The 267,243-nt window shown below is 41.2% G+C and overlaps 1 protein-coding gene, 2 non-coding genes and 1 pseudogene across 3 annotated transcripts; 2 read left to right on the forward strand and 2 right to left on the reverse strand.

Moving 5' to 3' along the window:
• Nucleotides 1–46,378: 46,378 nt before the first annotated feature.
• BMPR2 (bone morphogenetic protein receptor type 2) lies at nucleotides 46,379–220,685 on the reverse strand. Its single transcript, XM_066346290.1, has 14 exons — nucleotides 219,492–220,685; nucleotides 219,310–219,387; nucleotides 128,923–129,090; nucleotides 126,569–126,739; nucleotides 92,568–92,678; nucleotides 90,590–90,681; nucleotides 87,174–87,404; nucleotides 85,081–85,195; nucleotides 79,827–79,987; nucleotides 78,378–78,525; nucleotides 67,936–68,072; nucleotides 59,776–59,948; nucleotides 55,452–56,731; nucleotides 46,379–53,707 (listed from the first exon to the last, which is right to left on the reverse strand). Exons 2-14 carry the CDS (start codon nucleotides 219,383–219,385, stop codon nucleotides 53,457–53,459), a joined length of 3,114 nt encoding a protein of 1,037 aa, XP_066202387.1. The 5' UTR covers nucleotides 219,386–219,387; nucleotides 219,492–220,685; the 3' UTR covers nucleotides 46,379–53,456.
• On the forward strand, nucleotides 59,378–59,527 carry LOC136379163 (U12 minor spliceosomal RNA). The gene has a single exon (XR_010746676.1). It is a non-coding gene; the product is annotated as a U12 minor spliceosomal RNA (small nuclear RNA).
• On the forward strand, nucleotides 207,079–207,548 carry LOC136378694 (large ribosomal subunit protein eL8 pseudogene; annotated as a pseudogene).
• An 8,794-nt stretch (nucleotides 220,686–229,479) lies between the features above and the next one.
• LOC136379237 (U6 spliceosomal RNA) lies at nucleotides 229,480–229,583 on the reverse strand. Its single transcript, XR_010746723.1, has one exon. It is a non-coding gene; the product is annotated as a U6 spliceosomal RNA (small nuclear RNA).
• Between the last annotated feature and the right edge of the window lie 37,660 nt (nucleotides 229,584–267,243).

Genomic DNA, 267,243 nt, shown 5'->3' on the forward strand with positions numbered 1-267,243 from the left:
GCTGGGGATGGCTCCTCGGCCTCTGCCCCAGGCGCTAGAGTGGCTCTGGTCGCAACAGAGCGACGCCCTGGAGGGGCAGAGCATCGCCCCCTGGTGGCAGTGCGTTGCCCCCTGGTGGGTGTGCCGGGTGGATCCCGGTCAGGCGCATGCGGGAGTCTGACTGTCTCTCCCCGTTTCCGGCTTCAGAAAAATACAGAAGAAAAAAAAAAATCTTAATGGAGCGTTCTTTTCTTCGGCTGTGTTTTTTTTTTTTCTTTTTTTTGTATTTTTCCGAAGTTGGAAACAGAGAGGCAGGCAGACAGACTCCCGCATGCACCCGACTGGGATTCATCCGGCATGCCCACCAGGGGGCAATGCTCTGCCCATGGCGGGGGGGGGGGGGGGGGGGGCGGTGTCACTCTGTTGCGACCAGAGCCATTCTAGCGCCTGAGGCAGAGGCCAGTGCCCGGGCCACCCTTGCTCCAATGGAGCCTTGGCTGCGGGAGGGGAAGAGAGAGACAGAGAGGAAGGAGAGGAGGAAGGGTGGAGAAGCAGATGGGCGCCTCTCCTGTGTGCCCTGGCTGGGAATCAAACCCGGGACTTCCGCACGCCAGGCCGATGCTCTACCACTGAGCCAACTGGCCAGGGCCCTTTGGCTGTGTTTAAACTAGGTATGTTCTAGGACTTCTGCATAGCTGTCAACTTGGGATTTTCCTTTACTTCTTGGATGTACATATATCATGTTTCCTCTACCACCTGGTCTTTACATTTTTGTTTATTTTCTTGTTTATTCCTTTGTTTTGTAATAGTTTCCTACAGGTGTGTAGAAAGTAATTTTTTAAAAAACTTTTAGAGGAGAGGAAGGGAGAGAGACAGAAAGAGGGAAAGGGAGAAAAAGAGAAACATCAACTCTTTATTATACCTAGTTGTTCCATTTAGTTGTGTACTCATTGATTGCTTTTCGTAGGTGCCCCGACTGGGGATTGAATCAGAGACTTTGACATAATGCTCTAGCCACCTAACCACCTGGCTAAGGCCAAAAGGTAGATTTTTTAAGACATTGCATGTTTGAAAATGTCTTTATCCCATCCTTACATTTGATTGATGATTTGGCTTAGAATGTTTCTCAAGAAGTTGAAGACACTACTGTACTCCATTGTCATGTAGTATTCATTGTTGCTGTTGACCAATCCAATGCCTTTGTGATTTCTCATCTTTTATGCACGACCAGTTTTTCTTCCAGAATCTTCTCTTTATCAATGGTGTTCTGAAAATTCATTATGCTGGGGTTTAAAATAATTCCCTGAGATGGACACCAGATGTTTTTCAGATGGAAAAATGTTATTGTATTATTTTTCAATAATTATTTTCCTTCATTTACACACCCTGCCCTTACCTGAGAGAATGACCCCTAATAAACTGTATCAGCTAGTTTCTGGTTAGGGTTGGCCAATGTGAGATCAAACTGCAGGAAGAGAAAGAATTCACAGGATTTCTTTCCTGCTGTATCCCTGATGTTGAGCCATATCTCTCAGGCAATAGCTGTATCTCCCACTGGGAGGCCCTGCCTCCTGGATTCCAGTTCTCACTGGGCTGCATTAACACCTTTTCCAACCTTGCCTTTTTGGTCCTGGGAGGAGAACAGCTTCTCATTGTTGCTATCTGGACACTATACCATCCTTGTTTGTTCCCTTAATCCTTTCTGCTCACATTTATGTAAGAGTCACTTTGTAAAAAACTCTTTATCTAAACCAGGGGTAGTCAACCTTTTTTACCTACCGCCCACTTTTGTATCTCTGATAGTAGTAAAAATTTCTAACTGCTCACCGGTTCCACAGTATTTATAAAATAGGGAAGTAACTTTACTTTATAAATTTATAAGGCAAGAGTTACAGCAAGTTAAAGCATATAATAATAATTACTTACCAAGTACTTTATGTCTGATTTTCGCTAAGTTTGGCAGAATAAATCTTTATAAAACAACTTACTATAGTTAAATCTATCTTTTTATTTATACTTTGGTTGCTCCACTACCACCTACCATGAAAGCTGGAACACCCACTAGTGGGTGGTAGGGACCAGGTTGACTACCACTGAAGCTATTCCAGAATACAGAGTGAATCAAAGGGCAGAGTGTGGCCTGACCTGTGGTGGTGCAGTGGATAAAGCATCGACCTGGAAATGCTGAGGTCGCTGGTTTGAAACCCTGGGCTTGCCTGGTCAAGGCACATATGGGAGTTGATGCTTCCAGTTCCTCCCCCTATTCTCTCTCTCTGTCTCTCCTCTCTCTCTCTCTCTCTGTCTCTCCCTCTCCTCTCTAAAAAAATGAATAAATTAAAAAAAAAAAAGGGCAGAGTGCAAAATCACTACTTGCTGTTATACACAATAGGAAGTGGCTTAGCCCCCAAACCTAGTGTCTCTAGTCAGTTGGGATAATTACCAGTCATGATACCCTGTGAGATGACTTTGGCAGCTAACATGTGTATAAACATAATCACTTATCTCTCCCTTAGAGTGAAAGCATAGGCCTGCCTAGACTTGGTATCCAGAAAACTAAGACTCCTTGTTTGACTCAGCTCCTAAGTAGTCATTTACACATTGGAGCACAAAGACCTCTTCTTAGGGATGTCTAAGGGAGCAAAGGACTTCAGAGGACTAGCAGTTCTTTGACCTATGAACGATGACAATCACCTATCATTTTATTCTTTTTAAAATATTTTTTAAAGCCTGACCAGGCGGTAGTGCAGTGGATAGAGCATCGGACTGGGATGCGAAGGACCCAGGTTCGAGACCCCAAGGTCGCCAGCTTGAGCGCGGGCTCATCTGGTTTGAGCGGAGCTCACCAGCTTGGACCCAAGGTCGCTGGCTCCAGCAAGGGGTTACTCGGTCTGCTGAGGGCCCACCGTCAAGGCACATATGAGAAATCAATCAATGAACAACTAAGGTGTCACAATGAAAAACTGATGATTGATGCTTCTCATTTCTTTCTGTTCCTGTTGGTCTGTCCCTCTCTCTGTCTCTGTAATAAAAAAAAAAAAAAAGTCTGAGGATCCTTATGAAAGTTTCTGAATAAAAGGTAATTTTTAAAAACATTTTTTAAAGCAATGTCCTTTTAAAATCTTCTCTACTAACTGCATTTTAAGTACATGAAGTTCTGAGGGAGAATTGCAGCACAGATTACTTCTCAATATGTGCATAGTCTATTAATAGTAAGGATGAAAAAGAGGAAATCAAAAGGGAAGTTAAATTCATGCTCAATATGTAAGTTAATAAAATAGCAACTCCACTCCTCCTTGCCCACAACCCAAGATACTCCACACTAACCAAAGTTTTAGCTTCCCTCCCTTTCCCTCACTTCTGGCATGATTTTTCTTCAATGCTCTGCAAGACTGGTGTTTTCAGATAATTGTGTTCAGAACTTCCCCTAGTTTCTTATCACTTCCCTCAGTGTGATTCTACTGAACCCTATAGCTTCTATAACCCAAGAGCAAGGGACTTGTTAGTGGTAAATAACCTTAAACTAAATTCCCCCTTTTTCTAATTCTGGCACTTATAGAACTATTCTTCCAGGATTCCAGATTCTAGATTCTAAGACATAGGATGATAAAAACAAGTTTATTGATAGTTAACATTTATATCATTAACATAATAGTGATAGTTAACATTATTTTACTCACTATGTGTCAGGCACTGGTCCATGTACTGTACACTATAACAGATTCATACTTTATAACAACTCTCTATATAAGTACTATTATCCCCATATTTATGGGCAAAGAAAAGGAGGGGTAGAATTTTAAGTAGATCATCCAGGAGTGTATATCTAACCAGTGCCACAGGCAGGATGAAATTCCAGGAAGTCCAAATCTAGAGGTCATACTCTCAACCACTGTGCTAAAGTAATTTTCTTCCTAGCTTTTTTTTTACTTTAGAGACACAGTCTAGCATAGCAGAAAAGTAGCTTTAGAACCAGAGTACTTGGGTTCAAATTCCAGTTTCATACTTATAGTTGCATGATCTGAAGCAAGTTATTTCCTTTCTTCTCATACAGTTCTGTTGAGGTTTAAACTCATTCATCAGCCCTGTGACTGGCACATAGAAAGTAGTCAGTGAATGTTGACTCTTATTATTGTCCAGGCCTTGGTCAAGCCCTGCTAACTGATTCCATCTCACCCCCCAAATCATCTCCACTTCATTTTCACAGCTGCAGCTTTAAATGGGCCCTGCAACTAACTTTTCCATATTAGTTTATATATAGCAGAAAGATTAATCTTCTTCAGATATTTTCATAAGTCATTTCCATGCTTAAGAACTCCCAGTGGCAGGCGGTGTAGCACAGTGGATAGAGCGTTGGACTGGGATGCCGAGGACCCAAGTTCGAGACCCCGAGATTGCCAGCTTTAGCACGGGCTCATCTGGCTTGAGCAAAATAAAAAATGCTCACCAGCTTGGACCCAAGGTCTCTGACTCAAGCAAGGGGTCATTTGGTCTGCTGAAGGCCCGTGGTCAAGGCACGTATGAGAGCAATCAATGAACTAAGGAGCCGCAACGAAAAACTGATGATTGATGCTTCTCATCTCTCTCCGTTCCTGTCTGTCTGTCCCTATCTATCCCTCTCTCTGACTCTCTCTCTCTCTCTCTCTCTGTCCCTGTAAAGAAAAAATAAAATAAAAAAAAAAATTAAAAAAAAAAAAAGAACTCCCAGTGGCTCCCTATCTCAAATTTTATCAGATCCAAACATCTCAACTTGGCCTTCAGGTGTATTTCTACAAATTCCCTTATTTAGCTTCTTCATTCTTTCTCTACTCAAGCCCTTTTCACACAGTTTACCATGTGATTTCTTACTTTACATCTTTTGTGTCCTCTGGAATATGACTTAGTGAGTCTTTAATCATTTAAACCCCTTGTAACTAGGTAAGTATGCTAATATAGTCAATTAAATTTGCAGGGACTAGGAGTCTCTGATTAACTCCATCCAAACTTGATCATACCAATTAACTCCTAACCGTGTCTGGAAATATTCTGCATTATGTTAATTTGTACTTGTTTGTGTGGTCTTTAGTGTTTTAATGCATTGTCAAGTCTTCTCTCAGCAATTTTTTAGTACTCAAGGAGAGCATGGCTTTTCTTCCTTTTCATCCTTTCCTTCCTGCTTGAGGCAAGTGATTCATAATTGCTGTTGAATGATTGATGGCATAAAACAGTTGATGCAAAAGAGGAAGGTCTGTTAGAGGCAAGCAAAGTAACGCGAAACTGGGGCTTATGTTCCTTTAAGTGCAGGTAACAAAAAATTGTGTTCTGGAGCTTTGCACATCAAGGTAATTTTCAGAAAAAGGGAGGCCACTTGCTTTTGATAAATAGGGCATCCTTTTTAACAATAGCCAGAAAGCTAATCTCTTGAGTCTACATTCCTGCGTGTGCAGGCATGTAAGCAGAAGAAGGCAAAGGATATAGGCTGCCCTGACATGTCTAGAGGACTTTGATGTGATAACACAAACCAGCAACCCCACAGAGCGGTGAGGAGTCAGGTTGCAACTCACTCCATGTCACCTGCCTACAGTAGAGTTAGCAACCTGGCATCTTTTTCTTCCTCTACTTGGAGATAATGTTCATCCTTCCAGGCACCTCTCGGGATTCCTGATCCTGAGGAGACTCTCGCCTTCTCTCCCAGTACCACAAGAAGCAGAAGATAGTATTTACGGATAATGTAAAGCCACCGTCACAGCCGCATAGCCTGTTCAGGTTCGAATTTGATTCGGACAGACGGTAATGAAACAACGGAGCCAAGAACTGGTGGGCCATCGTCTTTATTTATTTATCTATTTATTTATTTATTTATTTTCTGAAGCTGGAAACGGGAAGAGACAGTCAGACAGACTCCCGCATGCGCCCGACTGGGATCCACCCGGCACGCCCACCAGGGGGCGATGCTCTGCCCCTCCGGGGTGTCGCTCTGCCTCGACCAGAGCCACTCTAGCGCCTGGGGCAGAGGCCAAGGAGCCATCCCCAGTGCCCGGGCCATCTTTGCTCCAATGGAGCCTTGGCTGCGGGAGGGGAAGAGAGAGACAGAGAGAAGGAGGGGTGGGGGTGGAGAAGCAAATGGGCGCTTCTCCTATGTGCCCTGGCCGGGAATCGAACCCGGGTCCCCTGCACGCCAGGCCAACACTCTACCGCTGAGCCAACCGGCCAGGGCCGGGCCATCGTCTTTAATCTGAGCTTGCACCCAGCGGGCAAGAAATACACACAATGGGCCTGACCAGGCGGTGGTGCAGTGGATAGAGCGTTGGACTGGGATACAGAGAACCCAGGTTCAAGACCCCGAGGTAGCCAGCTTGAGCACGGGCTCATCTGGTTTGAGCAAAAGCTCACCAGCTTCAACCCAAGGTTGCTGGCTCGAGCAAGGGGTTACTCAATCTGCTGAAGAGCTGCAGTCAAGGCACATATGAGAAAGCAATCAATGAACAACTAAGGTGTTGCAAAGAGCAACGAAAAACTAATGATTGATGCTTCTCATCTCTCCGTTTCTGTCTGTCTGTCCCTATCTATCCCTCTCTCTGACTCACTCTCTGTCTCTGTAAAAAAAAAAAAAAAGAAAAAAGAAATACACACAATGGGAAAACACTTTCCTTTCTATTCAGGGCTCCCAAAGCCACTGACTTATCCGAGTTTCCTAGAATCAAAGGTTTCTAGCTCACCAGCCCTAATCACCTCTGTTCCCCATGTCCTTCTCTCTGCACAAACTGGCTTCTCCTTCAGCACTCCACCATCTTGGCTGCTGCTTCTCTCCTACACGTGGCCTTTCTCTGCTCTCCTCTCTAATGCTATCTCAGGAACCGAGAGAAAGAGCAAGCTCCCGGTCTGTCCCATTTTATAGTGTAAAAATCAAAACCTTTAATCCAATATACAAACAAGGAAGTCTCTGATACAAAGTCACTTATCTGAGGCATAATGGGATTCCTCATAAGAGTGCACCACCCCCTATCATGCCACAGTCAAGGGTGTGAGGAAAAGTTTAGTCTTTTTTTTTTTTTTTTCCCCGAAGCTGGAAACGGAGAGGCAGTCAGACAGACTCCTGCATGCGCCCGACTGGGATCCACCTGGCACGCCCACCAGGGGGCGATGCTCTGCCTATCAGGGGCGCTCTGCCACAATCAAAGCCATTCTAGCGCCTGATGCAGAGGCCACAGAGCCATCCTCAGCGCCCGGGCAAACTTTGCTCCAGTGGAGCCCTGGCTGTGGGAGGGGAAGAGAGAGACAGAGAGGAAGGAGAGGGGGAGGGGTGGAGAAGCAGATGGGCGCTTCTCCTGTGTGCCCTGGCTGGGCATCGAACCTGGGACTCCTGCACGCCAGGCCAATGCTCTACCACTGAGCAAACCGGCCAGGGCCGAAAAGTTTAGTCTTAAAACTAAGCCTCAGGCTATAACGACCCGGCCTGCTTACAGCCTGTCCCCCCCCACACACACACAATGCAAACTATAGGCGAGCAAACATATATATCATATTTACAAACTAATTTGACCAACAACGGACACCATCAACACCAGATGAGTGACAGAGAAGAGGAGGTCTAGAGATTTTCAAAGTAACACTTGAAATGAGACCCAGAGGAACTGAGTCATAGATCATAGATCACCTTTAACCATTGTGCCAATTATGTCTTTGATAGAATGACAAAAAAACAAAACAAAACTATTGAAATGAAAACTAAATTTTTCCAGGTACACAAAACAGAACAGAAAAGGACTGTCAACATTCACACAAAAATATAAAGCTAATCAAACTCCATGGGGTTTAAGTGTGGCTTTTAAGTTAAAGGTGGAAGGTTTTTTTTTTTTCTTCTTTTCCAAGTGAGAGGAGACAAGATAGGCAGATGTAAGGCCAGTGGCCACTGCCGCCGTGGCCATGCAGGTTCTCATTGGATTCAGGCTGACATTAAAGAAACAGTGGAGAGCCTGACCAGGTGGTGGCACAGTGGATAGAGCGTTGGACTGGTGCAGAGGACCCAGGTTCGAGACCCCGAGGTCACCAAGCTTGAGCACGGGCTCATCTGGTTTGAGCAAAGTTCACCGGCTTGAACCCAAGGTCACTAGCTAAATCAAGGGGTTACTCAGTCTGCTGAAGGCCTGTGGTCAAGGCACATATGAGAAAAGCAATCAATGAACAACTAAGGTGTTGCAACGCGCAATGAAAAACTAATGATTGATACTTCTCATCTCTCTCTATTCCTGTCTGTCTGTCCCTATCTATCCCTCTCTCTGACTCACTCTCTGTAAAAAATAAATAAATAAATAAATAAAATTTAAAGAAAAAAAAAACAGTGGAGACAAAAGATGGTGGGTGTTAGTCAAATAAGTTTTTAAATATGATATATGTTTGCTTGCTTATAGTTTGCATTGTGTGTGGGGGACAGGCTGTAAGCAGGCTGGGTCGTTACAGCCTGAAGATTAGTTTTAAAACTAAGGCCTGACCTGTGGTGGCGTAGTGGATAAAGTGTTGACCTGGAATGCTGAGGTTGCCGGTTTGAAACCCTGGGCTTGCCCAGTCAAGGCACATATGGGAGTTGATGCTTCTTGTTCCTCCCCTTTCTTTCTCCCCCCCTCCCCCTTATCTAAAATGAATAAATAAAATCTTTTTTAAATAAATAAATAAAGCTAAGCTTTTCCCCACACCCTTGACTGATTGCATGATGTGGGGTGGTGCATTCTTATGAGGAATCCCATTATGCCTCAGATAAGTGTCTTTGTATCAGAGACTTCCTTGTTTGTATAGTGGATTAAAGGTTTTGGTTTCTACACTATAAAGTGGGACAGACCGGGAGCTTGCTCTCTCAGTTCCTGAGATTAGCATTAGAGAGGAGAGCAGAGAAAGGCCACGTGGAGGAGGCCAGGAGAAGCAGACAGGGGAGTGCTGAGGGAAAAGCCAGTTTGTGCAGAGTTTGTGCAGAGTTTGTGCAGAGAAGGAGATGGGGAACAGAGGTGAATAAGGCTGGTGAGGTAGAAACCTTTGATCCTAGGAAAACTTGGATAAGTCAGTAGCTTTGTGAGCACTGAATGAATGGGTTTTGGAGCCCAGTGTATGTTTTTACTTGCCCGCCAGGTGCAAGCTAGGATTAAAGATGATGGCCCACCAGTTCTTGGCTCCATTGTTTCATTACCATCTGTCTGAATCAGATGCAAACCTGCATGGCCAGGCGGCTCTGATAGTGGCCGGTGGATACTGGCTTTACAGTGGGCCATTCCGTTTATTAAAGTCTCGTACCCGGTGGACAAGCAAACAGGCAGGTAAAACCACTTTCCTCTCATTCAGAGCTCCCAAATCCCTGACGCACCCTCCAGTTCCATAACCAGAAAGTCCTCCAGTTCCTCCTAGAAGCAAACCACCAGCCTCAGGGGAGCTCCCAAAGTCCCTCAGCTCCAGTTCCACTTTTGCACTCCTTCTGACCTCCCTGCAAAGCAGGCTGGGGAAAACATCCCTTCTTCAGCAAACATTAGCAATACAATGGCCCCTCCCAAGCAGGAAGGTAATCCACAATTTGCAATCTGCCACCCTGAGGACAAGCACCACAGCTTCTCACAGACTACATACACATGGCACTGCCCAGGCCAATGCAAAATATAAGCGAGCAAACCTTAAAAACACATTTTACAAATTTATTTGCCCAACAACAGACTCCCACATGCACCCCAACTAGGATCCACCCGGCAACCCCCATCTGGGGTCAACATTCTTCCCATCTGGGGCCATGCTCTCAACCAAACTATTTTTAGCACCTCAGGCGGAAGCTCCACAGAGCCATCCTCAGTGCCTGGGCCAACGTGCTGCAATCAATCAAGCCGTGGTTGCTGGAGAGGGAGAGAGAGAAAAAGAGAGAGAAAGAGAATGGGGGGAGGGGTGGAGAAGCAGATGGTCTCTTCTCCTGTGTGCCCTCACTGGGAATTAAACCCAGGACAATACATACACCAAGCCAATGCTCTACCACTGAGCCAACCAGCCAGAGCCTAAAGGTGGAATTTTTTTTTTAATTCTTCATAATTCAGAATAGAAATGGGTAGAATCAGGATTTCAGAGCTCATGTAGTCCAAGTTCTATGTTTTCTAAAGAGGAACTAAGCTCCAGAGAGGAAAATTAACTTTTGCAGAGCCATAGGAGTAGTGACAGAGGCAAGAGGCAAGATGAGAGCTCAGGTTTCCTCAAACTATAGTGCAAGGTATAGTCACTGAGCAGGAAAGATGCTTGTTCTTGGGCAAGGCTATCACATTCAACTAAAGCCCAGAGAACATAAATAAATATAATATCTTAACAGAAAGATCAAGTTCCACCTCTACCATGCTTGGTCACAAAATAGCACAGTTTTGCTAAAAATTTCCAAGTTCTCTGATTTGCATGTTGAGCTCATGTTCAAGTGGTAGTGGTGGTGGTGGGAGGGGCAATGTTTAAAGAAACTGAAAGAAGAAAAAAAAAGTAGAATCTAAAGCAGAAGCAGTCTTCTTAGTGGTATAGGGGTATTTAGTAGCAAACTAGGAGCCAGGAGGACCTGGTTCTATTTCTGACACTGTAAAGCCAGTAGCCACGGCCATCATCACAGCAGCCTGGCCTGTGCAGGTTCAAGTTTCATTCGGACAGATGGTAATGAAACAACAGAGTCAAGAACTGGTGTGTCATTAGCTTTAATCCTAGCTTGCACCCGGTGGGCAAGAAATACACACAGTGGGAAAACACTTCCCTTTCCATTCAGGGCTCCCAAAGCCACTGACTTACCCGAGTTTCCTAGAATCAAAAGTTTTGCCTGACCAGGTGGTGGTGCAGTAGATAGAGCGTCGGACTGGGATGCGGAGGACCCAGGTTCGAGACCCCGAGGTCGCCAGCTTGAGCACGGGCTCATCTGGTTTGAGCAAAAGCTCACCAGCTTGGACCCAAGGTCACTGGCTCGAGCAAGGGGTTAGTCTGCTGAAGGCCCGTGGTCAAGGCACATATGAGAAAGCAATCAATGAACAATTAAGGTGTCACAATGAAAAACTGATGATTGATGCTTCTCATCTCTCTCCATTCCTGTCTGTCTGTCCCTATCTATCCCTCTCTCTGACTCTCTCTCTGTCTCTGTAAAAAATAAAAATAAAATAAAATTTAAAAAATAATAGCCTGATGTAAAGCCAGAAGCCAGGGCCACTACTACTATCACAGCAGCTCGGCCCATGAAGGTTCGCATTGGATTCGGACAGTCGGTAAAAAAACAACAGAGCCAAAAACTGGTGGGCCATTGTCTTTAATTCTAGCTTGCACCCAGCGGGCAAGTAAAAACACACACTGAGCTCCAAAACCCACTCACATTCAGTGCTCACAAAGCTACTGACTTATCCGAGTTTCCTAGAATCAAAGGTTTCTAGCTCACCAGATTTATTCACCTCTGTTCCCCATCTCCTTCCTTCTCCCTGCACAAACTCTGCACAAACTGGCTTCTCACTCAACACTCTGCCATCTTGGCTGCTTCTCCTGGCCTCCTCCACGTGGCCTTTCTCTGCTCTCTGCTGTGCTCTCTCTGCTCTCATGCTAATCTCTGGAACCAATAGAGCAAGCTCCCCGCTCTGCCTCTATTTTATAGTGTAGAAATCCAAACCTTTAATCCAATATACAAATTAGGGAAGTCTCTAATACAAAGTCACTTATCTGGGCATGATGGAATTGTACCACCCCACAGCAAAAAGGGTGGGAAAGGCTTAATCCCAAAACCAAGCCCCAGGCTACAAGGATTCGCCTGCTCACAGAGACACACATTAATATCACCTGGGCAACGGCCTCCATGTGAGCAGCGCCATCTTTAACAAAGTGAGCATAATATATTTTATCTGCCCAACACCTGACCAGGCGGTGGCACAGTGGATGGAGCGTCGGACTGGGATGCAGAAGGACCCAGGTTCGAGACCCTGAGGTTGCCAGCTTGAGCGCGGGCTCATCTGGCTTGAGCAAGGAGCTCACCAGCTTGGACCCAAGGTCGCTGGCTCCAGCAAGAAGTTACTTGGTCTGCTGAAGGCCCCCAGTCAGGGCACATATGAGGGGGCAATCAATGAACAGCTAAGGTGTCGCAGCGAAAAACTGATGATTGGTGCTTCTCATCTCTCTCCATTCCTGTCTGTCTGTCCCTATCTATCCCTCTCTCTGACTCTCTGTCCCTGTAAAAAATATATATATAAATATAATAAAAAATTTTTTAAAAAAGAAAAGGTTTCTAGCTCACCAGCCTTATTCACCTCTGTTCCCCATCTCTAGCCAAACTTTGCACAAACTGGGCTCTCCTTCAACACCCTCCCATCTTGGCTGCTTCTCCTCTCCTTCACATAGCTTTTCTCTGCTCTCCTCTCTAATGCTAATCTCAGGAACCGAGAGAGAGCAAGCTCTCTATCTGTCCCATTTTATATTGTAGAAATCAAACCTTTAATCCAATATACAAACAAAGAAGTCTCTGATACAAAGTCACTTATCTGAGGCATAATGGAATTTCTCATAAGAGTGCACCACCCCACATCATGCAATCAGTCAAAGGTTTGGGGAAAAACATATATCATATATCATATTAACAAACTTATTTGACCAACAGACACTAACTAGCTTTAACAAGTCATTCAATCTCTCTGGACCGATGTTTCCTGTCTGCAAAATTAAGGCATTCTACCTGTAAGGCCAGGAGCTGCCATCGTGGCCATTCACATGCAGGTTCCCATTGGATTCGGGCAGACGATAAAGAAATGGCAGAGTCAGAGGACGGGGGGCCATCCTATTTATTGGTGTCTCACCAAGACAGGCAAACCACAAAAGAAGACAAGGGAAAAGCAGAAAACCAGCTCTTCCCATGAAGGGCAAAGGATCAGGGAAGCCCCTGCAATTGTGATAGCAGGAACTGTGTGTCCAAGCTCCTGGTCTGTCTCACTTTATAGTGTAGAAAACCAAAATCCCTTAATCCAATATACAAACAAGGAAGTCTCTGATACAAAGTCACTTATCCAAGGCATAATTGGATTCCTCATGAGAGTGCACCACCCAGATCATACAATCAGTCAAGGGTGTGGGGAAAAGCTTAGTCCCAAAACCAAACCTTAGGCTACAACGACCTGGCCTGCTTATAGCCTGTCCCCCACACCCAATATAAGTCACAAGCGAGCAAACATATATATCATATTTACAAACTTATTTGACCAACATTCCACCCCTTTTGCTCGCTTTACAATCTAAACCACAGGCATCTTCCATGATGGTCACTGTGCAAGGAGTAGGATACATTGCATAAACAGAAATATTACCAACTACAGCAATAGGATTAACAGATCAAAAACCATGGGCGAAATGAGAGAGCTGTCAGTGGCACCAAGAGAGGCAAATCTTTTCCTTCTGGCAGAATACAGGCCAGAGTTTTGTCTGCAGACAGCACCGTAGCTGGCACCAGAGGCCGCCCTGAGCGGGCATACCAAACCTTATTGGCCAATACACCAGCATCTGCTGGTTCTATGTGTAGTAAAATAGGGGAACTCATTATTGGCCATAAAGAAATTACAAAGGTGCCCTTCAAAATGCTGTCCCCTTGAGCACTCAAGGGATAATACACTTCTACCTTAGGTGGCCAGGTGCTGGTTGCCCAAGGAGTTAACTGGAGGTCCACCTCTAACCCCTTTCCCCATGGTGCCAACAAGGCCACCCATCTCAGATGGGGGGCCTGTACAGTCCAGGGCCAAGTCCATTGAAGCCGTTGTCCTTTAAGAAGGGCTGTTGGAGCAGGCAAGAGCACGTTGCCCTGCTGTCCGAAACCTAGCTTGAGTAAAATGTCCTTGGTGCGTATCTGCAACTGAATAGGGGCAGCTGTCCGATGCAGGAGGGCCTCTACTGGAGCTGGGCTTCCCCGTCGAGGTCGCTCATTCAAAATCTGAAGTACTGTCCATAAGCGGCGTGTCCATCCAGTAAGAGAGCCGGTGCCCTCCTCCTGTCGCAGTCCCTGCTTTAAGAGTCCATTATAACGCTCAATGATACCAGCAGCCTGGGGGTGGTAGGGAACATGGTACTTCCAGTCCACCCCCAGCTTTTGAGCCCATTGCCTCACCGTTGAACCAGTGAAGTGGGTACCATTGTCACTTTCAAGGACCAGTGGTCACCCGTATGCAGCACTCAGGCGGTCCAGAGCCTGTATGACTGCCCTCTGGTCAGGGTTACGAGCGGGGTAAGCAGCAAGCAGCCCGGTGGCAGTATCTACACAAGTGACTGCATACTGGTACCCTTCTGACTTTGGTAAGGGTCCAATGATGTCTATCTGCCATCGTGTCAGTGGGACATGACCCCTCTGGATCTGTCCAGGTGACACCAGTGGTCTCCGAGGTTGTTCCTTGGAACATACTGCACATTGCTCACAGGCTGCAAGTACCTCTGCATAGGACACAGGCAAGTTCCAAGCCTTAACCGTAGCCCACATAGTTTTCGGTCCTGCATGGAGCAGGCGCCGGTGGAGCCACTGTGCCACATCACCTGCAGGTGCAGTCTCCAACCATCGCACCCTTGCCAACGTATCTGCCTCATCATTCCCAGGATGGGCTAGAGGGGCATGCCCTGTGACATGATATACTGTCACCTGCTTCTGGTGTCCTATTTCCCATAAGTCCTGCCACATGGCCTGACCCCATAATGGACGGTGCATTACCATCCACTGGTTAATATGCCAAGTAGAAATCCAAAGGGTCAGTCCACGATAGACAGCCCAACTGTCAGTACAGATCACTAGAGGTGAAGGTTCATTATGGGCAACTAGCCAAACAGCTCTTAATTCTGCCCATTGGCTGCTTTGGCCTGTACCCGTGTCCATCCAAATAGTCTCAGTGGCTGGATGGAAGGCGATAGCCGTCCATTTGGCAGGTTGGCCCCTGCTGGGACCATCAGTATACCAGGCATCTTCGGGGATGGGCACCCGCCCCTCCTGGTAGGGACTGACCTCAGGTTCTGCCTCCTGAGCCCCAGTTGCACCTGACTCTAAAGTTGCATAGGTGACTGGACCCAAGACTTCCTGCAGTTCTGCCCTCAATGGGCTGGTGCTAAGAGCACAGCGTTGTTGCAGATAGGCACCCCACTTGGCCAGGGTAGACATTTGGGCCATACCACTACGTGGTTTAGTTGCCCAATCTCTCACCCATCCAGCTATAGGGTATGTTGCTTTGACTGTAACTGGTGTTGTGGTTGTAATACTCTCAGTTGCCAGGAGGGCAGCATACACAGCTGCCAGCTGCTTCTCTACTAATGAGTAACGAACTTCAGCACCTTTCCACAATTGGGACCAAAATCCAATAGGTTGCCGTAGGCGCTCTGTCCGCTGCCACAAGCCCCATCCAAACCCCTCCGAGGTTACATGAACATCCAGCTCACAGGGCCTGGCAGGATCAAACACATTCAAGGCCTGTGCCACCTTGACAGCTCTCTTAGCAGCTGCAAATGAACCTTGCGCCTGCTCTGTCCAATCCCAGCGAACCCCCTTTCGAATAAGGTTGTACAAGGGGCGTAGTAACTGAGCCAAATGCGGTATAAATGCTCGCCAATACCCCAACAAACCTAAGAATTCCTGTAACTGTTTTACCGTAGTGGGCACGGGGTATGCTTGAATCTTATCTATAACTGCGTCAGGGATAACTTTTGTCTTACTCGACCAGACAACTCCCAAGAATTTAACAGATAACCCAGGTCCTTGTAATTTGTTCTCGTTAACTGCCCAGCCACATGCTTTCAAATGGGATAGCAGGGTAGGGACTGCTTGCTCCAATTCTGAAAGAGAATCACTAGTTAGCATAATATCATCAATATAATGGTACATGCGGACTACCTCTGGCTGTTTCCATTTAGCCAGGTCAGCAGCCACCAGCCCATGGCACAAGGTGGGGCTATGCAAATAGCCCTGGGGTAACACTGTAAAGGTCCATTGTCTCCCTTCCCAACTGAAGGCAAATTGGTCTTGACTCTCTGCGGCTATATCAATAGAGAAAAAAGCATTGGCCAAGTCTGCCACAAAGTGGAATGTCCCCAACTCATGGCTTAGCCGATCCATCATGTTAGCTATCTAAGGAACAGCAGCGTGCAAAGGGGGAACAACTTTATTAAGTTCCCTGTAATCTACTGTCATTCTCCAGGTTCCATCTGCTTTGCGCACAGGCCATACTGGGGAGTTGTAAGGACTGTGTGCTGGCTGGATGATCCCCACCTTTTCTAGTTCAAGGATTGTCCCTGTGACTTCATCATAACCACCTGGCAGGCGGTACTGCTTGGTGTTAGTCACACGCCGAGGGACGGGTAATTGCAAAGGGGAATGTGTGATGCATGTCCCCGCAATACTGCCTTCACAACCCTGATCCGCAGCCGGAACTCCCCAGCTGTAGTTTCCAACCACAGTCCTTGCAAGACATCTACCCCCAAAATATATTCAGGAATAGGAGATACATACACCTTATATGGCTTAGGAGGCAGTCTCCCTATCCCCAATGGGATAGTTATTGATTTCACTTGAACAGTTTGGCCCCCATAACCGTCAATGGCCACTGGGGTCCCAGCAAACCGCTCTGGGTTTCCATAGAGAAGGGAACATTCTGCACCTGTATCCACCAAGGCCAACACCTGTTGTACATTGGAAGGGGACCAGTGGATAGCCAGTTCCACATGTGGCCTCCGGTCCCCGCCCATCCCCGTTAGACGGGTCCCTCGGCCTTTTTCCTATTCAAACTGGTACAGTGGGTCTTGGGAGTTCCCCTCTCCCTCGGCCGTCTCTATCATATAATCTTGTAACCGAGCTGTGCGCGCACCAAACGTTTTATTGGTAGCTGCTGGGGCCTTTTGTCTCAGTGGCTGGAACTTCTGTTCTGGTTTAAGCTGCCGCCAAAGCTCCAAAAGAATTTTATTAGACTGGCCATCCAATTTCCCCTTATCTGCTCCAGCCGCAATCAAGTCTACCCACATCTGCGTTCGGGTAACCTTTACAGGCCCGTTTCCCTTGTTAGTTGGGGGGGAAACATAGGCAGCAGCCCTCACTGCTTTATGATCCCGAGCAGCCTCCAGCTCTCCCAAATCTGCTACCATCTGTGTAACTGCATTGATGGGCTGCCCCACATAGGGGCCCAAGATAGCCACAAGTGACCCAAAAAGGGCTGACGGGCGCTAGCAAGGACAAATTCCCTCATTTTGGCTGTAAACACTTCCTCGTCTGGCCCACGAGACCCAGGGTTGAAAACAGCATTCTTCATACCTAGTTCTCGAAGGACCTTTACTAACTCACTGTAGCACTGCCACCGACTCATTGCCCCCGGCAGTTCTCCAGCATTCTGCCAAACCATACGAATGGCAGCCATCACCCATTCTAATAGGGTATGGTCTCCTGGGTTGCCATGGCAATTCTGAAGACGCTGCCTCAAGGAAGAGTGTGTGGTAATGGCGGCCAATTTCTCCATCTCTGTTCCGGAGAGCATGATGCCATCCACCCCTATATCCCATAATCGTAGTAACCAGGCTACCAGGGATTCAGTAGGTTTCTGCCTAAATTGTGCCCCCAACTCCATCAGCTCTGCCTGGGTATAGGGCCGGACCACAGAGTGTTCCATTACCCGGGCTGGAGGCTGTGGCTGCCCCTGAGGGACTCTTTGTTGCTGGGTTTTTACCTTCTTGGCGACAACTGGTCGGGCTCTCAGTGTGCGTATGGCAGCTTCAGCCTGAGCCTTCTCATCCTCAGAAGAGGAGTCGCAAGCGCCTGCTCCCGCTGACTCAAAGCCAATCCACCGGCACGGATGCTGCTGCTCCTTTGGTGACCGTTTAGGCTCCTGTGGCTGCTGGCTTTTGGCCAGAAGCTGAGACTCGAGCTCTTGAATCCGCAGTTGTTTCTCCAACAACTGCCGGTGAACACGTTCAACTTCCAGGGTAAACTGCAACTCGCGAACCCGTAATTCCTTCTCCAGTGCTCGCTCCAATTCCAGCCTTTTCTGCCGTTCTATTTTCAATTCATACTGAAGCTTTTGACCTCGGGCAGTTTCCTCTTGAGTAAAAAACATGTAGCCCATGGCCCCTAAAAGGACAGCCATGGGGAGCCAGAGCAGCAACCAGTACTCTATCCCACCCATCAAGGGTGGTGGCTCCATACCAATCTCTGAATCCTGCCGGAAACTACGCCAGTTGTAAGGCCAGGAGCCGCCATCGTGGCCATTCACATGCAGGTTCCCATTGGATTCGGGCAGACGATAAAGAAATGGCGGAGTCAGAGGACGGGGGGCCATCCTATTTATTGGTGTCTCACCAAGACAGGCAAACCACAAAAGAAGACAAGGGAAAAGCAGAAAACCAGCTCTTCCCATGAAGGGCAAGGGATCAGGGAAGCCCCTGCAATTGTGAAAGCAGGAACTGTGTGTCCAAGCTCCTGGTCTGTCCCACTTTATAGTGTAGAAAACCAAAATCCCTTAATCCAATATACAAACAAGGAAGTCTCTGATACAAAGTCACTTATCCAAGGCATAATTGGATTCCTCATGAGAGTGCACCACCCAGATCATACAATCAGTCAAGGGTGTGGGGAAAAGCTTAGTCCCAAAACCAAACCTTAGGCTACAACGACCTGGCCTGCTTATAGCCTGTCCCCCACACCCAATATAAGTCACAAGCGAGCAAACATATATATCATATTTACAAACTTATTTGACCAACACTACCCTAAATTATTTCTAAGGTCTCTTTCATCTCCATATTTTAGAATAAATATTGGAATAGTATAAGACCCTGGCCGGTTGGCTCAGTGGTAGAGCGTCGGCCTGGCATGCAGGAGTCCCGGGTTCGATTCCTGGCCAGGGCACACAGGAGAAGCGCCAATCTGCTTCTCCACTGTAAAGCAAGTAGTCACGGCCAGGGCCACTATCACAGCCGCCTCCTTCTCCAGGGCCACCATCAGAGCAGCCCAGCCCATGCAGGTTCGCATTGGATTCGGACACTCGGTAAAGGAAAAATGGAGCCACAAACTGGTGGGCCATAGTCTTTAATCCTAGCTTGCACCCGGCGGGCAAGTAAAACACACACTGGGCTCCAAAACCCACTCACATTCAGTGCTCACAAAGCCACTGACTTATCCGAGTTTCCTAGAATCAAAGGTTTCTAGCTCACCAGCCTTATTCTCCTCAGTTCCCCATCTCCTTCCTTCTCCAGCGTCAAACTACACAAACTGGCCTCTCACTCAATACTCCGTGTAGAGCCAGAAGTCATGGCCAGGGATACCATCACAGCCGCCCGGCTCATGCAGGTTCGCATTGGATTCGGACAGTCGGTAAAGAAACAATGGAGCCAAAAACTGGTGGGCCATAGTCTTTAATCCTAGCTTGCACCCGGCGGGCAAGTAAAAATACACACTAGGCTCCAAAACCCAGTCACATTCAGTGCTCACAAAGCCACTGACTTATCTGAGTTTCCTAGAATCAAAGGTTTCTAGCTCACCAGACTTATTCACCTCAGTTCCCCATCTCCTTCCTTATCCCAAATACAAACTCTACACAAACTGGCATCTCACTCAGCACTCCGCCATCTTGGCTGCTTCTCCTGGCCTCCTCCACGTGGCCTTTCTCTGCTCTCTCTGCTCTCTCTTCTAATGATAATCTCAGGAACCAAGAGCCCAAGCCCCCGTTCTACCCCCATTTTATAGTGTAGATTCAAAACCCTTAATCCAATATACAAAACAGGGAAGTCTCTAATACAAAGTCACCCTCTGAGGCATGATAGGATTGTACCGCCCTACATCAAAAAGGGTGGGAAAGGCTTAATCCCAAAACCAAGCCCCAGGCTACAAGGATTCTCAACACACATTAATATCACCTGGGCGATGACCTCACGTGAGCAGCGTAATCTTTAACAAAGTGAGCATAATACATTTTATCTGCCCAACACTCCGCCATCTTGGCTGCTTCTCCTGGCCTACTCCATGTGGCCTCCTTCTGCTGCTCTCTGCTCATCATCCCAGGAACCAAGAGGGCAAACTCTCGTTCTGCCCCCATTTTATATTGTAGCTTCACAATCTCTAATCCAATATACAAAATAGGGAAGTCTCTAATACAAAGTCACTTCTCTGAGGCATGATTGGATTGTACCACCCCACATCAAAAAGGGTGGGAAAGGCTTAATCCCAAAACCAAGCCCCAGGCTACAAGGATTCTCAACACACATTAATATCACCTGGGCAACGGCCTCACGTGGGCAGTACCATCTTTAACAAAGTGAGCATAATACATTTTATCTGCCCAACATCCACCCTTCCCCCTCTCCTTCCTCTCTGTCTCTCTCTTCCCCTCCCACAGCCAGGGCTCCATTGGAGCAAGGTTTGCCCAGGTGCTGAGGATGGCTCTGTGGCCTCTGCCTCAGGCGCTGAAATGGCTCTGATTGAGGCAGAGCTATGCCCCAAGATGGGCAGAGCATCGCTCCCTGGTGGGCATGCCGGGTGGATCCCGGTCGGGCGCATGCGGGAGTCTGTCTGAATGCCTCCCTGTTTCCAACTTCGGAAAAATACAAAAAAAAAATAGTATTGAAGCCTCATTACACTAATATAATTTGTTGTAAAGTACTGTACCTTAATCCACGGGTTACATAGAGACACCAAGTCTAAATGAATTTTTGAGAAGAGTTATTAATAAGCCAGCTGCATATGACGTATACGGGGTATAGCTGACCCAAATCATGCAGTGCCGAATATAACTCTGAGGTTGGTTATATATCCTTGACCACATACATGTTGGGGGCAGCATGACACAATCATTAAGCTTATAACATTTGTCTAGATCAGTGGTAGTCAACCTGGTCCCTACCGCCCACTAGTTGGGCATTCCAGCTTTCATGGTGGACGGTAGCAGAGCAACCAAAGTATAAATAAAAAGATAGATTTAACTATAGTAAGTTGTTTTATAAAGATTTATTCTGCCAAACTCAGCGAAAATCCAACATAAAGTACTTGGTAAGTGTTGGGCAGATAAAATGTATTATGCTCACTTTGTTAAAGATTACGCTGCCCACGAGGAGGCCGTCGCCCAGGTGATATTAATGTGTGTTGAGAATCCTTGTAGCCTGGGGCTTGGTTTTGGGATTAAGCCTTTCCCACCCTTTTTTGATGTGGGGCGGTACAATCCAATCATGCCTCAGAGAAGTGACTTTGTATTAGAGACTTCCCTGTTTTGTATATTGGATTAGAGGTTGTGAATCTACACTATAAAATGGGGGTAGAACGGGGGCTTGGGCTCTTGGTTCCTGAGATTATCATTAGAAGAGAGAGCAGAAGAGAGCAGAGAAAGGCCACGTGGAGGAGGCCAGGAGAAGCAGCCAAGATGGTGGAGTGCTGAGTGAGATGCCAGTTTGCGTAGAGTTTGTATTTGGGATAAGGAAGGAGATGGGGAACTGAGGTGAATAAGTCTGGTGAGCTAGAAACCTTTGATTCTAGGAAACTCGGATAAGTCAGTGGCTTTGTGAGCACTGAATGTGACTGGGTTTTGGAGCCCAGTGTGTATTTTTACTTGCCCGCCGGGTGCAAGCTAGAATTAAAGACTATGGCCCACCAGTTTTTGGCTCTGCTGTTTCTTTACCGACTGTCCGAATCCAATGCGAACCTGCATGGGCTGGGCTGCTGTGATTCTGGCCCTGGCCCTGGCTGCTGGCTTTACAGTAAGTAATTATTATTATATGCTTTAACTTGCTGTAACTCTGCTTTATAAATTTTATAAAGTAAAGTTACTTCCCTACTTTATAAATCACCATTTCTGTGGAACTGGTGGGCAGTTAGAAAATTTTACTACTAACAGAGATACAAAAGTGGGCGGTAGGTATAAAAAGGTTGACTACCCCTGGTCTAGAGGATCTATAAAAGACATTAAAATTTTCAAGGTAACATAATAGTGATGTTGTTTTACATATCAAAGACATTCACAAATATTTTAGTGTCTATGTCCCCTCCCTTTGCCTAGAGGTATATGTTACTCTCAGGATTCCAGGAAGGGAGGGAGAGTTAAAATCAGTGCAGGGCCTGCAAACATTGTCTCCTATTGAAAGGGAAAGGGAATTCTTCAGATAACCTTTATCTTTTCAGAGAACTATAGTTAAACTAAATGACCCAGTGGTCCTTGTAAGCCAGAAAGTTTCTGCATTCTTCTCCCTCCATTCTCTAAAGAAAGAACGGGGCAAGAAGCCTGACTTTTCCTCCTAAAATATTAATATTAATTTTTGCAATTCTTTGGTACCTTAACACAATTTTACCACATCCAAGATTAGTAACAGAGAAATATATATAAAATGAGTGTTGTTCACAAGTAGATGGCTAATTGTGAATTCAATTAAACAGATATTTATTATGTGCCTAGGCCTAGGACTCTTTTCTTTTTTTTGTATTTTTCTGAAGCTGGAAATGGGGAGAGACAGTCAGAGAGACTCCCGCATGCGCCCAACCGGGATCCACCCGGCACGCCCACGAGGGGCGACACTCTGCCCCTCCGGGGCGTCGCTCTGCCGTGGCCAGAGCCACTCTAGTGCCTGGGGCAGAGGCCAAGGAGCCATCCCCAGTGCCCGGGCCATCTTTGCTCCAATGGAGCCTTGGCTGTGGGAGGGGAAGAGAGAGACAGAGAGGAAGGAGGAGGAGGGTGGAGAAGCAAATGGGCGCTTCTCCTATGTGCCCTGGCCGGGAATCGAACCCGGGTCCCCTGCACACCAGGCCGACGCTCTACCGCTGAGCCAACCGGCCAGGGCCGGCCTAGGACTCTTAAGACAAAGAAGTCATGGCCCTTGCCCCTGAGAAGCTAGCTGTAAAACTAGAAGAAAGACCGTAAGACTCAGTATTCACAGATAATCTCTTATCTAAGTACTATCTGTGAGATCAGTTGGCAATGGGAGAAGGTCATGTGAGTAACCAGACCCAGGAACTTTGGCTGGAACAACCCACACCCATGCACACCAAAAGAAACTTCCCAGGAATCCTTTGGAAAAGACCTACCATCTCTCAGCCAATGAAATTTTGCCACGTCATATCAACTTGCCTTCACCCTACCAACCCTATAAATTACCCCTTGCAGATTCCCCTGTGCTACTTCTCTGGCCCTGTTGGGCAGATAAAATGTATTATGCTCACTTTGTTAAAGATGGTACTGCCCACGTGAGGCCGTTGCCCAGGTGATATTAATGTGTGTTGAGAATCCTTGTAGCCTGGGGCTTGGTTTTGGGATTAAGCCTTTCCCACCCTTTTTGATGTAGGGTGGTACATTCCAATCATGCCTCAGAGAAGTGACTTTGTATTAGAGACTTCCCTATTTTGTATATTGGATTAGAGATTGTGAAGCTACACTATAAAATGGGGGCAGAACGAGAGTTTGCCCTCTTGGTTCCTGGGATGATTAGAAGAGAGATCACAGCAGAGAGCAGAGAAAGGCCACGTGGAGGAGGCCAGGAGAAGCAGCCAAGATGGCGGAGTGCTGAGTGAGATGCCAGTTTGTGCAGTTTGACGCTGGAGAAGGAAGGAGATGGGGAACTGAGGAGAACAAGGCTGGTGAGCTAGAAACCTTTGATTCTAGGAAACTCGGATAAGTCAGTAGCTTTGTGAGCATTGAATGTGAGTGGGTTTTAGAGCCCAGTGTGTGTTTTTACTTGCCCACCGGGTGCAAGCTAGAATTAAAGACTATGGCCCACCAGTTTGTGGCTCCGTTGTTTCTTTACCGACTGTCTGAATCCAATGCGAACCTGCATGGGCCAGGTGGCTGCTGTGATAGTGGCTCTGGCCCTGACTACTGGCTTTACATTTGGCGTAGTCGGCAGGATTCGATACAGATCGGCAGGGAGCTTTTGAGTAGTGGAGTAGAGGACTGGCTAGCGTTAGGGTTCCCCATGGCTGTCCTTTTGGGGATTGTAGGCTGGCTGACTTTTACAGCCATGCGTGAGGAATCTGAGAGCTCTGTGGAAGAGGCTGCCCGGGACCTGCAAACCAAGCAGTGGAAGGAGCTGGAGCAAACGCAGGAGAAACCGATTCTGACCCTGGAGCTGGAGGAAGCGCTGGAGGAGGAGGCCGACCAGGTTTGCGAGATTCGCCTGGAAATGGAGCAAACGCTGGAGGAGGATTCAGAGGTTCGTGAGTTGCAGCTTGCCCTAGATGTTGCAGACAGCCAGCAGCGGCAGGAGGCCAGGGCTGAGGCTGAGGCTGAGGCTGAAGCTGAGACCGGGTCCGGAGCTACAAGGTCTGCAGAGCAGAAGGTGGCAGCAGACGGAGGCTCGAGCCCGGCAGCCGGAGCTGGTGTTTTCAGTTCCTCTTTGGAGGATGAGGAGAATTGGACTGGAGTTGTGATTTGCAGTCTCCAGAAGATGGAAGTCCAGCTGGAAGGAGCACCTACTGCAGCCCTGGTAGGTCTGCAATTTTGGGACATAGGGCTGGACGCCATGTGCCCCTCTTTGGGACAGTGTAAGACCTGCCAGGATGGCAGGAATGAGGGGGGTGGCTGACGCCCCATGTGCTTGGACTGATTTCCTGGACTACGACCAGAGTGGGCACTGACTCCTTTGTTGGATGGACTTTCGGCTGGAGCAAACGCGGGAGAAACAGATGCTGACCCTGGAGCTGGAGGAAGTGCTGGAGGAAGTGCTGGAGGAGGAGGCCGACCAGGTTTGCGACATTCGCCTGGAAGTGGAGCAGCTGCTGGAGGAGGATTCACAAGTTCGTGAGTTGCAGCTTGCCCTGGATGTTGTGGAGAGCCAGCAGCGGCAGGAGGCCGGGGCTGAGGCTGAGGCTGAAGCTGAAACTGAGGCCAGGTCTGGAGCTGCAGGGTCTGCGGAGCAGAGGGCCTCAGCGGCCCGGGGCTCTAGCCCGGCAGCTGGAGCTGGTGTTTTCAGTTCCTCTTTGGAAGATGAGGAGAATCAGGCTGGAGTTGCAATCCGCAGTCTCCATAAGATGAGAGCGCAGCTGGAAGGAGCACCTACTACGGCCCCGGTAGGTCTGCGATTTTGGGACACAGGGCTGGACACGCTCTCTGGAGCAGAGATGGAAATGCTGACTGCCATTGCCATGTGCCCCTCTTTGGGACAGTGTAAGACCTGCCAGGACGGCAGGGATGAGGGGGGTGGCTGATGCCCCATATTCGTGGACTGATTTCCTGGACTATGACCGGAGTGGGCATTGGCTCCTTTGTTGGATGGACTTACGGATTATGGATCTTGGACAATGTGAAATACCCTGATGGGGGTGGGGGGTGGCTTTGCTGGAAGCACTGCCCTGCCCTGGGAAGCTTTTCCCATGGCTAGAAAGAAGGCTGAGGACATTTTGCACTTTTGGCAAAGTGCTCAGAGACTGGTGAAGTGTACCTTTGTGATTGTTGAAACTGTATGATTTGTCATGTTGTAATTTGTATAATGTGTCTAATTTCCTTGTACAGAGATGCAGGTGATATAGATTGTGGGTAGTAAAGTGAGCATAGGGGTGGATTGTTGGGCAGATAAAATGTATTATGCTCACTTTGTTAAAGATGGTACTGCCCACGTGAGGCCGTTGCCCAGGTGATATTAATGTGTGTTGAGAATCCTTGTAGCCTGGGGCTTGGTTTTGGGATTAAGCCTTTCCCACCCTTTTTGATGTGGGGCGGTACAATCCAATCATGCCTCAGAGAAGTGACTTTGTATTAGAGACTTCCCTATTGTGTATATTGGATTAGAGATTGTAAAGCTACAATATAAAATGGGGGCAGAACGAGAGTTTGCCCTCTTGGTTCCTGGGATGATTAGAAGAGAGATCACAGCAGAGAGCAGAGAAAGGCCACGTGGAGGAGGCCAGGAGAAGCAGCCAAGATGGCGGAGTGCTGAGTGAGATGCCAGTTTGTGCAGTTTGACGCTGGAGAAGGAAGGAGATGGGGAACTGAGGAGAATAAGGCTGGTGAGCTAGAAACCTTTGATTCTAGGAAACTCGGATAAGTCAGTAGCTTTGTGAGCACTGAATGTGAGTGGGTTTTAGAGCCCAGTGTGTGTTTTTACTTGCCCACCGGGTGCAAGCTAGAATTAAAGACTATGGCCCACCAGTTTGTGGCTCCGTTGTTTCTTTACCGACTGTCTGAATCCAATGCGAACCTGCATGGGCCAGGTGGCTGCTGTGATAGTGGCTCTGGCCCTGCCTACTGGCTTTACGGGCCCCCTGTCTCGTGGACCAGAGAACATTGTCTGGGAAGCTTTGTACTAAATAAAGCTTTTGCTATTCCATACTTCGTGGCTATGCCCTTCCTTCTTCCTCGGTGGGAAATAAATATCTTACATTTGATGCTGAAACCCGGGAGGAGTTTGAAGCCTGCTGGGGCCACTCCTCTACCCTTCCCTTCCGAGGAAGAACCAGGACTTCCGACTTTCCACCCACTTCGGCACACAGTACGGTAAGTCCCCTGCCTCCAGCCTCCCCTTAGTTCTTTATTTATTTACTTATTTTTGTATCTTTCTGAAGTTGGAAACAGGGAGGCAGTCAGACAGACTCCCGCATGCACCAACCGGGATCCACCCGGCATGCCCACCAGGGGGCGATGCTCTGCCCATCTGGGACACTGCTCTGCCACGACCAGAGCCATTCTAGCGCCTGAAGTAGAGGCCATGGAGCCATCCTCAGCGCCCAGGCCAACTTTGCTCCAGTGGAGCCTCAGCTGTGGGAGGGAAAGAGAGAGACAGAGAGGAAGGAGAGGGGGAGGGGTGGAGAAGCAGATGGGAGCTTCTCCTGTGTGCCCTGGCTGGGAATCGAACCCGGGACTCCTGCACGCCAGGCTGACGCTCTACCACTGAGCCAACCGGCCAGGGCCAATCCCCTCAGTTCTTTTTTTTTTGTATTTTTCTGAAGTTGGAAACGGGGAGGCAGTTAGACAGAGTCCTGCATGCGCCCGGCCAGGATCCACCCGGCACGTCCACCAGGTGGCGATGCTCTACCCATCTGGGGCCTCACTCTGCTGCAATCAGAGCCATTCTAGCGCCTGAGGCAGAGGCCACAGAGCCATCCTCAGCGCCCGGGCAAACTTTGCTCCAATGGAGCCTTGGCTGCGGGAGGGGAAGAGAGAGACAGAGAGGAAGGAGAAGGGGAGTGGTGGAGAAGCAGATGGGCGCTTCTCTTGTGTGCCTTGGCCAGGAATCGAACCCGGGACTCCCGCACACCAGGCCGACGCTCTACCACTGAACCAACTGGCCAGGGCCCCCCTCAGTTCTTTCTGCCAAGACTCCCTGTCCGTAATCGCATCTGTGTCAGGGTCCTCTTATCTGTTCCGAGTGCGTGTGTGCCCGTGGAGACGTCCCGGACACATCCACTCTACCTAACCATCCGGTGGCCAGAGCTTGAGTTGCAGGATGCCAATTCTCATCTCTGATCACTCCGAGCACTGAGGGTGGCCATGGCAGGCACAGGAATCTAAACCTGACTCAAAAACACTCCTGGAGTGTCTTATCCGAAATCTCTCCCTCCCTAAAGAAGAAGAAACTGTTCTTCTTCACTGTGGCCAGGCCACAGAACCCACTGGATAACCAGACCAGGTGGCCTCCTGAAGGGACTTTCGGTTTTAACACCCTCACCAATTTATTGCTAAAGAATGGGGAAATGGTTGGAGATCCCTTATATTCAGGGCTTCTAGTATTTGCACTCCCGTCTTAATCTCTGTGCCACCTGCTCTACAGCGCAGGCCCTTTTTGGCCAGAGAAACCTCAGCTAAACCCTCCACTCCAGATCTTTCCTCCTTTGCCGACCCCCAACTCTCTTCCCCTCCTGCATAGCTCCCTCTATCCTATTGGGCTCCTCTCCTCTCCCTTCGCAGGATCCTATTTCTCATTCACCTGCAAATACCAGTCTGTCTTTCTCCTCCCCTGCTGGCCAGGGGCCCCTCCCTCCCTTCTCCACTGTGTTCTTAAGCCCCTCCTCCATCAGGCCCTCCACTGGCCATTGATCCTCATATGGATTTGCAGGGCTCCTGACCCCATGGTCCAACCCTGGTCTTCTTGCAGGAAGGCCTGGCCCTGTCCTGCCTCTGGCTCTGGCATTTCCGGCTGGATCTGGGTGCCGGACTCCCCAGGAGCCCCCCTCCTCTTATTCTCAAGTCCCAAACCCCTATCCGAGACCTGTGAACATGGCATTTAAGGGTTTTTTTTGGGGGGAGGGGAAGGGGAGGGTCAGGAAGCATCAACTCCCACATGTGCCCTGACCAGGCAAGCCCAGGGTTTCAAACCGACAACCTCAGTGTTCCAGTTGGATGCTTTATTCCTCTGTGCCACCACAGGTCAGGCGCATTTAAGATTTTTAATGGTTGGGAGAAACAGGCCGAGGCTGTTCACCAGGCCCACATGCAGCAGAAGGTAACACTCCAAACCCAGGCTCTTCTAGCAGCCCTGAGGCCGGCAGAGCAACAGGGGCAAGGCATAGGAAGTGCCTGACCCAAGTCCAGGTCGCAAAGAGGAATCCCACTGGGAGCTTGTTTTAAATGTGGCAAGGAAGGTCACTGGGCCTGACAGTGCCCCTGCCCGAGGCCACCCACTAAACCCTGCCCTGACTGCAAGCAGCCCGGTCACTGGCGGAGCGATTGCCCCTTTTGGGCAACAGGCTTTTCCTCACACCTCTACGAGGAGGACAAGCCAGCCAGGTGGGCCCACCACTCAAACTCCTAGGCTTCAAGGATGACTGACACAGCCTGGACTTGAAGACCCCCATCACCCTCGCCGAGCCCAGGGTAATGTTACAGGTAGCGGGTAAGTCCATCTCATTTCTTGTGGACACGGGCTACCTTCTCTGTTTTGCCATCGCACTCTGGACCTCTAGTTCCCTCACAGGTCTTGGTTATGGGAGTGGATGGGACCCCTTCGCACACCACCCCTGACATGCAGTTTGGATGGAATCCCCTTTTTGCACTACTTCTTAGTTATGCCCTCATGCCCTGCACCCCTCCTGAGTCGGGACATTCTACAAAGTCTTGAAGCCACTATCCAGCTGACAATATCTTCCTCACTACCAAGGGCTCCCCCATAATCAATATTACCCTCATTTCTAACCATGTTTTTTGCCTCAAGCTTGCTCTCCCTGCAGGACCACTGGCAGTTGGAACTACTGGGCCCTACCAGTCTCCCTCTTACCAAAAGGTGGGGCCCTGCAGATCACCCTGTTGCTCCTGTCCCTCCCACTGGGAACCTGCCACCAGAGTGAGTTAAAGCAGGGAGCAATGCTGTTCAATGAGACTGGCCCGATGGAAGAAAGCATCGGGGTCCTCCACTGTCTGCAAGAGAAACTGCACAAGAATCTCTCCTTCTACAACCCGCTTAACTCCTGATGGCAGCCACCCATCCTCACCTGGACTGCCCCCATCCTAGGTCCTCTTCTAATTAGCAGCATATTACTCATATTTGCTCCTCAGAGGACCGCATCCGCGAAGTTTCTCGAGTCACAATCAAACAGATGCTCCTACACCCATATACGTGACTCCCCTCAAAGCCACCACCTTCCAGCCTCCTCTCCCCACAGTGCCCCTAACCAGCAGGAAGTAGCCAGATGAATAGCAGTGCCCCTATCTAACATAAAAGGTTGGAATGTGAGGTCGTTGGCAATGGGGGAAGGTCACGTGAGGAACCAAACCCGGGAACTTTGGCTGGAACCACCCACACCCATGCACGCCAAAAGAAACTTCCCAGAAGCCCTTTGGAAAAGACCTACTGTCTGTCAGCCAATGAAATTTTGCCACGTCATATCAACTCGCCTTCACCTTGCCAACCCTATAAATTACCCCCCACGCGGATTCCCCTGCATGACTTCTCTGGCCCCTGTCTGGCGGACCAGAGAACATCATCTGGGAAGCGCTGTACAGCTAGTGCTCGACTTACGACTATGATTGGTTCCGACAGACTGGTTGTAACACAATTTGGTCATAAGTTGAGTAGGCTATATGTACAGTACTGTGAAATGATGTTATAAAAATCTTTAAGTAGTTTTATCATAATTTTCTTTCATTATTGTTATATATCATAATTTTCTTTGTTCATTTTATGCCATTTGCATCATCTCTACACCATTTTGTTTCTTATTTTTACATTCGTCAGGTTTAAGTAAAACACTGCATTACCAGTACAACTGGTTTAATATTTGCAAAACATACAAAATTACAAAATACAGGTGCATACAAAAATACAAAATACAGCCTGACCAGGCGGTGACGCAGTGGATAGAGCATCGGACTGGTATGCAGAGGACCCAGGTTCGAGACCCCGAGGTCGCCAGCTTGAGCGTGGGCTCATCTGGTTTGAGCAAAATTCCACCAGCTTGAGCCCAAGGTCGCTGGCTCCAGCAAGGGGTTACTCGGTCTGCTGAAGGCCCGCAATCAAGGCACATATGAGAAAGCAATCAATGAACAACTAAGGTGTTGCAACGTGCAATGAAAAACTAATGATTGATGCTTCTCAACTCTTTCCATTCCTGTCTGTCTGTCCCTGTCTATCCTTCTCTCTGACTCACACTGTGTCTCTGTAAAAAAATAAAATTTTTAAAAAAAGTTAAAAAAAATACAAAATACAAGTGTAAAAAATACCATAGGAAACATTTTCCCAATTGCAAAACACATCAAAATATATAAAGATGTACGAAACATTTTATTGGCCAGCACTGTCATATGCCCAGCTGGGCAATGCTTGCACTGCCAGATGCGGAGCAGTCGTGGCTAGCGATTGTGGTTGTAAAATCAAATGGTCGTAAGTTGCATAGGTCATAAGTCGATCAATACCTGTACTAAATAAAGCTTTTGCTATTCTACACTTCGTGCCCTTCCTTCTTCCTCGATGGGGAAAAATACCTTACACTATCAAGTCTGACCAATGATCAAACAAGAAGTGTTTTGCCAGAGGCACCTTGGGAGGCAACTTCCCAGTTTATTTTCCCCTCTTACATCTCCACGAACTCCCAAGTATCACAGGTAGTAAGGGCTAACTGGTCACTATAAGAATCCACCTGAACAGCATTCCTAATTCATGTTTTCTAGCCAGAAGCATGGTAGGTCAGGCACTGTAATATCAAAGTTGTTCACTGAGACTACTGTAAATAACAGATGTAAATAGTCATTAACTCAAATTTTATCCTGGATCAAAGTAAAATGCTAAGAATCTGGAGTGTCTGCCCATTGCTCCGCTCTGAAAATGGACAAATTAATGTATCTCATTTGAGAAATTGAGGGCAAGGAATGGTCTATTAAATATGTGCCTCATTCTGGCTGGATAGCTTGGTTGGTTGGTGTGTCATCCCCAAGTGCAGAGGTTGCTGGTTTAATCCTGGGTCAGGGCACATGCAGGAACAGATGGATTTTCCTGTCTCTCTCCTGTTCTCTCTCTATAAAATCAATAAATAAAATCTTTAAAAAAATTAATTAATTTTTATTTTTTAATTTTTCTTAAGTGAGGAGTGGGGAGGCAGAGAGACAGACTCCTGCATGTGCCCCAACCAGGATCTACCTGGCAAATCCTATGGGACAATGCTCTGCTCATCTGGGGCTATTGCTTCATTGCTCAGCAACCAAGCTATTTTAGCTACTGAGGTGAAGCCATGGAGCCATCCTCAGAGCCAGGGCCAACTTACTCCACCCAAGCCATGGCTGCGGAAGGGAAAGAGAAAGATAGAGAGAAGGGGAGGGGTGGAAAAGCAGGTGGTCGCCTCTTCTGTGTGCCCTAATCAGGACTCGAACCTGGGACATCCACACACTAGGCCAATGCTCTACCACTGAGCCAACAGGCCAGGGCCAATAAATAAAATCTTTTTAAAAAAATGTGCCTCTGTAGAGGATTCTCAGTTCTAGAAGTACAGTGTGTCCATAAAGTCATGGTGCACTTTTGACTGGTCACAGGAAAGCAACAAAAGATGATAGAAATGTGAAATCTGTACCAAATAAAAGAAAAACCCTTCCAGTTTCATACCTATTCAGTGCAGTTTGATGTGGGCTCATGCACAAATTTTTTAGGGCTCCTTAGGTAGCTATCCCGTATAGCCTCTACAGACCCATCACTGACTGATGGCCTACCAGAACGGGTTTTCTCCACCACACTGCCGGTTTCCTTCAACTGCTTATCCCACCGAGTAATGTTATTCCTCTGTGGTGGCGCTTCGTTATAAACGCACGATATTCACGTTGCACTTTGGTCACAGATTCAAATTTAGTGAGCCATAGAACACACTGAACTTTACTCTGTACCGTCCACATCTCAACTGGCATGGCCGTGGGCTGCTCCACTGTATACACGGTGTTACGTCATCATCTGTGCATGCGCACATGCTGCCACATCCTCCTACAGAAACTGGGAGGGTTTTCCTTTTATTTGGTGCAGATTTCACATTTCTATCGTCTTTTGTTGCTTTCCTGTGACCGGTCAAAAGTGCACCATGACTTTAAGGACACACTATATTGTCAAAACTTGTCAGAAGTGTAAGCAAGATGCTTAATACAAGATACCCTCTATATTATAAGACTAAATTTACAAGTTCTGGTATTGTTGCCTGCTCCCTACTCATACAGGTATAAAGACACTGAATCTGCCACAACTCCATATAACAACCAGGGGCGTATCTGCCTTTCAGTTCACCAAACAGCAATTTTAATGGTCACATAAGGTAGATTACGCAAAGTGTACACAGATAACCTCAAATTACTTTGTTATGGCTTAACTTAGGTGTTGTCCCTTTATTCAAACAGTACATATTTCATACATAAATTACCCAAGCTACAGAAATGAAGGAAAGGGGAAGAGAAGCAGGCCTAGAAGAAAATAATTGTAGTGGTAGGTCTAGCCTCTGAAGAAATAACAGACTTCAGAAGAAAACAGTCACTTCTCCCATGAATGAGAGGGTGCCATGAAGAGGTACCCTCTGCCTCCTAAGCTAGAAACCATGAAGATTAGGACTCCAAACACATTCACCCTCCTCTCCTTTTTGGGAACTCACCCTATTAATTTTTTCCCCCTAAAGTTTGAGTAGAGTTCAGAGCTTGTTTGATCATAAGCCCTAAACCAATATGAGTCATTCAGTCACAAAATCACTGGCTTCAGCAATGTCTTCTGATGAAGAAAAACATTTTCAAACAGCCTCCAAAAAAGAATAAAAGTACACTGCACACTTCATTGCACATTAAATGAGCAGGTTATTACTATAGAGGGCAAATAGAAACAGTACAGAGCATTGAATAAACTTGCATATTTCACTGAAACTCACTTTAGCAGCAGGAAAGCAGAAATGGCTACAGGAAAACTGTATGACTAAAGAACTGTTCTCTATAACAGTGATGTATGAAGATTACAGAGTCTAGAATCATTGGGTCTATAATCTTCATACAACATCAGGGTGGTTAACTCTTTTGCAGGCTGGCATGAAATTTCTGGCAGACCAACAGTTGAAAAACACTACATACACTAAAGCATGTTTAGACTGACCAGTGATAGTCAGTGGATAAAGTATTGACCTGAAGTGCTGAGGTCACCAGCAAAAGCCCAGGGTTGCCAGCTTGATCCCAAGGTCACCAGTTTGATCCCCCCTGGTCAAGACACGTATGAGAAGCAATCAATGGATGCACAACTATGTGGAACAATGAGTTAATACTTCTCTCTCTCCCCTCCCTTTCTTTACATAAAAATAATAATAATATATAAATAAATAAGTAAAATATGCTTTAGACATAGGGTAGATTCCCTCCCTTTCTTGGGGGGGGGAGTGTTTTTGTCATCAGTGTTCTTTTAAAATATTACATAAACTTATTGTGCAAAAAATTTGGCTCTGGCTGGTTGGCTCAGTGGTAGAACATCAGCCTAGTGTGTGGAAGTCCTGGGTTCAATTCCTGGTCAGGACACAAAGGAAAAGCGACCATCTGCTTTTCTACCCCTTCCACTTCTTTCTATCTCCCTCTCTCTCTCCTCCTTCTATAGCCATGGCTGATCTGAGAAACTATGCTATTGCAGCACCTGAGGCAAGGCCATGGTGCCATCAGGTGCTGAGGATGGCACTATGGCCTTGCCTCAGGTGCTGCAATAGTATAGTTGCTGAGCAACAAAGCAATGGACCCAGATGGGCAGAGCATCGCCCCCTAGTGGAACTGCCCGGTGGATCTGCGCGGTGGATCCCAATCAGGGGTGCATTCCGGAGTCTGTCTCTGCCTCCCCTCCTCTCACTGAATTAAAAAAAAAAAAAAAGATTAAAACGTACAGTTAAGCAATAAATAAATAGAAAGAAAAGGAAAATCATCCATATCATCCCCCACATATAATTGCCATTAACTTTTTTAGCCATTTTTCTGTACATTTGTACATGTAATTCACATATTATTTTGTAGCCTGTTCAACATACATCATGAAATTATTTCATAAATACATATTTCTAGGTCTATTTTTAATTGCAGTAGTAAAAATGTGTACATGAACTAGAACAGGCATGGACAACATATGGCCTGCAGGCTGGAACTGGCCTGCGTAATGAGTTTATGCAGCCCGCGATTAATTTTTTTTTTTTTTTTTTTTTTTTTTTACAGAGACAGAGAGTCAGAGAGAGGGATAGATAGACAGGAACAGGGAGAGATGGGAAGCATCAATCATCAGTTTTTCGTTGCGACACCTTAGTTGTTCATTGATTGCTTTCTCATATGTGCCTTGACCGTGGGCCTTCAGCAGACTGAGTAACCCCTTGCTCAAGCCAGCAACCTTGGATTAAAGCTGGCGAGCTTTGCTCAAACCAGATGAGCCCGCACTCAAGCTGGCAATGCTGGTAACCTCGGTCCCCCGCATCCCAGTCCGACACTTTATCCACTGCGCCACCGCCCAGTCAGGCCTGCGATTAAATTTTTAATATTCTCTGCTACTTTAAAATCTCAGCTACTCAGAAGCGGAAGCGTCTTTGATTATTGGAAATCGAGATATTTAAGAAGATAGTGATACACGGAAAAGAATTCCGTGTGTGACTAATCTAAGGTTAACTTCCAATAATTGGTTGCATGGATTCGTGATACTTCTTTATTTTTTAAAAAAATTCCATTATAAAGATTTACAACTTTTGTACTCATCTGTACTTGATATGAACTGTTTGATGTTTAGCAGCGATGTGAAACTCATATTCTTTTAGGCGGAGTTTGCCAGTGCGTACCCAAGGTCAAACAATTCGTTATTTTTGTGGTCAAGTGGCATTGTAGCATAGACAATAGCTGCAGTTGATAACTGAAAACATGTTCAGGCTTGTTTGTAAAACGAAATAATTGTTTTATTTGCGATATAACCCCTTCAAGCTCATTCTATTAATTAAATATTGTTTCAATTGATTGTGATACAGTTTGAATATTTATACAGTATGTAATTATATTTTTATTAAAATAATATTGTATATTAAAATTTTTTCAGACTTATATTTATTCATAAACAAATTACATAATAAAATTTTGTTTACTTAAATTATTTTTGTATTTAACAGTTTTTAATTTTAATATTTCATTTGGCCCATGAAAAAAGTTTTCTTTCTAATCTGGCCTGGGGGCAAAAACTGTTGGCCACGCCTGAACTAGAATGTATGGATGTACCATTGTGTAAATACATCATAATTTATTTAATTAATTACACATTCTCAGATGAAGTTCTATTATGGGTTGTATCATGTCTTTCTAAATTTTATATGTTGAAGTCCTAACCTGTTGGAATTTGGAATATGACTGTACTTATTTATTTATTTGATTGATTTTAAAGAGACAGAGAGAGGAAGCGAGGGAGAGAGAGTGAGAGAAACATTCATTTGTTATTCCACATAGTTGTGCATTCGTTGGTTGCTTCCCGTATGTGCCCTGATCGGGGACTGAACCCACAACTTTAGTGTTTTGGAATGACGCTTTGACATAGCTAACTGGCCAAGGCAGAATGTGACCGTATTTAAAGAACAAGTTATGCCTGACCTGCGATGGTGCAGTGGATAAAGCATTGACCTGGAATGCTGAGGTCACTGGTTCGAAACCCTGGGCTTGCCTGGTCAAGCCATATATGACAAATATTCAATGAACAGCTAAAGTGAAGCAACTCTGAGTTGATACTTCTTGTTCTCCCTCCCTCTCTCTCACATCTCTCTGTAAAATCAATAAATAAAATCTAAAAAGCAAAACAAAGAATGAGTTTTAAAAGGGTAATTATGTTACAATTAGGTCATTAGTGTGGGCCTTAGTCCACTCTGACCAGTGTCCTTATAAGAAGAGGAAAGCTGGACACAGACATACATGAAGGGAACACTGAAAATACAGCGTGAAGATGTCCATCTACAAGTCAAGGAGAGACACCTCAGAAGAAACTAATCCTGCTGATGCTTTAATCTTGAATTTCTAGACTACAGAATTATGAGAAATAAATTTCTGTTGTGTAAGCCACCCAGTCTGTGGTGGTTTGTTACGGCAGCCCTAGCAAACTAATTTGGTTGTTTCCAATTTTTTCTAATCTGGAATATCCTTGTATTTAACTCTCTGGGCACATGTCCAGTTATTTTCTTAGAGGACACTTTTAAACAAGGATTGTTGCTCAGAGGGTGAGTATCTTTTTACACTTCTGACATGTATTGTCAAATTGCCTGGGGCAAGGGTGTGATTTCCAGATACCGCCAAGGCCACTAGTCTTCCAGGTGCCAGAGTTTTTCCTCTTTTTTCTAATTTTGTGTTTTTTCAAATTTTCCATTAGGAACACATACTGCTTTTGTAATAGTAAAATATGTTCATTTTTAAAAATGGAAAAGAGAGCAATAAACAATAAAAAAGATTTCCAGCCCTGGCCGGTTGGCTCAGTGGTAGAGCGTTGGCCTGGCATGCAGGAGTCTTGGGTTCTATTCCCAGCCAGGGCACACAGGAGAAGCGCCCATCTGCTTCTCCACCCCTCCCTCTCTCCTTCCTCTCTGTCTCTCTCTTCCCCTCCCACAGCCAGGGCTCCATTGGAGCAAAGTTGGCCCGGTCGCTGAGGATGGCTCCATAGCCTCTGGCTCAGGCGCTAGAATGGCTCTGGTTGCAACAGAGCGACACCCCAGATGGGCAGAGTATCGCCCCTGGTGGGCATGCCGGGTGGATCCCGGTCAGGCGCATGCGGAAGTCTGTCTAACTGCCTGCAACAGGGAGAAAAACGCAAAAGCTTACAAAGATTAGGAAGGTAATATAAATGGGTAAATCTTTTTTTTTCTTTTTTTTCTTTATTCATTTTTAGAGAGGAAAGAGAGAGGGAGAGAGAGAGACAGAGAGAGAGAAGGGGGGAGGAGCTGGAAGCATCAACTCCCATATGTGCCTTGACCAGGCAAGCCCAGGGTTTCAAACCGGTGACCTCAGCATTTCCAGGTCGACGCGTTATCCACTGCGCCACCACAGGTCGGCTGGGTAAATCTTGTTGGGTAGAAGACAGGAACTGCTGAATTTGGGGAGAATCCAGGTCCCACCTAAAAGGCATTAAAATATAAACAAATTTTAAATATTTGCAGGCCAAACATAACAGAGCTGGCTGGCTAAGTTCAGCTCTGAGCTAATCATGGTTTTATTCCTTTCCTAGAGAATAGGGATTAAAGTATTCTCCTTTCAAATGTAGAAAAACTAATTAAGAGGGCTGGCCTGTGGTGGTGCAGTGGATAGTGTGCCAAATTGGAACACCGAGGTCACTGGTTCAAAACCCAGGGCTTGACCGGTCAAGGCACATTCAACAAGTAACCCGTGAACACCTAGAGTGAAGCAACTACTTCTCGTCCCCACCACCCCATCTCTCTGTAAAATCAATAAGTAAATTAAAAAAAAAATTAAGAGGAAAATCTAGATAGAGCGTGATTTATGGAGAGTCTACATACCTTAGGAGACACTATTTCCAGAATTTTAGTCAAACTGAATTAAAGCAATTGTGGTTCTAATTCCCTTTTTTTTAATTTTTAAAAAAGATTTTATTTATTCAGTTTAGAAAGGAGAGAAATAGAGAGAAGGGAGAGAGAGGGGGGAGGAGCAGGAAGCATCAACTCCCATATGTGCCTTGACCAGGCAAGCCCAAGGTTTCGAACCGGCAACCTCAGCATTCCAGGTTGAGGCCTTATCCGCTGCGCCACCACAGGCAGGCGGTTCTAATTTCTTACTTTCATTTTTCAAATCAGACAGGGAATATAAAATATTTTTTTGTAAAGCTCTTTAAAAGAATGAAGCCTAGGCCCTGGCCGGTTGGCTCAGCGGTAGAGCGTCGGCCTGGCATGCGGGGGACCCGGGTTCGATTCCCAGCCAGGGCACATAGGAGAAGCGCCCATTTGCTTCTCCACCCCACCCCCTCCTTCCTCTCTGTCTCTCTCTTCCCCTCCCGCAGCGAGGCTCCATTGGAGCAAAGATGGCCCGGGCGCTGGGGATGGCTCCTTGGCCTCTGCCCCAGGCGCTAGGGTGGCTCTGGTCGCGGCAGAGCATCGCCCCCTGGTGGGCGTGCCGGGTGGATCCCGGTCGGGCGCATGCGGGAGTCTGTCTGACTGTCTCTCCCCGTTTCCAGCTTCAGAGAATTTAAAAAAAAAGAAAAAAAAAAGAATGAAGCCTAACCCCTCCTAATAGGTCAAAAGTAAATTACAGCCCTTTTTGGTTCTTGCATACACAGTCTGTATGAGGATATAATTTCTGATGTTGCTACAATTTTAATGTTGAAAGATGTCCTATTTTAAAACATATGCAAGTCCTGAATTTATGTGTTATAGTAGAAATAGTCTTCAAATCCAAAAGGATTACTGTTTGGAAGATGGAAAAAATAATTTCTCTTTTGAGAATATGAGAAAATAATGGTTCAGATTTAGGTAAGAAAATAAAATAATATTGAAAGTTATGCAATTTCTAAGATAGGTAACCTGAAGTCACACTTGAGTCAGATATGATCTATGATAGCTTGATACACTCCTGATCATCTGGGGGTATTTAGCTTATCTGGATAAATGTAGTAATGTCTCATTCCTTCTTCATTATTTTATTTTCATCTTTCATAACAGAAATGTCAGTAGCTGCATTTACCATCTAAAATTTCAAGTAAGTTCTTATAATTGGGGACTGTCAGTTTATACATCTGAAGGCATCTTAATGGAAACTTAGAGAATATAAAAGCTTTAAAGAGAAAAATGGTACCTGTTTTTCCTTCTTAATATATAAAGTGATAGTAAAGGCTGTTCAACAATTTTGAATATTGATAAGAATGCAATTTTAAGGTAGAAAATAATCAAAGAAGAGAAAAATCAGAAATAGTTTCCTCAAAAATAAAATATCAAGAAAGGCCTGACCTGTGGTGGTACAGTGGATAAAGCGTCAACCTGGAAATGCTGAGGTTGCCGGTTCGAAACCCTGGGCTTGCCTGGTCAAGGCACATATGGGAGTTGATGCTTCCAGCTCCTCCCCCCTTCTCTCTCTCTGTCTCTCCTCTCTCTCTGTCTCTCTCTCTCTGTTTCTCCCTCTCCTCTCTAAAATGAATAAATAAAAAAAATTAATAAAAAAAAATAAAATAAAATATCAAGAAAGCCCAAAGTCAATAATAATTTTAAAAATCTAACACCTGGTCTGACCTGTGATGGCACAGAGAAAATGTTGATCTGGAAATGCTGAGGTCGCCGGTTTGAAACCCTGGGCTTGCCAGATCAAGGCACATGTGGGAATTGATGCTTCCTGTTCCTCCACCCTTCTGTCTCTCTCTCTCTTCTTCTCCCTCTAAAAATGAATTTAAAAAATCTAAAACCTAAGTTTGTTTATGAAATGCCTTCATAAAACTGCTAAACTTAGATAGAATCCTGGCAGATGCTAGTATTCCATGAAAATGTTTGAACAACTCTGATTAAACACATTTTTCAGTGTTTCAGGAATTGTAAATAATGTTTCATTGCAAGACTAAAGTAAAGTCATAACACAATCATATTTGTTAAGTTCTGGCTTTGGTGTTTGTGTTGTTCTGGAGAGAAGGGGTAATCTATAGATCTTCTGTTTTATTGACCAAAGCTGCTCAGCCAACAAAAAGCACTGGACTCTTCTAATGTAAATAGTGTTCACAGAGCCTTCCAACTTATTATTCATAGTCAATAGTATGAACCAATTTGACAAGAGACATCTAGACATTGAAAAGAAATGAGAGGCCTTCAGTTCTTAGAACATGAAAGAAGAGAGAGCCGCCTGGTGGTCAAAGTGGTGCACAGACTTGTTGCTGGGCATGGGAGGAATAGTGATTTTTTGTTTTATTACCAGGTCTGAAAAAGTAACAAGTAAAATCACTACAGTAAAAAAACAAAATGAGGCCCTGGCCAGTTGGCTCAGTGGTAGAGCGTCGGCCTGGCGTGCAGAGGTCCCGGGTTCGATTCCCGGCCAGGGCACACAGGAGAAGCGCCCATCTGCTTCTCCACCCCTCCCCCTCTCCTTCCTCTCTGTCTCTCTCTTCCCCTCCCACAGCCGAGGCTCCATTGGAGCAAAGATGGCCCGGGCGCTGGGGATGGCTCCTTGGCCTCTGCCCCAGGCACTAGAGTGGCTCTGGTCGCCACAGAGCGATGCCCCGGAGGGGCAGAGCATCGCCCCCTGGTGGGCAGAGTGTCGTGCCGGGTGGATCCCGGTTGGGCGCATGTGGGAGTCTGTCTGACCATCTCTCCCCGTTTCCAGCTTCAGAAAAATACAAAAACAAAACCAAAACCAAAAAAAACCCCAAAATGATAAAAGCATTTAAGTTAAGGACCTATTTTCCAAACCCACTTACTCTAATTCACTTTTTATTAAAACCATGTCTGTTGAATGTAGTTTATGGATAATACCAGTACTCACTTTACTCAAATTTATATATGTGTGTGTGTGTGTGTGTGTGTAAATCCACACATTCTCAGTGCTTCCATTTTGGTCACTTTTAACTTTAAAAATGTGCCACAAATCTCACAGAATAGGCCCTGGCCGGTTGACTCAGTGGTAGAGTGTCGGCCTGGCGTGCGGAAGTCCCGGGTTCGATTCCCGGCTAGGGCACACAGGAGAAGGGCCCATCTGCTTCTCCACCCCTCCCCTCTCCTTCCTCTGTCTCTCTCTTCCCCTCCCGCAGCCGAGGCTCCATTGGAGCAAAAGATGGCCCAGGTGCTGGGGATGGCTCCTTGGCCTCTGCCCCAGGCACTAGAGTGGCTCTGGTCGTGACAGAGCTAAGCCCCAGATGGGCAGAGCATCGCCCCCTGATGGGCATGCCGGGTGGATCCTGGTCGGGCGCATGCGGGAGTCTGACTGCCTCCCCGTTTCCAGCTTCAGAAAAATACAAAAAAAAAAAAAAAAAAAAAATCAACTAAATAAAAATTTTACTTTTAAAATACCCAAGAAATTCTAATGTTCTTAAAGAATAATTTGTTTCCTTAAATCTATTTTCCTTAGGAACTTAAAACATATTTTCTATGACCTCTTAAATAAAATATTGATGGGTTTAGTTTATAAAAAAGTTGTTAAGCAAAGGAAAATTTCCCTTTGTAAAAATTAATAAACAGAAACCTCATTTAAAATGAGGTAGGGAGGCCCATGTGATCACAAAGCCCAGGAGAGGAATCTCTCTCTTTTTTTAATTATATATTTTTATTTTTATTTTCTTACAGAGACAGAGAGAGAGTCAGAGAGAGGGATAGATAGGGACAGACAGGAACAGAGAGAGATGAGAAGCATCAATCACTAGTTTTTTGTTGTGGCACTTTAGTTGTTCATTGATTGCTTTCTCATATATGCCTTGACTGGGGGGTCGGGTGGGCACAGCAGACCAAGTAACCCCTTCCTCAAGCCAGCAACGTTGGGTCCAAGCTGGTGAGCTTTTTGCTCAAGCCAGATGAGCCAATGCTCAAGCTGATGACCTCGGGGTCTCGAACCTGGGTCCTCAGCATCCCAGTCCGACGCTCTATCCACTGCGCCAACCGCCTGGTCAGGCCAGAGGAATCTCTTTATATGTAACAGCAATCCTAATTTCCTTTTTCCCCCTAAAAAAAGAGCTTCCTCTCCTTTGCGGTGTACTGCATGTTCCAGATACAATTCTCTGTTGAGCCAATTTTTATAAAAGCTCCACTGATTACAGTGTAGTTCCCAAGCACAGAGGTTGCTAGTTCCATCTTACTAAAATCAATAAATAAAAATAAAATTTCTTAAGCTGGCTGAATTTTTGTTTACAGTCAACACATTTTATCCGTTCCATTTATCACAATTACCAAGAAAACAAACAGATACACACTTGGGATGCTTGTTTCCTTGAATAGGAAATAGTTTCTGGGCTTTTCTACCTTCCTAATTAGGTAGAGAGGGAAGGAAGAGCTTCATGTCTACCGTCAACACCACCTCTTCACTACCTTTCCATCACCCACCATTTTAGGATAACTTTTTGTTGCTGTTGTTCCCTGTAAGGCTGTTCTTGAAAATGTCCAAGTACAATTCTATAACAAATTGGTCTAATAAGGCACAAACTCAACAAGAACAAATTGAACTTCTGTGTGATTTACCTAAGGAAGGCTCTGTTCTTAAAGCATTTCTATGGATAATAGGTAGAAGGCACACACATATATTTTTGGAACCCATTTGATCACATTATGTCAAAACCGTTCTATTTTCAAAACCTATAAAGGCAGTCTCCTCTATTAGCCACACACTCTTGCGATTTTTACTTTCTCTAAGGGATGATCAGTACATTGCCAAATAAGACTTTGAAGTTATGATATTTATCTCTCCAGTGCTCATTTTAGTGGTCTGTTTTCCTTTAACCTTGATCTAATCTACTTCCTCTTCTTTACCATCACTGACTCAACCTTGATTCAGACTCTCATTACCTTTCTTCCGTACCATACTAGACTTCATGTTTCTATATTCAATTCACTTTCAATCCGTTCCTTGTATACTGCCTGTTGAGCTATATAATTTGAAACTCCATGTTTAATTCTTCCATTAACTTCCAGGGTCAATCTGAACTCTCAGGATATCATGTAAGCCATTCTGTGATATCGCCCTACCCAAATCGTCTAGGTTCTACTGGGTCATCTCTTTCCATACTGTCATTTAGACTCATTGAAACCCTACTCTTTTTATTTTTTACTTTTTTTTTATTTTTTATTCATTTTAGAAAGGAGAGAGAGAGGAGAGAGAGGAGAGAGAGAGAGAGAAGGGGGGAGGAGCAGGAAGCATCAACTCCCATATGTGCCTTGACCAGGCAAGCCCAGGGTTTCGAACCTGCGACCTCAGCATTTCCAGGTCGACGCTTTATCCACTGCGCCACCACAGGTCAGGCCTGAAACCCTACTCTTATCTAACATCCTCCCATCCCCTTTAAAAAGCTCCCTACTCTCAGGCCTCTAGGGCTTTTTCGGTGTTGCAACTTCTGTTTAGAGGGCTATTGCTCATCTTTTAACTAATTCCTACTCATATTTTAAGACAGGAAAGTTATTTCAAAAGGAGAAATTGCTTCTGACTCATAGGATTGGATTAGGTATCCTTGCCATGTACTTCCTACCCTGGGTTTTTCACTCTGTCACTATACTTAATCTGTACTGTAATTTTCTCCAAATCTACTGAGAGCAACTTGAGGGTGGGACTGTGTCTTTGATCTCCTACTACAGGGCTTGCTACACATTAAGTGTTCTAAGAAGTTTTTTGATGCTCCTCTGAAAGATGGAACTTATTGATTACCATGGAAATTGCATTTTATTTGCAGTTTCTCTTGTGACCCCATCTAATCACTTTTCTAATCTATCATGAACAGCTGTCAATCTAAACTTCTACAAATAACCTCTGTCAAAGTCCTTCCTTCCTAAGAAACCTTTGTCTCTCTCCCTGTGGTCTATGACTGCAAGTCCAGACACCCATATCTTGCTTTCAAAAGTCTTAAAATGTTTGGATCTACTTGTTCTACTTTATTTCCAGTTCCCATTCTCCTTTAACTCTGGTCACTACAAATATTGTGCCTTTACTTTTCCAATTGACATCCTACCTGTCCTCTCAAGACTCTGCTCAATGATGATTTCCTCACTGAAATCTTCTTTGACTTTTCAAACACATATTGAACATACAGCTTACCACTTATTTGGGCACTTGCATGTCATCTTGTTGGGATGTAACCATTTCCTGGGTAAGCCTTCTCTCCTCCACAAGATGTTTTAAGTTCCTGGGGGACAGGAATCATATCACACTTTTTGGTATCAATACAGCAATAATGATTCAGCTTCAAAAAAGTGAATAAAAATACATTATACCAATCAAAGGGAAGCTGCCCAAATATAGAATTTGGCCTTTAATTTGAGAAACACTAGAAAGTAGAGAGGAAATTAACCACTAGCTTAAGTTAGTCCTTTGCAGAGAATGATGTAAGCTTGGAAGATGGTTCAGATAGGTGTAAGTACAAATGGGAATAATTTTACTTGTGGTTATTAAAATCAGCAGGTCATTGTTACACATATTTCCCCGCTCATCATATTTTCTCTAAGGATATTTGGTTACTATCTTGAATATTATGTAGTGGATTCTGCAGAGAATTGCAATGGCAACCTGTAATATACTATATTAAGATCTGGCATGTGAATAAAAAGGACAAATGTACTCCAAATCTATCATCTCTAAAGTATTATTTAAGGTGACAACAGAGTCTACGAAAGTAGGTATGCTTCTTCTCAAGCAAAAATTCCCTTGGAATCTGGGTAAGAGCGATCTTTTCTTTTAACTCATGGTTGTCCTATGGATTGGCACAGGATTCTTCTACTCCAGGACACTTAGTTAATAAACTGAATTCAAGACTCAAAAACAATGTGTCTTTACAAACTCATATTCTATTTTAACAAGTCCTCTTAAAAATGAAAAGCTCTAACTAAAAAGATTATGTGATGATGTAAAACACAAACAGAATGTTAGGCCAGTAGAGACAGTTGTTTTTGTACTTGGTAGCTTTTCAGTAACCTCAAGTTGCTTTATGTTCTTGGATACTATCACCGAGTCATTTTCATTTCTAAGTTTCCCATGCCATAATCAGAGATTTAAAACTGTAGTTCAAAGCAAAATGGAAGATACATTAGAACAGGGGTCCCCAAACTTTTTACACAGGGGGCCAGTTCACTGTCCCTCAGACCGTTGGAGGATCAGACTATAAAAAAAACTATGAACGGCCCTGGCCGGTTGGCTCAGCGGTAGAGCGTCGGCCTGGCGTGCAAGGGGTCCCGGGTTCGATTCCCGGCCAGGGCACATAGAAGCGCCCATTTGCTTCTCCACCCCCCCCCTCCTTCCTCTCTGTCTCTCTCTTCCCCTCCCGCAGCCAAGGCTCCATTGGAGCAAAGATGGCCCGGGCGCTGGGGATGGCTCCTTGGCCTCTGCCCCAGGCGCTAGAGTGGCTCTGGTTGCAGCAGAGCGACGCCCCGGAGGGGCAGAGCGTCGCCCCTGGTGGGCGTGCCGGGTGGATCCCGGTCGGGTGCATGCGGGAGTCTGTCTGACTGTCTCTCCCTGTTTCCAGCTTCAGAAAAATACAAAAACAAACAAACAAAAAACTATGAACAATTCCCTATGCACACTGCACATATCTTAAAGTAAAAAAACCAAAATGGAACAAATACAATATTTAAAATAAAGAACAAGTAAATTTAAATCAACAAACTGACCAGTATTTCAATGGGAACTATACTCCTCTCACTGAACACCAATGAAAGAGGTGCCCCTTCCGGAAGTGCGGTGGAGGCTGCATGTGGCCCGCAGGCCGTAGTTTGGGGACCCCTGCATTAGAATCTCATCTTTACCAGATCTGCGGCTTTTGGTAAGGTATTTAACTTTGCTGAGCCACAGTTTTTTAATTTATAAAATGGGGACAGTAATAGGTGTTTTGTAGGATTACTGTGAGAATTAACAACACATATTAAATAACTAACACAACATCTGGAATATAGCAGGTATTCTCCTATTACTGTAACATTAATTGATTTTTAAAAATGTATCATATGAAAAAAAAAAAGTATCATACTGAACAATGAAAAGTTATGTTAGAATATTTAATATCCTAGGGAGCCTGACCAGGTGGTGCAGTGGCGCAGTGGATAAGAGCGTCGAACTGGGATGCGGAGGACCCAGGTTCGAGACCCTGACATCGCCAGCTTGAACGCGGGCTCATCAGGTTTGAGCAAGGCTCACCAGCTTGAGCCCAAGGTTGCTGGCTCGAGCAAGGGGTCATTCAGTCTGCTGTAGTCCCCCACTCCCCTGGTCAAGCCACATATGAGAAATCAATCAATGAACAACTAAGGAACCGCAACGAAGAATTAATGTTTCTCATCTCTCTCCCTTCCTGTCTGTCTGTCCCTATCTGTCCCTCTCTCTGCCACAAAAAAAAAAAAAAAAAAAAAAAAAATCCTAGGGAGAAATTCCTAAAATACCACACTAACAATAATTTCTGATAACATCATAAAATCAAAAGATACAATTTCTTTTGTCATTAATATGATCTTTAATAAACGGAATAATGCACCATTTACAGCAAGCCTTTTTCATAAGTTTGAGAACTGTCTTAAAATCTCCTCCAATGCCTCTGTATCAATAGTTTTTTATTTAGGTTTATATATATCAAAGCATTTACTTACAATTATTCATAGAAAACTCTTTAGTGGCTTAATGTCAGCTTTCATAGTGGCATCCATAGATAATACAAAAGAAAAGTGATTTGCTTTATTTATTTCATACACTGACCCATCAAACACAACTTATACAGCATAGCAAGGTCTCAGATAGCTTATACAAAAGAAAAATAACTGAAATTATTCATAAATTCATTTATGATATTCTATGTTATGTAAGAGCAAACCACACCAACAAAAGATACCCGTTAACAAGAAAGAGGGTTCTGAGGAATTGACAATATTTTCCAACCTTTCTTATTCCAGAAAGGCATTCTCAGAAATGAATACTCTGTAGCTTATGTTTCTCCTCTCTAGTCAGAAAAAGCATGGCAGCTACACATCTCCATGTTTCAGCTACAACACCCTAAGTTAGTGTATTTTACAACTATCCACTTATCTTCATTTGAAAAATTATCAACAGAAAATTAAGAATGATTCCAGCTTATACACTTATATAATATAATCTCTATGACAACAAGGCATTCAAAAACTGTTTAAATAAATAAATGTGACCAGAAAAAAAGCCACAAAAGCCAAGCAATTCAATGTTAAACCAGGACCTATTTTTGAATTGTATCTTTTAGTAATTTAGTTTTCTTATGGTTAAACTTCTTTCCCTACCATATTTATAAGAATTGGTAATAAGGTGGAGAGCCTGAGACAAGAGACTGGTTAAAAAATAGCTTCATTGCTAGGATTTTAAGTATACACCATACCCATTTGGAGCTTGAACATATTTGAAGGAAAATTTTATTTGGATCTAACAATGTGACAAATAGGTTATCTTCTTGAAATGTCCCAAGCTATTACTGAAGCTATAAACTCATTAGTTCGCTTTCAGAAGACAGTTTTATAATGTTAAATTACCTCCTGAGAAAATTTTATCGCAGAGAAACTACTAAGTTCTCCCATTAAAAAGAAAAAAATAAAGTGAAATATTTTATCCCATCATAACTATTTGACCAAAGATTATAAGTGGTTTGAAGATGGTGCTTCAACTCTAAAACCTAAATATGATGAAACATTTAATGAAATGTGTGTGCAATAAGCACTTGAAATATTTGACTGGTTCTAATTACTTGTTTACTACCAATTGAAGTTTTGAAATGTGCAAAGGGATGAAAAGCGGCCCTGAGTTTTCAAGTAATATGTCTAAAAGTACAAATAAAATGAAAATCACCCACATTATCTTTTAAAACAAAAACCAGCTGTAGCTTAAAAATTGTTTTAATATTCAATCATAAATTGGAACCCTCATGATGTGATTAACGTCTAAAGATTTCTCCTATCTTACCCAGATTTTAAAATCTAGGTTTCAAATTAAGTTTAAAAAATGACTATCATGCCTGACCAGGTGGTGGCGCAGTGGATGAAGCGTCAGACTGGGATGCAGAGGACCCAGGTTTGAGACCCGAGGTCGCCAGCTTGAGCGTGGGCTCATCTGGTTTGAGCAAACCTCACCAGCTTGGACCCAAGGTCACTGGCTGGAGCAAGGAGTTACTCGGTCTGCTGAAGGCCCGTGATCAAGACACATATGAGAAAGCAATCAATGAACAACTAAGGTGTCACAACGAAAAACTGATGATTGATGCTTCTCATCTCTCTCCGTTCCTGTCTATCCCTATCTATCCCTCTCTCTGACTCTCTGTCTCTGTAAAAAAAAAAAAAAAAAAAAAAAAAAGTCACATGTTTAACCGTAATACTACAAAAATCACAGCAATAACAATTAGAATTTTCAAGATATGATAATTTATTTGGGGCATAATTTTAATACACAGCACGAATCTTTGTAAGTATTTACTTTCAAATGTATCAACCATGAGATAAAATCCTAAATTTTTCTTTATATGCACACTTATCTTTAACCAGCCACTTAAATGAAAGTCACTTAAATGAAAGAAGGTTAAATGAAAGTTGTTACTGTCTAGTCTATGTTGCAAAAACAATAAGTATTTCAAAAGTGGTCTGCAAAAATGTTCATAGATAATACCTGATTACTGTAGGGTTTGCTTTTGAAAGTTAATGTTGCACTTTGTGTTTAATATTTGATACAAAGAAATATGTAAAACATACATACATTTTATGTGGCTCAAACATAATTCTAAGCTTGCTGCAATATGTTAAAAATTTTAATGGCAAAATGATATACAATGCTGTATGCATGGCTTTTTAGTTATAACTAACAGAATATAAAATCATGAACCTCAACAGTTTAATAGAAAATGTTAGATGATACAAACCTTAAGTGATTTGCTGACAATTTGATGGCTGGATCCACTGTCAAATGGTAACATCTTAATTCTCAATTCTATCCTATTAACTGAATAAACTTGAATATAACATAAAATATAATCTTAGGTGTTCTTAAATATAAATAGTTTTTAAAATTGGACTGAGGATAAAATGCTAAAGGAACTAAAGCAATCTTGTCTGAGGATCTGAGACTTAGGTGTTGGATAAAAAGCCTGAAGCATACTGAAGAACAATGTTGAAGAGGATAACCAACTGCTCTTTTTACTACTGGATAAGAGAAATGAATATAAAACGAAAATAGGCGAGAAGCAGGATATGAAACAAACTTCCCTGACACAGAAGATTGCAAGTCAGATAACCCAGGGATAGGGTTAAATCAGACATAAAGTAAGAGGTGCTGGAAGGACAGTTCTGTTTAGGTACAAGAGAACACCCTGGGGCTTTCTTTCTTGTCTGTTAGTTTAACCCAGAGCTTTTTTTTTTTTTTTTTTGATAGTAACTCTTGTGCAACTAGCTCAAACTGAAATTTGCCAGATTTACTCAATCAAGGAGTATATTTAGGTGCTGGTCATGCAAGGTAGTTTTGGCTAAAGTTTGCATAGTTCTGAATCTAAAAATTAAAATGCAATTTTATTTGCTGAAGAGAAACTGACAGTAAAAGGTATGAATATTTAGAAACATCCTAGTCTGAAAAAGACTCTTGGGGTGTACATGGGGATGATATGTAATCTCTAGAGTAACTTATCTGGACAATCAACTAATATTTACTGTAACTTTTAAGAAGTTAGCTTGGAATAGAAAGTTATATATAAAGAAATCTATGACTAGTTATGCAATAACCTCAATTCAACATAAATTTATAAAAGACTATATAGAAATATAGGTAATCTCAAGTCCTAGGAACCAACTACCTCCAATGAAATATTCATTTCCATAAATATGAAAAAAAGAAATAAAAAGTTTATTGAAATATTTTTCCATTTTAAACGACTTTAAAGAAAGAGGATTACACATAATGAACAATTTAGTAAACAGCTGCAGCTTACCAGATATTCCATTGACTGTAAAAGCCAAATTTGAAAATATTTGAAATAAAAACACACACCCAATTGTGGGATAATTCCCACTAAAACACATACTCGAGTGTTTCTACCTTTCTTTAATTGTTTTCACATTAAGAACCAATGTACATTTTCTGGAACATGCGGATACATGTAATGACACTAGACAAATTACTTTATTAAAACATTATCGTTATATCCTTCCTACATCCTCCTCAATTCATTTTCTGGATTAGTAAAATTTTCTAAAGTCACTAAAAGCAGAAATTCTCAAGATGGAGTCAAAGGATTGATGAGACTAAAAGTCCATGTTAAATTAATTCCTCCAAATTAAGAATGTAATCAATTTATGAAAAAGCCTCTATTTCCATAAGCCACCTTCACTTTACCCTTAAAATTTACTTAACGTTATTTCTTCAATATAAGAATGTTTAGGATTTAAGAGAAGTAAAGTGATTTTAAGATTCATAATGGCAAGAAGTGAGACTGAATTTTGTCTTGAATTAGTAATTACTTCTCAAGCAACAATCAGCATAGATATATCTACATGCCTTCTCATGGTTGCCTAACTTTTAAAGTTATTAAGTGTCTGGGTTTGGCTTATATACAAGGCACAATTGTGCTGGAGTATAATGACTAAATTTCCTATGAAATGTCAGTACATGATATATCCTGTCATACAGTGTGTAAGCAATATGGTATAAATGAGAGATGTGGAGAAAAGCAAATGTAGGTTAAAATCCATCTCTATTACTTGATGTGGACCTTGGGCAAATTACTTAGATTCTCCTAGCTTTAGTTTACTCATCTGTAAAGGAGATATATTAACTATAATCTTTATATGGTTATTATATAAGGATTAAAAGAGGACTAAAAGAGATGGTGTGTCTCTATATATCCCAACATTCAATATACAACAAATGGTCAATTAGTATTTCACTCTTGCACCTTTCCAAAACTTTTTACACTGATAACAAAATTTCCCCCAGTTATGCACTTAGAAAGGGGGAACACTTTAAGAAACATTTATTATTAGATGGATAAAATTTGCAAATAAGTATTTTAAGTAATTTTGCTTGCTTGTATATTATAAACAGATTCTAGAAGTAAATCAGTCTGGTGTACAATTTAATCTAAAAATTTATTAAAATGAACTACACTTTCTACTATTACTTTTTCAAAACTCTACTAAAATACTGGGGAAGGGAAATTATGGTATTTCTTTTAAACACGCTTGCATGAAATGAGAAACTATAAGGAGTTATTTTAATTTGATATATTAACTTTTAGAAGTATTTTATTAAATATCAAAAAATGTTGGAAAAGTTTCTATCACCTGGGCCAAACACAAAGTATCGTAGAATTTAAGATAAAGTCTCCCTCTGTCAGGAAAAGATTAATTAAACCTCAAATGGTCATTATCCTCAATGCTTCCAATTGGAGAAGGACTTTATTTTTTTCTCAGATATGTCCTACAAATATCTGAAAATAATATCCTGAAATACTGTTGAAAGACATGTAAAGGCAAGAGAACTAAGTGAAAATTTACTGGGAAAGATATAATTTATTACACAATAAAAGAATAACTAAATGGAAAACATTTTATGCCAGAAGATTAAAGAATATATTAAGGGTCTGAAAAAAGATAAGGGCCAATAAAACAGGTGAAAATCCTGTGTGTTAGTAAAAGAAATCTAAATTCTAAGAATTCAAAACTGTGTTCAGCAATCTAGCAGAATAAATGGTAAGTGCTATAACATCTAACTCAAGATCATAGCAGATGGCAAACGAGAAGGCTTATATATGTCATAAGTAATTTGGAGAGCTAATTGGGAAATTTAGGCTGTTTTTAGCTAAATGAAGAAGACAGAGGAATATTATTGAGAAAATATTGTTCTGGGTTTTTTTTATTTCCTCTTAGCTTTTTATCTCCCAGAGAAATCATAGAACTTAATTAGATAATTAGTACTAAGTACTGTGAGAATTTGTAAAAAATGAGAGCATCACTGTTTGCAAATCAATAGAAAATAGCTTGTGCTTATAAAAAAAAGTCCCTTATTTGACATAAAGTGCTTTATTTAAAAAACATGCAGAGGTTCTTGTTTCAGAGACAATTATGAGTAATGAAGAAGCAAAAAAAGCTTAAAAAATATAATCTGAAAGATACATGTTATCACTAAAAGGTGTATTTGAATATAACAAATAATAAATGTTGGTCACATATCAAAAATCATGTGAAAAATTGGCAAAAAGAGAAATTAAGAAAATAGGATTAGTGAAAAAACACAGTTTTGAAAAGAGAGGTAAGTTTCAATCTGCTCAAAGATGATAGGTTCGGCAGCAATCCTTCCACAGGGATTTGGCATGCCAATTGATATTTCCACACAGTGTTTTAGGTCATAGGAAGAGATGAGGGATCCTTTTCAGACAGTTACCAGGCTTTGCTTGGGAAGAGGATAAAAAGATACTACAGGTTCAAAACTATGAATTACTTTTGAAGTTATTTTAAACAGGAAATGTAATTTTATTTGAGTGAAAGATGGCTTATTCAAAGAATAAAGGATATACACCATATAGTCTTAGCCATCTACCTACTTAAAAATTCCAATATAAGTATAGTTCTATAAGTTTTCTGATAAAAATGTGCTTCTTAAATAAGTGAAAATGGAACAAAACATACATATAAAAATAAAATAAAATGAAAAAAAAAAAAGGCTAATATTTCACTTCTTCAACTTTGTTCTATGCTCTTTCATGAACTTCCAAAACCAGAACCAAATATGTTTATTAAAATGCCTGGAAGGAAACATTTAGAATTTGGAAGGTTAAAAGAAACAGCATTTCAAATTAGGTTTTGGTAGTTCCTTCTTTAGAGCCCTTTGAGACAATGTTTCTGCATTTTCTAAAAGGAGAAAGCAAAACGTCAGGTAGCTGCTTTCTCTTATAAAATTCACTGTCATGGAACAGACCTGACCAAAGTATGGGGGAGAAAAATGTTCATATTATGGAAGAATGTGTGCTCTGTTAGGAAGAGAGCTTATAAAAAAGCTTATTTGTGGCCTAAAGACTATTGCACATTCAAACAAAACACAAGAGAAAAGAATGTCTAACAGATAAAATGTTAGGGACATATCAACATATAAAATAAACAAGCTTGTGCCCAGAAATAAAACATGGATACCAGATACCACTGAAGTCAAACCTGTCTTAATTTACTTCTGTTTTAATGATATTTAGAAACTGTTTCAAACTGATTATCAGTAAAACATTGTTTTTGCTTTTTTTCTTAAAAAAATATTTTGAGACCACTTTTGATACACACACATATAATTCTGTGGTCATAACAAATATAACTTTAGCAAGACTAAACAAAAGTGCAAAACTTAAAAAAACAAAATTAAAAAATATGGAAGCATAAGCTAAATTTTCTGCATAGCTGAAATCTATTTAAAGCAAGTCCTTGTTGCAGGGGTGGGAGGGGGTACTGACAGGAGGATAAAGCAGTTTTTAAAAAATGTCTTCTGCATGTTTAAATGATGCAAAAAATAATTTCACTCCATAGGCTTGAAAACATTTCACAGACAGTTCATTCCTATATCTTTAGACACCATGGTTGTGGCAGTGCCTCCTTCTGCAAGGTAAACAGCGGTGCTAGATTTGGAATGAACTGCCCTGTCACTGCCATTGTTGTTGACCTCACAGTCCAGTTGTTCAGTGGAGATAACCCAGGTTGAAGGGCGCCACCGCTTAAGAGAATAGGGAGTTTTCACACGTTTCTTGATCTTTTCACCAGATCCTGATTTGCCATCTTGCATTGACTCACCTACTGAAAATAAAAATACAGAAAAATGAACTATATATATAAAGAAACTATTAAAAAGTAAAAAGTTAGGGTTCCAACTCAAGAACAGATCAACTAATGTCTGCAGGAGGTGTTAATGGACATTTCTTTTTTTTTTTTTTGTATTTTTCTGAAGCTGGAAATGGGGAGAGACAGTCAGACAGACTCCCGCATGCGCCTTACCGGGATCCACCCGGTACGCCCACCAGGGGCGATGCTCTGCCCACCAGGGAGCGATGCTCTGCCCATCCTGGGCGTCGCTATGTTGCGACGAGAGCCACTCTAGCGCCTAAGGCAGAGGCCACAGAGCCATCCCCAGCGCCTGGGCCATCCTTGCTCCAATGGAGCCTTAGCTGCAGGAGGGGAAGAGAGAGACAGAGAGGAAGGAGAGGGGGAGGGATGGAGAAGCAGATGGGCGCCTCTCCTGTGTGCCCTGGCTGGGAATTGAACCCGGGACTTCTGCATGCCAGGCCGATGCTCTACCACTGAGCCAACTGGCCAGGGCCTGGACATTTCTTAAAATTGATGATGCCAGGCAATATTTTTCTAGACAAAACAACATATTTTTAGGAGTCTTTAAGGCCAATGTTTTTATAACTGGTTGAATTATTCTACAGGGCAAGATATTTAAAATATTTAAAAACCACAAAAAGAAACAACAGAAGAGAAAATTCAGAGTTCTTACCTGTAGTCTCAAATCCTTTCATTATTGGTCACAATCCTAACTTGGCAAAAATGCATTTAATCATTTTACTTAATGCTCAAAGCAAATAAAATTATAAAGGCACTTGGCATATAATATTTTACAGAACAAAGACATAAATACTAGAATGAAAATTTTCTAGTAATTCCCCTTTCCCATACCTGACAGGACATTTTACTGATACGGAGCCCTGCAATAGGTCAAGTGGTTTATAATCCAAACCACTCAAGTAAGGGGTTATATTCTACTGATCAAGTTTTGAGAGCTAAATCCCTTGTAGACCATTTTGTAGCCTTTGATGACAACCATAAAACATAATTTTGTCTTTCTTCATAAGTGCTGTTTAAAAGAGAAATTAATTTTGTGTAATGATAAGTGTTAAAGATTTTGGTGAGCTCTCCTGTTTTATGTTATAATCTCTTTAGGGCCAATAACCAAGTATCAAGTTATTGAAGTTATTTGTTTAAGTTGTTAAGAGGCCCATAGCACAATGCAATAGGCACTTGGGAGACTCAACACATAACTCTTGAAAAACATGACACTAAAAAAGCTAACAGCAACTTTATAGTAACTTTTTTGATTTTCTCTAAACTTTAAAGATTTTATTATGTATGATAAAATCAAAATGTGTGTGTGTGTGCGCGTGTGTGTATAATAGATGTTAATATACTCAACAAACTGTTTCAAAAGTTATACCGGCATTTTTTTGGAGGTTTTAAACTGGTATTTATTTAATCTTAACCATTCACAGAAAATGTTATGTTATAAACCAGTAGCTACATAAGACATATATTAAATTTGTAATTATTCTATTGTAAAACTGACTTTTTAATTATCAACAAAAAAATTACTTTTTTCTTTTTAACAGTCTAATTATTTTTGAGGTCCAGCCAAATGGCTTATTTTATTTCTAAAAGTGGTAAAAATAAGTAATTGCTGGTTGATACACTATCTGATTCTACCTAAGTAGTTATTTAAATGGTCCAAAAAGACAAGCAGGAGAGATTACATGACACCTCCACTTACATTGCAATCCGCTGTCATCAAGGACATTTGTTGCTGAAAGATCCAAAGAATTAGGCCTCTGTGCTCTTCTGGGTTTTGATGGTCCAGGGTCTGCTACTGTGCTTGGAACACCCTGTGTAAGAACATCTTGCTCTGAACATGGATTACTGTTGTTGTTATTAGAATTAGTTCGGCCACCTTCCAGTGGCCGTTCCCTCCTGTCCACAAGACGATCCAGAACACCTTCATCATGGCCAACCTGTTGCTCTCGCCTCAATAAAGGTTCATGTTCATCGGGACTGGAATTAATATTCAGCCTGGTGTCTTCACCAATGAATTGATTCTGCAGCATTTCTTGGGCCCGATGTGCCACTATGTTGGCTGTCTGGCCAGACGGTATTGCCCCATTGGCATATTGAGTAGTGGCAGCATGGGAGTTAACATTGTGGTTTCTACCTGCCACACCATTCATCGTGACTGTAACCACATGAGGTTCTACAGCATTAATTGTATTCATTTTGGCAACTCCAGTTTCTACTTGTTTCAAGTTTGATTTGTGCTTGCTGCCAAATTTCAGCCGGGGCTCCTTTGTTGAATTTTTGGTGTTTAAAGGCAAACTAGTCGGTCTCTTAGGAAGGTTCTGCTGCTTGGGGAGAGGATAGAGCTGAGCAGGTGGAACATCAGGGATTAAACATGCTTGGCCATTGGCAGTCTGTGTGAAGTCCTGCTGTCCAGTCACTTCTACTGCAAGCTTTATTAGCGGGTAAAGCAAGCTAGAACTGGTACTGCTCAGTGGGTCTGGTCCACTGAACTGTTTAAGAGAATGCTCCATGAGATTTTCATCTGAACTTTCCTTGAGGTTCTTATCAACTTCTTTTGGGTCTAGCTTGTTGGTCTCCAAATCTTCTTCTGTCAGCTGTAAGCAGACAGGTGTTGGCCCAATTGTCTGTGAAACATTTGTGGCATGAAGATTTGTTTCATCTGAGTATGGCATCTCAGATATAGTGGTCATGCCAGTGCTTGGAGTGAGGCCAGTGGTGTTTGTGGTGGTTGTGTTAGTGGACAGGCTGGTGATGCTTGTTTCAGGGCTGGGAATTCGAGCTTGTGCTTGCTGTCGTTCATAGTTAATTGAGTTTCGGTTCTTTTCTCCTGTTGTCAAAGGTGTGCTGGACATCGAATGCTCAGAGGAAATATTCTTCACAATGCTGTCAGTATGATGGATAGAGTCTTCGATGTATGAGGAAGAAGAATAATCTGGGTAAGGGCCAATCTTTGGCACACGCCTATTGTGTGACAGGTTGCTTAAATAAAGAAAAAAAGTACTACATTGAGAATGTACATTTATGACAAACTGACTCTCCAAGTTCAACACCTCTGATTTTAAAGTAGAAATTACTTTTTACTTTATTCCTAACCCATATCATTCTAGAAGTTATTAAAAATTCTAATCAAATAATCAAATGTCACTTAATAACTTACTAAAAGCTAGTTTTATATGATTTAAGCCTACTGAAAAACCTATGTGGATCTAGATATGATTTATTTTTTATTTTATAGGTTTTATTTATTCATTTTTAGAGAGAGAGAGAGACAGAGAGAGAAAGAGAGAAGGGGGAAGGAGCAGGAAGCATCAATTCCCATATGTGCCTTGACCAGGCAAAGTCTGGGGTTTTGAACCAGCGACCTCAGCATTCCAGGTCGGCGTTTTATCCACTGCACCACCACAGGTCAGACCTAGATATGATTTTTATACATGTTCATTATTTTGTTTTATAAGCTAACTAAAAATCTCTCTTATAGTTGTATAACATTATCAAATATATCTTTATGAATTATATACTTGTTCAACCAGATATTAAGTTTCATGAGAGGAGGGACCATTGAACGTTTCTTTTCTTTTCCTTTTTACAGAGACAGTGACAGAGAGAGAGTCAGAGAGAGGGATAGATAGGGACAGACAGACAGGAAGGGAGAGAGATGAGAAGCATCAATCATCAGTTTTTTGTTGTGGCACTTTAGTTGTTTATTGATTGCTTTCTCATATGTGCCTTGACTGTGGGGCTACAGCAGAGTGAGTAACCCTTGCTCGAGCCAGCGACCTTGGATCCAAGCTGATGAGTCTTGCTCAAACCAGACGAGCCCGCGCTCAAGCTGGTGACCTCGGGGTCTCGAACCTGGGTCCTCCGCATCCCAGCCTGATGCTCTATCCACTGCGCCACTGCCTGGTCAGGCGGAACGTTTTTTTTTGTATTCTTATAATACTAGATACATAGTGGCTACTCAACAAATATGCTACCAATTAAGTTCCAACAGCCACATGGTAATGACTAATAGGTTGTTCCATAATGCTTCCATGAAGAGGACTAGTCTAGCAATGAAATGTAATTTCCTGGGGTAGACTAAGCCATATCAATGAAAAGTCCTAGAGCCTACACTATAATACAGAATGTTACATTCAGATAAGGATCCAAGATTCAGAAAAGTCCTCCTGTTATTAAGGTTTCTTCATAATTACCATCACACTTTGAGGGTGATGGTTTCTTGAGCATTACACTTTAATATATTTATGTTATTTAAAATAAAAGCCCAGGGATAGCTTTACAATCAAAGTATAAACACTAGGAACATTAATAATAGTTGTGAGTGTTATAGGGAAAAGCAGCAGCTGAAGGAGAGGAAGTGCTATGAAGAAAGACTGATGAGGTTATGAGCGGAATGACAGGGAGAGGAAGAAGTAAAAAGTTATACTGTATAAGAGAAAGTTTAGGAGTATGGAGAGGAAGAATCAATAAAATCAAACAAAGAGTAGAAGGATTATGGCATAAACTATGATTTAGGGAAAACTACTTAGAAGAGAGAGCATGGGAAGAGGCATGTAAGGGGTAGAGTTTAATGATACAAAAGGCAAAAAATGGCTAAAGCAAGGGGGAGCATCAAAGGTTTCCTCTTACTATTCAAGAAGAGTTCAAAAACACTTCAAAGTAGCTGATTCTTGAGAGGGGTACAAGAACATACAAGAGCACAGAGAATACAAAGATAAGGTGAGAAGAAAGAAGACTACCCTTAGGTAGGTGCAAAGGGAGAAAATTTATATTTAGAGGTGCTAGTCTCTACTTCCCTTGACTTAAAGCATAAGAGTTTATATGTTGAAGTTAATTTAACCTAAACATAAGTAGTGTAAACTCAATTTTGGGCCTCTAGTTCATAACACAGATTGCTCTTAGAAATAGAATAGAAAATAACACAAAAAATGATTCAAGAGTCAAGTCTATTTTTCCTCTCAATTTTCTCTGGTTACCTTTTCCTTGATGTCTTTCTGAAAATTTGTAACAGGTATTAGACAAAATGACAATTTTGTGGGTACACTTCTTCCCTAAACATGAAAGAAACACAGGCGACACAATCTGAAAGTTCCAAGTTTTAGAAATTTCTTAGAAAGCTCCTTTATTTAGGACCATAAATATAGCTCTAACAACAACAAAAAAGTCTCACAGAATAATGTTCATGAAGGGATGGAAAGATTTGTGAACTGCTCTCATGTAAAAGTAGCAGTATATTCTACAAGGAAGAGCACTGGGTAAGAAGCCTGGAAACAACAGCCTCCAGTGAGACAAGTCGGATACATAGGCAAGATCATAGTTCCAGTTCCTTTAAAAAACAAACAAACACATAAACAAAAAGTAGAGGAAGGAAGAATAACAACAAAAGATAAATATGACAATAGTTGTTGAAGTGCTTATGAACTTTTGGAACTACAAAGAATGTTTTACCTTTATTACTGTAGGGAGATTGAAGCTTTAGTAGAGAAAAACTAACCTCTTTTATTATATCTGTAGATATTTTTTAAAGCCCAGATTCCATTTTGCATTTAAATAAAATAAAAATCAGTAAAAGAATGGGAATATGGAAAGAAAAACTACAACTTAAAAATATTTTTATTGCTTTTAATGCCTTAAACTTATGAGTAAGAAAAATAACGATTTGGGGTGACGCCCGAATCCTCACTGCTAATGTGAGACAAATTTTTGAGCGGGTAAAGGTTGCCCCTAAGGTGACCTGCCTACTTTGCGGGATGCCTGGGAGTCGCGATCTGCCCATCCCTTTTATCTCTAAAAAGTAGATTTGCCTGAAGGTTAAGAATAAAGGATTAAAAAGGTAAAAAAAATATGTATTTTTATTGGTTTTAGAGAGACAGGGGAAGGGAGACAAAAAAAAATTACAACTTTAGACTGAATGAGTTAATCACTGCACTACTAGACTGGTGTGAAGAATATTTATTTCTTGGTCTCTGTTTGGCTTCAGTTTTGAATACTGACTGATGGATGCCAACCCCTTTGGGTCTTACCGCTCATTCTGCATAGCAGTAGACATTGGATTGACTGTTGGGCTCACGGATTTGTTTCTCTCCCATATCATCATAAGTTCAGCCATCCTCTCCTCAGCACACTGTGCAGTAAGCCGAGCCTCTGCATCCTGGTCCCAACAGTCTTCGATTGTCTCCTTGAGTGACCTCACTGCCTGTAATAAAGCACATGTCAAATAGTGTATTTCAAACAAAAAAAGTATTGAGTTTTTTACTGAAGTGAGATAGAAAAAAATCAATTTTCTTATTTATTTATTTTTTGTGACAGAGACAGAGATACAGAGAGAGGAACAGATAGGGACAGACAGAAAGGGAGAGAGATGAGGAGCATCAACTCTTCATTGTGGCACTTTAGTGGTTCACTGATTGCTTTCTCATATGTCTCTCAACCAGGGGGCTCCAGCAGAGCGAGTAACACTTTGCTCAAGCCAGTGACCTTGGGTTCAGGATCAGGATAAAAACATATGGTATAATGCAGTGGTCCCCAACCTTTTTTGGGCCATGGACCGGTTTAATGTCTGAAAATATTTTCACAGACCGGCCTATAGGGTGGGACGGATAAATGTGTCATGTGACCGAGACAAGCGTCAAGAGTGAGTCTTAGATGGATGTAACAGAGGGAATCTGGTCATTTTTAAAAAATAAACCATCGTTCAGACTTAAATATAAATAAAATGAAAATAAGTAAGTTATTTATTCTTTCTCTGCAGACCAGTACCAAATGGCCCATGGACCGGTACCGGTCCGTGGCCCAGGGGTTGGGGATCACTGGTATAATGGATACTACGCAGCATCAAAAGAACTAGGAAGATATATATGCTCCCAATTGCTAAATAAAAATAGTAGAGGCTAAGTGGGTAAAGTAATTCCCATTTGTATGTTAGAAAAAATATAAACAAATATTGTAAGGTCGGTGGATAATGGAGGATGGTCACGTGGGGAACCCAGACCTGCAAACTTTGGCTAGGACCGCCCACAACCAAGTGCACCAAAAGAGGCTTCACAGGAACCCTTTGGAAAAAATGACCATCTGCCAGCCGGTGAGATTTCACCACGTCATATTAGCCCAACTTCCCTAGAGGACCCCTTTAAATATCTCCCACGCGGTTCACTCCTTGCGACTTCCCTGGCCTCCACCTTTCCTCGGGGCCAGGAAACCTTGCCGGGCAGGATGTGCTGTACTCAATAAAGCCTTTTGTTATTTCACACTTGGTGGCTCTGGCCCCTTCATTCCTTCTCGGCGGGGATAAATACCTTAAATTTTGGTGCCGGAAACCTGGGAGGAGTTGAAGTCTGCAAGGACCGCTCCTCTTCCTCATCCCCTCCGAGAAAGAACCAGGATCTCCAACCTTCCACCCACTTCGGCGCAGACTCCCTGTCTGAAACCGTAGCTACGTCAGGGAAGTCTTTTCCGTTCCGAGTGAGTGTGCTTGCGGAGACGTCCTAAGCATATCCACTTTACCTTTTCTGTCCGTGGTCATACCTTGAGTTTTAGAACGCTAATATTCAAATCTGACCACTCCGAGGACTGAGGGCGGCTGTGGGGGCACAGGAATCTTCCTCCTTAAAGAAGAAGAAACTGTCCTTCTCCGCTTTGGCCAGGCCACAGAACCCACTGAATTAGCCTCCTGAAGGGACTTTTGGTTTTAACACCCTCACCAATTTAACTATCACCAAAAAAGCTGGGAACTGATTGGAGAGCTCTTACATTCATGGCTTCTAATTATTTGTGTGCCTGTCCTTAATCTCTGTGCCACCTACCTGTTCCACTGCACAGGACTTTTTCTGGCCAGAGAAACCTCACCTAAAACCTCCACTCCTGATCTTTCCTTCTCCGCAGACTCCCAACTCTCTTTTTCTCCTGCCTGACCCCCAGGGTCGCCCCCCCCCCCCTCGGGACTTTTCTATGGTCCCTCTGCGACCTCTTTTGTGCTCGGGTCTCTTCCCTTTGAGAGCCCCTTCCCCTCCCTTCGCAAAAACCTGTTTCTTATTCACCATTACCATCTCTCTTTGTCCTCCCCTGGTGGCCAGGGGCCCTTCCCTTCTCCACTGTGTTCTTAAACCCCTCCTCCGTCAGGCCATTCTCAGCCTGGCATTGGCTCTGACACCGGTTTTCAGGACATCCAACCCCAATTTTCTTGCAGGAAGTTCCTGCCTTGTCCTGCCTTTGGCTCCAGCGTTTCCTGCAGGTTCTGGGTGCCGGGCTCAGCATGAGCCCTCTTCCTTTTCTTCTCAACCCCCAAACCTCTATCCGGAACCTGTGAACACGGTATTTAAAATTTTTAACGGTCCCAATTAGTAGAAACAGGCCAAGGCTGTTCACCAGGCCCGCATGCAGCAGAAGGTAACGCTTCACACCCCGGCTCTTGTGGCAACCCTGAGGCCAATAGAACAACAGAGGCAAGGCACAGGAAGTGCCCGACCCAAGTTCAAGCCACAAAGAGAAACCACAACAGCAGCTTGCTTTAAGTGTGGCAAGCAGGACCACTGGTCCCGGCAGGGCCCCTGCTGGCGGCTGCCCACTGAGCCTTGCCCTGACTTCAAACAGCCCAGTCACTGGCGGAGCGATTGCCCCTTTGGGCAACAGGTTTTTCCTCAGCGCCTCTACGTGGAGGACAAGCCGCCCGAATGGGAAGGCCAATCCAGCCAGGTGGGTGCATTGCTCAAACTCCTAGGACACGGCCTGGACCCGGAGAACCCAGGGTATGCTGCAACAAGTGGGTTAAGTCCATCTCATTTCTTGTGGACACGGGGGCTACCTTCTCTGTTTTGCCATCACACTCTGGACCTCTAATTCCCTCACGGGTCTCGGTTATAGGAATGGATGGGACCCCTTCCTTTCCCGTTTTTACGCCACTCCTGACATGCAGTTTTGCCTCAAGCTTCCCTCCTTACAGGACCACTGGCAATCGGAACCACTGGACTCCATCCATCTCCAGCTCACCAAAGGCTGGACCTTACAAATCCCCCTATTACTCCTCGATTTTTAAAATCCTTACAGGACCACATCCGTGAAGTTTCTCCAGTCACAGCCACACAGATGTTCCTCCTGACACCCCTCAAAACCACCACCTTCCGATCTCCCCCTCCCCACGACACCCCTAATCAGCAGGAAGTAGCCAGACAAATAAACAGCACCCCTTTTCTATTTAACATAAAAGGTCAGAATGTAAGGTCAGTGAATAATGGGGGATGGTCACGTGGGGAACCCAGACTCGCGAACTTTGGCTAGGACCGCCCACAACCAAGCGTGCCAACAGAGGCTTCACAGGAACCCTTTGGAAAAAAGTGACTGTCTGCCAGCCAGTGAGATTTCACCACGTCATATTAGCCTGACTTCCCTAGAGGACCCCTTTAAATATCTCCCACGTGGTTTAATTCTTACGACTTCCCTGGCCTCCATCTTTCTTCGGGGCCAGGGAACCTCGCCGGGCGGGATGTGTGCTCTGTACTCAATCAAGCCTTTTACTATTCCACACTTCGTGGCTCCGGCCTCTTCCTTTGTTCTCGGCAGGGAAAAATACCTTACACATATACCCCTGTAATGCACAGAAATTTCTGGAAGTCTACAAAAGGAACTTAATAGCAGTTGTTTCTTTATAGGGGCTTTTGAATGTCTAAGGCAGGGATCCCCAAACTACGGCCTGCGGGCCACATGCGGCCCCCTGAGGCCATTTATCCGGCCCTCGCAGCACTTCCGGAAGGGGCACCTCTTTCATTGGTGGTCAGTGAGAGGAGCATAGTTCCCATTGAAATACTGGTCAGTTTGTTGATTTAAATTTACTTGTTCTTTATTTTAAATATTGTATTTGTTCCCGTTTTGTTTTTTACTTTAAAATAAGATATGTGCAGTGTGCATAGGGATTTGTTCATAGTTTTTTTTTATAGTCCGGCCCTCCAACGGTCTGAGGGACAGTGAACTGGCCCCTGTGTAAAAAGTTTGGGGACCCCTGGTCTAAGGTGAGTAGTAGAATTTTCACTGTATATATTTTGTATTGCTAAAGAATGATTCTTTATTGTTTAAACTCTTTGTTTGAATTTTACTACATGCATGAAAATATTTTAATTTAACTAAATAACTGCTGAATAGACGTATGTAGGTTCACTATATTCAAAAGGTTAAAAAGGGAATTCAATCTCCCTCTCATCCTTAACCACCAACCACCCATTTTCCCTCTAGAAGCAAAACACATATATGCTATGTAACACACACGAGTCCAAAAATATATATAAAGAACTCATGAAACTCAACAACAAACAAGAAAACAATCCAATAAAAAAATGGGAAGAGGACATGAACAGACACTTCTCCCAAGAAGAAATATAAATGTCCAACAGATATATGAAAAAATGTTCATCATCACTAGCTATTAGAGAAATGCAGATCAAAACCACAATGAGATACCACCTCACACCTGTTAGATTAGCTATTATCAACAAAATAGGTAACAACAAGTGTTGGAAAGGCTGTGGAGAAAAAGAAACCCTCATTCACTGTTGGTGGGAATGTAAAGTAGTACAACTGTTATGGAAGAAAGTATGGTGGTTCTTCAAAAAATTAAGAATAGAAGGCCCTGGCCAGTTGGCTCAGTGGTAGAGCGTTGGCCTGGCGTGCAGGAGTCTTGAGTTCGATTCCCGGCCAGGGCACACAGGAGAAGCGCCCATATGCTTCTCCACCTCTCCCCCTCTCCTTCCTCTCTGTCTCTCTCTTCCCCTCACGCAGCCAAGGTTCCATTGGAGCAAAGTTGGCCCCGGCTCTGAGGATGGCTCTGTGGCCTCTGCCTCAGGTGCTAGAATGGCTCTGGTTGCAGCAGAGTGATGCCCCAGATGGGCAGAGCATCGCCCCCTGGTGGGCATGATGGGTGGATCCCGGTCGGGCGCATGAGGGAGTCTGTCTGACTGCCTCCCCGTTTCCAACTTCAGAAAAATACAAAAAATAAAATAAATAAAAATAGAACTATCATATGACCCAACTATCCCTCTACTAGGTATATACCCCCAAAACTCAAAATCATTGGTACATAAAGACACATTCACCCTGTGTTCATCTCAGCATTGTTCACGGTGGCCAAGACATGGAAACAACCAAAAAGCCCTTCAATAGAAGATTGGATAAAGAAAATGTGGTACATATATACTATGGAATACTACTCAGCAATAAGAAATGATGACATGGGATCATTTACAACAACGTGGATGGAGCCTGATAACATTATAATGAGTGAAATAAGTAAATCAGAAAAAAATTAAGATCTGTATGATTCCATACATAGGTAGGACACAAAATTGAGACTCATGGACATAGATAAGAGTGCAGTGGCTACCAGGGGGAGGTGAAGAGTAAAGAAGAAGGGTGTGGTGGGAGGGGAGGGGCATAAAGAAAATCAAATGAAGGATGAAGGATGATGATTTGACTTTGGGTGATGGATATACAACATAATCGAATGTCAAAAGGCTCTGGAGATGTTTTCTCTAAATCTATGTGCTCTAGTTGACCAATATCATCCCGTTAAAATTGTCTAAATAAAATTTTTTATTTTATTTTTTTTTTGTATTTTTCTGAAGCTGGAAACGGGGAGACAGTCTAGACAGACTCCCGCATGCGCCCGACCGGGATCCACCCAGCACGCCCACCAGGGGCGACGCTCTGCCCACCAGGGGGCGATGGTCTGCCCCTCCGGGGCGTCGCTCTGCCGCGACCAGAGCCACTCTAGCGCCTGGGGCAGAGGCCAAGGAGCCATCCCCAGCACCTGGGCCATCTTTGCTCCAATGGAGCCTTGGCTGCGGGAGGGGAAGAGAGAGACAGAGAAGAAGGGGGGGGGGTGGAGAAGCAAATGGGCGCTTCTCCTATGTGCCCTGGCCAGGAATCGAACTCGGGTCCCCCGCACGCCAGGCTGACGCTCTACCGCTGAGCCAACTGGCCAGGGCTAAATAAAATTATTTTTAAAAAACACACAAAAAAAACAAAGAAAACTAAGACCTATAATTTGTTTTTCTAATTTAAAATATTTTAATATACAAAAGCCTTAAACTGTGTGTGTTACTGTTACAATAGTATACTTTTACTATAAATTCTAAAACTAGGCCCTGGCCGGTTGGCTCTGTGGTAGAGCGTCGGCCTGGCGTGCGGGAGTTCCGGGTTCGATTCCCGACCAGGGCACACAGGAGAAGCATCCATCTGCTTCTCCACCCCTCCCCCTCTCCTTCCTTTCTGTCTCTCTCTTTCCCTACCGCAGCCAGGGCTCCATTGGAGCAAAGTTGGCCCTGGGCACTGGGGATAGATCTATGGCCTCTGCCTCAGGCGCTAGAATGGCTCTGGTTGCAACAGAGCGACACCCCAGATGGGCGGATATGCTGGGTGGATCCTGGTCAGGAGCATGTGGGAGTCTGACTGCCTCCCCGTTTCCATCTTCAGAAAAATACAAAAAAAAATAAATTAAAAATTCTAAAACTATAGAAAGAAATGTTATTCATAAACCTAATATTGAGAGGTAACTATGGTTAATACTTTCATACAGTTTTCTCAGATAGTAGTTTCTATACTTTCATTTCCATCAGAAAAGGATTCTTCCCCTCTTTACTGACTGATCTATGTTTGGATCCCTGGCAGTTTTTAAAACTAGTTTTTACATTCATTAATATTTTTAAGTCTGACCAGGTGGTGGTGCAGTGGAAAGAGCATCGGAGTGGGATATGAAAGACCCAGGTTCTTCGTTGCGGTACTTTAGTTGTTCGTTGATTGCTTTCTCATATGAGCCTTGACCAAGGGGCTCTAGCTGAGCCAGTGACCCCTTGCTCAAGCCAGTGACCTTGGGCTCAAGCCAGCAATCTTAAGCTTCCAGCCAATGAACATAGGGTCATGTCTATGATCCCATGCTCAAGTCAGCAAGCAATGCTACGCTCAAGCTGATGAGTCCAGTTCTAGCTGGCGACCTAGGGATTTCGAACCTGGGTCCTCGGCCTCCCAGGCCGATGCTCTATCCACTACATCACCAACTGGTAAGGCTAACTTTTAATTTTTTTAAAAACTGTTTAAAACAGGAAAAACAAGGTACTGTTGTCAATAATGGGTAATTGTATCATACAATGGAATACTGACAAAATGGAGAGACAGAAGCATCTAATGTGAACTGACATGAAACTGTCCATAATTTAAAAAATAAAATAAAATAAAGCTTCAGAAATGATTGTGGCTAATGAGATAATCCTACTTATGTAACAAATAATTATATGAGATATGACGTGGGTATGTGTATGCATGTAAATATTTGTAAGATGATTTTAGGACTGTAGCAACAATTAACTGAAATGACAGGAGTCTTTTTAATACCCAGAATTTATAGGCTGTACCATGGTTTCTTTTTGGTATATCTTAAATTTCTATTAGCCATTGAACATATAAGTCTGCACTAATGAACACTTTTGGTACCATTCTCAAGAAAGTAAGATGCAATTTCAATAATGTTTAAAATATTAACTTGTTAATTATTCCATTTACCCAATCTGACAAACTTCACACAACAGTCTTTTTAAATAGTATTTTATACTTGGAAAAAATGGAAACTTAACCAAAAAGAAGAGCTTTTATACACTGAAAATTTTTTAAATGTATAACAACAAATATCAAGTAGGTTGGATTCCTGGCATTAGACAATTAAAAAAATTAACATTATTAACAGTCTATTTTTGCTTCAAACAACATTAAAACAATCATAAATTATCTTTTTTTTGTGTGTGTGTGTGTATATTTTTCTGAAGTTGGAAACGGGGAGGCAGTCAGACAGACTCCCGCATGTGCCCGACTGGGATCCACCCGGCATGCCCACCAGGGGGCGATGCTCTGCCCATCTGGGGCATTGCTCTGTTGTGACCAGAGCCATTCTAGCACCTGAGGCAGAGGCCATAGAGCCATCCTCAGTGCCTGGGCCAACTTTGCTCCAATGGAACCTTGGCTGCGGGAGGGGAAGAGAGAGACGGAGAGAAAGGAGAGGGGGAGGGGTGGAGAAGCAGATGGGCGCTTCACCTGTGTGCCCTGGCCAGAAATCGAACCCGGGACTCCTGCATGCCAGACCGACGCTCTACCACTGAGCCAACTGGTCAGGGCCCATAAATTATCTTTTGAATAATTCAGTTTTTTCTTACCAGGCTATTTTCTTTCCAAGCTTCTGGGAACTTGGGTCTTTGTTTTTCCCGAGATACGAGAACCTGCATATCTTCAAAAGTGGGATGGTTTCCAACTTCTGTCTGAAAAGCCATCTGGTATTCTGGTACAGATTCACCTGTGAATTAAAAAAAAAATACAGTAAAATTTCCAATTATCATAAAATGATAAAATAACAGGAGTTTCTTTTTTTTTTTTTTACTTTTTCTGAAGTTGGAAACGGGGAGGTAGTCAGACAGACTCTAGCATGCGCCCCACCAGGGTCCACCCAACATGCCCACCAGGGGGCGATGCTCTGCTCATCTGGGGCGTTGCTCCGCTGCAACCAGAGCCGTTCTAGCACCTGAGGCAGAGGCCACAGAGCCATCCTCAGCGCCCGGGCCAACTTTGCTCCAATGGAGCCTTGGGTGTGGGAGGGGAAGAGAGAGACAGAGAGGAAGGAGAGGGGGAGGGGTGGAGAAGCAGATGGGCGCTTCTCCTGTGTGCCCTGGCCGGGAATCGAACCCGGGACTCCTGCACGCCAGGCCGACGCTCTACCGCTGAGCCAACCGGCCAGGGCTGGAGTTTCTAATACTAAGCAAGCAAAGAAACTCTCACAATGGTTCTTTTTAACCCTTTCAGCATATTTGGAAATCCTAAATAGACTCTTTTGTGGGCTGAATGTATTATGAATAAAATGCTTTACTTAGAATAGTCTTCGTATGATAAATGGTTTTTGATAAGTTAAATAGTAGTTTCTTTTTTTAAAAAATTAATTAATTTATTTGTTACAGAGAGAGGGATAGATAGGGACAGACAGACAGGAATGGAGAGAGATGAGAAGCATCAATTATCAGTTTTTTGTTGGGACTCCTTAGTTGTTCATCGATTGCTTTCTCATATGTGCCTTGACAACGGGCCTTCAGCAGACCGAGTAACCCCTTGCTCAAGCCAGAGACCTTGGGTCCAAGCTGGTGAGCTTTTTTTTTTTTTTTTGCTCAAGCCAGATGAGCCCGCGCTCAAGCTGGCGACCTCTGGGTCCTTCCGCATCCCAGTCTGACGCTCTATCCACTGTGCCACCACCTGGTCAGGCTAAATAGTAGTTTCAATGATAAAAGCTATCTTTGAAAATATTAAAAAAATTTTTATTTTATTGATTTTAGAGAGAGAGGAAAGAAGAGGGAGAGAGAGAGAGACAGGAACATGAATCTGTTTCTGTATGTGCCCTGACTGGGGTTCAAACTGGTAACCTCTATGCTGCTTTGGGATGGTGCTTTTAACTAAATGAGCTATCTGGCCAGGGTTAACAGCTATTTTTAAACGGTTTCTAGCATTACTAAATTGAGGGGGGGATTACAAATATTTAGTACTGGAAAATATACTGTACCTGAATTCTTATCCCATAGAGGGATCGAGGGTAGTGAATAAGAGGAGATACTCAGGATCTAGTACAACAAACATGTCTGTAGAACCAAATATAACTACCAGGATCTAGATAAAAGATTTTTAAGTATTATTATTCTCCTGCTACTTTATAACCCTATTTATAACTAATAAGCACAATTAGGGGCTTGTAATAAGAGGCTTATTTTTACAAAATGTAATCAAATTAAACTTAATAAACATATTGAGCCACAGAAAAAACCTCTGGGACCAACACTTAGAAAACCAATGGTCTCCTCAAGATCTTGGCTAAGACCTTAGGAAAAATAGAGATCTTTCAGTCTCCTTGTCCCTCTGGCCAACCTAATTATAATGACAGGATAAATTAGAAAGAAGATCACCATGATAAGGTACTTTGGTTCTAATCTTGGAAAAGTCATTTTTAACTATTCTGTTTCAGTTTTCTCTTCCTCAAAATGCAATGTCTGCCCTTCCTTATCTCACTCATATGGAGATAAAAGTTATAATGACTGAGATAAAAAGTGCATTATAAAACATGTAATTAAGTTTTATGTTTCAATTTGAATATTCAAAAGAACCTATAAATACTTATCTTCCACTGATATTAAAAAAGGTTTGCAGCCCTGGCCGGTTGGCTCAGTGGTAGAGTATCGGCCTGGCATGAGGGAGTCCCGGGTTTGATTCCCGGCCAGGGCACACAGGAGAAGTGCCCATCTGCTTTTCCTTCCTCTCCATCTCTCTCTTCTCCTCCCGCAGCCGAGGCTCCATTGGAGCAAAGATGGCCCGGGCGCTGAGGATGGCTCTTTGGCCTCTGCCTCAGGCACTAGAATGGCTCTGGATGCAATAGAGCGATGCCCCAGAGGGGCAGAGCATCACCCCCTGGTGGGCATGCCGGGTGGATCCCGGTCGGGCACATGCGGGAGTCTGTCTGACTGCCTCCCCATTTCCAGCTTCAGAAAAGTACAAAAAAAAAAAAAAAGGATTTGCAAAGATTAATTCTCAAATCTATGCAGCATAGCCCATTTTCTTAAATATTGCATTAACTATAAATACAAGTGATACTTTCACATATTCTAAACATTTAAGCAGGTTTTTTGATCAATAACCGTCAACACTGAACTGGAATGACAAAACTAAAAACTTTAATGTTGCCAGATACTATATCACTTTCATGAAACCTCATATGATAAAACCTCAACCCATACCATCTGTGAACTGTATGATATTTACTAGTATACCTTACCTGTCTCTTTGACACATATACATAACCCACATAATTCCTTCCAAGTGTTATTTAACTTGTTTTTCTTCAAATACTAGAATAAGTAAAATTTCACAATTTTAATTGTTTTAATCAGGTCTAATTACAATGAGAAAACCTGATAAATAAAATAGATGCATAAACCTGCTTTATGATTTGAATAATATGAGGAATTACTAAATTTCCATGTTTCTAAATCTAGTCCCATAGATACTTTTTAAAAATACTTTTATTTATTTATTTATTTATTTATTTATTTATTTATTTATTATTATTATTTTGTATTTTCCTGAAGTTGGAAACAGGGAGGCAAACAGACTCCTGCATGCACCTGACCAGGATCCACCCAGCATGACCACCAGGGGGCGATGCTCTGCCCATCTGGGGCATTGCTCTGCTGCAACCAGAGCCATTCTAGTGCCTGAGGCAGAGGCCATAGAGCCATCCCCAGCGCCCGGGCCAACTTTGCTCCAATGGAGCCTCGGTTCCAGGAGGGGAAGAGAGAGATGGAGAGGAAGGAGAGAGGGAGGGGTGGAGAAGCAGATGGGCGCTTGCCCTGGCCGGGAATTGAACCCAGGACTCCTGCACGCCGATGCTCTACCACTGAGCCAACTGGCCAGGGCCTTAAATATTTTTTTTTAAATGACTGATTTTAAGGAGACAAAGAGAGGAAGAGGGAGGTGGGAGAGGGGCATTCATTTGTTGTTCCATTTAGTTGTGCATTCATTGGTCACATCCCGTATTTGCCCACAACCTTGATATTTTTGGCCAATGCTCTAAAGCAGTGGTCACTGGGCTGCGGACCGGTAACAGTCCGTGGACCATTTGGTACTGGTCTGCAGAGAAAAAATAAATAATTTACATTATTTCCGTTTTATTTATATTTAAGCCTGAGTGATGTTTTATTTTTAAAAAGTGACCAGATTCCCTCTGTTACATCCGTCTAAGACTCACTCTTGATGCTTGTCTCGGTCACGTGATACATTTATCCGTCCCACCCTAAAGGCTGGTCAGTGAAAATATTTTCTGACATTAAACCGGTCCGTGGCCCCAAAAAGGTTGGGGACCACGGCTCTAAAGAACTGAGCTAACCGGCCAGGGCCCAAAGATATATATTTAGAGCTAACTTTGTATTAGGCACTGAAAATACAAAGATGAATGTTAATGACAACATTATCATGGAAGATATTATTAGTCTTACCAGATTTCCTTAAAACTTTATAATCACTGAATTGCTCAAGAGAGGTTTATAATCCCATCTTCTTTCAAACTGGCCAAAACTAAGACTATCAGATGCCATTCCTTGCTTCTCACATCATTTGCTACTTGTTAATTATGCCTCTAGACAGGAATTTTTAGAACCTTTCTTAAATTACACTAGTTCTCTTTCTTCAGTTTTCTTTCTCTTGCCTCCTTTTGTTTCGTCCTTCTCCCTCTATATAAAATTTGCAGCATTTCATTCTCCTTTATAACAGAGATACCTAATTCATTTATTTTGCTATTTTACAGAGAGTCAGCCAACATAGTGTTTCTATTTATTAAAAAAAAAGGACTGCATTTGGAGGTATATCATATTAGTTTTTATTTATTTATTTACTCATCTGGGGGGGGGGGGCGGAGAGAGAGAGAGAAAGGGAGGGAGGAGCAGGAAGCATCAACTCGAATATATTCCTTGACCAGGCAAGCCCAGGGTTTCAAACAGGCAACCTCAGCATTCCAGGTCGATGCTTTATCAACTGAGCCACACAGATCAGGCCATCATTTTAGTGTGTTTTTTTTTCATCATATTAGTTTTAAAAAATGTTTTACACGAATTTTATTATTATATCCTATTCTTTAGGTTTATTAATATGTTTATGGAATTCGTTTCTTTTCAACTTCCACCCCATTTCATTGTTACAATTTTTGAGTGCCCCGTGTCTCTACCTGTACTTACTTATCTGTAATATTTGTCTTCTCTATTCCACAGAAACTCCTCTGAGAATACTAGTGACTGCTTATTCAAATTCAAAGATCATTTGTCAGTTCTAATGCCTTTTGACCTTTTTTTTTTTTTTTCACAGAGACAGAGAGAGAGTCAGAGAGAGGGATAGAGAGGGATAGACAGACAGAAACGGAGAGAGATAAGCATCAATCATCAGTTTTTCCTTGGGACACCTTAGTTGTTCATTGATTGCTTTCTCATATGTGCCCTGACCGTGGGCCTTCAGCAGACCGAGTAACTCCTTGCTCGAGCCAGTGACCTTGGATCCAAGCTGGTGAGCTTTGCTCAAACCAGATGAGCCCACGCTCAAGCTGGCAACCTCGGGGTCTCGAATCTGGGTCTTCCGTATCCCAGTCTGACACTCTATCCACTGCGCCACCACCTGGTCAGGCTTGACCAGGCGATTACGTATCAGTCTTGGTTCTTAATACTTCTAACACTGACTTTCCACATACTATGATTTTTTAATCTTTTCACTGTTTCTTAGACCATCAGTCTTTGTAACTAACTTATTTGGGAGGGGTCCCCCAATATTCAGTCTTTTAATTCTTTATTCAACAATTTTCCCTCTCCTCATGGATTCTCTTAGGGGGGGTATATCTGCTCATAAGTTCTCAATTACCATGTCTGTGACAATTCCCAAATAAATTTTAATCTTAGTTCTGTTAACATTTTTATTTTCTTTTATAAAAATTTTTCTTCAGTTATCCTATCAATACCCCATTCAAAAGTCTCCATAATTACTCTTATTTCCAGTGTAAACCAGTACTTTTTCCTAAGTTCCTGGCTGCCACCTTCATTATTTCTCAGATCACTGACTATTTCTCAATTCCTTAAACTTTCTTCGAATAATTGTTAAAGCCGCCGGACGAGATGGTGGCACAGTGGATAGAGCTTCAACCTGGGATGCTGAGAACACAGGTTCGAAACCCTGAGGTTGTGGCTTGAACACAGGCTTATCAGCTTGAGTGCGGGGTTGCAGGCTTCAGCATGGAATCATAGACATGACCCTATGGTCACTGGCTTGAACCCATAAAGGTAACTGGCTTGAAACCCAAGGTCGTTGGCTTGAGTAAGGGGTCACTGGCTTGGCTGGAGCCCCTTGGTCAAGGCACATATGAGAAAGTAATCAATGAATAACTAAAGTGCCACAACTACGAGTTGATGCTTCTCATCTCTCTCCTTTCCTCTTTTTTTTTTTTTAATATATATTTGAGCACATTTTTTAAAAAGATTTTATTTATTCATTATAGAGAGGGGAGAGAGAGAGAGAAGGGGGGAGGAGCAGGAAGCATCAACTCCCATATGTGCCTTGACCAGGCAAGCCCAGAGTTTTGAACCGGCAACCTCAGCGTTTCCAGGTTGACGCTTTATCCACTGCGCCACCACAGGTCAGGCTCTCTCCCTTCCTCTTTGTCCCTTGCTGTCTTTCTCTCTCTCTCAAAAAAAAAAAACAAACAAAAAAACCACACATTCCTTCTCTACATTTCTTTCACATGTGCATTCTTACTTACTTCCACACCCAAGAATATACGGTATTTTAATGCAATTCCCTCCATCCTTCCCTCCGTCCCTCCCTCCCTCCTTTCTTCTTTCCTTCCTTCATTTATTTTTTTGTACTTTTTCTGCAGTGAGAAGTGGAGAGGCAGAGACAGACTCCTGCATGCGCTCTACCGGGATCCACCGGCATGCCCATTAGGGGGGACTATTCTGTCCATTCTGGGGTGTTGCTCCATTGCAAATGGAACCATTCTAGTCCTGAGGTGGAGGCTATGGAGCCATCCTCAGTGCCCAGGCCAATTTTGCTCCAATGGAGCCTTGGCTGCAGGAGGGGAAGAGAGAGAGAGAGAGAAAGGAAAGGGGGAAGGGTGGAGAAGCAGATGGCGCTTCTCCTGTGGGTCCTGACCAGGAATCGAACCTGGGACTTCCATACACTAGGCTGATTCTCTACCACTGAGCAAACTGGCCAGGGCCTCTTTCCTTTATTTTTAATTTTAATTGTGGTTAAATATACATAATATAAAATTTATCATTTTAACCATTTTTAAGTTGTATGGCACTAAGAATATTCACAATATTGTGTAACTATCACCACCACCATTACTCTCTAGAACAGTGGTTCTCAACCTGTGGCTGTTCTCAACCTGTGGGTCGCGACCCCGGCGGGGTCAAACGACCAAAACACAGGGGTCGCCTAAAGCCGTTCCTGTCTGTCTGTCCCTATCTATCCCTCTCTCTGACTCTGTGTCTCTGTAAAATAAATAAATAAATAAATAAATAAACAAACAAACAAACAAACAAACTAATGGTTGATGCTTCTCATCTCTCCGTTCCTGTCTGTCTGTCCCTGTCTACCCTCTCTCTGGCTCTCTCTCTGTTTCTGTAAAAAGAAAAAAAAGGAAAAAAAAAACTCCTTCTAGTTCTATTATAACTCATCCTAGATTTAATTTCCTTTCCTTTTTCAAACATCTAATATTGCTCTTTATTATTTATCAGATCAAAAACATAGTTACTCTTTGAATGCAGTAGTTGTTAAAAAAATGTTGCCGATGGCAACGTAATAATGCTGATACTAGAAGAATCATTTTGGTCAGACATATAAATAGAAAGTTCTGAAGTTCCAATAATACTGTGATTCTATTATAATTTCTGCTGTTGGCAGAAAAACACCTCAACTGAGTACTTTGTATTCCTAATTAACTGAAACATATACATCTAAATAAGAACTGACAAACCTATAGTAACTCTAAATAATTCATTTTATTACATTTTAGAAATATAAAGTATTGTCCTATGCTTACTATTTTTAAAGCAAAAAATTCAACCCCACTACTCATCTCTGTTTTTCTTTCTTCTTTTTTTTTTCTTTCCTTTTTATTTACTTATTTTGAGAGAAGCCAGGAGAGACAGGAACATCGAGCTGTTCCTGTATGTGCCCTTACCAGGAAATTGAACTGGCAACCTCCATGCTCCTGGAGGATGCTCCAACCAACTGAGCTATCCGGACAGAGCTTATTTTTTATTTTTAGAGACAGAGAAAGGAATGGAGGGTGAGGGGAGTGGGAAGGGAAGCATTCATTTGTTGTTCCACTCAGCTGTACATTCATTTGTTGCTTCCCATGTGTGCCCTGACTGGGGATCAAACCTGTAACCTTGTCATTGCAGGTTGACACTATTAATTGACTGAGCTAACTGACTAGAGCCATCTCTGTTTCTCTTAAATAGTTCTATTTCATAAATTTGTCCATTGCTGGTTCAATTAACTGTTTTTTTCCTGTGTTTTTAATGGTGTTATTCCTATAAAATAGAGACCATATACATGAAATCATTTTGTACACCATCTAGAACAGTGGTAGTCAACCTGGTCCCTACCGCCCACTAATGGGTGTTCCAGCTTTCATGGTGGGCGGTAGTGGAGCAACCAAAGTATAAATAAAAAGATAGATTTAACTATAGTAAGTTGGGTTTTCTTTGTTTTTTCTACAGAGACAGAGAGAGAGAGTCAGAGAGAGGGATACTTAGGACAGACAGGAACGGAGAGAGATGAAAAGCATCAATCATCAGTTTTTCATTGTGGCATCTTAGTTGTTCATTGATTGTTTTCTTATATATGCCTTGACCATGGGGCTGCAGCAGACTAAGTAACCCCTTGCTCAAGCCAGCGACCTTGGGTCCAAGCTGGTGAGCTTTGCTCAAACCAGATGAGCCCGTGCTCAAGCTGACGACCTTAGGGTCTCGAACTTGGGTCCTCCGCATCCCAGTCCGACGCTCTACCCACTGTGCAACCGCCTGGTCAGGCGTATAGTAAGTTGTTTTACAAAGATGTATTCTGCCAAACTTAGCAAAAATCCGGCATAAAGTACTTGGTAAGTAATTATTATTATATACTTTAACTTGCTGTAACTCTGCTTTATAAACTTTATAAAGTCAAGTTACTTCCATACTTTATAAATCACCATTACTGTGGAACCGGTGGGTGGTTAGAAAATTTTACTACTAACAGAGATACAAAAGTGGGCGGTAGGTTTAAAAAGGTTGACTACCCCTGCTCTAGAAGAATGCAATGCACATATTAGTAAAGTTTCTTTCTTCTTTTTTTTTTTTGTATTTTTCTGAAGCTGGAAACGGGGAGAGACAGTCAGACAGACTCCCGCATGCGCCCGACCGGGATCCACCCGGCACGCCCACCAGGGGCGATGCTCTGCCCCTCTGGGGCGTCGCTCTGCCGCGACCAGAGCCACTCCAGCGCCTGGGGCAGAGGCCAAGGAGCCATCCCCAGCGCCCGGGCCATCTTTGCTCCAATGGAGCCTTGGCTGCGGGAGGGGAAGAGAGAGACAGAGAGGAAAGGGGGGGGGGTGGAGAAGCAAATGGGCGCTTCTCCTATGTGCCCTGGCCGGGAATCGAACCCGGGTCCCCTGCATGCCAGGCGGACGCTCTACCGCTGAGCCAACCGGCCAGGGCCAGGGCAGTAAAGTTTCTTTATGACAATTATGACAGTGATGTAAAAATCCTAACAAAAGGGGAAAATTATAAACTTGTTTGGTTATTTCAAGGAAGCCTCAAACAAGCATTTACATTAAATGAATGTTCTTTCATTGAAAGAAATGGAAGGCAGGCAGGAAAGCAAGAAGAGAGAATAAAAAGGAAAGGAAAAAAATGTTTCAATGGAAAATTCATTGTTTCTAATTCCTTATTGGCTCAATTAGGACACAATGTAAGTGTGGCTTATCAAATGCTCAGATGGTGCATAAGAAAATTGATGACTGCTAAAGCAATCAAAGACCAAACCAAATACAGTTAGATAAGCTATTATGAGCAATTAATTAAACTGCACTCAGATGCAAACATGGAAGTCCTTTTAAAAAGTATTTCCTTCTAGCATTACTGGTGGTGACTCAGTGGATTGAGTGTAGGCTCAATGGTGGATGCTGAGGGCCATGGTTTGAAACCCTGAGGTCACCAACTTGACTGCGGGCTTACCAGCTTGAGTCCAGAGTCATCTGTTTGATCCCAAAGCTCACTGGTTTGAGCCCAAGGTCACTAGCTTGAGTCCAATGTTGCTGGCTTGAGCTACAGGTTACTGGCTTGGCTTGAGGCCCCCAGTCAAGGCACATATGAGAAGCAATCAATAAAAACAACTAAAGTGAAGCAACCACAATTTGGTGCTTCTCATCTCTCTCCCCCACTTCCCTTCCTGTCTCTCTTAAAAAAACAACAACAACAACAAAAAACCATTAAAAAGTTTTACCGCCCTGGCCTGTTGGCTCAGTGGTAGAGCGTCGGCCTGGCATGCAGAAGTCCTGGGTTCGATTCCCGGCCAGGGCACACAGGAGAAGCGCCCATCTGCTTCTCCACCCCTCCCCCTCTCCCTCCTCTCTGTCTCTTTCTTCCCCTCCTGCAGCCGAGGCTCCATTGGAGCAAAGATGGCCCGGGCGCTGGGGATGGCTCCTTGGCCTCTGCCCCAGGCGCTAGAGTGGCTCTGGTCGCAACAGAGCGACGCCCCGAAGGGGCAGAGCATCGCCCCCTGGTGGGCATGCCGGGTGGATCCTGGTCGGGCACATGCGGGAGTCTGTCTGACTGTCTCTCCCCGTTTCCAGCTTCAGAAAAATACAAAAAAAAAAAAAAAAGTTTTACCTTCTGGCAAATAATGTTTCTGACCACTAGATGGCAATAAACTAAAAGTTTAAATGAAAGTAAAAACATACATAAAAGTTGACTTATTTAATATAGGTAGAAAAAGAAGACATAACTGCTTCACTTCAAATTTATATATCAACTTTTGATAGATTTCTTACCTGGGAAGAGGTCTGTACATCTCATAAATATCTCCCAATAGATTAGTCCAAGAGCATACATGTCTACTTGTTTCAAAGCTGATTCACAGTCCCTCAGGTTCACAGCTCCTTCTAGAACTTCTGGTGCCATATATCTGATTGTGCCAACCTGATAAATTGGTGGTAATTTTCAGAAACAGAATGAAAGGCATAGATTACACAGAAGTTATACATAAATTTCATATCAAGAGGATGTCCCCTAACCATGCCATTGAAACTGTCTGCCTTTCCATCTATAAAATGCCCTTCTTGAATAATTAAACTGTGGTAAATACATCCGACTGAACAGAATCAGTCAAAAAGAATGGGCTAGATCTTCCTATGCATATCAGTGTAAAATAAAAAACTGTAAGACACAGTGAGAAAACAGCAAAACAATATGTATACCATTTACGTACTACTTCACCAAAAAATGCAAATATTTGTATAAACCTGTGTATCTGAATACAGAAAAAAAGGTCAGGAAGAATATATTCCACATTGTAATAGTGATTATTAGGTGACTGTCCTATTTTACCTTGATAATTTTACTATTGCTGAAGAAATCAGCTCCTACAAACTTCCTCCTAATGCTTATCAAAAATGAGGTGGAAGGCCTGACCTGTGGTGGCGCAGTGGATAAAGCGTCGACCTGGAAATGCTGAGGTCGCCGGTTCGAAACCCTGGGCTTGCCTGGTCAAGGCACATATGGGAGTTGATGCTTCCAGCTCCTCCCCACCTTCTCTCTCTGTTTCTCTCTCCTCTCTCTCTCCCTCTCTGTCTCTCTCTCTCCCTTTCTCTCCTCTCTAAAATGAATAAATAAAAACAAAAACAAACAAACAAAAAAAATGAGGTGGAACGGGCCCTGGCCAGTTGGCTCAGTGGTAGAGTGTCAGCCTGGCGTGCAGGAGTCCCGGGTTCGATTCCCGGCCAGGGCACACAGGAGAAGCACCCATCTGCTTCTCCCCCCCTCCCCCCCTCCTTCCTCTCTGTCTCTCTCTTCCCCTCCTGCAGCCAAAGCTCCACTGGAGCAAAGTTTGCCCGGGCGCTGAGGATGGCTCTGTAGCCTCTGCCTCAGGCGCTAGAATGGCTCTGGTTGCGGCAGAGCGATGCCCCAAGATAGGCAGAGCATCGCCCCCTGGTGGGCATGCCAGGTCGATCCCGATTGGGCACATGCGGGAGTCTGTCTGACTGCCTCCCCGTTTCCAGCTTCGGAAAAATACAAAAAAAAAAATGAGGTGGAACGGCAGTGACTTCCACATGAATTGATGAATGTTACACAGTGTCTTTGGTATTTCTTAAATTTGCAATTCCTAATATGCTATAATTGATAGCATGTAGGATAACTATCCTGAGTAGTTAGTAGATTCTTCAATTCAATTCATTACATTTTCAAAGGATGCCCATGTGCTACCTTTTGTATACACTCACCTCACTTATGGCTGCATTATCTTCTTCCCCCGGGCGCACCAGTCTATTTCCAGTCAGCCTCATGGACAACCCAAAGTCACTAATAACACAGGTTCCATCGTTTTTCACCAGGACATTTCTGCTATTTAAATCTCGATGGGAAATTGCAGGTTTGTAATGATCTGTATAGATAATTTCAAATATTTATTAATACTTAAATATATAGCATTATTGGACATGAAATCAGCATGCAAGTAATAGGGATTAATACATAAATATAAAAGATAGTGTTAGTTTTCTACCTATTAATTTTATAATAAAAAAAGACATAAGAAAATCAAAATTTCAACTCATAATCATCACTATTTTCACTATATATTTTACAACTTAACTCCTGTTGTAAGTATAATTAATTAAACTTTAAATGTCAGCTGCAACTAACTGCCAACATGCTGTTGCTTCTAATTTTAATATACTTGTTCTTTTCTCTTCATTTTAGGGTAGCAAAAAGAGGTAATAAAGGGATATTTGGTATAAACAACAAAAAGTCAATGCATCTAAAACAAGTTTCAATAAAAAACTGACATGCCTCCAAAATTTGTAATATGTACCTCACACTTTTCTCTTATGGCTTAACAGATCAAACCTGTGACAGACATCCCAGTTCTGCCCTGAGGTTCAGTCATGTCTCTAAGCCCACCTCAGTTCTTCAGATCAAACTAGAAACAGTTTTACAGGCAGACTGGGAGAAAAAGTGGTGGAGATGGTATTCTCGGCAAGACATGAAAACCTGTTTTCTGACTTTACCAAGAAGCAAAGCACTACTATGCTTATTTCTATTACTTGTTTATCACTGTACTTCATGTCCCATGAAAGGCAGAAAGTACATGTTTTTCCTAAATTCAAAGGCTTGACAGGGAAGTGTTTGCTGACTGAAAGAATGTATCTAACCTAAGCCCCTCATCAAAAATACTACTTATTTTTTTTCCCCTCTCTGTCAAGAAATGTTATATAAATCTTACATTAGGACCATAGCTCTTGAAATGAAAAAATTCTATAGCACAATTTCTAAAATTTTAAATAACTCACTAGGTATGCAAAGAAATACAGCAATCCAAAAGAAGTCAATGATGTTTATTGAGTATTCATTTTGAGACACAAGTAGACTCAGTATTTATATTTATTATTCTCATTAAAGAGTATTAGACTGCAATTTCACCAAAAATGAAACTAAAGACAGAGGATAATAACCATTCCTCTGATATTTAAAATAAAAGGGCGGGGGGAACATGCCTGACCAGGCGGTGGCACAATGGATAGAGCATCGGTCTGGGACACAGAGGACCCAGGTTCAAAATCCTGAGGTTGCTGGCTTGAGAAGGGGTCACTGGCTTAGCTGCAGCCCCCAGTCAAGGCACATATGAGAAAGCAATTAATGAACAACTAAGGTGCCACAATGAAGAATTGATGCTTCTCATCTCTCTTCCCTTCCTGCCTGTCCCTCTCTCTCTGTCTCTTTTGCTAAAAAAAAAAAAAAAAAGGCAATAGCACAACTAGAAGAAAAATAATAATTACCAAGTTTCTTTATCTAAGAATTGATTTCTTTCTCATTTTTTTTTTAATTTTTTTTTAATTTTTTTGTATTTTTCTGAGGCTGGAAACGGGGAGAGACAGTCAGACTCCCGCATGCGCCCGACCGGGATCCACCCGGCACGGGCAGGGGCGAAGCTCTGCCCACCAGGGGGTGATGCTCTGCCCCTCGGGGCATCGCTCTGCCGACCAGAGCCACTCTAGCGCCTGGGGCAGAGGCCAAGGAGCCATCCCCTGCGCCCGGGCCATCTTTTGCTCCAATAGAGCCTTGGCTGCGGGAGGGGAAGAGAGAGACAGAGAGGAAGGGGGAGGGTGGAGAAGCAAATGGGTGTTTCTCCTATGTGCCCTGGCCAGGAATCGAACCCGGGTCTCCCGCACGCCAGGCCGACTCTTTACCGCTGAGCCAACTGGCCAGGGCCTCTTTCTCATTTCTTATTCTGGATAAAACAAAAACATAAGTATATGTGGTATAATCTCAAGGTGATATTTATATAAGAAAATTTACAGAAACATTAGAGAATGTTTGTATGCTAATACCAAATCAATAAACTAAAAGATCTCACACATTACGGAAACCAGGTTAATAATGAGAATAGCCTAACTAGGTGGTGATGCAGTGTATACAGCGCCAACCTGGGATGCTGAAGACCCACGTTCAAAACACTGAGGTCGCCAGCCTGAATGAGGACGCCTCTGGCTTGAGCGTGGGCTCACCGGCTTGAGTGAGGGATCACAGACATGACCCATGGTTGCTGGCTTGAGCCCAAAGGTTGCTGGCTTGAATCTAAAGGTCACTGGTTTGGCTGGAGCCCCCTGGTCAAGGCACATATGAGAAAACAATGAACAACTAAAGTGCTGCAACTACGAGTTCAGGATTCTCATCTCTCTCCCTTCCTGCTTCCGTCTGTCTTGCTCTTGCTAAAATACTACTACTACTACTACTACTACTAATAATAATAATGAGAAAAAGAAGAATGAGCAATGACTCAGTGAGACAGCCAGAGGGAAAAACTGGGTAGTACTTTCTGCTACAATTAAAAAGAAATTAAAAAAGAAAACAAAAGGAGAAAGGGGAAACAGGAAAAAGAAGAGAAAATAAGACAAGATAGGATTTATTTCCAACGCAAAAGGTAAAACTGTAGACTGTCCCTTTTGAGATTTTTGGCCTTTAAAGACCCTCTCAACACAGATAATACTGTAATGACTGCGAGGGAGAGGGTGGGTGGGGAAGTGGAGGGGGACATGGGGGGATACATGGTGATGACCGGAGACTTGGCTGGGGGTGGTGACACACAATACAGTACAGAAGACGTGTTGTACAATTTAGCACCTGAAACCTATGTAATTTTGTTAACCATTCAATAAAAAGAAAAATAAAATCCCTTCATATTTACTTTAATCATTTTTATTGTGGGAGTGAGGGGGAAGAGTTACATAACATAAAATAATTTTATGCTGGGCAGTAGCACTGTACCAGGCAAATGATGCAAAGGAAAGTGGGGACATAATATTAATTACGATTTTAAAAAAGCCTGAATGAAAAATCATCTCTCTGTGGATATTTATATGAACAAAGAGAAAGAGAGAAAGAGAGAGAGAGAGAGAGAGAGAACGTAAGAACACAAGGACATGGAAGAATATACATAAACTAGGTAATAGTAATTTTTTGGTCAGGTTTGAGTGATCTATGTATGTTTGTTCTTAGATATTTTGTATTGTAGTAAGTTACATTTGATATTAGCATCAGGGAAAATATTCATAGGGAGAATCAATTACAAAAAAATAAGTTCTCTTATTCTGAAGGAAAAAAACAGCTGAATATATAATAATAGTATTATTTCCTTTTTTTTTGTATTTTTCTGAAGCTGGAAACGGGGAGAGACAGTCAGACAGACTCCCGCATGCGCCCGACCAGAATCCACCCGGCACGCCCACCAGGGGCCACGCTCTGCCCACCAGGGGGCGATGCTCTGCCCCTCTGGGGTGTCGCTTTGTTGCGACCAGAGCCACTCTAGCGCCTGGGGCAGAGGCTAAGGAGCCATCCCCAGCGCCCGAGCCATCTTTGCTCCAATGGAGCCTTGGCCGCGGGAGAGGAAGGAGAGGGGGAGGGGTGGAGAAGCAGATGGGCGCTTCTCCTGTGTGCCCTGGCCGGGAATCAAACCCGGGACTTCTGCACGCCAGGTCGACGCTCTACCACTAAGCCAACCGGCCAGGGCAATAGTATTATTTCTTATTACAAAATTTCTAATCTAAACAGCAAAATTTTATCATAAGATACTGGGAAAAATAGAGTTCTCTGAAAAAAAGTAAAATGACCTTTTAAATATTTTGAAATAGTATATAGTTGCACTATTTTTTAAATAATATGTAAAACCAAAAAATATAATAATATGTAAAACCATAAGTTCAATAGCTACTATATTTACTTTTTTTGTGTTTTTTTTGTGACAGAGAGAGGGACAGATAGAGACAGACAGAAAGGAAAAAAGATGAGAAGCATCAACTCCTCGTTGTAGCTCCTTTAGTTGTTCATTGACTGCTTTCTCATTTGTGCCTTCACCGGGGGCTACAGCAGACCAACTGACCCCTTGCCCAAGCCTAACTGGCAGTCAATGACCTTGGGTTCAAGCTGGTGAACTGTGCCCAAACCAGTGAGCCCGTGTTCAAGCCGGTGACCTCAGGTTTTGGAACCTGGGTCCTTTGCATCCCAGTCCGACGCTCTATTCACTGCATCACAGCCTGGTCAAGGCTATACTTATGTATTTTTGCAGTAGCATCTATCTATCTATCTATCTATCTACTCATTGGTGAACTAGTGAAAATATGAAGTAATGTATAAGAGTAAGATCTGTATTTAAATAAAACTCTGGTTTGATGGCAATCTTTCTTTTCAGCCAGTGAGTGACTTGAAATCTTGCTGAATTAGGCAAGCCTTGATAAGGGGGATTAGTATGGTATTTTAAGTTCTTTGCTAAGCTAGCACTTTAAAGGAGTTATAATAATATTTAAGAGTAAGGAAACACAGTCCAAATGGTTAATGTGCTAAAGCATTAAAGTGAGTGAAGTGCATCAAGTTGCTGACATAGGTAATACATTGGTCAATTCTATATTCAGGAAAAGCAAGATGTCAAGATAAAAGAACTGATAAATTATTCAGAAGAAATTATTTATATAGGAAGCAGCAGCTAGAAAAGATGATCCATGCTATTATACAATGGAACAAAGATCTAAGAAACTGATACATTAAGGATTCTCTTCTCTACAGAGGCCAGAGAAACTGGAAAAAAAAGAAAAAAACAACAATGTTCTGGGCTATAGTATGACAGGAAAATGCCATAAGGGATGAAAGCTTGAGAAAGTACAGACAGATTTTTGTAGTAAAGTTAATTTAGAGGTGCCTGTGATATGAGATATATTTTGAAACAAAGTAAGAAAGCAACTGTATTAAAAAGATGCTTTGAACAATTAGCAAAAATGTAAGTAAAAGCTGAAGAAAACTAGTTATGGCAAGGAATATAACCACACAGTTCTGAAACATTGATTTGCTGTTCTACTTATCCATCATTGGTTGAGTCTTGTTATATGCCCTGCCTGGGGATCAAACCTGCAACCTTGGTGTATGAAGACGATGCTCTGACCAACTGAGCTACCAGCCATGGCCTCATTCATCTCTTCATTGTCTTACCTCCTCGTGGTAATTCTGTATGAAGATAAGCCAGTCCTCTAGTCACAGAATGAGCCAGACGGCAAGAGCTTACCCAGTCACTCATGTGGAGACTAAGATACTTGCACAGAGATCCCTATAGAGAGAAAAAAAATACAAAATAATAGAAAAGTATAATTAATTTATTTGAATATGAGAAGATAAGTTAGCCTTACAAAGAATTTGCACATGGATATCTAATAAATTATGACATTTCAGCATCTCAAAGGAGTTATTAAGATATTTCAATGGGTAGAAAGGAAGGGAAAAAAATAAATAAAAATTGTAACATTTTCAATTTTTACTTTTCCAATATTAAAAATTATAAATGGGCTTGACCAGGTGGTGACACAGTGGAAAGAGTGTCGAACTGGGATGTGGAAGACCCAGGTTCGAGACCCCGAGGTCGCCAGTTTGAGCAAAGCTCACCAGTTTGGACCCAAGGTTGCTGGCTTGAGCAAGGGGTTACTCGGTCTGCTGAAGGCCCATGGTCAAGGCACATACGAGAAAGCAATCAATGAACAATAAGATGTTGCAATGAAAAACTGATGATTGATGCTTCTCATCTCTCTCTGTTCCTGTCTGTCTGTCCCTATCTCTGACTCTCTGTCTCTATAAGTAAATAAATAAACAAAATTATAAATGGTTATTTCATTTTAAAGTTCTTCTTTGGCCTAAGAGGTGGCACAGTGGATAAAGCATTGGCTTGGGGTGCTGAGGACCCAGGTTCAAAACCCCAAGGTCGCCGACTTGAATGTGGGCTCATCTGGCTTGATCATGGGCTTACGAGCTTGAGCACGGGATCATAGACATGACCCCAAAGGTCATGCCTTGAGCCCAAAGGTTGCTGGCTTGAGCAAGGGGTCACTTGCTCTGCTGGAGCCCCCTGATCAAGGCACATATGAGCAAGTAAGATACCTCAATGAAGAACTGATGCTTCTCATCTCTCTCCCTTTCAGTCTGTCTGTTCCTGTCTGTCCTCCCTCTCTCTCTCTTGCTAAAAAAATAAATACTTCTTTAATTTCAAATTAAGATAGAAAATAAAACTTTTTTTTTTTTTTTACAGAGACAGAGAGAGAGTCAGAGAGAGGGACAGACAGGAACGGAGAGAGATGAGAAGCATCAATCATTAGTTTTTCGTTGCGTATTGCGACACCTTAGTTGGTCATTGACTGCTTTCTCATATGTGCCTTGACCACGGGCCTTCAGCAGACCGAGTAACCCCTTGCTCGAGCCAGTGGCCTTGGGTCCAAGCTGGTGAGCTTTTTGCTCAAACCAGATGAGCCCGTGCTCAAGCTGGTGACCTCGGGATCTCGAACCTGGGTCCTCAGCATCCCAGTCTGACGCTCTATCCACTGCGCCACCTCCTGGTCAGGCAAACTTTTTTTTTTTTTAATGTGAGAGGAGGAAAGATAATGAGGCCGAGTCCCACATGAGCCCTGACTGGGACCACCCAGCAACCCCATCTAGGGAAGATACTCAAGTACTGAGCTATTTTTAGCACCTGAGGCTGACATGCTCCAGTGAAGCCTCCTCAGTGCCCTGGGCCACGCTTGAACCAATCGACCCACTGGCTACAGGAGGAGAAGAGGGAGAGAAAGGGGAGATGGAGTGGGGGAGAAGCAAATGGTCACCTCTCCTGTGTGCCCTGACTGGGAATTGAACCCAGCCGTCTATATGCCAGGCCGATGCTCTATCCACTGAACCACCAGCCTGGGGAAAAATAAGTCTTTTAGACTCTTTCTTTATATTGTAGCTCTCACCAATACAAATAGAAATTATCTTGTTATGTTTTACAAGTACAAAACAGGAGACTTTTGTAAATATATATGTGTCAGTGCTACTTAAGAAGCCTACACCAGATTGAATATCAATCAAAATACGCTTCCGTCATCAAGAAAGTCTTGTGGAGTGGGGGGTAAGGATGGAAGATACTAACCAGTTAACTAGTGACTTAGTTAATTCACATTCTGGTGTGAGATCCTTATTTCATTGCAGACACTTTGCTAACCAGCAATGCTTTACTAAATATCTGACTGACTGCTCATATAAATGTCAGTTTAAGAAGAACTTACATTGGGATAATACTCCATCACAAGCAAGTACTCCATGCGTCCATCTGCAGTGACTCTCTCATCTCCTACTATAAAGCGAGCAATGTTGTCATGTTCCATCAAAGGCACTCTGTAAATGTTCTTCTCATTGATAAAATTCTGACGGTTTGCAAAGGAAAACACTTTTACAGCAACTGGACGCTCATCTAAGGAACCTTTATATACTGCTCCATATCGACCCCGGCCAATCAGCTATAAATTTGTTTTAAAAAAAAGCAAGGTATTAATTCACATCACAATGGAACAATCAAATTTACTAAATAAAGTGTAAGTCTATATATGTGTATCACAGATCTCTATTACTGAATGGTTAAACTACTCCATTATCAAGGTACTAATATAGTTCACATTTTATATGGCTCAGGAAGCTCCTACTAGACTTATCATTCCCAAAGACAGCACTATAAACTCTGAAGAAAATTGTAAAATGAAACTAAAAGTGCTGGAGAGTTAACAAAAGGAGTTAGATTGTGAGGGGAGTCAATACAAAGAAGAGAGGAAAGGCACAGGATAAGTTACTCATTTTTATAGCTTTTAGCCTGAGAGCAGGCTGCAATTATCTCTGCACAGTGGGGCTAAAAATACAATTGAAAAGCCCTGGCCAGCTGGCTCAGTGGTAGAGCGTCGGCCCAGCATGTGGAAATCTTGGGTTCGATTCCTGGCCAGGGCACACAGGAGAGGCACCCATCTGCTTCTCCACCCTTCCCCCTTTCCTTTCTCTCTATCTCTCTCTTCTCCTCCCGCAGCCAAGGCTCTACTGGAGCAAAAGCTGGCCCCGGTGTTGATGATGGCTCCATGGCCTCTTCCTAAGGCGCTAGAATAGCTCCGGCTGCAACGGAGCAATGTCCCAGATGGGCAGAGCATCGTCCCCTAGTGGGAATGCCGGGTGGATCCCGGTTGGGTGCATGCGGGTGTTTGTCTCTCTGCCTCCCTGCTTCTGACTTTAATTAATAAATTAAAAAGAAAAAAAAATACAATTGAAAATCTACAATCTTTCTGGCCCCAGGAACCAGAGGACAGAATCTGGGGTAACCACAGCTGCTAGAAAGTGAGGGGAGAATTCCAGAAAGGAGAATCATGAGAGGGGGGAACTGAGTGAATGTATGGGACAAACTCCAGCTAGAGACAAAATAATTGAACTGAGATTGGAGCCTCCACCTGAGACATATTTGCAGTATGTCCAACCAAGATAAATGCCTACGAAAACAAACACTGAAAGTAAACACACTTCAGAAGAATCTAAAGAACACATGGTCTGCACAACACAACATTCACAATATCCAGGATATAACTAAAAGTTACTTACTACACAAAGAACCAGCAAAATGCAACCTTTTCTCTTCATTTTGGGCTTCTGCGATTTCTCTCACTTTTTACTGAAATAGGTTAGGGATTTACCGTCATCTATTTAAGGATATTTGTTATATTTCATTCACTGTTTCTAAGTTAAAATATAACCAACAGATAGACTGTCCTTCAGGTTGTATCAATACATGGTTAAATCAGCAATGTTTGGAAGTGTTTCTTCTATTATTCAATCCAGAATAAAATCCTATGGTTTTAAAAAGTATTTCTTTAAATTTAGTAAATTGGACATCTAAATATCATATGTTCATTAGCTATACTTACTTCTTCTGTGAATTGGCAGGTCATCTCTTTTGTCCATTTTTTATGAATTATTTCTTTCATATTGACTTATATTAGCTCTGTATCAATTCTTTGTTTCTGTGTTGAAATATTTTATTTTTGCACCTGGCTTTTAAATTTATTTTATTTTTCTCTCAAATGGAAGGTTTAAATGTTTTATATTATCAAATCTACCACACCTATTTAACAGTTTCTGATTTGGGGGTCATAGTTTATTTATCCTAATAAAGAATAAAATATTCATCACAAAGAAGCTTTTAACATTGGTTTTGAGATATTGCCAAATAAAAATTAAATTCTAAGGAATATATATTAGTCCTGTGTGCCTATAAAATATATAATATATACACAGACAAGGAATAACTTATTTGGCATCCACTATGGATTCCTAACTTGGCACATTCTTATCAGAATTTCATGTCTTTATTCCCATACTCTGTTCAAGTCTGTACTAAATCATTTCCTTTCTATTGATTTTAGAGAGAGAGAGAGATAAAAGGATAGAGAGTGAGAAACAGAGAGAGAGAGAGAAAGATATCAATTTGCTGTTCCACTTATTCCACTTATTTATTCATTTATTGGTTGATTCTTTTTTTGTGTGGCAGAGACAGAGAGAGTCAGAGAAAGGGACAAATAGGGACAGACAGACAGGAAGGGAGAGAGATGAGAAACATCAATTCTTCGTTGTGGCTTCTTAGTTGCTCATTGATTGCTTTCTCATATATGCCTTGACTGGGGGGCTACAGCAGACCGAGTGACCTTTTGCTCGAGCCAGCAACCTTGGGCTCAAGCTGGCGAGCTTTGCTCAAACCAGATTAGCCTGTGCTCAAGCTGGCGACCTCAGGGTCTCAAACCTGGGTCCTCCACATCCCAGTCCGACGCTCTATCCACTGCGCCACTGCCTGGTCAGACTATTGGTTGATTCTTGTATGTGCCCTGACAGGGGGATAAAACCTATAACCCTGGAGTAACCAATTAAGCTTCCCAGCCAGGTCACTCCTTTTCTTTCTTTTTCCTTTTTTTAATCAGTGAGAGGAGGGGAGACAGACACAAACTCTCTCATTCACCCTGACAGAGATCCACCAGGCAAGTCCACTAGGGGGCAATGCCCATCTGGGCGTTGCTCTGTTGCTCAGCAACCGAGCTCTTCTTAGTGCCTGAGACAGAGGCCATGGAGCCATCCTCAGCACCTAGTGCCAACTCACTACAATCGAGCCATGGCTGCAGGAGGGGAAGAGAGAGAGAGAGAGAGAGAGAGAGAGAGAGAGAGAGAGAGAAAGTGAGAGGGAGAGGGGTGGAAAAGCAGATGGGTGCTTCTCCTGTGTGCCCCGTCTGGGAATCAAACCCATGACATCCACATGCTGGGCCAATGCTCTACCACTGAGCCAACTAGCCAGGGCCAGATGACTCCTTTCTAAATATACTTTCTTCAATAGTCTCCTTTCTACAACTTTCTTATCTCCCTATGTTTATTCTCCTGAGCACTTACTATTACTTGAAATAATATACATTTGTTTGTAAACTCTCTCCCATTAGAGTATAAGCCTCAAGAGAGATATCTGTATTGTTCAATTACATTCTCAGTGCTTAGAATAGGCTGCAGCATTAAACTGATAATTAATAAATGCTTGTTGAATAAATAAACGAATGATTTAGTGAATGAATGAAGTCCCTGTCTCAGATATGGGAACAGAATGAATGGTTGGTTTATAATCTAAGAGCAATCTTACCTCTAACAGCTTCAGATTATCTAAGTCAAGAGAGGGCTCTGATGCTGCTGCCTCCATCATGTTCATACTGTGAAGACCTTGTTTACGGTCTCCTATAGAAATACACAAAAGAAGTTACTTTGTGCCTCTCTAAAAATGAAGTCTTCATTATTCTTTTTATTATATTACCATTAAAAAGAAGAACTGCAGAAGGATAGGCAGCAAAACTTATGCCAAATGTCAACAGGAGTAAAACTACCTACAAAACTAGGAATCATCTATAAATGAAGATAAACAACAAATAACATGAAAGCTGAATTCTAGAAGATGATTCCAGCAACAGACCTAGTTTTAAACCATAAGAAATACTGCCAAGACATTACAGATAGTCTTATTAAAGTTATTCAAATCAATGAAAGAATGATGCTTTCTTAAAAAGCTCATCAAACCTAAAGTTTATTATAACCAACTGAACATTTGATGATACTGAGAAACTATTGTTATTTTTTGATTGATTTTAGAAAGAAAGAAAGGGGAGGGAGAGATCAATTTTTCCCCCAATTTATTTATGCATTCCTAGGTTGATTCTTGTATGTACCCTGACTGGGGATCAAACCTATAACTTCAATGTGTCAGGAGGACACTCTAACCAACCAAGCACCTGGCCAGGGTCTGTTATTTTTTTTAAGATGTGAAAACAGTACTGTGGCTACTTGTATAAGGTCTACTGAAAAGTTCTGTCCGTTTTTGGAATAAAACAAAATACAAATTTTTCTTACCGTCAATAAACTTTATTAAATAATATAATTGCCATTATTTTTAATGATTTCTTGCAGCGTGAGGGCAATTTGTATATCCCATTTTTGAAAATGTTTTATCTTTTGATGCAAAAAATTGAACCAGTGCTTGTTTGATATCCTCTTCATTTTTGAATTTTTTGCCCTTCAAAAAATTTTGTAAGGACAAAACAAGTGATAGTCAGAGGGTGCTAAGTCCGGGGAATATGGTGGATACGACAGAATTTCCCAGCCTAGTTCTGCAATTTTTTGACAAGTCCCCAAAGCAGCATGTGGCCTAGCATTATCATGATGCAGTATGATGTTCTTTCTATTGAACATCACCGGCCTCTTTTCTTGTACTGCTGTCTTTAAATTACCCAGTTGCTGACAACACTTCTCTGAATTGAGCTTTTTGTTCGGTTTTAAAAGCTCATAATGTATTGGTCCTCGAATATCCCACCATATACACAACATTCTCTTATTCAGAGTCAAATTTGGTTTAGAGGTGGAAGGGCTAGGTTTTCCAGGTACACAATATGCCCTTTTCCTTACAATGTTTTGAACCATCTTCTGCATGTCCTATCAGAAACTGTACCTTCACCAAACACTTTCAATAAATTTCTACATGCTCTGTAGCATTTCTTCCTTGTTGAAATTCATAAAAATTACAGTGGCGTAAATGAACTTTATCAGTAGCCATGGGTACACTATCGCTTCACACATAAGACTAACGTGAATCAACTTTGTTTTAGTTAATTTGCTACGTCAGTATGTATACATTAAGTGATAAAAATAGAGAGGCACACATGCGCCAAATAAACATATGCTTACGTGTCGAAACTTGTTGTGATAGAAATGGACAGAACTTTCCGGTAGACCTTTATATTTTAAGTCCTTCTAAAACAGCAATAATACTATAGTATTTATAAATAAATGGTATCTGTGATTTCTTTGAAATAATCCAGTGGGCACAGCAGGGTGTAGTGAGTGGGGCTATGGATGACATATAGATGTGATAATCACTAAAGCTAAGTGATAGGTATTTTGTATATATTTAAAACTTTTCATAAACAATAAAGGAAAACATTTGTTAAGAGAGAAAGATGGGAGCCACTGTAGCATATAAATGTTTTTGGGGATGAAAAATTTTAAAATGAGGAAGTAAATTTCATTTAAATGGCATGTTTAATAAACAACAGAATAAAAAGTGGTATTTTTACCTGTCAGCATCCTATATCCGAAGCATAAGGCAACTATCAAAACAGCTAACACAGAGACTGATGCTAAAGCAATGATTATTGTCTCATCTCGGTTAAATGAATGAGGTGGACCTAAAAGAAAAGAAATATTAAAATACATTTATCATTAAAGAAGATGTGGTTCATACTGTATTTCCCCATGTATAAGATGCTCCCATGTATAAGACACACCTTAATTTTGGGGACTGAAATTTGAAAAAAAAAATTACATCAAGTAATTGAACTCAAGTTTTATTCATCATAAAATTCATACATCTCCTCATCACTGTTTTTATATATCGCCTCATCCTCAGAGTTCCATCTATGGCATTTTTTTTTTTAATTTTACTTATTCATTTTTAGAGAGGACAGAGACAGGGAGAGAGAGAGACAGAGATGGAGAGAGGGGGGAGGAGCTGGAAGCATCAACTCCCATATGTGCCTTGACCAGGCAAGCCCAGGGTTTCGAACCGGCGACCTCAGCATTTCCAGGTCGACGCTTTATCCACTGCGCCACCACAGGTCAGGCCCATCTATGGCATTTGAAATACCACACTTCTTTAAAAAATCTACAACCATCGCTGTGTAAGAAGCACCCAGTTTTTAGACCCCAAATTTTTCAAAACAGGGTGAGTCTTATACATGGGGAAATATGATATATATACTGGAATATTACTCAGTCATAAAAAAATAAAATCTAACCATTTGTGGTAACATGGGTAGAAGATATTATGCTAAGGGAAATAAGTCAGAGAGAGAAAAACAAATACCATATGATTTCACTTACACGTGGAATTTAAAAAAAAAACAAAATAAATGAACAAACAGAACAGAAACAAACTCAAATACAGAGAACAAACTGATGGTTACCAGATGGAAGGGGGGTTGCGGGACAGGGCGAAAGGTGAAAGAATTAAGAAGTACAAATTGGAAGTTATAAATAATCACAAGGATATAAAGTACAGCATAAGGAATATAGTAAATAATAAAATAATTAAGTAGGGTTTCAAGTAGGTACTAGACTTATTGGGGGATCACTCTGTAAGTTATAGAAATATCTAACTACTATGTTATATACCTACAACTAATATAATATTGAATGTAAACCATAAATAAAAATTTTTAAATGCAAAAATATAGTTATCTTTTTTAGTATTTTGTTAAATACTGACAGAAAAGTATCAATATATAGTCAAATCAGCAATGTTTCTGCATCAAAGGAAATAAAAAAATAAATTTATAACTGAAAATTATATAATTTCATCATATAAATTATTCTGTAGAGATTATATAGATTTAGAACACTGAAATATCTATTAGTTAGGCTCCTAATTATTAAAATATTAACTATATCATGAACAGCATAGACAGAACAGTATAATATTTAAGAGACCAGCCTTTGGAATCACATTTAGCTTTAAATCTTGACTCTATACCACTCCCTCAGTGGCCTCTAGCAAGTTATTTGACTCTTCTGTTCTTCATTTCTCTCATTTGTAAAAATAACTCTCTACTTCAAGTCTTCTATGAGGCTTAGATGGAAATCTAAGTACTTAGTATATTACCTATGCAATGAATGATAGTTATGTTTATCAATATTAATATTATGATTATTGACTAAAAGCATGGCTTTGCAGGCAGTTAAATCTGAACTGGTCTTGAGACTCCAGTTCTTCCACTTGTATAACCTTCAGAAAATTTCTTTACCTGTTTAAGCCTGAGTTTATTCACTTGCAGAAAGAGAACACACATATCTAAATCACAGGGGCTATTATGAGCATGCAAACCATTTTATATGTTAGTTCCTTCTAATGATCAGATCATGTCCAGAGAAACACCCTTTAGGATGGGAGCTCACAAACTAGAGTACATCCAGAGACAAGAAGGTATGAGAACTCTGAAATGTGATGGGTAGAAAAAACTGAAAGTGTCTGGTACAGAAAAAGAGAAAATTTGAGACCATATGCTTGCTGTCTTCATGTGGAAAAACAGATTTGGAAGCTATAAAAAATAACAAGATCCAACTCGTGCATGTTCAAGGACAGATACCACTTTGCAAATAGTTTTTGATCCATGGTTGGTAGAATCTGCAGATGCAAAACCTGGGAATATGAACGACCAACTGTGTAACCATGGAACCAGCTCAAACTGGCCCTACCTGTTTCTAACAAGATGCTGAGTTGCTCTGCAGAGACAACAAACCAAAACTTTAAGTCATGCCGTCAAAGCATAAGAGAGAACTTTGGCCTCCAGTTGCACCTGGCACTAAAGTTGCCTGGAACCCAAGGACCAAGACATGACCAGAACTTGAACACTAGACTCCCTTTAGAAGCAAAAGGTTTGATGTTCAGTAACAACCAGTGCTGAAGCCCCTTACCACATCTTACCATAAATGGTCAAGGTCCAAAGCTCTGCAATCAGAACCCATCCCACCAATGCTTCCACATACATACCCAGCCTATTTCCCCAACCCCTTAAAACTCACCCCAAACTCTGGATCAAGGAGACAGATTTGAGGCTTGCCTCCTGTCTCCTTGTCAGTCAACTTAACAATAAAAGCTTTTCCTTCTCTCTAAAGCCAGTGCCTATGGCTCCAATGCACATCAGGCAATAGGCCCTTGCTGTGTAATACCTGTATATTTACTGAAAAAAATCCATGTATAAATGGATCTGTGTAGTTCAAACCTGTGTTGTTCTGGGGTCAACTGTAGTGTGTGTTATGGACTGAACTGTATTCCCTCAAAATTCATATATTGAAATCTTAAACCTAATGTGAAGACTTTTAAAGAAGGGTTCTTTGGAAGATAATTAGATTTAGGTGAGGCCATAAGAGTAGGGCTCTCATGCAGGGATTTGTGCCCTTACAAGAAGAGATGAGAGGGGTTACTCTCTCTCTTTCTACCTCTACCATGCGAAGAAACATCAAGAAGGGGGTCATCTGCAAAAGAACTCAACCATGTTGGCACCCTAATCTCTGACTTCTAGCCTCCAGGTCTATGAGAAAATAAATTTCTGTTGTTAAAGCCACTTAGTTTATGGTATATTGTTACAGTGTCAGGTATGTGGTATATAACTGTATAATAAGCAAAAGTAAAAAGTACACAGGCCCCTCAAATACCCAACATCGTATTTTAGTAACCATCAACATTTTGCCATCCAATAGAGAGGGTTCAAATAATAGAACTCATATGACTTCCTCAAATGGTCTGCTGACAGAAGCACTGAGTAGATGCTGTTGGGTGGACATTCTACCACAGTATTAACCAAATTCACATGTGTGCAGGTGATGAGTACCATACTTAATCAATTTTAATATGCACAGTGATCAAATAAAAAAATCTATTAAATTGAAAAGCATCATGCAACTGATGGCATTTTATCGCTATTTCATAGTGTCTTTCCTTATTAGTGGTAGGAAGTCTTTCAATTGATGTTTTACATAAGAGGAAATATCACATTAGATATGTTAAAATGTGAAAAAGATTACTTCAAATTCTACTTAGGGTATAAAAAGACACATGAAAATTTTGGTTCCACCGTAATAACAAGCCAAGAGACCCTAACAATAAACCAGAAAACCTACAAAACCACAGCCTTTCCATTAAAGCTCATTAAGACTTAAATATACAAACATCCAATTAATTACAAACTAGAATGTGACAAATCCTTTCTAAGAGATAAGAGAAAGACCCAAGAACACCTTTATCCTTAGTTACACAGTAAGTGAAAGAGGACCCTACTATAGATGTGAGTAGGCAGAAACAGCTTCCTACTCATACCTACATTTAAAAAATTCTATAAGAATGACAGTTCTTAATTCTGGACAGTTAAGAATATCTAGAGGCCAAAGACACAAAGAGAGTTTGCAGTTACCTACCAACTCTTTTCTATAAGCCTTCACCAAGAACTTGTAAGTTTGAATAGAGACAGGACTAGAGCACCAAGAGATCCTCTGAGACAGTAGGTACCTCTCAGTAGGTACACAGGGCCTGCTGAAGTCTGAGGATAGCAAGGAAGCTGAGACAAACATTTTGGGCACTCTAGGACCCCACTGATTATAAGACAAGTCCACCTCTGCTGGGCAATAGGCAAAAGAGTCGAGAGCTCTTTACTAATGAGTCAAAGTATAGTAGTTACCAAAGGCTGAAGTCAAAAAAGAAAAACTAAGAGAAATCCCACAACAGTATATCCTAAACCCTACTAAAGTAAAGGTTAATCCTACCCTCAAATCATTTGAAACCTATAATGAACTACATCAAACAAGCCCAGATACAGCTGAGCTACAGACTATATTCACTTAGCCCCCGATGCTAATGCTTGGCAAAACAGAGTGTATCCTTTCCTAAACATAAATATCATTTTTTTATTATTATTATTTTTTTGTATTTTTCCGAAGCTGGAAACGGGGAGGCAGTCAGTCAGACAGACTCCCGCATGCGCCCGACCAGGATCCACCCGGCATACCCACCAGGAGGCGATGCTCCGCCCATCTGGGGCGTTGCTCTGCTGCAACCAGAGCCATTCTAGCGCCTGAGGCAGAGGCCACAGAGCCATCCTCAGCGCCAGGGCAAACTTTGCTACAATGGAGCTCAGCTGCAGGAGGGGAAGAAAGAGACAGAGAGGAAGGAGAGGAAGGAGAGGAGGAGGGGTGGAGAAGCAGATGGGCACCTCTCCTGTGTGCCCTGGCCAGGAATTGAACCCGGGACTCCTGCATGCCAGGCCAATGCTCTACCACTGAGCAAATATCATTTATTTTAGACTCTACTTTTCTTTTAACTGCAATGTGCATTATTCAACCAAAAATCAAAAGACACATGAAGAAGCAAGAAAATATGGTTCAATGTAAAGTCAGAAAAAGTCATCAACAGAAATAACACAGATGATAAAAATATCAGACAGACTTTCAAATACCTGTGATAAATGTGTTTAAGAATATAGTAAAAACTGTGGTGCCTGACCAGGTGGTGGCGCAGTGGATAGAGCATCGGACTGGGATGCCGAGGACCCAGGTTCGAGACCCCGAGGTTGCTAGCTTGAGCATGGGCTCATCTGATTTGAGCAAAAGCTCACCAGCTTGGACCCAAGGTCGCTGGCTCCAGCAAGGAGTTACTCGGTCTGCTGAAGGCCCGCGGTCGAGGCACATATGAGAAAGCAATCAATGAACAACTAAGGTGTCACAATGTGCAACGAAAAACTAATGATTGATGCTTCTCATCTCTCCGTTCCTGTCTGTCTGTCCCTGTCTATCCCTCTCTCTGACTATTTCTGTAAAAAACAAAAAAAACCCAAAAAACAAACAAACAAAAAAACTGTGGACACATGAGTGAGCAGATGCAAAATGTTAAATAAGGTAGAGAAATTACTAGAAAAGAGTCAAATGGCCCTGGCCAGTTCGCTCAGCAGTGAGTGTCGGTCCAGTGTGTTGAAGTCCCAGGTTCAATTCCCAGTCAGGGCACACAGGAGAAGCAACCACCTGCTTCTCTACCCCTCCCCCTCCTTTTCTCTCTGTCCTTCTCTCTTCCCCTCCCTCAGCCATGACTAGAATGGTTTGAGCAAGTTGGCTGTGGGCACTGAGGATGGCTCCATGGCCTTGCCTCAGGTTCTAAAATAGCTAGGTTGCTGAGCAACAGAGCAGTGGCCTCAGATGGGCAGAGCATTGCCTGCAGGGGGCTTTCCGAGTGAATCCCAGTCAGGGCACATGCAGGAGTCTGTCTCTCTGCTTCCCTGCCTCTCACTTAAATAATAATAACAATAATAATAATAATATTAATAATAATGAGTCAAATGGAAATGTTAGAAATTAATGTATGGGAGCAAACCTGAAATATTCTTTTTATGTGATTATCATCAGAAAGGGCACAATTGACAAAAGAATCAGTAAAGTTAAATACATACCAGCAGAAATTATCCAAACTATATCACAAACATAAAAATAAAGAGGGAAAATAATAACAAAGAATTCAATATCTATGATTCAATATCAAACGGCCTGATATATATAGATGTAATTGGAACCATATTAGGAAAGATAAAATGGTGAAGAAATATTGAAATAGATAATGTACAAATACTTTTCCAAAACTGATGAAAGACATCAATATACAGATTTAATCAGCAAACTCCAAGGATAACTGCAAAGATAATCTTACTGATATACATGCCAGTCAAACTGTGAAAAGTCAAAGATCAAGTGTTTTTTCCAGCCTGACCAGGCCATGGTGCAGTGGATAGAGCACTGACCCGGGATGCTGAGGACTCAGGTTTAAAGCCCTGAGGTCACCAGCTAGAGAACAGGCTCATCTGGCTTGAGCATGGGCTCACAGACATGACTCCATAATTGCTGGCTTGAGCCCAAAGGTCACTGGCTTGAAGCCCAAGGTCACTGGCTTGAGCAAGGGGTCACTGGTACAGCTGGAGCCCCCCTTCTCCATCAAAGCACATATGAGAGAGCAATCAATGGACAACTAAAGGTGCCACGATGAGTTGATGCTTCTTATTTCTCCCCCTTCCTGTTTGTCTATCTGTCTCTCTCACTAAGTAAAAATAAATAGATAAATAAATATTTTTAAAAAGTGTTTTCCAATCCACATATGGCATTTTAAACAAGACTGGAATACTATATCCAACTTTGTTCTGCTCCTTTTCAATTAGTGCTGTCCTACATCGTTAAGAATCTGTTAAAACAGCAATTTAAGTTATTTATACAGGGTGTCCTTGGGTTACAAAACAGTTCCTTTCCTACAACAGTGACATAACCTGAATTTTAGTGTTAAGTCAAAACACAACCTAGCCTAAGCCACTTACCTATCCTAACAGTTATAAAACCATAATCTAGAATATAAAAACACAACTAAGACAAAATGGCATAGGTAAGTGTACTGGAGGACACCAACTCTCTCATTCATATGCTGCACTACTGTGTATTCTTCCACTGCACGCAAACTACAATAGTTTGCCCACATAGTCTGTAAGTACAACACTAACAGCATAAGCCAAAACACTCATATAACAATTTTTTAAAGTTTTATGGGAGTGAGTTTCATAAACTCAAAACACCATATGTCAAGACCAGGGGTCCCCAAACTTTTTACACAGGGGGCCAGTTCACTGTCCCTCAGACCCTTGGAGGGCCGGAGTATAAAAAAAACTATGAACAAATCCCTATGCATACTGCACATACCTTATTTTAAAGTAAAAAAACAAAATGGGAATAAATACAATATTTAAAATAAAGAACAAGTAAATTTAAATCAACAAACTGACCAGTATTTCAATGGGAACTATGCTCCTCTCACTGACCACCAATGAAAGAGGTGCCCCTTCCAGAAGTGTGGCGGGGGTCGGATAAATGGCCTCAGGGGGCCGTATGTGGCCCGCAGGCCGTAGTTTGGGGACCCCAGGTCAACACTGTCATAACTCAAGGACATCCTGTACTTCATTGCCTTTAAAAGAAGAAGCTTGTAAACAAGTTTTTGTCTCTTCCATTATTTCAAATCTTCTGCTTATCGAATTTTTTGACTACTTATCAACTTCTAGAAAGTAATGTTAAAATTATTCATTATAATTAAGAATTTGTTTCTTCTTTAGTTGTATCCATTTTTTTGGTTTGTATATTTTAAGGCTGTATTATTAGATGTATACAAATTTTAAGTTTTTCTATCTTTCTATTAAATTGGACATTTGTACTATGAAGTAACCTTCTTTGTCTAGAACAGGCACATACTAAAAATCAAACACTGGGCTATCTATGTCTTAGAAGAATCATCAATATAGGATCATCAAGTGATTTCTTTAGAGTGAACAACAGAAGTAAATAAGGGGAAGGAAACAAAACCATTTAAAAGATATTAAGTACAGTTAAACTTTTTGCATAGTTGTGGGCTGCTGAAAAACCACTGTGACAGACAGATCAGCCTGATATGAAACCAAAAGATTTGTGATGCTGTTTATGAGAAGAAACTTGGGGCTTCCGAGATCAGACGAGATCGGGTGCGTTCAAGGTGATATGGACATAGACAATTTGGGGCTAATAATGAAATCAACAAGGATACTGCAAACAGTAGATTGTGTAAGAAATAAGAGCAATTTTTAAATCAAAGAATATTCTGTTCATATGTGTATGTCTGTTCAAACAGCACCCTTTTCAGCATTATCTGTGTATAAATGGCTTTGTTAATGACATCTCCAGATTACAAAGCAATGACTAGCATCAGAACTTTATAATCAGGTAGTTTTCTTCTGCAAAAGATTCATTTTATTCAGCAAAATTATCAAACATCACACTATATTTAAAATAAATAATGAGATCAAACTCTATGGATGGCACTCACTTAAAAACAACAAAGGCCAACAATGTAAACAAAAAGGCCAGTTATTCTGCAGTGTAATTCAATAGATTTTTTGCAGTAAATATGCTCTTCTACTACCAAAAGGAAATTTGAAATAGCTGAGAAGATGAGAAGAGCTATAGTCAGTCTTAAAAATGGTAATTAAGCCATAAAACAAAGGTTGTAGGGGGTATGGTTTAAACATGCTTCATAAGAATACAAGTTTTGGTTTTGCTTGGAATAAATGGCAAGACAGCCTTGAATGATGTTTTTCTATGCATGTCAGATGTAGACAATCAAGAGAAAAACCTACTGGGTTAGAAATGTGTGGTACTAATTATACATGTGGCCTAATTTAAGACATTTTTAAGTAGGGGAGTAGTGGCAGAGTCAAATATTGATCATCTAAAAATCAATGGTGAAGAGCTGGAACTTAAAAGCTTTGAATAGCCTGACCAGTTGGTGGAGCAGTGGATAGAGCATTGGACTGGGATGTGGAGGACCCAGGTTCGAGACCCCAAGATCACCAGCTTGAGAGCAGGCTCATCTGGTTTGAGCAAAGCTCACCAGCTTGGACCCAAGCTCGCTGGCTCGAGCAAGGGGTTACTCAGTCTGCTAAAGGCCCACGGTCAAGGCATATATGAGAAAGCAATCAATGAACAACTAAGGTGTCGCAACTAAAAACTGATGATTATGCTTCTCATCTCTCTCCGTTTCTGTCTGTTTATCCCTCTCTCTGACTCTCTCTGTCTGAAACAAACAAATAAAAACAAACAAAAAACCTTTGAATAATCTTTTCTAAAAAGATTTTATTTATTCATTTTAGAGAGAGGAGGGAGAGAGAAAAAGAGAAGGGGGGGTGGGAAGAGTAGGAAGCATCAACCTGTAGTTGCTTCCTGTATGTGTCTTGACTAGGCAAGCCTGGGGTTGTGAAACAACAACCTCAGAGTTCCAGATGGATACTTCATCCACTGTGCCACCAAAGGTCAGCCCTTTGAATAATTTTTGTGCTGACACTCAAACCAGTCCTGCCACTGGTTGTGGGAGGAGAAGAGAGAGAAGGGGGAGAGGGGTGGAGAAGCAGATGACTGCTTCTCTTTTCTGCCCTGATTGGGACATCCATACGCTGGGCCGACTCTCTATCCACTGAGCCAGTAGGCCAGGGCCTGAATAATCTTTATAATGAAAGATAGGGAAAGAGATCTCTGCCCCCAAACTGACTCAACAGGTTAGCTGAGTAGGAAGAAATATGTGTGTTAGAAAAATCTCTTTGATATGGAAATACAGCAGCTAGACTGATTTCTGAAATATGTGGATGGCATAATTGCATTAATCAATTCATGTACAGAGTTTCTTTAACAAAGATACCTTATGTTTTCCATTGAATAGTTTAAATATCTAAACAACACACTGAAAACTAAATGCCTTATCTCCACCCATCCCAAAAAAGGGGATAATTTCCTTTGTCTATTAGTGCCACTGAAAAATGATTAATATAGCAGAGAAAACGTCTAAAAAAGAGGCAATGAGTATCTACAATTAAATGTGTGTTTTTTTTAAATTTGAGCCCTAATGCATAAAATGCTCTTAAAAACACAGCATTCTTAGCCCTGGCAGGTTGGCTCAGTGGTAGAGCATTGGCCCAGCATGTGGATGTCCCGAGTTCGATTCCTGGTTAGGGCACATAGGAGAAATGCCCATCTGCTTCTCCACCCCTCCCCTTCTCGCTTCTCTCTCTCTCTCTCTCTCTCTCTCTCTCTCCCTCTCTTCCCTCCTGAACCCATGGCTCAATTGGAGCAAGTTGGCCCCGGGCTCTGAGGATAGCTCCATGGCCTCTGCCTCAGGCACTAAGACAAGCTTGCTTGCTGAGCAACAGAGTAGTGCCCCAGATGGACAGAGCATCACCCCCTAGTGGGCTTGCTGGGTAGATCCCAGTCAGGGTGCATGAGGGAGTCTGTCTCTGCCTCCCCTCCTCTCACCAAAATAAAAAACAAAACACAGTATTCTTTTCTCCTGCCTTCGTAAATTAAACATATTGGAGCAATTTTTTTCTACATGATTGGGTACATAAGTTTGAATATCAATGAGTCTATGAAGATATTCTCGGCCTATTAGGAATTCTCAGATCATTATGTTTTTATAAATTATTGCATCTGATTTTCAAATTTTCCATTTCATCCTTTGTCTGCTCTTTGTGATGTTGTTAATGTGGCTGCCTTAATGTTTTTTATAATCTAATTTGGGCTTTAATAACAGAATGCCCAACTTGTTATAAATAAATGTAAAGAAAACAGACTAGAAAGATTAAAGGACGTTTCTAAATAATTAAGAGTTTTAATATAAAAATTCTGTCCTGGCCTCATGGCTCAGTTGGTTAGAGCATTGTCCCAAAGCACAGAGGTTGTGGGTTCAATCCCCAGTCAGGACATATACAAGAACAGATTAGTATTCCTGTCTCTCTCTCTCAGTCAGGGCATATACAGGAACAGATCAATGTTTCTGTCTCTCTCTCTCTCTCTCTCTCCATTCCTCTCACTAAAATCAATAAAATACTTAAAAATGTATACAAATTTTTTTAGTATCTATTCTGGCTCTTACAGTGAAGAAATCTCATAGCTACAGGCTTGTCTAGTTTTGTGGCAGTCCATAAAACTAGACATTATTAAAATCTACTGAAATTCTGATTCCCAACCAAAACTTTCAGCATTTGGTGTGAGAAATTGCTCAGGACATCAATCAGACATGCACTTCCACAATGCAGCTATTAGTGCTTTAAAACAGGGGGTGGAAGGGACAGGGGCTCAAGTGAGGCTTATCTGGTTGGCCTTTTTTGAGGTCACAAACTTGTGTGCTATCCATGCCAAATGTGCAACAGAAAAAGGTTTCAATGAACAAGTTTCAGAGTTAAACTTTATAACAAATAAGTAAATAAACCTGTTAAAGTCCTCTAGAGAGTGGCAGCAATTAAATTTTTTAAAACAAAAATGCTCTTAATGACAGCAACTACCAGTAGGTAGAATTTTTATCATACAGTAGATTCTGTCCATTCGCTACACGTGTTTTTTTTTTTGTTTTTTTTTTCGCTACACGTTTTTAATGTTTGTCTTCTGTGCTGTTCCTATAACTTTGCTATTAAAATATATTAAACTACTTTTAAAAAAATTGGTTATACTAGGTGACTTTTAAGGTCCTTCTAATCCCAAAATTCTGTATGACTCTTCTAATGTTTCTTTCTTTTTGTGTGTGTGTGTGTGTCAGAGACAGAGAGGGACAGATAGGGACAGACAGACATGAAGGGAGAGAGATGAGAAACATCAATTCTTCGTTGTGGTTTCTTAGTTGTTTTTTTTTGTTTTTGTTTTTTTTAAAAAATATTTTATTTATTGATTTTTTAGAGAGGAGTAAGAGAGAGAGACAGAGAGAGAGAGAAGGGGGAGGAGCAGGAAGCATCAACTCCCATATGTGCCTTGACCAGGCAAACCCAAGGTTTTGAACTGGCGACCTCAGTGTTCCAGGTCGACGCTTTATCCCACTGCGCCACCACAGGTCAGGCCTTCTTAGTTGTTTATTGATTGATTTCTCATATGTGCCTTGACTGGGAGGTTAACGCAGACCGAGTGACGCCCTGCTCAAACCAGATGAGCCCGCGCTCAAGCTGGAGACCTCAGGGTCTTGAACTCAGATCCTCAGCATCCCAGTCCAATGCTCTATCCACTGTGCCACCGCCTGGTCAGGCTTCTATTGTTTCTTGAAGCCTCAGCATTCTCTTTGCTTTTATTCCCAAATTTACAAAGAAAATATAATATAACTTTTACATAAAAAATATTCATTAACCCAAAATATGAAAAAGAAAATACTAAATCATATATCAGGAGGGTGAAAGTGTTAAGTAGATTTTTAAACAGGTTTAAAAACTATGCTAGTGGTTAAATATTTCAAATGAAAAACTTTCCAAGATATGTCACATGGTCTGAAAACATGAGATCCCTGAAAAACTGCCAAAAAAAATATTTCAGTATGTGTATTCACATATGTGTGCAACAAGACACCTTTAACCAGAAAACTAACTTTTGTTAATTTTTTAAGTTTCTTTTTTATTTATATGCTATACATATATGCTAGACTTGAAATTGTCCCCTCGCTCTTCTAAATCTTCTTCTTCCTATTAGCTTTCTTAAATACTCAGCCAAATGTAAACATTGCTATGTATGCCTGCGTGCAATGGCTTGGGTTGTACAAGCAAGCACTTCCTGAACGCAGAACAGACAAGGAACTGCTGTCTGCCTTACTGGAGCCTGGGATGTTTCTGTTTACAAATCCTGGAGCCAGCCAGGGGCCACTACTGTAGGCATGCTGTTTACTTCCTTGCTACACTCAGCCTTTGTCTTGGCCTGTGTCAAAGAAAGAATAACATTGTTGCATGTGCAGCCAGCAACAAAGGAAATCTTAATATTAACACACTGGTGGTTATGTTGGCTACTCTATCGTTTAAAACTCTGTATGAGAAGTCAAATTTGGGATTAGGTTTAAAAAAATTTTTTTAAAGTAATGTATTTTCATAAAAACAGAGAAAAACATTTAAAATCAAAACAATGTAATCAGAGTTAAATGAATTCCTAAGTAAAATAATTGAGATCGCTAAACACTGTTTCTGTAGTGATGATATATTATACAGCTCAATGTTTTGAACAAATATTTCTATAAGGAATTAACAATTTTTACTTATTTTAATTAATATGTTTAGAATGGCAATTATACATTAATAATAATCAGATTAATGTTTGTACTTAAATACATTGAGAGGAGGCAGATTTTTTTGTTTTTTTTCAAGTTGGTATTTAATACTATTTAAAACTTTTAAATTTAACTTGCCTAAATCATTGTGAATAGATGTATAAAAAACAAACATAACAACAACAATAAACAAAACCAGCCTGTACTCTGCTGAATGTAAGTACTTTATGGCTAAATTATAAAAAACTACTGAAAAACTAAGGGAGAGAAAGAGAAAGAGAGACCATCTGAATTAAACATCAACAATAACAAAGGTTTAAAAAGAAAATAGGAAAGACATTCAATGACTAGCTCTCTTATTAATTTATAGGTTTGTAAGATTTATAATTTTAATTTCTTTAAAATAGGTGTTTTGTGATTAGAAGAGACTGGATTTCAGCACTGTTTTCTTTTATTAAAAAACAGAATAGCCTGACCAGGCAGTGGCGCAGTGGATAGAGCGTCGGACTGGGATGCTGAGGACCCAGATTCGAGACCCCGAGGTCGCCAGCTTGAGCGCGGGCTCATCTGGTTTGAGCGAAGCTCACCATTTTGGACTCAAGGTCGCTGGCTCAAGCAAGGGGTTACTCGGTCTGCTGAAGGCCCAGTCAAGGTACATGAGAAAGCAATCAATGAACAACTAAGGTGTTGCAATGCGCAATGAAAAACTAATGATTGATGCTTCTCATCTCTACATTCCTGTCTGTCCCTATTTATCCCTCTCTCTCTCTCTCTCTCTCTCTTTTTTTTGTATTTTTCTGAAGTTGGAAACGGGGAGGCAGTCAGACAGACTCCTGCATGCGCCAGACCGGGATCCACCCGGCATGCCCACCAGGGGGCGATGCTTTGCCCATCTGGGCTGTTGCTCTGTTGCAAACAGAGCCATTCCAGCGCCTGAGGCAGAGGCCATAGAGCCATCCTCAGCACCAGGGCCAACTTTGCTCCAATGGAGCCTTGGCTGTGGGAGGGGAAGAGAGAGACAGAGAGGAAGGAGGGGGGGAGGGATAAAGAAGCAGATGGGCGCTTCTCTTGTGTGCCCTGGCCAGGAATCGAACCTGGGACTACTGAACACCAGGCCAATGCTGTACCACTGAGCAAACCGGCCAGGGTAAAGTATCCAATTTTGTTGGCAAAGAAAAATATTAAACAAAGCAAACGAAAAGGCTGCATATCCTCTTGCTGTTCTAATTTCTGAGCAACAGAGGCAGTAAGTAGCTAGCAATCAAGAAAGCCAGAGTTAATAAAGATGCACTCTAGGGTAGGAACAGAGCAGAAATAAAACCTTTTTTATTTTTTTAAATTTTTATTTATTTACTTATTTTTTACAGAGACAGTGAGTGAGTCAGAGAGAAGGATAGACAGGGACAGACAGACAGGAACGGAGAGAGATGAGAAGCATCAATCATTAGTTTTTCATTGTGCGGTGCAACACCTTAGTTGTTCATTGATTGCCTTCTCATATGTGCCTTGACCGCGGGCCTTCAGCAGACCGAGTAACCCCTTGCTGGAGCCAGCGACCTTGGGTTCAAGCTGGTGGGCTTTCCCTCAAACCAGATGAGCCCGTACTCAAGCTGGCGACCTCGGGGTCTCGAACCCGGGACATCTGCATCCCAGTCCGACGCTCTATCCACTGCGCCACCGTCTGGTCAGGCAGAAATAAAACCTTTTTCAAAGTTCACTTTCCACCATTCTACTAAGATCCACATTAATACCTGTTTTCATTAATCAAATGAAATCTGAAGAGGATTTTCACTTTTATGGAATAAAGCAAACAAGTGACTATAGCGTTTAGTGTTTGTTTTGCAGAGAGCTGTAAAAGAGGCAGTGTGGAACCTGAGCAGAGAGTGGCACTGCCACCTCTTCCACAGAAACTACACTCAGCAGCTCAGCATCAAGCTACCATAGCTTTGAACTACGTCTCTAAACATCAGTGCCTTATCTTGATTAATTTTGTATACCCATTAACAGCAAGATATGTCCTCAGGTAATTGCTTCTTTGCTTTACACCGTTTTGGCTTACAAAGTAGTTCATAGGAACACTTTCAGATAGTGGAAGAAACCTGTATCTGAAACCACTGGAATCCTTGAAATTCATCTCTTCCATAGTTCCCAGATTGTTCCCTTAACCCCAACCCTCAAAAGCACATACTGTATCTTACTTGACAATTCTTTAAATGTGACCTTCTAAACATATACATCTGATCATCCATGAAAGGATAGTAAAAGGAATTGTGTCCTCATCAGATCATCACTGATTAATCTCACCTACACTGTCCTTAAATATTTGCTTAGTTCCTAGGAATCCTACCTCTTATATGTATAGTGAGAGTAGAGAATTAAAGTGACAGAAAACCTGGGGTAACGATGAGGCCAATGGAGTTTAAAATAATTGTTGCTAGTACGGATTCATTCTCCAACACAGGTACTTCTTTCCCCCATCTCCTTAGCTCTTCTTTAACCCAACCTCTCTCTCTTTTAACTTTCCTTATTTTTTATGTTCCCTTCTTTCTCCCTGTATATATTCCTGTCTGAAAACTTGTTCTAGAGGTCCCTACATATCCTGCTTAGAAGCAATGATGGCATTCTGGGCAACGGAAGAAGTTCTATTTTTAATCTAACTCCTTCATGGTTTTCAAACAAAAACACAAAACATCTTAATTTACAAGCAATTTAAATTAAAAAAAATTTTTAGTATTGTATCAAATTGCAAAACAAACCACCTTAGTCTTTTTAAATGAGTGATTGTTCAACAGCTCTAATTTTTCATAGTTCCTACACTTTCAAAAAATCATAAACTAAAAACACTCACCTAACAAAAAGAGAAAAATTACTGATCCTTACAATAACTGACAGTCTATTTTTTTCTGACAGCCATATTAAACAATGTAGAGCCTGATCAGGCGGTTGCACAGTGGACAGAGCATTGTACTGGGATGCTGAGGACCCAGGTTCGAAGCTCTGAGGTCGCTGGCTTGAGTGCGGGCTCGCCTGGCTTGAGCATGGGCTCACAGACATGACCCAATGGTCACTGGCTTGAGCCCAAAGGTCGCTGACTTGAGCCCAAGTTCCCTGGCTCTGCTGGAGCCCCTGGTCAAGGCACATAGGAGAAAGCAATCAATGAACAACTAAGATGCTACAATGAGGACTTGATACTTCTCATCTCTCTCCCTTCCAGCCTGTCTGTCCCTGTCTGTCTCTCTCTTGCTTAAAAAAATGTAGAAAATTACATAACTAAAACATTTGTATTAAAAGCTAACAGAATGGGAAATCATTTTGATTTATACCATTTTTTAGTACATTTTTGGTTATCCATTCTTATATACAAGTTTTTTTTCTATTAAAAAAATCTGTTAAAACTGCTTTTAAAACCTCACATAAAAATTAGTAGGAAAAATTCTATTTCATGGTAATTAAAAAAACAGGCAGAAAATAACTCTATAAACTCTGAAACAGAATTTAAAGAATGTTATCTCTTTGCTCCATCTTAAAATACTTCAAAATAAATCAACATGAGTTTCTCTTCTTAACATATATATATAACTGTTCAAATGTTGCTATATCGTAACACTAAACCAGTAAATCACATTGAGGAAGACATTTTCACTTAGCCTGGTCTAGCTACATCTTTCTTCCTAACAATCAATCATTCATTCATTCATTCATTCATTAACTTAACAAATTATTGAACACTCTGCAAATGCAGAGGACTAAATAGAAAACATAGGGATATATAATAAAATGAGACCTATCGAATGATCCTAGGATTAAAAGGTAATCAAACTAATTAGCAAGAGTATGAGAAAATAATTTTTAAAATTAGTTAAGATTTTATTATACTTAGTAAATGGTTGAGGGAAAAAAAAAAGAAAGTGAAATTGTCAACCAAAAAAAAATTGTCAAAGGATATACAGAGTTGGGAGACTTCATCCTTCATAATGTAACTTCTTCATGCTACTTTAAAAGCTGTCCTAGTTGACTTGAGGATATAAATGGAATTGGGAGTAATGCTGTAAAATTGGCAAAGAGTATCTGGAAAGGACTTCTCTCTTCCACCTTTTGTTTTACTTCCTACATTCATATATTAACTCCAAAGCTCCCAATTTTCTCCTCCTACCAGCATTCCCCAATTCTGATCAAGTTAGCAAAGAATCAACGGAACAAAAAAAACAAAACAAGAAAAAGAAAATAATTTGTGCCCTTATATGCCATTTTGAATTTCAGAAACTATCACATATCAAACTATAAAGATGATGAAACTAATCAAGGGATCATAGTTAAAATAGGGGATCATACTTTTCTTTCAAGCACTAGAAAATTTCAAACTTCTAGTTTTACTATGTGCAACTAAATCTTCCTAGTCCAAATGCCATTCTCTGTACAACATTATTTATCCAGAAAGTCAGGTCTTCATTTGTTCTGTATTAATGTCATTTCTGAAATTTAAATATCTTTTCTATTTTAAAATTTTTTGAACAGGTAATAATACACTGACATGACTATCTCTATATTCACTGAGAAGTTTTCTTCATGCCCCTTGCCCCCGTTGACCCACGCTCCCGCATACAAATACACTCATACATATTCAAGTATCTAATATTTAAACTTTCTTGTATATCCTTTCAGAATTTCTTTATGTGTGTAGAAGCAGATTTGAATATATGATACTATCCACCACAACCCCGCTTGCAATCCTTAACAATATCCCAAGAACAGCTTTCTAAATTAGTCCAGAGAAAGCTTTTAATTTAAAAAAAATATTTTTATTTATTGATTTTAGAGAGAGAGGAAGGGAGAGGCAGAGCAAGGAAGTGGGGGTGGAAATAGAAACAATGATTTGTTGTTCCACTTACTTATGCATTCATTGGTTGATTCTTATATGTGCCCCAATCCAGGATCAACCCACAAACTTGGTGTATTGGGACGACTATCTAACCAGTTGAGCTACTGTGCCAGGGCATTTAATTCCTTTTTAAAAGCTTCATCCTATTCCATTATACTGCTGTACCAGAATCTTTTTATTTTTGTAACAGCTTTATTGAGATATAATGAACATACGATAGAATTCATTCATTTTTTTATTATTATGTTTTGAAAGATTTTATGTATCGATTTTATGGCGGCGGGGACACCTGAGAAGCATCAATTCATAGTTGTTTCACTTCAGCTCACTGATTGCTTGTCATATGTGCCTCGACCCAGAAAGGCCAGGGTTTCAACGACCTCAGCATTCCAGGTTGACTCTCCAGCCACTGTGCCACCACAGGCCAGGCTCAAGTTCCTTCATTTAAAGTGTACAATTCAGTGGCTTTTTGTACATTCAAAGAGTTATGGCCTGACCTGTGGTGGCGCAGTGGATAAAGCGTCAACCTGGAAATGCTGAGGTCGCCGGTTCAAAACCCTGGGCTTGCCTGGTCAAGGCACATATGGGAGTTGATGCTTCCAGCTCCTCTCCCCTTCTCTCTCTCTGTCTCTCTCTCTCTCCTCTCTAAAAATGAATAAATAAAATTTAAAAAATTAAAAAAAAAAAAAAGGGTTATGCAGTCCTCATCACAGTAAATTTTAGAACATTTTTGTCAACCTAAAAAGTAACCCTGTGCTCTTTGTATCAGAATCTTTTAACCTGTTCTTTATTAATGCACATTTAGTTATTTCTACTATTTTACTATAACAAACAATGCTACAATAAATGACTTTGTTTACAATCATTTCAAAAATATATGTAGGACAAATCTGTAAAATAAATTCTCAAAAATGTAACTAGTGAGTTCCAAACAGAGAGAGAGAGAGAGAGAGAGAGACACACACACACACACACACACACACACACAAAAGACTTCTGCTAGAACTCTGGCCAGATAGCTCTGTTGGTTAGAACATCATCCCAAAGTGCAGAGGTTGCTGGTTTGATCCCCAGTCAGGGCACATACAGGAACAGATTGATGCTCCATATCTGTCTTTCTCTTTCCCCTGTCCTCTCTTTCTAAAATAAAAAATAAAATAGGCCCTGGCTGGTTGGCTCAGTGGTAGAGCATCGGCCTGGCGTGTAGGAGTCCCGGGTTCGATTCCTGGCCAGGGCACACAGGAAAAGCGCCCATCTGCTTCTCCATCCCTCCCCCTCTCCTTCCTCTCTGTCTCTCTCTTCCCCTCCTGCAGCCAAGGCTCCATTAGAGCAAAGTTTGCCTGGGCGCTAAGGATGGCTCTGTGGCCTCTGCCTCAGGCGCTAGAATGGCTCTGGTTGCAACAGAGCGATGCCCCAGATGGGCAGAGCATCGCCCCCTGGTGGGCATGCCAGGTGGATCCCGGTCGGGCACATGCGGGAGTCTGTCTGACTGCCTCCCCGTTTCCAACTTCAGAAAAATACAAAAAATAATAAAATAAAATAAAAATAAAAAGATTTTGAATAGGAGTAAAAACACCCTCTACTATTCATTCCCCCCCCCCCGCTCCCTTTACTGCTTCTGCTTCTCTGTGAATCCCTTCTCTCAGAAAACTACATTGTATAGCCATAAAATATATAATGTTATAGATACTGTGCTATCTATTGTGATACTGAAATAATAATAATTATAATGTGGCAAATAAGTAGATAGAGACAATCTTAATATCCACTCTCCATTCTAGTGTGCCTTCCTGAAATGCAAAGGCTAAAAAAAAAGCAAAAAGTGTACATTGCCTGACCTGTGGTGGCGCAGTGGGTAAACCGTCAACCTGGAATGCTGAGGTCACTGGTTCGAAACCCCAGGTTTGCCTGGTCAAGGCATATATGGGAGTTGATGCTTTCTGCTCTTCTCCCTCTTCTCTTTCTCTCTCTGTCTCCTCTCTCTAAAATGAATAAACTAAAAAAAAAAAGTGTACAGTTCCTAGACTTTTCTGCAGCTAGTAATTCAGATCTAAAGTAATGTCAGTCAAGTAAATGCATTTACAAAAGATTTGGAAGGCAGCAGTGAGATGGATCCATTCTTCCGCTATTTTTAAAAGCAAAAATAACTAGTGGAAACCTAATTTTTCTGTGGCTGTGTATTAGTTTCCTGTGGCTGCTATAACAAATTTATCACGATGTTGGGTAAAATATAACAACAAAAATGTATTCTCTCATGGTTCTGGAACTCAAAAGTCTGAAATCAGTTTCCCTGGGTTGAATCAAGGTATTGGCAGGGTTGTACGCCCTCAGAGGCTGTAGGCTTTTCCATCTCTGGAGGATGCTGGCATTTCTTGGCTTGTGGTCACATCACTACAATCTCTGCCTCAATGGTCACACTGTTTTCCACTCTGTGTATGTAAAATTTTCCTCTGCCTTTCTAAGGACACTTCTGATGGGGATCACACAGAAAATCCAAGCTAATCTTTCCATCACAAAATACTTAATTTAATCAATCACATCTGCAAAGATATTTTTTCCAAATGAAGATCTTTTTACAGGTTCCACAGATTACAACATGATATCTTTGGGGAATCATATTTTAACCTACCATATGCTGTATCACAGACATATGTGTCCAGTCACCCAATTCATGGATATAAAAAAGAAGCAAATATGTATTCTGCCAGTATAAGGTGTGGCACGTATTGTAATATTCTGGAGACAGCAACAGTAGTGGTCTCCAAAATGTGGTGGCTTCCCAATCATGTGAGTGGCAACATGGTTCTAGAGCAGTCAGCAGTATGGCTTTGGGAGTCATCATTCCTGAAAGCTCAAGCTAGATTCTGTTTTTAAATTAGAGACACTTTGAGAAGTGTTTAATGTTTTTTTGAAGTTATCAATGCATTCCTAGATAATGCTGTGTCTGCTCAACTATTAAATTTTATTTACCAAACAGACAAGAAATAAAAAGGATGTGCAGAAAAGGAAGGCTGTGTACTGCTGGTAAAATGTAAACTGGTTCTGTCTCTATGGAGGTGTCTCAAAAAATTAAAAACAGCCTGACCAGGTGGTGGCACAGTAAATAAAGCATAGGACTGGGACGTGGAGGACCCAGGTTTGAAACCCTAAGGTTGCCAGCTTGACCATGGGATCATCTGGCTTGAGTGCTGGCTCACCAGCTTCAGTGCGGGATCGTTGGCTTGAGCATGGGATAACAGACGTGACCCCATGGTTGCTGGCTTAAGCCCAAGTTCACTGGCTTGAGCAAGGGGTCACTTGCTCTACTGTAGCCCCTTCAAGGCACATATGAGAAAGCAATCTATGAACAACTAAGGAGCTGGAATGAAGAATTGATGCTTCTCATCTCTCTCCCTTCCTGTCTGTCCCTATCTGTACTTCTCTCTCTCTGTTTCAAAAAAAAAAGATTACTAAGCAAATACATTTTAGCCATTGTTATGAGCAATTTTCTGTTTATTCAATCACTTTAATACAATCACAGAAGCAGTAAAAAGAAAAATTCACTATAAATTCACAATAGCTAAAAATCTATCTGTGGCTCTATTCCACCATCAGTTTCTTTGAATGTAGGCTTTCCTTTCTAGCTTGGTATGAGGTAAAGACATGGGCTATCAGACACTGAGATTAGAATTTCTAATCTTAACAGCACAGCATAAATTAGAATGTGTTTTGTTAAACCCAACTTGAGATGCAATTCAATCTTTTCTCATCAACTTGATCCAACCATCAACTTAATGAATAATGTAAATAAAAGAAAATAAAAGTATATTTTTATACTACAGTCATCCAAGAACTTTCAATACTAAATACAATGAATTGAGTTTATTTAAAATCTTTTTGGAAAAAAAGACAAATATTTGCCTCTTCTTTACTTAGTGATTTTGCTTACTTTATAGTATGGGAGATTAATTATACCAATTCTATAAATCTTGTTAAGAAATTGTTACAGCCTGACCAGGCGGTGGTGTAGTGGATAAAGCACTGGACTGGGATGTGGAAGGACCCAGGTTTGAGACCCCGAGGTCACCAGCTTGAGCACGGGCTCAACTGGTTTGAGCAAAGCTCACTAGCTCGGACCCAAGGCTCCAGCAAGGAGTTATTCTGTCTTCTGAAGGCCCGTGGTCAAGGCACATATGAGAAAGCAGTCAGTGAACAACTAAGGTGTCCCAACGAAAAATTGATGATTGATGCTTCTCATCTCTCTCCGTTCCTGTCTGTCTGTCCCTATCTATCCCTCTCTCTGACTCTCTCTCTAGCTCTGAAATAAATAAATAAATAAGAAATTGTTACATAAGTGTCTAAATCTTGCAATAATTATATACTTCTTTCAAACTCTGCATATTTAGATAATTAGGATGAATTAAGTGTATAAAAAGGTATAAGAATACTATAGATATAAATTCATTTACCATATTCCCACATGTATAAGACATTACCATGTATAAGACACACCTTAATTTTGGGACCCAAAATTTGAAGAAGAAAAAAGTATTACATAAAGTTATTGAGCTCAAGTTTTATTCATCATAAAATTCATACAACTCCTCATCACTGTCAAAACTCCCATCCATTAGCTTGTCCTCATCTGTGTCTGATGACAAATCACTGTCTTCATATATTGCCTTGTCCTCAGTTCCATCTATGGCATTTGAAATGCCATACTTCTTAAAAAATCTACAACCAACTGTATAAGACATACCCAGTTTTTACACCCCAAAGTTTTCACAAAAGGGTGCGTCTTATACATGGAAAATATGGTATTTAAAGACTGATTTTCTTTTTAAACAGAATAGGTACTACAAAGTCTCTCATGGTTGGAAGAGACTGAATAATATAGTTCACTTTCCTGAAATGTCACACTTCTGGTTTTAGGTAGTATGTGGGCATGTTCTAGTAAAAGTTTTCTTTCTTTTGTCTGCTTACTAAAGAAAAAAATCTCAACTTGCTAATAGTGTATCTCTATTACCTCTCAAACATTTGCTATTCTCTTTTAACAGAGAAAGCAAGCTTTAAGTATCAGACAATTCGGCAAGATTGAAAATATCTAGTTAGTTAATAATAAGGTTTTGTTTTCACCTTATTTATTTTTCTTATTATTTTTTTACAGAGACAGAGAGTGAGTCAGAGAGAGGGATAGATAGGGACAGACAGGAACGGAGACAGATAAGAAGCATCAATCATTAGATTTTCATTGTAATACTTGAGTTGTTCATTGATTGCTTTCTCATATGTGCCTTGACCGTGGGCCTTCAGCAGACCGAGTAACCCCTTGCTCAAGCCAGCGACCTTGGGTCCAAGCTGGTAAGCTTTGCTCAAACCAGATGGGCCGTGCGCTAGCTGGCGACCTCAGGGTCTCGAACCTGGGTCCTCCGCATCCCAGTCCGATGCTCTATCCACTGTGCCACCACCTGGTCAGGCTCACCTTATTTATTTTTAAATAAATGATTTTTAAAGTTATCCTCTACTTATCTGGCTTTACATTTATAGCAGTGATGAAAAGTTTTCCTTTAAAATATATGCTTTTAACAAAATGATCTGAAAAAATATTGTGTCATGTAAATATAGAAATCATTTCTAATACATTCTTTTTTTTTTTTTTTCATTTTTCTGAAGCTGGAAACAGGGAGAGACAGTCAGACAGACAGACTCCCGCATGCGCCCAACCGGGATCCACCCGGCACGCCCACCAGGGGCCACGCTCTGCCCACCAGGGGGCGATGCTCTGCCCATCCTGGGCGTCGCCATGTTGCGACCAGAGCACTCCAGCGCCTGGGGCAGAGGCCAAGGAGCCATCCCCAGCGCCCGGGCCATCTTTGCTCCAATGGAGCCTTGGCTGCGGGAGGGGAAGAGAGAGACAGAGAGGAAAGCGCGGCGGAGGGGTGGAGAAGCAAATGGGCGCTTCTCCTGTGTGCCCTGGCCGAGAATCGAACCCGGGTCCTCCGCACGCTAGGCCGACGCTCTACCGCTGAGCCAACCGGCCAGGGCTCTAATACATTCTTAGTAGTACACAGATGTTGTAAAAACAATCATGACAGGGTCCTTGAATTTAAACAAACACATTCAAGTATTTTCAAAAAAATCTTTTTTCTTCTCTTCCCAACACTTGCACTGTAAAATCAATAAAATCTTTAAAAAAAAAAGAATTAAAATAAAAATTCAGATTTCCTCTCAAAAAAATAATAATAATTTAGCACTGGAGGGAAGTACAGTAATCTTTCTCTAATCCCCTACCTGTATAACAAAGTAATCCTTAAATGATTAGCATGTGAAATGCTGTGGCTCAGCAAAATATAATTACATATGGTCATGAGGTTAGTTTATCATATTTTCCCTGACAACTCCCCCAACATTATTCTTAAAGACCCACTGGTGTCTGACCAGGCAGTGGCGCAGTGGATAGAGCATCGGATTGGGATGTGGAGGACCCAGGTTCGAGACCCTGAGGTCGCCAGCTTGAGCGTGGACTCATCTGGTTTGAGCAAAGCTCACCAGCTTGGACCCAAGGTCGCTGGCTCAAGCAATTGGTTATTCAGTCTGCTGAAGGCCTGTGGTCAAGGCACATATGAGAGAGCAATCAATGAACAACTAAGGTGTTGCAACGCGCAATGAAAAACTAATGATTGATGTTTCTCATCTCTCCATTCCTGTCTGTCTATCCCTCTCTGTCTCTGTAAAAAAAAAAAAAAAAGACCCTCTGCTATCACCTTATGCTTTCGTTTATATTACACGTACCTCATTGTCTTTACAAGCAAATGACATTTGAGAAAAAAACATTTTTCTAAGGAAAAAGAGCTATATCTTGTTATTCTTAGTCATCTATCCATTTCTTCCTTGCTAGGTCTAACCCTACTCAATGTACAAATTATCATGGTAAAAAGGCAAGGAAATGTGGTGGTAGATATTCTGTAAAGGCATACTTGATAAGAAAGATATAATTCTAGTAATGCAATGAATTACTTAATTTCAGTAAGTAAACTGTTCATCTGAAAACAATCTAAAGAGACAGGAGTAAAATCAATAGAGAACATTAGGTATCCTCTGTTGTTCCCTGGAGCTGCTATTTTCAACCTTTTTCATCTCATGGCACAAATAAACTAATCACTAAAATTCTGCAGCACACCAAAAAATATATTTTTGCTGATCTGACAAAAAATAGGTATAATTTTGATTCATTCTCACTGGACAGCCAATTGACAGGTATTGAATGATTTAAAAATTCTTGCAGAACACTACACATCAGTTAAAAATTGCTGCATAACCTCAATATGTGGCCTTTAAAAAAAGCAATAACCTACTTGCTCATCATTTTCCTTAACAGTAAGAAATAATGCTACAATCATACTTTTGGAGTAAACCTCTTTGAAATTGAGATTGTGTAATAACATCTACTGAGAAAAGTTTTCTATATATTCCCATATTACTTTAAAAATTAAAATCTGATGCTTCATTTTTGGGGAAATGAAAGAACGAAAATATTTATGGTTTTTTTGTACTTTTGCTATAATGATCCTAAAATAAGGGAGTTAACAATATTTTTATTTTAGTCTGCACTTGCTATCCCATGAAATGTTTTGTTGCATTTGTGCTTTTAACTGATAGAGGAGAACCCAGCATCCAATAAGCATCTTGTATATTAATGAATGAACCCACTAAATTCATTTTTTGCCAGATGTAAAAAAAAAGTATTCCTTTCAAGCATTTGACAATACAGTCAAGTGCTGCACAATGCTTTAGTCAACAATGAACCAAATATACAATGGTGGTCCCATAAGATTATAATGGAGCTGAAAAATTTCTATTGCCTAATGACATCTTAGTTGTCAAAAGGTCTTAGCATGGCCCTTGATGGTTAGCTCAGTGGTAGAGTATTGGCCTAGCATGTGGATGTCCCTAGTTTGATTCCCAGTCAGGGCACACAGGAAAAGCGCCCATCTGCTTCTCCACCCCTCCCCGTTTTGCTTCTCTCTCTCTCCACCTTCTGCAGCCACAGCTCAATTGGAACAAGTTGGCCCCAGGCCCTAAGGATGCCTCCATGGCTTCAGCCTCATGTGCTAAGAAGAGCTCGGTTGCTAAGCAATGGAGCCGAGCCCCAGATGGGCAGAGCATCACCCCCCAGTGGGCTTGCTGGGTGGATCCGGATTGGGGCATATGTGGGAGGTCTTTCTCTGCCTCCCCCTCTCACTGAATAAAAACAAACAAACAAATAAAAACAAAACAAAATAAAGTTATAGCACAACAAATTATGTGTTTGTGGTGTGCTGGTATAAATAAATCTACTGCATTGCCAGTCATATAACACAGACCAGTATGCACAAAACATAATTCATGATAATGATAATAAACAACTGTTTTACTGCTTATGTATTATTATATTATTATTATTATTTTTTTTTTTTTTCATTTTTCTGAAGCTGGAAACAGGGAGAGACAGTCAGACAGACTCCCGCATGCGCCCGACCGGGATCCACCCAGCACGCCCACCATGGGGCGACGCTCTGCCCACCAGGGGGCGATGCTCTGCCCATCCTGGGCGTCGCCATGTTGAGACCAGAGCCACTCTAGTGCCTGGGGCAGAGGCCAAGGAGCCATCCCCAGCGCCCGGGCCATCTTTGCTCCAATGGAGCCTCGCTGCAGGAGGGGAAGAGAGAGACAGAGAGGAAGGAGAGGGGGAGGGGTGGAGAAGCAGATGGGCGCTTCTCCTGTGTGCCCTGGCCGGGAATCGAACCTGGGACTTCTGCATGCCAGGCCGACGCTCTACCACTGAGCCAACCAGCCAGGGCTTTATGCCATGTTTTAATTGTAGCTTTTCTATGGTTAGATATGCAAATACCACTGTGACAATGGTTTACCATATTCAGTACAGTAACAGGCTATACAGCTTTCGTACAACAAGCCATATCATACAGTCTAAGTGTATAGTAGGCTAAGCTATCTAGGTTTGTGTAAGTACACTCGATGATGTCCACATGATAAAATCACCTAATGATGCATCTCAGAACGTATCTCCATCATTAGGCAACTGATAACTATATTTCAGAAGTTATACATAAGCATATGTCCTTTTGTTTATTAAATTATTTACTCAACATTTAGTGTACTTCCACTATGTGCCTGACACTGCACTGACACTGAAGACAAAGTTAAAGGAAGACCTACCTAAAGTATGTAGGTCAAATCTTCTAGAGAAAAACAACCACTTAAGTGATCATTCCTCCTGAGTAGTATGGTTACTTATTAGAACAGAAGGGCTCATTTTTGACTAAACTACCTAATATTAAGGAGACATCTTCAAAGAGTTTATAGATGTGACAGCACTTTAAAGGTATATAACACTATGCAAATGCAAAGCTTTAACAGCCATCATAAAAACATTATGTGGCATATGGAAATAATGTTATAGTGAACACCAGTCTCAGAGAATGGATAATATTCCATTTTGACACCTTTATTAGGGTATAATTTACACCAGGATAAAATGAACACTGGACTTTTACTAAAGGATATTAATGGTTTCTCCTTAGGAAGAGCCAAGGTTCAAACAAATTTTTTTAATCATACAGGACATAGTAAAGTATTACCATATTTCCCCACGTATAAAACAATTCCATGTATAAGACACACCTTAATTTGGGGGCCCGAAATTTGAAAAAACTATATTACATAAAGTTATTGAACTCAAGTTTTATTCATCATAAAATTCTTAAAACTCATCACTGTCAAAACTCCCATCCATTAGTTTGTCCTCATCTCTAATGATGAATCAGTCGCCTGACCAGGCAGTGGCGCAGTGGATAGAGCATCAGACTGGGATGCGGAAGACCCAGGTTCGAGACCCCGAGGTCGCCAGCTTGAGCGCGGGCTCGTCTGGTTTGAACAAAGCTCGCCAGCTTGGACCCAAGGTCACTGACTCGAGCAAGGGGTTACTCGGCCTGCTGAAGGCCTGTGGTCAAGGCACATATGAGAAAGCAATCAATGAACAACTAAGGTGTCACAATGCTCAACGAAAAAAAAACACTAATGATTGATGTTTCCCATCTCTCCGTTCCTGTCTGTCCCTGTCTATCCCTCACTATGACTCTCTCTCTGTCTCTGTAAAAAATAAAATAAAAAAATTTAAAAAATTAAAAAAAAAATTAATGATGAATCAGTCTTCATATATTGCCTCATCCTCAGTTCCATCTATGAGAAATTGCAACTAAAAAAATCAACCACCACTGTATAAGATGCACCCAGTTTTTAGACCCCAAATTCTTTGGAAAAGGTTGCGTCTTACACATGGGGATTATATGGTATTTAAAAAAATTTTTTAGTGCGTGACAGAGACAGAGACAGACAGGAGAAGACAGAGATGAGAAGCATCAAATCATAGTTATTCAATGATTGCTTTCTCTTATGTGCCTTGACCTGGGGGCTGCAGCTGAGCCAGTGACTCCGGGCTTCAAACCAGCAACCTTTGGGCTCAACCCAGTGATCATAGAGTGATGTCTATATTCCCATGCTCAAGCCAGTGACCCCACCCGCAAGCTGATGAGCCTGCGCTGAAGCTGGTGACCTTGGGCTTTGAACTTCTGTTCTCAGTGTCCCAAATCGATGCTTTATCTACTGTACCACCACCTGGTAAGGCTTAAATTACTATTTAAGATGTAGCTCCTGTCATCCCTATCAATACAAACTGTTATTAATGACAGAAACTGACAAAGAAGGGATGAAAAGGCTAGATTTCAGACTATTTTAAAAATCATTTTTCTTAAAGCTAGTCAGCTGCATTATTGAAAAATATTAAAAATGGACAATATAAGAAAATTCAAAATAGAAAAGAATCAAAGTGTGAACTTCATTAATAAAAACAAATCATTTTTCAAAATGATCTCAGCAAAGTTTTATTTTAATAATACCAGTGCTGATAAAGACGATAAAATATGTACTGTAGTACATTATTGATGGAAATGTGAACTGTTAATTACTTAAAAAAATTTTTTTTATTCAGTGAGAGGAGGGGAGACAGAGACAGACTCCCACATGCACCCTGACCAGGATCCACCCCACAAGCCCACTAGGGGCAATGCTCTGCCCATCTGGTGCAATGGCAGAGGCCATTGAGCCATCCTAAGCGATGGGGGCCAAGTCACTCCAATTGAGTCATGGCTGCAGGAGGGGAAGAGAGAAAGAGAGAGAGAGAGAAGCTAGAGGGGGAGGGGAAGAGAAGCTGATGGGTGCTTCTCCTGTGTGCCCTGACTGGGAATTGAATGTGGAACATCCACACATCAGGCCAACGTTCTACCACTGAGCCAACTGGCTAAGGCAAATGTGAACTGTTTTAACCAAAAGCTATTTGATAATGTATAAGAAACTTTGTAATTCTTACTTCTGGGAAATGTAATTTAATTTAATATAATGATATATATATATATTCACTGCAATAAAAAAAGTAGAAACAGGCCTGACCTGTGGTGGCGCAGTGGATAAAGGGTCAATCTGGAATGCTGAGGTCACCAGTTCAAAACCCTGCACTTGTCTGGTCAAGGCACATATGGGAGTTGATGCTTCCTTATCCTCCCCCCTTTCTCTCTCTCTCTCTCTCCCCTCTCTAAAATGAATTTTAAAAAAATTAAGAAAAAAACCCCCCAAAACCTAGAAACAGCCTAAATGTCCAAAACCAGGGAAATAAATAAGGAAAATACCTGGTTGGTAAAATATTATACAACCTTTAAAAATGATGACTATAAAACACATGCAATAACCTAGTAAATACTAAGTAGGATCTAAAATGCATTTATAGCACTCATACCACTATACAAAAATTAAAGAGAAAAGACTAGAAACATTCAAAATGCTAACAATGGTTATATACAGGTATGAAAATGATCAAATATTATTTTTCTCCTTTCCACTTATCTCATACAATATACAAAAATATTCTTTAGTGTATTATGTAACCTCCTTCATAAATAGTTACCCCACACCATCCCCCTTCTCTATCTTTGCAGTTTGTGCCATGTTTTCAGTAATTTTTAAACATATGTAAATTTTTATTTGATAAATATTTAACATATATTTTTATAATAAAAAATTTAAAGGAGAAAAAATTACCATCACCAAACTTCTATTGATATATTATTATATGACCAGAAACAAAAAGTTTTGCTTAATTTAATACTTTAATTCATTACTTTAAACTTCAAGGCTTAAAATTATCTTTATTTTAGTCAAGCACCTAGCATTTATAGACTAAATGTTTGACATTCTATATAATAGTGGTTCTTTTTCTTGAGATTAATGCAGAAACTAATATTCACTTTGTTTGCTAACTTCGAATTTACCTAATTTTGTTTCGTTTTAAACACAAAATACATAAGTTGTATTAATGCTCCCAAATTAGAGCATTTCACTTAAAATAGTTTCCCCTTTTATCAGAATAACGTGACTGATTCCTAGTCAGAAATAGTTCTGCTTTTGGTTCAAAAGATTACAGGAGACCATGGCCCTGGCTCAGTGGTAGAGCAGTAGCCCGACATGTGGATGTCTTGGGTTCAATTCCCAATAAGGGCACACAAGAGAGACGATCATGCATTTCTCTACCCCTCCCTCTCCCCCTTCTCTTTTTCTCTCTCTCTCTCTTTCTCTCTCTCCCCTCCCACCACCTCCTGCAGCAATAGCTCGATTGGTTTGATCTCAGGAGCTGAGGATGGCTCCATGGAGCCTCCACCTCAGGTGCTAAAAATAGCTCAGTTGTGAGCTGGCAGAGCACTGGCCACAGACAAGGGTTGCCAGTAGATCCCCATTGAGGTGCATGCAGAAGTCTATCTCCCCTCCTCACTTGGAAAAAGAAGAAGAAGAAAAAAAGATTACAGTAGACCAAGATCAAGGTAATAATCTGAAATGCAGCTGTGATCTGTGAGAACTTATGTGTAAATTCAGTTCTCCCCCTTCATCTAGTTAAATGTACAAGTGAAAATTACAGATCTTGTTATGTTTGCTTGTTTGTGGCAAACAAATACAGCCAATTCTGCATATTTCCCAATAAAAGCTAATGACCATAAGTAGGGAGAAGCTACATGAAAGCTTAGTGTTTCATCAACAAAACAAAGGAAATAATGCAAAACTTAAGATCTTAAAGCAGCGGTTCTCAACCTGTGGGTAGCAACCCCGGCGGGGGTCGTTCGACCGGCTTTAGGCGACCCCTGTGTTTTGGTCGCTCGACCCCACCCCTGCCGGGGTCGCGACCCACAGGTTGAGAACCGCTGTCTTAAAAGTATGGACTGATAAAACCAGTTGACAAAGAATTCTTTAAGAAGTGCTACATTTTGAAATATATATATAATATATAATATATAATAATATATAAATATAAAAATTTTCAAACTTTTTATTTGGAAATAATTTAAAACTTACAAAACAGTACAAAAATAAAAAAAAATACAAAGAATACCCAATACCTTTATTCATATTCACTTATTGTTACCATTTTACTCCATTTGTTTTATCATTCTCTTTCTATGCATGTGCACACAAACACACAGAGTCCCTTTTTCTTATATGACATTGATATTTTTAAAGAATAAAATTCTCTTTTTGTAATAGAACATTCCTAATTTATAGTTTGTCTAATGTTCTCTCATAATATTAGATTCAGAGTATGTATTCTTGGCTGAAATACAGTAATTAGTGATACTGGTCCTTCTCAGGATATCATGGATGTCCACCTGCCCTTCATTAATAATGTTAATCTTAACCACCTGGTCATGGCATTATCCAATTTCCTCATTTTATTTTCTTTATAAATTGAGGTCAGAGCTGCCTTACTTTATAATTACTAATTTTTCCCTTAATATGTGGAAGATACTTTAGAACAATGCAAATATCCTGGGGGCTCCTTATGAAACTCCCCCTAAATTTGGGATTTTTGATGATTCTTGCCTAATCCAATCCTTACAATGATGTTTGCAGAATGATAATTTTCCAACTCCTGCACTCCTATATTGGTACTTGGCATTCTACCATAAACAAGTGCTCTCTCTTTTTCCTTCTCTGCTACCAGCATAGACTCATTAATTCATTTTCCTTCCAATGGTATCCAATTTATTACTGTACTTTTTTAGCATTCAAATTGTCCCTAATTTAGCTTATGGGAGTTTCTTCAAGCTGCCTTCTGTGTCCTTGTGACAAGTCTCCATCTACTTTGGGGTATTTCTTTCCTTATCCAATATTACAAGATGTTTCAGGCTGATACCTATCCTGCTCCAGTCCTAGAGTAAGTTATTTCTCCAAGGAGTCCAATTTTCTTTGAGTGGAGAGTGGTATTAAAACTATATATATTCATAAATCTGGGTATCACTGGAGTGCTTTTGCTTCTTGTCCTTTTCAACAAATAGAGCTAAGAAATATATGTGGACATATCAAATGTGTTTATGTATACGTACATACACACGTTTATGAGTATACATACATATAAATATGTATTTACACATATACATAGGCACATATACATGCATGCAGTACATAAATATACATATTTTTAAAGTACTAAGTCCATACTAATACCTGAATTACAATCTACTCTAAAATTCTCTTGCCTTCCCCATAAATAATTGAGTTCCTCTTCTTCAGTAATAACACTAGTTTGCCAAGAACTTGAACACATACATTCATTTTCTTAATCCTATAATACAGTACATACAGCTACAATGTTTTAGATTTGCTTTGTCCAACTACTAAAAAACAAACCTTGCAACAGTTCATTATTTGTTTGCAATTCTTACTTCATCTCTTAAGTCCCATCTCACCCCAAAAAATATATATAGCCAAAACTAACTTTGTAAAATCATTAGATTAGTTCTTTCTTTTTCCCTTAAGTGTGATTATGATACTATTGGGCTCATGTGTTTTAGTTTGCGGTTCCCCCCTTCCCATTCTTATTCTTTTAATTTTACTTTTATGCATATGTATAATAGTGACATGATTCCATATCCTTTCTATTCCATTCTCTCTCCATTCCTGCCATTTCTTGTAAGGAACCAACTTCATTATTTTCTGGCTTATCCTTTCTTTGCTTCTTGTTTTTTTTTTTTTTTGGTGTTTTTTTTTTGTGGAAGAGACAGAGAGAGTTAGAGAGAGGGACAGATAGGGACAGACAGACAGGATGAGGAGAGATGAGAAACATCAGTTCTTCGTTGCAGTTCCTTAGTTGTTCATTGATTGATTTCTCATATGTGCCTTGACCATGGGGCTACAGCAGACCAGGTGACCCCTTGCTTGAGCTAGCGACCTTGGGCTCAAGCTGGTGAGCCTTGCTCAAACCAGATGAGCCTGCACTCAAGCTGGCGACCTCAGGGTCTCGAACCTGGTCCTCCACATCCCAATCCGACACTCTATCCACTGTGCCACCGCCTGGTCAGGCTTTGATTCTTTTTGTAAAGATAAGTTTTGTCTTACACAAAAGACAACATATAATATAAGCCTTTTATTCACCAACCATTAGCTCTAGGAATCACTCCATATCAGTTCACAGAGATCTTACTCACTTTTTTCTTGCAAGTGTCTAGTCAATAATCCATTACTTGTATGTACCATTGTGTATTTCAAGTAATCTCTTATTCTTGGACATTTGGGTAGTTTCCAATATTATGTAGTTACAAATAATATTGCAATGGATAACTCTATACCTATGTATTTCTGTACTGCTGGAGTTACACCTTCAAGATAAATTCCTACAAATGGGAGTGCTGGATAAAAGAGTAAGTACACATGCTGATTTCTTAATATTGCCAAATCCTCCCTCCCACAGGGGCTGGAAAAGTGCTATATGCGATTCACTTGGTAATATACCGATACCTTGGAGATGCTGGTGCACTGCTTTGGATTTCAGACCTTAGCTAGATAGAGTTTCATGATGCTGGAAGTCTCCCTCTCACTCCTGCCAAACCTGAATGTTTGCATGTGTTTTTAATATGCAAATCTCTGGATAAAAAAATTACAAGTGGAAGTAAATTACTTTGACTACTTACTGAGTGGTGTTGTATCTGGTGGTGGAAAATTCTCAGTAAAGTTGACATTACACAAGTCTGTGCTACAGCAGCAGAAACGGTATGTTCCATTCTGAATTGAGGGAGGGGTGGTAGTTACTATGCATTCTTCATAGTGACACTCCTGGGGATCTCCTATGTGAGACCAACATCCTACAAATTGATATTAATGTAAACATGTTAAGAGTAACACGATAAAAAAAACCAAATAAAAACAACAAACTAAGAAATAACTGCAATCTATGTGACAGAGTGAGTATATCTCAGTTATAAAAGACTCTTGCAAATCAATAGGAGACATATATTTTAAATAACAGGAAAATGGCAAAGTATAAACAGGCATTTCATGGGAAGAAAAAGTCAACAACAAAATGTTTAACTTCATCATTATAATAAAAATTATTCAAGCAACAATAATTATATAAGAATTATTTATGATTTCATTTTTGTCTACATTAAATTGGTCCAGGTTTAAAAATGAATAAAATGCAATAGTAATAGGGATTCAGTAACACTCTCATACATTGCTAAAGGAAATGTAAATGTATATAGAGCATTTCTAGAGAGCTACATGGCAATTTTTATAAACAGCCATTAAAATATTTGTGTTTTATAATCTAATAATTCTACTTCAAGGAATCTATTCCAAAGAAATAATCAGATAAAATCAAAGATTTATGTTCAAAGGTCACTGAAGTACTATGTATTACAGTGAATACCAGAAAACAACGTAATAACCAAAAAACAAAGTAATGTGTAAGTAAACTTCAATATGTGTATACAATGAAATATTGTGCAGAGATTAAATATCTTTTTAAAATATGTTGATTCTTCCAATTCATGAACATGGACTATTTTTCCATTTCATTGTGTCTTTTTCAATTTCTTTCAGTAGTGTTTTGTAGTTTTCAGTATGTAGCTTCTTCACATCCTTTGTTAAGTTTATTCCTAGGTATTCTTGTTGTTGCAATTGTAAAAGAAATTTTTTTTTTAGTTCATTTTTCAAAGTTTCATCACTGGCATATAGGAAAACAATAGACTTTTGTGCACTAATTTTGTATCCTGTCACTTTACTGTATTGGTTTATTGTTTCTAAAAGTTTTTTGGTGGAGTCTTTGGGGTTTTCTATATGCAGGATCATGTCATCCGCAAAAAGTGGTATCTTGACATCTTCTTTTGTGATATGGATGCCTGGCCTTTTATTTCTGTCTCTTGGCTGATCACTCTGGCTAAAACTTCCAGAACTATGTTGAATTAGAATGGAGAGAGTGGGTAGCCTTGTCTTGTTCCTAATTTTAAAGGAAAAGGCTATTTTTTTAACATTTAGTATGATTTTAGCTGATGGTTTGTTATATATGACCTTTATTATGTTGAGGTATTTTCCTTCTATGCACCCTCAGGTTCATCACAGCATTATTCTTGGTGGCCAAGACATAGAAACAACCAAAGTGTCCCTCGACAAAGTACTGGATAAAAAAGATGTGGTACATATATACAATGGAATACTACTACACAACTATAAGAAATGATGACATATTGCCATTTACAACAACATGGATGGACCTTGAGAACATTATACTGAATGAAATAAGTAAATCAGTAAAAAAGCTAAGAACGATATAATTTCACACATAGGTGGGATATAAAACGAGACTCATGGAAATAGATAAATGTGAAGTGGTTACCAGGGAAAGGGGGGTGGAGGGAAGGGTGTAAAGAGGGACAAATATACAATGACAAAAAATGATTTGACTTTGGGTGATGGGTATGCAACATAATCAACAGTTCAAATGCTATAGAAAGGTTTATCTGAAACCTATATACTCTTACTGATCAATGTCACCCTGTTAAATTTAATTTTCTAAATAAAATTTAAAAATAAAATAAAATATACATATGAAGCCATGTGGAAATATTCATGATATAACTCAAGGTAGAGAAAATTGGGTAAGAAATTTTTTACATATACTATTATAATTTTGAAAAAAAAGAAGTACACACATATATAAACATAGAGGAACACAGAAAATTACCTAATAGAATAAACTGATAGAATAAAAGAATTCTTAAGAGTACAGGATTGTAGACGTTTTTCTTAATTTCCTAAACTTCATACAATAAAGATATATTAACAACATTATAATAAGATGTTATTAAAATAAGCTAAAAACAAATTTCCATTTATAAATTTGGGGTTTGTGGGTGAATATATACATGAAAATATACTTCTAAATTACTGTTTACCAGGAGAGGGTTTTATCTACCTCTGTGCTTTTCAGATAAACTTCAACTGTATGAAATACAAAGTTATTTCAGGTTAGAGGCATAATACTTGCCTTGTTTTACAAGATTTATGTCCCCTTTTGATTTCTCCCAGAGGCCATAGCAGGTGCTACCTTTTGAGCATAATATGGTTCCATTTTCATGAGAGATTCGACTCTCTCCTATTCCAAGGTCTTGATAAGGATCTTTAAATGCACATAGACGTTCTTGATTCTGAGATGCTAAAGAAAATCAAAGAATAACAAAATAATTTTATGATAAAATTTGTAAAATATTATTTAAAATCTTAATGAGTTTTTTAAAAAGGTATTATAAATTTCCCCACTAAATCGTTAACAAGGGTCAAATAAATCTGTAATTTTATATACCATATTTTACTAAATATTTTAACACACAATTTGGTTCAGATATTTTTTTTCTTATTTTCCTCCTTAAAACCCTAGGTGTGTCTTATAGTCAGTTGCATCTTATGGAGCGAAAAATACAGTATATACAATAACCTCTCTGTTCCTTAATTTGTGACCTCCAAACGAAGCAAATTTGAAAATTCATTCCTAAAAGCAATTCCTCTCTTACACAAATTTTTCTCACAACTTTCTCAATTCCCAGACAGGGCACACAGGAGAAGCAACCACCTGCTTTTCCATTTCTCCCCCTCCCCCTTTTCTCTCTCTCTCTCTCTCTCTCTCTCTCTCTCTCTCTCTCTCTTTTCCTTTCTCCCACAGCCATGGCTTATTCGAGCAAGTTGGCCCTAGGTACTGAGGTTGGCACCATGGACTAACCTCAGGCGCTAAATAATAGCTAGGTTGACTGACCAGGCGGTGGCGCAGTGGATAGAGCATTGGACTGGGATGCAGAAAGACCCAGGTTCAAGACACCGAGGTCACCAGCTTGAACGCGGGCTCATCTGGCTTGAGCAAAGGCTCATCAGCTTAGACCCAAGATCGCTGGCTCGAGCAAGGGGTTACTCAGACTGCTGAAGGCCAACGGTCAAGGCACATATGAGAAAGCAATCAATGAACAACTAAGGTGTCACAACGAAAAACTGATGATTAATGCTTCTCATCTCTCTCTGTTCCTGTCTGTCCCTATCTATCCCTCTCTCTGACTCTCTCTCTGTCCCTCTTAAAAAAAAAATAGCTAAGTTGCCAAGCAATGTAGCAACAGCCCCAGATGGGCAGAGCACTGCCCAATAGGAGGCTTGCCAGGTGGATCTCAGTTGGGGCATGCAGGAGTCTGTCTCTCTGCCTCCCCAGCTCTCACTTAAGAAAGAAAGAAAACAAAGGGAGAGGGGAAGGGAGGGAGAGAGGGGGAGGGAGGGAGGGAGGGAGGAAGGGAGGGAGGGGAGGAGGGGAGGAGGGAGGCAGGAAGGGAGGGAGGGAGGGAGGAAATTCTTATGAAAAAATAGATGCAAATTATTGCTCTTCCTGGATCTCCTTTACAACTGAAAAGCAGCTCAAGGTTTAGTGACATAATTAAATAATTTTAAGACTGAAACCTAAAATTCTCCTTATAGAGAAAGACAAATAACAGGCCTATGAGAAGCAACCAATGAGTGTACAACTAAATGGAACTAGGTGGAACAATGAGTTGATGCTACTTTCTATCTCTCCCTCCCCTTTTCTCTCTCTCTCTCTAAGCAATGGGAAAAAAAATTATAAAAAACAAATCCAACCTCTCCTGTGTTCCCCTCTCCCCTGCCTTATTCCCAATTAAGCTGAATTGATTATAAAAGAAATAAAGGAACAACTGGAGGGCACTGAATTATATCTTTACTATCTATCAGTTTTCACTAAATAATTTTTACTTAAAATAACTTCCACTTATTTTTCAGGAATTATAATTTTCTATTTTAAGAGTAACTTTCAAGTTATGATTCAGTAAATTCTTATACAATATAAAGGTATTCTAGCATGATTTCTAGTTAAACTGCCCTGGTCTTGATTTGATGTTGTAGTTACTGTATGGCAAGTTCACACTGAAGAAAGATACACTGGACTCCACTTTATTTAATTTCAACTACCTATGAATCTATAGTTATTTCAATATGAAAAAATATATTTAATGTAAAAAGAAATAATTCACAATAAACACTTTTGTTTTTGAAATATATATAATATCTTTATTATATGTGGCTTAAGTGTCTGTCGCCGATAGCTTATTGGTTGCTTGCGTAACTGTACTAGCCAATGGGGTGAAGTTGCCACGGCATTCAAATATTCCCGCCTTCTGGCATGCCACCTCACAAATTGAGGTTAAAGATTGGAGCAATTATTATGCTGTTAAGAAATCTTTTTTTTTTTTTTTTTTTTTTTCCCTGAAGCTGGAAATGGGGAGAGACAGTCAGACAGACTCCGGCATGCGCCCGACCGGGATCCACCCAGCACGCCCACCAGGGGCCACGCTCTGCCCACCAGGGGACGATGCTCTGCCCCTCCAGGGCGTCGCTCTGCGGTGACCAGAGCCACTCTAGCGCCTGGGGCAGAGGCCAAGGAGCCATCCCCAGTGCCCGGGCCATCTTTGCTCCAATGGAGCCTTGGCTGCGGGAGGGGAAGAGAGAGACAGAGAGGAAGGAGGGGGCGGGGGTGGAGAAGCAAATGGGCGCTTCTCCTGTGTGCCCTGGCCGGGAATCGAACCCGGGTCCCCCGCACGCCAGGCCGATGCTCTACTGCTGAGCCAACCGGCCAGGGCCGCTGTTAAGAAATCTTAACACCAGAAGGGGTCTTTGCAATGGTACAAGACTAGAGGTTCTCCAATTGAAAAATAATGTCATAATAGCTAAGTCTTTGACTGGCTCCTCTAAAAGTGAAATATTTGTCATTCCAAGAATTGATTTGGCTCCATCTCAAACAGGGTTGCCGTTTCAATTGAGACGTAGACAATTTCCTGTAAAACTTGCCTTTGCTATGACCATCAATAAGTCTCAGGGCCAAACGCTTAAGCGTGTTGGCATTTTTTTACCTGAGCCTGCATTTGGACACGGTCAACTTTATGTTGCCTGTTCAAGAGTTCGTGAAAGAACGGACGTAAAATTAAAAATAATTGATGGTCCTCTGCAAGGCGAGCTTAAAAATGATAGAAAGATCTACACAAGAAATGTTGTGTACAAAGAGATCTTTGACATGTGAATTAACATTTTATTATTTAAATCACCTTTATCTACTGAGCTAGCGGTGGCTCTTAAGAAATGTACCGCCAGTGGTTTCCTTCATTGCACTCTACTTTAAGCAATTAAGCAAGTAGAAGGGGGAAACCCCGTGGGGCAGTAAGCAAAGGGGCATCCTAGCCGCCTGCCCTGGGTAATTCAGTTTGAATTAGCAGACACCTTTGCACAAATCATTTTAATTACAATTTATAATATCTAGAACAGCGGTCATTTCATATGACCGCTGGGCTTTCTAGTATGAATATATGGTTCATGAAAATTCAAATAATGTAAGTGTATTTGGTAAAAAGGGAAAAGGGCAAATAGTTTACATTTTCAAAATAGCCATTTTTTTATTTTCTCCTCTCAAAAAAGCAAATAAGTAGTATTTTTCCTTGTAAGCATAATACTTATTATAGACATGTGTCTATAAATGACACTTAACTGACATAAGCATGGTCAAACTATGCTGTACCATTACACCTTACTTTCTTGGTAGTGCTATAGCATGGAGTAGGAAATGCAAGACAGCTGAGTATTCCAGACACCTCGCATCTATGCCTGGGAATTAAATGTTGCATATGATTAGCAAACAATGATTCAGGAAGCATATGTATACAAAAAATGATAATTTTATTCTCAATAATTTGGCTAGATATGTGAGGGTAAATAATATAAATTTGCCTTATAAGTAAGCATCTTTTCATATATCTGTTGGCCATCTGTACGTCTGCTTAGAGAAAGTGTTCATGTCTTCTGTCCATTTTAAAATTGGATTGTTTTTTATTGTTGTTGATTACATAAGTTCTTTATCTATTTTAGATATTAATTAGCCTCTTATTGGAGATTTCATTTGGAAATATCTTCTCCCATTTGGTTGGCTGCCTTTTTGTCTTGATCATTTCTTTTGCTGTGCAGAACTCACATGTAGGATATAAAATAAAAAGCACATCACCAACAAAACAGAGAATAAGTGCTGACGAGGATGTGGAAAAAAGGGAACCCTCCTGCACTGCTGGTGGGAATGCAGACTGGTGCAGCCACTGTGGAAAACAGTATGGAGATTCCTCAAGAAATTAAAAAATCAGACTGCCTTTTGACCCAGCTATACCACTTTTAGGAATATACCCCAAGTATACCATAGCACTGTTTGAAACGAAGAAATGCACCCCCATGTTTATGGCAGCATTGTTCACAATAGCGAAGATCTGGAAACAGCCCAAGTGTCCGTGAGTGGACAAGTGGATTAAAAAGCTTTGGTACATATTATATATACTATGGAATACTACTCAGCCATAAGAAATGATGACATCGGATCCTTTACAACAACATGGATGGACCTTGATAACATTATACTGAGCGAAATAAGTAAATCAGAAAAAACTAAGAACTATATGATTCTATACATAGGTGGGACATAAAAATGAGACTCAGAGACATGGACAAGAGGGTGGGGGTTACAGGGAGGGGGGAGGAGAGGGAGGGGGTTGGGCGAGGGGAGGGGCACAAAGAAAACCAGTTAGATGGTGACAGAAGAAAATTGGACTTTGGGTGATGGAAATGTAGCATAATCAAATGTCAAAATAATCTAGAGATGTTTTCTCTGAACATATGTACCCTGATTTATCAATGTCACCCCATTAAATTAAAAAAAAAAGAATGTAAGGTTGGTGGGCAATGGAGGAAGGTCATGTGGGTTCCCTAGCTGGGAACTTTGCCTAGGACCGCCCACAACCAAGCACACCAAAAGAAACTTCCCAGGAGTCCTTTGGAAAAAAGCGACCGTCTTCCAGCCAGTGAGATTTCACCACATCATATTAGCTCGACCACCCTAGGGACCCTTTAAATATCTCTCACACAGGTCACACCTTGCGACTCCCCTAGCCTCTGTCCCCAGGGCTAAGGAAACTTGTCAGGCGGGAAGCACTCTGTACTCAATAAAGCCTTTTATTATTTCACAAAAAAATAAAAATTAAAAAAATAAAAAGCACAAACAAACTCATAGACACAGACAATTTGGTAATTACCAGAGAAAAAGAGGCCTGGGGCAAGGGTAGGAATAAGAGGGTAAAATGTGTCAAATATATGGTGACAGAAAAAGACTAAATTTGGGGTGGTAGCACACGATGGAACATACAGATGTTGCATTATAAGGCTGTATACCTGAAACTTACATAATGTTATTAACCAGTTACCCCAATAAATTTAATTTTTTAAAAAAGCTATCTGGAAAATCCCAAATATTTGGTGATTAAATAACACACAACAACAAAATCTGAGATGAAAGATTCAAGTTTGGGGATTTTTTTCTTGTTATATAAACAAAGACTATTCCTCTGTAACAATATGAAACAGGAAAAATGTACCCTCTTTCCTTATGATGCCCAGACACCCAGGGCCCTTTAAAATGGAAAGCTCTGCTGACCAGCTTGTCCTAGAACCATGCCAAGAACAAATTAGTACAACTACCTTTACCTCTTATTTCCTTTCCCTACAATAAAAGTAAACAGGCATTTGGCAAATAAATTTTCACATGAAAAATGTTAATTGCACATTAGAAAATACAAATTAAAACCATAATGGATATTAATACATACCTATTAGAATGACTAAAATTTAAAACCAAACCAAAAAACTTTACAATACCAAGTACTGACAAGGATACTGACACTGATGGGAATACGATTGCTGATGAAAATGCAAAATGATACTGTCACTTGTAGAAAAGAGTTTGGCAGTCTGTTTTCCTTTTTTTTGTATTTTTCTGAAGCTGGAAATGGGGAGGCAGTCAGACAGACTCTCGCATGCACCCAACTGGGATCCACCCGGCACACCCACCAGGGGGCAATGCTCTGCCCATCCAGGGCGTCGCTGTGTTGCGACCAGAGCCATTCTAGCGCCTGAGGCAGAGGCCAAGGAGCCATCCTCAGCGCCCCGGCCATCTTTGCTCCAATGGAGCCTTGGCTGTGGGAGGGGAAGAGAGAGACAGAGAGGAAGGAGAGGGGGAGGGGTGGAGAAGCAGATGGGTGCTTCTCCTGTGTGCCCTGGCCGGGAATCTAACCCGGGACTTCCGCACGCCAGGCCGATGCTCTACCACTGAGCCAACCAACCAGGGCCCAGTCTGTTTTCTTTTTAAGCATGAGAGACAGAGACAGAAAGGAAGACAGAGAGAATGATAGATAGGGACAGATAGACCGGAAGGGAGAGAGATGAGAAGCATCAATTCTTCATTGCAGCACCTTAGTTATTCATTGATTGCTTTCTCATATGTGTCTTAACTGGGGAGGGGGAGGCACTCCAGCAGAGCAAGTGACCCCTTGCTCAAGCAAGTGACTTGTACTCAAGTCAGACACCATGGGATATTTATAGTCCCTCCCCATGCTCAAGCCAGAGACCCTGCACTCAAGCTGGTGAGCCCATGCTCAAGCCGGAGGAACCCACGCTCAACTCAGTGACCTCGGGGTTTCGAACCTGGGTCCTCTGTGTCCCGGGCCGATGCTCTATCCACTGTGCCACCACCTGGTCAGGTGAGTTTAGTAATTTCTTATAATTTAAACATACACATACACTTACCACTTAACCTAGTAATCTCACTCCTAGGTATTGACCTAAATAAAACAAAAATCTATGTTTACATAAAAACCTTTATGTGAATGCTTGTAGTGGCTTTATTCATAGTTATCCAAAACTATTTATAACTCAAATGTCCCTCAAATTAAGAATGAATAAACATATATCACTCAGCAATAAAAAGGAATGAACTACTGACATAAGAAACAGTACAAATAAACTTCAAATACTTTATGCTAAAAGAAAGAAGCCAGGCTTAAAAAGCTATATACCAGGTCCTCGCTGGTTGGCTCAGTGGCAGAGCATTGGCCCAGCGTGTGGAAGTCCTGGGTTTGATTCCCAGCCAGGGCACACAGGAGAAGCACCCATCTGCTTCATCTGCTTCTCCATCCTCCACCTTCTCCTTTCTCTCTCTCTCTTCCCCCTCCCACAGCCAGGACTCCATTGGAGCAAAGTTGGACAGGGCACTGAGGATGGCTCCATGGCCTCTGCCTCAGGTGGCTCCAGTTGCAATGGAGCAATGTCCCAGACGGGTAGAGCACCATCTCTTAGTGGGTATGCCAGATGGATCCCAGTCGGACATATGCGGGAATCTGTCTTGCTGCCTCCCCACTTCTCACTTCAGAAAAATACAAAAAAATAAAATAAAAAGCTATATACTATATGATTCATGATATGACATTCTGGAAAGGTATCTATCAATGGGTACTAGAGATTTGGTGAGGGTGAGAAGGAGAAGTTGATTATAAAGTAGTATATCACAAGGGAATTTCTGGGATAGGGTGGGGTGGAACTATTCTGTATCTTGTTTGGTATGGTAATTAAATGACTAAACATTTGTCAAAACTCATAGAACTGTACACCAAAAAGAGTACATTTTACTTATGTAATAAATTTAAAACTGAATTTAAGCCTGACCAGGCGGTGGCGCAGTGGATAGAGCGTCGGACTGGGATGTGGAGGATCCCGGTTCAAGACCCCGAGGTCGCCAGCTTGAGTGCAGGCTCAACTGGTTTGAGCAAGGCTCACCAGCTTGAGCCCAAGGTCACTGGCTGGAGCAAGGGGTCACTCAGTCTGCTGTAGCCCCACGGTCAAGGCACATATGAGAAATCAATCAATGAACAACTAAGGATCAGCAACAAAGAATGGATGTTTCTCATCTCTCTCCCTTCCTATCTGTCTGTCCCTCACTCTAACTCTCTCTCTCTCTCTCTGTCTCTGCCACAAAAATAAAATAAATTAAAATTTAAAACTGAATTTAAAAAATAACTTGGTGCAGGCAATTATTGAATTATGTACTAATGAATTAGCAATTTCATATATATATATATATATATATATTTTTTTTTAACAGAGACAGAGAGTCAGAGAGAGGGACAGATATAGGAACAGACAGACAGGAACGGAGACAGATGAGAAGCATCAATCATCAGTTTTTTGTTGCGACATCTTAGTTGTTCATTGATTGCTTTCTCATATGTGTCTTGACCGTGGGCCTTCAACAAACCAAGTAACCCCTTGCTCAAGCCAGTGACCTTGGGTCCAAGCTGGTGAGCTTTGTTCAAACCAGATGAGCCCGCCTTCAAGCTGGCGACCTCGGTGTCTCGAACCCGAGTCCTCCACATACCAGTCTCTCATGAAACATAAATGCAAAAACCTTAATCAAAATATCAGCAAATCAAGTACAGCAATGTATAAAAAGAATTACATAACACAACCAAGACGAATATATCTCATGTACTGAAGGCTGGTTTAACATTCAGAAATCAATTAATGTTAATTCTTCACATCAATAGACTTCTAAAAAAAATTATATCAATAGATTCAGAAAAAGTAATCAAAATACAACACCATTCATGATAATAATTCAGTGAACTAGAAACAGAGGAGTTCTTCCACTTGATAAAGCATATCTACAAAAAAAAAACCAGACTACAGCTAACAATATACTTAATGGTAAGAAAAATCAAAGCTTTCCCACTAAGATCAGGAACAAGGCAAGGATGCCCCCTCTCACTACTTTTCCATGTAACATTGCAAGTCATAGCCAATGCAATAAGATAAAACAAAGGCAATAACAAGTATACAGACTAAGAAGATATAAAACTGTCTTGTTTGGAATATGAGAGGAAAAAAAAAAGAACTTCAAGCCATAAAAAGAAATGGAGGAAACTTGAAGGCATATCACTAAGTAAAAGAAGCCAATCTGAGGCCCTGGCCGGTTGGCTCAGTGGTAGAGCGTCGGCCTGCCATGCAGGAGTCCCAGGTTCAATTCCCGGCCAGGGCACACAGGAGAAGCGTCCATCTGCTTCTCCACCCCTCCCCCTCTCCTTCCTCTCTTTCTCTCTCTTCCCCTCCCACAGCCAGGGCTCCATTGGAGCAAAGTTGGCCCAGGCACTTAGGATGGCTCCATGGCCTCTGCCTCAGGCGCTAGAATGGCTCTGGTTGCAACAGAGCGATGCCCCAGATGGGCGGAGCATCATCCCCTGGTGGGCATGCTGGGTGGATCCCGGTCCAGCGCATGCGGGAGTCTGTCTGACTGCCTCCTCGTTTCCAACTTCAGGAAAAAAAAAAGAAAGAAAAAAGAAGCCAATCTGAAAAAAACTACATATTGTAAGACTCCAACCATATGACATTCTGGAAAAAGCAAAACTATAAAGACAGTAAAATGATCAGTGGTTTCCAGGAGTTTGGGGTAGGGGGCGATGAATGGACTGAGCACAGATTTTTAGGGCAGTTCAACTATTATATATTTAAAACTTATGAATCATTTACTTCTGGAATTTTCCTTAATATTTTAAAATTCCAGTTGGTTGCAAGAAACTGAAATCACAGAAAGCAAAACCACAGATAAGAGGGGAACACTGTAATCAACAGAATTAAAGATGGCAAGTGGAACTTCTAGAAATGAAGAGACTATGAAGAATCTATTAAAAAAAACTGACCACAGTATCAACTAGTCTGAGGTCCACAATTTGACCATGTCACATCCTTGTTTAATTTTCACACCTTAAATCCATAAGATTGTATATAAAGACCTTCATAATCTAGCGACTGTAAATCCTCCTGGCTTCGTCCAGATAGCAGCCACAGAGTAATCATTCTCTTTCTTACCTCAGAGCCTTCATGCATTCTCTTCCCTTTATCTAGAATGCTTTACTTACTTAACTCCTATTTACCTTAATATTTCTTCTTCAAAGAATGTTTTCCTAATCAACCCAGGCAAGTAAGAATGGAACACCTACCACATACTCCACAGCATTCTATACTTCACACAATTCACACATTTCTTAGTACTTATAATATGCCTGGCTTATTCACCAAATTATAAACTCTATGAGAGAAGGATGTGAGTTCTTGTTCAGCACTGTGTCTTCAGCACATGGCATTATAACTGGCATTGAATATATGTTTATTAAGTAAGTGAATAACTGATGTGTTAACTTCCCCTTTTTCGCCAAGGAGAAAAAGTATTATTAGAACCAATATTCTTGCCTGACCAGGCGGTAGCACAGTGGATAGAGCGTCGGACTGGGATGTGGAGGACCCAGGTTTGAGACCCCGAGGTTGCTAGCTTGATTGCAGGCTCATCTGGTTTGAGCAAAAAGCTCACCAGCTTGGACCCAAGGTCGCTGGCTTGAGCAAGGGGTTACTCGTTCTGCTGTAGCCCCACGGTCGAGGCATATATGAGAAAGCAATCAATGAACAACGAAAGTGCCACAACAAAAAACTGATGACTGATGCTTCTCATCTCTCTCCATTCCTATCTGTCTGTCCCTATCTATCCCTCTCTCTGATTCTCTGTCTCTGAAAAAAAAAAGAAAAGAACCAATATTCTTTTTTGAGAGAAAAGGAGAGATAGGAAGGAAGGGTGAAAAGCATCGATTCATAGTTGCTTTCACTTGAGCTGTGAATTGACTGCTTCTCATATGTGCCTTGACTGGGGCCAACCCAGTCTCCCTTTTCTCAAGCCAGCAACTTTGGGCTTTTCATGCCAACAACCTTTGGGCTCAAGCTGGTGAGTTTTGGGATTGTCTGGATGATTCCCCCCACTCAAGCCCACTAGTAACCCCACAATGATAAGCCCACGCTCGGGGTTTTGAACCAGCGACCTCAGTGTTACCAGTTGACACTGTATCCATTGTGCCATCACTGGTCAGGCCCAATATTTTTATAAAAAAAGGTAGGGCACACCAGTAAAATGACATCCTATGTCCATTCAATAACTAGTATAAATAGTAGCTTTATTTACAACAGCCCCAAAATGGAAACAATTCAAGTGCCCATAAACTGGTGACTGGATCACCAATATTTAATATATCCATATAGTACTACTGAGCAGTGAAAGGAATAAACCTCTGATATATGGATAAATCTCAATATCATTGTGCTGAGCGCAAGACACTACACATGAGAATATATCATATGATTCAATTTATATAAAATCCTAGAACATACAAAGTAATCTAAAACACATCAGTGGTTGACTGGTTCTAGGGGCTGGGGGAAAACAGACTACAAAATGTACAAGGAATCTTTGGAGGATGATGAAAATGTTTTGTATACTGACTGTGGTGGGGGTTTTCACAAGTACTATAAATTATAAAAATTCATCAAATTGTACAGCTTAAATATATGCAGTTCATACTTCAACTATGTCCATTTTTAAAAGGCAGGAACACAATAGAAAGCTGAACAACAACAGGACAACATAGTTCAGGTGAACTTTTCATGCATGTTGTAAACAAATGATATATAGAGATAGTTTACCAAGTTATGGAATCTTGTGCCTAATCTATAATCCTATTAAAAACAGTTTTTATGGATGAAAGTAAAATTTCCCTTGAGTTTTATTGGCAAGAATTTTTTAAGACCTTCACTGTATGTCTATCTAAACAATCCAGGAGTCACATAACACCCATTTTTTAGTAGCTGCAATATATTTATCTGTACTGGAAAAGTCTAAATGCCTTATCTTTTCCAGAACAAAGTTCAGGGACTAATTCTAGATATGCTTATGTGTTTGGCTTCTGTTTATCTAAGTGTCAAAATGAACTATCTAAAATACACAACACAGGAACCTTGCAGTAATGGGGCAAATAACTGAATAGCTGAAGCAACAGTATCCTTTTCGTAGAACACAAATTTCTCAGGACAAACATAATTGAGATTTCAAAGTATTACTACAATTCTATTATGAAAATTACAAAGGAGAGAGCATCTTAACCTAATAGACATGTCCCTATAAAATTTGGTGTATATTCAAATTTCTAAATTCAATTATAATATATCAAGTAAGGAAGTCCCTTATTTTTCAATGCTTTCAAAAGCAAAATATCCCTTATTTTATATACTTCTACATCCAGAGTACAACAGGTTAAATGGTCATTCTACTGAGCATTCCCTTATCAAAGAGATAGCAGAGTGGAAAGATTACAATCTTCCTAAAATGCCTCTTTAGGATATTTCTAAATTTGATGCAATGTCAGGAATCACTGAACTCCCCCCCCCCCCCCAGAGTTGGTGATTTATTTACTGGGAGAACTCACAGAACTCAGCACATCACTGTGCTCCAGCTATGATTGATTACAGCAAAATAATACAAACCTAAATCAGCAAAAAGAAAAGCCATATGAGGCTACGTGTCCAGAGGAAACCAAGTACAAGCTTCCAAGAGTCTTTTCTCCAAGGAGTCATACAGGATGCACTAATTCCTCCAGTACTAAATTGTGACTCAATATCACAAGTTTTTACTGGGGGGCTGGTCATGTAAACATTTTCTGCCTAGCTCATACCAAAATTCCAGACTCTCAGAAGAAAAGGAGGTATTCAACATAAACCATACTGTTTGTACAAATAGTTTAGGCACAATTAACAACCCTTATCGGTTATAAAATAGGAACATTTCCAAAACCCAATTTCTCAGATGCCAGCCAACGGCCAATTTTGTAAGCAGATCTTTCTAAGGATAGCAAGCCTGCTATGTTAACTCTATCCGCACATATACCTAAACAGAAAGGCAACCAAAGCTTTTTTCTTTTTTTTTCTGAAGTTGGAAATGGGGAGGCAGTCAGAGACTCCCGCATGCGCCTGACCAGGATCCACCCGGCACGCCCACCAGGGGACGATGCTCTGCCCATCTGGGGCGTTGCTCTGTTGTAACCAGAGCCATTCTAGCGCCTGAGGCAGAGGCCACAGAGCCATCCTCAGCGCCCGGGCCAACTTTGCTCCAATGGAGCCTTGGCTGAGGGAGGGGAAGAGAGAGACAGAGAGGAAGGAAAGGGGGAGGGGTGGAGAAGCAGATGGGCGCTTCTCCTGTGTGCCCTGGCTGGGAATCGAACCCGGGACTCCTGCCCACCAGGCCGACGCTCTATCACTGAGCCAACTGGCCAGGTCTAACCAAAGCTTTTTAAAACACACACAATCCCATATACCTAACAACTCCAAGCTGACAAAATATGTCAGGTAATCCAAGCTCTCCCAAACAGCAATGAGATACATTGCTCTCCCCTAATTCAGAGCAATAGTAAACCATGGAAGAGCAGATAAGCCAGGCCCAAGTCTCCAAGAGGCTTATATATCCTGAGGCCTGCTATAATCAGTCATAAAAGAATCAGTCAAATATTTATTAAGTACCTGTTATATTCTAGGGACTATTCTAAATCTGAAGATACAATAATATATAATATATTATTAATATATTATTAATTATAATATATTATATTCTAGGGACTATTCTAAATCTGAAGATACAATAATATAATAATATATAATAATACACAGTTCCCCTAGCCTCAAAATTCTTATATTCTAGTAATAGAAAGAGACACATTATAAAACTGTGTAGGATTCAAAAGCGAGTCTCTCACAGTACCACATAGCATGCAGATTATTTTGGTCAAAAACAATTAAAGCCAAACAAACTCAGGAAGTTTTTTTTTAATCTCCCTTTTTTCTTCTTAAAGAGATTCAGATAGAAAAACCTACTTCAAGAAAGAAACCTTAGCATAATCACAATAGCATATTCAGTTTAGCACATATGAATTAAGTATGATAGGAAGGTTCCATGCAAACATCTGTTCACTAGATTTCCCTCTATCTCATTGTTTGAGTTGACAAGTAAGAATTTGTTTGCTGGCCTGACCTGTGGTGGAGCAATAGATAAAGCGTCGACCTGGAAATGCTGAGGTCGCCGGTTCGAAACCCTGGGCTTGCCTGGTCAAGGCACATATGGGAGTTGATGCTTCCAGCTCCTCCCCACCTTCTCTCTCTGTCTCTCTCTCCTCTCTGTCTCTCTCTCCTCTCTCTCTCTCTCTCTCTCCCCCTTTCTCCTTTCTAAAATGAATAAAAAAAAAGATTTATAAAAAAAAAAAGAATTTGTTTGCTACTTTCTCATCTACCTGTGAATCATCTACTTCCCTTGGTAATCCCAGAACCTTTCTTTACTTTTCCCTTGTTTCCTATATAACTATAATAGCCTATATACCTGACTCTGCCTCACTGTCTTTGGAGTTGTCATGCTTATGTGAATGCCCCGTGTGCATATATTAAAATTTTATTTTCTCCTGTTAATTTGCTGCATGTTATTTAAATTATTTGATCAGTCAGAAGAACTAAGGGATAAGGGGCAAATTTCCCTGGCCCCAACAATGGTAAACAAATAAATACATATGAATTTTATAGGAAGGCTTTGGATGACTCAGTTTTTTCCCTCATGTTGCAATCAGTGGTCATTCTCAGTAGCTACTCTTACAAAAAAAGCAAATTTTAGAATATTCTAAAAATATTCTTTATTCACTAATTAGCCACAGCTTTCCTGAAGAGCAACTTGGTGTTTTATATTAAAAAAATGTTTAGCCTGACCAGGGAATGGCACAGTGGATAGAGCATCAAATTGGAATGCAGAGGACCCAGTTAGAAACCTCGAGGTCACCAGCTTGAGCGCAAGCTCATCTGGTTTGAGCCCAGCTCACCAGCTTGAGCCCAAGGTCGCTGGCTTGAGTAAAGGGTCACTAGCTCTGCTGGAGTCCCCCAGTCAAGGCACATACGAGAAAGCAATCAATGAACAACTAAGGTGTCCCAACGAAGAACTGATGCTTCTCATCTCCCTTCCTGTTTGTCCCTCTCTCTGTTTTTGTCACCAAAAAAAAAAAAAGAAAAGGATTCTCTTAAGCCCCCAAATTGCCTCTCAAGTTTTTATACTAAGGAAATAAAAGATATGTTAATATGTATAAGTACTTAATGAAGCATCATTTATAATAGTAAAAATTGAAAATAATCAGTTCATTACCAATAAACATGAAATTATCAAAATCATGGTATATCTAAAAATAAAATACTATGCAGTCATGAAAACTGTTTAAATTTGATTTGCTGACATTAGAAAAACTAACAATATTATTTTTTTTAATGGAAAACACTTTATTCAACATTGGCATAATTCTGCCTCACCAGGCGGTGGCGCAGTAGATAGAGCGTTGAACTGGGATGCAGAGGACTCAGGCTCGAGACTCCAAGGTCGCCAGCTTGAGCACGAGCTCATCTGGTTTGAGCAAAAGCCTACCAGCTTGAACCCAAGGTCGCTGGGTCCAACAAGGGGTTACTCGGTCTGCTGAAGGCCCGCAGTCAAGGCACATATGAGAAAGCAATCAATGAACAACTAAGGTGTTGCATTGCGCAATGAAAAACTAATGATTGATGCTTCTCATCTCTCTCCATTCCTGTCTGTCTGTCCCTGTCTATCCCTCTCTCTGACTCACTCTCTGTCTCTGTAATAAATAAATAAATAAATAAATAAATAAAAATTTTAAAAATTGACATAATTCCATTTTTCCAAGAGCGAGAGAGATAGAGAAAAAGAGATCTAGAAGGATATATTCCAAAATGTGATGGGATTATGAGTTGGTAGTAGTTACATACTCCTGTAAACAATAACATAAATGGCGCCAGAGCTGCCATGAAACAGTACAACCACTTTGGAAAGGTTGGCATTTTCTTATAAAAGTAAACATACTGCTACTTTACAATTTTCCTAGGTACTCCATGAAATGAAAAACATGTTCACATAAAGACCAGTATACAAGATATTCATTTATAGCAGTATTATTCACAATAGCCTAAAGAATACTACTCAGCAATAAAAATGAATAAACTACAGATATAGGCAACATAGATAAATCAAAAATACATATGCTAATGAAATAAGTCAGACACAAAAAACTATACACTGTATGATTCTACATTTATGTACATAAACAATAAAACATGGTGTAATGCAAAAAATGCTGAATTGAGAATCAAAGTAACAGATCTTTCTAATGATATTTGAAAGCCTATAATTTTTATCTTAAAGGAGAAAATCTGCAGGCATGGCAGATACTGTAAAAAGACCTGATGATCATTTCTTCGTCATCTAGCAAAGCTGTCTGTTGTCCAGCAACTACATCTTTTCCTGAAGGAAAACACTATGGTTTTATTCCAGTCAAAACCACTGCAACTTTCCCAAAGAATATTTATTAGGTAGAGCTTATAATATCAACAAAATTCAATAAAACACACACACACACACACACGAAGCATCCACTCATTCTACAGAAAGTTAACCTAAAAGATAAAAATATTATTCATGATCCAGACTATTACCAGGAGATAGGCAATTTGTATGACTTATAATGAATGCCACAGTTACTGAAAAGACCTGTTTCTCTCTTGTCAGGAATTCAGGTGAACCCAGAGACATTACTGAATTTCAGCAAGACTGTCAGGCAACTTTGTTCAAAAGACTACATTTTTTAATAATTGAGTTACCTTCAATCCTATCGAATTTCCTCATCATCATTAAAGATAACAATGAGGTCAATAATATCGTAACTATGTATAATGCCAGGTTGGTATTAAAAATATCTAGGGGGAACACTTGTAAAGTATATGATTGTCTGACCTGTGGTGGTGCAGTAGATCAAGTGTCATTGACCTGGAATGCTGACATTGAGGGTTCGAAACCCTGGGCTTGCCTGGACAAGGCATATATGACAGATGACGATTCCTGCTCCTCCTCCCTTCTCTTTCTCTTTACCCCTCTCTAAAATGAATTTTTAAAAGTATATGACTGCCTAAATACTATGCTGTACACCTAAAACTAATACAAAATACTGAATTTGAAAAAAAAGAACCTAAGTGCTGGCTCAGTGGATAGAGCAACGACCTGAGATGCTGAGGTCCCAGGTTTGAAACCCTGAGGTTGCTGGCCTGAGCATGGGCTCACCAGCTTGAGCACAGGGTAGCCACCTTGAATGTAGGATCATAGATATGACCCCATGGTAGCTGGCTTGAGCCCAAAGGTTGCTGGCTTGAAGCCCAAGGTTGCTCGCTTGAGCCCAAGGCTACTGGTTTGAGCAAGGGGGAAGGGTCACTGGCTTAGCTGGAGCCCCTGGTCAATGCACAAATAAGAAAGCAATCGATGAACAACTAAAAATGCCACAATTATAAGTTGATGCTTTTCATCTCTCTTCCTTCCTGTCTGTCTATCCTTGTCTACAGCTCCCTCTATCTCTCTCCTGCTAAAAAAAAAAATTTAATTTAAAAAATTAAAAAAATTGCCTGACCAGGCGATGGCACAGTGGATAGGGCGTAGGACTGGGATGCGGAGGACCCAGGTTCGAGACTCCGAGGTCGCCAGCTTGAGCGCGGGCTCATCTGGTTTGAGCAAAGCTCACCAGCTTGGACCCAAGGTTGCTGACTTGAGCAAGGGGTTGCTCGGTCTGCTGAAGGCCCACGGTCAAGGCACATATGAGAAAGCAATCAATGAACAACAAAGGTGTCACAACGAAAAACTGATTGATGCTTCTCGTCTCTCTCTGTTCTTGTCTGTCTGTCTGTCTGTCCCTATCTATCCCTCTCTCTGACTCTCACTCTGTCTCTGTAAAAAAATAAAATAAAAGTGCCCAAAATATGTAAAATAAATAATTAATTAATTAAAAATTTTAAAAGGCCCTGACTGGTTGACTCAGTGGATAGAGCATCAGCCTGACATGCAGATTCCCAGGTGTGATCCCCAGTCAGGGCACACATGAGAATCAATCATCTGCTTCTCTTCACCTCTCTCTCCCCTTTCTTTCTTCCCCTCTCACAGTCAGTGGCTCTGTTGGTTCGAGCATCAGCCCAGGTGCACTGAGGATAGCTTTGCTGGTCTGAGCACTGGCCTCAGGTACTGAGGATAGCTCGGTTGATCGGAGCATTGGCCTCAGGTGGGGCTGCCAAGTGGATCCTGGTCAAGGTGCAGGCGAAGTCTATCTATCTCCCCTCCTCTCACTTAAAAAAGTTTTAAAAATTTAAAAAATATGATGTGCCTGTCCTGCTCACTCATGGGGGTTTCCAGACCTGGTCCCCACTAGGGCCTGTATCTTAAGGAGTCCTTTGTACTCTTCATGTTGTGCCCCCACCTCCAAAAAGGAATTAATGTGGATGACTGTATTAGTTTCCTAGGGCTAGTGTAACAAATTACTATGAACTGAATGACATAAAATGATGACTTTATTGTCTCCTAATTCTGGAGGCTAGAAGTACAAAATGAAGGTGTTGGCAGGGCCATACACCCTCTGAAACCTGTAAGGAAGAATGTTGCCTTGGCTTCTCTAACTTCTAGCCAGCAATCTTCAGGTGTTCTTTGGTGTGTGGATGGCATCACTCTAATCTCTGCCTCTGTCATCACACTGCATTTCCCCTGTGTCTCTATCTTTACCTTTTCTTATAAGGACACCAGTCACATTGGATTAGGGCTCACCCTAATTCAGTATGACCTCATCTTAACTTGATTACCTCAGCAAAGACCCTAGATCCATACCAAGGTCACATTCACAGGCACTGGGGGTTGGGACTTCAAGATACCTATTTTTTTTCCCCAACAGTGACAGAGAGACAGAGAGAGGAACAGATAGGGACAGACAGACAGGAAGGGAGAGAGATGAGAAGCATCAATTTTTCCTTGTGGCACCTTAGTTGTTCACTGATTGCTTTCTCATACGTGCTTTGACTGGAGGGCTAGAGCAGAGCAAGTAACCCCTTGCTCAAGCCAGCCACCTTGGGCTCAAGCCAGCGATCATAGTGTCATGTCTATGATCCCACGCTCAAGCCAAATGAGCCTGTGCTCAAGCCGATGACCTCAGGGTTTCGAACCTGGGTCCACTGCATCACAGTCCGATGCTCTATCCACTGCGCCACCTCCTGGTCAGGCTAATGCAGGGTTTTTCAATCTCACCATTTCTGGTCTTTTGAGCCAGATAATTATTTATTGTGAGGGTTGTCCTGTACCTCGTAGAAAGTATGGCAGCATCCCTGGCTTATATCCAGTAAATGTCAGTAGCATCCCCTAATTGTTACAACCAAAAAATGTCTCCAAATATTGCCAAATGTTCCGGACACAAATATCACCCTTGGTTTAGTACCAACCACTGTGCTAATGAAATGAAACACGGTTACAGGTCAAATAACTGACAAGAAGTAAGTCATTACCTAATAGTAAGAATTACTTTCTACTTATATGTGAATATGCAGAAACTTTATGGTCTGAAAATTAACAGCTTTTAAAAAATAAAAACAAGCCCTAAGGGAATTTTCTGACTGTGTGAGCCCTTAAAAATCCATCTCTTCCTAAAAAGAAGGAAGAGGAAACAAACATTTGTGATAGAAAATCTACTATATACTGTACTGTATCATGCTAGTTATTTTATTTAATTTATCTTTAATGATAAAAACCCTACAGTGATAAAAATATATATATAATAATACTTATATAGAAATAGGCCACTTCTGAAAGGCTGTAGGAAACTGGTAACAATAATTGCCTTTAAATATGAAGACAAAGAATAAGATCTGGCCTGACCAGGCGGTGGCGCAGTGGATAGAGCATCAGACTGGGATGCAGAGAACTCGGGTTCGAGACCCTGAGGTCGCCAGCTTGAGTGCAAGCTCATCTGGTTTGAGGAAAAGCCCACCAGCTTGAACCCAAGGTCGCTGGCTTCAGCAAGGGGTTACTCGGTCCGCTGAAGGCCCGCGGTCAAGGCACATATGAGAAAGCAATCAATGAACAACTAAGGTGTTGCAACGCGCAATGAAAAACTAATGATTGATGCTTCTCATCTCTCTCCATTCCTGTCTGTCTGTCCCTGTCTATCCCTCTCTCTGACTCACTCTCTGTAAAAAAAAAAAGAAAAAAGAATAAGATCTGGAATAGAAAAGAGTCAATCAATATTAGTAGTCCAGAAGTCCTTCTTAGGTACCTACCTGACTTAAAATAACACATTATCAATATCATTCTATAATGCAAGTAACAGTTCATCCAATAACTCTTGGACACCATATTATTAAAAGTCCAAGGAATACAAAAAGAGGAAATGTATAAGTGAACAGCAAAGACAATTCTGTAACAGTGAATCATAAAATAAAAACAATTATTTCAACAAATATTGAACACTATGGATTAAGGCAGGGGTCCCCAAACTTTTTACACAGGGGGCCAGTTCACTGTCCCTCATACCGTTGGAGGGCCGGACTATAAAAAAAACTATGAACAAATCCCTATGCACATTGCACATATCTTATTTTAAAGTAAAAAAACAAAACGGGAACAAATACAATATTTAAAATAAAGATCAAGTAAATTTAAATCAACAAACTGACCAGTATTTCAATGGGAACTATGGGTTTGCTTTTGGCTAATGAGATGGTCAATGTGCTCCTCTCAATGACCACCAATGAAAGAGGTGCTTCTTCCAGAAGTGCAGCGGGGGCCGGATAAATGGCCTCAGGGGGCCGCATGCGGCCCGCAGGCCATAGTTTGGGGACCCCTGGATTAAGGTTAATCCCTCAGAAATTCAGTGTATTTCCCCTAATTTAGTATAACCTCCACTGTGACTGTATTTGGAGATAGGGCTTTTTGGAGGTAAAGTTATATAAATAAGATCATAGGAGTAGGTTACTGAATAGCATTTTGGTCTTAAAAGAAGAGGAAGAGAGAGATTTCTCTCTTTCTACATGCACACACCAGGGAAAGGCTAGGGGGTACAGTGAGAAGGCAGCAGCATGAAAGTTAGGAAGAGAGTCCTCACCAGAACCTGATCAGCTGGTATCCTGTCTCGAACTTTGTCCAGAACTATGAAAAATTAAGTTTAGTTGTTTAAGTCACCCAGTTTATGGTATTTTGTTATGTAAATTTATATTAAGCAGATTAATATACTGTGCCAGAAATGACTCTAGGGACTAGAGTTAAAAGATACTCATCCTGAGTTCAAGAAAAAAATTCTTCTTCAAGGATTCTACTCTCTAATAGGTAAAAATACAATGTGATAAATGCTCTACTAGGGGGGGAAAAAAAAGAGGATTTAGATAAGCCAAACACTGCCTCATCCCTCTAGGCAATATCAAAAATATTTTTAAATGTTCACTAAATTGTAATAGATAAGGAAGAATTCACAAGGCAGACCAGGAGAGAAGGAAATTCCAAGCAAGTTCCAGTAACCATAAACAGTTCAGTGAAGCTGGAATGTAGATCAGGGAAGGAAGAGTAGTAGGAAATGATGCTGAAAATGTAAGCAGGAACCAAATGATGGATGTGCCACGATAAGAAGTCTGAACTTCATTTTGTGGGCCACATGGAACCACTGAAGAATTTTAAGCAGGGGAATAAAATGAACTGATTTGTATTTTAGAAAAGTACTCTGGCAGAGTATAAAAAAGAGACTGTGGGAGGGAGGGAAGAGAGGCATTGTACCAGTTAGAAAGCTATTACTGCAATAACCCAGAGAGAAAAATGGTGAAGACAGGAACAGAGAGAGATAAGGAGAAGGAAAGGATTAGAGAAATATTTATGGGGTCAAATGAAACTAGCACTGGCCTTGAAGTCACACAAAAAATTTAACATTTAACCTTACTAAGCCTCTGTGAATTTTAGTTCCCTTACCTGTATAATGGGAATTTTTAAAAATCCCAAGGGTCATTGCAAGAGTTAAGAAAATAATCGCTATATCCTACATATACTATCTACATATACTATGTTGTTTCTAGATGTTAATTTCCTTAGAAATGATAGGATTACGTTGGTGTCTTGTTGCATGTTCTGGTGAAAATAGGCATGGAAGTTAAGAGAATAATCAAGAACCAAAGATCACCCCTGTTTTGGTGGCCTAGGCAATAGGGTAAATAGTAGTGTCAATAACTTAGCCAGGAAGTAAAGGAAGAATAATTTTGGAAGGAAAAGTGCTATGACAAAAGTAAATACTGTAAAATGCTATAGGCACATGCAAAAACTTCTAGCTAAAGGTATGAGAAAAAATGGAGGATTTGTGATGGAACCCAAAAATAACCAAGTTAGATATCAAGAGGTACAAAGGTATTCAAGAACATTATGAAAAGAAAACCACCAGAATAGGCACTATAAATTAAGTTCTGATGAACGATAGAGAGTATGAGAAGGTGTGTGAGTGTGTGTGTTAGGGGAAAATAACAGGAAAAGGTAAGATTAGTTTAGTAGAATGTTATACTCTATCCTCTAAACTGGTCTACAAATAAGAGGCTGCTAGTTTTTGGAGCATGTAAAAAGTGACACTGCAATTACACCTGGGTAAGATTAGACTGCTCAAAATATGGAAGAACTATAGTAGAAATAAATAGTTGGTGGCTGAAACAATAAAACATATGTTGTATAATGATGCAGTGGAGCCACAGTAAAATTCTTAACTGGAGAAGTGCTATGAGAATTGAAATAAAGGTACGAGTGAAGTGAAAAAATCAAACTACATCAGAGAAATGGTAACATAAGAATGAAAGAGTTTTAAGGGTCAGCATATCATGAAACCTTGTTACAGACTTCTAGCTACAAGTTCTTTTTCTTTTCTTTTCTTTTTACTTAATTTTGGGCTTACAAAAGTATTGTAGGCTCACTATAAGACTTCCATTACAGAAATATCTAACATCCAAAATATCTCTAGATATATAATATGTATCTCCAATGCACCATCCTAGTTTTGGCTGTCATCTCTTGCCTGAAGAACAACTTTGATAGCCTCCTTTACTAGTTTCTCCACATCCTTTCATAATTGAGTCTCTACATGGCAACCACAGTAAATGTACTTTTTAAAATAGGTAATACAATCCTGGCTAGGTAACTCAGTTGGTTAAAATGTCATCCCAACATGCCAGAGTTGCAGGATCAATCTCCAATCAGGGCACATACAAGAATCCTCCAAGGAATGCATAAATAAGTGGAATGACAAATTGATGTTTCTCTCTCTCCAATTAATTTTAAAATATTAAAATAGGTAATATAGCCTGACCAGGTCGTGGCGCAGTAGATAGAGCGTCGGACTGGGATGCGGAAGGACCCAGGTTCGAGACCCCGAGGTCGCCAGCTTGAGCGCTGGCTCATCTGGTTTGAGCAAAGCTCACCAGCTTGGACCCAAGGTCGCTGGCTCCAGCAAGGGGTTATTCGGTCTGCTGAAGGCCCGTGGTCAAGGCACATATGAGAAAGCAATCAATGAACAACTAAGAAGTCACAATGAAAAACTAATGATTGATGCTTCTCATCTCTCTCCATTCCTGTCTGTCTGTCCCTGTCTATCTCTGCCTCTGTAAAAATAAATAAATAAATAAATAAAATAGGTAATATAGGCCCAGAGTAATTTAAAGGTATACCAGGCCATATACTTTTTTTTTTATTCAGTGAAAGGAGAGGCAGAGACAGACTCCCACATGTGCCCCAACCAGGATCCACCCAACAAGCCCACTAGGGGGCAATGCACTCTACCCATCTGGGGTGTTGCTCTGTTTGCTCAGCAACCAAGCTCTCTCTTAACGCCTGAGAGGGCAGCCATGGAGCCATCTGCAGCACCAGGGGCCAACTCGCTCCAAAAGAGTCATGGCTGTAGGAGAGGAAGAAAGAGAGAGAGAGAAGTGAGAGGGGGCAAGGGTAGAGAGGCAGATCGGCACTTCTCCTGTATGCCCTGACTGGAAATCAAACCCAAGACATCCACATGCCGCTGACACTACCACTAAGCCAACTGGCCAGGGCCCCAGGACATACACTTAAAAGTCTCTCCTCATACTAGTCCCTAAGCCAATTACTTCCTTTATATCAGTCAAAATAAAATAGACTATGTATCGTAACAATCCCAAAATCTTAGTGGTTTTAAACAATAAGTTATTTCTTGCTCCCGCTCCATGTCCTACTGGTCAATAGGCAAACTCTAATCATCCTGGTAACTCAGAGCCTAAACGATATGTCACTTCCAGCCACAGCATTTAAATGTTAATGTCAGATCTTCCAGAATTGTTTTTAACCTCTTTCTGGAATTTCTTAATTAATAATGCACCCTTTCAGATGTTTATTAACCATCCAGGTTTCCTATTTTGTGACTTAATTATTCAAATACTTTCTTATATTCTCTTTGAATTGATTTTTTTAAAGGTGTTTTTCATATTTTTGATAATAAACCTTAATTGATGTTACAAATATATTTCTCAATCTGTAGCTCTCTATTTTTTAACTTTGTAGTATCTTCTGTTATACAGAATATTTTTAATTTAATGTAATAAAATTAATTAATTTTCTTTTATTATTTCTGGGTGTTTGTACCTTCTTAAAGAAATCCGTTCTTAAGCCCTGGCCAGTTGGCTCAGCGGTAGAGCGTCGGCCTAGCGTGCGGAGGACCCGGGTTCGATTCCCGGCCAGGGCACATAGGAGAAGCGTCCATTTGCTTCTCCACCCCTCCGCCGCGCCTTCCTCTCTGTCTCTCTCTTCCCCTCCCGCAGCCAAGGCTCCATTGGAGCAAAGATGGCCCGGGTGCTGGGGATGGCTCTGCGGCCTCTGCCCCAGGCGCTAGAGTGGCTCTGGTCGCAACATGGCGACGCCCAGGATGGGCAGAGCATCGCCCCCTGGTGGGCAGAGCGTCGCCCCATGGTGGGCGTGCCGGGTGGATCCCGGTCGGGCGCATGCGGGAGTCTGTCTGACTGTCTCTCCCTGTTTTCAGCTTCAGAAAAATGAAAAAAATAAAAAAATAAAAAAAAAAAAAGAAATCCGTTCTTAGACCAAGGCTATATATAAATATGTTTTTCATTTTTCTTTTCAAGTTTTTCACAAACTATTTTTTTCCACATGTAAGTATAGGGTACCACTTTTGGATCATTTTCAATGACCTTCCTAAGTATTATATTATTTTTCATGTTTTGAAATTTGAATGTACAAGCTGAGATTTCTTGTCTGTTCTCTCCCTGACTCCTACTACTCACTACCTCCTCTGCAGATGATTTTTAGGCATCATATTTCCCCATGTATAAGATGCACCCTTTCTGGAAAAATTTGGGGTCTAAAAACTGGGTGCTTCTTACACAGTGGTGGTTGTAGATTTTTTAAGAAGTGTGGCATTTCAAATGCCATAGATGGAACTGAGGACAAGGCAATATATACAGTGATTCGTCATCAGACACAGATGAGGACAAGCTGATGGATGGGGAGCTTCAACAGTGATGAGGAGTTGTATGAATTTTAGATGAATAAAATTTGAGTTCAATAACTTTATGTAATACATTTTTTTTTCAAATTTTGGGCCCCTAAATTAAGGTGCGTCTTATACATGGAAGCATCTTACACATGGGGAAATATGGTATTTCCATCTGATATCTATCTATCTCCTGTCTTAAGTCCTATAATGGCTTTTTTTTTAAAATTTTTTTTTAATTTATTCATTTTAGAGAGGAGAGAGAAAGGGAGAGAGAGAGACAGAAAGGGAGAGAGAGAGGAGAAAGAGACAGAGAGAGAAGGTGGGGAGGAGCTGGAAGCATCAACTCCCATACATGCCTTGACCAGGCAAGCCCAGGGTTTCGAACCGGCAACCTCAGCATTTCCAGGTCGACGCTTTATCCACTGCGCCACCACAGGTCAGGCCTATAATGGCATTTTGAAACTCTAATTCTGCAAACATATTAGGGATATTAATGATCCTGTCACAGATCATGTGACCTTGGCTAAGTTCCCATGAGTGTCTTCATTCACATATTCCTTAGGTCCACAATTTAAGAAAAAATTCTGTCTCAAGAAGCAAGAAGCTGTTCTTTTTTGGCCATCCTTCAAGGAAAGAGTATCCCTGGCTTTCAGCAGAGAACCTGGTTCTGATCTCATGTGGTCACTTTTGGACCCTGTTAACCCTACAGGAACCTAGTTCATGTTAATCATTACCAATTTCAGGACCAAAGAATTTGGTTATGCAGAACAATTTGCTTTTCTATTCAAAGGAGATGTTAAACTTCTTTCTGAGCTTGGGCATGTTATCTTTTAATATCACACCTGTCAATACTGTTTTTGGAATAGAAGTCACAAATCAAATCATGAAATTCGAAATACCTTTACTAACAATCTTGAGGCATTATCTGGTACTCATATTTTTGTACTTATTTTCTTGCTAGTATCTAGCTCCTTATATTTATTATACTGCTCACAAAAATTAGAGGATCAGGGAATGTGCAGATACTCCAGTACTTTCAGCCTTTTGTATAGTGCCTTTCACCAATGAAATAAAAGTTGGTTTTGAATCTCATTTGCATAATTGAACAAAATTCTTTGACTTGTCATTTGCTTTTCTGGTATTCTTTTTTTTTCTTCACGCTTTATTGATAAATATATAATTAACATTCTGATATTCTTATTTAATAAAAAAACTCAAATGCTGCCTGACCGGGCAGTGGCGCAGCACATAGAGCGTTGGACTGGGATGCGGAAGACCCAGGTTCAAGACCCCGAGGTCGCCAGCTTGAGCGACCACTCATTTGGTTTGAGCAAAAGCTCACCAGCTTGAGCCCAAGGTCGCTGGCTTGAGCAAGGGGTTACTCAGTCTGCTGAAGGCCCACGGTCAAGGTATGTATGAGAAAGCAATCAATGAACAATTAACGTGTTGCAATGCGCAAAGAAAAACTAATGATTGATGCTTCTCATCTCTCCATTCCTGTCTGTCTGTCCCTGTCTATCCCTCTCTCTGACTCTCTCTCTGTCTCTGTTAAAAAAAAAAAAAAAAAAACTCAAATGCTTTTTATTGTGACAGAGATAGAGACAGAGAGATGAACAGATAGGGACAGACAGACAGACAGGAAAGGAGAGAGATGAGAAGAATCAATTCTTCATTGTAGCACCTCAGTTGTTCATTGATTGCTTTCTCATATGTGCCCTGACCCGGGGGCCACAGTAAACCGAGTGACCCCTTGCTAGAGCCAGCGACCTTGGGCTCAAGCTGGTGACCTCAGAGTTTCAAATGTGGGTCCTCTGTGTCTCAGCCCGACGCTCTATCCACTGCACCACTGCCTGGTCAGGCCAAATGCTGCTTCTTTTTTTTTTTTTTTTAACAGAGACAGAGAGAGAGTCAGAGAGAGGGATAGATAGGGACAGATAGGAACGAAGAGAGATGACAAGAATTAGTCATCAGTTTTTTTCGTTGTGAAAACCGTAGTTGTTCATTGATTACTTTCTCATATGTGCCTTGACCGTGGGGCTATACAGCAGACCAAGTAAACCCTTGCTTGAGCCAGTGACCTTGGGTCCAACCTGGTGAGCTTTTGCGCAAACCAGATGAACCCTCGCTCAGGCTGGCGACCTTGGGGTCTCGAACCTGGGTCCTCCGCATCCTAGTCCGACGCTCTGTCCACTGTACCACTGCCTGGTCAGGCTGCTTCTTTTTTTTATCACTTTCATATTCATTTTGAAATACCCCTAATTTTTGTGAGCAGTATATTTTTTAACAGTATACAAATTCACTGAAAATTAGATACTGGGAATGGCATCTTGAAGAACTCTGCAGTGAGTATCAAATTAGCTACAGGATAAGATAAATAGCAGCTATCACTTACAAGTTTCTTTGAAAGTGTTCCTGTTTTGTTTTTAATCTTAGCAAGAGAGGAAGGCAGAAAGTGAAAGAGATAGGAACATTAATCTGTTCCTGTACTTGCCTCTGACCAGGGATCAAACTGGTAATCTCTGCACTTTAAAACAACTCCCTAGCCAATCAACCCATCCAGGGCAGAAAGTGTTTCCGGCTTTTGAAATGAAGAAAAGCACCAAATGAACTTTAAAATTACAGTGCAGTTGCATGTTATTTACCAGATCCCATTTATAACTGTGTGCTGAAAACACCATCCTAAGCCCAGGAGGCAGCCAGGGGAAAGGGAACCTCTCTAACCCTAGCAGGTAGAATGGGTGGCATTCCCCATTCTAAAGCAGTTTTGGAGAGTGGAATTCAGGCTGTTCAAGTCCCAGTTTCCAGGTATTTTTCTTTCCTCCAACTTCAGCTTTGGGGGACGTGTTAACAGTATTATCTCAAATTTCAGTCTCCAACTTTTGTCCTGAGCTGTTTCTATTGCAGGGGCCTGCCCCACGCTGGCCTTCTTTCTTCTACTTTGCCTCCCTCTCAAATTGAATTGCTTTCCTTCAATAGGACAAAGGAGGGGTAAAGGGTGAAGAGAGTGATCAACCTTGGTCTCCAAGCCTCCATAAAGGCCCTCCCCATCTCCACCTTTTCTTACCCAAAAAAGAGTATCTATCAGCCATGGCCAGAAAGCTCAGTTGGTTAGAACATCATCCTGAGAAGCAAAGGTTGCAGGTTTGATCCTGGCAAGGGCACATACAGAAACAGATTAATGTTTCTTTCTCTCTCTCCCTTCCTTTCTCTCTCTAAAATCAATCAATATTTTTTAAAAAGAAAATAAATATTTTTAAAAATATCAGTCCCATATGTGTATGAGAAGTTATGTATTGCCACCTAAACGTTGTCGTCATTCACCAGAGGTGAGGGCACAGAACATCCTCTGTCTTTTTGCAATATTTCACTTCTTCTTTTATTATTGCCTCCCCCGACTCTTGATTTTGTCTTATCCTACACTTCAAATGTCTGTTTTGTGTTGAACTTGCTTTTTTATCATATTGAGAAAATGGCAATGCTCCAAGAGCCAAAAATAATAGAAAAAAAAAATTTACCCTTCTACAGATATGTGGACAAGTGTGTGTGTGTGTGTGTGTGTGTGTGTGTGTTTTAGAGAGACAAACAGATAGACAGACCAACCGACGGAAGGGAAAGAGATGGGAAGCATCAATTCATCTTCATCTTTGCGGCACCTTGGTTGTTCCTTGATTGCTTTCTCATATGTGCCTTTACTGGGGGATCCAGCCAAGCCAGTGAACCCTTGCTCAAGACAGTGAGCTTGGGCTTCAAGCCAGTGACTTTTGGGCTCAAACCAGTGACCATGGGGTCATGCCTACAATCCCACGCTCAAGCCAGCGACGCTATGCTCAAGGCCAGCAACCCTGAGTTAGAACCTGGGCCCTCAGCATCCCAGGCCGACACTCTTATCTACTATGCCACTGCCTGGCCAGGCCAGATGATTCCACATTCAAGGCAGGCTGTTCAAGTTACAAATGCAAATTCAGAAATGCTAGCAGGCCTCATCCTCCAATATAAACTCAGAAGACTTAATTCAAAGCAATGTTTGAAAATGTACATATGTAAGACAAGGCAATAAAATTCACTGAGTTGCTGTGTATAAATTAATTCCATTGACTGGGCTACCTTATTTATTGAAGATATTTGTTTAAACTTGATTCTGCAATTGCTCAATATTTATCTGAATATATGGATTTTAAATAGATGTCAGACTTTATTATTATTGTCAATGGTTAGTCATTTTTGTTTTCTTAGAATCTTATTTTTGTTTTTTGCTAGATACATCCTATATTCTTTTTTTTTTTTTTTTTTTTGTAAGCAACAAGCAGCATTAGGCAATTAATTACATAATTCTACCTCTAGGAGAAAATGGAATAAGAGTTGTTATGGGAAATCTCCTGATTTTGGAGCAAATGCATATCACCTAGTTCCTTTTATTTAAATAAAGGCTTTTTTCAATTTTTCATCATGCTTTTTCGAAAACATAGTGAATAACTTAAGAATCAACAGAAAACTGGTTTCTTCTGCAGATATTAGACATGAAGGACATATGAGATCTAAAGGAAACTAAAACTCTGTTGTTTCAGATTTCCCAGTAAAGACTGTACATAAAACCCAAAAGAGAAATAAAAACACTATCTAGAAAAACTTATCCTAATTAGTACATGTGAGTTTAAATAAATCAATCATTGAAGAAAAAAAGTATTTAAATTGTTAAAGCAATAAATTGTTAAAACAAAAAAATATACAATGTTAAATTTTACTTTAAATTATTTATTTATTTATTTATTTATTTATTTATTTATTTATTTATTTTCAGAGACAGAGCGAGAGTCAGAGAGAGGGATAGATAGGAACAGACAGACAGGAAAGAAGAGAGATGAGAAGCATCAAACATCAGTTTTTTTTCTTGCGACACCTTGGTTGTTCATTGATTGCCTTCTCATATGTGCCTTGACCATGGGCCTTCAGCAGACCGAGTAACCCCTTGCTCAAGCCAGCGACCTTGGATCCAAGCTGGTGAGCTTTTTGCTCACACCACATGAGCCCGCTCTCAAGCTGGTGACCTCGGGGTCTCGAACCTAGGTCTTCCGCATCCCTGTCCCACACTCTATCCACTGCACCACCGCCTGGTCAGGCAAATTTTACTTTAAAATGAAGGCAATTTAATTTTCAAATAGAAAACTTATGAAGGGGAAAACTTACTATTCCTGCCCAACTGAATGCCAATATACATTTACATGTGCTTTTATATTACATTTCTTGGGCAAAGCAGATAATATAATCTAAAGAAGAGTATGGACACTGGAGCCAAACCTTGAGTTTGGGTATGATATTAGACAAATCATTTAAATTGTGCCTATCCTCATTCCCCTCATATAACACATATATAATTCATAATATATGATATATGTAATATTGTTAATAATATATAATATTTAATATAATTGCAATATGGATGTAATATGCATAAATAATACATAAACCTACAGTCAATTCTTGTACAGTCTATCAAATCACTATAAACAATGAATTAGCAAATACTGGACACTTGGGAGAAATACATGGTTAGGTTTCTATAGTCTCTGGTCACAACATTTTCATCAACCAATCAATATATAAAACATTGCCTTATGTATGCCTATGTTTAAAGATACCTTATTTAATATATATTATTGAGCCCTGTTTGGATGGCTCGGTTGGTTAAAGCATCCTCTCAAAGTGCAGAGGTTGCCGTTGGATCCCGAGTCAGAGAACATATGAGAACAGCTCAATGTTCCTATCTCTCTCTCTTTCTCTCTCTCTTCCTCCTTCTTTTGCTAAAATAAATAAATTAAATATACATATTTTTATTAATTCATTAACATTGAATTCATGGCCAACATCCCTGTAACTTATGCCTAAATAAAGCTTGTCTAACATAGGTATTTTCTTCATAAGGAGAGAAGCCTTCTTGCATTTAGGAAGGCCAGAAAACACTTCAACACTACATTTGTGGGCCTTTTTTTTTTTCTGGTATTTTTCTGAAGCTGGAAATGGGGAGGCAGTCAGACAGACTCCCGCATGCGCCCCACCGGGATCCACTCGGCACGCCCACCAGGGGGCGATGCTCTGCCCATCTGGGGCTTCGCTCTGTTGCGACCAGAGTCACTCTAACGCCTGAGGCAGAGGCCATGGAGCCATCCCCAGTGCCCGGGCCATCTTTGCTCCAATGGAGCCTTGGCTGCGGGAGGGGACGAGAGAGACAGAGAGGAAGGAGAAGGGGAGGGGTGGAGAAGCAGATGGGTGCCTCTCCTGTGTGCCCTGGCCAGGAATCGAACCCGGGACTTCAGCACGCCAGGCCAACACTCTACCACTGAGCCAACCGGCCAGGGCCTTGTGGGCCATTTTTAAGTGAAATTAGCATCAAAAAACACAAAAGTGAGAAAAGTATTTGTTTACACTATGAGAACTGAAACAAGAAGGCAGAGCACCACCTTGTTAGACCTCACTGGGAAATGCATATCAGATGACTCAATTTTTCCTCAGCTCTGCACATATTCACAGATGTTCCCCAAGTATTGATTATAGGGTTACAAATTCTACTGACCAAGAAAATTCACAAATATGGAATCAACAAATAATGAGGATCTCAGCTGAGTGTTATGTGTCCGTGTGTGTGCACACATATATATGTAAGCACAACAATATTTTCCCCTTCCTGCTTCAATTATATATGAGAACTACCAATAAACTAGTAATTATTAAAGACACTGGATTCATTATAAGTATAAACATAGGAAAATAAATGTACACAAAAACATTTAAAATAGTGTAGTTAATGATTATATAAACTCTAGTTTGAAGATTTATTATCTTCTGATTACAAAATTTACAAAACTATTCTTGCTTGTATTTTTATTGAGAATTATAGGAGCCAAATAGATATGTTTTATCTTTTTTTTTTTTTTGTATTTTTTTATGAAGCTGGAAACGGGGAGGCAGTCAGACAGACAGACTCCCGCATGCACCCAACCGGGATCCACCCGGCACGCCCACCAGGGGGCGATGCTCTGCCCATCCGGGGCATCGCTCTGTTGCGACCATAGCCACTCTAGTGCCTGGGGCAGAGGCCATGGAGCCATCCCCAGCGCCCGGGCCATCTTTTGCTCCAATGGAGCCTCAGCTGCAGGAGGGGAAGAGAGAGACAGAGAGGAAGGAAAGGGGGAGGGGTGGAGAAGCAGATGGGCGCTTATCCTGTGTGCCCTGGCCGGAAATCGAACCCGGGACTCCCGCACGCCAGGCCGACGCTCTACCGCTGAGCCAACCGACCAGGGCCATATGTTTTATCTTAAAAATATGACAAAGCATAATTTAATAATAAGTGATCATTAATTGGGCTACTATTCCCACCACAGAAAAAATACTGATATAACCTCTAGCAAATGAGAAACTACAAGTGAGAACACTTGGAGTAGTATGAAATAGTACTAAAATGCCACATGGTGATCTTTAATCTTGGCAAAGTTCCCCGGGATATAATAGATATTTTCTTTATGTAACTTCAAATAAAATAATAGAAACTCAAGACATACATCTAAGCTAAAGGGAAGAAAATTCATCCCATTTGACCTAAAGCCAACAGGACAGTAAGCAGCATTATTACAAATTAGCCATTTCACAATTAGGTTAGTAGACAGTGGGGAAGCCTGAAATAGGCAGTAGCCCATTTTCACAGACATTTAAATAACACTATAGCAAGTAGATTTTGGCTCGCTCTAGAACATATTCAGAAAACAACATTTGCATACCTACGCAGGCTCCAACAAAATTCAACTCTTTAAAGCTAGAGCCAAAGGTATTAGAAAGGGCAATTTTAATTAAATAGGGCAATTTTAGTGCATATTAACACTAAATTAGTAATACATAAATTATGGAATAATAATTATAATCAAATGACCTATCTGTAGACCTACAGTCTAATGTGAAGAGAAGAGTCCTAAGTTACTGACCATAAACAGTATTTGTCACCTATGATATTGATGGGGTTCAGGACATGCTACTCCAAAATATGGCACCTTGGCATATTGAATATTGTAAGCTGACGAAATTTGAGAAATGGCAGGTGCAAAAAAGAGATCTCTGACTTGCCCTTTTTCTCCCTTTAAGCAGGTCATACATGAGACTCTCATGTGATAGGTACCCTATCCCCTACCTTTAGTAAAAGAGCATCCTCATATCCAAAGGCATAGGGACAGCAAGAGGAAGCCAAACAAACAGGCTTTTGCTATGTCCCCAAAGTTATTACACTTATATCTTTCCTTTTGTCCTATCACATTTTTTAAACAAATTTCTCCTCTTCATCAAACCTAGTATAAAAATGCTCATGCTTAGCCACTTCATTAGGTCTTCCATTTCCTTACGAAGGATCAAGTGTCATGTTAAAATAAGTCTGTATGTTTTCCCTTTACCTGTCTTTTGTTACAGAGCCCGAGCAGAGAACTTAGAAAAATAGAAGGAAAATACTTTTCCTTCCCTACAATATCATTCTATGTAACATGTGACAGTCAGAATCTCGATCTAAGATTTCAAGTTGAGCTGAAAAAAAGCCTATGTAAAAATAACAGAAAATGAAGTAAACTGAGAATTCAATATCTATAAAGAATCCTGCATCAAACTGTTCAACACTGGTAACTCAGTAACAGTTGGAAACACTAAGATTTATGTGAATTAGCACACAAAAAAGAAGTCTTTTAAAATCTTAACTATATCATATATCAGGAAGACAATTCTCATGCTGTGCATAGATACCATACCATAGCACGATTTTTTCAGAGGCTTTTTATCTTCACAGACACAGCACAAAAGCATTTGTAAATGTATACAAGTATAAGGGAAGCCATTATACAGCATGACATGTTCAGCCAGGTAGAGTTTTAATATGTCTAATTTACACGTTTAATTCTTTTTTGTTTGTTTTCTTTTCAGGTTAAACTTTAGAGCTTAAAAAAGATTTTACAATTTACATAGAACAAAGTCTATTCAAGCTCAAAATCAAAACTTGCATTTCAAAATTTTCTGACAGACAATTCTCCTAGAAATTTCTCGTCCAGCCTTCATTTCTAAGATTTTTTTCAGGTCGGGGGTTCCTTGGATTAGATTCAAAGACTTTATTTCCTAATTCTTACAGAGCAGAAATTGTTAAAATTATGATTATATGAACAAAATACTTCACTAGTGAAAAAGACACCTTTTGTGACAATTCTGAAGTAAAATTTATCAAGGATGAATAAATCTACCTAATGAATTAATTGAAATTTAGTCATAAGTTTTGGTGGCTTTGTCATTTTATTACCTCAAGAATTTCTACTACACTGAATGTTTTTAGATTTATAAGGGACACATATCTGTCTTTTCGATGTTTTATATTGAAACTATTTTATACTTACAGAAAGTCTACAAAAATAGTACAGTTGTGGTATAACATGAACCAAGCTCCCTGTTAGCATCTTACACAACCACAGCTCAATTATGGAAACCAGAAAATTAACACTGATAGAACTAATAACCTACAGACTCTATTCATATTCCATCAATTTTTCCACCACTGTCCTCTTTTTGGTTCAGGAATTAAATCCAGAATCCCATAAACTATTATTCTTCCTTAGTCTCCTCCAATATATAATAGTTTCTCGGGTTTTTGTTTGTTTGTTTTTCATGACATTAAGACTTTTTTTTTTTTTTTGGTATTTTTCTGAATTGAGAAGCGGAGAGACAGACAGACAGACTCCCATATGCGCCCCACCAGGATCCACCCAGCACGCCGCCCATCTGGGGCGTTGCTCTGCTGTGGCCAGAAACCATTCTAGCGCCTGAGGCAGAGGTCATGGAGCTGTCTTCAGTGCCTGGGCCAACTTTGCCCCTGTGAAGCCTTGGCTGCAGGAGAGGAAGAGAGAGAGAGAGAGAAAGAAGAGATTGAAGGATGGAGAAACAGATGGTTGCTTCTCCTGTGTGCCCTGGCCAGGAATCAAATCCCGGACTTCCTCCACTGGGCCAAAGCTCTACCACTGAGCCAGCCAGCCAGGGAAGACGTTTTTTGGGGTGTTTTTTTTTTTGTATTTTTCCAAAGTTAGAAGCGGGGAGGCAGTCAGACAGACCCCCACAAGCCCAACTGGGATCCACCCAGTATGCCCACCAGGAAGCAATGCTCTGCCTATCTGGGGTGTTGCTCCGTTGTGGCTGCAGCCATTCCAGTGCCAGAGGCAGAGGCCATGGAGCCGTCCTCAGTGCCTGGGTCAACTTTGCTCCACTGGAGCCTTGGCTGTGTGAGGGTAAGAGAGAGACAGAGAGAAAGGAGAGGAGGAAGGGTGGAGAAGTAGACTGGCGCTTTTCCTGTGTGTCCTGACCAGAAATTGAACCCTGGAGTTCCACATACCAGGCCAACACTCTACCACTGAGCCAACTGGCCAGGGCTGGGAGACTCTTTTTAATGGTTGTTATTTTATAGAATGTTCCTCAATTTGGGATTCAGTTTTTGTATGATTAAACTGAGATTAAGCTTTTTTTGGCAAGAATACCAGAGGTGATGCCTTGTCCTGCTCTGTGCATCGTATCAAGAAGCATGTAACATTTTATTTCACTAAAGATTTTATTTATTGATATTAGAGAGGAGAAAGAGGGAGGAGGGGAGAGCAGGAAGCATTAATTCATAGTAGTTGCTTCTTGTATGTGCCCTTGACCAGGCAAGTCCAGGGTTTTGAACCAGCAACCTCAGCATTCCAGGTCGATGCTTTCTTTATCCACTGTGCCACCACAGGCCAGGTAAGAAGCATATAACTTTTTTTTTATAAGTGAAAGGAGGGGAGATAGAGAGACAATCTTCCGCATGCCCCCTGACCAGGATCTACCCGGCAACCATATGGGGCCAATACCCGAATCAGCCAAGCTATCCACAGTGCCTGAGGCTGATGCTCAGACCAACCGCACTATACTTAGTGCCCAGGGCTAACACTCAAACCAATGGAGCCACTTGCTGCAAGAGGGGAAGAGAAAGAGAAGAGGGTGAGGGAGGGGAAGAGAAGCAGATGGTTGCTTCTCATGTGTGCTCTGACTGGGGGTCGAACCTAGGAAGTCTGCAGGCCCGGTCAACACTCCATCCACAGAGTCAACCAGCCAGGACTGCATGTAATATCTTAATGTCACTTGGTTAGAGTGGTGTCTCTAGTTTTCTCCACTGTAATTAAGGTTTATCTTTGAAATTAAAAATATCTTGCCTGGCCTGTGGTGGTGCAGTGGATGAAGCACTGACCTGGAATGCTGAGGTTGCTTGTTCGAATCCCTGGGCTTGCCTGGTCAAGGCACACACAAGAAGCAACTACTATGAGGTGATGTTTCCTGCTCCTCCCCACTTCTCACTATTCTCTCTCTAAAATCAATAAATAAAATCTTTTAAAAATATATATCTTGTGCAGAAGATACCTTGAGACTATGCAAATATCCCGTGTCTGACTTCACATTCATCCACTAATTTTGGCATTTACTGATTGATTCTTGCCTACAAGAAATTGTGCAGTGTGTACCCAAAGATGTTATTTTTATTTCCATTGTTCATTCTCCATTATTGGTTGGAATTCTATTTAAACAGAGCTATCCCTTAACGTTGCTGGGAACCTAAAACTGCTCTAAAATATAAGGTTTATTAATTTAAAAAAATAAAAAGAACTGCTCCCTCTCCATTGTTTGTTTGATAGTACAGACTCATATTTTATTCAATGGATTCTGATCCAATGCTATCATTACATATTTTGTCCCAGCTTTTGCCAATGCAAGTGCCTTCAATCTGGCTGTATCCTTCCAACATACCCTTATCATTTTTTTTAACACTTTCTTTCTTTCTGGCACCATTAAATGTTCCAGGTTCATCTTTATTTCCTTGCCCCAGACCTAGGACCAATAATTTCTCTAGGGTTCCTTTTATTGGAGAATTTTATGTAGAAATGAAAATCAAGGCAGCAGTGTGTTCACTGATACTGTAATATCATTACTTCCAGATCCTCTCAGTGGAGAGATTTAAAAACCTAACTCTCATTGTGCACAGTATTTTTATTTGTTCAATACAAATATATATTAATGTAAAATTACTAATAATTCAGAAATGCTAACTCATGCCTCTATGATAAAGAAACTTATTTACTAGAGTACAATAATTGCATATAATATTTTGTATTTAGCTTTATGATTTCTCAAAGTAACTTAGGCTTATTCTTTTCTTCTTGACCCCCTTCAATGTTATTATATCACTCATTTATAAGATAACTGGGTTCATTTGTTATTATTATTATATTTATGTATGTTTTTGAGTTTTTTCCACATCCTGTTTGATCTGAATGATTTATTTTTGGAATCACATACCTATTTTAATGAACATTTAAGAAGAGCACTCTGTTTCTTTGACTAATAAATGGGCATGGGAAGAAAACTCATTATCTCCTTAACAAAAAAAACACACTGTTCCTGATAGTAATGAATCACTTCAAGACATTCCAGACATGTCTAGACATAGGACACTCCATTCCCAAGTATCCTAAAATAAAAATATAATACAAAGTAGATAAAAAGATAGATAAAAAGAAAGCAAAAAACTTATACAACCATTGTTTGATGTTCAAGTGGAATGTGAAATAAAAACATGGGTAGCCTTCCTGTCTCCTTGTAGGTCCTACGCCCTATTTCCTGTTTCTTTCAAATCTCAAAGATACAAGACTGATTAGTGCCTGAAAATCCCTAACATAATTAATACTGATGCCTACACAAATTTAATTTTTTGTTTATTTTAAAAACACTTGTTGCATGCATCTGCTGTCCCAGGCATAATAATAAGTACTTTACGTACATTTATCTAATTAAGTGAGAGCTTTTGAGAAGACCTATTAATTTTGCTATGGTTCGCATTAATTAGTTTCCTTCTTAAATTTTATACGCTGTTGTGACAGTACAATCATATCTAGTGATTTGCTAACAGCAAAGATTTGTCAAGGCCAGTACTTTATGAGAAGCAATTTAACCTACTGGTGCAGACATGTGAATATTTGATAGTTAGAGCTAAGAAGAAATGATATGTATATATGCTTTCTGTGAGAAAATGAGCATATAAAATTATTTTGTCACCTAAAACTGCAAAGCTTTTATAAAAAACACTTCATAGAAGCTATTTTATATGACAATCCACAAACTTCTTGACCTCAAAACTCAGCCATTAGATCTTTTAGCATTTTACTCATCATCCCTGGTATAATTACAAATATTGATAGACTGAAGACCTATGCAACTTACGACCATTCGACTTTAAGACCACAATCGCTAGCCACAACTGCTCCACGTCTGGCAGCGCAAGTGTTGCCCAGCTGGGCCTACGACAGTGTGGACCAGCTTCCGGCAGCACTACCATCTCCGCGTGCACCATTTCAACTGTTATACCAGACTCGGTACAGCAATTTGTGTTTTGTGTCTTGGATATTTTTCATCAAACCCCTCCCAAGATGTCTACCAAGAGGAAATTGTCTTTGCAAATATTAAACCAGTTGTACTGGTAATGCAGTGTTTTACTTAAACCTGACAAATGTAAAAATAAGAAACAAAATGGTGAAGAGATGATACAAATGGCATAAAATGAACAAAGAAAATTATGATATATAACAATAATGAAAAAAATTATGATAAAATATGACTTAAAGATTTTTATAACATCATTTCACAGTACTGTACATATAGCCTACTCAACTTACGACCAAATCGTGTTACGACCATTCCGTGGTCCTAAGTCGAGCATTAGCTGTATAGTTAAGTTATATTTTAATTTTATATAATAAATTTTTCTCAATCAATCCTCTATGTTTTCCTTATGAAATCTTGAGTTAAAAGAACTTCTTCAAAAAAAACACTTGTTGTGCAACTCCAGTGTTTAATAATATCTATGCAGAATACAATGTAAAAACAGTATTATTAAGAAGTACCTGAACTAGATTGATCACACCAGTAATTACTTACAATAACCAACAAGAGTCCCAAATGCAAAGAACAAATATATATAGCAGGGGTAGTCAACCCTTTTTTTTTTTGTATTTTTCCAAGTTGGAAACGGGGAGGCAGACAGACTCCCGCATGCGCCCGACCGGGATCCACCCGGCATGCCCACCAGGGGACGATGCTCTGCCCATCCGGGGCGTCGCTCTATTGTGACCAGAGCCACTCTAGCGCCTGAGGCAGAGGCCACAGAGCCATCCTCAGCACCCGGGCAAACTTTGCTCTAATGGAGCCTTGGCTGCGGGAGGGGAAGAGAGACAGAGAGGAAGGAGAGGGGGAGGGGTGGAGAAGCAGATGGGCGCTTCTCCTGTGTGCCCTGGCTGGGAATTGAACCCGGGACTCCCGCACGCCAGGCTGACGCTCTACCACTGAGCCAACCGGCCAGGGCCTAGTCAACCTTTTTATACCTACTGCCCACTTTTGTATTTCTGCTAGTAGTAAAAAAATCTTTTTTTTTTTTTTTACAGAGACAGAGAGAGAGTCAGAGAGAGGGATAGACAGGGACAGACAGGAACGGAGATGAGAAGCATCAATCATTAGTTTTTCATTGCGCATTGTGACACCTTAGTTGTTCATTGATTGCTTTCTCATATGTGCCTTGACCGCGGGCCTTTAGCAGACCAAGTAACCCCTTGCTCGAGCCAGGGTCCAAGCTGGTAAGCTTTGCTCAAACCAGATCAGCCCGCGCTCAAGCTGGCAACCTCGGTATCTCAAACCTGGGTCCTCCACATTCCAGTCCGAGGTTCTATCCACTGCGCCACGGCCTGGTCAGGCAAGTGGTAAAATTTTCTAACCACCCACCAGTTCCACAGTAGTGATGATTTATAAAGCAGGAAAGTAACTTTACTTTATAAAATTTATAAAGCAGAGTTACAGCAAGTTAAAGCATATAATAATTATTTACCAAGTACTTTATGTTGGATTTTCACTAAGTTTGGCAGAATAAATCTTTATAAAACAACTTACTATAGTTAAATCTATCTTTTTATTTATACTTTGGTTGCTTCACTACCACCCACCATGAAAGCTGGAATGCCCACCAGTGGGCGGTAGGGACCAGGTTGACTACCACTGATATATAGCATGGAAAAATATGTCTGAACAGAACTGCTCAGGCCTGAACAGAACTGCTCAGGTATACTAACCCAGACCTCAGCCACTACTAATATCAATTACAGCATCACCACACCACCATACCTTTAAGTTTATTTTTATTAGACCATTCTTGCCATCCCTGCATAGCAGTCAGGGCACAGTAAATGATAAAGTGCAACACTTGAATTACCAAGTCACCACCTCTAACGTTGCTTAACTCCAAGTTGGAATGACACCACGACCCAAAAAGTCTGCCAATCTCCAGCACAAAGGTTTGTTTATTCATTGATGCTTTGTATGGTTTCCCCTAAAAACCAAAGTCAAACCATAATGGATTAGTTAGCTGTAGCTACAATACAATTTTAACTTGCTAAAAATATTCCACTCATGAAATTACGTTCATGTCCCAGAAAATAGAACAGTAACATTCCTATTCTGGACTGGTTTTAAATTCCTATTAAACAATTTAATTCTGGCCTGACCAGGCGGTGGCGCAGTGGATAGAGCATTGGACTGGGATGCAGAGGACCCAGGTTCGAGACCCCAAGGTCGCCAGCTTGAGCGCGGACTCATCTGGTTTGAACAAAAGCCCACCAGCTTGAACCCAAGGTCACTGGCTCCAGCAAAAGGTTACTCGGTCTGCTGAAGGCCCGCAGTCAAGGCACATATGAGAAAGCAATCAATGAACAACTAAGATGTTGCAACACCCAACAAAAAAACGAATGATTGATGCTTCTCATCTCTCTCCGTTCCTGTCTCTCTGTCCCTGTCTATCCCTCTCTCTGACTCACTGTCTCTGTGAAATATAAATAAATAAATAAAGTTAAAAAAAAAAAAACAATTTAATTCTGTGTAAATAATTAATAGTATATAATCAATTTCCTTAATTCATTGCTTACAACATGGGGTCCTTCTGATGATGACTTAGAAAAGGACTAGCAAGGATCCTTAGAAAAAGCCAGTCTCTTCCCCAGCCACAAAGTACAAAGAAAATTCTATTAATTCACATCGGTGGAGGAGGGTACTCACAACCCCAAGAGGCCACAGTTTACTTGGAATACAGAACGCAATGGTATTCTAAGGAACATGAACAACCAAGGAACCCTATCATATCCTGTTATACCAATTACTTGCAGGCTTCCTTCGGTTCATCTTGTCTGGGACTCTCTGTGCTTCCTGGACTTATACATCTATTTTCTTCAATAGGTTAGCGAAGTTTTCAGTCATTATTTACTCAGTTAGGTGGTTTTTTTTTTCTTTTTCCAAGTGAGAGGATGGGAGATAAACAGACTCCCATGTGTCCTGACCAAGATCTACTTGGCAACCCATGTCTGGGGCCAATGCCCTGCCCATCTGGAGCCATGCTCCCAACAGAGCACTATTTTTAGCACCTAAGGCAAAGGCTCCACAGAGCCATCCTCAGCACCAGGGCCAATGTGCTCAAACCAATCGAGCCATGCCTATGGGAGGGGGGAGAGAGAGAGAAAGAGAGAGAGAGAGAGAGATAAGGGGAGGGGTGGAGAAGCAGATAATCACTTCTCCTGTGTGCCCAGACTGGGAATCGAATCTGAGACATCCACAAGCTGGGCTGACACTCTACCACTGAGCCAACCAAAACCAACCAGGGCTCAGTTAGAGGTTTTCAATTCCCTGCTTTCTCTCTTCTACCGTCTAGTACCATGATGAAGTGAATGTTGATATGCTTGATGTTGTCGCAAAGGTCCCTTAAAATAGCATTTTTTTTTTAAATTCTATTTTCTCTTTGCTATTCAGATTGGGTGTTTTCTGCTACCTTGTCTTCCAGATTGCTGATTTGATCCTCTGCTTCATCTATCAGCTATTGACTCCTCTAATGTATTCATTTTAATTACTGGATTCTTCATTTCTGACTGGTTCTTTTTAATGTATTCTCTTTGTTGAACTTCTCAATGAGTTCATCTATTCTTCCCCTTACTGAGTTCATTGAGCATCCTTATAACCAGTGTTTCAAACTCTGTATCTAGTAAATTACTTGTCTTCATTTCATTTAGTTCTTTTTCTGGAGTTTTGTCTGGCTCTTTCATTTGGGACATGTTTCTTTGTCTCATTACGGTTGATTCCCTATGTTTATTTCTATGAATTAGGTAGTTCTGGTCTTGACAGAGTGGCCTTATATAGAAGGTCTCCTGTGGGGTCCAGTGGCACAATCTACTTGGTCACCTGAGCTGAAACCTCCCAGGTTATACCCTGTGTGGGTTATGTCCCTCCCCCCTTCTGTTGTAGTTAGGCCTCAATTGTTGTTGCCAGGTCAGTGGATGAGCTTGACCCTCCAGCTGGATGGCTGTTCAGGCTGGCTGCAATTACAGTGGATAAGTTGTTGTGTGGGGGCTGACCTCACAGAGGAGGATCTGCTTTAGTTGGGCTCTGGTAACAGCCAAGTCCACCCTTTGGGTGTGTCATTTGTGGAGCCAGCTGGGTGGTGCTCTAGTGTGGACTGAGCAGGCCCCTGGGTGTGTTGGGTCTGGGGCCACCTGGGAGGGGCTCTAGTGGAAGTCAAAACAAGCAGCCACTTATGTAGGTGGCTTGGGATTGCTTGGTAGGAGCTACAGAGTGATATAAAATTGGTTGCCAGTTATGCTGAACTCAGAGATGTTTGGGAGAGATTACTCTTTGAACTAAGACCGGCTTCCACTTATGCTGGGCTTGAGAGACAATTTGGAGAGCACCATGATGTGAGATGAGGCCAGCCAATACTTGTGCTGGGTTTGTGGAGACTTAGTTAAAACCATGGCTCCAGGCTAAGACTGACTGCCACGTATGTCAGGCTGGGGCAAACTTAATGGGAGGTACAATGCAAATTGAAATGAGTCATTGCATGTGCTGGGCTTGGGACCACTTAGCAAGAGCTATAAGGCACACTGAAGCAGGCCACTGCTTGTTTGGTGTTTGTCGACCTTTGAGAGATTTAGAGGAAGTCCATACAGTGAGACAAGGCATGCACACTTGTGTGGAGGAGCCACTAAGAGGCTCTAGTGAGGCAAGTAGGTTGAATGCAGCAGGGTCTCAGGGAATCACCAGGGTGGGATGAATGGTATTAGCCAGGTTAATGGAAAGCACAGATTTGGGGCCTACCTGCACCTGGCTGGCTGGGATGAGGGCTCCACAAAGTATCAATGGCCCCTCCAGCCCTCACGCTGAAGCTAGTCAATTTAGTTCATCCCCTATATCACTTTAGTATGTCCCCAGCACTTTTTGAGCTGCTGCTTCTGCACTAGAGCATAAGGCAAGTCAGTCTGTGAGCAAGTATGTCTGTCCAAGATTCCTTTAAGATCAGAAGCTTGGTCTCCAATATCCCTTAGCCCTTCTCAGATGCAATGCCAACTGGTTTGCATAACCAGATATTATGGGGACTCCTTTTCATAGCACTGATGCCCTGGTATGGGGAGACCTGTGTAAGGCTGGGATCCCTTGCTCTTCCAGAAGAACTTCCACAGCAGGTTTAAGACCTACCCATTCTATATCTGCCCCTCCTACCAGTCTCAATGTGGCTTCTTCTTTACATCCTTTGTTATAAGAATCCTGTTCAGCTAGTCTTCAGATGGTTCTTAATGATGGTTATTTTATAATTTAGTTGTAGTTTATATGTGGTCATGAGATGAGGTTCTGAACACAGAGTTTACCTACTCTGCCATCTTGACTGGAAGTCTCTAAAAAAAAAGGTCTTTAAACCTCTCATCATCAGCCTCCTGATGAGAGATACAGGTTTTCCAAAACTCTAATTTTTCACTTTGAAAGCTCAAATTTTATTTCTGGCAATAAATTCTACCAGCTGAATCCCTTGAAATCACAAGATCACTTAATTAAAATTTAAGAAAATGTCTGCCAAAATCTGAATAACTGTAGTTTGTCTCTTAGTTGTTCTTTTGAAGTTAAAATGATGCTTCATAGAAAAAGAGCTGGTTCTACTCCCAATTCAATCACACAAGTGCTTCTCTGACAACCATCACACTCTGGTATACAGCAGAAATACTTATACTTCTCTATTTGCTACACAAAGTATTAAAAATACAATGACTCAAACGACTCGATTTAATAAAATTTATTATTTTCATTGCTTCAACTAAGAATGTTCCTAAGTGAAACAGGCCTCTTTTTTTTCAAACTGCAACTTCAAGTAAAGATCATAATGAAAAATAGTATAGTTTGGTGCCACAGACTTGAGGTGCTGCATTCAACAAGTAGGTTGAATTGAGCCAGAATTTTTACACACTAGTGCTTTTGTATCATCAGTACAAATAGCAACACAGTGAAAAAAGCAAATTACATCTTAGAACTATTATAAAAATGTATTTGCCTTAGAACTATTATAAAAATCTCTCTGCCCTGGCCGGTTGGCTCAGCGGTAGAGCGTCGGCCTAGCGTGCGGAGGACCCGGGTTCGATTCCCGGCCAGGGCACACAGGAGAAGCGCCCATTTGCTTCTCCACCCCTCCGCCGCGCTTTCCTCTCTCTCTCTCGTGCCCTCCCGCAGCTAAGGCTCCATTGGAGCAAAGATGGCCCGGGCGCTGGGGATGGCTCTGTGGCCTCTGCCCCAGGCGCTAGAGTGGCTCTGGTCGCAACATGGCGACGCCCAGGATGGGCAGAGCATCGCCCCCTGGTGGGCAGAGCGTCGCCCCATGGTGGGCGTGCCGGGTGGATCCCGGTGGGGCGCATGCGGGAGTCTGTCTGACTGTCTCTCCCTGTTTCCAGCTTCAGAAAAATGAAAAGAAAAAAAAAAAAAAAAATCTCTCTCCTCTCTCTAAAATCAATAAATAAAATCTTTAAATATATATATATGTTTGACCTCACAGGTCCTCTGCAAGAGACTAAGAGACTCCTGAGGGATCTGTAAACCTTATTTAGAGAGCCACTGAATTGATGTATTACTCAGAACCTCTAATGTAGCTATCACTATATGAAATCTCTCCATCACATCAAGTGCTCATCTACACACACATACAGGCCCGCACGTGAGGTTTTTTTCTGGTCCACTGAAGAAATATTAGTGAAGTAAATGTATTGTATATATAATATGTATATATAATATGAATATGTTTTCTTTTTTGCAATCTCTACACTCAAATTATTCAAACCTACTTTTAAAGATGTTAAAATCAAAAGTTCAGGCCCTGGTTGGTTGGCTCAGTGGTAAGAGTGTTGGCCCGGTGTGGAAGGTCCGGGTTCAATTCCCAGTCGGGGCACACAGGAGAAGCACCCATCTGCTTCTCCACCCCTTCCCCTCTTGCTTCTCTCTCTTTCTCCCTCTCTCTCTCTTTCTCTTTCCCCTCCTCCTCCTCTTCCTTCTCTTCCTCCTCCTCCTCCCCTCCTCCTGTAACCATGGCTTGATTAGAGCAAGTTGGCCCCAGGTACTGAGGATGGCTCCATGGCCTCCACCTCAGGCACTAAAAAATGGCTCCGATTGCAATGAAGCAAGGGCCCCAGATGGGCAGAGCATAGCCCCCTAGTGGGCTTGCCAGGTAGATGCCAGTTGGGGTACATGCAGGAGTCTGACTCTGCCTCTCCTCTTCTCACTAAAATAAATAAAAATCATTAAAAAATAATAAAATATTTTTTAATTAAAACATTCAAGTGCTTTCTAACACATACGTTTAGGTAAAATACTCCTACATTTTCTTTAAAATATTTTTCAAAAAACAGAATCTCTGATACTCAACTCTAAATGTTTATCTAATTTACCACTGTATCATTATTATCTGGTATTCATTAATTATTCATTTGTTAAATAAATACTTGTTATTTCTACTAGATACTCATTTATAAATCCATTTATCTCCAGAATGACAATATTTTAGCTCTAAAATGATTTTAAATAAGTCATTTTACTAGGTTTTAAATTTGTATTTCTAAGTACAATAAAGACCTACAAATTTAGCAAAAAAACCCTCAAGTACCACAGAAATGTAAAAAATAGAATGTAAAGGCCCTTAATAGCTCACTCTTAAGTGAGTGTGCATCCTCATAAATATAAAATAACTAAAATGAGCAGTGGGCTCAAAACATATTTTAAATCAAAAATGTAAAATCTAAGGAATCGAAACAAGATTTCCTTGTTATATCCTTACTTTCTTAAAATAAGTAAAAATTTAACTTCTGATTATCATTATCAGAATTCTAAATTAAACTGAAAAATAAATATTGCTTTGTTCAATACTATACCAGAAAAAAATGCAAATCTATCAATATTGTTTCTCATTAATTGAAAAAATGTAAAGGTCAAGAGTACAATGCTAAATTTATAAGTTTCTGTGTAAAAAAGCCTATTCTATCTCCTTCTCCCTTCCCACCTGCTCCACTTGGGTCTCAGAGAAGGCTGGGGTCTTGACCAACTGAATGTTTGGCTGCAATCCAACATTAGCTTAATGAAGTCCTAGTAAATGTTAGGCATTACAGCCTTATTCTAAAAGAGAAGAACCACGGGCAAAACTGTGCTAACAACACAAAGCTCTTTATAAAAAGCACATTTGAATCCTTTTTGCTGCAGGTTCATTTAAAATAACCATTGTGCTTTCCAACATTTTATTGCATCATAATTATATAATAATCCGAAAAGGAAAATGTAGATAGTCTTGAATAAAAATTAAATTTTATTTATTTGTGCCTGACCAGGCGGTTGCACAGTAGATAGAGCATCAGACTGGGACTCAGAAGACCCAGGTTCGAGACCCTGAGGTCACCGGCTTGAGCGTGGGCTCACCAGCTTGAGTGTGGGCTCATCAGCTTGAGTGCGGGGTCGCTGGCTTGAGCGTGCGATCATAGACATGACCCCACAGTCACTGGCCTGAGCAAGGAGGCACTCGCTCTTCTGGAGCCCCCCCACCCCGTCAAGGCACGTATGAGAATGCAATCAATAAACAACTAAGGAGCCGCAATGAAGAATTGATATTTCTCATCTTTCACCCTTCCTGCCTGTCTGTCCCTAACTGTCCCTCTCTCTGTCTCTCTGTCTCTGTCACACAGACACATAAAAAAGAATTACTTATTTGTTAAGAAGCTGGGTTAAAATGTTGAGACTCCTTGACTCACTGCCACATGAGCCCTTAATCTGATACTTCAAATTTTTGAAAACTATGTGTTACATATTGTTAAAAGATTAATATTTTGGTTCACTTTATTGCTTTAAAAATAAAACTCTAAAAATACTGCTCGTTTATATCAACTTAAAATGTTACATAATAAAAAGCTATCATCTTATTGACTTACATCAAAGAAAACACTAAATATATATATATTAAAAATTAACAACCTATATAGAAGATGAAGCCATTCTAATTGGCATGCAAAACTTGAAATAAATGTGGCCTTACTGAAAAATATCTCCAAAATTCATTAACAAAATAAAATCACTGGTAACTATTCTCATTTCGTAATACCTTTCCCTTGAAATGCTTCAGAAACATTCTTAGTACACTGTAATTGTTTTATCACCTACCAGAAAAATTTCTGCTCTGTAGTAAAAAAAAAAAATCTACAACTGGTTCAAACAAAAACAACAAACTTTAATTCACTTTTAGAACCATGTTCCTTTTAGGTTTTGCCACCATACGCCATCCAACTTTATGATTACACAAAAAGGAGAGATGAGATGTGAGGTACTGCTGGCATCTTCAGCAGTTCCCCTCACTCACTATAACTGAGCTGGGTGGCAAGCAAACAAAAGACATTTGCATACTGGATACTGATTTACACCAATAAAAGAACACAAAAAAATTAATCAAAAATAACTTTCACAAGTAGCAGCTAAATTAAAAATCAAGAGAATTTCTAGTGATAAAGTTAAAGATTTTAAAACTATGTACTATATCGCTAACTTATTTTGAGACCTGGGCATAAGTATCATTTGTTATGAAAATCACCATGTAGGAATAAAAACAAAATTTAAATTTCTCCTTAGATTTATAATAGTATAACCATTATATTCATTAACCACGAAAAGACAGCAATGTGTACTATTATTATTATAGTCAACTAAAATGTAAGACCACTTCCTCTGTTAGGACTTAAAAAAAACTTACATTTCAATCTAGGCATAGTTAAAATCTGTCTTTGGATCATTCATTTTGAATCTAATTCTGCAGTCAAACAATACTGCATTAAACATTAGCTAAAGCCACTGTGCAAAGGCAGGATATTCTATATTCCATAGCTGCATTAAACTATCCTTTCAATCTGCTTAAGTGGGTAGAAAGTAGGCACTACACGTTAGGAAGAGCAGCAGGATCCACAGAAACTGAGTAAAGAAAAAAAATCACAAGGAATTTGATCTCTCTAAATTGTACTTAAAACAGCACAAGAAAGTACCTGATGGCAAGGAAAGTGCTAGGGTTTTTCCTTTTTTGCTCTTTAAGCAAATGCTGATAAAACTCTTCTTAATTGTGTGATAGTTGTGGTTAATAATATTATAATAACTATTAGTGTCAATTTTACCAATTACATAGTGATCATAGGTAATTTCAAAATATACTCATAAATAAATAGGACCTGTATAGTACTATAGGTCTTCAAGCTTTTATTAAAACTAAATGTGGTTTTTTGCACATAACTAAATCTGATTTCACAGATTTTAGAAGTATCATATGCATATGACATGTTTTACACAATATTCCCAGCAAAGTCTGGGAAAGCACCCGGTAATTAAATAGTATTATTATTTCTTTAGCAAAAAGTATGAATATTCATACTTAGATAAAAACTGTAAATAACTTTATATCAGGCTATCTAAAATCGGTTTTGCTACCAAATGAGTATGCTTCAAGCTAACAAAATATTTAATACTGTTTTAAATTTCTAAATTTCTGTTTTAAATTTCTAAATTTTATAAGAGATTATAATACCAACATTTGACTAGCATTTTCACATCTTTAATTGCATTTAATCATCATAACACCTTAGAAACTGGGGGCTTAACAGAGTTAAGTGAACATCACACACATTTAATAAGAACCTAAAAAGCAGATCTCCTCCCTTACTTAAGAAATGCATTAACTAAATCCACTGAATAAATTAAAAACCCACCTGTCCACACTGACATGAACAAATAAATGAATAAAACAAATAGGGAGAAAGCAAAGTTCTTCCTTATGATAGAATGACAATTAATAAATGTAGAAGAAATATTAGGTTCAGAAAAAAATTACCATTTGGCAAGTATCAACAATGAATGCTGAAATTAGTGTGATGAGAAACAGGATATTCACACAGTCTCAAATATCTCTTCACAAGTTGCTTTTTAATTACAAAGGGAAAAATAGTAACTTTATCTGGCAGATATCGCCTTAACCAAGTGATAAAAGTTAACATCAACAGTAATGAGGCAAACTGACATCAAGAGTTCAGTATGATGTATTGAGAAAGAACCCAAAATTACTTCTGCGATATTTCTGCTTAAAATACATTACCTGACTATAAGCATAATGAAACATCAGATAAATTCAAATTGAGAGACAGTTGAAAAAATAATTGACCTGTATTCTTTAAATATGTCAAGGTCACACAACTCAAATTAAAGAACTATATAAATAAGACATAACTATGCCCTGGCCAGATAGCTCAGTTGGTTAGAGCATCATCCCAAAGTGTGTTGGTTAGATCCCCGTTCAGGGCACATACAGGAATAGATTAGTATTCCTGTCTCAGATCTCTATCTTCCTCTCTAAAATAATCAAAATTTAAATTAAAAAAAAAAAAACTAAATGTAACACATGATCCTAGAGTGGTCTCCTGGACAAGCTCAGGTTTGCCAGCTTGAGCAAGGATCATCAACATGATCCAAACGCTGCTGGCTTGAGCCCAAAGGTCACTGGCTTTAAGCCCAAGATCACTACCTTGAGCCCAAGCTCACTGGCTTGAGCAAGGGGCCACTGGCTTGGCTTGAGTCCCCCAGTCAAGGCAAGTATGAGAAGCAATCAAGAATAACTAAAGAGATGCAGCTACAAGTCTATGCTTCTCAATTCTCTCCCCCTTCCTGGCTCTCTCTCACTAAACAAAAAGAAAGAAAGGAAAGAAAGGAAGGAAAGGAAGGAAAGGAAGGGAAGAAAGGGAAGAAGAAAGGGAAGAAAGGGAAGAAGAAAGGGAAGAAAGGGAAGAAAGGGAAGAAAGGAAGAAAGAAAGAAAGAAGAAAGAAAGAAAGAAAGAAAGAAAGAAAGAAAGAAAGAAAGAAAGAAAGAAAGAAAGAAAAGAAAAGAAAGAAAAGAAAGAAAAGAAAGAAAAGAAAGAAAAGAAGGAAGGAAGGAAGGAAGGAAGGAAGGAAGGAAGGAAGGAAGGAAGGAAGGAAGGAAGGAAGGAAGGAAGGAAGGAAGGAAGGAAGGGGAGAAAGAGAGAGAGAGAGAGAAAGAAAGAAAAGAAAAGAAAAGAAAAAAGAAAAGAAAAGAAAAGAAAAGAAAAGAAAAGAAAAGAAAGGAAAGAAGTTACAGCAGAGATGTGTTTCACTGAGTTATTTCATATATGTATTTTATGAAGTCACAACCAAACTGGCTTGGCAGTTTGGATACCATCTTTTAATTTTCATATTATCCTGGACATCATTAATATATTTTAAAAGAATTCTTTTTTTACATGACCTGGCTCTTCTTTTGAAAACAGACCAAACTCATTTATTTCCTTTCATTCTAAGATTCTATAATGGAAGAAAAAAGAAATTATTATTCTTGGGTCTTAAGCATAAAACAATACTATTGAGCCATCAAAACTAAGTATTTGTTCCTTTCAACTTAAGACCCTTAGACCCTTGAAAAGAACTAAAGAATCAAGAAAAGCTACATACTGTCAATAAAAAGATGAGCTCAGAAATCACAGTACTTGCATTCAAATCTCAGCACTATCACTAGCTAAATTAGCATGGAGTAAACTTAATTTTTCTAAGCCCATGGTTTCTTTTTAAAATAAATAAATATTTATGGTTAAAGTAGTCTGTATTTCATAAAGGTAAAGGTTGGAAAAATTAAAGATGATGATACTGGCACAATGCCTCACACATGTTAAATACTCAAAAACTGATAACTACCTAATACATTGTTAATTTTTAGCATCTAAGCTTTAACACTAATTTATTTATTTTAACCTTTTTTTTTTTTTTAAAGATTTTATTCATTTTAGAGAAGAGAGTGAGAAAGAGAGAAACAGGGTAGGGACAGGAAGCATCAACTCCCATATGTGCCTTGATCAGGCAAGCCCAGGGTTTCAAGCCCACAACCTCAGTGTTCCAGGTCGATGCTTTATCCACTGCACCACTACAGGCCAGGCTAACACTAATTTATAATGTATGTAGAGAAAAGGAGCTTTTCCCCTTTGAATAGGTTAACTTTTTTTAAAAATTTTTTTATGTGTGCGTGTGTGGCAGAGACAGGGTCAGAGACAAAGAGTCAGAGAAAGGGACAGACAGACAGAAAAGGAGATGAGAAACATCAATTCTTCGTTGTGTTTCCTTAGTAGTTAATTTCTCATATATGCCTTGACCAGGGGGCTACATCAGACCGAGTGACCCCTTGCTCGAGCCAGTGACCTTGGGCTCAAGCTGGTAAGCCTTGCTCAAACCAGATGAGCCCGCCCTCAAGCTGGCGACCTCGGGGTCTCGAACCTGGGTCCTCCACATCCCAGTCCAATGCTCTATCCACTGCGCCACCGCTTGGTCAGGCTGAATAGGTTAACTTTAATTAAAATATCTATAGACTCTCACTTGACCATTGGTAGTGCAGTTGATAAAGGTGTCAACCTGGGATGCTGAGGTCCCAGGTTAGAAACCCAGGGTCGCTGGCTTGAGCATGGGCTCATCGAGCTGGAGCACAGGGTCACCAGCTTGAGCAAGGTGTCACAGGCTAGGTTTGAGACCTCTGGTCAAGGCACATATGAGAAGCAATCAATGAACAACTAAAATGCCACAACTACAAGTTGATGCTTCTTATCTTTCTCTGTCTCTAACTGTCCACCCTCCTCTAAAAATTAACTAAACTCTTCTAATTAAATTAAAAATGTCCAAGATTAACACTGATAGACTTCCATCTTAGTTGGAACATACTTTTGCAGAGGATTCTAATTAAATCCACCTTTTAACGTAAATACTAATACTGTAATACAAATGGATTCAGAAAAGAGAAAGGTTCAAAAGAAACTGGGCAAAGACTATTGAATTTTGTAACTTCTGGAAATGCTGTCTTAATAAAATTATAGGGATAACTGCAAAGGGTTAAGAAATCTAGCAGTGAAAATTATATAATTATAAAACAGGGCAACAAGGTCATTGTGTGTGTGTATCTGTTGTTTGTCTATTTTGCTTCTTTGCTTTTCGTTTTTAAGGATGAGAGAGCTGGTTATGATTCTTTTGTTAAGGAAGATAACAGGGGGAAGGAGATAGAAGGATACAGTGATTTAAGATAATCAGTGGTTTTCTACCTTTTTACACTTGGGGACCGGTGAAAATGGGAGAATTATTTTGGGGATTGTCAAGACAGAAATCACCCTGAGCCTAAGCGAATTCAACTAAGATCATTGGGTCTATAATCTTCCCACATCAGGGTGGTTAACTCTTTCACAGACAGGCACGAAATTTCTGATGGACTGGTCCGTGGACCTGTGGTTGAAAAATACTGATATACGGAACAAGCAGTGGAAAAGAGTATGTATCAAAGTGAAAGTGTTTATGAAAAAAATGAGATTAATGTACCAACTACTCTTTTTCTTTTTTTTTCTTTTTTTTCCTGTATTTTTCTGAAACCGGAAACGGGGAGAGACAGTCAGACAGACTCCCGCATGCGCCCGCCCGGGATCCACCGGCACGCCCACCAGGGGGCAACGCTCTGCCCACCAGGGGGGTGATGCTCTGCCCCTCCGGGGCGTCGCTCTGTTGCGACCAGAGCCACTCTAGCGCCTGGGGCAGAGGCCGAGGAGCCATTCCCAGCGCCCGGGCCATCTTTGCTCCAGTGGAGCCTCGGCTGCGGGAGGGGAAGAGAGAGACAGAGAGGAAGGAGAGGGGGAAGGGTGGAGAAGCAGATGGGCGCTTCTCCTGTGTGCCCTGGCCGGGAATCGAACCGGGGACTTCTGCACGCCAGGCCGACGCTCTACCACTGAGCCAACCAGGGATCCAACTACTCTTTAAAGATTTTATTTATATCATGGAAACGTCTTGGTCTGACACAGTATGATAGTAATTCCACATCTCTTGCTGATATAGAAAAATAATAATTTATAGGAAATTCTCTCAACCTGAAAAATATTTCAGTCCTTTAAAAAATATTTCAGGCTTTTGCTAACTTATTATATAAACCAACTTGCATATAAAATTTACCAAATACATTTCTCAGAGAACTGTCAAACACATTATATGGCTTCTTCAGTAATTCCACTTCAGTGAACCATACTTAACTGAAATCCTAAGGTTGTTTGGTGAGCATTATAGATATTGAGTGACTTTAATGGGCTTCGCAAACCATGATGAAATGTCATTTTGAGATTGGAAATAATTACCGCACCTCGGAGCCTGAGGTTGTTTTAAAACTGAGGATTACGAAAAACTTATCTGACAAAGGAAAAATGCATCAACAGAAAATATAAGCGGAAGGAAAATATAAGCTTCACATACTGGCAAAATTGACATATTTTTACACCTGCTAGAACACATGAAAATGTTGCCACTGTTAAAATAACAATGGCCTATGTGTATGTTTACTTCACTCCTACTCTTTCATGTCCCTCTAAAGTCTCCCAAACGTGGATTTCTACGAATATTGAAGGTATAAGAAATTTAACAAGACTTTGTTTCCTCTATCCACTTGGTTATATCTGATATTACCTACTAACCTTCAGGTTTTATTTTATACCTTCATAAACATCAAATAGTAGATTCTGCCCATTTACATTTCTGCTTTTGCTTTTGTTTTGTTTTTTCTTTAGTAAAACCTCAGTACAGCCTGACCAGGTGCTGGCGCAGTGAATAGAGCGTTGGACTGGGATATGGAGGACCCAGGTTCAAGACCCCGACATCGCCAGCTTGAGTGCGGACTCATCTGGTTTGAGCAAGGCTCATCAGCTTGAGCCCAAGGTCACTGGCTCGAGCAAGGGGTCACTCGGTCTGCTGTAACCCCCAGTCAAGGCACATATGAGAAATCAATGAACAACTAAGGAGCCGCAACGAAGAACTGATGTTTCTCATCTCTCTCCCTTTCTGTCTGTCTGTCCCTCTCTCTGACTCTCTCTGTCTCTGTCAAAAAACAAAAACAAAAGACCTCAGTACAATCTCAATTCATGTCCCTAATCTCTGGAGGAGAACTAAATGATATGTCCATTCTTTAAGTAGGCACAATAATAACTGCAGTAATTATAGGACTAATAGAAAAATAAAGGAAGTTATCAGGAAAAGAAAGGTTGGATAACTAGTCAGAATTATCCTAAAATTAAGGGGGGAAAGTTAAGTAATTGCTTTTCCCTATGAAGACAAATTCATATAGAATTTTAAATTAGTAAAAAACCTACAAAGTAATACTTCAATAAGTAATTCAGTACAATGAATATTAAACCTAAGAATTAACATCCAGCCTATACTCAATCCTAATCTATGATATTACAAGGGAGGATGGTAACCCCCTCCAGAAAGGCACAATAGGGCTTCTGGAGTTCTGTTAATGTATAAGGTACTGGTCATATTTGTTTTTAATCTGTGAAAATTACTTTGTAAAAATTCATCATGCTATATACTTGGGATTTATGGACTTGCCATACACCATAAAAAGTCAAATATGGACAGAACTGGGCTCTTAAAAAGCTAATTTCCGGCCCTGGCTGGTTGGCTCAGCGGTAGAGCGTCGGCCTGGCGTGCAGGAGTCCCGGGTTCGATTCCCGGCCAGGGCACACAGGAGAAGCGTCCATTTGCTTCTCCACCCCTCCCCCTCTCCTTCCTCTATGTCTCTCTCTTCCCCTCCCGCAGCCGAGGCTCCATTGGAGCAAAGATGGCCCGGGCGCTGGGGATGGCTCTGTGGCCTCTGCCTCAGGCGCTAGAATGGCTCTGGATGCAACAGAGTGACGCCCCAGAGGGGCAGAACATCGCCCCCTGGTGGGCATACCGGGTGGATCCCGGTCAGGCGCATGCGGGAGTCTGTCTGACTGCCTCCCTGTTTCCAACTTCAGAAAAATGAAAAAGAAAAAAAAATTAAAAAAAAAAAAAAGCTAATTTCCAATTTGGACTTAACTGTTCTTTGTGAGTCTGTAACATGTAAAATAACCTCTGTTTTTCAAAATTAAAGGTCTGGGAAATGAATAATAATACTCCCCCCCCCCCCCCACAAAAAAGGTAGTCATTATAAATCTCTTAATTCAAGATAGTTGTTTTTTTAAAAAGAAAAAATCGAGAGTGACAGGCAGGCAAGAAGAGAAGGGAGAGAGGTGAAAGGCATCAACTCACAACTGCATCACTTTAGGTGTTCATTGATTGCTTCTCATACGTGCCTTGACCAGAGGGCTCAAGCCAAGCCAGTGATCCCTTGCTCAAGCCAATGACCTTTGGGCTCAAGCCAGTGACCATGGGATCATGTCAGTGATCCCAAGCTCATGCCAGGAACCCCACGTTCAAGTGGTGACCCTGTGCTCAAGCTCCCTAAGCCCGCACTCAAACCAGCAACCCCAGGTTTCAAACCTAAGACCTCAACATCCCAGGTCGACGCTCTATCCACTTCACCACCAATGGTCAAGCATCAGATAGTATTTTTTGTTTTTCCTTTTTGTGTTTCTTTCTTAAAACAAGATAGTATTTTTTGTTTATCCTTTTTGTTTTTCTTTTTTTAAAACAACAATTTTATTTTATTTATTTTTTTTTTTTTTTTTTACAAGGACAGAGAGACAGTCAGAGAGAGGGATAGACAGGGATAGACAGACAGGAACGGAGAGAGATGAGAAGCATCAATCATCAGTTTTTCCTTGAGACACCTTAGTTGTTCATTGATTGCTTTCCCATATGTGCCTTGACTGCAGGCCTTCAGTAGACCAAGTAACCTCTTGCTCGAGCCAGCAAACTTGGGTCCAAGGTGGTGAGCTTTTTTTTTGCTCAAGCCAGATAAGCCTGCACTCAAGCTGGCGACCTCAGAGTCTCGAACCTGGGTCCTCCACATCCCAGTCCAATGAAGATGCTATGAAAATTTAATGTAGAGAAAACAATTAAGAACTTTAATATACTTGGATATTACAGTCTAGAAAAGCTTCTTCTTCTCTTTAATTGAGGTAAGGAGGCAAAGACAGACAGGAAAACTTCTGGAAAACCAGTACATCTACTGTGCTTTTTAAATAACAGAAGAAAACAAAGCCACTAAAGTTACATCTCTTGTGAATGTTTAGAAATCTACAATTAAAATTGCAAACTTTTGCTACTGAGGTATCAGAAAACAGACTGCTAGCTAAGTCAGATCTTCTAGTACTTATCCATAAAACTTTCATTTAAATTTCACCTTAATTCTTGCCCCCATTATTCTGATGACTTATAGTTTTCATTTACTATAAAAGACCTTTACTGGTCAAACTCTGTTATTGCTCAAAATGTAAAGTCTAGTTAGAAGAACTTTTTTTTTAAGTGAGAAGAGGGGAGATAGTGAGACAAACTCCCACATGCACCCTGACTGGAATCCACCTGGAAACCCCATGGGGCCAATGTTCAAATCAACTGAGCTATCCTCAGCGCCTGAGGCTGACGCTCAGACCAACCGAGCAATCCTCAGCACCCGGGGCTGACACTCAGACCAACAGAGCAATCCTCAGCACCTGGGGCTGATGCTCAAATGAGTCAAGCCACTATCTGTGAGAGAAGAAGAGAGAAAGAGAAGGGGGAAAGGGAGGGGAAGAGAAGCAGATGGTCACTTCTCCTGTGTGCTCCGACCAGGGATTGAACCCAGGACATCCACATGCCAAGCTGATGATCTATGCACTGAGCAAACCAGCCAGGGTCAGAAGAATTTTTTTGGATGAGGCATTCGAGACTGCAGTCATGTCAACTTTACTCTAGAGTCCAAGTATGTGAAAAGTAGCACTCTCCAATATTATTTAAAAGTAACAAAGGATGAGAAAAAGTTGCACTGAAGAAACACTACTAGGGATATATGAATGAGCACTTACTTGTGAAATGGGAGGAAAAGACTATCAACAAAAAACAACAAAAAATTTCAACGTGATCAAATGAATACGTGCTTAATGGGAAAAACATTGCATGTGTTTTAAATGAGAATACATATGAGATATGACCTAAGTCTTCAACCATTGCAATCATAAGCCTTTTAAGAACAGGACAAACAGGAAAGTCCTCATCTACAAAGGGCTGTATGACTAGAAATTATTCTTGTAGTCTCTATTCTCTGTATCATAAAGCGAGTCCAGGGGGATGGACTCTACCCCTATACTTTAAATTATTCCTTGAGGCAAAATATTTTCCATGTTTAAAAAAAACAGATAACACTAATACATATTAGTAGTGCTTACTAAAAATTTTAAATAACATAGATCTCTAAAATAAACACTGAGAAAAATATATTTTCATAACTGATTCAATTATACATCCTTAATCCAGAAATAATCCTTCCTATTTAAAACACAGTGTATCACAGAGGTAGGTGAATAATGATACCAAAATGTTACTTGACAGTGCTAGGGAAAAAACTCCAACCTGCCACCATCCTTGACCATCTTGACTACTATGCACCTACTAGGTAGGTACAACTGCCTACTGGTCGGTCTTCCTGTTTCTCCTATAGCTCCTCTCCAATTCGTTTCTATCTATAAGCCAAATCTATCTTTTAAAAAATAAAATTTCAGCCTTACACTGTATTTATTATATTACTGTTCTGCTTTGGAGTTATAGAGGCCTGAGCCCTAATTCCAGGTTTCCCTTTTACTCAGTTTACTCATCTGTAAAATAAGGAAAAATAATGGAACCAATCAGTCTGTTCAGAGTTAATGAGATAACTTAGTAAATATTTAAAGCACTTATACAGGGTGTGTAAATAAGAGAAAAAAAATGTTCATGTGTCTCTTCCCTTATTCTTCTATATATAGATTTATTTACTACTTGTCTATCAATTATTTAGAATAAAGTATCTTAAATCTAGCCTGACCGGGCGGTTGCGCAGTGGACAGAGCGTCGGACTGGGATGCAGAGGACCCAGGTTCGAGACCCGAGGTCGCCAGCTTGAGTGCGGGCTCATCTGGTTTGAGCAAAGCTCACCAGCTTGGACCCAAGGTCGCTGGCTCAAGCAAGGGGTTACTCGGTCTGCTGAAGGCCCGCGGTCAAGGCACATATGAGAAAGCAATTAATGAATAACTAAGGTGTCGCAACGAAAAACTGATGATTGATGCTTCTCATCTCATCCCCGTTCCTCTCTGACTGTCCCTGTCTATCCCTCTCTCTGATTCTCTCTTTGTCACTGTAAATAAATAAATAAAATCATGAAATTGCCTTGCTTAAAATCTTTCAACAGCATTTCCCATTTTCTCAAAATGAAGTTCAAATTCTTCATCTTTCTACTGTGATCTAAAAATGATTTGGCTCCTGTCTGCCTAATCCCCTTGTCATGTCCCTCTCTTCACTCTACCCACACCAGTCTCCTTTCTGAACCTGTAAAATACCAAGGTCTTTACTACCTTCCGACCCCTTTGTACTTTTTATTCCTCTACCTGAAATTCTCTTCCTGCAATTATTCACATATTTGGCTCATTTTAATTATTTAGATGTCCCCTTGGGAGGAAGGCTCCTTGACTACCTTACCTAAAGTGGTTTTCCCCAGTTACCTTCTAATATAGCCCTATGGCATTTATCATAATATCTATTACCTTGTGTGTTTATGTATATAGTAGTTATTTATGATCTGTCTTCTCAACAAGTATATAAGTGCCATTGAAGCAAAGTATCCAGATACTTTGTTCATGGCTACAGTATACTGTGATAATCTCTTAACCTTCATAAATACAACATGTGAAAGCTAGTGTACAGAATGTAAGGGTTTCTACCTGTTTTTGCTCAGTATCTACTTATAAGACTACTAAACAGTGCTCAAAAGCCAGAAGACATGGGAAAACCACAAGAATATTTAAAAATCAGGTATTTTATCTTACTTCATTTCAGGAGTGTTACAAACTTGCCTTCTCCTTACACTTATGAAGCCTCCAAACTTATTTTAACTGCTTCTCTACAGAAAAGCAGTGAGCTGAGCTGCCTCCCTGCAGAGAAGCACAGGGCTGAGCCGCCTGCCTGGACAGCTGAGCTGCCTCCGGCAACCTTCATTAAGTGCAGCGGAGCATATCATTTGCTTCGTGCACAGACCTTATTTTATAGCCAGTTTTGTTCACATGTAATTTAAAAAGAGCTGAGTGAGAAATTTCCTCCAAAACACTGCATAAGATATTCTCTAAAGATGACAACATGAAGAAGCATTTTTAATTTAAATTATCTATATTTTTCTCTGTAGAAATGTAGTCATAAAGAAACCAGAGAGTCATTTTCTCTTATTATTGTGATCTGCTTAAATGAGATAACAGATCAAACATTTTCAGATTTACTGAAACATAGTATTTTTTAGGGAAAAAGTTTCTTACTAACGCACCCTGAACCTTACTATACTCAAGATTTAAGACATCGGCCCTGGCCGGTTGGCTCAGTGGTAGAGCGTCGGCATGGCGTGCAGGAGTCCCGGGTTCAATTCCCGGCCAGGGCACACAGGTAAAGTGCCCATCTGCTTCTCCACCCCTCCCCCTCTCCTTCCTTTCTATCTCTCTCTTCCCCTCCCGCAGCCAAGGCTCCATTGGAGCAAAGTTGGCCCGGGTGCTGAGGATGGCTCAGTGGCCTCTGCCTCAGGCTCTAGAGTGGCTCTGGTTGCAACAGAGCAACGCCCCAGAGGGGCAGAGCATCGCCCCCTGGTGGGCATGCCGGGTGGATCCCGGTCAGGCGCATGCAGGAGTCAGTCTGACTGCCTCCCCGTTTCAAACTTCAGAAAAATACAAAAAAAAAAAAAAAAAAAAAAAGATTTAAGACATCAATAAAACTTTCGTGCTCAAGAAAACTGTAAGACACTCACCTAAAGGAAATATACTGTTGCTGCATCTATAATACCCCAAAAATTCAAGCATACAATATCTCTGATGAATCATTAAATATATATCATAAAACACATTACCTAATAATTAAAATGGACCTTCTTTTCCTATATATTTTTATATCCTCTGGCTTTTATTATTGCTTTTCATTTCAAGTGTTTCCTCTTACCTGATTTACAGTCTATGGTCAAAGTAGATGTGGCAAGATATACCAAAAACTCCCACTATCCAGAATAAAAGTAGTGAGAGGAACATGGCTAGTAATTACAACCCTAAATAGTATCAGCAAGCTCTTACATGCATACACCTCTGTTCTTGAACTGCAACTTTTATTGTTACCTCCTTAACCATCTATACTCCCCTCACAATCCTTATCCCATAGAAGGAAATACACACTGGCCAGATTTAAGTCTTCAGAACCGAGTACAGCAATTGAGCCCATCTTGAATAAGACAGAATATAAACACATCAAATACCTTCAGCCTTCATCATTACTCTCAGTTCATCCAGGGGCTCAGTAGGAAGACAAGAGGATTTACTCAGGTTGCTGAATTTTCCCCTCCTCATTTTTTGTACAGTCAGTCCCACTTCAGTATGCCTCTCAGGCTCTATTCCTACTCCTAAGGGTCAGCTTACACCGATGTTTACTACACATTAGGTCACCATGCATTGGCCACATGATGGCTCTTCTAAAGAATGTCTCCATTGCCTGACCAGGCTGTGGCACAGTGGATAGTGTTGGACCAGGTTGCGGAGGACCCAGATTCAAAACCCCAAGGTTGCCAGTTTGAGTGAGGGCTCATCTGCATTGAGCAAGGGGTCACTCAGTCTGATGTAGCCCCCAGGTCAAGGCACATATGAGAAAGCAATCAATGAACAACTATAAGGTGTCACAACAAAGAATTGATGCTTCTCATCTCTCTCCCTTCCAGTCTGTCTTTCCCTCTCTCTGTCTCTGTCTCACACACACACACACACACACACACACACACACACACACACACACACACAGAATGTCTCCATTATCAGGCCAGTTCCCATAGTCCAACCTCAAGCGAACTGTGAGTTCTATTACATGTCTGTTCATTGCCCAAATTATTACTATCTTATCTTGTTGTTATTATTGCCTATATGGATTCTGTATATCTTATTTCAAATTTGGATTTTTTACCCAGTCAGCAGTTTAGCATACACCACTGTATTTATGGTCTTGTCCTATAATAGGATTTGTCAAATACTGGCAATATGATTCATACTTCTTTGAAACCCTAACAGAGTTGGGGTATTCATACTCATTGTATATCACCTGAAAACAGAAGAAATAAAATAGTAGTTTCTTTCTATTAATGAATCAAATATTTTTGTCATATGTGCCTGTACTCGGCAAGCCCAGGGTTTTGAACCAGCGACCTTAGCATTCCAGGTCGACACTCAGGCCAGGAATCAAATTTCTTATTACATATGCCCTGGTCAGATGGCTAAATTAGTGGGGGTATTGTCCTGATATACAGAGATTGCTGGTTGGATCCCTGGTTAGAATATACACAGAAGTAGATTGATGTTTCTGTCTCTCTGTCTCACTCTTTGTCTCTCTAAAATCAATAAATTAAAAAATATTTTTTAATTTTTATTTATTTATTTATTTATTTATTTTTACAGAGACAGAGAGAGAGTCAGAGAGAGGGATAGACAGGGACAGACAGACAGGAACGGAGAGATGAGAAGCATCAATCATTAGTTTTTCGTTGCACATTGTGACACCTTAGTTGTTCATTGATTGCTTTCTCATATGTGCCTTGACCACGGGCCTACAGCAGACTGAATAACTCCTTGCTGAAGCCAGAGACCTTGGGTCCAAGCTGGTGAGCTTTTGCTCAAACCAGATGAGCCCATGCTCAAGCTGGCAACCTCGGGGTCTCGAACCTGGGTCCTCGACATCCCAGTCCGACGCTCTATCCACTGCGCCACCGCCTGGTCAGGCAAATCAATAAATTTAAAAAACAATTCTTATTACACAACTGATATGTAGATATTAGCTTATCCTAACTTTATTACTTTAGAGAGAACAATTCACAGAATTTCAAAGTTGAAAGGCATCTCAATGTAATTGATTCTCTCTTATTACACAAAAAAAGTTTTAAGAGAAAATATGGTTAAGAGTACTGGCTTGAATTCCAGTTCTGCCACTTTCCAATTATATGGCTTTGCATAATTTATTTAATTTCTGTGTACCTTAGCTTCCTCATCAATGAAAAAATATCTATTTCAGCAAAGCTGATGTGAGGATCACCTCAAATAAAGTAAAAAACTTAGCACAGCCTGAGCAGGCGGTGGCACAGTGGATAGAGCCTCGGACTGGGATGCGGAGGACCCAGGTTCGAGACCCCGAGGTCGCCAGCTTGAGCACGGGCTCATCTGGTTTGAGCAAAGCTCACCAGTTTGGACCCAAGGTCGCTGGCTCGAGCAAGGGGTTACTCGGTCTGCTGAAGGCCCACGGTCAAGGCACATATGAAAAAGCAATCAATGAACAACTAAGGTGTTGCAATGTGCAACGAAAAACTAATGATTGATGCTTCTCATCTCTCTCCGTTCCTGTCTGTCTATCCCTGTCTATCCCTCTCTCTGACTCTCTCTCTGTCTCTGTGAAAAAAAAAAAAAAAACAACTTAGCACAATGCCTGTCACAAGGATGTATTCATTAAATAGTTCAATAAGTAATTTTTAGAAGTATATATACCATTAGACAAAGTACTTAGTCTGTTAGTCTGTTTTCCTAATTCATAAATAGGAAAAATACCTACCTTTCAGCTATTTTGATTAGAAAAAATATATATTCTTCATTACAATTGACACACAGGGATTCATAAAAAAGAGATGTTACTGTTATTAACCAATAGCCATTTCACTTTGTTATATGTAATAGCATCTAATATAGTCCTCTGTATTCAAGTATTACTTTACTAATGTCAAATATTTTTGGTAAATTTTTTATACAATAGATTCCATCAAATGTTAATGAAATATTCATTAGCTGCAGGAATTCACTGCTTCTCCAACATAATTCTTGAGATAATTACTGAAGACATGACACAGCTGAATCTCACAAGAATCTCTCCAAACTCCTTAACTAGATGCCATCTTCTAAACAACAAATTATCTAATTAATGACCTAAATAAGTAAAATGAGCTGAAAATATTTCAGGAATTAGCTCACCTAAGTGACAGGATGAAAAATGCAACCAACTGTAATTTTAGTACTACCAACTCTATAAACTACTTTCTGATATTATCATTCAATTGTTCAGAGTTCTCTTTTCAAATATAATTCTTTGCTTTAAGTAATAGCCCCATAACTTTCCAATGTCAAAGCTACTATTTAAAAATACCCAAATTCACAAGCCTACAAGAGCTTACACAAAGAATGATATACTTCTTTGAACTTACACCAGTACAGAGATCAAAGGAAAGGGCAACAAGGCCAGACCAAGCTGGGACAGTTTGCGTGGAGAGCAACAGACAATATAAAAGGAAATTAACTAAATTACATTTTTCCCTCTTTCCTCAGACTTCCCCAACTCTGTCCCTTTACCTTTTGCTACCATTATTCTTTCCTACATTTGTACCACATCGTGTGAAAGATAAACTCTAGACTGGACAGCTAGAATGACAAAAGTATTCCAGTTAATGCTATGTATTCCCATAAACTAAATAGGTTCTAACTCAAACTTGTTCTGAATACATTAAATGAATATACATGCTCAGGCATTTTAAGCCACGAATATTAGTCATCTATTTATTTATTTGATTCTTCCCCAACATTTGTAAGCTAGAAATCCAAATAACGAAGGTTCTTAAAATTTTTTTAATTAAAATAATAGGTAAGGCTCTAAACAAGGGCTAAAAATGTTTGGGTTTCCAAGATCAGAGATTTTAAGCAATTGATATTAATCACCTGTTTACCATAATAATATTATGATGTATATATTTTATGCATTTAAAATTAACTGTCCCTAAAAGATACTTTTTATTACCCAAATAGGACATTTTCTTTATATAGAATTCAGTGATTAAAAGACAACCTGGCTATATAAGCAGCAGTAGAGCATAGCAGTTAAAAACATGGGCTGCCTGTGTCTATTATTACAGCTATGCCTGTATCTCTATTCCAGCTCTATTAGCCTTGAGCAAGCTTCTTAATTCCTCTGTGCCTAAAATTCTTTAAATGAGGGTAATATTATCTACCTCATACTATTATTGAGTTAATATATAGGGTAGGGCAAAAGTAGGCTAACAGTTGTTCATGTAGAAAATAATACAATAATTAATAAATAATAACAAGAATAAACTTTGTGTTTCACATACAACTGGAAACCTACTTTTGCCCATCTTTGTATGTACAACACTAAGAATAGTTTCAGGTGGATTAAATCATCTAACCATCAAAAAACAAACAAAAAACCTACAGACCTATAAACTATAAGCTAGAATTTTTGGTAATTGTGGATATGGTGAAGACTTTTCTAAGATAACACAAAACCCAGAATGTCATAAAAGAAAAGATAAATGGGAGAAAATAATTTTTATTATATAAATATCATCATCAAATCAATTTAAAAAAGAAACCATTAGAAAAATGAATCTGATATATGAACAGGTAATTCAGAGAACTACCAACTAGCCAATAAGTATAAAAAAAAATTTCTGCCTCACTAATTACTAAAAATCCTGCACATCGAAACAAACCACAATGCTTATGCTTTGGCAAAAATTGAAAAGATTGATATTATACATTGTTTGGAAAAGGTATATGAAAAAGGAAATTCTTATCTACTACTGGTGGAAATGAAAGGGAGGTAGATTTGGAAGTTCATATCAAAATTTCAATATGCTACCTTCAACCAAAGAATTTTTTAGAACTATTCTGCATGAACAATCAAAAAAATCTATCTGATATATATAATGATTCGACGATTGTTTAAAAAACAAACTCGGCCTGACCAGGCAGTGGCACAGTGGATAGAGCGTCGGACTGGGATGCCGCGACCCAGGTTCGAGACCCCGAGCTCGCCTTCTTGAGCGTGGGCTCATCTGGTTTGAGCAAAAAGCCCACCAGCTTGAAGTCAAGGTCGCTGGCCCCAGCAAGGGGTTACTGGGTCTGCTGAAGGCCCACGGTCAAGGCACATATGAGAAAGCAATCAATGAACAACTAAGGTGTTGAAACGTGCAACGAAAAAACTAATGATTGATGCTTCTCATCTCTCTCCATTCCTGTCTGTCTGTCCCTGTCTATCCCTCTCTCTGACTCACTGTCTCTGTAAAAAATAAATAAATAAATAAAATTTAAAAAATAAAAATAAACAAACTCGCCTGATGGGTAGTGGTGGAGTGGATACAACATTGACCTGGGTGCTAAGGTCCCAGGTCTGAAACCCCGAGGTCACCGACTTGAGCGCAGGCTCATCTGACTTGAGTGCAGGCTCACCAGATTGAGTGTGGGGTCGCCAGCTTGAGCATGGGATCCTAGACATGACCCCATGATTGCTGGTTTGAGCACAAAGGTCACTGGCTTGAAGCCCAAGGTTGCTGGCTTGAGCCCAAGGTCACTGGCTTGAGCAAGGGGTCACTGGCTCAGCTGGAGCCCACCAGTCAAGACACGTATGAAAAGCAATCAATGAACAACTAAAGTGCCCCAACTACGAGTTGATGCTTCTCATCTCTCTCTCTCTCTCTCTCTGTCTCTCTCTCTCTAAAATATAAAAAACAACTCTAGTAAAAGTTAAAGGGGGCCAGGCCCTGGCCGGTTGGCTCAGCGGTAGAGCGTCGGCCTGGCGTGCGGGGAACCCGGGTTCGATTCCTGGCCAGGGCACATAGGAGAAGCGCCCATTTGCTTCTCCACCTCCCCCCCTTCCTCTCTGTCTCTCTCTTCCCCTCCCGCAGCCAAGGCTCCATTGGAGCAAAGATGGCCCGAGCGCTGGGGATGGCTCCTTGGCCTCTGCCCCAGGCGCTAGAGTGGCTCTGGTCACGGCAGAGCAACGCCCCGAAGGGGCAGAGCATCGCCCCCTGGTGGGCAGAGCGTCGCCCCCGGTCGGGCGCATGCGGGAGTCTGACTGTCTCTCCCCGTTTCCAGCTTCAGAAAAATACAAAAAAAAAATAAATAAAGTTAAACGGGGGCAAATATATGGTGACAGAAGATGATCTGACTTTGAGTAGTGGGTAAATAATGTAATATACTGATCACATATCACAGAAATATACACTTGAGCCCTGGCCTGATAATGCAGTTGGTTGGAGTAATGTCCTAAAGTGTGAAGTTTGAGGGCTCAATCCCCAGTCAGGGCACATACAAGAACAGATTGATGTTTCTGTCTCTCTCTAAAATCAATAAATATATTTTAGGGAAAAAAATGTATACTTGAAATCTATATAATCTTATTAATCAATATCACCCAATAGATTTAATTAAAAAAAATAAAATAGTGATACATCTGATAAGGGGTTAATATCCAAAATGTATAAAGCACTTATACAACTCAATGCCAAAACCCGCCCCCAAACAATCCAAATAAAAAATGGGCAAAGGACCTGAATAGACACTTCTCCAAAGAGGACAAACAGGTGGCCAACAGACATATGAAAAGATGTTCAATGTCATTCATCATCAGAAAGATGCAAATGAAAAACAAAATAAGGTATCACTTCACACCTGTCAGAATGGCTGTCAGCAATAAATCAACAAACAAATGTTGGCAAGGATATGGAGAAAAGGGAACCCTTGTGCACTGTTGATTGGAATGCAAACTAGTGCAGCCACTGTGGAAAACAGCAGGGAGTTACCTCAAAAATTTTAAAATGGAAGTGTTATAAACCAATGATTCCACTTCTGGGAATATCAAAAAGCTCAAAACACTAATTCAAAAGAATATATGCACCCCTATGTTCACTGCTGTATTATTTACAATAACCAAGATTTGGAAGTAGCCCAAATGTCCATGAGTAGATGAATGGATAGAAAAAGCAGTGGTACATTTACATAATGGAATACTTCTCGGCCATAAAAAAGATGGAAAATTTTATTCTTTGCGACAGCATGGACGGACCTAGAGATTATTATGCTAAATGAAATATGCCAGTCAGAGAAATACAAGTACCATATGATTTCACTTATATGTGGAATCTAATGAACAGAGTAACAAACAAAACAGAAACAGATTCATAGAGAACAGACAGGCAGAGGTCAGAGTTGGGGAGAGAGGGAGCTGGGTGAAAAGAAGGGATTAAGCTAAAAAAAAGAAAAGAAAGAAACAACAGTATGGTGATTACTAGAGGGAAGATATGGAGAGGGTATAAGGGGAATAAATGGTCATAGAAGGGGACTCAACTTGAGATGGTAAACATAATACAAATACAGATGATATATTACAGAGCTGTACACCTGAAACTTATATAATTTTATTAACCAATGTCACCCCAATAAATTCAATAAAATAAAAAATAAAATAAAATAAACTCTAATTGTACAGATGTTTATTTATACTGCATATCAAAAAGTGTGAAAGATTATACACTAAACTATTAACAGTGGTTATATCTAGAGAATGAGATTAAAGAGTAAAGAAGAAATGGGTCTTATTTTCATTATCACTTAAAATTATTTTATAACGATCTTGTATTACAACTTTAGGATTATTTAAAAAAGAAAGATTTCAAAAAGAAATAAAGTCAAAGTCTAAAAGCAAAATCAAGTCTTAAAACACAAAGCAAAATCAATGTAATTTATCTCTTTTACTACAATCATCATTGGTCCTGTTTCCCAAATTTCTTTTCTAAATAGAAATATCACATTTAGAAATTAGAAAGATCACATTTCTTAGAGGCTGGAGGAAACCATGAGACTGAATTGTGAGTTGTAAGTAGATGTGATGTGAATCTCTTCTATGCAGAGTACTTCACTATCATGAAAAATTATCTTCTACTTTCCTTTACCTCTGGCACAGCAGCCAGCAACTTTCAAGATGGTGACACTCTACCATCCCAGATCCCTGAATGATGAACAGAATACCCCTGCCAATCCTCAATGGACATACAGCATGAGCAAGAACTAAACACTGCTTTAGAATAACCTAGCGAGCCTAATCAATTGATAAACTTCCATATACCCTGACTTAATGCACTGATTTTTAATTGCAAATGACTAGAATTTAATCTATTTTCAGTTAATAAATTTAATCTATTTTCATTAACAGAGTGATGTGAAATATAAAGCCTATTAGCTTTTTAGTGTACAAATCTAAACTGACTTAGTACAAATCTAAGACTACTATCTTGCTCTTAAAAGGACTTAGCCACAAGGATCAGTAAAACTGAATGTCTCCAAACCTAAGTAAATGGGTAAAACAGTAATTACTAGAGAAGAGTTGAATAATGGAAAAAGTTGGTACTAAAGGCTAAACTGAATTTACATATCAACAGTTTTCATGACATTTTATCAAGCTAACACACTGGTTTAGCCAAATGAAAAAATAATTAAATATCCCAGAAATGTTATCTTCCACAAAAAAACAGTTTCAATAAGTAACATGAATAATTTCATCTCTTGATATTATTTTGATGGTTTTAATCTTGCCTTTCTTGTCACCACAATATGGCTCTTTGTGTAATAACTAAATATTAAAAAAAGTTACTCTTCACACTAGACTGGCCCCTAGGGATTCTAATCACTAACAACAGATGGAAACATTAAAAACTTATCCTCAATCAAATATACCATCATCACTCTTCTTGTCTAACTGATGTTCCTTCCCAAAACTGAAGCTTTGAATCTTCAGCAAAAAATTTTATTATCCATCAACAATTGAATACTACACACAAAACCTAAAACATCTGTTGTCATTTAGAGCCAAATAAGAAATCATAAGTAGGACATAGTTCAGTCTGGGCAAGTAATGCTGAATAATTAAAATGTCAGTAAGATTTTCAGATGCCTAAAATATTCCAAGTATTTTATAACTTTCAGCCTTACACTGTATTTATTATATTACTGTTCTGCTTTGGAGTTATAGAGGCCTGAGCCCTAATTCCAGGTTTCCCTTTTACTCAGTTTACTCATCTGTAAAATAAGGAAAAATAATGGAACCAATCAGTCTGTTCAGAGTTAATGAGATAACTTAGTAAATATTTAAAGCACTTATACAGGGTGTGTAAATAAAAGAGAAAAAAAAATGTTCATGTGTCTCTTCCCTTATCCTTCAATATATAGATTTATTTACTACTTGACTATCAATTATTTAGAATAAAGTATCTTAAATCTAGCCTGACCGGGCGGTGGCGCAGTGGACAGAGCGTCGGACTGGGATGCAGAGGACCCAGGTTCGAGACCCGAGGTCGCCAGCTTGAGCAAAGCTCACCAGCTTGGACCCAAGGTCACTGGCTTGAGCAAGGGGTTACTCGGTCTGCTGAAGGCCCACAGTCAAGGCACATATGAGAAAGCAATCAATGAACTAAGGTGTCACAACGAAAAACTGATTATTGATGCTTCTCATCTCTCTCTGTTCCTGTCTGTCTGTCCCTATCTATCCCTCTCTCTGACTCTCTGTCTCTGTAAAAATAAATAAAGTATCTTAAATCTAATCTATTCTAAAACATTTGATTTTCTGAATTTTTAATTCTTTGTAAAATTAAAAGCACAATAAGTGCTAAGCAAGACAGAGATCAGCACGCATGGTCAAAAGTAGTAGGGGCCAAATTGTGTAGGTTTTTTTATTTTAAGTGAGAGAGAAAGAGACAGACAGGAAGGGACAGAGATTAAGAGATGAGAAGCATCAATTCTTCATTGGGACAATTTAGTTGCTCACTGATTGCTTCTCATAAAAGCCTTGATCGGGATGCTTCAGCTGAGCCAGTGACCCCTTGCTCAAGCCAATAATAATCTTGGGCTCAAGCCAGTGACCTTTGGGTTCAAGCTAGCGACCATGGGATCATGTCTATGATCCCATGCTTAAGCTGGTGACCTCCGGCTTTCAAACCTGGGTCCTCTGGGTCCCAGGCCAATGCTCTAACTACTCCACATTGCCTGGTCAGACTTTTGTAGGATATTTTTAATGATTATGACTTATTCTGAGTAAGATGGAAAGGCACTAAAGAGTTTAAGCACAGAAATGTCATGCTCTGACTTTATGTTTGAAAAGGGTGATCTAGCCTGACCAGGCAGTGGCGCAGTGGATAGAGTGTTGAACTGGGACTCAGAGGACCCAGGTTCAAAACCCCAAGGTTGCCGGCTTGAGCTCAGGCTCATCTGGCTTGAGCATGGGCTCATCAGCTCAGCATTGGGTCACTGGCTTGAGCGTGGGATCATAGGCATGAACCCATGGTCACTGGCTTGAGCCCAAAGGTCATTGGTGTCCCAGTAGAGCCCGAGTTCTACGTTGATCAGGCATCCCCGATTCGACTTGTCCCGCACAGTGGGACACTCCTGCTTAACAGCAGTGCTGGCAGCCTCTTCGAGACTACTCGAGACAGCTATGAGAATTCTACTTATCAGTGCCAAGACCAGCTGCCACCGGAGGAAAGACACGACCAACACACAAGTTAGCTGCAAGAATAACACAGGCAGTTTATTACTCACAAATCCTTTTGGTGTGCCTGGGTACAGCTAAAGAGGGGCCTCGTCGGCTGTGTTCATCTCTGCTGTCCTTGGTCAGAGCAGCATGGAGACAGTTCACACTCAACGTTGGAGTCCCGGCGACTACCGCAGCAGGGGAGCCCCTTAGCTTTAGTACCTTTTCTGGCCTACGCCTTCTAACAGGTGTCAATCTAGAGGATTATCACCTCAAACCACCTTTTTGGGAGTTTGGGAGCCCTTTTTATGTTAATCTACCGAAATGTCACATCAAGCCACTTTTAAGGTGTTCTTAGGGAAGCTTCTTGTTTATGTTAACCTACAGAGTTACAACATCAAGCCACTTTTTATCTATACATAACTTCTCACACACACACACACACACACACACACACACACACACACACACACTAACTGGGCCCTGCGGGAAACGCAGAGTCTGTCTATCATATCTGTACACCCTAGATTAATTCCTATCCAGGTGGCATAACTTTGTTTACTTTCCTTAATTGCTTTTAATATTGTATCCTAATTATTTCTATATATCTTCCATACTTTTTTGTATTTCTATATATTTAGTTACTATAATATTATATGACTGCAACAACTGGCTTGAGCCCAAGGTCGCTGGCTTGAGCAAGGGGTCACTTGCTCTGCTGTAGCCCCCAGTCAGGGCACATATGAGAATGCAATTAATGGACAACCAAGGAGCCGCAATGAAGAACTGATGCTTCTCATCTCTCTCCCTTCTTATCTGTCCCTCTCTCTGACTCTTTCTCTCTCTCTGTCAAAAAAAAGAAAAAGAAAAAAAAGAGAGAGAAAAGAAAAGGATGACCCAGGATTCATATTGAAAAGCAACTGTACAGCCATGAAAAAGAAGGAAATTTTACCTTTTGCAGCAGCATGGATGGACTTAAGAGATTACTATGCTAAGTAAAATAGCTAGGCAAAGAAAGACATGTATTATATGATCTCACTTATATGTGGAATCTAAGGAACAAAGTGAACCAAGGAACAAAATAAAGGCAGAGGTGGGGTCACAGGGACCAGAGGGACAGCAGTCAAAGGGAAGGGAGATGTGGGGATGGGATCAGAGAAGGTGAAGGGATTAGTGAAATTATATATACATAACACAGAGATACAGATAACAGGACAGCAAATCCCAAAGGGAAGGAGGAAGGAAGTTGGGGGAGGGAGAAAAAGGGGGTGTAAATAGGGACACAGGGGTAGGGGTGAGGGTGTTATATTCAGTGGGACACTTGAATCCATGTTAACACAATAAATTAAAATTTTAAAAAAAGTAAAGCAACTGTAATAGAGCAAAGGTTTTAGAGAAAATAGAAACTACTGAAAAATAGCAAGTGAGAGGAAGCCTGACCACTGGCAGTGCAGTGGATAAAGCGCCAACCTGGAATGCTGAGCTCCCAGGTTAAAAACCCCATGGTTGCCAGCTCGAGCACAGGCTCACCAGCTTGAGTGTGGGATTGCTGACTTAGAGCATGGGATCATAGACATGATTCCATGGTCGCTGGTTTGAGCTCAATAGTTGCTGGCTTAAAGCCCAAGGTTGCTGGCTTAAGCAAAGGGTCATTGGCTCAGCAGCAGCCCCCTGACCTGGTCAAGGCATGTTTAAGCAGCAATCAACGAACAACTAAAGTGCCGCAACTATGAGTTGATGTTTCTTATCTCTCTCCCTTCCTATCTCTGTCTCTTGCTTTCTCCCCCAAAAAAAAAAAAAAAAAAGAAAGGCAAGTGAGAGGAAGATGGTGGATTTTAGATTATGTATTAGCAATAAAAGTGGTAAAAGGGTGGTAGACTCTAAATATATTTTGATATTTTGAGGGTGGAGCCAAAAGTTTTGCTATCAGACTGGATGTGAATGTGAAAGAGAAAGCAGAGACAAGGATATTTTTGGTTTTTTTGGCCTAACAACTGGAATGATAAAATTGGCATTTGCTGTCCTGTTATCTGTATCTCTGTGTTATGTATATATAATTTCACTAATCCCTTCACCTTCTCTGATCCCATCCCCACATCTCCCTTCCCTTTGACTGCTGTCCCTCTGGTCCCTGTGACCCCACCTCTGCCTTTATTTTGTTCCTTGGTTCACTTTGTTCCTTAGATTCCACATATAAGTGAGATCATATAATACATGTCTTTCTTTGCCTAGCTATTTTACTTAGCATAATAATCTCTAAGTCCATCCATTTGCTGGGAAACAGGCTTATGGAATAAGGTCAGGAGAGTTCAGCTTGGACACACTGTAAATTTGAGATGATTATCAGACACCTAGGTGGAGATGCTAAATACACAGTTGGCTACACACTGGATTTCAAAGAAAGGTTGGAATGGAAATAAATTTGAAACTTGTCAGCCTCTAGATGTTATTTTTAAAGCCATGAGACTGGATGAGATCACCAAAAGAGTTAAGTGTAGACAGAGTATGTGTAGATAGAGGGAAAAAAAGGTCCAAAGACTGAGTCCTGGGACAACACACTACTTAGAGGTAAGGGACAAAAGGTCCTGAGACAGTACACCATTCAGAGGTGAGAGACATAAAAAAGAACCATCAAAGAAAATAGAAAGGTAAGAAGAAAACCATGAGTGTGGTATCTTAAAAGAAAATGAAGAAAGTGTTTCAAGGAGGGATAAAATGATCAAATTGGGTCATGCTGCTGATTGGTCAAGATGAGAACTCAGAAATAAACCAAACCAGAAGGATATATGCACAAAAGTCTTCAAAATGGCAGTGTTTATTAAAAGAAGAAAACTATGACAAACTAAACTTTTCCCAATAGGAACTAAGTAAATAAATAAACTTAATGGGATATTACACAGCTACTGCTTATGATAAATTATTCCATGTTTAAAAGTTTGAGATATAATTAACTGATATTATACAATTACACCCATATAAAAATAAATACTTAAAAAAATTAGACTAAAATATGGTGTTGGAGTCACAGGATTATTAGTAGTTTTTTCTTTACTTTTCAAGTATAAACAAAAATACAAAAACAAAGCTTTCCATAAAATGCTGGCCTGGAGTGTCTATTAACGTTATATAGAGCCTGACTCGTGGTGGCACAGTGGATAAAGCATCGACCTGGAATGCTGAGGTCGCCAGTTTGAAACACTGGGCTCGCCCGGCCTAGTCACATATGAGAAGCAACTACAAGTTGATGCTTCCAGCTTCTACCCCCCCTTCTCTCTCTCCTCTCTCTAAAAATCAATAAATAAAATCTATAAATTAATTAACTAAAGTTACATAGTTTTGGGCCCTGGAAAGGTAGTTCAGTTGATTAGAGCATCGTCCCAATACGCCAAGGTTACAAATTCAATCCCCAGTCAGGACACATACAAAAATAAACCAATGAATGTAAAAATAAGTAGAAAATCAAGTCAATGTTGTTTTTTCTCTCTCTCTAAAAAATAAAATTATATAATTTTGTATATACACTTGTCTTATCTACAAAAGCAAAGGCTGAAGATATAGCAATAATGATATAAAAAGTCAATTATTTCCTCATTTAAATAAAAGAACTAGAGGGTTTAGATAATTAGTCAAATTATATATCACTTCACACTTATGTCATTTGTATAGGTCACATTTTTCTCTAAATCATGCTATTTTGCACTTAAACTGCTGGAACAGAATGAAGGTATAATGTACATTATTGATACTGAGATTATAAGGGAACACTACTGTCTTGAAAGATAAATAGTAAAACCTCTGATTTGAACAAACTGAAATTTCTCAACCTCCATCTGCATCTAACCTTCTAGTTACAGATGTATTAATAGATATTAGAGATGTGTGTGTGTGTGTGTGTGATCCTTCTATTCCCCCTAAAACTCAACTCTATATAAAACTATTATAGCCAATTCTTCTGGCACAATACTTTATCATGTTCCATATTTTTCCATCAAGTCCACATTTAACACATTTAAGGTGAGAATGATTATATAAATTTTGTGTCATATCTTGATGTAGGCAGATGGCTGGAGATTAGAAAGCTGCTCTGACATCTCTTTTTATTTATTTATTTATTTATTTATTTATTTATTTATTTATTTTTCTTCCAAAGTTAGAACTGGGGAGGCAAACAGATTCCCGCAGGCACTGGACTGAGATCCACCCAGCACGCCCACCAGGAGGTGATGCTCCATTGCAGCTGGAGCCATTCTAGCGCCTGAGGCAGAGGCCATAGAGCCATCCTCAGCACCTGGGCCAACTTTGCTCCAATGGAGCCTTGGCTGCGGGAAGGGAAGAGAGACAGAGAGGGAGGAGAGGGGGAAGGGTGGAGAAGCAGATGGGTGCTTCTCCTGTGTGTCCTAACCAGGAATCAAACCCAGGACTTCCACACACCAGGCTGATGCTCTACCGCTAAGCCAATGGCCAAGGCCCTAACCCAAGACTTTGGTGCAGACTTTGGAACGCCAAGTCCTGCAGGGGCAGAATACTGCCCCAGCAAGCACTGATAAGATTGTTTAAAGGAAGATTCTGAACCTTTTAGCCATTTCCTGCATACCTGCAAGGTTTAGTTAATCATCCTTCTCTGTTTCTGAGCCTATGCTCTGCTAACTTGCTTACTGATTAAAGAAATAAATATATATGATGAGGCTGCAGAGATCTGGGCTCTCAGTCCAAGAGGCTGAGAGTCCCCTATACCCCATCTTTTCTTTATGTGTGCCTTGTATTTTTTTCTTAAGTCCTGCAGCTCCTTCCTTTTGTGCACACCCATTGCCAAGATCGTTTCTGCGTCCTGATAAATTGCATAATGCATTTTAAGTGTTTCTTAATATATTCAAGGTAAGGTTAATGAATAGTGTCAGATACTGGGGCTCTACACATGTATGTTACATTTTACTTTAGTTATTTTGGAAATAATTTTCCTAACATCTTATTGCAATGTAATGTGACATATAATATAGAGTCTTAAAGGTACTAGCCACAGAACAATTGTACCTTAAATCTACCAGTTCCTTATATAGGATTTATTTTAATTTTTGAAAACTTTCCCACTGACTTGAATGAGAAAGAGAGAAAGGTAGGGGGTATAAGAGGAAGGGGGGCAGGAGGAGGGGAGGGGAGCAGGAGGAAGAGAGGGAGGAAGGGGAAAGGAAGGGGGAAGGGGGGGGAGAGAGAGAGAGAGAGAGAGAGAAGAAGAAGAATCATCATCATCAACTCGTTGTTCCATGTAGCTGTTCCATTTAGCTGTGCACTCACTGACTGCACAACCTGCAACCTCAGTGTGCTGGGACAATGCTTTATCCACTGAATCACCTGGCCAGGGAGATTTTTTTTTTTTTTTTAATAATTTTTTGAGCCTGACCAGGCGGTGGTGCAGTGGATACAGCGTCGGACTGGGGTGCGGAAGATCCAGATTCAAGACCCCAAAGTCGCCAGCTTGAGCATGGGCTCATCTGGTTTGAGCAAAGCTCACCAGCTTGGATCCAAGGTCGCTGGTTTGAGCAAGGGGTTACTCGGTCTGCTGAAGGCCCATGGTCAGGGCACATATGAGAAAGCAATCAATGAACAACTAAGGTGTCACAATGAAAAATTGATGATTGATAATTCTCTTCTCCGTTCCTGTCTGTCCTCTCTCTGATTCTCTATCTCTGTAAAAAAAATAAAAAATAATAATAATTTTTTGAGTAGGTGGATAGTATTTCAAAAAAACAGGATAATAGGTCTATAATTTGAAGGACTTCCCTGTAAAATGTGCTATACTTGGAATGTATCCTGAGAAAACTATATATAAAAAGTCAATGATCCTGACAAGGTGGTGACACAGTGGATAGAGAGTTGAACTGGGATGCTGAGGGCCCAGGTTCAAAAGCCCAAGGTCACTGGCTTGAGCGCAGACTCACCAGCTTGAGCGTGGGATCATAGATATGACCCCACAGTAGCTGGCTTGAGCCCAAAGGTCAATGGCTTGAAGCCCAACATCGTTGGCTTGAGCCCAAGGTCACTGGCTTGAGCAAGGGGTCACTTGCTCTGCTATAGCCCACCCCCCCATCAAGGCACATATGAGAAAGCAATAGATGAACATCTAAGGAGCCGCAACAAAGAACTGATGCTTCTCATCTCTCTCCCTGCCTATCTGTCCCTCTCTAACTCTCTCTCTGTATCTGTTAAAAACAAAAAAATCTTCAATGAGAATATATTCAACAAGTTTCAAAATATATTCAAATTTTTTGCCCCTATAAAAACATGTGTTTTAGAAGTATTCTGATTACAATGTATCTCCATAAAAAACGGTTTCAGCCTGACCAGGCAGTGGCGCAGAGGACAGAGCGTCGGACTGGGATGCCGAGGACCCAGGTTTAAGACCCAGGGGTCGCCAGCTTGAGTGCGAGCTCATTTGGTTTGAGCAAAGCTCACAAGCTTAGACCCAAGGTCGCTGGCTTGAGCAAGGGGTCACTCGGTCTGCTGAAGGCCCGAGGTCAAGGCACATATGAGAAAGCAATCAATGAACAACTAAGGTGTCGCAATGCACAACGAGAAACTAATAATTGATGCTTCTCATCTCTCCGTTCCTGTCTGTCTGTCCCTGTCTATCCCTCTCTCTGACTCTCTCTCTGTCTCTGTAAAAAATAATAATAATAAAATAAAATAAAAATAAAAAAAGGCTTCACCCTGGCTGGATAGCTCAGGTGCTTAGATCATCATCCCAAAGCACAGAGGTTGTGGGCTCAATCCCCAGTCAAGGAACATACAGGAACAGATCGATGTTCCTGTCTCTCTATCCCTTCCTGTCACTAAAATCAATTAAAAAAAAAAAAAGGGCAGCCTGACCAGGTAGTGACACTGTGGATAGAGTGTTGACCTGGAATGCTGAGGACCCAGGTTCAAAACCCAGAGGTCACCAGCTTGAGCGAAGGCTCATCGGCTTGAGCAGGGACTCAACAGCCTGAGTGTGGGATCACTGGCTTGAGTGTGGGATCATCAATATGACCCCATGGTTGCTGGGTTAAGTCCAAAGGTCGCCGGCTTGAGCCTAAGGTCACTAGATTAAGCAAGGGGTCACAGGCTCAGCGGGAGCACCCCCTTCAATGAACACATGAGAAAGCAATCAATGAACAACTAAAGTGCAGCAACTATGAGTTGATGCTTCTCATCTCTCTCTGTCCCTGTTTGTCTGTCTCTCTCTTTGAGAGAAGATGCAGAGATTGTTGGCTCGGGCTGAGAAAAAAAAGCTGCCAGCAAAAGGGATGTCCTCACAGATGCCCTCTGTCCTGCAAGCAGATGTTAACACTGTCACCACCCTGGTGAAGTACAAAGAGGCCCAGCTGGTAGTGACTGCACACAATATAGGTCCCATTGAGCTGGATGTCTTCCTACCTGCCCTGTGCCATGCGATGGGGGTTCCCTACTGCATTATCAAGGAGAAGGCCAGGCTGGGGCATCTAGTCACAGGATGACCTGTACAACCATTACCTTCACACAGGTTAACTCAGAAGACAAAGAAGCTCTGGACAAATTGGTAGAAGCTATCCGGACCAATTACAACGACAGATATGATGACATCCACTGCCACTGGGTAGGCTACATCCTAGCGCCAAAGTCAGTAGCTCACACTGCCAAGTTGGAAAAGGCCAAGGCTAAAGTACTGGCCTCCAAGCTAGGCTAAATGTGTACTGTTGAGTTTTCTGTACATAAAAGTAATAAAAATTCTCCTTAAAAAAAGAAAAGACTGGCCCTGGCTGGTTGGCTCAGCGGTAGAGCATTGGCCTGGCGTGCGGGGGACCCGGGTTCGATTCCCGGCCAGGGCACATAGGAGAAGCGCCCATTTGCTTCTCCACCCTCCCCCCTCCTTCCTCTCTGTCTCTCTCTTCCCCTCCCGCAGCCAAGGCTCCATTGGAGCAAAGATGGCCCAGGCGCTGGGGATGGCCCCTTGGCCTCTGCCCCAGGCGCTAGAGTGGCTCTAGTTGTGACAGAGCGACACCCTGGAGGGGCAGAGCATCGCCCCTGGTGGGCTTGCCGGGTGGATCCTGGTCGGGCGCATGCGGGAGTCTGTCTGTCTCTCCCCGTTTCCAACTTCAGAAAAAAAAAAAGATGCCAATACTACCCAAAGTCATTATAGATTCAAACAATTCCTATCAAAATTTCAATAAACTTTTGCAGAAATGGAAAAGAAAATCCTTAAATTCTTTTTTTTTTTTTTTCTTTTCATTTTTCTGAAGCTGGAAACAGGGAGAGACAGTCAGACAGACTCCCGCATGCGCCCGACCGGGATCCACCCGGCACGCCCACCAGGGGGCGACGCTCTGCCCACCAGGGGGCGATGCTCTGCCCATCCTGGGCGTTGCCATGTTGCGACCAGAGCCACTCTAGCGCCTGAGGCAGAGGTCACAGAGCCATCCCCAGCGCCCGGGCCATCTTTGCTCCAATGGAGCCTTGGCTGCGGGAGGGGAAGAGAGAGATAGAGAGGAAAGCGCGGCGGAGGGGTGGAGAAGCAAATGTGCACTTCTCCTGTGTGCCCTGGCCGGAAATTGAACCCGGGTCCTCCGCACGCTAGGCCGATGCTCTACCACTGAGCCAACTGGCCAGGGCAATAAATCCTTAAATTCACATGGAATTGCAAGGGGTCCTAAATAGCTAAAATAATCTTGATTTAAAAAGAACAAAGATGTGGCCCTGGTCAGTTAGCTCAGTTAAGAGCGTCATTCTGAAACAAGGTTGCAGGTTTGATCCCTGGTCAGGGAACATACAGGAAGCAACCAAAAAATACACGACTAAATGAAGCAACAAATGCTTCCCTTCTCCATTTCCTTTCCTCTCTCTGTTTCTCTAAAAATCAATAAAATATCGTCCTGCAGTGTTCTCCTGGAGCGCATAGGTTGCTGGTTCAATTCCCTGGTCAGGGCACATACAGGAGCAGCTCAATGTTCCTGTCTCTCTCTCCCTGCCTCTCTCAAATTAAAAAAAAGAAAAGAAAAAAATGGAGGATTCCCATGTCCCAATTTTAAAAATTACTAAAAAGCTACAATAATCAAAACAGTGTGGTACTGGTACAAGGACAGACTTATAAACCATTGGATAGGATTGAGAGTCCAGATAGAAATCTATACATATGTGGACAACTGATTTTTTACAAGAGTGTCAATTTCACTCAATGGGGAAAGAACAGTCTCTTCAAAAATTGTGCCGACACAACTGGATTTTTACATACAAAAGATCCAAGAATGTTGAGTCCCTACCTCAAACCATATGCAAAATTTAACTCAAAATGAATCGGTGACCTAAGCATAAGAGTTAAAACCATAAAACTCTTGCCTGATCAGGTGGTGGCGCAGTGGATAGAGCGTCAGACTGGGATGCGGAAGGACCCAGGTTCGAGACCCCGAGGTCGCCAGCTTGAGCGCGGGCTCATCTGGCTTGAGCAAAGAGCTCACCAGCTTGGACCCAAGGTCGCTGGCTCCAGCAGGGGGTTACTCGGTCTGCTGAAGGCCCACGGTCAAGGCACATGTGAGAAAGCAATCAATGAACAACTAAGAAGTCACAACGCGCAAGGAGAAACTGATGATTGATGCTTCTCATCTCTCTCCGTTCCTGTCTGTCTGTCCCTGTCTATCTCTGCCTCTGTTAAAAAAAAAACAAAAAAAAAAACAAAAAACCATAAAACTCTTAAGAGAAAAAAAAAAAGTAAATCTCCAATGGCCTTAAGTTTGGCAATGGATTCTGAGATATGACACCAAAAACGTATATCGATGACAAAAAAAAAAGGCTAAATTAGATTTCATCAAAATTAAAAGCTTTGGAGAGACATCAGTATCATGGTAGAGTAAGACCCTTTTGTATCTTCTCTTAAATCTTTAACTAGTTAAGACATTTATAGCCCAATAAAGCTTTTCCACTCAATAAACTAAAACAGTTGAAATATTTACACATCAGTGTTTCTGAAGATGTGCATATGGAACATGTAGGGGAGGCAGGCAGGGAGAAAGACAAGGGCAGTGTCACCCACAAATACAATTCCCTAGTTGCCCATGGCTGAGCCCATGGCTCCAGCAAACACAGAAGTGGTGGAGGAGTTGGGAGTGTGTAGCTACCACACAATTGCCCAGAAGAAGGTAGGAGGGACAGAAGCAGCAGTGCTGCTCAAGAAACCAGGCAAGGACATCACAAAAAAAAAAAAGAAAGAAAAAAAAAGAAAATTACAGGCAAATATGAACAGATGCAAAAATCCTCAACAAAATATTAGCCAATTGAATACAGGAGCATCTTAAAAGAATTATACATCACAATCAAGGATTCATTCCAAGAATGCAAGGATGTATTCATTTACTATTAACTAATAATACCACTGGTTTTCCTCACACCATAAGCAAAAGTGCTATAAGTACTATAAACATCATGCAGGCTTACTCCCTTACTTTACAAAAGAAGCAATTAACCCAAAGTAAACAGCTAGTGGTACCACTAGCAAGGAATTCAAATTTTTCTAGCTTCCAATTCTAGTTGCCTGTTTGACTTAGTAATTAACTACTTTCAAGGATAAGCAAAGCCTGGGAGAGTAGCAATATGAGAAAATCAACAGGGGGAGGAGTAGCACTAAGAGGAAAAACAACCTGGGGAGATTTAAAACAAAACAAAAAACATCTAGGGAGAAGTGAAGATAGAGAAAATATAGAATCAGGGATATGCAAAGTCACTAAAGTCAGAAGAGAAAAGTTCCAAGAAAGGGATGACCAAAACTCTCAAATTCAGTAGTAAAGTCAGAGAATGAGATTTAAAAGTGACTGAATTTGGCAATTAGGAAGTCACTGCTTACCTAATAATATATACATTGCATGAGGGGGGGGGGGGAATTAAGGAGTTGAGAATAAGGAAGTGAAGAAGTGTTCAATGCTCTTTAAGAAGGCTGACAAAGAAAAACATAAAAGAAGACTGAAGATCAGTTAGAAAATCCACAAGAATATAGTCTCTTTTCTTGTACTGAAGAATACTTACAGGAATTTCTCATCCTGAAAGGTAGGCAGAGAGAAAAAATATACTACTAAAGGTCTGCAAAATTCCTACTCTTGTATCAAATAGCATGAGATCTAATTCTCTTTTATAAAGTGATACAGGCTATGAGATGGTTGGGGGAGGAGGCATACCTCATATTTTTCTTTGTATCCACTAACATTTAAAAAAAGAACTTTGAACAAAGGAAGCACTAAAAAATGTTTGTCCACTGGACATTTTAGTTCTCTTTCCATATGTTATCTATACTATTAATTTTCCCCTACCCTTCCAGCTGCTCCCATAGGTGCATACTGGAACAGAAACTTGGTCTGTTCAAACACTACTATATTAAGTGCAATTAACCCTTTGAGTAGTGGGTTTTTTTCATACTCACTGACCCCCAGGAGTGAGTTTTTTCAGTTAATAGTTTTATTAACTTAAAATCATGTTTGTTTGATAACCAATTTATGGAGACAAAAAGAACATACATTTGCTTTTTTAAATGTTGCCTTACACATTTTTAAAATAAAATTTTTTGTTACAATCCTACTCTGGATGGTCAGGAGACAGTAGGACATACATAACGTTCATATCCTCATATTCAGAGGGTTAGGAGAAAACAAAAAATGTTGTGTTCTAATAGTTCTGGTAAGGCCATGTATTCTAAAATGTACATACATATCATTTACTTACAGGCGTATTTCCTTTTTTATCTTTTTTTTGCTCCTTTTTTTTATTGATTGATTTGAGAGAGAGAGGCATTCATTTGTTGTCCCACTTAGTTGTGTGTTCATTAGTTGCTTTCCAAATGTGCCCTGATCTGGGACCAACCACCAACCTTGGAGTTTCAGGACAACACTCTGACTGAACTAGCCAGCCAGGGCTTACAGGCCTACTTCTAAATTCACATAGACTACACATATATTTATATGTATTCTTATAATCCAGCAGTCTTAGCTGTCACATCCATCTCACAAACAACAAAAGTTTAAGAAAAATAAAATCAAGTCTATTACTCTCAAAATTCTACCAATGTTATCTGCTTTGCTTCTGGAAAGAATTCAAAGACTAGCCTGACCTATGGTGGCGCAGTGGATAAAGCGTCGACCTGGAATGCTGCGGTTGCCGGTTCAAAACCCTGTGCTTGCCTGGTCAAGGCACATATGGAAGTTGATGCTTCCTGCTCCTCCCCCTGTTCTCTCTATCTCTTTCCTCTCTCTCTCTCTCTCTCTCTCTCTCTCTCTCTCTCTCTCTCCCCAATAAAAATGGAAAAATAAAATCTAAAAAAAAAAAAAAGAATTCAAACACTAGGCCATTCAATTACACAGGGGAAATAGTTCGGTAATAAGAGAATCTCTTCAACAAGTGTAAGTGTTAAGCAAGGCAGTCAAAATCCATGAATTCCTAGACATCATAGCACTTATATTTAATTTTTCCCAGCAGACATCAATCAAATCAAAATAGAATTCTTCTTTGGTGGACAGAAATTTAATATATGCAACTGATCCACCTGCAGGGCTCCATGGAATATTAATTTGTAACTAAAACCTAAACATTGTTGTCTAATTTAGTTTAGCACTAATTCTCTTATCAACAATTCTCATCCAAATTTACTAAAAGTAGAACCAAATTTAATAAAAGTAAAAACTTGCTTCTACTACTAGTAATTTTTCTTTTTGGCAGAAGGAAAAGGAAAGGGAAAATAAAATGGTCAAAATAAAAGTACAGGCCAAATGAACATATATAATACTGGGTGATCAAAGCACTTTTCATTAAATAACAGCCCTGGATAGTTGACTCAGTGGTTGAGCATCGATCCAGCATGCAGAAGTCCCAGGTTCAATTCCCAGTAGAGCACACAGGAGAAGCAACCATGTGCTTCTCCACCCCTCCCCTGCCCCCTTCTCTAGCGCTCTTGCTATTGCTCTGTCTTCCCCTCCCATAGCCCAGGCTTGACTTATTCAAGTACATCGTCCCAGGGTTCTGAGTATGGCTCCGTGGAGCCTCTGCCTCAGGTACTAAAAATAGCTGGGTTGCAAGCATGGCCCCAGACAGGGGTTGCCAGGTGGATCCCAGTTGTGGCACATGCAAGAGTCTGTCTCTGTATCTCCCCTACTCTCTCACACAGAAGAAAAGTTATAATAAATAATATTATATAAATATATTGTCTTTAAGACTAATAGGCAAGAAAAAAATTATGCAAATGTTAAAAAAGAGAAAGGTTTTGGTAATTACTTAAAGCATAAAATAAGGAATGCTTGGTACAAATGTTGACTAAATAAATTATAGGTTATAATTAGCACAAAAGTAAAAAATAAACTAAAGTAAAACCAGAGAGAAAGAATCTTAAATCTAACAGTTCTCCAACTTTATAGAGTATAAAAAATTTACCTTCGGAATGTTTGTTTAAAATGCAGATTCTTTTTTTTTAATTACTTATTTTAGAGTGAGAGGAAGTAGGGGGAAGAGAGAGAGAAACATCCATCTGTTCCTGTATGTGCCCTGACCAGAGATTGAACCCAAAACCTTTGCGTCTCCTGACCAAGCTATTCGGCCAGAGCTAAAATGCAGATTCTAGATTTTTAATTAATTTATTTATTTTTAGAAAGAGGAGAGAGAGAGAGAGAGAGAGAGAGAGAGAGAGAGAGAGAGAAAGTGGGGGAGGAAAAGGAAGGATCAACTCATAATTGCTTCTCATTTGTGCCTTGACCAGGCAAGCCTGGGGTTTCAAACCAACCACCTCAGCATTCCAGGTCAAGGCTTTATCTGCTGTGGCCCCGCATGTCAAACTAAAATGCACATTCTAAAACTCACTGTTCATAAATTCAGATTAATTGGTCTGAGGTGGCACCCAGGAATCTGCATTTTAAACATAATCTAGTCCAATCCCATAATATTAAAACTGAGAAAACTTTCTTAAGTAATCTATTTGACTAGAATCATATAGAATCCAAGTTCATTAATTCAAGACAGGGGTCTTCCCACTACACCTCTTAAACTACTTTATAGTTGAAGGAACTGGGACAAAGAAAGAACAAATTACTAATCCATTATTTGAGTAAATGAGCAAACTTAGAATACTTCCTGGCTCGAATTTCTTTTTATTAGTCATTCATTTAGTATTTCTTTTTTTTTTTTTAATTTTTTTTTATAAAGATTTTTTTTTATTATTATTATAGCGAGGGGAGAGAGAGAGAGAGAGAGAGAGAGAAGGGGGGAGGAGCAGAAAGCATCAACTCCCATATGTGCCTTGACCAGGCAAGCCCAGGGTTTTTTTTGAACCGGCAACTTCAGCGTTTCCAGGTTGACACTTTACCCACTGTGCCACCACAGGTCAGGCTCATTTAGTATTTCTTAAACATTTTATATGTGCATAGCAAGATGGTAGATTACAAAACAATTTAAGATCTAAATTCTGTCCTCTACAAGCAATTATCAGTTGGGAGAACAAGGCAAATACATAAAACTGTATTCAACAGCAAGGCAATATATGAGTAAATGCCGTAAGTGGTTTGGCCAAGTATAAAATTTACCGATTTACACTGACTTCACTCTGTACCTTTTATAGGTAGTTAGAATTCTATTAATTACAGAAAAACATAATTTCTTCTCTTTCGCTGTTAAGAAAGTCTACCATTTAGTTAAAGGAAGCTGTTGTCCTTATGCAAAATAAATCTCCCTCTCTCCCCCACATTACATACACACATAGTAGCACTAATATCACTATCACCACATCATCCAAAATGCCAGGATAGCTTTTGTAGAGATCAAAGTTGGTATAATTTTTATGCAAAGGCCTAATTAAGAGTTTCACTCTAACCTGACCAGTGGTGGCATAGTGGATAGAGTGACAACCTGGGACACTGAGGTCCCCAGTTTGAAACCTTGAGGTCGCTGGCTTGAGTGTGGACTTGCCAGCTCAAGCATGGGGTCATTGGCTAGAGTACAAAAAAAGATTGCTGGCTTGGAGCCCAAGGTCACTGGCTAGAGCAAGGGGTCACTGGCTTGGAGCCCAAGGTCGCTGGCTAGAGCAAGGGGTCACTTGGCTTGACTTGAGCCCCTCAGTCAAGGCACATATTAGAAGCAATCAATGAACAACTAAAATGAAGCAACTATGTACGAGTTGATGCTTCTCATTTCTCTCCTCCCTTCCTGTTTCCCTCTCTCTCTCCTTCACTCCTTCCTTCTCTCTCTCTCTCTCTCTCTCTCTCTCTTTAAAAAAAAAGAAGCCTGACCAGGAGGTGGCACAGTGGATAGAGCGTTGGACTGGGATGAGGAGGACCCAGGTTTGAGACCCAGAGGTCGCCAGCTTGAGCGCGGGCTCATCTGGTTTGAGCAAAGCTCACCAGCTTGGACCCAAGGTCGCTGGCTTGAGCAAGGAGTCCCTCGGTCTGCTGAAGGCCCACGGTCAAGACACATATGAGAAAGCAATCAATGAACAACTAAGGTGTCGCAAGGAAAAACTGATGATTGATGCTTCTCATCTCTCTCCGTTCCTGTCTGTCTGTCCCTATCTATCCCTTTCTCTGACTCTCTCTGTCTCTAAAAAAAAAAAATTAGAACTAAAAAAAAAGAATAAAAAGAGAAGCTCCCTTCCTGGACTATCTTCCTGATCATATGTGGTAGATTAAAGGTCTTGTTTCTTCATTCCCTCATAACAGTATTATGCATACATTTAATACCATGGCCTCATTATAGGCAAAGTATACTTTGGGCTTGGCCAATGAGATGTTGTTATAGAGCTAGAGTCTGGAAATGGCTGTTGGTGGGATTGAGCTCATCCTCTTATACTTCTGTCACTGCAACAGAACAAGTTTTTCCACAGAGATGTTTACCCTTCCCTCCAGCCTCAGACAAGTGAAGCAGAATAAACACTTATTGTTGTATAGCACTATGATAGGATTGTCAATTATTATTCAGCAAAAGCTGACTGAATCCCAATATTTTGAATCCAAACAAGACTGATTACTTACATAAAGCAGTAGTTCTCAGACTTTTGTGAGAACTTCTGAAGTTTAAGTTTATAGGTCCCAGAGAGATCCACTCAGTACATCTAAACAATGGGGCCAGGAATATGCATTTTATTAAGAAGCAAAGGTGATTCTTTTGCAGTGCCCACATTTTGAGAAACACTAAAAGAAAGATTACTAAATTTCCAGTTCCTAAACAATATTCATAAACTGCTCAAGAACACTAACTAAATAGATGAATATTGCTTGAGAATGTGTGTGTTCATAAAGAGATGCATGTAAAACTAAAATCTAGTCAAGTGAATTATTTCAAATGCATAAAGAATAAGCTGACATTGATGCCGATTCAGCCATGGACACATCTGAACCAGCCAAGGAGTAGGAGGATTATGATGTGATGCAGGACCCTGAGTTCCTTCTAAGTATCCTGGAGACCCTTCCAGGTTTGGATTCCAACAATGAGGCCACTCAAAATGCCACCGGCTCCCTGGCCTCCCAGGTGACCAAGGATGGTATGGGAGTTGGGAGTGAATCTCCCCAAAATGGGCCACTCTGGCATGCAGATTATTTTCATCTGAAAACAAAGCCCAATAAACTCAAAAAGAGTTTGTTAACTCCCCTTACCTGCCTAAAGAGATTCAGATAGACTCTGCTTCAGGAAGGGAATCTTAGCATTTTTCATCTTAGCACTTAGGAATTGCCTACCCCCCTCTCCTCCTTAGTTCAAAATAACATATACCTCATTCCACCTCACTGTCCTCAGAATTTTCATGCTTATGTGAATTCCCTGCATACACATATTAAAATTTCATTTTCTCCTGTTAATCTGCTGTAAATCATTTGAATTATTCAACCAGCAGAAGAACTAAAGGGTTTATAAAGGGAAAGTTTCCTAGGTCAAGCAATGGCAGGACAAGAAGGAAAAGGACAAGAACTAAGACTGGAAGTGAAGAGTAGCTAAGCCTGCTCAGAGGGGTGCACAGAGTTATGTTACCTTATAATCACTACAACCTAAATAAAACTTGGCAACTTTTTTCTCAAGAAAAATAGTTTTTTCTACAGAAGCTAACCCTTAATAAGTATGCCATTGTATTGTACCTTTTTAAAAAATAAATAATTCATTTACAAATGAAACAAGCACATATTTTTATAAATTCTAAGGTTTTGCATACCCATTGTTCTTAGAAATAAGGAATCCCAAAATTAGACCATGACCCCCAAAGAAGGATATGGTATCAGTACATCTTCCAGTATTTTTTCCTTTTGGCTGCACTATTTGCACCTGTTTGATTACATCACTGAATCTATGTATTGTATCCCCAACTCTACAAAAGCCGTCTTTAGTCACTTTGCACTTAATGAAACTGCACTAGCTACTCCAATATTAAGCAAACTTTTACACATTTAGAACTGTGATATTTGCATAATCAGAGCAGTATAAAGATCATGTCAAACATCCCTGCTTCTTTGCAAAGCCTGATCAGGTGAAGGCTCTACTCTAGCTCATGTTCCCAATTAGAGTGAGAAGTTGTTATCAATAATGTTGTAGGTAAAGATGCAGACTATAATACTGACTCCACAATTTACTGAGTGTTGAGTTATTTAAATTCTCTGTGCTTCATTTGCCCTCTCTGTAAGAAGACCATAATTAAACCTGGAGTACAGAATTGAGGATGAAATGAGAAAATACATGTAAAGCTATTAGAATAGTTGCTGGCACAGAGCAAGCACTCAATACATACTAGTTATTATTATTATTATTATTATTATTATTGTTATAGCTCTGAAATCCAGCTTCACAAATGTGTGTAACACTAAAGAAAAAACAAGACCAAACCACTTTTTAAGCAGTGATTCTTTCAGTCCATCCTTTTTAAGGGACATTATTCTAATATTTTGATTACCAAATAGAAATTAAGTTTATTTTAAAAATCAATGTTCATTCTCTTACTTTTATCAGTTCTGATCACAAAATAAGGTTGAAAATAACAAAAACACTGAAAAGTCTATACTCGAGATTTCTGCTCTTAGAATGACTGCTTAAGCTTAAGGCCTTTTACTCTACTGTTTTACAGGAACCACATGACTTATGGCTAGAGAATTTAAATAGCTAAACCAGTATAAAAGACATCTAGTAAAAAAAGAAAATCATTTTTATCCCAAAAGGAATTGTAATGATTAAGAATATTAAAATGTTTCCAAATATATTCAATTCAGATGTTCAAGTTATTTTAACATAATTAAATTTATTATGAACATAATAGACATTAACCAAAAATATCAAAGCACAAGAGGAAACTTCAAATTTTCTTTCAGTATCTTCCCAATGCAGATTTTTAAAACAGAAATAAGCAAGCAATCTGTACCTAATATGGTGATGAGAAATTTACTGAATATGAAAAATACACTTATAAAAATAAAAATAATTGAAAAACTGTCATGTTGTCCTTGACTCATTTTTAAAGAATCTATTTGGCCATCCTAAACCAAATTTAAGACTTATATGTACAGTTCACTCCTGAAAATATCTAAAAAAAAAATACCTACAATCAAAAGACTAATTGAAAAATAATTGCAAAAGGAACATGAGGCTTTTTCTAAGGTGTCTGAGAACTGAAAAGAAAATATTCCAAGGAAAGGATGACTACCATTTCTCTTTAAGATTCAGTAAAATGACAAAGAACTTTCAGGACTCCAATCTCCTAGAAGTCTGATGTGAGGTCAAAGTTGTTTCAATGACAGAACAGCCAATAAATGCCAGATGACTAAATGTAAAGAAATCAAAAACCACTTTTATACCCAATAGTGATTCCAAAAGCATATAAAATATCAGTGTCCAGACTGAAAAGATGTAAGTTTAACTATTAAAATACTTTGGAACAAAATAACATTAATGATAATAATAATTTAACAGTCTTATACAATGTATTAAGAATTTCACAGTTCTGGCTTCCTCAACATTTTATTCAATTCATTCAGTAACATTTTTGTATAAGGAAAGGAACATGGAGTCCCAAAGAGTGATCTAAATCTAAAAATAAGACTCAAGTGTGTGCTCTATGGTTGATGTTCTTTTTACTGTAAGCCAAATCTTTATATTAAATAGTCTACAGCTCTATTTCCAAAGATCTCATAACAGACACGATCCACTGGTGATTAAAATATTATTTTTAATCCTTGCATTACCTCACAGCTAAAAATGTCAAGAAACCACACCCAATATGTCCTTTTTCCCCCGTGGGAGGTGTGAGGGGGTGGGAAAAAAGGGAGTGGGGATTCAAAACCACACGAAAACATAAAAGGTTATTTCCCTGGAAGGATCCGGAAAGGAGCGCAGGTACACGGTCGCGGTTCGCTCCACAGCGATCGGGGGACGCATCCAAGGGCGAGCGCAGGCCTCGGCCTCTGCGCGCTCCCTCCCTCGCCACCCTCCGGGGAAGTGGCCCGAACGCACCAGCCGGGGCTACTCACCGGCCGCAGTGCTGACCAGCAGGACGGTCCATAGTAGCGAGGGCGCCCGCCAGGGCCGCGGCAGCGAGGAAGTCATCCCTGGGTCAGCCAACAAGCAGAAGAGCAGAGAAAAGAAATATGGAAAGTAAACACGGGCGGAGAAACACGGCCGGGAGGCTTGCCTTCTTTCTCGTCTGACTTACCCGGCCTGTATTACAATGCAGTTTGAAAGGACAAATGGCAGATGAGAGGACCTAGCTGCAGAGCTCTCATTCCACTGCAGGAATTCCCTTCATTTCTCTCCCTCGCAGCCGAGGGGGCTCACTCGCCTAGGACCGGGTGCCTCAGCCCCCCACACTGAAGGCATGTCCGTGGGGAGAAAGAAGCAGGGAGACAAGGAGCAAGCCCCGCAGTTATTTTCCTCGTAGTTTCACGATATCAAAAAAATACCCAGATCTAGGAGGAAACATATCCAGGGTGCGGAGGGGTGGAGAGCGGGGGTTCGATGGGGGAGTCGAGGATCGGAACTAGTTCCCGACTGCCGGGAAAGGCGAAGCCCGGCGGGCGGCGGCGGCGTTCGGCGGCCCGAGACGCATCGCCCGTGGCTCCGGGAGGGCAGGATTCCTTTTTAAGTTTCGCTTCGCTGCTTCCTTCACTCCGATTTCGAGAACAACAAATCCGCTTTTTCGAATGGATCGAAAAAGGTGTCTGTCTCCATTGACAAAACCACAGCTCCAAGCCTCTGCGGAACAATCCAACGAGCTTCTGGCTCGAGGGCTGAGGGGCAGTGGGGAGCGGGGGAGCGGAGGGGTCGGCAGGCTGGGCCCCGTGCTGCCCGAGCTCCCAGCGGGCGGAGGGGAGGTGCCGGGAGGCTGCCCTTTCTAGCCCTCCCGGGTGCGTTCCTCTCTCTCTCTCTCTCTCTCTCTCTCTCTTTCTATCTCTATCTTTTATTTATTGCAGCCGCTCGATCTCGCTTGAGGTAAATTCCACAAAGTCTCGTCTTCGCCCGTCAATGGCTCCTGGAAGTAAATCACAAACCCCCGAGGAAGCCACTGCCGCCGCCGCCGCCGCCGCCGCCTCGTTCTCCCGCAGCTCTGGGCTCCAGGCGGAGCTCCAGCGTCGGGGGCCGAGGGCGGGGGGCGGCGGGAGAGCGGATGTAGGTTGCTGGGGAGGGGAGGTGGACAGCCAGGCGGCGAGACACCCAGCACCCCTCCGGGAAGCACTTCCAGTGGCTCCGAGCAGACCAGACACAAAGGGGGGAGTCGCCGCAGCTGCCAGTCTGCGGCGCTCCCGGTCACCGGAGTCGCCCCGCCTCCGCCTCCGCCTCCGCCTCCTCCTCAGTCTCCGGCTCTTCCCGACCCTGTCTGTCTCCGGCCTGTGGTGCAGCGCGGGAGGTGGCGGCAGCGACGGCGGCGGCGCGAAGAGGAACGTACTGCGCCTGCGCGCTCGCGGCCTCGCCCGGCCCCGCCCCTCGCTCCCGGGTTCTCTTAGACGCGGCGGGAGCGCGCGGCTTGTCTCACCCGAACTAGCGAGCGCCGGGTGGGGCTAGAAGCTGGTAGTATGGGCGGAAGTGGCCTTTCTGCTTCATACACGCAAACCTTCTATAGGCGCACATTTGGGATTTGCGGGGGTGTGTGTGTGTGGGTGTGTGTGGGTGTGTGTGTGTGAGAGAGAGAGAGAGAGAGAGAGAGAGAGGTGTGTGTGTGTGTGTGTGTGTGTGTGTGTGTGTGTGTGTGTGTGTGAGAGAGAGAGAGAGAGAGAGAGAGAGAGAGAGAGAGAGAGAGGCAGGCCACATTGTCCAGCGTTTGGCAAACTCTTCAAGCTGGGAGATTTAGCCCCTGGGTGGCGTCGCGGTCTTTTCCGCGATTCGGAGTAAAGCCTTGAGGGGCAAAACTGCACCTATTGTTTTTTGGTGCCAGAGCCTGCCTCTCCATAGTCGTAAGAATCCAGACGGTCACGCCTTTCCCAGAATCTTGGCCTCCTTGGTCTCCCCTCACTGACTAAAACAAAAACCGGAATTAGAAAGACCACCCCTAAATTGATATTTTTGCTCTTATCGGCGTCCTGCTTCCCTCCAGCACCCATTCCCGTAGCCCTGCTTGTTCGACAGAAATACTGAACATTTGAAAGGATACAACGCCAGAAAAAAAACTCATCCTTCTAAAATTCTATACACTATCCTGCTGTTACTGTGCATATTTGTCTATACAGCAACGTTTCCACTATAAGGGTGTGTCTTTATTCATGAAATTTGGAGGCTTTAAAAGCTTTCTAGGACAAGGGAAAGAAAATTGCAATACGGAGTTGCTGCTTCAGGTTAGAGTGGAATCAAATCTTCGCACCCCAGGAAACCACAATGTCCTGTGGAAGCTTCCTTGAATCTGGAAAGGATCGGCTTAGTAGAGTTTTGTTTCTTTGTTTGTAAAATCCCAAGCAGCCAGGATTGGTGAAGAGACTTCTCCCCCTATTCCGCCCTGTAGCCTTTAAACACCCCTGGGGGATAATGCTGACTTGGGTGGGATTTTGCTGGAGGAGAAGGTGATGTGCGTGGCGTGCGTGGCGCCACGATCCGAAGTCTGGATTTAATTCTTAGCTACGAGGTGGAAAATTTGCGTGGGAGGGCGATCTTAGAGGTGAAGTCTAGCCTTCCTTTCTACTGAGCAGAAGGGTTATTCTGAAAGCTGGTTTCGCTGCTCTTTTCCTTCTGGCCAGGGGCAGTTCCAAAGATACATTAATAGAGATACTGGTCTCTGCTAGATTATTCAAGTCCCCTTTTATCTCTTTATATGAACATCAAGTAAATAAATCTCTGCATTCCTTAAACTAGTTGCTGTTATCATACTAAATATCTTCCATAATTAGAGGTTGTGTAATACCAGCCCAGGGTTCTCAGACTCTCTTTAGTGGAAATATTTTCATACAGTATACCCTTCAGGCAGAGAGCAGTATTTCAAAGTAAAATCCCTTTTTTTAAAAATTAGAATGCTCATATGCTTTAATTCGTTAGCTTTATTACTATATTTTGTTTTGCCCAAGAGGCCTAAAATAAGAAACAGTTATTGTTTTACTATTTGCCTTTCAAGAAATCAGATATAACACTCAGAGAAATAGGATTTTAAGTATGTTAAGGTACAGAAAGTTTATTAATGGATAGCTTACTGTTTTTCATTCTCAAATTGGGATCAAGTACTTGATTATTCTATTTTTATTTGCATAAAAATTTTCCTAAGAAACAATAAGCACCCTTGTACATATTGTAAATATGTGATAAATTATATAAAAAAGAAAGAGACCTAGAAATTTTACATTTAAAAAATAAATGATACTAACTTGGTAGGAATAATTAGTAGACAACCAGATAAGCAACCCTCTTCCACTTTTATTACTCCATGGAGACATAGCTGTTAACTCACTATGAGAAAGAACATGAGAGAAGAACAATCTGTCTTGGCAAACAATCTGTCCACTAAGACAAGACAGTTCATGCTGGTGAAAACAAAGAATTGGCAGGGCCAGCCAAGTTTGTTATCTGTACTAGTCAAGGTAAACTAGGTTTTAACAAACATCTCAGCAACTTACAAGTCATCTGGTAGCCTATCACAGTGGGGTTCACTGGGCAACAGACCCTAAAAACTCAGATTTTCATGCAGGAGGTTATTGGGTAAAGCTCTCAAGAAAAATCTCTCTGAAGATGGAGGTTCACAAGATCAGGCAGAGGGGGAAGTTGAAGTGCAACACAGTTGCACAGAATTAACCAATTCTGCAGAAAGCACTGAGGAATGTTCCTTCAGCATTGTCCTAAATTGAGGCGGGAGGGGGGGGGGGGGCAGATCTTCATACCATCACATCAAATAGTCATTATTTAGGTCTACACCTAGGGGAGGGAGGTGACTTTGGGAAAGAAAGCTTTCTTTAGCCAAGGACAACCCCAGAGAGGGACCCAGCTGAGAACTGTCAGCCACCAGCATTTCCAGCAGTCTGGAAAGGTTCTGCTTCGGTCCTAACGGGTAAATATGCTCATGGTAGTCACTGAAGTCCCCAGACTATGGAAGCTTCAAAGAGATACATGCTTTCAAGATTGCCACGGTAGAGATCATGAAATTTAATTGCTAGTGCTGCAATGTCTTGGTATGTCTAAGGAATGAAAAGGAGGCCAGTTTATTGGAGTATAAGAGATTAAATTAGAGAGGTAGGCATGTGCCACATCACACAAGGCTAGTAGACCATAACAAAGGTGTGGATCATTTGCCTATTTGCTCAGTTCTCTTTCCTTCCCATTTCTTCCTTTTCTCTGGAGCTGACTCCCATAAACTAAATTTTCAACACTCCCTTGCCTACTGATTTCCAGTTAGGTTCAGCCAACTGGAGACACAAGATTAACTAAGTCCAAACTCCCTGAAATGAAATGGAGGCTCCCTCTTATTTATTCCTTTGTTCAGCAAGTATTTATTGTCTACTGTGCTTCCAGGCTTTGTGCTAGGCTAGTTTGGATACAATGAGCAAAACAGTCCAAGTCTCTGTTCTCACAGAACTCTGTGATACCAAAGAATTTACAGTTCCTCAAACACACATGCCTTGGTGCCTTTGCGCTTTATGTTTTGTCACCCAAGAACACCCGTTCCCCCTCTGACTGTCTCATTAAAAAAAAATTTATTTTTTTTTGACAGAGAGAGTCAGAGAAAGGGACAGACAGGAAGGGAGAGAGATGAGAAGCATCAATTCTTCATTGTGGCTCCTTACTTGTGCATTGATTTATTTCTCATATGTGCCTTGACTGGGAGACTACAGCAAGCAAGTGACCCCTGCTCAAGCCAGTGACCTTGGGCTTCAAGTCAGCAACCTTTGGGCTCAAGCCAGTGACCATGGGGTCATGTCTATGGTCCCACGCTCAAGCCAGTGACCCTGCACTCAAGCTGGTGAGCCTTGCTCAAACCAGATGAGCCGGCGCTCAAGCCGGCGACCTCAGGGTTTCGAACCTGGGTCCTCTGCATCCCAGTTTGATGTTCTATCCGCTGTGCTACCACCCGGTCAGGCTCATTAATTCTTTTTTACCATTCAATATCCAGCTTAAACCGTGCTACCTCCGAGAAGATTCCCCTGACCCTAAACCTCAAACAGAATTAATTATTCCCTCTTTGCATTACTTTTATTTTCTTTTTTTTTATAATTTATGGTACTTTTATAATAAACATTAATCAGGAAAAAATGATTTGCTGTTTTTAAAGAACAAATATAAATGATGCCTGTATGGTGTCTGAATTTCAAATTAGTGTTTATTTTCTTCAATAAAAAGCATATTCCTTTATTAAATTTTAGGTACTTCTACCTACTCCACATTAAGTTCATAATCAGTCTTTTATACCTTTTATATAAATTCGTTAACAACACTTTCTAACAGTTCATGCAAAGAACATCTGTTGAGAGGGAAAAAATAGGAGAGTATTGATTGGGTTTGGGTGTCGTCCAAAAGGAAAACAGATACTGAAAGGAAAGAGGGAGGAAGTAGGGAGAAACTTGATTACTTTATAGTTTTCCGGGGCTAGGCATATCTGTGACTAAGGCATAATAGATTATCTTCATTCCACTTCAAAAAGTGAGACACATGCATTTCCAATAAATGCAATTACCAAAAGAGAATTAAAGTCAAATATGGAACTAGGGTCTGCTAACTCAGGTTTCATATCTTTCATCTTTTTTTTTTTTTTTTGTATTTTTTTTCTGAAGCTGGAAACGGGGAGAGACAATCAGACAGACTCCCGCATGCACCCGACCGGGATCCACCCGGCACGCCCACCAGGGGCGATGCTCTGTCCCTCCGGGGCGTCGCTCTGCCGCGATCAGATCCACTCTAGCGCCTGGGGCAGAGGCCCAGGAGCCATCCCCAGCGCCCGGGCCATCTTTGCTCCAATGGAGCCTTGGCTGCGGGAGGGGAAGAGAGAGACAGAGAGGAAGGGGGGGGGGTGGAGAAGCAAATGGGCGCTTCTCCTATGTGCCCTGGCTGGGAATCGAACCCTGGTCCCCCACACGCTCTACCGCTGAGCCAACTGGCCAGGGCCTCATCTTTTTATCTTTTTCTTTTTTTATTGATTATTAGAGAGGAAAGAAGAGAGAGAAACATTTATTTGTTGTTCCGTTTATTTATACATTCATTAGTTGATTCTTGTATGTGCCCTGACTGAGGGATTGAACCTGCAACCTTGGCATATCTGGACAACACTTTAACCAACTGAGCTACCTGGCCAGGGCTTGTTATCTCTATTTTTTCTTTTTCTTTTCTTTCTTCCTTTTTTTTTTTTTTTTGAGAGAGAGAAAAAGACAAGAAGGGAGAGAGATGAGAAGCATCAACTCATAGTTGCTTCTCATATATGCCTTGATGGGGGAGGTGGGGCCGGTGCTGAAGCTGAGCCAGTGACCCCTTGCACAAGCCAGTGACCTTGGGCTCAAGCCAGCAATCTTGGGATCATGCTGATGATCCTGCAGTCAAGCTGGCAACCCCACACTCAGGCTGGCGAGCCTCAAGTCAAATGAACTTGTGATCAAGCCGGCCACCTTGGGGTTTCGAACCTGGAACCTCAGCATTCCAGATCAATACTCTATCCACTGCACCACTACCGATCAAGCCAGGGCTTGTTATCTCTTTTTATTCAACTTTATTATTAATCAACTCTTGATTGTCAGAATGACAATGTCTGTTACTTTCAAATCTGTACTAAAAGTGTTACCTACTCATTAATTCAACTGATATTTATTAAGCATCTATTTGCCCATAAGTGAATAAGAAACAAAGGCCTCTGTCTTCTTAGAACTTCATTGTAGCAGAGGGAAACAGACAATAAACAAACAAAAAAAGACATATAAAATATCTAATATATAGAAAGTGTCAAATATTATGGATAAAGAAAAGGAAGACAGGTTAAGAGTAACTGAAATTGGTAGGGAGGCCAATCAGGTAATAGGATAAAACATGGAAGTTGGGCTAAGTGTTGTTTAAAAGTAAAATTTGAGCAAAGATGTGAAGAAACAGTCCTCTTTGGAAGAGTTAAAAAGTTCTTCCATGACTAGTCCCTGACATCTTGGGAGACACTGACTAGGATAGGCAATGGACCAGATAAGCATTTTGTATTTATCCGACCAGTACTCGGCAGCTATTTAAGGATGTTAAGAAGAGAAATGGCATGATCAAATATGGATTTTGAATAACAAATTGTTCAGACTGGTAAACGGAAATTGGCTTAGAATGAGGTTATCAAGAGATCATTTGGACCCTGGCCAGCTGGCTCAGTGGTAGAGCATTGGCCCGGCATGTAGAAATCCCAGGTTCGATTACCAGTCAGGGCACACAGGAGAAGCGCCAATCTACTTCTCCACCCTTCCCACTCTCCTTCCTCTCTGTTTCTCTCTTCCCCACCCACAGCCAAGGCTCCATTGGAGCAAAGTTGGACCAGACAGTGAGGATGGCTCCATGGCCTCCATCTCAGGCATTAGAATGGCTCCAATTGCAGTGGAGCCAGATGGGCAGAGCATCACCCCCTAGTGGGCTTGACAGGTGGATCCTGGTGCAGCTCATGTGGGAATCTGTCTCTGCCTCCCCGCTTCTCATTTCAGAAAAAATACAAAGAGAGAGAGAGAGAGAGAGAGAGAGAGAGATCATTTGGGAAGCTACCCAGCCCAGCAGGAGAAAAGGCCTTTATGTCAAAATAAGAACCCCTTACATCAAGAGAGCTATGTATCTAGAAGTTAATAAAAGAACCAATGCATAGCCATAGCTAATTACTAATAACCAGCAACATTTTTAGAGATACTTCAGTTCTACTGTGTATTAGATCTTTGCATCAGTCTCAAAGGTACAAAGTTTCAAAATTACCAGTTACAATAGGAACTCAGGCACAAGGAATAAAATATGGGTGAACCAGGGCACAAGGTAGGCTGCTGTACTTTCAGAAAGAGATAGAAACCTAAAACTGGATTGAGTTTTAACCCAAAAGTTAAAATACAAAGTCCGAGAACTATTAGTGCATAATCTCTTCCTGTCTATGATCATAGGAGAAGGTGGGACTAAGCTTGTAGTTAGAACCCAGGTAAACTGTGGCAAGAAGAGTCTAGATAAGAAAAGCAGCCCTATAGGAAGTTTGGCTACTTTGACATGTGTGGCAGAGACATGGGTGCTCCACAAACATATCACCTGCTCCTTAATGTTTCCAGCTTCTTTGTGGAGATATTGGAAAAGCACAGAACAGCGAGTATTACACTCCAACCGTCTTTTGGTTTTTTTGTTGTTGTTGTTGTTTTTTTAATTTTTTTTTTCTGTATTTTTCTGAAGCGGGAAACGGGGAGAGACAGTCAGACAGACTCCCGCATGCGCCCAACCGGGATCCACCCGGCACGCCCACCAGGGGGCGACGCTCTGCCCACCAGGGGGCGATGCTCTGCCCCTCGGGGGCGTCGCTCTGTTGCAACCAGAGCCACTCCAGCGCCTGGGGCAGAGGCCGAGGAGCCATCCCCAGCGCCTGGGCCATCTTTGCTCCAGTGGAGCCGTGGCTGCGGGAGGGGAAGAGAGAGACAGAGAGGAAGGAGAGGGGGAGGGGTGGAGAAGCAGATGGGCGCTTCTCCTGTGTGCCCTGGCCGGGAATCGAACCTGGGACTTCTGCACGCCAGGCCGACGCTCTACCACTGAGCCAACCGACCAGGGCCTCCAGCTGTCTTTTGAATTGGAGAGAGAAAGCAACCAAGAACGCCAAGCACTCCAGGTAGTACAACTACAAAACAGTGCAGCCATCATTAGCTTGGGTCCCTGATAACTAAATAGAACCCCTCTTTAACCTACACTGGACATGAATCTTGAGTAAAAAATTAAAACTTTCATATTAAGCTACAGAGATTATAGGAGAGTTATTGAACATAATTTAACCTATGTAGACGAATCAACATGTGTTACCTTCAATAGATAAAGTACCCGAATAGTAGGCAACAGAGTAAAACCATTATTATGCCAGCATATTTTCACAAAGCCAGGCTATGATTCACAAATAAGAAATATGGGCCCTGGCTGGTTGGCTCAGCGGTAGAGCGTCGGCCTGGCGTGCAGAAGTCCCGGGTTCGATTCCCGGCCAGGGCACACAGGAGAAGCGCCCATCTGCTTCTCCACCCCTCCCCCTCTCCTTCCTCTCTGTCTCTCTCTTCCCCTCCCTCAGCGAGGCTCCATTGGAGCAAGGATGGCCTGGGTGCTGGGGGTGGCTCCTTGGCCTCTGCCCCAGGCTCTGGAGTGGCTCTGGTCGCAAAAGAGCGACACCCCGGAGGGGCAGAGCATCGCCCCTTAGTGGGCAGAGCCTCGCCCCTGGTGGGCGTGCTGGGTGGATCCCGGTCGGGCGCATGCGGGAGTCTGTCTGTCTCTCCCCGTTTCCAGCTTCAGAAAAAAAAAAAAAAAAAAAGAAAGAAAGAAGTATGCAAGAGAATAGCTAGCATTTTTTTAAAGTAGGGTCTGTAATCTTCATACAACATCAGGGTGGTTAACTCTTTTATATATTTATATATATTGATTATATATATCGTATATATATATAATTTTATTTACTGATTTTAGAGCGAAGAGCGAGAGAGAAAGTTGTGGGAGAGGGAAACATCAACTCATAGTTGCTTCTCGTATGTGCCTTGACCAGGCTAGCCCAGGGTTTCCAACTGGCAACCTCAGCATTCCAGATGGATATTTTATGCACTAGAAGGGTGGTAAATTCTTTCAAAGAATGGCATGAAATTTCTGGTGAACCAGTGGTTAAAAATCACTCATCTAAATCTCTTTCATTTGTGATTAAAGAAAACAATTACATGTAGTGAGGAAAATTTTTTTTTTTTGTATTTTTCTGAAGCTGGAAACGGGGAGAGACAGTCAGACAGACTCCCGCATGCGCCCGACCAGGATCCACCCCGCACGCCCACCAGGGGGCGACGCTCTGCCGAGCCACTCTAGCGCCTGGGGCAGAGGCCAAGGAGCCATCCCCAGCGCCTAGGGCCATCTTTGCTCCAATGGAGCCTCAGCTACGGGAGGGGAAGAGAGAGACAGAGAGGAAGGAGAGGGGGAGGGGTGGAGAAGCAGATGGGTGCTTCTCCTGTGTGCCCTGGCCGGGAATCGAACCCGGGACTTCTGCACGCCAGGCCGACGCTCTACCACTGAGCCAACCGGCCAGGGCCAATATTATTCCTTTTTAATGCTTCATAAATTTGCATGTCATACTTGCTCAGGGACCATATTAATCTCTATAGCATTTCAATTTTAGTGTATGTTTTGTCAAAATGAGCACTCAACATTAGGTAACTGTGATTGAGCATAGCATAGTTACCTAATGTTGAAATAATAAAAGCATAAGGTATTTCTCTCTAATTATTTCATGGACAATTATAAAATCTGTGAAAATCTTATTTCGTTAGAAATATTTATAATATTAAAGAGTAGTGACTGCCTGACCTGTCTGTGGTGGCACAGTGGATAAAATGTCAACCTGAAATGCTGAGGTCACCAGTTCAAACCCCTGGAGACAACTACAGGAGGTCCTCGGGTTAGTACAGTCTCGACATACAATGTTTCATGTTTATAACGCTCACTCTCATAAAAACTTTTAAAAATTGAGACATGAGTGCTTCAGCTTATGCCATTAGTGTTCATACTTTTTTTTTGAAGATTTTATTTATTCATTTTAGAGAAGAGAGAGAGAGAAATAAGGGGAAAGGAGCAGGAAGCAACAACTCCCATATGTGCCTCGACCAGGCAAGCTCAGGGTTTCAAACCTGCAACCTCAGTGTTCCAGGTCGATGCTTTATCTGCTGCACCACCAGAAGTCAGGCCAACATCCATACTTTTTTTACACTCATTTATTGTCATTTTTTATTTGTGTCCTTTCCTTTTTCTGTGACTTAGTTGTATTTTTATATTCTAGATTATGGTTTTACAAATGTTTTAAGATAGGTAAGTGACTTAGGCTAGGGTATATTTCGACATACACCAAAATTTGGGTTATGTCACTGTCACAGAAATGGAACTGTGTCGTAACACAAGGACTTCCTGTACTATGAATCGGTGCTTCCCACTTCTCCCCCCTTTTTCTCTCTCTTCCTCTGTCTCTCTAAAAATCAATAAATAAAAAAGTCTTAAAAAAAGGATGAAGAGTAGTGACTAATTCATATGCTCCTATACCCAGAAAAAGTTCAATAAATAGTTATTGGAGTGAAAAACCAGATAACTGAGGACACAAAACAAGTAAAAAATATTTAATCCTGCAAAGGCTTATTTGTATCTTAGAGATTAAAAAAATTGCCTGACCTGTGGTGGCGCAGTGGACAAAGCGTCAACCTGGAAACGCTGAGGTTGCCGGTTCAAAACCCTGGGCTTGCCTGGTCAAGGCACATATGGAAGTTGATGCTTCCTGCTCCTCCCCCCTTCTCTCTCTCTCTCTCTCTCTCCTTTCTATAATGAATAAATAAAATCTTTAAAAAAAAAATTATAATGACTAATTTTTTATTATTACATATTCTACAAATGTTTGAAACTTTTTCTAGTTATTAAGCATGTCAATATTATTCTCACTTAGATGCTGAGGCTGTTGCATAAACATTGAAATGCACAGAAGTTAAAAAACAACTGTCTTATGGCCTTGCATTCTAGTTTTTCTGGCTTACGATAAATATTTATCTGGCCTCTCTTAATGACCTTCAAATAACTGTACTAGACTATCTTCTTGCGGAAATTACTCAAATAATTTTAAGAGCAACTGAAACTACTGTAATACCCATCCTCACAACCTTCACCCTGTGTAAGATAAGTACATATTCATTCTTCTTAGAGGCTTCTGAAATACAGAAGTATCTACATCAAAACTTACATTCTTTCTTAATCTAGAATTTCCCTGATTAAAATTGGTTAGATCAGGGGTCGGGAACCTATGGCTCGCGAGCCAGATTTGGCTCTTTTGATGGCTGCATCTGGCTTGCAGATAAATCTTTAATAAAAAAAAATAATAACGGGCCCTGGCCGGTTGGCTCAGCGGTAGAGCGTCGGCCTAGCGTGCGGAGGACCCGGGTTCGATTCCCGGCCAGGACACATAGGAGAAGCGCCCATTTGCTTCTCCACCCCTCCGCCGCGCTTTCCTCTCTGTCTCTCTCTTCCCCTCCCGCAGCCAAGGCTCCATTGGAGCAAAGATGGCCTGGGCGCTGGGCATGGCTCTGTGGCCTCTGCCTCAGGCGCTAGAGTGGCTCTGGTCGCAACATGGCGACGCCCAGGATGGGCAGAGCATCCCCCCCTGGGGGGCAGAGCACCGCCCCTGGTGGGCGTGCCGGGTGGATCCCGGTTGGGCGCATGCGGGAGTCTGTCTGACTGTCTCTCCCCGTTTCCAGCTTCAGAAAAATGAAAAAAATAATAATAATAATAATAATAACGGCCCTGGCCGGTTGGCTCAGTGGTAGAGCATCGGCCTGGCGTGCAGGAGTCCCAGATTCGATTCTTGGCCAGGGCACACAGGAGAAGCGCCCCTCTGCTTCTCCACCCCTCCCCCTCTCCTTCCTCTCTTTCTCTCTCTTCCCCTTCTGCAGCCAAGGCTCCATTGGAGCAAAGTTGGCCCGGGTGCTGAGGATGGCTCCATGGCCTCTGCCTCAGGCGCTAGAATGGCTCTGGTTGCAACAGAGCAACACCCCAGATGGGCAGAGCATCGCCCCCTGGTTGGGCATGCTGGGTGGATCCCGGTCAGGCGCATGCGGGAGTCTGTCTGACTGCCTCTCGGTTTCCAACTTCAGGAAAATACAAAAAATAATAATAATAAATAAAATAATAATAACGTTAAAAATATAAAACATTCTTATGTATTATAATCCAATTATTTCCTGCCGCTCATGTTCATGGTTGCGGGTGACTGGAGCCAATCACAGCTGTCCTCTGGGACAACACCAAATTTTTATTAGATAATGCGTAATGTACACAGGTCGTTGTATGGCTCTAACAAGATTACATTTTAAAATATGTGGTATTTATGGCTCTCTCAGCCAAAAAGTTTCCCTATCCCTGGGTTAGATATTTAGAGCTAAAATGTGTTGTTTTTATCTTAACACAAACTAATCAAGCTGAAAACTTGAACCTCTTCCATTCAACTTCCTTCCCCTTCAACTAGACCAATTTTAAATCCCTATTGCAGTAAGAAATTGAATTATATAACAAATTTAGGGTGAAATCTTTGTCTAAATTTGGTCTCAAAGATGTTCAAAAAGAAAGATGATCACCCACTCTTTTTTATTTTTTAAAGTGGGGTATGGGGAGAGCAACTCCTGCTTGTGCGCCCGACTTGGATCTACCTGGCAGCCCCAACCCTGTCTGAAGTCAATGCTCAAATCAACCCAGCTATCTCAGCGCCTAAGGCCAACCCAGCAATTCTCATTGCCCAGGCAGACACTCAAACCAACTGAGCCACTGGCTGCAGCGGGGGAACACAGAAAGAAGGGGGAGCAGGAGGGAGAGGGAAGTAGATGGTCGCTTCTCATGTGTGCCCTGACTGGGGATTGAACCCAGGACGTCCGCATGCCAGGCTAGTGCTCTATCCACTGAGCAAACCGGCCAGGCCCATCCATTAATTTTTATGGGAAAAAATCCAAGTTTCACTTATAAAAATAACAATTTAAAAGAAGGCTGTTCATGGGTAGCTCATCTCAGAGCACGTCCCTATTTCATCCAGCACGAAGGTTATATAGTATCTCTCATATCTTTAATATTCTTTTGCTTCAGAATCATCATTACCTTTCACTGGCTAACACATTTCTTCTGGGGGGGATTCTCTTTCAGTATACAGTTCTCATATTAATCAAGTTGTTCAGTATATATCTACTATTATCCAGAAATCAGCTCTATATATTTATTATTCTTAAAACACAGAGGAAAAAAATGGAAATACCAGACTTGTAGGGGGTGGGGGTTCATTTCAAATATTACAGAATAATTTTTCTATTTAGAAAAAGGCACCAAACACGAATTATTACTAGAATAGTTTCACAGCTAAGGATCACTCATACAGATTTTGTTTGCCAAGTTTTATGTAGGACATCTGTCAGAAATTTTATTTACCATTGTCTCTATTTCCTACATCTCCCTCTAAGGATATTTTTAAAACTTCAGTAATACAAAAAAAAAATGGGGCAGAAAGAAAAATCTGATGGGGTGATTAGCCTCAGTAATAATTTCTAATTAAAGGGCTAATGGTCAGTATCATATAACCAGTTGTCCATTGCCTCACCTACCGCTAACTAAGGACAATCCTAGAGGATAAAGATCAATTCCTTAGCTTATGAACAAAGGTCTTCACATTCTTTCCAGCCTTATCCACCTCCCTGCTTTAGCTCCCTAAGAGTCCAAGCACACTGAGCCTATTACAGTTTGCTGAATCTACCAGGCCCTTTCCCAAATTTCATCTCTTTTCTAATTAAAAAAAAGGTGGAAAGGGAGTTCTATAATTTTCTACGAGTTATTCCCTTCATCTTTGATGGCTTCTCCTGCATCTTCTCCAAGCAATCTCGTATTCTTTTTCCAAAACCCAGTGTAGTCTGACTTGTGGTGGTGAGTGGATAAAAACATCAATCAACCTGGAATGCTGAGGTTGCCAGTTTGAAATCCTGGGCTTGCCTGTCAAGGCACATACAGGAAGCAACTACTATGAATTGATGCTTCCTGCTTCTTCCCACCTCTCTCTCTCCCTCCCCCTCCTCTCCTCTCTCTAAAACTCAATAAATAAAAAATTTAAAAAAAACAAGTGTAACTGTCACCTCCCTGGTTAAACATTCTCCTGTTCCCAGGTCAACATTATCTATTATCTGCCTTTCTTCTCTGTTCCCAAAAGGTTTTCTTCACACTTGAGAGTAGTATAACATTCCTCTTGCTTGTGTGTGTGTGTGTGTGTGTGTGTGTGTGTGTGTGTGTGTGTGTGTGACAGTGACAGAGTCAGAGAGAGGGACAGACAGGGACAAACAGGAAGGAAGAGAGATGAGAAGCATTAATTCTTCCTTGTGGGACCTTAGTTGTTCATTGATTGCTTACTCACATATGCCTTGACTGGGGGGCTCCAGCAGACCGAGTAACCCCTTACTCGAGCCAGCGACCTTGGGCTCAAGCTGATGAGCCTTGCTCAAACCAGATGAGCTCGTGCTCAAGCTGGCGAGCTCGGGGTCTCGAACCTGGGTCCTCTGTGTCCCAGTCCAACACTCTATCCACTGCGCCACCACCTGGTCAGGCTCCTCTTTTATTTTTATTCTTTGCTTTGATTTCAGAAGAAGATGGGTTATTTTAATGTTATATCCTTTATACTTTTCTGTATTTTTTTACTTTGTACTATGTTTTTTATTTATTTATTTATTTTTAGAGATGAGAGAGAGAGGGAGAGATAGAGAGGAGAGACAGAGAGAGAGAGAAAGGGGGAGGAGCTGGAAGCATCAACTCCCATATGTGCCTTGACCAGGCAAGCCCAGGGTTTCGAACCGGCGACCTCAGCATTTCCAGGTCGACACTTTATCCACTGCGCCACCACAGGTTATATGTATTTTTTTAAATTAGAAAAATATAAATATTATTTCAAAGTAGTAGTTCTGGACAGAGAATATAAAAGAAAAACAAGTAATATTTGGTATCCAGAACAAACATTTTATTCAAGGTAAGAAAATGTAAAAGAATTAAGCAAAGCCTTTGCATATTATCAAAAACAAATTACTTCACAAATGACACTTTATCATCAGCACCATTTCCTAATACAATCAAAATCTTCTGGATTTTTTAATATTCTATTTAGCATTCTGGCTTATTACCAGTTAGATTTGTGACATTTTATTTTTTCTATTTTATTTTGCTATTTTTTATACATAAAGATTTTTATTTATTGAATATACAGAGAAAGAAGATGGGGCAAAGGGGTAGAGTGAGAAGTATTAACTCATAGTTGCTTCACTTTAGTTACTGCTTGCTTCTTGTATGTGCCTTGACCATGCAAGCCTAGGGTTTTGAACCAACGACCTCAGCATTCCAGTTCGCTGCTTTATTCACTGCACTACCACAAGTCAGGCATATTTTTTCTATTTTATTGTATTATATTATTCATGTAAGCCTCTTAAAGCCCTTAGTGGAAGAGAAACAGTGTAAATAAGCCTTTTGGGCATTAGAATTAATAACTGTTTCTAGCAGGTTCTACTAGATTCACATATTTAGCTGGAACGGGAACACTTCTTTAGAGAAAGGCATTATGAAGACAGCAAAACAACTAACCAAATGGCTAAAACCTATAGAATAAAAGAGCTCCCACATGCAGTCAACATAAGCACACCTATATACAACAAATCATAAGTGACATGCAGAAGGTTCTGATATTAATTTCCACCTCTTCTTCATTATAGAACTTATGAAAACCCTTAGCTACAAATGGCTAAATTGTGTTTTCTCTCTTTTTTTTTTTATTCATTTTAGAGAAGGTAGAGAGGAGCAGGAAGCATCAATTCCCATATGTGCCTTGATCAGGCAAGGCTGAGGTTTTGAACCAGCAACCTCAGAGTTCCAGGTGGATGCTTTATCCACTGCGCCACCACAGGTCAGGCTAAATTGTATTTTCTTTTTCTTTCTTTTTTTTTTTTTGTATTTTTCTTAAGCTGGAAACGGGGAGAGACAGTCAGACAGACTCCTGCATGCGCCCGACCGGGATCCACCCGGCACGCCCACCAGGGGCGATGCTCTGCCCACCAGGGGGCGTCGCTCTGCCTCGACCAGAGCCACTCTAGCGCCTGGGGCAGAGGCCAAGGAGCCACCCCCAGCGCCCGGGCCATCTTTGCTCCAATGGAGCCTTGGCTGCGGGAGGGGAAGAGAGAGACAGAGAGGAAGGAGGGGGGGTGGAGAAGCAAATGGGCGCTTCTCCTATGTGCCCTGGCCGGGAATCGAACCCAGGGTCCCCCGCACGCCAGGCTGACGCTCTACCGCTGAGCCAACCGGCCAGGGCCTAAATTGTATTTTCTTAAATTTATTTTAATATATCTTCTTCTGCTAATTTTCTTTTGTGAGTTCTGTTCTTGAACAATGCAGATCTGGCTAGGATGCAAGGTGGCTTATAACATCAGTACCTTTATTATTTGCAAAAGCAGTGATGCTTTCTAAACCTGTAATTTCTTTTTTTCTTCTTTCTTTTTGTTTTTTATTATATTTTTAGCGCGAGAGAGGGACAGACAGACAGCAAGGGCTCATATAAGAAGCATCAACTTGTAGTTGTGGCACCTTATTTGTTCACTGATTGCTTTCTCATATGTGCCTTGACCAGGGGGCTCCAGCCAAGCCAGTGACCCCTTGCTCAAGCCAGCAACCTTGGGCTTCAAGCCAGAGACCTTTGGCATCATCCAATGACCTTTGGGCTCAAGCCAGCAACCGTGGAGTCATGTCTGTGGCCAGGGAGTCACTCAAGCCGGCTATCCCGCACTCATCCTGGTGAGCCTGAGCTCAAGCCAGATGAGCCCATGCTCAAACTCGTGACCTCAGGGTTTTGAATCTAGGTCCTTGGAGTCCCAGGCTGATGCTCTGTCCACTGTGCCATCATCTGGTGTCAGGCTAAACCTGTAATTTCTGAATGATCAATTCAAATTGTATTGTCTTGGAGGCTTGGCCTGTGGTCTGCTCTGCAAGCTTTGCTCTATCCCAGTATCACTCAGCTATCTCCATGACTGATGTTACCCACAATGTCAGGTCTCGGTTCTTGAGTTCAAATAAGAAAGAGTTCAAAGCCAAGAATTCTAGCACAAGTTTATTTTAAAAGTCACAGAGGTAGAAGACATGAGCCAGTTGGACTGTATGAACTCAGGGAACAAGTACAGAGGCAAAACAATAACACTTGGCACGTAAGAGAGAAAATAGAGGATACATGCCTAAGAAAAGAAGAGAGGAAAGGGGCGGGGCAATGAGAGAGACAGAGAAAGAGTGCGTGCACTGAGTTTTTCACCCTTAAGGGTTTTTATTTGTTCTCTAAAGACAGAAATTTCAGCCTGACCTGTAGTGGTGCAGTGGATAAAGTGTCGACCTGGAACACTGAGGTTGCTGGTTCAAAACCCTGGGCTTGCCTGGTCAAGGTACATATGGGAATTGAGGCTTCCTGCTCCTCCCCCTTTCTCTCTCTCTCTTTTCTCTCTAAAGTGAATAAATACATAAATAATATATTTAAAGACAGAAATTTTAGGGGAAGTCTCAAGGGAAGATCTCAATAGAATATTCATTAATTTTCCAGTTGTGTCCTTTCAGGGTAGTAGACTCTACTGATTGGTTGGCACTAACGTAGGGGTCATTAGTCACTGTGATCTTTTGTTTAAAATTATTTATCGATTTTTTAGAGAGGGGAGAGAAGCATCCATTCATAGTAGTTGCCTTTCTCTATGTGCCATAACCATGCAAGCCCAGGGTTTTGAACCGGTGACCTCAGTGTTCCAGGTCAACATTTTATCTACTGTACCACCATAGGTCAGGCTGCTTCTGGTCTTGATGGCAGCCATGGCATCGCTTCATCTGGTTTTGCTGCTTTCTCAGCCTGGAGTTGAAATACAGTTGAGGCCTAGATATTATTTCTACTTTGACCAAAACTGTCTCTGTGGTCAACAGATCTGAGGCTTTGTTCCTAAGATTTTTTTTTCCCTTTCCTCTGCATTCTTCCCAAGTTGGGAACGAGGAGGCAGTCAGACAGACTCCCGCATGCGCCCAACCGAGATCCACCCGGCATGCCCACCAGGGGGTGATGCTCTGCCCATCTGAGGTGTTGCTCTGTTGCAACCAGAGCCATTCTAGTGCCTGAGGCAGAGGCCACAGAGCCATCCTCAGCGCCCGGGCCAACTTTGCTCCAATAGAGCCTTGGCTGCGGGAGGGGAAGAGAGAGACAGAGAGGAAGGAGAAGGGGAGGGGTGGAGAAGCAGATGGGCGCTTCTCCTGTGTGCCCTGGCCAGAAATCGAACCCGGGACTCCCACACCACCAGGCCGACGCTCTACCACTGAGCCAACTGGCCAGGGCCTGTTCCTAAGATTATTTGATGTGGGTCAGAACCTCATTGTCCCAAGGGCTTAATGGTAAGGGAGTGGTCATACAGAGGAGAAGGAGGCAGGTGAATGCTGATGGGACAGTTTGAATCAGTGATTTGTCTCAGCTTCTCCATTCCACTTGCCAAAATATTTTCCTGGCACCTTACTATCCAGCCTCAATGTGATCAGGATTTTTCTGTATTATGTTATGTTCTGTATTATGATGAGAAGCATTATTTGATTACTTTGACTTTTTTCATTGTATTTCCTCTGTAACATTAGTTAAAACCATCTTTTTTCTTTCCCTTAAGTGAGAAGCGGGGAGGCAGAGTGAGAGACTCCTGCATGTGCCTAGACAGGATCCACCCAGCAAGCCCCCTACCAGGCAATGCTCTGCCCATCTGGGCCACTGCTCCATTGCTCAATAACCGAGCTATTTTAGCACCTGAGGCGAGGCCATGGAGCCATCCTCAGTGCCCTGGGCTAACTTGCTCCAACTGAGCCATGGCTGCAGGACAGGAAGAGAGAGATGGAGAGAAAGAAGGGAGAGGGTGAGGGGTAAAGAAGCAGCTGTGTGCCCTGACCAGGTATTGAACCTGGGATGTCCATATGCCAGGCCAACGTTCTACCACTGAGCCAACTAGCCAGGGCCAAAACCTTCTTGTATATATATCCCTGCAAGGTTTTTACTCTTAAGCTATTTAAATCTCCCACTGTGAGGTCTACAATAGCACTTAGAGCATCATATTGCAAATTATCTCCTTAGGAAGTCAAGACATTATGAATTCTTAAGGGCTAGGATTTTAGCCTCAGGATTTAGCATAAGTCTGACACATATTAGGTCCTCAACGAATGCAGTACTTATTTGAATAAGTAAATGAAAAACAAAGAATTTATTTTAAGGCCTGACCCCTAGTGGCACAGTGGATAAAATGTTGCCCCGGAATGCTCAGATTGCCAGTTCAAAACCCTTGGCTTGCCAGACCGGGCAGTGGCACAGTGGATAGAGTGTCGAACTGAGATGCGGAGGACCCAGGTTCGAGACCCCGAGGTCACCAGTTTGAGCACAGGCTCATCTGGTTTGAGTAAAGCTCACCAGCTTGGACCCAAGGTCACTGGCTTGAGCAAGGGGTTATTCGGTCTGCTGAAAGCCTACGGTCAAGGCACATATGAGAAAGCAATCAATGAACAACTAAGGTGTCACAACGAAACACTGATGATTGATGCTTCTCATCTCTCTTTGTTCCTGCCTGTCTGTCCCTATCTGTCCCTCTCTCTGACTCTCCCTCTGTCTCTGTAAAAAAATAAATAAAAATAAATAAATAGATAAACATAAAATCCTAGGCTTGCCTGGTCAAGGCACATATGGGAGTTGATGCTTCCTGTTCCTACCCCCTTCTCTCTCTTCTCTCTAAAATGAATAAATAAAATCTTATATAAAAAAAATACATTTTAAGAAACAGAGAAGTATCAGGAATAATTTTCAAATGAATTTAAGATATGAAATGAATTTCCTGAACTAAAAATAAAACCCAATTTAAAATTGAGCAAAGGATTGCCTGACCAGGCAATGGTGCTGTGGTTAGAGCATCAGACTGGGACGCAGAGGACCCAGGTTCGAAAACCTGAGGTTGCCAGCTTGAGCGGGGGCTCATCTGGTTTGAGCAAGGCTCACCAGCTTGAGCCCAAGGTTGCTGGCTTGAGTAAAGGGTCACTTGTTTGCTGTAGCCCCCCAGTCAAGGTATATATGAGAAAGCAATCAATGAACAACTAAGGTGCCACAATGAGAACTGATGCTTCTCATCTCTCTCCCTTTCTGTCTGTCCTTCTCTCTGTCTCTGTCACACACACACACACACACACACACACACACACACACACACACAAATTAAATGGGCAAAGGATCTAAATAGACATTACTCCAAAGAAGATATTCAAATAACCAATAAAAACATGAAAAGATGTTCGATACTGTTACCCATTAGGGAAATGAAAATCAAAACCACAGCGAGAACCTCTTCACACTCACTAAGATGGCTAAAATAAAAAAAGACAAAAGTGTTGATAGGAATGTGGAGAAATTTGAACCATGATATATTACTGGTGGTAATGTAATATGGTGCAGCTGCTTTGGAAAGCAGTTTGATAGTTCTTGAAAAGTTAAGCATACTGGAACCATATAACCCAATAACTTTAATGCTAGATAAGTACCTAAGAGGAGTGAAAACATGTCTATACAAAAATTTATACACAAATGTTCACAGCAGTAGTATTCATAATAACCATAAAGAAGATACAACTCAAATAGCCATCAACTGATAAATGGATAAGTAAAAGTGATATATCCATGTAATCAAATACTTTTTAGCCCTAAAAAGGAGTGAGGTGCTGATACATGCTATAACATGGATACGCTTTGAAAACTAAGTGAAAGAAGACAGGCACAGAAGACTATAAATTGTATGATCCTGTTTATATGAAATGTCCAGAATAGGTGAATCTAGAGACAGAAAGTAAATTAGTTGTTGCCTAGGGTTTAAGGGAGAGAGAGGTTGGGAGTAAAAGGGGAGTGACCTGTACTAGAGGAGTTTCTTTTCAAGATGATGAATATGTTATAAAATTGATTGTGGTGATGGTTTATACAACTCTATGAATACACTAAAAACTATTGAATTGTTCAGTTTAAATGAGTGAATTTTATGAGATTTGAATTATATCTCAATAAAGCTGTTTTTAAAAAGGAACTGAAAGGCATTTGCCAGTAACAATTAAATTGCTAATCCTCAGATTTTCACTTCTTTTACAGGATACTTTTTAAGAACAGAAGCGTGGTTGAGAAATGCAGCAGATCTTAAAGGAAAATTTTCTGAGTCCTTATATTAACCATAGAGGCAGGACAAAATCAAGATAGTGAAATTGAATCATTCCTTTCCCGCCGGCCTTTGCCTGATACTACCAGCATTTTAAACACAATTTGGTTTGTTGAAAACAACGACTGAAATCTTAAGCTGTTTTCAGTTATATGAACGAAGAAAACCCCTTACCTTGTAAACTTTAGGCCTTAAAGTAGATCATTTATAAGCTTTGTTTACATTACATTACATTACATTTCTACTTCCTTTTAAACTCTTGTATAAGCAAGAGACAGAGCTGTGTTAAGAGAATTTCTCATAATAACAGTGTATCTGCATCCCTGCTGAGATATCATCTATTTGGTGACAGGCTTGTTTTAAATTTTCCCAAAGAACTGCCAGCCAGTAATACTATCATTTAATCCCATGCAACAACTACAGTAACCAAGATGATGAAACCAATAACCAATGGTACAAATCCACTACAGTGTCAAAGCTGGTTGCTGGTCTTTACATCACAGATGATTTCGTACTAGGACAAAAAAAATTTTTGATGACATCAGAATGGAAAACAAATGACAAGAGAAGAGAGAGTGAAGTCACTAGGATTTACTTAGAAAATCTGCTGAAGTTTTCAAATATATTTGTAAATTACATCACAGCAGGAACAGGAAGAAGCTTGCCTCCTAGGAGGATGGATTTATAGGATTTGTTTTAACAATCAGTAAATTGACATTTACTTAACTTTTACAGATTACAAAGCATTTTCACATTTATTTTTGCATTTGAGCCTTCCTCCCATGGTGTGGCTAGAACAAGTATTGTTTGTTTCATTATCATTATCATAAGAAATGATTTGCCCTGACTGGCTGGCTCAGCTGATTAGAGCATCATCCTGATGCACAAAGGTTGCTGGTTCGATTCCCAGTAAGGGAACGTGCAGAAGCAGATCGATGTGTCTGTCTGTCTGTCTGTCTCTCTCTCTCTCTCTCTCTCTACCTTGCTCTATAAAATCAATCAATAAAAATAAAAGAAAGAAATTACCTATATTGAGTTCTGGCAAAAGGGGTGTTTTGACCCCATCACTTTAAGCTAATGAGTGTTTTGACTGGGTCACAGGGAAAAATAAAATTTAATGGAAACAATAGCTACAAAAGGAAGTTCACGATAGCAGTAGTTAAAATTGACAGAGTTTATAAGGATAAAAACCTGATGGCTGAAATGAATTTCATTGTAAAATGTGAAAAAATGTTGGGCCTGAGTGTAATCATTTCAGTAAAATAAAACAAGACTAGAACAAAATTGGAAGTAGTTTCACTGTTACAGCAGAGAAGTTTGATCATGAATTAAATTGGTGCCTGACCAGGCGGTGGTGCAGTGGATAGAGCGTCAGACTGGGATGCCGAGGACCCAGGTTCAAGACCCTGAGGTCGCCAGCTTGAGTGCAGGTTCATCTAGTTTGAGCAAAGCTCACCAGCTTGGACCCAAGGTCACTGGCTTGAGCAAGGGGTTATTCAGTCTGCTGAAGGCCCACGGTCAAGGCACATATGAGAAAGCAATCAATGAACAACTAAGGTGTCGCAATGTGCAATGAAAAACTAATGATTGATGCTTCTCATCTCTCTCCGTTCCTATCTATCTCTCTCTCTGTCTCTGTAAAAAAAAAAAAAAAAGAATTAAATTGGTGCCTGACCTGTGGTGGCACAGTGAGTGAAGTGTCAATCTGGAACACTGGGGTCTCCAGTTCCAGGCCCCGGGCTTGCTGGGTCAAGGCATGTGTGAGAAGCAACTACAAGTTGATGCTTCCTGATCCCACCCACCACCTTTCTGTCTCTAAAAAATCAATAAATAAAATATTTTAAATAAGAATTATATTGGTTTTACTTATTGTTTAAATGGATATATTCAGAAAAATAGAGCTTTAAATGTCAGGTTAATATAATGCACCTCATTCAAGTAGGGGAATAAAAAATAAGGAGGAGTAAATGGCAGGATCAAATTGGCATTATTGACTTGATTGTCCGAATTCTTCCTGACTTCTTACCAATTTAACATCACTATATAATGTTAAAATAAATCTCATTATCAAGCTCTCACTCTACCTGTAAAACAAGAAGTATAACTATGGGAACTACCTCATCATGTTGTGGATTAGATGAGATAATGCTTATAACATTGTTATTATAGTAGTAGCACAAGTGGAGAGTATTTTAACCCTTTCTTTTCCAAGAATTTATTGTATTTTTTCAGTGTACCAGGCCAGGATCTTTAAAAATAGTTGTTCTACTCACTAAACCACACTACTTCCTATAAATAAGTATGTTCTTGCAATTGATGAAATACCCAGAGACATCTCTGATGAAGCTACAACTAGCTTAACCTCTATCTATCTATATATATATGTTAAAATTAAAATTTTAATTTAGAAAGATTGCCCTAAGCAACTATTGAAATATAAAGTTAATTTAATATACTCCCAATTGTTTAAAAAATACAAAAAATAAAAATAGCTGCTTTTTTTTTTCATTTGACACATGAATTGAAGTTACTTAGTTTGGCTTCTCCACCCAAAAATTGCTTTATCTCTTTTCAAGACAAAAGGAAGGCCAATAAAATAATAGCATTCATTTTTTAACAAACAGTTTTTTTTAATGTTTATTTTATTTATTTTATAGAGATAGAAAGGGAGAGAGAGAGAGAGAGAGAGAGAGAGAGAGAGAGGAACATCAAATTGTTCCTGTATGTGCCCTGACCGGGGATCAAACCGTCAACCTCTGTGCTTTGGGCCAATGCTCCAATCAACTGAGCTTTCCAGCCAGAGCAATAATGGCATTTTTATTTTCAATAACAGTAATAAAGTATGGAATACTGGAAAATCATTCAGCTTATCAGTCTTCTCATATAAAAAATAAACATGGGCCTGACCAGGCAGTGGCGCAGTGGATAAAGCATCGAACTGGGATGCAGAGGACTCACATAGAAACTCCAAGGTCACCAGCTTGAGCGTGGGCTCTTCTGGCTTGAGCGTGGGCTCTTCTGGCTTGAGCACGGGGTCGCTGGCTTGAGCAAGGGATCACAGACATGACCCCAATGATTGTTAACTTGAAGCCCAAGGTTTCTGGCTTGAGCAAGGGGTCACTCGCTCTGCTGTTGGCCTCCCACCCCGCCCCCTGTCAAGGCACAATGACAAAGCAATCAATTAACAACTAATGTGCCTCAACAAAGAATTGATGCTTCTCATCTCTCTCCCTTCCTGTCTGTCTGTCCCTATCTGTCCCTCTCTCTGACTCTCACTCTGTTTCTGTCACACAAAAAAAGAAAAGAAACATGAATAAAATAATCCCACTTCAGTGTTGTTGTGAGAACTAATTAATGTTTTAAAACTGCTTTAAGCCTGACCAGGAGGTGGCGCAGTGGATAGAGTGTTGGACTGGGATGCAGAGGACCCAGGTTCGAGACCCCGAGGTCGCCAGCTTGAGTGCAGACTCATCGGTTTGAGCAAAGCTCACCAACTTGGACCCAAGGTCGCTGGCTCAAGCAAGGGGTTACTCGGTCTGCTGAAGGCCCTCGGTCAAGGCACATATGAGAAAGCAATCAATGAACAACTAAGGTGTTGCAACGTGCAATGAAAAACTAATGATTGATGCTTCTCATCTCTCTCCATTCCTGTCTGTCTGTCCCTGTCTATCCCTCTCTCTGACTCACTCTCTGTCTCTGTAAAAAATAAATAAATAAATTAAAAATTAAAAAAAAAACTGCTTTAAAATTTCCATATAAAAGATACATAATCTTTATCTAGGAGAGATGGATAAGGCCTGTGGTGGCGCAGTGGATAAAGCATCGACCTGGAAATGCTGAGGTCGCCGGTTCGAAACCCTGGGCTTACCTGGTCAAGGCACATATGGGAGTTGATGCTTCCAGCTCCTCCCCCCCCTTCTTTCTCTCTCTGTCTGTCTCTGTCTCTCCCTCTCCTCTCTAAAATGAATAAATAAATAAAATAATAAAAAAAGTTTTTAAAAAAGACACTATTCGCCTGGCCTGTGCTGGCGCAGTGGATAAAGCGTCGACCTGGAAATGCTGAGGTCGCCGGTTCGAGACCCTGGGCTTGCCTGGTCAAGGCACATTTGGGAATTGATGCTTCCAGCTCCTCCCCTCCTTCTCTCTCTCTGTCTCTTCTCTCTGTCTCTCCCTCTCCTCTCTAAAAATGAATAAAAAAAAAAAAAAAAAAAAAAGACACTATTCATGTAGAAGCTAAAATTGGCTTTTGTTTGTGTAACTTGAAGTTCTGCTTGGCAAAAATGTAGTTTAGCAGAGACAATGCTATCATACAATTTTTAAAAGGCATGTCTCAAAATCATATAATATTCATTCACTTTTTCATTATTTCATACTTCATATATGATGCCAACCACAGGTAAAGGCATTTTGGCCTTGAAAATAATTGTGCTACCCTGGCCAGATAGCTTGGTTAGTTAGAGCATCATCCTGAAGCACAGAGGTTGCCTGTTCGATCCCTGGTCAGGGCACATACAGGTGCAGATCCATGTTCCTGTCTCTCTCTCTTCTCTCACTAAAATCAATAAATAAAAATTAAAACAAAAAATAAAATAATTGTGCTAGTTTATACTGCCATCAAAAGTGCCTGTATCTTTTCCTTCCTTCCTTCCTTCCTTCCTTCCTTCCTTCCTTCCTTCCTTCCTTCCTTCCTTCCTTCCTTCCTTCCTTCCTTCCTTCCTTCCTTCCTTCCTTCCTTCCTTCCTTCGCAGGCGGTGAGGGGGACAGACACATACAGACAGGCTGGAAGGGAGGGAGAGGAGAAGCATCAATTCTGCATTGCGGTATCTTAGTTGTTCATTGATTGCTTTCCCATATGTGCCCTGACAGGGGGTTCCAGCAGAATGAGCTACCTTTTGCTCAAGCCAGTGATCCTAGACTCAAGCCAGTGACCTTTGGGCTCCAGCCAGCGACCATGGGGTCATGTCTATGATCCCACGCTCAAGCCGGCCACCCTGTGCTTAAGCTGGTGAACCTGCACTCAAGTCAGTGACCTCTGGGTTTTGAACCTGGGTCTTCAGTATCCCAGTTTGATGCTTCATCCACTGTGCCACCGCCCAAACAAGCAAAAAGTGCCTGTTTCTTAACATTCTGACCAACACTGGGTTTTAAATTTTTCTTAAAGCTTTGGCAGTTGGATAGGTAAAAATAATAGCTTGTTTAGGTTTTAACTTACAATTCTGTAAATGATGTTGGGCATTTCTTCCTCTTGCTTAACGATTTGTTTTACTTCTTTTGAAAATTGCCTCTTTTTGCAATTTGGCACTTTTCCCACAACATTGTTTTTTTCCTAAAATTTTATGAGATCTTTGTATGTTAGGGATTTTAGTCTTTTTTCTAAATATATTTTGAAAATACTTTTTTCTCAGATTGTCTTTTGTCATTATTTCTTTTTATGGTTATTCAATTATTGTTTTTGTTTTGTTTTTTGAAATTTTATTATTTTTATGAAGTCCAATATATCAGTCTTTTCTTTTATGGCTTCTGGGTTATATTACATGTTCAGAGAGCTCTCTCTCATTCAAAAAAAATTTTGCAACAACTCTATTGGGATGTAATTCATACCATAAAATTCACAACACAGTTTAATGGGTGTTAGTATAATCAGAGTTGTGCAACCATCACCACTGTCTAATTTTAGGACATTTCATTACTGCAAAAGAAAACCCATACCAATTAGTAATTACTCCCCATTGCCCCTTCCTTTCAACATCTCACAATCTACTCTGTCTCTAGAGATTGACCTATTCTGAACACTTCAAATAAATGGTATCACACAACATGGGGCATTTTGTGCTTGGCTTCCGCTTAGCAAAATGTTTTCAAGTTCATCAATGTTGTGGCATGTATTGGTGTCCGATTCCTGTATGTAGCTGAATAATATTGTTTACACATATATCAACTGATAGACATTTGGGTTATTTCCACTTTTTGGCTATTATGAATAATGCTGCTGTGAACATTTGTGTGTACATTTTTGTTTAAACACCTGTTTTCAATTATTTTGGACATACACCTAGAATAAGAATTGCTGGGTAATCTAGTAACTATCTTTCACATTTTCAGGAATTTTCTGTTTCCTAAACAGCTGTACTATTTTACAGTGTATGAAGGTTTCAGTTTTTATACATCCTTGCCAATACTTGTCTGCTATTTCTATTTTGGCCATTCTAGTGGGTGTGATGTAGTATATCATTGAAGTTTTTTGTTTGTTTGTTTGGTTTTTGGGGGTTTTTTAAGTCAGAGAATGAGACAGAGAGGGACAGACAGACAGGAAGGGAGAGAGATGAGAAGCATCAACTCGTGGTTGCAACACTTTAGATGTTCATTGATTGCATTCTCACATGTCTTAGTAGGGGCAGGAGGCTAGTGACCATAAGGTAATGTCTATGATCAAGCACACAAGCTGGCAACTTCAAGGTTTCAACCTGGGTCATCAGCATCCCAGGTCGACGCTCTCTCCACTGCGCCACCACCTGGTCAGGCATATCATTGTAGTTTTGATTTACATTTCCCAAATTTGAGTATCTTTTCAAGTGCTTATTGGCCATTTGTATATTTATTTGGAAAAATGTCTATTTAGATGTTTTTCTCATTAGTTAATTGAGTTTGTTGTGAGAGGGACCAAAGTTTTGCCACCCCAAAATATGCTTTTTGGTATATTGATTTTAAACTGGTTTATTAAGAAATAAAAGACTCAGAAAGAACCTTTGATCCTCCTACCTTACCTGCCTAGAGGTATTCAGGTAGGAAAATCTGCTTAAAGAAGGGAACATCACTGCCCTGGACAGTTGGCTCAGCGGTAGAGCATTGGCCTGACGTGTGGATGTCCCAGGTTCGATTCCCGGTCAGGGCACACAGGAGACGTGCCCGTCTGCTTCTGCTTCTCCATCCCTCCCCCTCTCTCTCCTCTCTCTCTCTCTCTCTCTCTCTCTCTCTCTTTCTCTCTCTCTCTCTCTGTTCTCCTCCCCTTTGGCAGCCATGGCTCAATTGGAGCAAGTTGGTCCTGGCCCCAGGCGCTGAGGATGGCTCCATGGCCTCCACCTCAGGGGCAAAAAAAAAAAAAGGCACTGGTTGCAATGGAGCAACGGCCTCAAATAGGCAAAATATCACCCCCTAGTGGGCTTGCCAGGTGGATCCCGGTTGGGGCACATGAGGGAGTCTGTTTCTGCCTCCCCTTCTCTCACTAAAAAATAAAAAAATAAAAAAAAGAAGAAGGGAACATCACTTAGCATCATAACATAAATTAAACGTAGTAGACAGGTAGAAAGCTAGCAAAGCGTATTTGTTAGACTTCCCTCTGTGTCCCATTTTTACTGGGTGATCCAGCAAAAATTTGTTTACCACATTTTTGCTTTTTTTCATCTACCTGTAAATTGCCTACTTTCCTTTTGAAATTTCAGACCCTGGCCCTTTCCCCCTATGTCTAAAATGGCATATAATCATCAACTGTCCAGTGCATCTTTGGGTCTCATTTCTAATGCCACTGCCGAATGTACATTCCTAATAAATTTTGGACATTTTTTTCCTGTTCACCTGTCTCTGTTAATTTGATTATTAGCTCAGAGGGAATTTAGAAGTTGAGAGAAAAATTATTATTTCTGTGCCCCCATAGTTGTTGTTGTGTTGAGTACTTTATATATTCTGAATATTAAAACCTATCAGATATCTGATTTGCAGATATGTTCCCCATTATGTGGGTTATTTTTTCTCTTTCTCGATAGTGTCTTTTGAAGTATGAAACTCAAATTTTGATGAAATCTAATTTATGTTTTCTTCTGTTGTTTATGCTTTTGGTGCCATATCTAAGAATCTATTGCCTGACCCAAGGTCATGAATCTTTATTTCTATATTTTCTCCTAAGAATTGCATCGTTTTAGGTCTTTTTTTAAAAAAATTGTTTTTAAGTTTATTGATTGATTTTGGAGAGGAAAGAAGAGAGAGAGAGAGAGAGAGAAAGAGAGAGATCAATTTGTTGTATCACTTATTTATGCATTCATTGGTTGATTCTTATATGTGCCCTAACCAAGGATCAAACGCTCAACTTTAGCATATGGAACAATGCTCTAACCAACTGAGCTATCCAACCACAACTAATTTTAGCTCTCATTTTTTAAGTCTTTGGTCTATTTTAAATTAAATTTTGTATAATATATAGTCTGAGGTAGTGTGGTCCAACTTCATTCTTTTGCATGTGATTTTCCTTTTACCCCAGTACCATGATTTGAAAAGATTATTATTTTCCCATTGTATTGTTTTGGCATCATTGTCAAAAATCGATTGATATTGCCCTGGCCAGATAGCGTGGTTAGTTAGAGTTGCTCCCATATACAAGGGTTGCAGTCAATTCCTGGTCAGGGCACATACAGAAACAGATTGATGTTTCTTCTCTCCCTTTCTCCCTCCCCCTTCTTGTCTATCTAAAATCAATAAATAAATGTTTAAAAATCAATTGCCTGGCCTGTGGTGGTGCAGTGGATAGAGCGTCAACCTGGAACACTGAGGTTGCTGGTTCAAAACCCTTGGCTTGCCCTGTCAAAGCACGTAACAATAAGCAACCAATGAACAGCTAGAGTGAAGCAACTACTTCTCCTCCCTGAAACTCCTCTGTAAAATCAATAAATAAAATCTTTTTAAAAAATCAATTGATCTTACATGTATGAGTTTACTTCTGAACTCTCAATTCCATTCCATTGAGCTTCATGTCTATGCTTGTGCCAGCACCACACAATCTTGGCTCACTATCACTTTGCAGCAAGTTTTGAAAGTAAGAAGTGTGAATCCTATCACTTTGTTCTCTTTTTTCAAGATTCTTTTGGTGTTACCTGATCCTTTTCATTTCCATACTAAATTTAGAATCAACTTGTCAAGTTTCGTATAAAAGAAGCAGCTAGGATTGCTCTCATACAAATTTTATTAATGTAGTTACTTATGATTTCTTTTAGAGCTTTTACTATGCCGATACTATCAACAAATCCCTCTCAAATCCACTTCACTGACTTCAATCTCTTGATCTAGAAACAGGCTGAAAAAAGATATAGAATTTTCAGACTCTCTACATATTTGCCTTCTCTGTCCTATTAGGCATAAAAGATGCGAAACACCATACTATTTGGTTACTACCTACAGGGAATCATTAGTTTCAAATGTAAATGTAGCTTAGGCCTATGCCCACATCCAGAAACCAAATTGTGAATCAGATGTTGTAGCACTTAATTTATCATCACTACTCTGAAAACTTTCCTTCCATTTTATGTCCATGAGCCAAATGATTGAGATTTTATTCATGCCCATTTGTACCCTGATCGTTCCAGCTTATTTATGACTTATAGTGTGGTACAAAGTCAGACAGCAAGACATTTTAGTTAGTTAACAAATTCTATACCTTATTTTGCAAAATATCTCTTAATGTAATACAAAAATGAATTTATAATTGATTTGACAACATTAATTACTCTGGTCAAAATTATAATTCTGAGAATTACTCTCTACTATAGGGGTCGGGAACCTATGGCTCGCGAGCCAGATGTGGCTCTTGATGGCTGCACCTGGCTCTCAGACAAATCTTTAATAAAAAAAATAATAACGTTAAAAATATAAAACATTCTCATGTATTACAATCCATTCATTTCCTACTGCTCATGTTCATGGTTACGGGTGGCTGGAGCCAATCACAGCTGTCCTCCGGGATAACACCAAATTTTTATTGGATAATGCGTAACATACATGGGTGGTTGTATGGCTCTCACAGAATTACACTTTAAAATATGCTTCCCGACCCCTGCTCTACTATCTCAACTAATATCAAATGCAGACCATGCATCTAAGGTTCATTTTAGCATTCTTGCATTAAACACTGTGTGAAATGGTACATAAGTAGTACCCGAGAGTCCTAATCAAAATTAGCATTTGGATACTCATTTGATGGGGTTAGCTAACAATAACCCTTTGTGACAAGCATTTTCCTTTTTTTGCAAACTGTTCCAACATGTATGTTTATTTGCACCATTAGTGTAAATCCTCCCATATTATTATTACTAATGTACCTTTCTAACCAATCATTTAAAAATAAAAAGTAATTCAATCTTCATTTCATTGTATTTTTGTCTTCCAAGCCATAAACTTTTCACTGGCCAGAAACTCAACATGAATGAACATCTCCAAACTCCAGAAACAGATCCAACAGTAACCATGGAGAGTCAAGCAGAGGCTGTAACATGACCAAATGAACAGGGGAGAGAACCTACCAAGTAGTATGAGAAGTCAGTGCTTATATTTAGTTGCTTTTCATTTTCATGTTCTGTTCTTCAGACCCATTTCTCCCATTTTAAGGAGAGAAAGATGCATATACTTCACTATTCAATGGGAAGAGTTTTTAAAAAATTGGGTGCTGTTTTAAAATCGCAAAACTCCCCCCTCTTCTTTTTTTAACCCTCTAGTAATGGTACAGGGTCTCCAAACTGTGTGGTCACTACACTAGTAAGTCTGGATTCCTACATGTCCTGGTCTGTTTGGATGTAGCAGCATGGTGTTGAACTCTCTCAATTGAATTTAAAAGTTGTTTAAACTGTGCCTTTACAAAAACTCAGCTGAGGCAACATAAATTTTTTTTTTTTCTGAAGTGAGAAGCAGGGAGGCAGAGAGATAGACTCCGGCATGCACCCGACTGGGATCCACCCGGCATGCCCACCAGGGGGCAATGCTCTGCCCATCCAGGTCGTTGTTCAGCTGCAACCAGAGTCATTCTAGTGCCTGAAGCAGAGGCCATAGAGCCATCCTCAGTGCCTGGGCCAACTTTGCTCCCATGGAGCCTTGGCTGTGGGAGGGGAAGAGAGAGACAGAGGGAAAGGAGAGGGGGAAGGGTGAAGAAACAGATGGGCGCTTCTGCTGTGTGCCCTGGCTAGGAATTGAACCGGAGACTTCCACACATCGAGCTGACGTTCTACCGCTGAGCCAATTGTCCAGGGCCCATTGGTTATTTTAATTTTCTTCTTTAAATTTTCTATAACCTTCAATCTTACTTTTACAATCAGAATTTAAAAGAAATCTGACAAATATTGAAACATTGTATTTAAAAGACTACCTAACACAAAGATTATTAATCAAATACCATCACGCTTCTCCTCTTTAGCGCAATAATATCAGTAAATACAGTGAAATAATATTCATAAAATTGAGGGGAAATTATTGTGTTACAAGAATCCTATACCCACTAAACAGGCCTTCATATGCCATGGAACAGAAACTATTCTCACACATTCTTTTTTTTTATTGATTTTAATTTATTGTGTTTACATAGATTCTTGTGTCGCCCCGAATGCATCCTCTCTCCCCCATATCTCACACATTCTTGATTCTTTCAAGGACCCAGAAAATATATTTTCCATGTATATGTTGTAGGACAATATCACGCAGAGAAGTACTCTAGCCAACCTCCAAATGATTTAACTTAAAGAACTCTTGAAAAGGAAATGCTATGACATAATAAAAAGAAGTAAACAATGGCCAAATAATACCGAGTTTAAACCAAATGAGTTATAATTTTTTTTTAAATTACACTAAATTCTCCTACTTATTTACTCAAAAGTTACTTGAGACCTGACCTGTGGTGGCACAGTGGATAAAGTGTCAACCTGGAACGCTGAGGTCACCAGTTCAAAACCCTGGGCTTGCATGGTCAAGGCATGTATGGGAATTAACGCTTCCTGCTCCTTTCCCCCCTCTCCAAAATGAATAAAGTCTTAAAAACATGATTTTTTAAAAAAAGAGAGAAGATACTTGAAAGCCCTTGGCTGGATAGCTTGGTTGATTAGAGCATCCTCCCCTTGCACAGAGGTTGGCAATTTCAATGTTTCTGTCTGTCTGTCTCTCTCTCTCTGTTTCCATCTCTCTAAAATAAAATAAAAAAATCTTGAGGGGAAAAAACCCAACTAGGACTCATTGTCCCCTGTTAAGCATTTTTTATAATTTTTTTTTTTTTTCTGAAGCTGGAAACAGGGAGAGACAGTCAGACAGACTCCGGCATGCGCCCGACTGGGATCCACCTGCACGCCCACCAGGGGCGACGCTCTGCCCCTCCGGGGCGTCGCTCTCTGAGACCAGAGCCACTAGCGCCTGGGGCAGGGGCCAAGGAGCCATCCCCAGCGCTCGGGCCATCTTTGCTCCAATGGAGCCTTGGCTGCGGGAGGGTAAGAGGGTAAGAGGGAGACGGGGGGGAGGGGAGGGGGGGGGGAGGTGGAGAGGCATGGAGAGGCAAATGGGCGCTTCTCCTGTGTGCCCTGGCCGGGAATCGAACCCGGGTCCCCCGCACGCCAGGCCGACGCTCTACCGCTGAGCCAACTGGCCAGGGCCCCCTGTTAAGCATTTTTAAGTGAAGTTCTCTCTTGGCAAATAACACCTACTCACTTGAGAAATTTTCATCACAAAGCAGAAGTGGGAAGAAATCAGCCCTCAGGTGTTTGGGCTGCACAGTATGATCAACTGATTTTTAGTGACTCAAGCCAAGTAATAAACAAAGAGTGAAGCTGAATGTCTGTGCAGGACCCAACTTGATGAAGAATCAAGGGAATTCAAAAACAATCATCCAACATTATATGGTTTGGGCCTTTGTTTTTCAGAACACTATAATTTTTTATAATCCTTGCCTTGAACTTTCTGTTATTGTATATATCTTTTTGTGTGGGTTTTTTAAATTGAATTTATTGGAGTGGCATTGCTTAACAAAATTAAATTATATAGGCTTCAGGTGCACAATTCTACACACTCTTCTGTACACTGTATTAAGTGTTCACACCCTCCAAGTCACATCGCTGTTCAGTTCATCATCATTTATCCCCCGAAACCCTCCTCCACCATTCCCTTTCCTAACCCCCTTGTCCTCAGTAATCACCACACTATTGCCCATGTCCATGAGTTTCTCTCTCTCTCTCTCTTTCCTGTGGATTCTTTTGAAAGTCTCTCTTCCCTGACTAGGCAGCTCAATTGGTTAGAGTGTACCGCAATGCACCAAGGTTGCAAGTTTGATCCCTGTTCAGGGCACATACCAGAATCAACCAACGAATGCATAAATAAGTGGAACAACAAATCAATGTTTCTTTCTCTCTCTCTTCTTTTCTCTCTCTCTAAAATCAATAAATTTTAAGAAAGAAAAGAAAGTCTCTCTTCATGTCACTCTGAGGATCAGGTTTTTTCTAGAAATGCAATGACCAGAGTGCTAGAGCCTGACCTGTGATGGTACAGTGGAGAAAGCATCAACCTGGAATGTTGAGGTTCCTGGTTCAAAACCCCAGCCTCTCCTGGTTAAGGCACATACAAAAAGCAACTACTGAGTTGATGCTTCCTGCTCCTTCTCCCCTTTCTCTCTTTCTCTCTCCCCTCTCTAAAGTCAATAATAAAATCTTAAAAGAATGATATACCTAGTTAAGATGTCTGGATTCCGGTCCAGTTCTCCTAATTAGGAAAGTGATCCTTAAAACTCTGTGTGTTTTTTGTTAACCCTTTGAGTGAGGACTTACATGAACATTCGTACTACTCGAAAGGTTAAGCTAGTGATCAAAACACTCCTTCTGGGCCTTAGTGGCCTTATTCCTCACCACCTTAGTCAGGGTTGAAAAATTCAAGGATGCAAAAATGCTTTGAATATTCTCAGGTGCTATTGTAACAGTAAAATACTATCCTTATTCTTTAACTTGAAAATCACCATTATTAAATCAGTCTTGATGGCTCAGCACCCTTAATTTGCTCTTAAGATTAGTATCAATGTCAGTTGTACTACCATCATGTATTAAACAAGTACCAGACATTTTCTGAGCTGTAATCCAGATCTTACCTGAGATAAACAGGTATATCTCTGGCACTTCCACCTCTAACTTTCGTTCCCAAATTTTCAGGAACCCAGAATTCTTATGTTACCCTAGAATCTTTGACCAATCAGTAAAATGATTCAATAGACTAACTTTTAGAAAGGTGTTAGTGTTATCCCTAGTGGTATACCATTCCTATTTCAAAATTATTATCTTATAATTAAAGTGCGACCCTGGCTGGTTGGCTCAGTGGTAGAGCGTCAGCCTGGTGTGCGGGAGTCCCGGGTTCAATTCCTGGCCAGGGCACACAGGAGACGCGCCCATCTGCTTCTCCACCCCTCCCCCTCTCCTTCCTCTCTGTCTCTCTCCTCCCCTCCCGCAGCCAAGGCTCCATTGGAGCAAAGTTTGCCCAGGTGCTAAGGATGGCTCTGTGGTCTCTGCCTCAGGCGCTAGAATGGCTCTGATTGAGGCAGAGCAACACCCCAGATGGGCAGAGCATCGCCCCCTGGTGGGCATGCCAGTTGGATCCCGGTCGGGCGCATGCGGTAGTCTGTCTGACTGCCTCCCGTTTCCAACTTTGGAAAAATTTATAAATAAATAAATAAAAAAATAAAAATTAAGTGCGTAGTATTTTCTCCATCTGTAAAACAAAACATCTTTCTTTTTGTGTTACTTGGCAAAATTCTATTCCTCATTCAAATTCCAGTTATCCTGCAACCTTCCCAGTAAAGCCCTTCTAGATTTTTCTGAAAGAGTTGCCATTCTCCCTTGTGAATCCCATCACCCTTTGAACATACATCTGTTATACTTGTCACTTTAAGGATTAATATATATGTCGTGATGAAAAAATTTTATATATAAAACAGTTTCACCAGTATCTCTATAGATGAAGAGAGAAGGGAGGTAAGGAGGTAAGACTTTGAGGGACCTGGGTACAGTATATCATAGGAGATCCAGACCCAGTAAAGTGATCTGATGTTGTTGCAAGATCCCAAAGAAATCACAAGATGGACCAGAGGAAGTGGACATAGTCTTTTTACTTATATACAAGGGAAGCACTGATGGTGGTAGGTTGGTGTTTATTCTGCATGGTTTTTATTTTTTAAAGGATTTTATTTTATTTTTCTTATTTTAGAAAGGAGACAGAGAGAAAAGCGGGGAGGAGCAGGAAGCATCAACTCCCATATGTGCCTTGACCAGGGAAGCCAGGGTTTCGAACCAGTGACCTCAGCATTCCAGGTTGACTGACGCTTTATCCACTGTGCCACCACAGGTCAGGCTGTTCTGCATAGTTTTTATAGCTAAGCCCTGGGCAATTGCTCAGGTGAAACTCTTTGTCTACAGGCAATCAAGCAGGCTAGCAGGCAAGCAGGGGGTAAAGGAGAAGTCTATGCGCCATTCTGTGCTGTTTCTCCTTGATAATACCTGGTGACTCAGTTCCTTTGTTCTTAGTAAAACATCAGCTCCAGTTTTATTATCTTTTCTTCCATAGCTCATGGCCGGGATCCATGATGTCAGTGCCATGGACTGGGGAGGGGGAAGGGCCATGTCCAGCATCGACCCTACATGCAGGCAGAACCAAAAAAGGAAAGGGGTTTGTAGTAAAGTTTATTCCAAAGAAGTGAGGCAGGTAAAAGACATACTTTTAGATAAGAAAGCTTATCAGGTGGTTTTTTTTGTGATAGAGACAGAGAGAGGGACAAATAGGGACAGACAGACTGTAAGGGAGAGAGATGAGAAGCATCAATTCTTCGTTGCTGCACCTTAGTTGTTAATTGATTGATTTCTCATATGTGCCTTGATGGGGGAGCTACAGCAGACCAAGTGACCCCTTGCTCAAGCCAGCGACCTTGGGCTCAAGCAGATGAGCCTTGCTCAAGCCAGATGAGCCCGCACTCAAACTGGCAACCTTGGGGTTTCGAACCTGGATCCTCCGCGTTCCAGTCCGAGGCTCTATCCACTGCGCCACCTCCTGGTCAGCCAGGTATTCTTCAAATCACATTTCTGAGGATTATACCTATATAATGCCATCCCTGCCTGGGATCTTATGGGGAAAAATTAGAATATTCAGGACCAAAAACTTTAGATAAATATCTAAACATTTCTCTCTTTTACCTGTTTGCTTCACATAGTTAACATGGGAATCACATGAAATAGAATAAAAAATGTTAGAGCCATCAGTATCTGAAACACCAGCTAGTCCAACCCTATATTTTACAGATAATAAAACTGAGACCCACAGAGCTTAGGATATGTCAAAGGCATGGAAGTGGCTAAGGAGGTCTAGAACACAGTCTGGCAGTTTGGCACTTTTCCTCTATAGACTTCATTACCTCATATTTATAAGCCAAGTACTTCAAAACTATATAGCATCTTAACCAAAGTTCCTTTTATTGAAAACAGGAGAAGTCTTTTCAGAGGGTAGTTTATTATAAAGATATAAGGACAAGATGTAGTCAGGCTTCAGGAAGAACTGGAACCAAGAACTGGAAAGGTATAGCCCTGGCCGGTTGGCTCAGCGGTAGAGCGTCGGCCTGGCGTGCGGGGGACCCGGGTTCGATTCCCGGCCAGGGCACATAGGAGAAGCGCCCATTTGCTTCTCCACCCATCCCCCTCCTTCCTCTCTGTCTCTCTCTTCCCCTCCCGCAGCCAAGGCTCCATTGGAGCAAAGATGGCCCGGGCGCTGGGGATGGCTCCTTGGTCTCTGCCCCAGGCGCTAGAGTGGCTCTGGCCGCGGCAGAGCGACACCCCGGAGGGGCAGAGCGTCGCCCCCTGGTGGGCGTGCCGGGTGGATCCCGGTCGGACGCATGCAGGAGTCTGTCTGACTGTCTCTCCCCGTTTCCAGCTTCGGAAAAATACAAAAAAAAAAAAAAAAAAAAAGAAAGAAAAAGAACTGGAAAGGTATAAAAATAAAGATAGTTACATAGTTCATCATGCTCTCTCTGCATCTCTCTGGAGCCATATGGCCTTTTTGTTTGTTTGGTTGGTTTATTTATTGATTTTTAGATAGAGAAGAGAGAGGGAGAGAGAGAGAGAGAGAGAGAGAGAGAGAGAAAAGTGAGAAGTATCAACTCATAGCATTTGCTTCCCATATGTGCCCTGATCTGGCAAGCCTCAGGTTTCGAACCGGTGACCTCAGCATTTCAGGTCAATACTTTATCCACTGCGCCACCACAGGTAAGGCCATATGGTCTATTATCTGTTTAATTTCCCTTTATTTCTATAGCTTTTTCTGCCTCTCTGTGCTCTTAATAAGAAAAGGTTGCTAGATACATTTTAGCTTATCTAACAATCTGGTTCAAGTACCTAGTAGAAACTAACAAGATCTTAGTCCAAATTTCTCAAAGAAAGAATATGATTGATGCATGTTGGGTCAGGTGTTCATTTACCTCTGGTCAAATTAGCCAAAGCCAAGGGAGAAAGGTCACATAGTATAAATTTAATGGTAGAGCTCTGCCCAAGGTTAGCCACACTGTGAAGTTAGAGGGAATAGTCCCCATGAGACTGCCCTTGATTCTAATACCAACCACAAGATCAGAGATTTCTAAAATCACCCCAGTTATGACAATTCTCTAGAAAGACTCACAGACTATACTGAAAACTCTTATACTCACAGGTATGGTTTACAGAGAAAATATACAAATTAAAATCAGCCAAGGAAGGAGACATGCAGGGCAGAGTCTAGCAAAGGTTCAAATGCAGTGCTCTTGTCAAATGCTCCCTATGTAGTCATAGGCAGGATAATATCCTCCTACTAGATTTTTTTTTTTTTAATTTTCTGATGCTGGAAACGGGGAGGCAGTCAGACAGACTCCCGCATGCGCCCGACCGGGATCCACCCGGCACGCCCACCAGGGGGCGACGCTCTGCCCCTCCGGGGTGTCGCTCTGCCGCGGCCAGAGCCACTCTAGCACCTGGGGCAGAGGCCAAGGAGCCATCCCCAGCGCCCAGGCCATCTTTTTGCTCCAATGGAGCCTCAGCTGCGGGAGGGGAAAAGAGAGACAGAGAGGAAGGGGGGGGGCGTGGAGAAGCAGATGGGTGCTTCTCCTGTGTGCTCTGGCTGGGAATCGAACCCGGGACTCCTGCACACCAGGCCGATGCTCTACCACTGAGCCAACCGGCCAGGGCCCTCCTACTAGATTTTAATGGGGCTTGATCACATACTGCTTGTGTGGCTGACCTTTAGTCCCCACTCCTCCCAGAGGGCAAGCTAATACTTTTAGTCTCCAGTCCTTCCAGAAGTTAGAACTGATGCAGTGTGGCCCACAGACCTCATCATAAATCACATTGACAGATTGTCCAGTGGCTAAACCCCACTGGCACACAAAACGTATCAGGCAAGATACCTGTGCCCTGACCTGGCAAGCCCCAGGTTTCGAACCTAGAGATCATTTTTGCTGAGGGAAAAGACCACACTTCTGTTTGGGTCAAGTTAATTCTTCACTGTACAAGCTCACTCCCATTTGTGCAACAGGGGAAATGTTTTCAAAGGAGAAGGATGTCTCAGAGAAATCCCCCTACAGGCATATTCTGATGTGTATTAAATAGGTAAATAACTCTAGCTGTTGTAATAAGTAAACCCTGAAAATCCAGTCGTTTAATATTATGAGTTTATTTCTCTTGTTTACAGTTCAATGTGATTTGGTGGAGGGACCAGGGAGAGGAATAAAAAAAGAAAGGAAGAAGGTGAGAAAGGAAGTGTGGAATGAGGTGCAGGAGAAGGAGGTAGGACAGGGAGGAGAAAGGGTCTGCTCCATATATTATCCGAAGACTCATCTTGGGGCTCTACTCTCTCTTTTTTTTTTTTTTTGTCTGAAAAGTTCTCTCCATTTAGCAGGAGAATGGATAGAAAAAGAGTGAGGATTGTAGTTGGGAGGTTTTTTTAGGCCTATAAAGTGACACCCTTCCACTCGTGTTCGTATTCCATTGGCCAGAACACAGTCACACAGTCAGACTTAAATGTACTGGAGGCTATTGTTCTTTCCCCTGCTGAAAGCAATTGTCTCCTACAATCTCTGTCTGGCTCATTTCTGTAGTAAGACAGGGACGCTTGGTCTCAAACTTTATTTAAAAAAAAAATGTGCCTGACCAGGCGGTGGCGCAGTGGATAGAGCGTCCGACTGGGATGCAGAGGACCCAGGTTCGAGACCCCGAGGTCGCCAGCTTGAGTGCCGGCTCATCTGGTTTGAGCAAAAAGCCCACCAGCTTGAACCCAAGGTTGCTGGCTCCAGCAAAGGGTTACTCAGTCAGCTGAAGGCCCGCGGTCAAGGCACATATGAGAAAGCAATCAATGAACAACTAAGTTGTCGCAAAGTTCAATGAAAAACTAATGATTGATGCTTCTCATCTCTCCGTTCCTGTCTGTCGGTCCCTGTCTATCCCTCTTTCTGACTCTTTCTCTGTCTCCGTAAAAAAAAAATAAAATAAAATAAAATAAAAATTAAAAATTAAAAAAAAAATGTACTAGAGGCTAGAAAATGGATTCTGATTTTGGGCCAGGAAGAAGAGAACACAATTATTGGTGAACACTACAGGTATCTGCCACATGTAAGCAATCATGTGGCACCAGCATTATCTAAGTCCGATATTATTTTTCTTTCTTTGGAATTCCTTCAACATTTACATACCCCCTATATCATAGTTTGTCATCATATATATTTCATTACAGACTGCCTTTGTTTTATGTCTCCTGGCTCCATTTATTGTTTGTTTGTTTGTTTGTTTGTTTGTTTGTTTGTTTTGAGAGAGAGAGAGAGAGAGAGAGAGAGAGGAGAAGTGGAAGGATCCACTCATAGCAGATGCTTCCCATATGTTAAGGTGACCAATCGTCCTCCTTTAGGGAGGACAGTCCTTCTTTTGTAAGTTCCGTCCTCCCTCGAAAAGTGTCCTCCTACATGTCCTCTTTTTTGATACTGGAAGACTGATCTATAAATGTTCGTATTTGATCGATGCAGAGTTGATCTATTGCGTGTGATGTGATGTATTTGTATCTAAATGAGTATGTTTTTCTTACAATTATTATTAAAAATTAATAGGCATGTAAGCATAATTATAATATAAAATATAAATTTTTATTATGCATTTATCATATTATAGTGTATTATTGTTGCAATGAATAAAATGGCTGTTTTATTTATGATATTGTTTTCTTCTATTTATTTTTGTCCTCCTTTTCATTGTAAAAAAGTTGGTCACCTTACATATGTGCCTTGGTTTCAAACCGGCAACCTCAGTGTCCTAGGTCAACACTTTATCCACTGTGCCACCACAGGTCAGGCTCCTGGCTCCATTTTAACAAAATAAGCAGGGGTCATTCATTAACTGCTTTAATATTTATCATAGTGCAGTTTATATGAGACACTATAAATACTAAATTTAAGAATCCCCATGATGAATTGTCCTGGCTAGATAGCTCCGTTGGTTATAGCATCATCCTGAAGTACAGAGGTTGCTAGTTTGATCCTCGGTGAGGGTACATACAGGAACAGATTAATGTTCCTGTCCCCTCCCTTTCCAATCTCACTAAAATCAATAAGTAAAAAAAATTTTTTTTTAAGTTAGAGGAAGGAAGATAGAGAGACAAATTCCCACATGGGCTCTGAGTGGAATCCATCGGTCAACCACCATCTTGGCCAATGCTCAAATCAACCGAGCTATCCTTAGCGCCAGGGGCCAACGTTCGAACCAATTGAGCCACTGACTGCAAGAGGCAAAGAGAAAGAGAAGGGGAAGGAGGAGGGGAAGAGAAGCAGATGGGCACTTCTCATGTGTGCCCTGGCCAGGGACTGAACCCAGAACATTGGCAAGGCAGGACAATACTCTATCTACTGAGCAAACCGGCCTGGGCCCTATAAGTAAAATTAAAAAAAAAAAATCATGCTGGCCTGACTAGGCAGTGGTGCAGTGGATAGAGCATCGGACTGGGATATGGAGGACCAAGTTTGAGACCCCGAGGTCGCCAGCTTAAGTGCAGGCTCATTGGGTTTTAGCAGGGCTCACCAGCTTGGACCCAGGGTCGCTGGCTTGAGCAGGGGGTTGCTCGGTCTGCTGAAGGCCCCCAGTCAGGGCACATATGAGAAAGCAATCTATGAACAACTAAGGAACTGCAACGAAGAATTGATCTTTCTCATCTCTCTCCCTTCCTGTCTGTCTGTCCCTCTCTCTGATTCTCTCTGTCTCTGCCACACACACACACACAAAAAATCATGCTGAGTTATTTCATTAAAAAAGAGAGGAAGCTGAAATTTGCAAATTCTTCAAGTCTAGTAATAAGTATTATTTAGTTGCTATAGTACAAGTTAATGATTAAAATATGTATAATAATATATTTTCAAAGTAGAATTTTTAGTTTTATTTTAGCGAGCAAACGAGAGAGACAGAGAGAGAGAGAGAAAGAGAGAGAGAGAGAGAGAGATGGAGGAACAGAAAGGGACAGACAGACAGAAAGGGAGAGAGATGAGAAGCAACAACTCGTAGTTGTGGCACCTTAGTTGTTCATTGATTGCTTTCTCATATGTGCCTTGAGGTGGGGGGTGGGGTGGGGGCTCCAGCAGAGTGAGTGACCTTGGGCTTCAAGCCAGCTACCTTTGGACTCAAGTCAGCAACCATTGAGGTCATGTCTATGATCCTGCGCTCAAGCCGGAGACCCCCTGCTCAAGCTGGTGAGCCCATACTCAAGCTGGAGACCTTGGAGTTTCAAACCTGGGTCCTCAGCATCCCAGGTTGATGCTCTATCCACTGTGTCACCATCTGGTCAGGCTCAAATTAAAATTTTAAATAATTTTTTTTTTCCATTTCAAATAAATTTTCATGTTCATTCAAATAGAATCTTATCTCAAAATTTAGCTTGGATTCTGGAAAACTGGCCTGGTGAATAAACTGAAAAATATTTCTGTCTGAACAGTGAATAAACAAACAAATTCTAGGGTAACATTGCTACAGCCTCTTTGGTAAACTCTGTAACCATTAATCAAATTTGAGTGTATCATCTATGTTAGAAAACACCATTAGTAAAAGGCTAGTTTTATATAAATAGTTCTGGGAGGACAAATTTAGTGCTGAGGAAAAAAGTATGAACACTTAAAAAATTCAAGTGGTGATTTTTCCCTTGCTACCTTAGCAAAAACAGAAATAAAAACAGAAATGATTTTTTCTTACATTCCAATTAAAAATTGACGTTTTTTTATCTTGAACAAAATTTTTAAAATAAATAAAAATTATACAAGGATATTTATAATAGCAAAAAAATAGAAAGCAAATTAAATATCAATTAAGTATATTATTGACATGGGAAAGATGCTAACAATATACTGGTAAGTGATATGCACACACATACACATATTGGGAAGGAGAAAGAGCCTGACCTGTGGTGGCGCAGTGGATAAAGCCTTGACCTGGACTGCTGAGGTTGCCAGTTTGAAACCCTAGGTTTGCCTGGTCAAGGCACATATGGGAGTTGATGCTTCCTGCTCCTCCCCCCCTTCTCTCTCCCACTCTTCTCTCTATAAAAATGAATAAATAAAATATAAAAAAAAGAAAGAAAAGTAAAACAAGGTATTAATGGTAATTGTCAGTAATGTGATCATGGGTAATTTCTTCTGTTTCTTATCTGAATTTTCTAATTTTTCCACAATGAACTCAGATTACCAGTGTAAATTTTTCAACAAGTGAAAAAAAATAAAAGTAGTTAAAGATAACCAAGATTCAGGCCCTGGCCGATTGGCTCAGTAGTAGAGCGTCGGCCCAGCGTGTGGAAGTCCTGGGTTCAATTCTTGGCCAGGGCACACAGAAGAAGCATCTGTCTTCTTCTCCACCCTTCCCTCTCTCCTTCCTCTCTGGCTCTCTCTTCCCTTCCTACAGCCAAGGCTCCACTGGAGCAAAGTTGGCCCGGGCACTGAAGATGGCTCCATGGCTGCCTCAGGAGCTAGAATGGCTCTGGTTGCAATGGAGCAATGCCTCAGATGGGCAGAGCATCGGCCCCTGGTGGGCTTTCCGGGTAGATCTCAGTCAAGTGCATGTGGGAGTCTGTCTCTATGCCTTCTTGCTTCTCACTTCAGAAAGAAAAAAGAAAGATAACCATGATTCATTATAATAGCAGCACAATCAGATTTCATTTCATTTAAAATGAAATCTCTTCTAAACCCACTGGAGGATGGCTGAGTCCATGCAAGTATTAAGAATAAAGTGCCCTTCTCATCAGCTTGAGTGTGGGGTTGCCAGCTTGAGCGTGGGATCATAGACATGACCCCATGGTTGCTAATTTGAACCCAAAGGTCACTGGTTTGAAGCCTAAGGTCACTCAGCTGAAGCCCCCCACTCAAGGCACATATGAGAAAGCAATCAATGAACAACCAAAATGCCAGAACTATAAGTTGATGTTTCTTATCTTTCTCCCTTCCTGTCTGCCTGTCCTTCCTTGTCTGTATGTCTCTCTTCCTCTCACTTAAAGAAAATTCTTATAGAAACTGGAAGAAAAGGTAATTTTTTTGGAGGAAGCCACATGTCATAAAATATATTTTTAAATAAATTATTTTTCCCTGTAAATGGCCCTATCAAGAGATAAAGAGAGAGTAAGGGTAAGATAATCTTGAAAAGGATCCTTTAATTTTATAAATTGTGTTTTAGGGTAGAACATATTAGCATTTGATCTAAAAACTTCAGGCTAAGCATTTATGAGAAAATTATTAGAATGTTTATTTAAGCAACATAAGAGCCTGTTGGTCCTTGCCTGCAGCTTTATTCGACTGTTCCTATTTTCTGGTAGAAGTTGCCTATTTGACATCTAAAGGAACATTTTCCCACTGATTTCTCATGCTAGCCTGGGGCCTCTGAGATCCAGCAGGGTGAGCCTTTAAGCAGAGCTCTGAGTTCAGGGAGGCCAGCAGTAGGTAAGGGTGATTATGCGAAAAGAGCTTTCTGCATTTTCTCTTACTTCACTGGGCAGCATAAGTACAAAGTTCTGAAGATAAAAGGCTTCCATTAATACCAAACCAATGGAAGTCAAAGAGATTTCTTGAGTATGGTCAGATTATAACCACAATTTCTTTCCTCTCCTCTCTCCTCTCCTCTCCTCTCCTCTCCTCTCCTCTCCTCTCCTCTCCTCTCCTCTCCTCTCCTCTCCTCTCCTCTCCTCTCCTCTCCTCTCCTCTCCTCTCCTTTCCCTTCCTCCTTCCTTCCTTCCTTCCTTCCTCCTTCCCTCCCTCCCTTTCTTTCCTCCCCTGCACCCTTTCTTTCCTCCTTATTCCCTTCCTCCCTCCCTTCCTCTCTCCTTCCATCCCTCCTTCTCCCCTCCCTTCTCCCTCCCTTCCTTCTGAATCAAAGTCAGGATTTGGGTTCCCCTGGGCTACTCTCCAGCTTCTATACCCTAGGAGTGGGGCAAAGATTCAAACGCAGTTCTGATGGTTTCCAAGAATGAGTAGAAGCAAGTGCCTTAATCCCTGGCAGTTCCTTTTCAAGGAAGGGAGGGAAATAGAGGAACAATAGAAACTGTCTTTTCCTCCTATGTCACATATTGCTGCATGCGTCATAGACATCTACTTGCTCCATTCATGGTTCAAAGAGCAGTCGTTATTGCACTTCAGGGACCCCCACCCACTTTACAACAGACTTTGTCATCATCACTGCTCCACTTCCTGCAATAATGTGCTCTCTGGCCACAATCACCCTCCTCATTTGTTTATTTATTCATTCAAAAATATTTATTGAGAAGGTCCTTTTATGCTGGATGAGGTGGTGCAGGATGTAAGTTGAAGTGAAAGAAAAAATAGATCCTGCCCTGGCTGGATAGATCAGTTGGTTCAGAGCATCATCCGAATGTGCAGAGATCGTGGGTTTGCTCCCCAGTCTGGGCACATATGGGAAAAATCAATGTTTCTGTCTGTTTGTCTGTCTCTCTCCCCCTTCCTCTCTCTCTAAAATTAACAAATAAAAATTTTAAAAAGAGCCCTGGCCGGTTGGCTCAGCGGTAGAGCGTCGGCCTAGCGTGCGGAGGACCCGGGTTCGATTCCCGGCCAGGGCACACAGGAGAAGCGCCCATTTGCTTCTCCACCCCTCCGCCGCGCTTTCCTCTCTGTCTCTCTCTTCCCCTCCCGCAGCCAAGGCTCCATTGGAGCAAAGATGGCCCGGGCGCTGGGGATGGCTCTGTGGCCTCTGCCCCAGGCGCTAGAGTGGCTCTGGTCGCAACATGGCGACGCCCAGGATGGGCAGAGCATCGCCCCCTGGTGGGCAGAGCGTCGCCCCTGGTGGGCGTGCCGGGTGGATCCCGGTCGGGCGCATGCGGGAGTCTGTCTGACTGTCTCTCCCTGTTTCCAGCTTCAGAAAAATGAAAAAAAAAAAAAAAAAGAGCCTGACCAGGCAGTGGCGCAGTGGATAGAGCGTTGGCCTGGGACACTGAGGACCCAGGCTCAAAACCCTGAGGTTGCTGGCTTGAGCGCAACCCCTCAAGCACAGGGTTGCAGGCTTGAGCGTGGGATCATAGACATGACTCCATGGTTGCTGGCTTGAGCAAGGAGTCACTGGCTCAGCTGGAGTCCCCTCCCCCAAGTCATATATAAGAAAGCAATCAATGAACAACTAAGGTGCCACAACTGCAAGTTGATGCTTCTCATCTCTCTCCCTTCCTGTCTGTCCCTGTTTGTCCCTCTCTCTCACTTGTTCTCTCTCGTTAAAATACATATATATATAATAAAATAAAACAGAACCTGGGACTCCATCATATGAAACAGAAAAAAAAAAAGGGGAGTGGTGAGAATTGAAGCTTGAGTGGAGATTACCTAGTCTGCCCATTCCTTTCCCCCCTCAAAGGACTTTCCAAAGCAGTTTGAAAACCACTGGTTTAGATCAAGAGTCAACAAACTATAGCCAGCTGTCTGTTTTTGTAATGACCATAAACCAAGAATGTTTTTCCCATTTTTAAATGGCTGAGGGAAAAAGAATTATTTTATGTGACATGTGAAAATTACATGACATTTAAATTTCTGTGTCCATAAATATCGTTTAATTGGAACACAGCCATGCTCATTTTGTCTATGGTTGCTTTTGCACTACAGTGGCAGAGTTAAGTAGTTGCATTAGAGATCTTATGTTCTGTAAAGTCTGAAGTCTAAATATTTACTGGTCCTTTGCAGAAAAAGTCTGCCAAACTCTGCTTTAGATGGAAGGCTTTATAAGACTATACTTTCATTTTTTTTATTTACTTACTGATTTT

The sequence above is a fragment of the Saccopteryx leptura genome, chromosome 7 (genome assembly GCF_036850995.1).
Source record: "Saccopteryx leptura isolate mSacLep1 chromosome 7, mSacLep1_pri_phased_curated, whole genome shotgun sequence".
NCBI lineage: Eukaryota > Metazoa > Chordata > Mammalia > Chiroptera > Emballonuridae > Saccopteryx > Saccopteryx leptura.

Excerpts from the sequence above, each read along its gene's own strand:
- BMPR2 (XM_066346290.1), bottom strand. The coding sequence starts at position 219,385 with ATGACTTCCTCGCTGCCGCGGCCCTGGCGGGCGCCCTCGCTACTATGG. Across the intron at positions 129,091-219,309 it reads GCTGGTCAGCACTGCGGCCG|CATCTCAGAATCAAGAACGT; the intron begins GTGAGTAGCCCC and ends GATTTTCTTTAG. Across the intron at positions 90,682-92,567 it reads CGGATATAGGATGCTGACAG|GAGACCGTAAACAAGGTCTT; the intron begins GTAAAAATACCA and ends GTATTTCTATAG.